The following is a 288358-nucleotide window of genomic DNA, read 5'->3' on the forward strand; positions in this document are numbered from 1 at the left end:
TGGTGTAAGAATAGGGTTCTTTCAGTTGAAACAATTTAATAACCACATTCATTACATTGGTGTCCACTTGGTTTTATCTGAGCAGTTTTTGCATAACTGGGGAGCGAGTTCAATTGAGCTTATTCTCTAGAAATTAAGATGTGCGGGGTTTGACATTCAGAAATTAAGCACTAATAGTCGGCCAAGCAGTTGCCTCGAGATGTCCCCTGGATGTACTGAGATCTGCCTGCCGCTAATTATGTCAAATGCAAATGCATTCTCTAAAAGAACTGCCCCAAATTTTCGTCAGCTCATTTTAAGGCAGTTAAGGTTATATTAGGGTGATGATGGGATGCCAGGGTCTCTTCTTTGGAATATGTGTACAGAATCACTTTGCAAGGCAACACTTGCTTAACATAAGTACCGCGTTGCCATCTGTAAACTTGTTTTACCCTTTGCTATCCACAGAGCACATCTTTCAGCACACTCCTCGAGTATTCTGTGAGATCAAGACAACCCAACAGAATCACCGCAAACACTGCAAGTGCTGATTTGACAAACAAGGGGATCATTGATTTAAAGGAGGGAAAAGTCACTAATTTTCCAGGGTGACTTCAGCTGTGGGTATCTATGCACTAGAAAAGGGGGCGGGGGGGGGGGGGTTTTTTGTCAACCAGCTCTCCTGAGCGCGGTTCCATTTGCCAGTTCTCTACTGCACTGTGGAGCCTAATGTGTCATTTGAAGTGTACTTTATCCTAAAGTGCTATTTTAAAAAGATATTAGGAATGGGGCTGTGGAAATGCATACAGAAGAAACTCCAGGGTTTACATATGATGTATTAGACATGCACAATCCATTCTTGTCTGCTCCCCTCACGAGGAGCTAAATCACGTACAGGAACATTTAGAAGACATTTCCCAGCACACACTAAATCCTTCTTTGTTTGCTTACTGCTGCCAAACAAGCAGAGAGTAAAGAATTGTTGGAACATACATTGGGTGGCAACTTCATAATAGCTGCACTTCTTCTTTCCTTCCTTTTGCCAGAAGACAAAGTGTAAAAACTGAGAAGTCCCCCTTACCTCTGCAAAGCCTCTTAAATTATGGCTTTTCCAGGGGCAACTGCACTTCTCTCACTAGACCATTTCCCCAGATGGGATTTGCAATATAAAACCACCATAGATTGGCTTATTGAGGAAAGGAGATAGACTTGTACAAATCACTGGGAAGATAAATAAGCTATAGAGATCAATAAATAAAAGCCAGGCGGAGGGGAAAAAAATCAAACTCCGGCATTCCAGACCAATTAAGATGTTATTTACTGCCCATGCGATTGTAACTTCGATGCTCTCCTTCCTCGTTTTCACACCATGCGCATTTGTTTTGCTGAGAGAAAGATATATAACCGATGTGTAAATAGAAAATGATATAGATAGATTTTATGTCCCATAAAACTGTTAATCTGTGCTCCACATTAAATATAAAGTACATTTTTTATTTAGACACTGCACTGGTATAATTAAAATAAAGTATGCCAGCTTTATTTTTTCAGTAAGTCATTTCCAACCATAGAGATCAAATAACAGTGCAACAGCAGCATGAAATGTGGTTATAATAGCCTGAGACCACATTTCCTGAAACTAAAACATGGGCGATAATAGTGTGAAGGTACAAATTAAATGCAAATAAAACAGATTCCCTATTGTTGCTAATCCCTGGATTGGGTTTCAGTGGGGAAATTTAGCTGCAATGTTTAACTGCTTTATACAGTAATCAGTGACATGTTATCAGTTACATTTTGGGATCTTTAATGGAAACCGCAGTGAAGGGTTTAAGGAGACTACCTGTTCTCCTTTCAAGAAGAGAATGGAAGTGGCCTGGGGCAGATCAAATAGAAACGTACTGCCCAGACTGCCTCCTGGGCACATGGCAGCTGGCAAACCCTCACTGACTTATTCCCTAATTGATGTACATTTTTCTGGCAACTACTTTCATTCGCCAGCAGACGCTTCTTTCGATTTCAAAGCTGTGTCACACCCTTTTGAGGGTGGCTGCTCTGAAAACATCTCACATTTTAACACATTTTAAGGAAACTTACGGAGTTCCCTTAAAATGTGTTACGATTTCTGGGTTTCTTGCGCTGCAATGAGCCTACATGCCACAGAAATCAGGTGTGGCCGACACACATGTTTTCTAAAGTTGAAAAATACGACTTAAAGTGAGCTGAACAGAGCTACCTTTCCTTTGGCTCAGTTCCACAGGGACCTCGCTACAGGTGTTTACAATGGTTGTTGAGCAATCGGCTTCTCGGGGTTTTAAGCGCGCTGACACAAGTGATGTTCTGGGGACACATGGCCTTACTCTAGAGCTTTTGGTAAACAATCTCTAATCTTTTATAAAATGACATTGGTCTTGTAATTCTATAATTTACAGCTCTCAGATTTCAGGAAAGTTCTGGGCACATTACATTCTTACACTCTGTAACTACAAATGCCAATAATAGTGTAAGCTAAGCAAATAAATAACTATCAGAGACCTAACTCTGCAGTCCCTTCCTTTCCTCAAAGCCTTATATGTCTGAAAGGATAAAGAGCCACAATTACACAAGTTAGTCCAAACGTCATCCTTCTTCTCCCAAATAAGGTGTTCATGGTCCCAGGGGCACATGAGCTGATGATGCACTGGGGCACCAAGGAACCACCCGAAGATCTGTTTTTATTCCTTTATATTTGAAGAATAAATAAAGCTTTACTAACAGCATAAGTAATATTATATAATAGTGTGGTTTAGAAGATTTACACATATTAAGGTGCATACTCAAAATTTTAAAACCATTTTCGTGCATGATTTTAAGAGACTACGAGGCTGGAGACTGCTATTAACCCTTCAAATATCAGTTTGAGAAAGAACTCCCAGAGACTCCATGTGGTAAGCAGACTAATGCCCGCCCCTAAGATGTCTAAGTTCCATTCTCCGAAACCTCTGAATGTGATGTCTTGCACGGCAAAGGGACTTTGTAGGTGTGAAAAGGGTATGGACCTTGAGACAGGGAGATTACCCGGGATTATATGGGTGGGCCCAATGTAAACACATGAGTTCTCAAAGGTGGAGAACTTTTCCTGGCTGCAGAGAGAGATGTGACGATGGGAGGGGGTCAGACAGATGTCACGTGAGAAGGCAGGGGCCATGAGCCGAGGAAAGCAGGCAGCCAGAAGCTAGGAAAGGCAAGAGAAAGATCCTCCCCCTGAGCCTCCAGAAGGAATACAGCTCAGTCAACAAGTGATTTTAGCCCACTGAGACCTCTGACCTACAGAATGTAATATAATAAATCTGTGTTATTTCAAGCCACTAAATTTGTGGTAATTTGTTATGGTAACAATAGGAAACTTATACACTCCATCTCCCTAACTAATTTTGTATACTGGAGTATTAGGACAGAGCTGAGTACTACATCCAATAGATTCAGGTTGCACTCACTTAAACATTTTTGGTCAACATTTTTCATTTATATCACTAGGGGAACCAATAGCAGCAAGGTATGACATGAGAAGTTGACAAAATATTATTTGCAAAAATGAAAATAATATTTGCAAAATATTGGAGCAAGCTCTTTGGTCAGGAAGAGGTGAGAGTTTTCAGATATGATCTTGCCGCTGTCTGAACCTTATCTGCAGTGCCACCAAATATTAAAAGAGGGAAAAAGGTGGCCTTGGAATAAGTTGCATTTCCCCCAAATCTAATGCTGTTAGAGGTTTTTAAAACTCATTCCTCAATATTTGAACTTCAGAAGGTAAAATTTCTAGGAATGACAGTATGTGCTGGAAACATTAATGTGCCAGCATGAAATAATACCATTCCTAGGAGGTAATAAAGGCATGAATTTTGTCAAATTGCATTTGGTTCACGGATGTTACTGTGCCTCTTATGGGCAGATACAGCTAACAGGCACAAGAACACCTTCCTGTCTCCCTCAGAAAATTACAGTCGTGTGCACAAATATCAGTCTAAGAAATTAGGGGACTGTTTGTGGCAAAATGAAAATGTGCTATGTTATAGATACACCTCCTAAGGATATGAAGTAACTCCTGTTACAGCGGGACGTAATTTTTCTCTTGATCTTGCTCATAGTAGAAAGAACCATTAAACCATTCACATTACAAGTGGTGGCTTCCACTTCTGCCAGGTAATATAATTTACTAAATGAACTTGCTGCTATGCCATAGAGTGCTCCATTATGGATTCTAGCCATTAATTGGTTTGGGGTCATTGGCCATCTCCATTAATGTGAGGAATCTATTCTTCTTTAAGTAACATGTTTACTAGCATCTCCTATTGAAAGGGGCCACTCAAACACTATGCATCATCACGCATGTGCCAATGTACATGTGTATTGGTCTTCCTGTATTTATTTATTTAGGGGAAGAAAACAGGGTCCTTTCTGTAAAGTTTAAAGAAAGTATTATTAGCGCTATTGTGTACCAAAGTTGTCTAAAAGTCTGGGGGACATGTGAAACTCCATAAGCCTCCTCATGACTTAACTTTTGGAGCTGAAGCACGAAGCGGGGACAGCAGCCTTACCCTTCTGCAGATGCGTGAGATGGCACTGCAGACAGGACCATCCCTTCTGCTGCATCCTGGGTAATAATGTGCTCAGTTCATCTGCACAGCATAGAGTCATCCTCTCAAAAAGTAATTCGCTTCTTTAAAAATGGGAAGGAAAATAAATATGGCGCAGTAAAATTGTTGAGCAGAGGAATCTATCTGGACATTTCACAAAACATTTCATTATGCTGACAATTCCCAGAAGTACTCTCAAGAGTGCTTTAAGCTGAGGATTACGGCGCAGGAGCTGATGGACTTTTTTTGCAGCCCCTTTAAAAGGCAGTGAACCGTTTTTCTATTTTATTTAAATAATGCCCCTTAAAATGGATTTTTAGAGGTATAATAACTCCTTAAGAGTCAGTTATGCTAAACAGTTTCTCTTGATAGAAATGTTGTAAAACTCGTTAACTGCACAATTTCAGATGCCGGCTTGGTGAACACTAACTGACATGTGAATGACCAGAGTTTGTAAAATAAATTGCAATCGTTGTTGTATCACACAGCTAGCATTGCATGAGCTGGAGGCCACGAGGGGCTCCAACCTGACAGAAAATTACTTCAAGATGAATGAAAAGTGCTTGTTTCTCTTTATTAGTTTTTAGAGAACAATGAAAATGTTGAATTGTTTACAGAGGGCTGATTAAATGTGGTCAGTGGGGCCATGTCCCTACTGCTAACTGTTGCCCCCCCTCCTCCCGCTGGCCCTCAACCTGCACACTCACAGGCCATGTGATGCCAGCTCCCAGCCCCCATCATCTGCACCCTGCCACATGCATCTTCTTACGGGCTATTATGGCTGCACATCTGTGTGTGAAATGTGCTCGTTCTGACATTCCACGGCTGCCCGGCGCTGCGAGGCCTTTGTTAGGAAAAGCCCTGTTGTCAAGCCCAACAAGCAGGTCATGCAATTTGCCGGACACTGCGGCAGGAGCAGCCCGGGATGAATTGCTTCAGCCTCAAACAATGCTCGGTTCCACATCGGAATACATATCTGTGTCTTTCATGGCGCAGCACTCCAAAGAGTCATGATTTTGTGTTTATGAGGCTGTGATTTAAATAGATACGTACATGTTGCTAGGGTTAGACTACCACAAAATAGCCTGTTTGTTGTATTTACTTAGGATAACTGCTGTCTTATGGCTAAAGGAAAAAGCATGAAGTGCTTTCATTGGTCATTTGTGGTCTAAATCCCATTTATGTTTTACCAGAACGCACAGCGAGGGAGAAGAGAGGCACTCGCTACCATTTTCGCTGACGGCTTGGTTTACTTAAAGGGGTGGTCAAAACCAGGGCATTTAGGAGGATGTTGCGGAGGACGATTCTCACTTTATATTTCCACAAAGTAAACAGCCCTTGATGGAAAGAAATATGAGCACTCATTAATAAGCATATGCCAAGCAGGACAGAAACAGTCTTTTTACCAGACCAGGCTAAGTGAATCAGATCCAGAAGATGTTTTGGCAAACGAAAGCATTAGGAAAAGCAAATCACTACCCTTTCAGCGCAACATGCAGCCTCCCGTGGCCCATCCCCTTCCTCACTGCCAGCCTCTCTCTTACACACGTGTATGTGCGTGCACACACACACACACGCACACACGCACGCACATCAGGATATCAGCAGTAATCGGGAGCAGTTCAAATGCTATTTGTGGCATTCTAACACAATACAGACCACACACCCCTAATGTGTGAGCAGGGTTCTCTTCTCCTCTTTGCAGAACATGCGTTCTGAGCCTATTATGTGTATAAACAATGGCATATGTAATTACCTTTCCAGGGTGGCAATTATTCCTCAGAATCAACAACCAGATTTAAAGCATGTTCCCCCAAAAGACATTCAGGGATCAATTCTGGGTCAATTACGTCAGGCTTTGATTTATCACATGGTGTCAGGCCATGTTAAAAAAAGAAAGTAAAAAAAAAAATCAAACAAACACTCTGAGGTAAAGGCTAAAGGTTTGATTCAACTGGTTTGTTCCAACTTTGCTTTCCCTCAATTGCTCTGCTTTCCCCATCCTTAAAGCAATTGTGATTTGCTGGGTTTTATCTGTTAGACAGTTTGCTGTTCGAGAAACTAAATGCAGTGAATCTGGACTACATCCAGATGTGAGCTGCCCCCACACCACCACCTGGCACTGGAAATTTCTCCAGAGAGTAGGGGTTAATAATTCAGGCTTTGGGATCTAAGAGATCTGGATTTACATCCCCATGATTTAAACAAGATACATATCACTGCAGTGGGTAATACTTCAAGTGGTTGTTGTGAGGTTTAAGTGAGATAATTAATGATAGGATATGTGTAAGGCACTTAGCTCAGTGCCTGGAGCATCGTGAGTGCCCCGTGAATGGAGTGATTGCCCTTCCATTGATGAACAGGCCATCGGAGCGGTGGGACAGCCCTCAGGACCTGCCCCTGTGTGACAAGGACCAGGGAAGCAGTGGCTGTTGGTACAAATCATAGGGCTGAGCTGCTGAGTCCAAAACTGCAGCTAAGAGGTCCAATGTAGAGGACTAGACTATATATAAAGTATCAGATGATAAACTACAAACCAACAGCAAGCTTACTCTGTTAGCAAGATTGTTCTATCTTTTATAGAGCCTTATGAACCGTAGATAAAAAGGCTACTTTACACACCTTGGTTACCAAGTGTTAACTGAACACATACCTGCTATGCACCAGGCACTGTGCTAGGCACCAGGAATACAGAGATGTTACTTCTAACAAAACTCCCAGGACAAAAAAATAAATATCTACAATTTAGTACAAAACAAGTTCATAACTCAGATTATTGAAAGCTACTTCAGGCAAATTTAAAGTGACATAACAAATATACAATATCACCAGGGTTTGGGAGCTGGGTGATTCATCCTACTAAAGGTGAATCATATAACTAAAGTTGTTGGTCAAATTAGAATACTCCTTTACTGAGAAGCAAAATGAAAGTTTTCGGAAATTAAATAAAAAGGGATTATATGAGAATTCTCATCAAATTCTTTAGGGAACAATATAATACCCCACTCAAAGAACACTTTAAATCAATTTTCTATGGAGTAACATTATTTATTCAACAAGAGGGAAACAGCACTTACACAATTCATTTCTCAGACGACACACAGTACTATTGGCAGTGTGTATTGGCAGCTTAATTAAGAAGTCTGTTGATAATGTTAAAACGCTGGCACATTTTCAATTCAGATGGACACTCTCAAGACAAAGACATGTCCATTGTTGGCGCATACATAACAAAATGTGTCACAGACACAACATAAAATGTCTAGTGTCAACAATCATATTAGTGTCTTTACACTGGAAAAATCATGACTTACTCCCAGATCAGAACTAATTTTTTGGAAAAAGTATATAGTCACTCAACTTATAGAACTTAGAGGACAACACCATGAATACTGAAATAGCCAAATTTTCACACACAGCCATTTTCCAGGTCTGTTTGGCTCCTGTCCTGCCCTGTCTTGGGTCCATGAGTAAGGACCCCAAGCTTGACCCAAACCTTCCTCCATGCTAATAATTCACTCAGGGCGGCAGGCCCCTAGGCATTCAAGGTAGGGGCCTATTGAAACAGATGTGATTCCGTCACCCACTCCCCACCGATGTACAAACATAATATAGTTTTCCAACAGAAACTCTACACCTACAGGGAAAAGGGAATTTAATTCAAGTTAACTCCAACTATAATGTGTTGATATCTCTAAAGTCTACAGAACATTTTTGAAATCAACAAAAAGGATCCTACCTATCAGAAGTCCAAAAAGAAATGGAATTAAGGTCCAAAAAGAAATGGAATTAAGATGTCCTGAATTGTTCGCATTAGAAGTTTTGTTTTGTTTTTTATTAAAGGAACTTAAAATACTCAGAGAAACATACTCTTCCATTTGTTTCCTGTCTTAGAGACACACTTAGTAAGAACAGAAGGCACACCAAAAAATGTTCATTGAAACGAATCTATGGACGGCAGGGACCACATCTTATTTGTCTCCTTCCCTCTCTATGTTCCTTCTCCTGCTCCGTATAGTGATTCACATGTAGTAATTACTCAATTAAATTGAAAAGCCAATGCATGTTTCAATTCATGTTCATTTGGAAGGGTTGCGCTGATTTAAGGAGCAACTGAGACGAAATTTCCTGATTTCTGGCTAGTGAGGCACACACTGTCTAGAAAACTTTCTTTGCTGAAGCTTGCATGCATAGCCCCAGCATCATTAACTGCTGGCAGCGGTGGCATTCTTAGGGTCTTCACTTGTTTCCATTTTTGTTGAAGGGAGCATGTTGATTCCCCAACGGCTGTTTTTCTAGAAAATGTGAAAGGTGATGTGAAGCAGGTACTCAGTGAAGCGGGTGTTCAGCCTGTCCCTGTCCCACAGATAGTACATCTGTGAACAAAATGCAAACACATTATTAATTCAAGCCTTTATAAAACAACTTCTCACAACTACAATGACTGGTCTTTTGCTGATCACTAAAATTATTTAGCTCAACAGTTCAAAAACACAACAAAACTACAGGCTCTTTTATGGTAAATAAAAGTTTGAACAGGATTAAACTTTAATGCTGTTTACAGTGTTCTTTCCTTACCTTAAATAATGACTTTCAAATCCATGCCACCTCCAGGTGTAGATCCACGTGTCACAAAACCAGAAACACCACATGTCTGTGCATTTCGAAAATAAGGTTTCCCTACCCGAGCAGATTCTGTCATTTCTTCCTTGCCTTGATAAACAGGAATAAAATCCCTCCTGAGGTCCCAAGACCTCCGCCTTCGTGACTAAAGTCCCTGCCTGGGTCCCATCGTTTAGCCCCGAAGTGGATGGCTGGGAAGCAACAGCTGCCGGTGGAGAAGCCTGTGATGACGCAATCTGGCCGGGCAGGAGCACGCTTTCCTCGGCAAAGGCTCTGAGCTAACCAGGTGGGTAAAAGGCAGGTACAAACACTGCCAACACCAACCCCAGTGGGGGCAAAGCCCCCGCCACCATGAGAGCAGCATGCTAGGGCCCAGGTAGGTTCCACCTTAGGCATATCCGTGTGCATATCCATGTACATGTATATTAGCAACACTATTGTAGACCAGGAATGACAGACACCTTTGCAAGAAACATTTCTATTTATTCACATCTCTGAAATGTTCCAAGCAGACCCATAGCAGTGAGAGGTAAAGCCAGCAAACACATAGGTAAGCTTAGCCTTAACACAATTTATTTACTAATTTACTTTATTTATTTGGGTTTTAAAAAAATAGGCCAAAAGCAACTGCATACGTGTTTATAATGCCCTTTAGCCCATGAGCAAAAATGCCATACTACATGGACATTTAAAATCCACCTGGAATCATTTTAGGTTTTATCCATTATCTCAAACTTGTCACTAAAGCATGTTACCTCTTAATTTGAAATGTTTTTAGCAGTCCCTTCTTCTAACTTCTACTAAGTTCCCCTCCCCTCCCACCCCTCCACCCCCCGCCCCACTTCCTTTGTCAGACCTGGTTCTTCTCACCCTGGAATGTGGCAGCCCCCTCGCTGTTCCTAGATCTCCTCAGCTGTGGTATCAACTCCTTCCAAGTGATGCTGTTTCCACTGGGCCTCCACTTCCAACATTCACTCCAGGACCCCTCTGAGCTCCTGTCCTGCCCTATAGAAGTCTCCACTTAAGAGGCTCAGAGGAGCTGTGACCTTCAGCCCACCTTTACCAGGCAGGCAAAGGAGCAACCACCTCCGCCCCTGATAGCACGACTGGAATTCCTTTTGCACTACAAATACACTGAATTTCCTCCACACTCCTTCATTATGCTTTCTCCCTCTATTTCCCTATAACTCCAACATATTGGCCCAATATTCAGAATATTATAGTGTTAGGACCCCAGATTCTATTCCAGGACTCCTGCTGCTGGCTGGGATCAGAATCCCCACTGCCATTCCTGACACCACCATTCCTGACTCTGAATCTCACCTGTTCTAGTTGCCCAAACCTCCTGAATTGGATCTCCTCCAACACTTTCCCTGAACCACTCTCAAGGTCATCACATCCTCTTGGTCACTGAGGACTGGATTGCTGGCCAACCCTAGTGCAGCCAGGCTCCCAAACCCTGATACACTTAGTCTTGACTTCCCCCTGCCCTCTGACAACCTATGTTGCTGAGATATTCTTCCCAACCCAGACAAACTCTAACACTATAATGTTTTTGAAGCATTCCGCTACATTTCCTAGTCTCCAACATAAAGTCTCCACTGCCCTCTCAGCTCATTCCGAATCTTTGTTCGTCCCTTCTACCTTCTTAATTAGCTCTGCCTTCTTAATCACCTCAGTTGTGGCATGATCTAAGAAGCATTCTCCAAGAAACAAATCCTCATTGACTTATCCCTTATCTGGATTCCTCTGGAGTAATCAATATCACACGGTTTAAGCACTTGGTTTTCACTAAATGTTTTCATAGATATTAGCTCTGCAGACAGACTGCTAGCTCTCTGAGGACTTGGAGAAAAGTCATATCCTGTGCATGCTATTGACCTACACTGAGAGAGCAAAGTTCCACTTCCATCTTCTCTCTACCCTTACTCCACTCCCCAACCCACCCCCATGGAAGTGGCTGAATCAAGTTACTGGATTCAAACTAAACCTTGTTAAAAGGAATACGGCTTTTGTTATAATGAGAGGAAAGGTTCAAGTTTTGGCTTCTGAAGGATGTGGTCTGTTTGGAGTTTGTCTCTTGGGGTTCTCCTTTTGGATTGCTTCTCTGTACTTCTATGTCACACTGAGAGAGCAAAGTCCCACTTCCATCTTCTCTCTACCCTTACTCCACTCCCCTCCTTCAGCACCGGCCCAGGTGGGTGGGAAGCTTGGCTTCCTTTGTCGCCTGGGTGACCCAAGCCTCCTGCCTGCTCTGGCTGGCTCAGTGGCTGCCACCATCTTTGTCCCACTAATTTGCATACTCACTCCTGATTGGCTGGTGGCCATGGCTGTGGGCATCAAGAAGGGACAGTTAATTTGCATATTTCTCTTTTATTAGTGTAGATACACACTATATACATATGTACATAACTTTGATGTACTACTTGAAAAGAAGTAAATACTGAATGTAGGATATCCCGAAGTCATAAGATTATCTGTCACTTGTCCAAGTCTGTGGCCAAAACTTCACTTTGAAACAATGCCCTTAATTAGCATGTGACGCAGACACTGACAATTTTCCCCATCTCCCCTTCTCCTTTATTAATAGAACCCCTGAATTTTTAGAAGTACATGGCCACAAAGAGTATATTTCCAGGCCTTCCTGGCAGCTAGTATGGCTGGCAGGATGTGAGTAAAAGTTAAAAGTCCAACATCTAGGGAATGCCTTTAAAGAGAATACTTATGTCCTGACTGGTGTGGCTCAGTTGGTTGAGCGTAGTCCTGTACACCAAAAGGTCACTGGTTTGATTCCCAGTCGAGGCACATGCCTGAGTTGTGGGCTCGATCCCCAGTAGAAGGCAGGCAGGAGGCAGCTGATCAATGTTTCTTTCTCACATCAATTTCTCTTTCTCACATCGATTTCTCTCTCTCTTCCTCCCCCTCCTCTCTCTCTAAAATCAATTTTTAAAAAAATATATTAAAGAGAATTCTTATATATCTTTAGACATATGAATGAGGCAAGCAGAAGGTAGTAAGATGGAAGTTTCTTTCTCCCTTACCCAGCAGTCTAAGCATAAGCAGTTGGAGCTGATATACTCCACTTTGTCAGGGAGCTCCCTCGAACTTGTTTCAACCACTGTATTTTAGAGTCTCTTAACCTGGATATAGGTTAGGCTGCTGTAACAAATATTGCACTATAATTCTAGCTCTTACTAACTATTCCAACACTGGACAAATTATTTAAACTCTATGAACTTGTTTCTTTTTTTTATACCTACTTAACAGGTTGTTGTTAGCAAATAAGACTGTCTTTTTTTCTTTTGCTTCCCATTATATCCCCAGCTTCTAGCACAGATCTGCATATGATAAAAATTAGTTATTCTTGCTACTTCTGTTGATATACTGATCTAGAAAAATAATGTCATACTTTAACAACTAACCATTAAGTACTTCCAAAAAACTACACATTGAAATACAACTAATCAATATGTTGTGCATTAGAGATGTGACATTTTCCTGACCCAAATCTTAGAAAACATGATCTAACAAAAGGTTTTGTCTGACTTGTGAATTTACTTATATGAAAATTCTTATATGTTAAACCATTGGCTGTCAATTTAAAGAACTGACTTTACTTTTTAAAACAATCTGCTTAAATTGGGCAGCCCTGGAAAGTCAAAGGCACACAACCCCAACATTATTGGTTCTGTCTCCTCTGGTTTTTATCACAAGGTTCCATTTATGCATGCATATTATGAAAAAACTGGTTTTATAACATATTTATGGTTGTGAAATGGTATTATCTTAGTTCAGAAGCTCCTGAAAAATAATTCTTACGTCTTCCCAAAGGAAGATGAGCACTTCTTGCTTCTACAAAAATAATAGGAGTGAGTTTTCAGTAAAACACATTCCTCCTATTGAAGAGTACTTAATAAACACACATACACACCTGGTTGCTTTCATTTCACAAGTGGCACCCATTTGCCAGTCATCAAAGTAATACAGTCTGATCTAGTGAGGTGATGGATTCTGACAAACTGTGTAGGGGAGGAGAGATTATAGTCTCTATGCAGGACATGATAGTGCTTAAATTTCTCATCCATACAGCCTATGAAACACAGGGGAAAGCAACAAGATGAAAATAAAGTTGAACATAAACTTACTGCTTCCCTCTTCAATGAATGATATGAGTTGGTCCCACTCTATACTTTCTACTTTGTATACATACAGCTCTATTTCTTCCTGGCTAATATAAAGATCTTTCATAAAGGACAAAGATTATGCACAAATTTTACTATTCAGTAATTTAAGTCTAACTTAATGCCTTGTGCTTCCACTTTTAAAATATTACTTTTCCCTCTTTTACTCTACCTATCTATATAGCCATTTTGCTTCTCTCTAATTTTTTACTTACGTATTTAAAATTCTCATCAGGATGAAGATTACATCTAGAGTAAAATTCATTAATTAGGCGAACTGAAGAAGACAAGTCTGAATTAATGAAAAGTCTTGAGTGTGGGCTACTGTCAAAAAGATCACGATAGCAGCAACATCTGATGTTTGAGAGATACTACATGAAAATCACCGGGCTGACCACTTTACACGCATTATCTCATTGAGTCCTCATGAAAGTCCGGGAGGTGTCATCATCTCATTTTCACAAATTAAAAAATAAAACCTGAGCAACATTGTGTAACTTGCTTAAGGCCATGTAGCTAATGAGTGATAGAATTACTTTCAAACCTGAGTCTGACTCTGAAGTATATGCATGATTTTCTCTACCACACCAAACTGCTAGGTCTTCCTTCAATCAGAAATAATAGTAAAGCAATATTTCAGATCAGGTTAACAAAACTCTAAAGCATTAAAGAACCCTGCTTTAGTGAAAAAATGAGAAGTTGAAATTAGCTACTTTAGGTAGGTAATAATTATCTGCCATTTATGAAGTACATACTCATACCAGGCACTTTCGACACATTAAATGTAACCCTCACAGCAACCCCATAAATTAGATTGCTGTCTTCATTTTGCAGACGAGGAAAGGTTCTCAGAGAAGCTGAGTCATTTGTCCAAGGTCACATCGCTGGTGAGCGGCACGGTCCCCACCGTGCATTCTGCACACCACTCTCTCCCCCTCCTGCAAGGCCTTTCCCTGGAGTGCTTGAAAAGACTGCTTTGAAAGTAATAGTGCCACCCCCACCCCCCTGTAATTGTATTTATACTATGTGTTAACCCAGAAAAGCTTTCCTTCAGAGACAATGCAAAAGTAAACTTTAACCCAGGCCCTGCCCTCATTATCATAAATTCCCAAATTTAGTGAGGTCCATGTTAATGGGTTTCACTGTATATAACAAAGAGTTTAATAGTCACTTAGACCTGCTCTATCTCTATTAACAAATCTAAAAAGCCATTCAATGGTAAAGGGAGGAAGAGGAGTAACCTCAAAACTAAAACAGATAAGAAGTGCCTGTAATTTGTACTCCAGCAAAACAAAAATAACACATAACATATGCCAATACAACAATATAGTAGAGATGCCCAATATATGACAACAAATTCAATCCTACAAGTTTAGTGATCTATTCATCAATTAAAGAAAATTAATCCTAATCAGATGTTCGTATTAAGGAATATAGCCATAGCAAATGGGCAATAATAATTAAAAGTCCATTTCAAATCTCTTGGTCAGCAGCAAAATGATCTAACAGAGCCAGACTGCCCGGTCCTTTCTGCAGTGCTGTCTAAATGTGCACATTGTGTCGAAATTCCTGGCTGTTTAACACGGCCCTCCTTGCCACTCAGTCTGTACTTGTTTCTAATGAAGATATGCGTCCATGTGTACCCTGAGTGAGGAGAATGTACAAGTGTGTAGGTCAGGGACATATCTGCTGCCAGAGCCAAGTCCCCGACACACAGTGTGGGTTTTCCCACACAGGTCATCACAGTGTAGCAGATTCCACAAAAATTCTACCAGCCTTGGGGGGGGGGGGGGGGCTACTTAAAGCAGTCAGGATCCCACAGCTCAGTCAGATTGCATGGAGGTTTCTTCTTGTCTTTAGGTCTACTTGTAAATGAGCTACCACGCCCTCTCTACAAGGGAAGTAGCCTTGGGATACAAGCAAAACAATCGAGGTGGAGGGAGCCCAACTAATGTTTTAGGCCTGGTGCCCTGTGGGTAGGTGGTGGAACCAGATTTAAGTCAACAAGCATTTATTTCTCACAATTTTGCAGGCTGATCAAGATGGGAGCAGATTCGTTTCTTGGTGAGGGTCCGCTTCCTGGCTGACAGCCACCTTTTTGCTATGTCCTCTCAAGGGAGGGAGGGACGGAGGGGAGAGGGAGAGAGAGAGAGAGAGAGAGGAATCAAGCCTCTGGAAAGTAAGATTAGGAAGAGAGGACTTTAACTTTTTGCTTTGTATACACTATTGTATCTATTTAGGTTTCCAAGCAATTCCCCAAAATTGAGAACCCCCCTTCCTCTCCTGGGTTCTGAAAAAGTTAAGAATACAAAAATAAAAGAGATGAGAGGCTAAAGTATAACCTTGATTACTAACTGAAACCAGAGTAGAGGAAGCAGCTTATTGTGAAAGTCAGACCAAGCTCACTCCAGCAGTCGCCAACCGGTGGTCCCCGGACCACTGGTAGTCTGTGAGGTCTAAAAGGTTGGCGACCGCTGAAAAACCATCAACTCAAGCCATCTCCACAGCCAGGCTCATGCGATGGGGAAGTCTTCCCAGACTCAGGGAAACTGTGGGCTCTCCATAGCTAGGCCATCCTCTGGGTAAAAAGGTGGCGGTAAGCTGAGCTGGCCCACTTACTCACTCCACATGTGTCAGTTACGTAAGTCCCTCTCCCTGTAGGGCAGAAAGTGGTCTGTGAAGTAGGAGTGTAGACTTTGCCTGTGACGGTAGTGTCAGTGGTGGCTGAGTCTAGATTGCAACAGGTTAAAGAGTAAATGGTGAAAAGGAAGAGGCAAGAAAGTAGACAACTCAAGAAGAATTAAAAGAAGGAAACAGAGTAGGGAATTTGGGGAAGGATTTTTTCAGGAAGAGGCCAAAAAATGTTGAATATGGCAAGTGGAAGGGACATCATGATTTCCAGCGAGAGTCTGGGCACAGCGATGGAATACAGGCCACGAGAGAAGGGGGATGCCTGTCACTGAGATGTGAATAAAATGGAAGGAAGAGGGAAAGCCACGTGATTCGAGGCAAGGATGAAGGAAAGGAAGTTGAGTTCATATCATAGGATCAGTTTTGCAAGAAAAGTGGAGAGAGATTCTGGGGCTAATGCCAGACAACAAAATTTAGACTTGCAAACTGCCACGGGGCTGGCTGTGCTAAAGTCATGACAAAACAGCAAACCCAAAACCTACTTGTAAATGTTTTATCACAGTGTGATACTTTTGAGAAATTACATGATTTATTATTTATAAGACATTGCTTAGATTAGTATTGATGTATATGTATTCTGTCTCATTCACCATCGTGCATCATAACATTAGTTGATTCACATGCTCCTTTGTCCCTGGGAGCTCTGAGGAATAAAGTTTAAGCTTGACTGGCCCTGTGCACTTTTTCATTGCAATTCTGGCTCCCATCACACGATAGTCCCCAAATCACCATGCAGGGTAGTGGAAAACCAAATGGACCAGAGAAATTGGAAAGATTCATAGTCTAAAAATCTGACTCCATACTTTTAACTGATAAAGAAATTTCTGCACTGAAATGTTTCCGTATTCCCACTGATCTATCTATTTCCATGTTATGGTTTCAATGGCCACAGAAATCCTTCTGGTAAACAAATTCTTCTGGTGAACAGATTTCTGTGAGAAGAGGAGGAAGAGGAAGAGCTTCATATCTTATAAGGGTCCCCAAAGTTATAGCCTTTCTCAAGTATTTCTTTCTTTAATCAGATTTTAAAGTTATGTTCCAAGTCTCCATTCCTCAGTGGGGTTTAGCTTTACAACCCACTTAACTAGCAGTTTTTGACATCATTTAGGTTTGGCAAAATGTGTGCTAGGGCCCCTCCTGGGCCTTCTCAGCTGCTATTAAAAGTTATACTGCATTTGGGTAAGTGCGGAGACTGGCACCACAGAGGATCCATGATGGTGATTATCATGCAAATCGGCCTCCTGCAAGTCCAGCTCCTCCGAGGAGGCCCTCCAGCTCTGCGCCCCCAGTAGCCTCATTGTCCCCAGGATAAAGCGAACCATCTTCACTGCTGACACTGGATGCTGCCGAGATGGGATCTCCTGGCAGAGATTAGTGAGCAGCAATGAATCTTTCACTTGGGGTAGAAATATGATTTTATTTAAGAAAATAACTATCATAATTGGGCTTCTGTCACTTTAAATTTTAATGGTGAGAGTAATATGGAGGCTTCTGGAACTTTAAATTATGGCTTTCAGAAGCTTCACACTGAATCTTTCAATTATTCTCTGTAAGTACTTTCTCAAAGCATGTGCCACCATGACATTGATATCACAATTCAAATCTAAATTCAAAACCGACTGCAAGGCTATGAGCTATGTGCTGGCGCGCCGGCTGCCTCATTTTATCTTTGAACATCTGAGCAGGCGAGTCAAGAGGCGCTCTCCCAGAGCCCAGCCAGCTGTTTGCCAAATATTCAAATGCCCTGGCATGCAGAAGAGCCTTTCAGATTTCCCCACATCAAAATTAGCGACGGCCCCCTATTTTTCTCATTAGCTTCTGGCTCACCTACACGCTCCCACACAGGCCCGCCTGACTCCCTGGGCTGCCGTGGCTCTCCTCGCTCCCTCGCCTCCCAGGTGCCCCACTCCAGCACTGGGTCCCGGGTGTGCTGCAGGGTGCAGCAGTTCAGACAAAACCAGGCTGGGGGATTCAAGCCCGTGTTTCCTTGAAGTGGGTCTGAGAGAGGGGCTGAGCTATTTGTAGTAGCAGAAAGACAGAGAGCAGAGGGAGTGTGTGGATTTTATTTAAAATGCATCCATTAGGGCTGGAGCAAAAAACAAACAAACAAACAAACAAACGGGATGGGGAAGACAGCAAGGGAAAGGGAAAAGGCGTTCCTCTTTTATTTTGCTGTCTTAACTTCCTTGTCATGTGCCTATTTTCTCTAATCATGTTAATGGTTTATCTTCATAGTAAAACAAATAGAAATAGATATATTTATTTTTAGGATGAACTTTAGACTGCTTCAATCATTTTAAAATGAGTCCTCTACCTCAGTAAGGACAGTGCCAAATATACAATGGTAAATAACTAAATCCAGCTGCACTAATGAATCTACGACGAAAGACAACCCTTACTTCACATTCTGTAGGTCCTGGAGCAATTTTCCTCAGCCAGATAACTGAGGACAGCGCACCCGGGGAGCTGAGCGGGAACAAGGGACGAAGGTGCCACAAGACAGCAGCCTCTGCCCAAATGGCTGGTCCAATTTCCTGAAGCTGGACCCCAAAGCCCGCGCTCCAGCTGGGTGAGGGGGTTCCTCGATTCCTTCAGGAAAAGTGGGTCTTTACGTGCTCATTTCCTGTGATGTGTTTACACTTGCACAGAAGGGACACAGCAGGGAGGCTTTCAGGGCACATTTAGGGGGAAGCCAGCCTCACAGGAGTCGTGAATGCCAGATGTCAGCCCAGTGCTCTACAAGGAGGAGGCGCAGCCACCAAATCACAGTCTGAGAACACTCCGCCGTCCTGATCCAGAGCCTTTCCTTAACCACAGGCAGAGCAGGGTAGAAATTGATGTCACTTAAAAAATAGCAACAATAATAAAAGGAGCTGCTAGCATGAGTATAAAAGTTATTTGAGAACCAGATAGGTTGATGGCATTCCAGTTCTGCCAGTCCAATATATTCATTCCATCAACCCAAATCATCATAAAGCAACTAACTTACTTCTGGGAACCACAGGTGCAAAGGTTAGGAAGAGGCCCATGTGTGGAATGGCCGTAGGGTTGTTGATTGACATTATTCCCTGAAAACGGCCTCAAACACTACTTTGCACTGAAATAAGGGCTGTGATGCCCAAGGAGCCACTCTTCTAAGACACTGACTATGGACAGAGAGACACAATTTTTTAAAACTCACATTGATTTTGGTTGGAGCACAAAGCAGTACAATTACAAATCCTGTTTGACTTGAATACTTGAGGCTTATGGAGTGTTTCAAACACAAAACAGTTCTACATAAATCATTCATCCAAATATTTACTATGCCCCCATTACATGCCATGTAATATACTTTGATGAGCCAGTTTGGGTTAAAGAATAATCCTCTGTAGAATTTAGTACCATGGCATGTCCCTTCATCTTAAAGTTCCTTCACGTCTATAAAAGTTCTCTCCCCCTTAGAGGGATCTACATCTTGGATCACTCTGTCCATTTTACCAACTTCTCCTCTTCTTCCTCAATCCTGTCCTCATTACACTAACTCAATTGGGGGTAGTGGTGAAGGGTAGTACATGAAAACCATTTGGAGAACATTATTTTTTCAAACTACAAAGACGCTTTCCACCTCTATTTGAGAATCATTACCTATATGAACCACTCAGTATTTCTAGCTGCACTAAATCACATCACTAAGAGTTTGGAATAGAGAGCCCAGAAATCGGCCCGAACCAATATGCTCAATTAATATTTGACAAAGGAGGCAAGAACATACAATGGAGCCAAGATAGTCTCTTCAATAAATGGTGTTGGGAAAATTGAACAGATATATGCAAGAAAATGAAACTAGACCACCAACTTACACCATACACAAAAATAAACTCAAAATGGATAAAGGACTTAAATGTACGACAGGAAACCATAAAAATTCTAGAAGAATCCAAAGGCAACAAAATCTCAGACATATGCTGAAGCAATTTCTTCACTGATACAGCTCCTAGGGCACTTGAAACTAAAGAGAAAATGAACAAATGGGACTACAACAAAATAAAAAGCTTCTGCACAGCAAAAGAAACCATCAACAAAACAACGAGAAAACCCACTGTGTGGGAAAACATATTTGCCAATGTCATATCTGATAAGGGCCTAATCTCCAAAATTTATAGGGAACTCATACAACTTAACAAAAGGAAGATAAACAATCCAATCAAAAAATGGGCAAAGGACCTAAGCAGACACCTTTCAAAAGAGGACATTCAGAAAGCCAAGAGACATATGAAAACATGCTCAAAGTCACTAATCATCCAAGAGATGCAAATCAAAACAACAATGAGGTACCATCTCACACCTGTCAGACTGGCTATCTTCAACAAATCAACAAACGACAAGTGCTGGAGAGGATGTGGAGAAAAAGGAACACTTGTGCACTGCTGGTGGGAATGCAGACTGGTGCAGCCACTATGGAAGACAGTATGGAGTTTCCTCAAAAAACTGAAAATGGAACTCCCATTTGACCCTGTGATCCCACTTCTAGGAATATATCCCAAGAAACCAGAAACACCAATCAGAAAGGATATATGCACCCCTATGTTCATAGCAGCACAATTCACCATAGCTAAGATCTGGAAACAGCCTAAGTGCCCATCAGTAGATGAATGGATTAGAAAACTGTGGTACATCTACACGATGGAATACTATGCTGCTCTAAAAAGGAAGGGACTCTTACCATTTGCAACGGCATGGATGGAACTGAAGAGCATTATGCTAAGTGAAATAAGCCAATCAATGAAGGAAAAATACCACATGATCTCACTCATTCATGGATAATAGAGACCATTATAAACTTTTGAACAATAATAGATACAGAGGCAGAGCTGCCTCAAACAGATTGTCAAACTGCAGCGGGAAGGCCGGGGAGGGTTGGGGGGCAGGAGGTAGGGGGGTAAGAGATCAACTAAAGGACTTGTATGCATGCATATAAGCATAACCAATGGACATAAGACACTGGGGGATAGGGGAGGCTAGGGGACTGTCTAGGGTGGGGGGATAAAACGGACACATATGTAATACCCTTTGTAATACTTTAAGCAATAAAAAAATAATAATAATAATATGTAGACTAGCCCTGAAAAAAAAAAAAGAGTTTGGGGGTGAGAAAAATAAAAGACTAAAAATCTCTGTACTAACTACTTCCTCTTGACATTATCTACTCCTGAGGCTTCAACTATCACTTAGATGCTGATATTTTAAAAACAACATTTTAATAAGCCCGATCCATATATGCAAATGCCTAGTGGGCCTCTGTTTTCAAATAACCTAACAAACTCAGTAAGCACAACCACAGATCTATTACCCTTAGTTTTTTACTCTTCCCTTTCTTTATAGTATCGACTCAGTGGGTACTTCACACTCCCCACTCCCACTACACACACATCAAATCTGTCGCCAGATCCTTTCTCTTCTTCCTCAGACACATCGTAAGTCTACCATGTGCCATGTCCCACCTGGACCTCTGCAATAGCCTCCTCACTCCTTCCTACCCTTCCTACTTCAAATTAGTTTCCACATGCTCCTGATTCCTACTGGTTAAAGCAGGAACTCCAAGAACACAGAAAAGCATAAGAGAAATACAAAATGACTTCTGAGAGCATACAGGCCTACTTGTAGAATATATTTTAATAGGTCTAGAAAAGTAGAATTAACAGATCAACCTGGGGTTTTAAGTTAATATTGAGTTTGCTTTCAAAGTAAATTTTAGTATAAGATCTGAACAATTAAAAATTAATTCAGATAGTATGCAGATATTTTTAAAAACATAAAAGTGGTACATCAATCAATGAAGTTTGGGAAGCTTGGTCCTACAAAATAGGTCTAAACTTCTAACTGTTTTGGCTCAGTGGATAGAGCGTTGGCCTGTGGACTGAAGGGTCCCAGGTTCAATTCCAGTCAAGGGCATGTACCTTGGTTGCGGGCACATCCCCAGTAGGGGGTGTGCAGGAGCCAGCTGATCGATGTTTCTCTCTCATCGATGTTTCTTACTCTCTATTCCTCGCCCTTCCTCTCTGTAAAAAAATCAATAAAATATATATTTTTAAAAAATAAAAATAAACTTCTTAACATGATATTGCAAATGTTACACATCCTCTTCATCTCCAGGAAATGCCTCCTCCCACATCCCCTACACTCTACTTAGACCTTCTAGGTATCAGCTTTGCTATATATCAAAACACCCCAAACCTACTGGCTAAAATAATATTTTATTTAGTCCATAATTGAGCAAATCATCTGGGTCTTTCTGACTGGGCTGACAACAGATTTCTCCTGGACTCTCCCATGTGTCTGGGGGATCAGCTGGTAACTACATGGTCCAAGACGATCTCACTCACACGTCTAGTGGTTAGTAAACTGTCAGCCAGAGCCTCTGCCCTCCTGCAGGTGGCCCTTATTCTCCAGCAGGATAACCTAGGCTCATTGACAATATGGCCTCAGGGTTCCAAGCACAGAAGCCCCAACGCATAAGCACTTTCAAATTTGCTAGTGTGCACTGGCCAAAGCAAATCACATGGCCAACCCAAATTCAGAGATGGGAAACAGACTCCATTTCTTAGTGGAAAGCTCTTCAATATCACATTGTCATGAGTTGGGTGTAGGAAAGGGTAGAATTTGTGACCACTCTTGCAATGTACCACTCTTACCATGTCCCAAAAAATACAAGGTGTATTCACACACATGCTCATGTTGTTCCCATCGCCTGAAATAAATTATCAAACTCCTTCTGTCCTTCTGGAAAATTCTTACTTCTTGTCCGTCAAAGTTCTGTTCAAACATAGCATTCCCTAACACCTTCCTTCAAATTAATTATGCCCTCGTATGTTCCAATGATCCCTTGCATATGCCTCTATTATAGCATTCAGTGAATTGTATTATAGTTATTTATGTTTCCCTAAATAGACTGTCTTTATACCACCAGCATCTAACACAGTGCCTGGCAAAGAACAGACATTAAATAAATGTTCCCTAAATTGAATTGAATTGAATAAATTCAAAACAAAGCTTAAAGTCCTCCTCAAATAAGCTCACATATAAAAGATTGAAGGTGCAACAATACAAAACTGGCTTTATGAGTAAGTAGGACCAGTTAGATCCACCTCATCTCATTTAAAGGCCACCATATTGCTGTAAGTCTAAAAATGTTTTGCTGTAGTGCACAGTGCACAGGTTTTAGAGTCTGAAACACTGGGACTCAAAGCCTAGCTCAGGGGTGGGCAACCTTTTTGAGAGTGCGTGCCAAAATCATCAAAATCTCTGACTCAAAATTCTTCTGCGTGCCAACCCTAATTTTTTGAGAACATGTTACGCCTACTTGATATCTCTTAAGGTGTACGTATGTGAAGAACCTTGAAGAAATAATAAAATTCATTCAAGCGACAAAAACACTGTATATGATAATGAAAAATACATTTATTTTTTAATGTATACATGTACACTGATAGTCCGACAGAAAATTTTATGACTCCGTTTGATATTATCAGTGGGACTTTTGCTGCTGCATCACTGATGACAGAGATTTTACATCAAAGATATGCACGAGCTACTACTTTCATCCGTCAGGCTACTCCTATTACAAGACTTAACAAAATTCATCACTGAGAACAAAGATTCACAAGCGTATATGGATGAAAACATGGAGAGTAACGCTGTTGAAAAGTTTTTTAAACAGAAATAATTTTCTGGAATGGCATTCCAAGTCCTCAATAGTTCGTTTTCGACACTTCTCTCTGGTACTCCGTCTCTAATCACTTTTTTTCAATGTTTTCCAAGTCAACTCTAAGGTCAATAAATTTCTGCTTCCAAATTGAGCTACTCTAAAATTCAATCAACTGCATTTCAAAGTCAGCCTTGTCTATCCATGAAAACATTTGTAAGTTTAGTTCCTCCAGTTTCATGCTGTCTGGAAACCTCATGAATTTTGCTGTCTCTTCCAGTTCTCTGAATTTCGCAAATCTTGAGAAGAACTACTCAATAGTTGACTCGATGGTGTTTAAAAACAGCTTTTGAAGGCTTTGACAGTCTGTTCTGTCATCTTTTGGGAGGTCTCTGATGTGCCTCTTGAGTTTTGGGAAATATCTAAATCTCTTACCATCCACAACCCTCTTAAAGACTTCCAGTTTCTTTTTCAAAAGCCTTTATGTAACCAAACATAAAATCAAGTGTCTTGCCAGTTCCTTGTAATTTAACATTTAAGTCATTCAAATGTTCACAAAAATTGTAAATGGAAGATTATAAGAGAGGGTTTTGTGTGCCAGCAAAAGTTACTGGCGTGCCATGTTTGGCACGCGTGCCAGGGGTTGCCCACCCCTGGCCTAGCTCTTTTTGTGATCCTGACAATTCACTTAATATGTTTCTCTGCACCACTCAATACAGATGTTTCAAGGAAGGACTTATCACAGGGCCTGCAACATACCAAACACACATCAAAACCCAGAGACTCCTACTAGAAAAGCAAATGACCTGGGCGGGGGTAACCTCAAGCCTTTATTGTTAATATCTGAGGAGAGTAGGCGAAGGGTAAGAAGAAGAGCATGAAAGTTAAAGGGTAGAAATTAGACAACTTTACAATTTTACTGAGAGCCAGGCTTGTGGCTATAATTAAACAATTATATCAGTTTTCAGGGATCCCCTGCCACAAGGTATACAATGACTATCTCTTGTTTTATATATTTTATTGATTTTTACAGAGAGGAAGGAAGAGGGATAGAGAGTAAAAAAAATCGATGAGAGAGAAACATGGATCAGCTGCCTCCTCCATGCCCCCTATTGGGAATTGAACCCGGGACCCTTCTTCAGTCCCTGTGCTGACGCTCTATCCACTGAGCCAAACTAGTCAGGGTTATTTCGGTTTTAGAGTACTCAGGAATCTCTGCATAATTTTGCTGGGTATCAAATACGGAGTCAACATTTACACAGAAGAAAGAAAAAGTGTTGTTTAAAATGATGGTACTCTAATCTTGTTAATGCATATTCCTGTATCTATTCACTTTTACATTTAAAATTGGTAGTGGGGTAAACAAGGTGTGTGTTTTTCCCTAACTAAAGATAACAATTTTTAAGTGAGAAAAATGAAAAGCATATTACAAACACACAGTTCTACACTTCAAATTAAGTCACTTCTATAAGAGATGTTACATTCAAATCAATATAATGTGAGTTTTAAAAACACAAATCCTGTTTCAAAGTTAAGTCAAATCTAATACATTTTAGATAAAATCTTTAAACTTCGGAAATCCAGGTAGAAACCTCAAAGAAGGAATCTCTATAGTTGTCTCTCCTGAGGCTTCTCACATCTCATGGCAGCTCTGAAACATTTCCGTGTTAGTGCACACTAAATCGATGTGTATTTGTTGATACCTAGCCCTGTAAATGAATCTACAGCATGACCCCTGCGACCTTTCATCCCAGGTACACTGTAAACTTCCTGGTACCCAGGATTCTGCTTTCTGTATTTTCTTAATCCACACCTCTCTTCACTCCCAGCACCCAGATTACATTCAGTAAATGTTCATTTATGGCTGACGAGGAAAAATACATAAGTAACATTTGCTGATGGTAAATCCCTTGGTCCATTCAGGTTCAGATCAAGACCTCTAGAAACCCTAAACACTAAAAAATTATGTTGCTCCTCTCCATGCACATTGCCGTCAAAATAGAGTAACACTAAACAATAGGGCACAAAACTTATATGTTCAAATTACAATAGCCTCTGCTAGCAACATTTTAGGTAAATTCATCAAAGGCTGGACTCCTCTCTCATTCTTTCCCTTCCCTATTATGAGAGAGGGAGGGAGGAAGGAAGTGAAGGGAAGGAGTTTCATCGCTTGAGTAAGCAAGTACACAGCATGTGTCTCTGATTTCTCTTTGCTTGGTTTGCTTTAGGGTACCCCAATTCTGGATTAAAAACATAAAACTATGTCAGGATATTAATTATGGGTATGTATGCTATTGTCAAAAGAGGAATCAAATAACTGCAGATATATGTATTTTTCCTCATCCAAGGATATGTCTCCATTGACTTTTAAAGAGAGAGGAAGTGAGAGAAAGAGAAACACTGATGTCAGAGAGAAACATCACTTTGTTGCTTCCCGTACGCGCCCCGGCCAGGAATCAAACCTGCAACCTAGGTATGTGCTCTGATTGGGAATCGGACCCTCAACCTTTTTGGTGTATGGGACAATGCTCCTACCAACTGAGCCACCTGGCCAGGGCAATCCATATGTACATTTAATGTTGCCCTGCAAGTGTCCAAACTCTGTTGTATAGCAGAACAGCTTAACATAATATGAATAGAAAAAAAGCAACATTTGGCTTTGTCTGAGGTCACAATTGTATCATAGTTGTATACAGAAAAGGAAGTGCAATAAATGATTATCAGCAAAGCACACAAAAGCACAAGTGCTTTGCATTTTATTCCATTAAACTCCAATATTTGATAAAGGCAACAAGTACCAAATTATATTTGGATAAACCTTCTATAAATAATGTTTTCACAGCAGTCACAAAGTCTAGAGTATAGATGCTAATTACAGAGCCAAATCAAAACCATCATAATTATAATTATCATAAAACTAAAATATTTTCACTTATAATGTGATTCTCATATCCATAGTAACAGATATTAGTTAATATTTCATTAAATTTGAATAGTCTTTATGGTTAGATATAATAATTTCAGCTGATCTACTCCCCCTTTTATATTTTAAAATCTGAGTGTGTGTCTCATGAGCTGAACACTTCATTTTTACATACCCAGGCAGACCTTTGTCTTATAATTTTAAAAAAATGTTTGGATACTTAGGAAAACAGCATAAAAAAATCAGAAATATCCTCTGATTAGAACTTTTCTTCTAATTATAAAGGAACTTTAAAACAGTAAGCTTCTTAAACCTTATACTGACAGTGAAGTGCAACAAGAATGCAAATTTAGGAATGAAATAAGGTAATTTAGTGCCTGGTCATGTGATCATTTCTGATGGTCCTAAGATGTGTCCAATATTTTAAAGAAATAAAAAGATTTCCCTTAGTGGCTTTGGTCTAAGAGTGGAGGGTGTATTGTGTCCATTAAATAGGAAACCAAGGATTATTTGAACAAATAATATTACAGCTCTGTGAGATGACTGATGGTCTTTGCAAAGGCTCAGACTGGTTCCATCTTTCTTGAAATTTTTATCACTGATTTGTTCTTACTCATGTGCAGTCACCAAGACCAGCAGAGGTAACAAGTGTTTGATGTATGATGCGTGAGCCACTTTTGTCATACTGCATTTATTTTCAGCTGTACTCAAACTCGGTACTATTTGTATGTTCTTGGGCTTTAGTTTTTTTCTTGTTTCTAGCGATGGGTCAAACAGATATGAAAATTATAATAGCACTACCCTCTAAAGCTCTACCAACATAACATGTATCTGCTTCCTTGTAAGAGGCGCCTTTCCATCGCAAATTAAACAAATAACTAAAGAGCAAATACCTGAATATAAGAACTTAGTGTTTGTTGCCTTATTTGCACAGCTTACACATCCCCTACCTTTTAGCATGATCCATTTCAATTCAATCCCTATTTTACAATCTGTAGCACGCCACAGAACTTCTCTTCTAGTTGAAAGGAAATTTCAAGGGAGGAGAAGTATGGAAAAACACACTTAATTCATCCTATTGAAAAGGGACGATTCTAAGTGTTTTCTGAGCACTTTTGCATCTTCTCACAGACTGCAAATCCGCTTAGATATCTTAATCAGTGGTTAGAAACATATCCTTATTGGTAACATATTCATGAAAGATGGTATGTGTATGAGCTGCAAAATGTTTGGCAGGGACCCAGGAGTGGAAAAAAAAAAGAAAGAATATGGTAAAGAATTGATGAAATAGCTTTGTTTCTACCCCATTCATTTTGTAAATTTTCTATTACTTCTGTTTGCTCTATATGGAAGGATAATAGACAAACAAGCAGAATGTCAGACTTCTGTGATTTGATTTCATCTATATATATAGATACACACACTGTACAACGATGCAGGATGGATGTATGTCTAGACACAGTGGTGACTGTAAGGACATATATGCATTCTCATCTCTCTGAATTTCCCTATTCGGGATATTATTTTATGCAAAGTTTAGTGCTCTTTTGTTTTAACAATCTAAGCACTGCCTAAACATTATTTCACAAAATCGAGAGTAGATCTTGACAATTAATTTCTACAGTCAGTGGTCTTCTCAAACTGGGCAACTCCCCTTGGAATGTAGGAGCCACAGCAGCAGGCTGTGCGCGAGAAAGAGCAAGACAATTCATTAGCTGATTCTGCAGCAACTCAAAGTGGTGGGGGATGTCAACCCCTGCTCTGGCGCTTCAATACTAATGAGAGTCATTGCATATTCATAACCCCAAATACAGTCAGTTTCTTGTAAAAAGTTTTGTCACCCAGGCTTCATGGCAAGAGCAAAGCACTGCACAATTCGTGCGGTGGCACTTCCGCCAAGTGAGTGCAAGAGCAAGATTGATTGTTTTTCAGCGTAGCCTGACGGGGAACTAAAAGATGCTGCCCCAAGGGTCCTAAAACTCCGGCTTAGTTTGATTGCAAAGCCCTGAATAATCAGAGAAACAAAAAAGGAGGCTGTGGTGGTGAATGTGTATGTCTATTACATACATATACATGCATATACACCATACATAAGTATATATTTATATATAAAGAATATTTCAAATAAGGAATCTAGCTTATTGAGTGTTCACAGTAATTATCTGTAAGGAATGTAAAGCCACTCACATCAATTCTTATCATGTTAAAAGGAGGATGGTGAACCTTAGTAAACTTGTTCTCACAGTTGCAGAAATACCCTGGTACATATCTTAATGGAAACAGATTTCTAAAATTGTCTGAAGTTTCCCGTCATTATCAATACCAAAGCTTAGGGAGCTGAACCTGTCAGCTCTGCCAAATCTAGAGCTACCTGGAATCCAATTCCTCAGGCAGCTTTTTATGTTGTTGTCACTGCCTCCCTTGCTTTATCATCCTCATCATTATGATTAGCTTCCAGAAGTAAGCCATTCGGTGTGCTTGCCAGGAAATCCTAAGGGGCTAGCGCTATACCATTTGACCCCAAAATACCTGTCTGTTTGGGGTAGCTACCAGCATCCCCTCGAGTCAGAGAAAGGAAATGTATGTTTCAGCACCCACTTTGAAAAAGCCTTGAGCATTTTTTCACTCGTAATGATGTCTTCAGCTGGAATGCCAGAGCACGTCCACATTTCCCTGACAGGCATACAGTCTATAAACTCTCCATAAAAATTAAATAAAACAGGACAGTGAAAGGAAAGTTTCTAAATTTGATCACACTTGAGTTGTTCAAAGATATTTCCAGATGCATAGTGTGTATAAATATCTGCATAGCTAAAAACAAATCGGGGATATTGGGAGGGTGGGGGGGGATAGAGGATGAGGTGTTGTGGGGGAAGGGGCTCAGCAAACTGTTTTATATCTTAGTCACAGACACACAAGCTTCAGAAATAGAAGGATTTGTGTTTATGATTGATTGAGGTAACTGATTATCCACAGATATTTTAAGTGTGGAGACATTAAATTGTCAGCTCTATCAGTTTGATTGCAGTAAAACATGAAAACATTGACTTTTGTCTAGTTAGAGAAATTTATTTTTCCCAGAATGACAATCCTTTAAGTAGACGCCAGGCAGCTTGCCAGATTTCTATGTCATACACTGAAGTTTGCAAATGCAACCCATATTGTCAAGTGTTTTTCAAGGTTCAGTGAATGGTGCATAGGTCTTTTGCAAATAGTCTTGTAATAAACAGATTCCTGCGTTATGCCCATTCTTTAAGCCTGAGAAAAGCATTTACTCATTTTTGGGGGGACGGAGGGTGGGGGGAAGACAACATCGTAGTTTTGTATTCATGACGAGTATGTTACCAGTGCTCCTCAGTTATTTAAAGTATCTCTCAAAAATAAAATAACCCTCTTTGGACCACCACTTCTAAACAAGTTTGAGTAATATGGTTTTTTTGTTTGTTTGTTTTTAAATATATTTTATTGATTTTTTGCAGAGAGGAAGGGAGAGAGATAGAGAGCTAGAAACATTGATGAGAGAGAAACATTGATCAGCTGCCTCCTGCACATCTCCCACTGGGGATGTGCCCGCAACCCAGGTACATGCCCCCAACCGGAATCCAACCTGGGACCCCTCAGTCCGCAGGCCGACGCTCCATCCACTGAGCCAAACCGGTCTCGGCTGATTAATATGTTTTATAAGCCAGAAATAAATGCTCATCATAACTGTCAGTAAGCTGACAGTTTTCAAAAGTCTTTGTTCCAAGAACGAGTGATTTGTCTGATATTCTGTAATATACCATGTTCCAGCCTAAAAGGAAGATCAAGTAAATTCTACTAAAATTTGATTGCCGTTAAACCGGCTTTGTATTCTGGAACTTTGCGTGCACTGTTTATAAAATAAAAACACCACATCTTATTTGTTATTATTGCTTGCCAGAGCAACTCTGTATTTCATTGGGCAGATCTGTGGTTCCAGTGTTTAAAACCTAGTCTATTATAAGAATAAAAAAATGTCAGATATTATATATAGTCAGTCTTTTTAATAAAATCTGTGACTGGGAACTTATCACTAGGCCTGATGATTTAAATGAAAACACCAATCAAAAGACAGATGTGGTCATTAATTTCTACTGAAACACCAATATCTCTGTATTTGCTACATATTTTCTAAGCATTTATTATGATCATTAAAATACAGTATGTTCTAAAGACCAGCAGACCATTGAGCTCTCCGTGTCGGAGTTCTGCAGACAACAGCAGCTAATGCCTGGGGGGAAAGAGGGTACCTGAGCAGCTAAGCCCGCTACACCAACCGAAATAACACTTCTTCCTAACTCCGTTAGCCAGCCACCTTCTGCCCTGGAGCACTGGATTGGGTGGCCCTTCTTATCATATTTCACAGAGTAATAACTATTATAAGTAGTCATTAAATTATCCATTCTTCTACTCTTTTGTTCCAACTACCACTGATGCTTTATTGCTGTTCTGTGGCAGAGCTTTACAAAGCACCCTGTCCATATAGTGCCTACAATTACAGTTCCTTTTGTCAACATGCTTCCCCCTTGATTTAGTTCCACCTATTTTCACACCAGGCCTACCAATGTTAAAATTACAGATCCTTTTCCATTTAACATCTCTTTGTTTAATTTACATTTTTCCTAATCTCTAAGAAAGGGTTATTTTTACAGTCATTGTCCTTTTTACTCCTATATCATCTTTGTCCATGAGAAGTCACTTTTCATTTATTTTCCAAACTGCCAAGAAACCACATATTCTGTACATACAATCATTGGTTTATTGCAAGCATTACTGCTCTTCTTCATCTTGATAGATGCTTGCATTCTTTACCTGCTCTCTACACCAAAACTATTCCATGTCATTTCTGATATATTGTGGCAGTTCTGAAAACAATATTCTTTCATGTCTTATATACTAACTTCCCCACTTTGTTATATCTCATCACTTACAAGATTTTAGTATTTAACTCACAAATTAGATCAAAAGACGATGACTTTTTTTGTTCCCTTTGTTGGTTGTTTTTCCTTTAAGGTCACTAGAATGACCTTGCAGCCAAACTAAAACACCTATAGGCTATTCACATGCTGATAATAATCTCACAGTTTGGGTATTGTACAATATTTTCTAGACTTTCCAATTCTGTTCCTTTTGAAGTACTATACTGCATAGGGATTATGATGTTAACTTCAGGAAACACAGGGAGATGGCTCACAGGTCGGGTTCCTCTCTGACATTATGGGTGCCATTTCCAAGAAGTATATAGATGGCACTGACTCAGTACAACTGTTGAAGGGGCCACAGGATGATGCTTTTAACATTGTCCCTTTGTTCTCTTGTCAATCCTGAATCGTTTTTTCATCATCTGCTCTCTTAAAGTTCACTACAGTCTTGCCTTTCTCATGATAGCAGCCACCCTTATCATGATGTATCAACTTAAACTAAGATTTCCAACTTCACTCCTGCCTATGCTTCATTCTGGTTGCACCAATAAACCTAAATAAAAAGTAAGCTTTATTGCAGTTACCTTAATAAGTCCCTTCATACTACCTACAGGCAGTCTCTCTTAGACTTCCACAAGCCCTGGGGGCAAATACAGACTTTGCCCCAGTGCCTAATTCTATCCACATGTTCTTTTAAGTGTATATCTCTATTTACCAACTATATCTGCACATTAGTAATATTTTAAAAGGTAACTTGTCTCTTCTTACAGCTAGTGAATATAAGATATGCCCTTCTCCATATAAAACAATCACTATATGTATGACTATTTACTCTCTCCCCATTCTTTGCTGGAAGAAAAGATCACTTTAGTGCAGGGATTTTCAAACTGTATTCAGGAGCACATCAGGGGCCCTTTTCAGAAGAAAATGAGTGAAGGGGGATACCAAATAGAATGTACTCCAGCACACTATCACTTTTTTCATAACTTTTTATTTTGAAATCATTTTAAACTTGCAAAAAAGTTGCAGGCTTAGTACTATAAAGAACTCCTGTATGTGCTTGACCCAGATTGTTAACATTTTGCCATAACTGCTTTATTATTCTTTCCTGCCACCCTCTTCCTCTCTCTCTCTCTCTCTCTCTCTCTCTCTCTCTCTCTCTCTCTATATATATATATATATATATATATATATATATATATATAATCTTTTATTTTCTAAATTGTTTGAAAGCTACAAACACCATGTTCCATTCCTCTAAATATTTCAGTAAGGCTTTTCCAAGAACAAGGATGTTCGCTTACATAAATTTAATATCTGCATGATGCTATTATCTGATTTAGAAATGAATTTAAATTGAGTTAATTGTCCCCCAAATGCCCTTTACAGCAACTTTTGTTTTTCTGGTCCAGAATCAGCCTTCCTCTGTCTTTCACAACATTAATACTTATGAATAGTACCAGCAATTTCCTGTATTAAAATTCCCCAGTTTTGCCGAAGCTGGTTTGGATCAGTGGATAGAGCATCGGCCTGCAGACTGAAGGGTCCCAGGTTCGATTCCAGTCAAGGGCATGTACCTTGGTTGTGGGCACATCTGCAGTGGGAAGTATGCAGGAGACGGCTGATCGGTGTTTCTCTCTCATCAATGTTTCTATCTCTCTAACCCTCTCCCTTCCTCTCTGTAAAAAAATCAATAAAATATATTTTTTAAAAAAATTCCCCAGTTTGGGTTTCTCTAATATTCCCTCATGCGTTTTTGGTAGTATATTATACTAGAGGCCCATTGCATGAAGAGATTCCTGCAATAGGCCTTCCTTCCCCTGGCTGCCGGCACCAGTTTTCCTCCAGCACACGGGACCCAGGCCTTTGCTCTGGCCGAAGCAGAGATGCCAAGCCTCTTCCGTCTTCAGTCGTCTTCAGTCTTCAGTCGTCTTCAGTCTTCAGTCTTCACTCTGTGCCTGCGTATGCAAATTAACCGCCATCTTTGTTGGGTTAATTTGCATACTCATCCTGATTGGCTGGTGGGCATAGCAGAGTGACACCAATTTGCATGTTTCTCTTTTATTAGTGTAGATAAGTGATGTTGTGTTCTTTTTGGTGTGTTGCATCAGGAAGCACATGATTGGTTTGCCCAATATTGACAATATTAACTTTAACTACTTAAATAATTAAGGGGGTGTCTACCAGGTTATTCCGTAGTAAAGTTCCTATTTTTCTTTGTAATTAAAGAGTAACTCATGGAGAGATACTTCTAAGACTATAAATACCTTTGTCCTCAATAGATTCTCACCCACTGGTTTACCTTCGCTGATGTACGTGTCTGATAGTTAAAATGGTTGCATTTACCACTTTTCTCACACTTAATGGTTGGTATTCTATTCCTTTATATTTGTTTGTTATAAGTGTGGACTCAAGGATTTTTTAATTTAATGAATAAAAACTTCTTGACCTCATTATTTTGAAGCTCAAAATGTCTCTGATTTGGCCAGTGGAAACTCCTTTATTCTGATTCCTGTGAGTTTTTTGACATGTCCCTATCATTTTTTGAGCTGAAACATCATTTTTATTGATTGATATTTGGGATTGGTTTCCAAACAATGCTTTCAAAAGTTTGAAACTCACATGAAATCAAAGCAGTAATCAAGAAATTCCCAGGAAACGAAAGTCCTAGGCCAGATGGCTTCATAGGCAAATTTTACTAAACTTTCAAAGCAGATCTAACACCTATGTTCCTCACACTATTCCCAAAAAAATTCAAGAGGAGGGAAGACCCCAAAGTCATTTTATGAGGTTAACATTATCCTAATTCCAAAACCAGATAAAAATACGACAAAGAAAGAAAATTATAGGCCAATAACCCTAATGAACATAGGTGCTAAAATACTAAACAAAATAGCAAACCGGATTCATCAGTACATGAAAAAGATCATACACCATGATTAAATGGGATTTAGTCCAGGGATGCAAGGTTGGTACAATATCTACAAATCAACATGTGATACACCACATAAACAAAATGAAGGATAAAGATCGCATGATCATATTAATTGATGCAAAGAAAGTATTTGATAAATTCCAACATCCATTTCTGATTAAAAAATAAAACTCTCAGCAAATGGGGAATTAAAAAAAAAGATACCTCAACACCATAAAGGCCATCTATAACAAAACCACAGCCAACCTCATACTCAATGGGCAAAAATTACTAGTATTTCCCTTAAGATCAGGAACAAGGCCAGGATGTCTGCTTTTATACTTTATTCAATATATTACTGGAAGTTCTAGGCATAGCAATCAGATGAGAACAAATAAAAGGCATAAAAATTGGAAAGATCAGAGGAACTGAATAAATAGACTTCAAGTCATGTGGCTCTTGTGAATTAATATATATAAGTTTGAAACCCACTTTGACAAAAATAACCATTTTTTTTTCTCCAATTTTCCTTATTTTGAGTCAGGTTTGTGTAAAAGTACCTAGAATATAGAGAAGATTAAGAATAAATGATGGTAGTCCCTTTGTTTCCGTGGCCACACTGGCCAACATGATGTCTCTCCAAACTGCCAGGTATGCTCATGTGCACCCACTGTCCACCCCTTTTCCTGGGAACCTCCTTCCCATGCACCTGAAGGGCTCACTCCCAAATCTTCAAGTCATAGCTCAACAGCACCTTCTCAGGAGGCATTCCCTGACCACCTTCATTATATTTAAAGCACTGTTTGAAAACCCCTTCGATAGTAACCTCTTCATTCCTAAAGCTTCATTTCAAAGCAAGATTTAAGATGACAATTAGGTGCAAGTTGGAAGCATGATCTTAACCTTTACTGGCTTATTTCACCCTAGTGGATTGACAAACTTTCTAAAGTGTTTTTGCTGGTGTACACATAGTGCTTCTGGGAAATGGAAACAAAGTTGATGTTACCCACCCTGCTGCTTTTGATTTCTTTGATTCCTTATTCAATTCACTTCCTTATTTCATATAATACATCTACTTCTCTATCACTTTGCTATGAATTAATCTAATTTGAAAGTTGTTTTCTCCTATAGAAAAGCAATAATAAATAAGAATAATGTAGAACTATTTTTCTTTTCCTATGGAACACTCTCTAAAAGAAAATCTTTTTAACTATATAACATTCATAATTTCCTTTTCCCAAGTAAGTCTTTAAGAAACAAACAGAAAACCTTCAACAAGTATCATAGATAACAGCCAACATGGAAGAGACAGCTTTACAAATAATCAAGTGCTTTCACTCACATTCATCAGAGAAACACTTTCCCTGAGCACACTGCGTCAATAATACAATTCAACATGACTGTGTTTCATAGATCAGGGTTAAAGGTGTCCTTGCTAAAATACACAGCAAGTTCTGTCAATTACTGAGCTTGCCCAAAGCAAACTCAATTAAGTGGTTACTACCATCAGTTTCTTAGCAGGTCTTAAGTTTTTCAGCTACTTAGCTAGTCTGTTTCTAAAACTACTAACATACTAAAAATGTTCAAAAGGATATTATTTCCAACTGCTACAGTAAGGGCATATAGGGTGGCTGACTTTTCCCTTCAATGTTTGTTTTTTCTTAAGTTACCTAACAGAAATCTTTTAAGTAAGATGCTTCAGCAAAGCAGGATCAACACATTTTTCAACATTGTAAATAAGTAAATGTTTACAAGCCACAAAATGATGACCCACCTCATTATATGATTCTACAAACAGTAGATAATTTTGATAGACTATTAAGAATGGTTGTGCATAAACTTTAATAACCTCAAAAAATTTGTTTGCAGCATGGCAAGATCTGTTAAGCACCTTCTAAACACAAATATTCATTTTATAATTCATTTCTGGAATTTTAAGTTAGGAATGGATGACTTCTCATGAGGATCGTATCTATCCTAACCTTTTTTTTTTTTTAATATATTTTTTATTGATTAAGATATTACATATGTGTCCTTGTCCCCACGTTACCCTCTACCCCCCACCCCCCCCACCCCCGCTCATGCCCTCACCCCCCCGTTGTCCATGTCCATTGGTTAGGCCTATATGCTTGCATATAAGTCCTTTGGTTGATCTTTCCCCCTTACCCCCACCCTCCCCTACCTTCCCTCCAAGTCCCGACAGTCCAATCAATGCCTCTCCGTCTCTGGATCAGTCCTTGTTCATCAGCTTATGTTGTTCATTATATTCCACAAATGAGTGAGATCCTGTGGTATTTATCCGCTCTCAAGTTCCATCCATGCTGTGGCAAATGGTAAGAGTTCCTTTTTCTTCTTCCTCTTCTTAAAGAATACCTTTCAGCATTTCATATAATGCTGGTTTGGTGGTGATGAACTCCTTTAGCTTTTTCTTATCCGTGAAGCTCTTTATCTGACCTTCTATTCTGAATGATAGCTTTGCTGGATAAAGTAATCTTGGTTGCAGGTTCTTGCTATTCATCACTTTGAATATTTCTTGCCAGTCTCTTCTGGCCTGCATGGTTTCTGTTGAGAAATCAGCTGACAGTCGTATGGGTACTCCCTTGTAGGTAACTGACTGTCTTTCTCTTGCTGCTTTTAAGATTCTCTCTTTATCTTTTGCTCTTGGCATTTTAATTATGATGTGTCTTGGTGTGGTCCTCCTTGGATTCCTTTTGTTTGGGGTTCTCTGCGCTTCCTGGACTTGTAAGTCCATTTCTTTCACCAGGTAGGGGAAGTTTTCTGTCATTATTTCTTCAAAAAGGTTTTCAATGTCTTGCCCTCTCTCTCCTTCTGGTACCCCTATAATTCTGATGTTGGTACGCTTGAAGTTGTCCCAGAGGTTCCTTACACTATCTTCATATTTTTGGAATCTCTTTTCTTTTTTCTTTTTCGGTTGGGTATTTTTTGTTTCTTTGTATTTCAAATCTTTGACTTGATTCTTGGGATCCTCTTTTCTGCTGCTGGATCTCTGTAAATTATTCTTTATTTCAGTCAGTGTATGCTTAATTTCTAGTTGGTCCTTTTTCATGTCCCCCATGGTCTCACTATACTTATTGAGGGATTCATTAAATTTATCGGCGGTTTCCATAAAATTCTTGAAAAACCTTATAACCGTGGCCTTAAACTCTATATCCAATCGTTTGCTTTCCTCCATTTCTGCCATCTGTGACCTGTTTCTTTGTCTCCGCATTTTGGCAGCTTCCCTGTGTTGATAGAGTGGCCCTGTGCACCAGGTGTCCTGTAGGGCCCAGTAGCTCAGCCTCCCCAGTTACCTGGGGTGGACACTCTTGGTGCACTCTTGGTGCCTTGGTTGTTGTAGAATCAGTGGGAGGAATTGACCTCCAGGCCAATTGGCTGTGAGAATCAGCTGTGTCTAAAGTGGGAGAACTTCTGTGCTGAAGACACCCTTCTGGGGCAAGACTTGCTTCAGTGGGGCTTTGGTGCTCACTGAGTCTGCTCCCTGAGTGCGTCCCTTATGGATCTGAGGAGTTGCAGTCTGGATGGACCCCCTCTGACCACTGGGTACAGTGGCTCCTGGATCTAAGGAGGTGCTAATTCAGCCTCTGCCTGAGGCCACACAGCAGGAGCCACGAAGAGGCTCAGCTGTGAAGCAATGCAAGCCGCTGCGGGGCCTTGGGCCTTCTCTTGGAAGTTCCAGGTCTGCCTGGTTCGGCTGCAGTTAGGTACATTCACATGCAAAAGCCTCTGCCGCAGCCTGGGTGAGGCGGGGTCTCAGGGAGTCAGAGGGCGGAGAAAGCGGCCATGGCCGATTCTCTGCCCGGAGTCGCGCGGCTCAGTGTTCCGGTAACGGCTGCAAGCACCTCTGAGGGAAAGCCGCCCTCAAGTTCGCTCGCTGCCGGACAGACCAGCTTCTCCCCGTATGAGACCTGGGTCCCCAGAGACTTCCCGGAACCGGAGTTCAGAGCCGTCGGGAGTTTGTGATTCAAAAAGACAGCCGCGTCCTCAGGCGCCACCCCCTTTCCTCGCGCGCGCGCGCGCGCCGCCGTACCTCTGCACTTCACCTCTGCAGCGCCTCTGGCTCTCAGCGTGCTTTTCTTTCCTTCTAGTTGTGGAATTTACACTCAGCCAGCCTTCCTGTTGTTCTGGATGATGTTTGCTCAGTCCTTTGCGGTAATTTTCAATTGTTGTGTGAGGCAACAATTTCCAGGTGTTTACCTATGCCGCCATCTTAGTTGCTCTCCCTATCCTAACCTTTTTAATGTCTTAATTTAGCAAAACCAAAAACACATTTGATCAAAACACATTTTAAGCCATTTCTCAAAATTTGTACACAGGTATATTTCAAAAACAATTTATTTAATGTGTTTCTGGTTCATTTACACTTTGCACATCAAAAGGTGTTTTTTTATAAGAGTGCTCTAAAATGCCTTATAAGATTGGGTTTTATAATACATTGAAACACATTTTATAATGCATTTAGAGAGAGAACGTTGTTCTAAAAACTTGAGACTCAAAATTACTAATTTGACTTGAATGGAGTCTACATGTGGCCAAATATTTCCATACTCTCAACCAACTTTTAACATTTATAACTCTATAGGCCAAATATAGCTACAATGGATGAGGACAGTGGGGAGGGGGGTAAGGGCAGAGGGTGGGGTGGGAACCGGGTGGAGGGGAGCTATGGGGGGGGGGGGGGAAGAGGAACAACTGTAATAATCTGAACAATAAAGATTTAATAAATAAATAAAAGACAAATATAGCTACAATGTAATTGAAGGATATTTTTCACCTTATCTAGGCCGCATTTCCAAAACTGTGTTCTCTGAAACACTCATGTCTCAAGAGATGTCCGGAGGAGTGCATGAGTAGAAAGTGGTTAGGAGTATAGTCAACAAAGTATGGGAAGGGCTGAGACAAACAAAATCAAACAGATTTCTTTACTAAAGATTTCTTAGAACCTTTATGTGCATAATGAATATTCAAGAGAAAGATATAGGAAGCAATGTTTCTCAAACTTATTTAACAATGGAACTCTTTTAATAAACCTCTTAACATGTTCTGTAAAAAATTTGGGCCCTGGTCGTTGTGGCTCAGTTGGTTGGGTATTGTCCCATGAAATGAAATTAAAAGCTAGCTCTTTGAAAAGACTGATAAAATTGATAAACTAGCTAGACAGGTCAAAAAAAAAAAAAGAAATTATCAAGAACAAAAATGGAAAAGGAGAAATCACCATAGATATTATAAACAAAAGACAATAGTAAGATAAAATCATGAATTATTTTATGCCAGTAAATTTGAAAATTTAGATGAAATGGACAAATTCCCTGAAAGAAATGAGTTACCAAAGCTGAGTAGTTCTACATATTTAAAACTTTATCACAAAGAAAACTCGAGGTCTAGATGGCTTCACTTACGATTTCTACCAAACATTTAAGGTAGAAATATGAACTCTAAAACACTGTTTCAGAAAATGCAAGCACAGTAAACAAAAGAGAATGTGGGGACAAGAGGGAGCAAACCCTGTAAGGAGCCACTATGAAGCTCCAGTTGACTTTCACCATATGGAAATTTGGTTCCAGTGTTGTCAGATCATTTTTCCCCAAAAAGAAATCTGCCCAAATCAAAACGACAATAGAGTACTGTCTCACATCTGTCAGAATGGCTATCATCAACAAATCAACAAATGACAAGTGCTGGTGAGGGTGCAGAGAAAAAGGAACCCTCATGCACTGCTGGTGGGAATGCAGACTGGTGCAGCCACTGTGGAGAACAGTATGGAGTTTCCTCAAAAGTTAAAAATGGAACTTCCATTTGACCCAGTGATCCCACTGCCAGGAATATATCCCAAGAAACTAGAAACACCAATCAGAAAGGATATATGCACCCCTATGTTCATAGCAGCACAATTCACCATAGCTAACATTTGGAAACAGCCTAAGTGCCCATCAGCAGATGAGTAGATAAAAAACCGTGGTACATCTACACAATGGAATACTACACTGCTGTAAAATAGAAGGAATTCTTACCATTTGCAATTGCATGAATGGAAATAAAGAGCATTATGCTAAGTGAAATAAGCCAGTCAGAGAAGATAAATATTACACGATCTCACTCATTTGTGGAATATAATGAACAACATAAACTGATGAACAAAAACAGATCCAGAGACAGAGAAGCATCAATCAGACCGTCAAACCTCAGAGGGAAGGTAGGGGAGGGTGGGGGTAAGGGGGAGAGATAAATAAAAGGACTTGTATGCATGCATATAAGCCAAACCAATGGACACAGCCACCAGGGGGGGTGAGGGCATGAGTGGGAGGGGGGTGGGGGGGGGGGCAACTGGGGGATAAGGACACATATGTAATACCTTAATCAATAAAGAAAAAATATATATATATAAAAGAAAAAATAATAATTTTTTTTTCAATTTAAAAAAAGAAAGAAAGAAAGAAATCTGCCCAGCCCATAGGGCTCAGGGTTGAGCACAGACTCATGAACCAGGAGGTCACAATTCAATTCTAGTCAAGGGCACATGCCTGAGTTGCAGGCTCTATCCCCCGTGGGGGGAGTGCAGGAGGTAGCCGATCAAAGATTCTCTGTCAACATTGATGTTTCTATCTTCTCTCTTTCTCCCTTCCTCTCTCTGAAATCAATAAAAACATATAAAAATGAGATAATAGAATTAAAAGTTCTTTGTGTGATACCTATTTCTTTAAAAGAGAAATCTGGAAATTAAGCTTTTTATATGTATTTTCCCAATTTTTGAAATACTTCCCAAGCAAAAAGCACTTCTGTGGGTCAAATTCAGCCTATGGATTTACAACATCTGGCACAGACCACAGATTTAAAACATCTTAAAAAAAAAAAAAAAAGAAAGACTTTCTCGCCTCCCAGACTTGAAGAAAATTCCCTGTAAGAAAGAAAAGAAGAATCAAAGGAACAATGGATAGATTGTTTTTACAAAAGAACAGAGGCAATCTGCATCCCATGTCCTAGGCACAGGAGGCAGGAAGCTCACACAGAATTAGATGGATACTGTGAGAGGCAAACAAGGTTATTAGCCCCACTGCATTTCCCAGGCCCCCTCCAGCCGCAAAGAGACTTCGACAAGTAGCTCTCTCTGAGAATTCTCCATGGTCTTAATGGAGTTCGGGGACCAGAGAAAGATCGCGCTCTAATCAGCAGCATGAAAATTGCAGGAAGAGTTGCTCTGCCAGCTAAAACCTTGTGGATGAGAATGTGGGCTAAGTCAGCAGCAATGGGTGGCCACCAAGTAACTTCAGAAACAAAATGAAGGATGACTATTTCAACAGATGCCACCACTGTGGAAAGACGGAGATGTCCAGTAGGACCCGCCACCCCCACCCAAGAATTAACAGAGCACTAGGAAAAGGTAAGAGACCCCTCATTAACATTAAAATTTCTGTCATCTGTGCAGAATATGGGTTCAAAAATAGAAACTGAGTTATAAAAAAATAACAAAAAGCATACTTTGAACATGTGACATTGTAGACTGAGATACATTTCCATCGTCTGCTGCAGGCAAAGAGGTTATCAAGGGATGGGGAATCATTTTGTTTTATTTACTTTCTTTAGATGAATTATACCAAATAAATATTGAATTTGATAATATGCTCTCCAGATAGGCCACAAGAGCATAAGACTCTGAATCACTACTACTCGGATTACAGAACTAAGCCCTTCAGATGACCTCTGCAACAATTTTACTAGATAAACTATCAAACACACTTATTAAGTTTCCCAAACTCATTTTCAAGGATGAAGTGATTAAAATTCATTCATTCTTCAACTATTTAAATAAATATAATAACAATACGGCCAGAATTTATTGGCTTACATCGGAAAAAGTACAGGTTTGAGGCATTAACAAGGAGGAAGCAGAAGTTGTCACAATGTGTGTGTGTGTGTGTGTGTAAAATTATATTTCTCATTTTTCAAAAATGACCACGTAGTCCTTTAATTTTCAGAAAATAATTAGAAAGTATGTGTTTTAAAATAGAAGCCATCTTTTCAATTATTGCTTTAGTATATTCTTAGAAATTTAATTGCCTAGTTAATCATGATTAATACTTAGAGCTACACTATTGCAATTACCCCAATCATTCAGGCAAAGTGCCTACTTTAGTGTGAGTATTCTGAAAACTAGCCAAGTGCTTCCCGCAGCTGTGGCACAACAGGACCTCTGAGGTTCAGTTTTCTTCTCTGTAAAATGGGGACAAATACCTGCATAGGCTAACATTTTCAAAAGTATCTACCCCAGTGTCTTATACAATAATATTTGCTGGTTAGCCACCACTGACTTCACTTCTAATGGCCTCTTAAAGAGCTAATCAATGAAATCTTTCTAGGAAAACAATCACCTATTCCATCACGGTACTGTGTACTCTTCCACAGGTACAATAGTGCAAGCTGTCCTTGAACAACCACTTCCCATTCCTACTACACTATTTATATTAATAAATGCAACTGGGTAAGTGCCTACGACTTCTCCAGATCCTTTTCAGCTCTGCTTTTATATAAGAAAATATTGAGTGCAATGAGTCCATATTGCCTCTCTGCTCTCAAGTCTCTAAGTGTGATGCTATTTAGAATAAAATCCTATTACTTCATTGTGGTCTATCGGCCAAAGTCTCATCCTCATTTCCTACCACTCTCCCCTCCATCCACTATGCTTCTTGCTGATCCTTGAACACACCATACATATGCCTTTACACTTGACTCATCTTCCTGCCAGGCACATACTTCCCTGAAACTGACATATTTGTTCCCCACACTTCATTCAGATTCCTACTTAAATATCACCTCTGTCAAGAAAACTTCCTTGACTACCCTTTCTAAAGTAACATACTCTTATTTTCTATCCCCTTCATCTGCTTTCCCCGCCCCATAACAAATCAAATATACATTTATTCATCTGTTGCAATGTAAGTTCCATGAGGATTGAGACTTCATCTCACTGACTATATTATATCTCCAGAGCCTGGAACATTGCCTGGCATACAGTGACACAGAGCCCAAGCTGGGTGGCTCAGTTGGTTGGAGCATTGTTCCGTACACCAAAAAGATTGCAGATTCAATTCCCAATTCGGGCACATACCGGGGTTGCAGATTTGATCCCTGATAGGGATGCATACAGGAGGCAACCAATCAATGTCTCTCATGTCAATCTCTCTCTCTCTCTCTCTCTCTCTCTCTCTCTCTCTCTCTCTCTCTCTTTCTCTCAAAAAAAAAACTATAAAATGACAATGAATTATCATTGACAGTGAATCTGTTTGAATTAACTAAGTGGGAAGATTTGAATATTCCAGGAAAGCTTTCAGCAAATGCTACTGACAGTGGAATAGGAGTAAGAGGGCCTGAGCAGTAGAATGGAGAAAATTATCTTATTTTGTATCCCACCCTCTGTCTCTCCTCGTCTTCTTTCCCTTCATGTTTCCTCTCTCAGTATCTACCCACTTTTGCCACCTCTTTTCCTCCTTCTCTTTTGCTTCCTCTGCCACAAATTGTTTTTCACTTGTATGTTGCCCGTAACGAGGATTTTTCCTCCTGTGAATCAGTAGTCTCAATAAAAGAAAAGCTCTCTAATGAGAAACTGTTAAGAGTATATTTGACATTCTGCCCTGGCCAGGTGACTCAGGTAGCTGGAGTACCAAAAGGTTGTGGGTTCAATACCTGGTCAGGGCATATACCTAGGTTATGAATTCATCTTAGACGGGAGCATATAGGAGGCAACTGGTCGATGTTTCTCTCTCTCTCCCTTCTCTCTCTCTAAAATCAATGTAGCCCTAGCTGGTTTGGCTCAGTGGATAAAGTGTTGGCCTGTGGACTGAAGGGTCCGGGTTCAATGCCCGTCAAGGGCACATACCGAGGTTGTGGGCTCAATGCTCTGTGGGGGGCGTGCACAAGGCAGCCGATCAATGATTCTCATCATTAATGTTTCTATCTCTCTCCCTTTCCCTTCCTCACCAAAATCAATAAAAATATATTTAAAATAATAATAATAAATAAAATCAATTTAAAAATATATCCTCGGGTGAGGTTTAAAAATACCAAAACAAAACAAAAAGTGTATATTTGACATTCCTTTACATGCCAAGGATAACACCAACATTGTCATCATCAGTATCAAGTCCTCATCATGAAGGCAACAAACTGAAGCAAAGAATCATGAGGCCATTCCCTTTCACCTGCTACATCAAGAATTCTAAATGCTAAGTTTAGTACTGACCTGGCACCGTATAGTTATTACAATATTATTGACTATATGATTATTTTATAACTACCAATTTGTACTTCTTAATCCCTTCACCCTTTCAACCACTATGCTATAGCCCTAAAACTAATATAAAATATTACATGCCAACTATAATTGAAAATTTAAAGAAAAAAAGAATTCTGAATGCTTTGGGATTTCATCTGCTTAATTTTCTTCTCTTCTTTCCCCAGAATATATCTTTAAAATATAACCAACTTTTTTTAGCTTTTCTGAGGTATAATTAATATTTTTAATTACACATATTTAATATATATATTTGGTGAGTTTGAACAGATGCATATACCCATGACACTATCACCATAATCAAGCTACTATAAATATATCTATCATCTCCAAAAATTTCTTTATATTCTTCTGTGGTTTTGTTTTTGCTCTGTGGTAAGAACACTTAACATGAAATTTTCCCTCTTAACATATTTTGTGCATAATAATATGTTGTTAACTATAGACAGTGTTATACAACAGACAACATGTTTGACTTCTATCTCACATTCCATTACAAAAAACTATACCACATCCAGTAACATATTTTCCAAAAATCTAATGCCAGGCTTAGATTTTTTTTTTTAATTAAGTTGACCCTGGTGCTTATCAAAATAAATGAAAACTGGCAAGCAGTCCCATAGGCTTATAAATAATTGTGTATATGTGCCTCACCCCACCCCTCACCAAATGACACTGAGCTTGGTAATTAAGTGTATTTTTTAAAGAATAATTCCTAATACATTAGCAGCAACCAACAAAATAATATCTATTAATTTCAGTCAAGTACCTCCCAAAATTCAGAAGGTTGACTTACTCATTTTGAAATCCTTCTGTAGAAGGTTATAGTAGAAGATGATTTCTATAATTCAAAATGAATCTTGAGAAAGTAAATTGTAAATCAACATTTTAGGAGAAATTCATTGTGAAGTTCATGTTTTTCCCATTAATCCTAGAGAACAAAGAAAAATCAAAGCAAAAAACATGGATTTAATTTTTTAAATATCAGGCATATTTAAAAGTGATAAGGCATTAAAATTTATAAACTACATAAAGACCTACTTAGAGCTAATCAATATGTTCAATAACAAACAAGATACCCAGTCTTAAATAATTTATCCCATTATATTGGTAACTATGCTTAAATTAATTCCAATTATAACCATAAGCTCAAGATTTAAGAGAAAAGTAAGTTAATTCTATAAATTAAATATCAAAAGCCAAGGGTATTAATCTTCTCCATGTCTTTCCCTGTTTCCTTTTTCCAGTTTCCCGTTTTATTCCCTCCCTAACTTCAGGGGAAAATCCCTACCTGGGGAAACAACCTTTCTCAGAGACCTTGGTTAAAACACATAGTGCCAAGAAGGTGAGCAAACATATTAAGAACAGTATGCCATATATGCCAGGTCCCTTGAAACAGCAAGCATGGACCGGCTCCCAGCAATCCCCTATCTCTCTCATTATACACTCAAGTCTAGAATACTATGAAGTCTGATAGGGTTAGTGTAAAATGTGTATAACTAGCAGTGTGACCTTATTATTCATTTTTCTTAATTCTAAAACTGAAGGATGCTAATACCCATGTAAAAGACTGAAACAATATATATGCCCCAGTGCATGGATTCGTTCATATTGAAAGGTAATTAATTAGAAGGTGGCCAGCGGGAAAGGACTGGGCGAGATGGGCCAGACATGCCCTGGAGCCAGAGCCAACCTCCCGCAGTCCCTTCCCCAGCCGGCCGCACCAGGGGTGATGCCACGGGCTCGAAGGGTGTCAGTGGAGTGAGCAGGGTCCCTCCAGCAGGTGGGGTCCCTCAGCCTGGCCTGCAGGGATCGGGCCAAAACTGGCTCTCCAACATCCCCCAAGGGGTCCTGGATTGTGAGAGGGTAGTTCTCGGGTGACGCACCCTGGAATCAGGCTCCCTCCTCTCTGGTTCCAGGGTGCGTCACCAGAGAACCACTGCTGCCAAGTCACCACAGCTTGGCAACTCGTGCATTGAGCATCTGCCCCCTGGTTGTCATTGCATGTCATAACTACTGGTTGGACGGATGGTTGCTTAGCCTTTTATATAGAGAGATATGTCTCTCCTCACCCTTCACCAAAGCTGTGCATTCACTAACATATATTCAATATAAAATGTGAAAGTACAGAATGTAAGAACTATTTGTAATCATTTGTATTAGTTCCACAACATATTTACTAATAGTAAAGGGATAGGTCCAAATTTATGTTAGCAGCCTAATGTAGCTTAAAACAAAATACATCTTCCTAAAGCAACGGTTCTCAACCTGTGGGTCGTGACCCCTTTGGGGGTTGAACAACCCTTTCACAGGGGTCGCCTAAGACCATCGGAAAATGCATATATAATTACATATCGTTTTTGTGATTAATCACTATGCTTTAATTATGCTCAATTTGTAACAATGAAAATACATCCTTCATATCACATATTTACATTAAAATTCATAACAGTAGCAAAATTACAGTTATGAAGTAGCAACAAAAATAATTTTATGGTTGGGGGTCACCACAACATGAGGAACTGTATTAAAGGGTCGCGGCATTAGGAAGGTTGAGAACCACTGTCCTAAAGAATTCACATTGTAAAATAAATTATAACCCATAAAAAGTAAGTATTTAAAGGACAAAAATCTAGAACAATACTAATAGCAAAATATTCTGCTTTTCATGTTCACTAACTTGGTGTTAGCTTAATAAAATCTGACATTACTATCAGCATAGTACAATAAACATGAAAAGGTGCCCAATGTACAAAGAAAATATGAAAATCCCTAATGACAACAGCAAAAACAAAAATTATGTTTTCTCTTTTCCTTTAACATGCCCTCTGTGATAGCTTGAGAACATATGACCCTATTATCTACATACTATAATAAAAATAAAATTACCAGTGTGCCTAGATGGAGACTTCAAAAATAACTAAGGAAAATATTTCTCAGTACCAATAAAAGATTCATCATACAAGACCCAGTTCTCATTTCCTTATGTTAAAAGCTGTATTAAATGCAGATGAACAAGAAAAAAATACCTAAATAACTCTCAGAAGTAGCATACATAGATATTATATCTTTGTTGAAATCTCAAATCTTACATTATCTAAAGATTTAAATCACTCTTAAAATAATTTCTTTAAAATTCTAAACTCATATGGTGTTTAACTTTTTTAGAAGTGGATATATTCCTAATAACATGTTTGTATCTTATGTTACTCATATAAATAAAAGCATACAGTCATTTTAGGGATTAATAGAAAAACAGACATCTGCATGGAACATTTCCCTCATTAGATATTATCATGTTAGCATATTTTTCCTATTTCTGATTTTACTACAAAATAAAATGAGCTGATTTTTATCCCTAAGTTTCTCTATAAAGTATATTGCCAATAATGCAAAGACTTTAATTGCACATTAGAAGAATCTCATGTTCTGATAAAAATTTACTATAGAAATTAGCCCAGAAGAGACCTTATAACACAAACAAAAATCAAGATAAGATTATGTCAAATTGGCAAACTAGTTACCACTTATACCAAATACAACTTTGAACATTACTTTTAATTAAAAGCTATCTTTTTAAAAATTCCTGGCAATTTCACATGAGTCATTAGTGTGTTAGCCTCTTCCTAAATTAGTACCAAACCCAATCAGTTAAAAAAGAATCATGGGGGGTGGGGGAGGCCAGGGGATAGTCAAGGGCGGGGGCAAAAAAAAGACACATATGTAATACCCTTTGTAATACTGTAAGCAATTAAAAAATATATATATAAAGAATCAATTCACCAAAAAAGTGAAGGAATGGGAAAAAATATTCCATGCAAATGGAAATGAAAAAAAAAGCTGGGGTAGCAATACTTATATCTGACAAAATAGACTTCAAGATAAAGGCCATAAAGAGACAAAGGACAGTATATAATACTAAAGGGATCGATCCAACAAGAAGATATAACCCTGGGAAACGTATATGCACCCAATATAGGAGCACCTAAATATTTTTTTAAAAAATTCTTGGTGGACTTTAAGGGAGAGATCAACAGCAATACAGCTATAATGAGGGACTTTACGACCCCACTGACATCACTGGATATATCTTCTAAACAAAAAATTAATAATGAAACAGTGACCTTAATTGACATACTAGATCAGATAGATTAAATCAATATTTACAGAACATTTCATCCCAAAGCAGCAGAATATACATTCTTCTCAAGTGCACATGGAACATTTTCAAAGATGCACATGTTAGGACACAAAATAAGTCCCTACAAAGTCAAAAATATAAATCATATCAAGCATCTTCTTGGATCACAATGGGATGAAACTAGGAATCAACTACAATCTAAAAACTCAACTGGAGGGTGCAGGAGCAGGCTGGTAGAGGTCAATTAGGGAAAAAGAAAACATGTAATATTTTTGACAATAAAGAATTAAATAAGAGGGGGAGGAAAAATGGCGGCGGTATAAACGGACATGTCCTGTGCCTTGTCCTGGAGCAGATAAGGGTGAGCAGCTGAAACGGGTAACATGCAGCCCGAATAGGCAGAGGATTTTCAGCTGAGAGACTGTCTGCAGCTAGGAAAGACCGAGAACCCCCAGGAAAAAAAGGACGGTTGGAGACTTCGGCTGAAGCCTCTCGTGGTGCGCCAGCTAAGCAGCGGAGACTGCGCCATCTTGGGTGGTTGTTGCCGGCATCCAGAGACCAGCTACTAACCTGGAAACAAGGGATCTCAAGCAGCGTCACTGCCTGAACTCAGACGAGCACTGCTTCTTCTCACGGAAAGGTTGGACATCCCCTAAAGGTGCGGTTTGAAGTTCGGGTTGGAGGGAGGACCGAGCTCGCGCGCGCGGGGCGGAATCTGCGCCCCACAGAGTCTGCAGCCGTTGGGACCAGCGTGACCCGCGAGTGGGGAAGGGGCCCCACAGGGCTGCTGGCAGAAGGGAACGCGAAAAATGAGCCCATAGCTGGACTGGATGTAAGGGAACAGCCTTGGACTTTGCCAATCTGCTGGCTGCTTGGTGCCAGGGGCGAGTGAGCGCGCGGAGACTGCGCGCGCAGACTGTGCGCAGACCTGGAAGGTGGAGGCTTGCGAATTCGCACAACTATCAGGCTCTTGTTACAGTTCCCCTTAGATCTGTGCATTTGATTATTAAACCCAGTGCATGGGATTCCCCAGTTGGGGTCATTCACAGAGCCTGTAGGGGAAAGTTCTTTTTGGGGAGCCTGGGAAACAGCGGGCAGTGGCAAGGAACCAGCTCTGGGCAGTGGTCTTTCCTGAATCAGTTCCCAATACCATAGAGGAAAAAAAAAAAAAAAAAAAAACCCTACTGATAGAGAGGACTTATAGCCTCGGAGGTCAATCCAGACACACTGCCACCCAGAGGCAGAGCCACGAACTGTCTCTTCTGCGATCACAAATAAAGGCAGTCTGGTAAACAAATACAAGCTGCCTTAAAATCAGGTCTGTGGTTTACTGCACGGAGGGACAGTGTATCGCAGGGAAGTTCAACACTCCCCTGAATGCCTGGCAGGACTGAGGCGTGCCAAAAAGAAGAGTGGAAGATCTGAAGCACCTTCACTTCCGAATATTTTTATATATATATATATTTTTTTTTTAAATTCTTTTTTCACCATTTCATTAAGAACCTATTTTATTTTATTTTATTTTTATTTTTTATTTTTTTCATCACTTGATTTTACCTTTTTAATTACTACATTTTTTTAACCAGTATTATTGCTATCCTTTTACCATTTTTTCAAGTGTCATTTTATTTTTTTTATTTTTTTTATTTTTCTTTATTTTATTTTGGGATTAGTGTTATACACACTATTTTCATCGTTCCTTTAGCATCATTTCTCTCTAGCTCTCATTTACCCTTAAGCCAAAACTCTCTTCCTCACTTTTCCCCTTTTGTTGTCCTGTTTCTCTTACCCTATTCCTGCTTTGGATTTTACCTATTCCTTCTTTCTAACCACTGTCTAAATTTCACCCTACTTATATATCTAATTTCCAATCCCTCGCTCTCCCCATACAAATAGCCTCTTCCCCACCTCTATTTCATTCTCTTACTTTTTTTTTTTTTTTTTGTATTTTTGTTTTTTTTCTTCTCTCCCTTTTCCCAATCTCATTTCGGCACTCCTTTTTGTTTTTTATTTTTCTCTTTAATCTTTTTCTCTTTTTTCTTCTATATCCCCTAATTCTCTTCGCTCGGGGGGTCACCTTTATTTGGGGTTATTAATATCGTGAATGCATTTAGTTTGTTGCCTTGAACGTTGTGCCTTGTTGTGTTGTATTTTGTGCCTTTGAATCAGCGCAGCAGAGAGAGAACTACATAACCAAGCACCTTGAGAAGAGAAATCATGGTGAAACAAAGAACCAACCCAAATATGAGAGAAAAACAGGCATCATCAGAAAAGGAAGTAAACGAAATGGAGGCAATGGAGGCAAGCAACCTGTCAGAGAAAGAATTCAGAGTAATGGTCATAAGGTGGATGAAAAAAATGGAAGACCAATTCAACAATATGTGTAGGAACCAAGAGGAAATGAAGAAGAACCAAGAGGAAATGAAGAGAAACCAAGAAGAAATGAAAAACGACATCACTGCCATAAAGAACTCAATAGAAAGCATCAACAGTAGACTAGAAGAAGCAGAGGACCGCATCAGCGAGCTAGAAGACAAGGTAGAAAAAAATACCCAAACAGAACAGCTCCTAGAAAAAAAAATTAAAAAGCAGGAGGAGAGCCTAAGAGAACTCTGGGACAATGCTAAACGAAACAACATCCGAATAATAGGGGTGCCAGAAGGAGAGGAAACTGAGCAAGGAATAGAAAACCTGTTTGAAAAAATAGTAACAGAAAATTTCCCTGATATAGGGAGGAAAAAACTCACACAAATCCAAGAAGCTCACAGAGTCCCAAACAAAATGAACCCGAAAAGACCGACACCAAGGCACATAATAATTAAATTGGCAAACACCAACGACAAAGCAAGAATCTTAAAAGCAGCCAGAGAGAGACAGAAAGTTACCTACAAAGGATCCCCCATCAGACTAGCGACCGATTTCTCAACAGAAACACATCAGGCAAGAAGGGAATGGAATGAAATATACAAAGTCTTGCAAAGGAAGGGTCTGAATCCAAGAATACTATACCCAGCGAGGCTATCAATCAAAATTGAGGGTCAAATCAGGAGCTTCACAGACAAAAACGGTCTACGGGAGTTTATTACAACCAAACCAGCAATGCAAGAAATGCTACAGGGTCTGCTGTAAATAGAAAAAACAGGAAACAAAGAAGGAACGCAGCGGTAAAGAACAAAAATGGCGACTAACAAGTTTCTATCAATAATAACTTTAAATGTAAATGGATTAAATTCCCCAGTCAAAAGGCATAGGGTAAATGAGTGGATAAGAAAACATGACCCATATATCTGCTGTCTACAGGAAACCCACCTCACAAAAAAAGACGCACACAGACTGATGGTGAAGGGATGGAAAAAGGTTTTTCAGGCCAATGGAAGTGAAAAAAAAGCCGGGGTAGCAATACTTATATCTGACAAATTAGATCTCAAAGTGAAGGACATAAAAAGAGATCAAGAAGGCCACTTCATAATACTAAAGGGAGCAGTCCAACAAGAAGAAATAACTCTGGTAAATATATATGCACCCAATATAGGAGCACTCAAATACGTAAGAAATCTTCTGGAGAAGATCAAGGGAGAGATTGACAGCAATACAATCATAGTAGGGGATCTTAACACCCCATTATCTCCACTGGACAAATCCTCTCAACAGAAACTCAGCAAAGAAACATCAATCCTAAATGACTCACTAGATCAGATGGAATTAATTGACATCTTCAGAACATTTCACCCCAAAGTCACAGAATATACATTCTCCTCGGGTGCACATTTGTCATCTTCAAAGATAGACCATATATTGGGTCACAGACAAAGTCTCTTCAAATTCAAGAAAATTGAAATCATATCAAGTATCTTCTCAGATCACAAAGGCATAAAACTGGAAATCAACTACAACAAAAACAATCCAAAAAAATCAAACACATGGAGACTAAATAGCATGCTATTAAACAACGACTGGGTCACCAGTGAGATCAAAGAAGAAATAAAAAACATCATGGCAACAAATGACAATGAAAACACAACAATCCAAAACCTATGGGACACAGCAAAAGCAGTCTTGAGAGGGAAGTTCATAGCTCTACAAGCCTACTGCAAGAAACAAGAAACAATGAGAATAAATGACCTAACTCTACAACTCGAAGAATTAGAAAGAGAGCAACAAAAAAAGCCCACTGTAAGCAGAAGGAAGGAAATAACAAAGATCAGAGCGGAGATAAACGACATAGAGACCAAAAAAACAATACAAAAGATCAACAAAACCAAGAGCTGGTTCTTTGAAAGGATAAACAAGATTGATACACCTCTAGCCAGGCTCACCAAGAAACAAAGAGAGAGGACCCAAATAAACAAAATCAGAAATGAAAGAGGAGAAATAACAACAGACCCCATAGAAATACAAAGGATTGTTAGAAAATACTATGAACAACTCTACTCCAACACACTAGACAACCTGGAGGAAATGGACATATTCCTAGATAAATACAACCTTCCAAAACTTAACCAGGAAGAATCTAAAAATCTCAATAGGCCAATAACTATGGAGGAAATCGAAGCAGTAATCAAAAAGCTTCCAGCAAACAAAAGCCCGGGGCCAGATGGCTTCACAGGGGAGTTTTACCAAACATTCAAGGAAGACCTAAAACCTATCCTCCTCAGACTATGTCAAAAGATCCAAGAGGAAGGAGCACTTCCCAGCTCATTCTATGAAGCCAACATCACCCTAATCCCAAAACCAGATAAAGACAATACAATGAAAGAGAATTACAGGCCAATATCCCTCATGAACATAGATGCCAAAATCCTCAACAAAATCCTAGCAAATCGGATCCAGCAGTACATCAAAAAGATCATACACCATGACCAAGTAGGATTTATCCCAGGGATGCAAGGATGGTACAATATCCACAAATCAATAAATGTGATACATCACATAAACAAATTGAGAGAGAAAAACCACATAGTCATATCAATTGATGCGGAAAAAGCATTTGACAAAATCCAACACCCTTTCTTGATAAAAACTCTCAGCAAGATAGGAATTGAGGGATCATACCTCAACATAATAAAAGCCATATATGACAAACCCACAGCCAACATCATAATCAATGGGCAAAAACTAAAACCATTCCCCCTAAAAACAGGAACAAGACAGGGATGCCCCCTCTCACCACTCCTGTTCAACATAGTACTGGAAGTACTAGCCATTGCGATCAGACACGAAGAAGAAATAAAAGGCATCCAGATTGGAAAAGAAGAAGTAAAACTGTCCTTATCTGCAGATGACATGATACTGTACATACAGAACCCTAAAGACTCCATCAAAAAATTATTAGACTTAATAAATGAATTCGGCAATGTAGCAGGATACAAAATTAATGCTAAGAAATCCATGGCATTTCTTTACACCAATAGTGAACTTACAGAAAGTGAAACTACAGAAGCAATCCCATTTACCATTGCACCAAAAAAATTAAAATACCTAGAAATAAACTTAACTAAGGAGGTAAAAGACTTATATGCTGAAAACTACAGGACACTGAAAAAAGAGATAGAGGAAGACATAAACAGATGGAAGAATATACCGTGTTCATGGATTGGTAGAATCAACATCATCAAAATGTCCATACTACCCAAAGCAATTTATAGATTCAATGCAATCCCCATTAAATTACCAACAGCATATTTCACAGATCTAGAACGAACGTTCCAAAAATTCATCTGGAATAAAAAAAGACCCCGAATAGCTGCAACAATCCTCAGAAAGAACAAAGTAGGTGGGATCTCAATACCAGATATCAAACTGTATTACAAAGCCACTGTTCTTAAAACAGCTTGGTACTGGCACAAGAACAGACATATAGATCAATGGAATAGAATAGAGACCCCAGAAATCAACCCAAACCACTATGCCCAATTAATATTCGACAAAGGAGGCAAGAACATACAATGGAGTCAAGACAGTCTTTTCAATAAATGGTGTTGGGAAAATTGGACAGATACATGCAAAAGGATGAAACTAGATCACCAACTCACACCATACACAAAAATAAACTCAAAATGGATAAAAGACTTAAACGTAAGACGGGAAACCATAAAAATACTAGAGGAATCCACAGGCAGCGAAATCGCAAACATATGCCGAAGAAATTTCTTCTCTGATAATGCTCCTAGGGCAATGGAAACTAAAGAGAAAATAAACAAATGGGACTACATCAAAATAAAAAGCTTTTGCACAGCAAAGGAAACCATCAACAAAACAACAAGAAGACCCACTACATGGGAGAACATATTTGCCAATGATACCACCGATAAGGGTTTAATTTCCAACATTTACAGGGATCTCATGAAACTTAACAAAAGGAAGATAAACAATCCAATAAAAAAATGGGCAACGGACCTAGATAGACACTTTTCGAAAGAGGACATACAGAAGGCCGAAAGACATATGAAAACCTGCTCAAAGTCACTAATTATACGAGACATGCAAATCAAAACGACGATGCGTTATCATCTCACACCTGTCAGAATGGCTATCATCAACAAATCAACAAACAACAAGTGTTGGAGAGGATGTGGAGAAAAAGGAACCCTTCTGCACTGCTGGTGGGAATGCAGACTGGTGCAGCCACTGTGGAGAACAGTATGGAGCTACCTCAGAAGACTAAAAATGGAACTCCCATTTGACCCAGTGATCCCACTACTAGGAATATATCCCAAGAAACCAGAAACGCCAATCAGAAAGGATATATGCACCCCTATGTTCATAGCAGCACAATTCACCATAGCTAAGATTTGGAAACAGCCTAAGTGCCCATCAGCAGATGAGTGGATTAGAAAACTGTGGTACATATACACAATGGAATACTATGCTGCGGTAAAAAAAAAAAAAGGAACTCTTGCCTTTTGCAACAGCATGGATGGAACTGGAGAGCATTATGCTAAGTGAAATAAGCCAGTCAGAGAAAGATAAATACCACATGATCTCACTCATTTGTGGATTATAGAGAACAACATAGACTGATGAAAAGGGACAGACTCAAAGACTGAGAAACAGCAATCAGGCTATCAATCCCCAGAAGGAAAGTAGGGGAGGGCGGGGGTAAGGGGAAGAGATCAACCGAAGGACTTGTATACATGTATATAAGCCATACCAATGGACATGGACAACAGGGGGATGGGAGCATGAGTGTGTGTGGGGGGGAGGTTGGGGGTTAATGGGGGGGATGAGGACACATTTGTAATACCTTAACTAATAATAAAAAAATATATATATATATAAAAAAAAGAATTAAGTAAATAAATAAAAAACTCAAAACATTCAAACACATGGAGGCTAAACAGCATGTTATTAAACAATAATAAATTACAAATGAGATAAAGGAAGAAATAAAAATTTACCTGGAAACAAATGAAAATCTATGGGACACAGCAAAAGCAGTCCTAAGAGGAAAGTTCATAGTATTTCATGCCTAACACAAGAAGCAAGAAAAATCTCACCTAAAAGAACTAGAAAAAGGACAACAAGAAAAGCCCAGAGTAAGTAGAAGGAAGGGAATAATAAAAATGAGAGCAGAAATAAATAACATAGAGACTAATAATAATGATGATGATGATAATGCAAGAGATTGATGAAAGCAAGTGCGGGTCTTTTGAAAAGATAAACAGACTAATGAACCTTTAGCCAGACTCATCAAGAAACAAAGATACAGGACCCAAATAAATAAAATCAGAAATGAAAGAGATGAAGTAACAACTGACATCACAGAAATACAAAGGATTGTAAGAAAATACTATGAACAATTAGATGCCAAGAAACTGGACAACCTGGGCATAATGGACAAATTCCTAGAAATATACAATCTTCCAAAACTGAATCAGGAGAATCAGAAAACCTGAATAGACCCATAACAACTAATGAAATTGAAGTAGTGATCAAAAAACTCCCACCAAACAAAAGTTCTGGACCAAACAGCTTCACGGGTGAATTTTATCAAACACTCAAAGAAGAACTAACACCTATCCTCCTCAAACTATTCCAAAAAATTCAAAATGAGGGAAGACTTTCAAATTCTTTTTACAAGGCAAGCATTATCCTAATTCCAAAACCAGATAAAGACACAACAAAGAAAGAAAATTATAAGTCAATATCCCTGATGAACATAAATGCTAAAATCCTCAACAAAATATTAACAAATCAGATCCAGCAACACATTTAAAAGATCATACAATATGACCAAGTGGGATTTATTCTGGGGATGCAAGGCTGGTACAATATTCACAAATCAATAAGCGTGATACATCACATAAACAAAATGAAAGATAAAAATCACATGATCATATCAATAGATGCAGAAGAAAAGTTCTACAAAATCCAGCACCCATTTATGATAAAAACTCTCAGCAAAGTGATAATAGAGGGATCATACCTCAATATAATAAAAGCCATATATGACAAACCTATAGCCAATATACTCAATGGTCATAAAACGTTTCACTTAAGATCAGGAAAAAGACAGGAATGTCAACATTGTGCTGGAAGTCCTAGCCACAGTGATCAGACAAGAAGAGATAAAAGGCAGCCAAATTGTAAAGGAGGAAGTAAAGTTATATGCAGATGACATGATATTGTACATAGAAAACTTTAGACTCCGCACAAAAACTACTAGATTTAATAGTTTTTAACAGATTCCTCATAGTTAAAAGAAAGACAAATAAATGTTTTAACTAATGTTCAACAGGATAATGTCTAATATTAACTGTTTCTGGAAATAACAGGCATGAATAAATACTTGTGGTATTAAACCAAACTAACCTGAAACAACCAATAAAAATAAAAATAGAAACAAGTAAGTATCTTCCTGTCACTTCCAAAAGCTAAATACAATATCACTTAAGATAATAAAAATTTATATTTACCAAATTATAATATTAATATTAGACAACTGTTGATCATTAGGTAAAAAAAAAAAAAAAAGAAAAAGAGGGGTGGAGGTGGTTACTTCTACACAGAATAAACAGTAATACCATGCTTAGAGTGCAGTATGTAATCCCTAAAAAACTCAATACTGTATTGATTAAGGATCTAGAAGTGGATAAAATAATTTTACAATTTTCCATTTTAACTCTTAAAATCAAACAATTAAAAATTTAATCAGAAAGTTACTTCCTTTTAAATGAAGCACTACAGTGATTTCTAGAATTTTCCTATTTGGATAAAACTATTTCAAATCATAGCTCCTAATAATTTAATCTGTCATCAGAATTAAATAGCTGTGGTTTTCATTCACAAACATATTATCTAAATACATATTTTTATCAATATATAAAACTTACACCATCTATACCATCAAGATGATTAAACCAAGTTAAGGGCCGTGTGTCCTATAAATTTTCAAAGAAAAAATTTTTTGCTGGTAAATGTACCAATGGTCAACATTCAGTAAATTAAAATAGAAATACATTTAAACTGCTACAGACAATCAAGGACCAATTGGGATTAAAAGATACACACTAAAGTACATAAGTATGCTTAGATAAAACTATATTTAACAATGCTTCAGTATACTCTTAAAGACCACACACACACACACACACACACACACACACACACTATCCCTTTTAACATACAAAGGAATTAACACTATCTGGTGGAATAATAGAGTCTGGGTATGTTAATTTGTGAAAAGCAGACCTCACTCAGCCACTGTTCAACTTTAAACCCTGGCATAGCATGGATAACCTACTTATGGACAATCAAGAAGTTAATTACTACCACCACCCCCACTGAAGATCATTTGCACAGTTTGAGTTTAAAATGAGACTAATTTATAAAAATTATATTAGTATGCCTATGTCTTCTTTATAAACAACTATAAATAATATCATTTAAGTAAACAGAACTAAGAGATGGATCAAAAGTATTATATGAGTTAATATTACCTGAGATTACTAACCAAAACAGAATTATAGATAAAAATGAAATGGATTAATAAAACCTGTTAAGTTACACTTATAAAATTAATCACCTTTAATGTTTCAATAATTATATTTTTCAGGCAATTTTTATGTAAAATTGTCAATCCTGTCACATCTATAACTTGTACAAGATTTTTAAATATAGATCAAATTTTAACCAGTTCAGAAAGTAAAATTTTTTTTTTAAATCACATAATAATTTCTGAAAAGTTGTTAATAATTTGTCAGTGTCTCAGATGCTAAGGTTGTTCATCTCACTCATTGTTATATTCTCAGAACCAAGCATAGTGACTAGAGCATTGCAATTAGTAAATCATATCAAGCTAAACATATATTTTTCAGCAGTCTGAGTCAAATTATTTTTTAAGAAGATTTCCCATCCTGAACATTTTAGTGCATGTATGCCTATGTGGATTTTTCTGGGAAGAGAATCCATATTTTTCATCAGAGATTATATAACACCAAAAATGTTAAAAGCTATAGAACTAAATAAAATATGCACATGCTACCCTGGCCAGTTTTTCTCAATGGTCAGAGCATCGGCCCATGTACTGAAGGGTTGCGGATTCAATTCCCAGTCAAGAGCACATACATCAGTTGCAGGTTCCCCACCCCAGTAAGGGTGAGGTGGAGGCAACCAATCAATGTGTCTCTCTCACATCGATGTTTCTCTCTCTCTCTCTCTTTCTCTCTCTCTCTCTCTCCTCCCCCCTTTCCACTCTCTCTAGAAATTAGTAAAAAAAATATCCTTGGGTGAGGATTAAAATATATATCTATACTAATAATAGGGGAATATGCAAATTGGCTGGGATGTTATCACATAACAACCAATCAGGATGGGGGCAGGGCTGCGGCAGAGAGCTCTCAGCACACCTGCACTGGGGGGTCTGAAGGGCAGGAGAGGATTGGAGAGCAGATAGGCAGTTAGGGGGATCAGGCCGGCAGGGGAGCAGTTAGGGGCATCAAGCAGGCAAGCAGGTGAGCGGTTAGGAGCCAGTGATTCTGGATTGCAAGAGGGATCCCGGATTGGAGAGGGTGCAGGCCAGGCTGAGGGACCGCCCCACCCCTCCCCCCCGCACAAATTTTGTGCACCAGGCCTCTAGTGTGTATGAATATAGGTTGTGCTTCTCAAACACAAAGTAGAGGGCAAAGGCACCTCTAGACATAGTTCAGAAGAGAAAGGTCAACTCTGGAAGAAAAACAAAGGAGTTTTTGGTTGTGTGTGTTTTCATCTGTTTGCTTGTTGCCCTTGTTGTTTTGCCTATGCTAAACAAAATTAAAAGATTAAAAGATTGCTACAATTCTTCATTTAGTTCAACTGGCACAAATGCAGCCACTGAGACAGTCATAGTAAAGCACACTTTAGAACTGAACCTACCAGGGTACATAAAATATGTTTCTAGATAATTCTTGTGGAATCCAGAGTTTAGCTTATTAAATATTCCTTTTATTAAATTTTGGAATACTTGCTTGGTATAACTCAGTAAAATAGTGGCTAAACCTCACATAATAAAGTGGGCTAGATTTCACATTAATTCTCCCTTTACATCCCACTTAAAATCTTCTTTTACACATATGTAAGTACTACCTTAATCAATAAAGAAAAAAATTAAAAACATCTTCTTTTAATTCTGAGCATACCTATTTGTAGGTGAATACCATATAGCCCTGCCCCAAGCTCACTGTATATGTCCGTCCTCATACCAAATGCAACTAAAATGCTACAATTCCACATCAGTACATTAAGCAAGAGCTAAGTTTCAGATTTTACAGTCTGATTACTAAGATCAGATTAGCCCACTACTAGTGGTTTAGTCACTGTATCAACTATAGTATTAAATCTTTGGATGCAATGAAAGTTAATGCTATTTTTATGTTGTGCAAAAAAAAAAATCATTCAGTCTGTTTTCCCTTTTTGATTACAGTTCATTTAAGGAAAAAAACGTTGCTGTATGGCTTGACAATGTTTTATGTGTCTTCAGCTGATAGAACACACAAAACGTTTGAATAGGCCCATTTATTTGAGCAGACGTATTAAATAATACTTTAAATGTGAACATGCATGTCATAAATTTTGTAGTCTCTTTAAAGTAGGATAAATCTGGTATTTAAAATAGTCTTTGTTCAAAGCCATTTTTTTCCTAACAGTCATAAAGGGACTGATTTGTGCTGCATGAACAATGCCAGCATCATCATTTTAATGTTATCCATATGGGCTTCTAATAATAGATAAGAGTCTACATTTGTATTATATGTCTTAGAGACATTTAAAATCTAGATAAGGAAAGGCTGATTTCATTGGCCCCATAGTTAAAGGAAAGCAGACCCTAATTAAAAGAATTCTGTTCTGAATTAACTAGTTTGACATGTGCTAATTGACAGTTCCTGTGAAATGGTTCTAATTAAAGTCAATATGTCTTTTTCAATTAAAAGGAAATTAAGAATATACTAATATACATTAACAACTTAATCTGCCTTCAATATCCCATACATCAGCTGCTCCCCCCCCCCCAACATTATTGGAGAACCATCTGACATGAATCATCTACTGTTTGCTTATGGTATCTCAGTAATACTTCACACGAGCATAGCATTAGTATATGTCCCCTTGAGGAAGAAGATAACCTGCTTTACTTTTCAGAGCTTCCAACTCTTCAGTTCATTAAAAATAAACCCACCTTTTTTATTCCAAAAAATGGGCATTCTTAATAAAAATATTTGGTAACTGACAACAAAGACAAGTGTTCTCAATTAGTTGGTCTTTTTACTATAGGCCTTAGAGGTAATTGCATTCTGCTGGAAAGGAGGCTGGACTATGTTTTCATCATTTGGCTTGATTCAAAGCAAAGCTTGATTTGAGCAACGTGCAACAGAAAACATCTTTCAAATCATGTTCTGTTTCCCAAGTGAAACTTTGGGGAAATCTCAGGTGGGAATACTTTGCTTTGTATATACAACAGGAAAATAGAAAGCAAGGTTGCTTAAACGCCAGCACTAACAGAAGGCCCATCATATTCATTGAAAATGTAGCATTAGAGAAGCTGTTTATAGCAACATGATTAAATATTCAAATATGCATTACCAAAGCTATGGTGTTAGCAATTTTAATGCTAGTGAAAGTAATATTAAACTCAAGCATCAATACTAATGTACATAGCATTAACATCACATGGAGAACCATGGAATAGATTAAAACTATTTGTTTCTTCATAGATGATTATAATTCAGACATTTTAATTATAAGGAAAAGATTTTTAAAGAAATTTTTATACTATCAATATACTATAAGCAATCCTTTCATATAATATAGCTTATATTTTGATAGTTCCATCACAACTGCCCCTTTTTCCAGAATTTAAAATTCAACCATAAAATATGGCTACTTAAAGAAATAGGAAATTATTTTAGTTAATTTCACCAAAACTGATTTATTCATATTTAGTACAGATCAAAGAAAAAGATAAACAGGTCACTTCCAGGTTTCCACTTTTATTCACTCACATTTTTAAGAGATTAAATTTGCTATCACCTGTAGCATTCTGGGTATGTGTGAGAGAGACAGTCAGTCAATCAACCCAAGACTCTCATTGAAAGCATTTTTCCCAAATGTACTCTATTGTTCTTTTCTGAGTACTTACCACAAAATCTTTAATGAAAATCATCTTAAGTGGGACTTTAAAAGCAGTTGAAATCTAGTGAATTTCCAGAATGAGTAAAGGCATATTAAACCACATTCAAAAAAGCACCTCCTTACAGTTATAAATACAATCAGACTCAATAGTCAAAATGCAGTGCTATTTATCACCATGTGGAGCCCCTAGTCTGATTTTTAATCCTAGGATCTTGCTCCTCGAGCTGGCATAGCCTGGAAATGCTGCAGTAACAGTGTGTACTCAGCTTTTCTAAATGGGAGAGAAGCCAATGCAGCAACTTTTCTGCCCAATTAAAGAGAATTGTCTATAGCAGGCCTACACAACATAAGGCCTGCAGACTGCACATAGTCATGAAGCAATTGTTCATGACCCACCCACAGATGTGAAAAGGGGGAACAAGTAGAAAGACAGGCAAATGGCACCCCTGTCAGCAATAAGAGCCAAGGCTGTTCCACAGACTCCACCTTCCAGGTCACATGTTATAATGACAATAACCCGGATCTAAACTCGGGATGAAAAATCAATGTGGTATGTCAACCCTTCCAACAGAGGTATGTACTGTACCAATGCTGGGCTACTATAAAAACTACCTAAAAAGCAGGAAGAATATTGAGCTGAAAACTAGGAAAACCTTATAGCATTCATCTGACAGCTTATACTCTTTCAGCAGTCAATAAATATTTATTGATAACCCCCATGGTTTATATTTTCTGTAAGAGCTTGTGTGTACCTATTTCTCTTGCCCCTGTCATTCAATTATAAATGGGCAACCATAAAACTTATTGTCCAAAGGGAGAGGTATCATGGAAGATGGCAAGGGATGAAGCTCTAGAATCAGTCCCTCCACCAAAACAATTAATGAGCTTGTAGGAACTCTTAGAATAAACTATTTCAGAACTCTGCAATCTAATTGAACACTTGAAGCATACAGGGGAGTGCTTGACAAAAAAAAGTGCCTGGTAAATTTTGGTGGGTTTCAACATTACTCATAGCAGCCACAATCCTCAAGCCCCACTGAAAAAAAAAAACACAGCGACAATGTCCTGATCCTGATGTGGTTTTTCTGGCATCATGGTGGACAATGGGAACCTTCTCCTCCAAAAACCAGGGATCTGTATTTTGATCTACTTGGAGTTCCCTAAGGGGTCAGCACAGAAGATTCACAGGTATTGTTGAAGAAAGTTAAAGAGTCAGAATACCCTTTAAAAAATTGTTTTCTCTGACCGGGTCCAGGCATTTAAGGAAATCTCTGTCAAGTCACTGACTAACCACAGAAATAAAACACATAAGTTTCAGTGAGCACACATGACAAGGAATACAGTCTTTGGGGGGGAAAACAGTAACAATATGGTAAAGTCATTAAACAAATGAACAACTGCAGCCTTCATCAAGTAACAAAAGCAATACTTGATGTAGAGGAGAGAATCTGATTTTCAGAATTACATTATAATATTCAAACTGTTCAGGTCTCAACAAGAAAAGAATAAAATTACAAAAAAGAGTAAAGTATGACTCTTTCACAGGGAAAAAAAATGAATGGGAAGAAACCATTCTGAAGAAGCCCAAACATTGAACTTAATAGACAAAGACTTAAATTTATTGCCTTAAATATGCTCAAAATGCTGAAGAAAACTATAGACAAATAACTAAAGGAAATTAGGTAAACTATGTATGAACAAGTAAGAATAATCAACAGAGACATAAATTATTTAAAAGATTAAAGTTGAAGCTAAGTTGGTATCAATTCAAACTAGATTTTTATAAACTTAGGATGTTCATTGTAATCCCCAAGAAAATAAAAATGTACATAAAACATTATTATCAAACTGTTGAAAGACAAAGATGGAGAGATTCTTCTAAGCAGCTAAAACAGCAATTCATCACACTTTGGAGAAGTGTCTATTCAGGTCCTTTGCCCATTTTTTAATTGGAGTGTTTGTCTCCCTGGTGTTGAGTTGTATAAGTTCCTTATATATTTTGGAAATTAACCCCTTATCAGATGTTTCATTGGTAAATATGTTCTCCCATACAGTGGGTTCCCTTTTCATTTTGTTAATGGTTTCTTTTGCTGTGCAGATGCTTTTTAGTTTGATGCAGTCCCATTTTTTTCCTTTGTTTCTCGTGCCCTAGGAGAGGTATTACCAAAATATTGCTACAAGAGATGTCTGAGATTTTTATTGCCTATGCTTTCTTCTAGGATGTTTATGGTTTTGTGACTTACATTTCAGTATTTTATCCATTTTGAGTTTATTCTTGTTATGGTGTAAGTTAGTGGTCTAGTTTCATTATTTTGCATAAACTGAAACAGTTTTCTCAACACTACTTATTAAAGAGATTATTTTTACTCCTTTGTATGGTCTTGCCTCCTTTGTCAAATATTAATTGACCATAGAGATGTGGGTTGATTTCTAGGCTGTCTGTTCTGTTCCATTGATCTATATGCCTATTCTTATGCCAGTACCAGGCTGTTTTGATTACAAAGGCCTTGTATTATAGTTTGATATCAGGTATTGTGATCCCTCCAACTTTACTCTCTTTTCTCAAAACTGATGAGGCTATTCAGGGTCTTTTTGGGGGTCCATATAAATTTTTTGGAATATTGTTTCCAGATCTGTGAAATATGCCATTGGTATTTTAATAGGAATTGTGTTGAGTCTATAGATTGCTTTGGGTAGTATGGACATTTTAATGATGTTTCATTCCATGAACACGGTATATGCTTCCACTTGTTTGTATCTACCTCAATTCCTTTCTTCAATGTCCTATAGTTTTTCAAGTAGAGGTCTTTTACCTCCTTGGTTAAATTTATTCCTAGAAACCTTATTTTTTCGTTACAATAGTAAATGGATTGTTTTCTTAGTTTCTATTTCTGAGAGTTGATTATTGGTGTATAAAAATGCTACCAACTTCTAGATATCAATTTTGTATCCTGCTACTTTGCTGAATTCGTTTATTAGATCTAGTAGTTTTTTTATGAAGTCGTCATGGATTTCTATGTACAAAAGCATGTCATCTGCAAACAATGACAGCTTTACTTCCTCTTTTCCAACTTGGATGTCTTTTAATTCTTCTTATCTGATTGCTGTAGCTAGGACTTCCAGTATCATGTTGAATAAGAGTGGTGAAAGCAGACATCACAGAGAAGGAACACTTTATAATACATTTTATGAGGTCACCATTAACCTGATGTCAAAGACAAACAGATATCACAAGAAAAGTACAGACCAATATCTCTTATGAATATATACACAAAATTCCTCAATAAAATACCACCAAAGCAAATCCAACAGCACATTTTAAAAAATTATACACTATGTCCACGTGGCATTTAACTCAGGAATGAATGGTTGTTCAACATATGAAAATCAATTATTGTAAAACATACCACATTACAGAAAGAAGCAAAGAGCTACATGATCATCTCAATACATGCAGAAGGAGCATTTCACACCCTCTCATCACTCACAAACAAGATAGAATGGAATTTTCTTAACATGATAAGAGATATTTATGAAAAACCAGCAGTTAGCATCATACTCAATAGTGAAAGAATTAAAGCTTTCCCTAAGTCAACAAGAGAAGAATGTCCATTTTGACCTCTGATACTCAACACTGTAGGAAGTTCTAGCCAGAGCAATTTGTCAAGAAAAATATAAAATATACCCAAATTGATGATGCTTTTTAGGAGTAGAAAGAAATAAAACTATATTTGCAGGTAACATAACTCCATATATACAAAATCCTGTAGAATCCACACAAAAACTACTAGAACTAAAAAGTGAATTCAGTAAAGTTGTAGAGTAGAAAATCAACACACACAAGTCAGTTGTGTTTACAGCAGCAATAAACAATCTGAAGAGGAAATTAAGAAAACAATTCCATTCACAACAGCTTTCAAATGAATAAAATGCCAAGGAATAAATTTAACCAAGAAGGTGAAAGACATTTGTTGAAAACTATAAAACATGGCAAAAAGAAATTTAAAAAGACCTAAGTAACTGGAAACGTATTCCATGTTCATGAACTGAAGACTTAATCTTAAGATAACAATACTTCACAAAGTGAACTACAGTTCTTTAAATTTACATGGAATTGCAAGGGACCTCAAATAGCCAAAACAATATTGAAAAACTAAAACACAATTGGAAGACCCACTTTTCCCATTTTAAAAATAATACAAAGCTACAGTAACCAAAACAGTGTGATACTGGCATTAAGATAGATATAGACCAACAGAATAGAATTGAGAGTCCAGAAATAAGCCAAATCTATGACTTTGGTTTTTTTACAAGATCACTCAACAGGAAATCAGCATTTCTTCAACAAATGGTGTAGGAGCAAATAGATAACCACATACAAATAATTAAGTTGAATCTGTATCTTATTTCTTATATAATATTAATTTAAAATAAATTAATAACCTAAATACAGGAGATTATAAAACTGTCAGAAGAAAATACAGAAGTAATTTTAACGTCAGATTTGGCAATGAATTCTTAGATATGACACGAAAAGCATGAACAATAAAATTCAAAATAGACAAACTGGACTTCATAATTAAAATCATTTGTACATCAAAGAACATTATCAAAAATGTGAAGGAACAAACTAGAGAATGGGAGAAAATATTTTCAAGTCATATACCTGATAAAAGATTAATATTCAGAATATAGAAAGAACCCTGACAACACAACAAATAGACAACCCAAATAAAAAATGGGCAAAGCACTTGAATAGACATTCCTCCAAAGATTATATATATAGCCAAACAAGCACATTAAAAGATTTCAATTTCATTGATATTTAAGAAAATGCACAAGGAGAGAACATTTCTCATCCACTAAGGAAGTGTTAGTCAAAAAATAATTATTGGCAAGGATACAGAGAAATAGGAACCCTTGTACATCACTAGTAGGCATGTAAAATGGTACAGCTGCTGTGGAAAACAAACAAGTTGGCTATTCCTCAAAAAGTTAAACACAGAATTACAATATGACTCAGAAATTCTGCTCCTAGGTATATAGCTAAGAAAAATAAAAACATATGTCCACACAGAAGCTTGTACATGAATGTTTATAGTAGCATTATTCATAATAGCCAAAAGATAGAAACAGCCCAAGTGCTCATCAGTGGATAAATGGATAAACAAATTGGGGTTGTATGTATTGTCTGTGTGTTTACAAAAGAGTGAGAACCTCTTCAAAATTCTAACATGTGAGCCTTAAAAGTGCACTATTTCTATAATGAAATGTAAATGTTTACAGACTTTTCACCAAGAGACAAGAGAACCTAGGCCTGCTCAAGAACATGTAATGGAGATAAGTTAAGGCTCCTAATACCTACCCTTTTATTCTATTTGGAAATAATAATTTATTCACAAAGTTATCACTCTTTAACATTAACCTTTAAGAAAAAATAAATTTAAATAATTTTATTTAAGAGAAATTTATTTAAGAGAAAATAAAAACACTACTTACTCAATTAATTATAAATTATTCTGGAAATGCTCTCCTCAAGCAATTTTTCTGAAAGTATTTTACAACATTAAAATCAGAAAAATAGTGTTTTTTGGATATTATAAACTAAATACAGTATACAATTCTAAAAACTATTATAGAATATAGATAGCATTATTGCTAAACTTTGTGCATATGATCTGAACAGAAAGAAGAAACTCAATATCCACGTGCTAAAAGACCAGGAGAAAAAAATGAATTATTTCTCCAAAACTAAATATCTATTTTTTACATATTATTAGGTATCCCCAAAAGTTAATAAAATCAAAGTGAAACAAAAAGAAACTCTAAATTCCTTTACTCATTCATACACAGTAATATGAAATAAACACAAAACCCACATTTCATCTTTGTCTTTATGTAAATAATTAGCAACGCATTCTGTTTATGTCTTGCTTTGATCAAGCAGGTTTGTCTATGAGAAAAATAAACTGCTGTTGTTAATGCTAGCTAAGCCCATCCTATAAATTCTAGAATCCAGGGAAAATACACTTTGCAAGAAATCTACTTAAGGTATTCAGAATTGGGCAAAGTAAACTTGATTTGGGGTGATGAACACACAATGTAATATACAGATGAGGTATTACAGAATAGTATATTTGAAATCTGTATACTCTTATTAACCAGTGTCACCCCAATGAATTCAATTAAAAAATTATTTAAGTTATCATAACAACAAAAGGAGAAATCAGAATTGGAAACATGGCATGGGTTGGCCCTTGTAGAAAGAACCCCCACCTCTTTGTCAGAATTGCTTTTATTCATTACTTTGGCTGTTATCTTCTTCTCTCTCTACTATGTCTCCCTACCTTGAGTATTCTCAAATAGTTAGTCATCTTCTTTAATATATGCATTATGGGAACTATTTGCTCTGTTGAATAGGTAAATATGTTTTCTACATTTATTTGTTCGTAAGTTAAAAACAGAAATACAAGGTGATTTTCAAGTCTTTCTGGCTTTGCCATATAGAGTAATTGTTCCCAGGCATTATTAATTTGCACACCATGACTTTTGTGATATTTTTCTCTTGTTTGTTCTTGTTAACTGAATATTCATCTTTGTTATCTCAAAGGACAATAACTTGTTTCCTAATTCTAATTCAAGATTCCTGGGTGCATGATAAAGAGACAGTCAACTCCCTTGCCCGAAAAAGAAATATATTATATGCAGTTACATGGGTCACTTTCTAAGTGTTTGTTTTAGTTAGCTTCTGCTTTACTGTAAAAACACGTATCTGCACTAAATGGTACAGTTTTTCAATAAGGCTGTTTACATACTACATGAGAAAAAATCCAATGACTCTGAAATAGTCTGCCCAAAGAATAGACCTCTAAAATGTAGCCCTTTCTTAAATTTTTGTAATACATTCAGTAGAGTACTTTTTTAAAGAGATATTCTTTCACATGCTTCAGTGATTAGTAGTAACTTTAGTCATTCCCATAGACTGTGGTAGATACCAAATATCTCAAATGCCCTGTTTTCTGGTGGAGTTTCTATTAATGCAAAGTGTAGGATGTGCATGAACAATGATGAAGCAGGAAATGACTTGGATAGCAATGGAGATATTATGCTGTATTTGTTTAAGTTGCTGTGTGAAATGCAAACCTTCCCACTTCCCTCATCACCAGAGCTGTAATTAAAACTCCGGCTCCCTGAAACCAAATATAAAGTTGTGTTCTCTTCACCAACCTGTCAATCTTTCAACTCATTGGTTTGCAAGATCTGGGCAAAGTCATGCTCCTACTTTAAAAATGTGGGTGTGCCGAAATCGGTTTGGCTCAGTGGATAGAGCGTCGGCCTGCGGACTGAAGGGTCCCAGGTTCGATTCCGGTCAAGGGCATGTACCTGGGTTGCGGGCGTATCCCCAGTGGGAGATGTGCAGGAGGCAGCTGATCGATGTTTCTCTCTCATCGATGTTTCTAACTCTCTATCTCTCTCCCTTTCTCTCTGTAAAAAATCAATAAAATATATTAAAAAAATAAAAATAAAAATAAAAATGTGGGTGAAAGATCCTACTTTGGCAAATTCAATTAGATGAAAAATTGAGCCTTCTCTCTTAGTTCCACATCACTATGGAACAGTGACAACTGCAGGGCCTTCAACTGTTATCTTGTTGAACACTGTTTTTATTTATTAATTTTTAATCCTCACCCAAGGATATGGATTAATTGATTTGAGAGAGAGAGAGAGAGAGAGAGAGAGGAGGAGGAGGAGGAGGAGGAGGAGGAGGAGGAGGAGGAGGAGGAGGAGGAGGGGGAGGAGGAGGAGGAGGAGGAGGAGGAGGAGGAGGAGGAGGAGAAGGAGAAGGAGAAGGAGAAGGAGAAGGAGAAGGAGAAGGAGAAGGAGAAGGAGAAGGAGAAGGAGAAGGAGAAGAGAAGGAGAAGGAGAAGGAGAAGGAGAAGGAGAAGGAGAAGGAGAGAGAAGGAGAAGGAGAAGGAGAAGGAGAAGGAGAAGAGAAGGAGAAGGAGAAGGAGAAGGAGAAGGAGAGAAGGAGAAGGAGAAGGAGAAGGAGAAGGAGAAGGAGAAGGAGAAGGAGAAGGAGAAGGAGAAGGAGAAGGAGAAGGAGAAGGAGAAGGAGAAGGAGAAGGAGGAAGGAGAAGGAGAAGGAGAAGGAGAAGGAGAAGGAGAAGGAGAAGGAGAAGGAGAAGGAGAAGGAGAAGGAGAAAGAAGGAGGAGAAGGAGAAGGGAGAAGGGAGAAGGAGAAGGAGAAGGAGAAGGAGAAGGAGAAGGAGAAGGAGAAGGAGAAGGAGAAGGAGAAGGAGAAGGAGAAGGAGAAGGAGAAGGAGAAGGAGAAGGAGAAGGAGAAGGAAGAAGGAGAAGGAGAAGGAGAAGGAGAAGGAGAAGAGAAGAAGAAGAAGAGAAGAAGAAGAAGAAAGGGAGAAAGAAACATCCAACCATTGCCTCCCACATGCACCCCGACTGGGATCTATCCTGCAGCCTTTTGGTGCATAGAACAACGCTACAACCAACTGAACCACCCGGCCAGGGCAACACTGTTTATACTTATTAATTTTGATGTGTGTTTTATTGTCTCCACCTATAAACTCATATTTAAATGTCTATATACTATACTCAAGTATATTCAATGTAATACATATTTATAAATCTAAGTTGATGTAACTTTGACAGAGGTGACATCATGAATGTAACAAATATGATAGCCCGAAATATCAGAAAAATTCCACATTAAGATTTTCATTTGCCCTGGCCAATGTGGGTAAGTTAATTGGAGCATCATCCTGTTCCCCCAAAGGTTGCCAGTTCAATTTCTGGTCAGTGCACATACCTAGGTTGCAAGTTTGATCTCCAGTAGGGGCATGTACAGGAGGCAATGGGTTGATGTTTCTCTCATACATTGATGTTCTCTCTCTCTCTCTCTCTCTCTCTCTCTCTCTCTCTCTCTCTCTCTCTCAAGAAAATCTGTAAACCACATCTTCAGGTGAGGATTTAAAAAAAAATAAAAGATTCTCATTAGTTTTACCACCTTCCTCATGTTTTCACTAAACATGTCAGTAAATAGCTACACTGCATGATCTCTCATAATTTGAATCAAGGTTCAATTAGAAAACATTTCACCTTTTTTAAATTGATTTCAGAGTAAGGGAAAGGGAGAGCTAGACACATTAATGATGAGAGAGAATCATTGATTGGCTACTTCCTCCCCACTGGGGACCGAGCCCACAACCAGGCATGTGTCCTGACCAGAACCAAACTGTGACCTCTTGGTTCATAGGTCAAGCCCTAGGCCATACCAGCAGGGTAAAACATTTCACTTTTAAGTTTGCTAAACAACGCAAACCTTTCAATGGCATGTATGCCATTTTTGCACTTAAATTTTCTGTGCTCTTTTTTTAAAATAACTTAAGTATGCTTCGAAGTTTCTTTAAAAATAATTTATAGCAAAAAAAATCATAATAATAATATCTTTGTGGCTATCCTGAAAATTAACTTCCCTTGGAGCCACTCAAAGTAGTCTAAAAAAGATTTAATTCTTTTTCCTGTATTTTTCTCTCTGGTTAAAATGTTATATATAATATGAGTTAAAGGCTAACAAAAACAAGTAGGAATGAAATTACTATTAATTGTGATGACTTAAGAAACTCAAAATGATTAAAACAATTTTTCTCATACTTTTTAAAAATTCTTACCAATGCTTAAAGTTACAAGTAAATGTATCTTGGGGGGGAAAAAAGAATTTTTCCAAAAGCTACAGATCTCTTTAAGGAATCTGTAGATTTAACTATGACTTATATATTTCTAAGCTATTCACTACATATTAATATTGCCTCCATATTTTAACTTGAAAAAATGCATAGCAAAAGATCTATCTGGAATATATGAAATACAAAGGTTCCTTTAGGTGGCATGCCGATAGCAGATGCAGTTCTAGTGAAACACCTGCCCTGCACAAAGAGGAGTACAAGTGAAACAAACATTATAAATCAAACAGAAATGAATGTCATTGGATAAGGGCTCTTCAAAGACAAAAATATATCCTAAATCAAGAGTCTGAAGTGCCCTCGGCGGTCCCGGATCTGTCTCTTGCTTCAACAGTGTTTAGACGGAACAGACCCAGGGACACCCCTTCTTCCAGCCTCTGACCACTCTACAGCATCATAGCCAGTCACCACCTTCAGAACCAGCTCTGAGACTAGCCAACACACCAGTTCTCTACCTTAACTCCTTATTGCCCAACAGCCATGAGCTCCCAAATTCATCAGAATTATTCCACCGAGGTGGAGGTTGCAGTCAACCACCTGGCCACTGGGCATCTGCGGGCCTCCCACACCTACCTCTCTTTGGGCTTCTAGTTCACCCCAAAGATGTGGCTCTTGAGGGCATGGGCCACTTCTTCACAGAGTTGGCGGGGAAGCACAAGGGCACGGAGCATCTCTTAAAGTTGCAAAACCAGCCCAATGGTCACATTCTCTTCCAGGACATGCTGAAGCCTCCCCAAGATGAGTGGGCAAAACTCAGGATGCCATGGAAGCCGCTCTGGCCTTGGAGGGGAACCCGAACCAGGCCCTTGTGGAGCTGCAGGCCCTGGGTTCTACCTGTGCAGACCCTCGTCTCTGTGACTTCCTGGAGAACCACTTCCGGGATGAGGGGGTGAAACTCATCAAGAAGATGGGCTACACCTGACTCACCTCCACAGGCTGGCCGGCCCCCAGGCTGGGCTGAGGGAGTATCTCTTCAAAAGGCTCACCCTCAAGCAGGACTAGGAGTCTGTGGAGCCCAGAGGCCTTTGAGGGGCCCCTCTGCATCTCCTAGTGTTTGGCTTTTGCCTGAGCCTCTCCCCAAAACTAATAGCTATTTTTTTAACCACCCTGAAGCCCTCTCCCATGCATTGGACCAACTGAAAACAATAACGTTTTTTCCAGAAAAAAAAAAGAATCTACACTAATATCCACAAATTATACTTAGGTAATTTTTATCTATTTTACTAAAAAGACTATATTTACTATAGTGTTATTGTCTAAAAGCCTTGTGACTATATATATATATATATATATATATATATATATATATATATGTATATATGTATATATATATATTGCCCTTTAGGAGGGAGCACTAAGATTAATTGGCCTATGTTTCCTACACAAGTTTTTCTTTGATTAAGAGAAAGGTGAAAAAAAAGAGGAAAATAAGCAAGATGAAGAGGAGAAAAAGGAAGAGAATGTATGGAAAAGCACTTTAAAATAACTATTGCAGATCATCAATCATCTTTTCAAGTGAAAGAAAGGGGAAAAGGTTTGGTGGAAAATAAAATAATTTCAGTTATAAGATATATCTTATAAAATTGTTTCATATGTGTGAATGTATGTGTGTGTTCCTTCAATCAGCTAATTATAGAAAAGGGATGACAAACATGGGTGACAGAAATAAATGCTGTTGATCTACTTCTGGCAACATGACAAAGTGAACTGTTCCTGCTCCAAACAAAGAAATGCTGGATAAAATACATACCAAAAATTAATACATAGCTTAGAAATACCCAGGCTCCAGAAACAAAGAGAGAACTCAATCCCAGCGCTACAAGAGGAGCTGACAGCATGACAATTTAGGAAACTCTACAGAGCAGAAACAGGACCTAAGAGCTAGTTAGCTAAGGTGTAATGTCTGTGTGTAGGGACAGAATATATGGTTTGGGGCCCACATAAGTAGGAGAGTTAGAATGAAATAACTGAGATACTAGAGTAAAAAGTTCAGAAAATCAAAAGATTGTTTATTCCATAAAAAGAAGTATTAAAAGACTGGTCAGTTTGGCTCAGTGGTTGAGCCTTGACCTATGAACCAGTCAGGGCACATACCTGGTAGAGGGCATGCAGGAGGCAGCTGATCAATGATTCTCTCTCATCATTGATGTTTCTATCTCTCTCTCCTTTTCCCTTCCTCTCTGAAATCAATAAAAATATTTTGTTAAAGGAACTATTAAAAATAAAAACAGAATCTCTTCTCACAGCTCAGGAAAGCAGCAAGGAAGCTGGTTCTCTGCCCAAAGCTCTAGGTAGGAAAAAAGTTTCCCATGAAAGAGTAAAACCTAAAGATAGGATTGGGGTCCAAATTTACATTATATGCATGGTATGGTAATCCCATACCCGATAAAAAACAGATCCTAATAAGGAATTTTTAGATACTATTATGGTATGATTTCCAGAAAATATTATTAAATGAAAAGAGCTGTGTGACAAACAATGTGAATAGTATGCATGTGTTTAAGAAAGAAAACACAAATACATAAACACACTAGTGGCCCAGTGCACAAAATTCGTGCATGGGGAGGGGGGTGTCCCTCAGCCCAGCCTGGACCCTCTCCAATCTGGGACCCCTCAGGGGATGTCCAACTGCTGGTTTAGGCACAATCCCATGGACATCCCTCTCGCAATCCGGGACCACTGGTTCCTAACTGCTCACCTGCCTGCCTGTCTGATCACCCTTAACCACTCTGCCTGCCAGCCTGCTTGCCCCCAACTGTCCCCCCTGCTGGCCTGATTGCCCTAAACGCCTCTGCCCTGGCCCCGCCACCATGGCTTTGTCCAGAAGGACGTCCGGAAGGTCTCTCGGTCTAATTAGCATATTACCCTTTTATTAGTATAGATAGTTGGCTCCATTTAAAAATAAACAAAGGGGAGATCAACCAAAAGCTAATTAAATTACTGCCTGTGGGAAAGAGAGTAAAGGGTAAAAGGGAGAATAATAGAAGCTAGACTTCTCTAAATTTATCTTTTTTTTTAGATATGACTTCAAAATAAGGTAAATATCTAACATAATTATAAAACAAAATTGAATCAAGAACTTAAAAAGCAATTTCTAAAAAGTGAAAGTAAAATGAAACAAACAAATCTATGTATCGAGTTGATGGCCTAAAAACACTGAGAGTAATTATTTCAAGTTACTTCAGAATAGAGTAATTATATTGTAAATACTTAGTGGGATTCACTTCTAGGAATATATCCTAAGAAACCTGAAACACCAATCAGAAAGAATGTATGCACCCTGTTGTTCATCACAGTGCAATTTACAATCACTAAGATCTGAAAACAGCCTAAGTGCCCATCAGTAGATGAGTGGATAAAAAGCTATGGTGCGTTTATATCATGGAATACTATGCAGGAGTAAAAAAGAAAGATATCTTACCCTTTGAGACAGCATGGAGGGACCTGGAGAATATTATGGTAAGCTCAATAGGCCTGTCAGGGAAGGCAAGTATCACATGATCTCACTCATATGTAGAATCTCATGAACAAAATAAACTGATGAACAAAATAGATCTAGAAACATAGAAGCATGGAACAGACTGTTGAATCTCAGAGGGAAAGCAAGGGGCGAGGGAGTGGGGGGGAGGGAGGCGGGTGAAAAGATCAACCAAAGAACTTGTATACATTAGGATTAGCCCATGGACACAGACAATAGTCTGTTGAAGGCCTGGGGTGGGGGGGCAGAGTGGGTTAGAAGGGGTCAATGAGGAAAAAAGAGGGACATATGTAATATTTTCAACAATAAAGATTTTTTAAAAATACTTTAGTGGGATATACAACAAAGACCAAAAGAACTGCAAAGAAATTATAAACAATTTCAGTAACCATATTATTAGTAACTAGAGGCCCAGTGCACAAAAATTTGTGCACTTGGCGGGGAGGGGGGTCCCTCAGCCCGGCCTGTGCCCTCTCGCAGTCTGGGACCCCTCGAGAGATAACGACCTGCTGGCTTAGGCCTGTTCCCAGGTGGCAGAGGGCAGGCCCAATCCCTAGGTGCAGCCCCTGGTCGGGCTCAGAGCAGGGCCGATTGGGGAGTTGGGGCGCCGCCCCGTCATGCACAGAGCAGGGCAGATTGGGAGGTTGTGATGCCACCCTCAGTCACGCTCAGGGTAGGGCCAATTGGGGGGTTGGGGCACCGTCCCCTGTCACACTCAAGGCAGGGTCGATGGGGAGGTTGCGGCGCCACCCCCTGTCACGCACAGAGCAGGGCCAATCAGGGGGTTGGGGCGCTGCCCCCATCACACACAGAGCAGGGCCCATCAGGGGGTTGGGGCACCGCCCTCTATCACCCACAGAGCAGGGCCGATCAGGGGGTTGGGGCGCCACCACTCTCACACTCAGGGCAGGGCCGATGGGGAGGTTATGGCTCTACCCCATCACACACAGAGCAGGGCCCGTGGGGGGGAGGGGGGGTTGGGGAGCTCCCCCCTATCAGGCACAGAGCAGGGCTGCTCAAGGGGTTGGGGCACCGCACCCTGTCACACACAGAGCCGCAGGGCGATCAGGGGGTTTGGGCGCTGCCCCCTGTCACGCTGATCCCGGTGCCGGGAGGCATATTACCCTTTTACTATATAGGGTAGAGGCCTGGTGCATGGGTGGGGCCGGCTGGTTTGCCCAGAAGGGTGTCCTGGATCAGGTTGGGGGTCCCCACTGGGGTGCCTGGCCAGTCTGGGTGAGGGGCTGAGGGCTGTTTTCAGGCTGGGAGTGACTGAAGTTCCCAACCGCTCCTTTTTTTCTTTTTTTTTTTTTTTTATTCTGGGCCAGCTTTACCTTGAGGCTTGGCTCCAGCTCTTAGGCCTCCGCTCGGCTGAAAGTAGGTTTCTGGCCTTTGCTTACAATGTTGCGAATCTGCTGGCTGAAGTCCGGCGGTATTTGTTACAATGTTTCTTAAACTGCCTGCTCAGAGGCCTGCAGCCGCAGGCGGGGAACGTTGGTTTCCTCCAACGATCCTCCATCACTGAGGCAAGCAAGCCTCGTGTTAGTTTCAAGTTGCCTGGCTGCCGGCCGCCATCTTGGCTGACAGTTAATTTGCATATCTTGCTGATTAGCCAATGAAAAGGGTAGCGGTCATATGCCAATTACCATGTTTCTCTTTTATTAGTGTAGATGGCATTGGTGTTGTTACACTGATATTAATATACAGAGAGCAAATAATTGTATTAACATCACTAGGAACCAACATTTTCAGCATAAGAAAAAAAAATCACAAAACCAAAAGAAGTAAAAACCCCATACCCCCAAATTTGAATTGAAAATATCAGGATAAACTCAAAGTATTTTTTCATTTTAAAAAAAAAGTTCATATTTCCTAGATATTCATATTTTCATTGAAAAAAACCTAGAAACAATGACAAATCCAAGGCATTGAGCACCTCATAATCCAGACTGTGGTCTCTAAATATCATTTTTGCACTAAAAAGTACTAGGATTGCATAGAAAAACAGCTGGATTTAGATCTGGGGCAAGAAACATAAAATGAGCCTGAAATATCTTGCTGTACCAGAAAACAAGGAATCAAGGGTGAATGGATGGTGTTGTAGCACAATGCTCAGTAGCTAACTTGAGGTGGCAGAAGATGGGACAATTTTAGGGAAAAGATTTCTATTTCAGTGTATTAAAATATTAAATATGTTTAATATTCACATGTTCATAACAATAAAAAATAAAAACTCATACTTGTCTTTGGAGTATGCTAAGGGACCAATGTATTATCCTTATTACTGAAAATAAAAGGAATTCTGAAGTAAAAGAAAGAATCTTGCATTTTTCCCCTACCTTTTATTAACTGTACTTCAGAGTAAATGAATAGTTGATGAGGGCAAATTCTTATTTATAGAAATATTACAGCTAATAAGTGAAAAAGAAAGTTAGATTTTACAAATCTGAATGGCATGACGAATCAACAATTGCTAAAATCATTAGGTTAATAGCCGATGGGGAACTTTATAATGCCTATATCAGGCTGGTAATACTTGAACCTTCTAATCAAACTTAACATCACACCCACATAAAAAAGAGCAACCAGATGATATCTGCTTCCTGATAAGATGCAATAGAAAGTATACAACACCATCAACGAAATATTCTTGTCAAAAAAAAAAATCAAACTTGTGTAAGCCTATAGACCGAACTACTGGTTTACAGGAAACAGAGGAGACAGAGTAACGTATTTACCACCTAGCAGGCAATTAGCAAAGCCCTGAATGTGGGTGTGCAGAGAGAGTTACAGGGCAGGCCTGAAACTGCTGTCCTGAGAAAAATCCTGTTTGCAAGGCTGGACCTTGACTGGTGTCTGGGAACGTGGATCTCAGCAGGGTTCCCACCATTCTAGGAACTGATAAGAGTGCTCAGTGTGCCTCTTTCCTTCTGAGAGTCTGGAGTTTGGGTGCCAAGGACGCCTAAGTAACCTGTTTTTACCTCACAAATATATTACATAAAATCTTCAACGATGAACTGTGTGGAGAATGCGGTTGATGCTGAGCACCTGCTTCCCGTCCTAGAGTCTGGAATTTGGGCGCTAAGGATGCCTATGTAACCAGCCTCCAATAAAAACCCCGGGCACTGAGTCTCCAGTCAGCTTCCCTTTTAAACATCTCACATGTGTTGTCACAACTCGTTCCTGAGGAAATTAGATACATCCTGTGTGACTCCTCTAGGAAAAGACTCCGAAGAGGCTGTGCCAGGCTTCCTGCTGACTTGGCCCCCCTTCGCCTTGTCCCTTTTCTGACATCGCTTTGTATGCTTTTGCTATAATAAATCGCAGCCATGAGTCCCACTATCTGATAAATGCTGTGAGTCCTCCCAGTGAATCACTGAAACTGGAGGTGGTCTTCGGAAACCCAAACACAGTGGAAACTTTTCAGATTAATAAGCTGATTTCTTCAACAAATAAATTGCACAAGGAAAAATGAGGGAAAACCTATAAATTGCAATTCAAAAACCATAAAACTTAAAAGAAATTTAAATAAACTTCCAAGTAATTGTTGTACAACTCTGTGGCATTTATACTCTTGAAGTCATTTAAATTTAAAACTGCACTAATACTTTTGGGACATTTTGTGTAAGTAACCTAAATTTGACTCAAGAAGAGTATCAAAAAACTGAATATATTCCTAAACATCAAAAAAGTTAAATCAGCAGTCAAATATCTATCCACGAGAAAGCACCAGGCCACAAGAAAACCTCTATTGAGGCAATTATACTTTACTGTCAGGCATAAATGGAAACACAAATGAATGGGCAGATAAACCGTGTTGGTGGATGGGAAAACTAAGTTTCATAAAAATGTCTATTCTCACTAAATTACTCTCTAAATTCAATTCCAATAAAAATCCCAGGAGGATTGTTAACAGAACTTAATACCATCACCCTATAATTCACATGGGAGAAAAAAGACTGAAAACAGAATGATTTTGAAAAAGATGAACAAGGTGGGATGATTTACCCTAACAGTCATCATCATATCATAAAGCTCTAATAATTTAGATGGTGTGATACTGACACAGAGATCAACAAATCAACTGCACAGAATAGAAAACCCACCCATATACAGCAATTCGGTAGATTAAAAATGGCAATACAAATCAGTGAGGAGAGGAGAAATTATTCAAAAATTGATGCTTAGAAAATTAGTAATATTTATGGGGAAAATTAATTACATCTCATAAATGTATTATGAGATCACTGTCTCATAATATAAATCCCAGGTAGATTTAGAAAACCTAAATCTAGAAAGCAAAATTATAAAACTTTTAGAAGGAAAAGCAGGAAATGAACCATATGGCAGCAAAATAAGAAAAGCTTGCTTAAGCAGGACCTGAAAAAGTACAAGCATTAAAGGGAAAGGCTGAAAATTTTTACACAATAAATTTTTAAATTTCTAGGCGTCAAGACACCATAAACAAGTAAAAAATACAAGCCACAAAATAGGACAAATTTATAATGCATCATCAAAAATGAATTAATAAGAACTCCTAAATCAAAATGAAAAATAATTTTTAAAAAAATAATGTGAATAGACTATTCACAGAAAAGGAAATCCAAATGACCAATAAACATATGAAAAGTTGTTCATCTTCACTAAATATCAGTAAAATAAAAATTAAAACAAAATAACATATGACACTCTATGCTAACAATATTAAGTATCAGCAAGGATGTGAAGAAAGAAAATCTTACATACTATTAGTTGAAGCTTAAATTGGTATACCTACTTGAAGGAATTATTTGGTCACATCATATAAAGTTAAAAATGATTACAACCAACAAATGCATACCCTAAAGAAACTTCACACATGTGTGAATAAAAACAAGCATAACCCTATTACCTACAGCATTATTTTAACATTTAAAAGTAGAAAATAGCCTAAATGTGCACAAATTAGTGTGTCATTGTAGATAAACCTCAAATATAATATTGAGTGGAAAAAGCTCCAGAATATGAATAGTGTGATGCCATTAGTATGAAGTTTAAGAACATGCAAACAATGGTATATATCAGCACTTCTTCAATGATGAAAATGTCCAGTGTAGTAGCCTAAACCACATGGGGATACTGAACATTTCTAATGTGGCTAGTGCTACTGAGGAACTAAATGTATTTTGTTTTATACTAGAGGCCCGGTGCATGAGATTTGTGCACTCGGGGGCAGGTGGGAGGGTGTCCCTCAGTCCGGCCTGGGCCCTCTCGCAGTCCAGGAGCCCTCGGGGGATGCCGTCAGTCGGACATCCTTAGCGCTGCCGCGGAGGCAGTGGTGGGAGCACCACTGCTGCTGCACTCACCAGCCATGAGCCATGAGCCCAGCTTCTGGCTGGGTGGCACTCCCCCTGTGGGAGCGCACTGACCATCAGGGGCAGCTCCTGCATTGAGCGTCTGCCCCCTGGTGGTCAGTGTGTGTCATAGAGACCGGTTGTTCTGCCATTCAGTTGATTTGCATATTACCCTTTTATTATATGGGATTTTAACTTATTTACTTATTTATTTATTGGATTTTAACTAATTTAAATGTAAATAGCAAGATTTGACTAGAGACCACCATCCTAGCAGAACAGGTATATGCTATAATTTATGGATACATACATACATAGAAATATGAAAACTTGGAGGAAGGAAACACACCAACTTCCAGATAGTGGCTGCCTCTGAAGAAGTGGAGTGGGCCGGAATGGGGTGTGAAGAAACTCAACAGTTTTTATTACCTTTTATTTCTTTAAAACAACAAAAAATATAAAGCAAACATGTCAAATCACAAACATTTGTTAAAATAAAATTAGTCTCTTTTTTTTTCTTTCAGTATGTTTGGAAAATTTCTAATTTACTTTTTCTAATATTTCCAATGTTAAATGCTTTATTTTAGTTTCTTTGAAATAGTTACTAATTTAAATTTTTTAAATAACTTCCTGAAAGTAAATAGTATTTAAACCTTTGTTATACCAGCAGAGCTAAACCCAGGGGATCAACTATCATATGTATAGTCTCAATAGATACACATAAAATTAAGTAAAACAGTCAAGAGAGCCAAACCTCTGATATAATATACTCATATAGCTCCTATCTTACACAATTTTTACAATTTATTTTCAAAAGTCCAACACAGGCATTTCAAAAATGTATTATTTTACTTAGATTCTAAATATAACAAATGGACAATGTGTTCATCTTATAAATTAGAACCATTAAAATATATTACATAAAACACTGAACGTAGCGCTGCACCGGGAGCCGGGGCAGTTTACCTTGCGCTCCAGTTCCAGTCCGTATTAACTTTCTGTGTTCTCGTCACCTAAGTTTCTTCATCTGTACAAGATGAACTAGAGTCTCTGAATTCAATGTCAATTTTTTAAGATGACATTTAAACTTTTAATCAAGTTTCATTTCTTTCTAAAAATACATACCTAGTAAGTTATTTAGAATAATCATTCCTCTATCAAAACGTCAAAAATCTACACACCAAAAACCCAAATTCCCTTAGTCCTACCTCTCGTTGTCCATAAAATAGAAAAAGAGAGAAGACAGTAAGTACATGCTCAGCTAGTTAGTGATCCATGGCCTTCAGAGAACCTCATTCTTCAGAGCAGGAACCTTTTCTACTGGGTGGATGGTTCTCTTGTGGATATTCCAAGATCCTCAACAGAAAATGTGATTCTCTATATAAGTTGCATCTTTGCTCACATGAATGTTTTTACCTCACAAAAATTTAAAACTTATACATAGTTCCAATGTATATTTGTACTTCATTTTATAAAAATACTGAAGATCTTTCTAAGAAGGAAAGGTAAATACAACGACTCTCATTTATAACATTAGCCAGAGATCTCAATTTATTCAGTGCTCTCCCCATGTTATAATGCATCCAAAGAATGTGGAAGAATTGGGTCTCTCTATGCTATTCATCCACACAACTTTTAATTACATCATTAAGAGTGTGACAGAAATGTCCAGATCAGAAGAGAGAAGTTTGACTCTTTATGATCTGTTCTGACTAAACTGTATGGCTGGTATTAAATGGTGAGACTTTGGGAAAATTTATTTTGGATGTTGGTACAAATGGCGGAAAATGACGGTAATTATCTCTTACCTTTTAATTTTTTTGTGACAAAATTATTGAGACATTTCTGACTTCTATCATCTTTCATAAAATACGTATAGAATTGCCCTGGCTGGTGGTGCTCAGTGGTTAGCATTTGGGTTCTAAAATGAAGTAGTTGCTTTATACCTTCTTGCTAACTCATTAAAGTATTGTACAGCTGCTAATGTATGTTTATACTGGCATTGCTGAGTGGGCCTTAGGGATACAAAATCTGATTTCAGAAAAAACAGAACTTAGTTCAAATAAAAGAACAACTCTCTCCAACTGATAAGAGTCTTACTAAAAGAAAACAAAACACTAAGTGAAAAACACACTGTGATATCTCCTGTTAATCCTCTACAATTCTCAAAACTTTTTTTTCATTTATTTCTTTATTTCATTATATATGGGGTGTCCCAAAATTCACGCAAGATTTGCAATTCAATTCAACAGCAAATCTTGCGTGAATTTTGGGACACCTTAAATTTCCATTTCACATTTTCTCCTATGGTGGCTAATTTTTGTTAGTTTATTTGTTTATTGTAGGTTTCAAAATGTAATCCCATTGTTTCAAAGTACTTTGAATTAGATATTTAAAACCAAAAAAAATAACATTTCAGAATATTATCAAAGATCTTCTCAGAAAGGGAAACAAATGTAGGAACTATGAAGTGGGTACTTTTCTTATCCTGTATAATAAAAGGCTACGTAATATGCAAATAGACCGAATGACGGAACCACCGAACAACCAGTCACTATGACGTGTTCTGACCACCAGGGGGCATGTGCGGAACATGGTGGGTGTCAGCAGCAAGCAGTAGAGCACAAAACATGGCGGGCACCGGCCATGACTAGATGGTGGAGCAGGTGAGCGGGGGCACCAGACCAAGGCGGCCAGTCGCTGCCATCAGGGTGAGCCTCTGGTGGTTACTGAAAATTCTTTGCTCCTGCATGCCACAGTGCCCGGCGTTTGCACCTGCTACCAGCACCAGCCCTGCTTGCACCCACTGCCAGCGCCTGGCACCAGCCCTGATCACCCCTCAAGGCTTCTCCATCTCCCCCTGCTCCTGAGGGGCGATCGGAGCAGTAGCCGCGGCTCGCACCCACTGGTGGCGCCAGCCCCAATCGCTCTGCACCATCAGCAAGTGCGAGCGGGGCTGGCGCCATCAGCACATGGGAGTGGCGGCAGTGGGAGCGGGGCTGCTGGTAGACAGGGACCAGGGGCGGTGGTGGGAGGGTCCTGGCGGGGGCACAGAGGATGGGCCGAGACCTGCCCCTGTGCCCACTGCAGCCTGCGACCCACAGTTCCTTTCAAGGTGCACGAATTCGTGCACTGGGCCCCTAGGAGATTTAGAATGTTACAGGTCAATAATTAAGTAACTTATTTTCATACACTTGTCATAAAACTTAAATGTCATAATTAATCAAGTTTATATTCTTCTTTTAAGAAGAGATAAAGGAAATAAATAAGGTGATCATCAAAACCTTTATCCCATATTCTGGGAAAGACCTGGTTAAAGCAAATAAAATGAAACTGTGTCAGTGACCTACTACATAACTTTTTTTTTGTAGTTCACAAAATTTAAATAGGTTTCAACTGGAGGAAAAAAAGAGCCCTGGCCAGTTTGGCTCAGTGGATAGAGTGTCAACCTGCAGACTGAAGGGTCCCGGCTTCAATTCCAGTCAGGGGCACATGCCCAGGTTGTGGGTTCGATCCCCAGTGGGGGGCCTACAGGGAGCAGCCAATCAGTGATTCTCTCTCATCATTGATGTTTCTGTTTCTTGCTCCCTCTCCCTTCCTCTCTGAAATCAATAAAAAAATAAAAATAAAGAAACATTCATTCAAATGACTTCTACAATATATTAACTTCTACAATATACTACAGGCATATTAACTTCTATAATATATTACAGGCATAAAATGACCTTTAAGTCTTAGGCTCATGAGAACAATCATTTTGCACTTATGATAAATATTAATAATGTTATACAGACCTACAATAGACTTAGTGTCTCTGGAATTGAGGTGGTGTAGACACAGTAGAAAGACTATTGAACTGTTCTTTTCCAATATGCTATTAAGTAGATGATTTACAATTTGTAGTATATTAAAAAATTATAATCCTGATTTGTATTTGTATGGAACATTAGAGTTCAAAACATTTTCTTTTTTTTTTTTTTTAAATATATATTTTATTGATTTTTCACAGAGAGGAAGGGAGAGAGATAGAAAGTTAGAAACATCGATGAGAGAGAAACATCGATCAGCTGCCTCCTGCACATCTCCTACTGGGGATATGCCCGCAACCCAGGTACATGCCCTTGACCGGAATCGAACCTGGGACCTTTCAGTCCGCAGGCCAACGCTCTATCCACTGAGCCAAACCGGTTTCGGCAGAGTTCAAAACATTTTCATGTAGATGATTTTTATATATGTTTTTATTGATTTTTTTTTTTTTTTTTTTTTTTTTTTTAGAGAGAGAGAGAGGAAAGGAGAGGTACAGACAGATAGAAACGTCATTGGTCAGCCGCCTTCTACACAGCCCCCACCAGGGATCAAACCCACAACCCGGGCATATGCCCTGACCAGGAATCAAACCAGCAACCTCTTGGATCCAGGGTCGACCCTTAACCACTGAGCCACAACGGATGTGCTCGTGTAGATTACTTTATTCAATCATCCCAATAACCCTCAAGGAGAATAAGATCCCCATTTTACACATGAGAAACAGAGACTCAAAAAGAGAAATTTTCCAAAGAGCACATAATTTCAGAAATGGGATATGAACCCAGATATTTTTATTGCAAGATAATACCTTTGTTTTCATCTTTACTTCAGCTTCTTTATCTTTAAAATGAAAACCATTATATGTATATGATGCAGTTTTTCATTTATTCCTCAAGTATTTCGTATCAATTACATGACAGGCAAGATTAAATGATATGCATGAAAGTACATTGGGTGCTGTATAAAAACAAAAACAAAACATCCACACACAAATGTAGGATGGTAACAGTAAAGAAACTTGGCTTAAAGCACATAAATACCAAAGTTGATAATTTAACCCACAGTTATTAAGTTTCTTTGGGCTCCCTATGATATGCATCTGAGAAATCATCCTGATACACCCAGTAGATAAATCTATTAAGGCAGATTTAAGGTAGATTAGGATAGTTTGGTAGGCTATTAAAAGTTTTTAATGAAACAAAATAACATTTTAGGATGCTGAGAGGACCCTTAATTGTTATTTCTATACTGAATTTTGGTAATAACATGCTTGATAGTTAATATCACATCCCCATCCTCTACTAAAACAATGCTATTTAGAGCCTCCTGTCTGTTGCTATTGCCCAGTAACTCTTAATGTTTGACATAGAGATGCCCAGCTCTATTACATTTGTGATCTTTTATAGGAAAGGACTCTACAACAACTGTTACTACACATTTTGTTCAACATAACACTTAAAATACAATACACTGTGACTGAAAAAATACACTAAAATAACATTAAGAAGTCTAAACTAGGAGAAAGAGTTTCTAGAATATTACTCATCTCTGATGACTAAGTACAAACTGACATTTCTCCTAGCCAAGATTTAAAAAAAAAATCCTATTTATAGAAACAAAAACTGAGCATTACTGTACCTAAAATCTGAATGTTAAGAATCGGGGTTTTTAAGAACAAATTCATATTCACAATTATTTATAGTAATATATATGTCCTAATAAACTCCATATAAATCACATAGTTCAAAAAGAAAATGTGGTCTATTTATTTGGAAACAGAACTACCTACATACATATTATTATAATAGTTGCCACATTCTCAAAAACTACAATTTGTTTATAATACTTCAACTTTTAACTGTTTATTTTTTCATGTTTTAAGGTTGGAAATAGATTTGTTTTGACTAGTCTCTACTTTTTTGTTAATGAACACTTCCATATTGTCCTATTTCTGAAGAACGAAAGCTACACGCAAAAAAAAAAAAGCAAAAAAAAAAAAGTTGTTTAATTCACAACTTCATTTTCACATGTTCACCACACTTAATTATCCAAGGGAAAATTTCTAGACAAGTAGACTAGTCATTAAAATTTTAATCAGATCAAACAAAAGTAATTTTATTGTATTACTATCCTCCTTTTTCATTCAACAAAAAGAAATTTACAAGTTCTACTGAAGAATTCCTTGATCTAAGTTAGAAAGTATTCAATCTAGGGCCAGATTATCATTCTATGAACTTCAAAATTTTTTTCAAGAGTAACATAGTATATTCGTAAGTGGATTGGCACACACAGTGATGGAGGCTCCTCCAATGAATCCCAATAAATTCTCATCTTCCATCAAAAACAAAGGAAATTGTTTAAGTGAGCAGAATGTAGATTACAGTCATAGCTAAAACACAAGAATAACATAGTGCTCTCCCTCTGTGGCAAAATAAAGCTTCTACATATCCTTAGTTTAAAAGAGAACCCGTGATTTTTATACTTCTTCGACCAAAATAAGTATGTAAATTATAAAATTAAACATTTGGAAAAGTCACAATACTTCATTAATAAACAGATGAAATGATAATACAGTTAGTTGACCCTTGAACAACATGGGTTTGAATTTTACAGGTCCACTTATAAAAGATTGTTTTTAGTATATGCTTAACTTTATGTTTTTGTTGTTTTCTAAAATTGAATATATTTTTAAATCATTTTAATTTTTTAATTACAGTTGACATACATACAATATTATATTATTTTCAGGTGCACATCCTAGTGATTAGACATTATATAACTTACTAAGTGATCACCCCAATAAATCTAGTACCCATTTAACACTATACATAGTTATTACAATATTATTGGCTATATTGCCTATGCCGTACTTTATATCCCATGACTATTCTGCAACTATTAATGAATATTTCTTAATCCCTTCACCTTTTTCACTCGTCCCCCCCCCCCAACACCATTCTCATCTGGCAACAGTCGAAATATTCTCTGTATCTATAAGTCTGTTTCTGCTCTGCTTATTCATTTATTTCATTTTTTAGATTCAACTGTTGATAGATATGCATGTATTGCCATTTTATTGTTTATACTTTTACCTTTTTCTTCTTCTTCTTAAAGAAGACCCTTTAATATTTCATGTAATGCTGGTTTGGTGGTGATGAATTCCTTTAGCTTTTCTTGTCTGGGAAGCTCTTTACATGCTCTCCAATTATAATGAGTACCCTGATATCAAAACCAGACAAGCACACTGCAAGAAAAGAAAATTACTGGCCAATATCCCTGATGAACATAGATGCAACAAAATATTAACAAACTGAATTCAACAATACATTAAAAGGGTAATACATTAAAAGGGTCATACACTACTATCAAGTGGGATTTATCCCAGAAATATGAAGATGGTTCAACATCCACAAATCAATGTAACATAAACATTAACAGAATGAAAGATAAAATCATATGATCATCTTAATAGGTACAGAAAAAGTATCTGAAAAAATTCAAAATCCATTCAAGATATTAAGGATACATACCTCAACATAATAAAGACTATATATGCAGGCCACACATAATAACATACTCAATGGTAAAAAATGAAAATTTTTTCTCTAAGATCAGGAACAAGACAATCATACCCACTCTTATTCAACATAGTACTGGAAGTCATAGATGGAGCAACTAGCCAAGAACAAGAAGTAAAAGGCAGCCGAAACCGGTTTGGCTCAGTGGATAGAGCGTCGGCCTGCGGACTCAAAGGTCCCAGGTTCGATTCCGGTCAGGGGCATGTACCTGGGTTGCGGGCACATCCCCAGTGGGGGATGCACAGGAGGCGGCTGATCGATGTTTCTGACTCTCTATCTCTCTCCCTTCCTCTCTGTAAAAAAATCAATAAAATATATTTTTTTTAAAAAAGAAGTAAAAGGCATTCAAATTGGAAAAGAAGAAGTAAAACTACCCCAATTTCCAAATAACATGATAATATATACAGAATACCCTAAAGACTCCACTAAAAAAAATTACAATTAATCAAAAAATTCAGTAAATTTGTAGGATACAGTATCAATATATAAAAAATCAGTTGCATTTCTGTACACTAACAACAATCAATCAGAAAGTGAAATTAATAAAACAAACCCATTAAAAAGCACATCCAAAAGAATAGCTAGGAATAAATTTAACCAAGGAGGTAAAAACTCTATACAACACTGAAAACTAGTTGGTCCGACAGTTGTGTGTTATTGTTAAGCTAATTAACACTGAAAACTATAAGATATTGATGAAAGAATTGAAGAAGACACAAAATGGAAAGATAGTGTGGGTTCATGGATTAGATGAATTACTATTGGTAAAATGTCCATACTACCCAAAGCAATCTACAGATTCAATAAGATCCCTATCAAAATCCCAATGGTACTTTTCCCAGAAATAGAAAAAAAAAATTTAAATGGAATCACAAAAGACCCTGAATAGCCAATGCAATCTTGAGAAAGGAGAACAAAGCCAGAGGCACCATGCTCCCTGATTTCAAACTACATTTCAAAGCTATAGTAACCAAAACGGTATTGTATTGGCACAAAACAAACACATATATCAAAGGAACTGAATAGAGAGCCCAGAAACAAACCCATGTACCAGAAATATGACTTTCTGTTTCCACCTGGGATCAGCTGGCTCTCTCCTTTAGACCTTTAGAAAGTTCCCACTTGATGGCCTCACTGGCCTAGTCTTTTTCTCTCATTCAAGGCAGAACCAAAGTAATATATTTAATAGTAGTAAAAGTGGCAAAAGGACCAGTGGAACAGAACAGAGAACCGAGAAATCAACCCAAGCCATTACGCTCAATTAATATTTGACAAAGAAGGCAAGAACATACAATGGAAACAAGACAGTCTCTTCAATAAATGGTGTTGGGAAAATTGGACAGATACATGCAAAGAAATGAAACTAGATCACCAACTTACACCATAAAAATAAACTCAAAATGGATAAAAGACTTAAACGTAAGACAGGAAACCATAAAAATCTAAAAGAAGCATAGGAAGTGAAGTAGCAACATATGTCATAACAATATCTTTACCCATACATCGCCTAGGACAATGGAAACTAGGAGAAAATAAACAAATGGAACTACAACAAAATAAAAAGCTTCTGCACAGCAAAAGAAACCATCAACAAAACAAGAGAGCCCACTACATGGGACAACATATTTGCCAATGTTACATCTGATAAGGGTTTAATCTCCAAAATTTATATGGAACTCATACAACTTAACAAAAGGAAGATAAACAATCCAATCAAAAAAATGGGCAAAAGACCTAAATAGACACTTTTCAAAAGAGGACATTCAGAAAGCCAAGAGACATATGAAAATGTGCTCAAAGTCACTAATCATCCAAGAGATGCAAATCAAAATGATAATGAGGTACCATCTCACACCTGTCAGAATGGCTATCATCAACAAATAACAAGTGCTGGCAAGGATGCTGAGAAAAAGGAATCCTCATCACTGCTGGTGGGAATGCAGACTGGTGCAGCCACTGTGGAGAACAGTATGGAGTTTCCTCAAAGAACTAAAAATGGAACTCCCACTTGACCTAGTGATCCCACTTCTGGGAATATATCCCAAAAAATCAGAAACACCAATCAGAAAGGATATATGCACCCCTATGTTCATAGCAGCACAATTTACAATAGCTAAGATTTGGAAACCCATCAGCAGGTGAGTGGATTAAAAAGCTGTGGTACATTCACACAATAGAATACAACGCTGCTGTAAAAAAGAAAGAATTCTTACCATTTGCAACAACATGGATGGACCTGGAGAGCAAATAAGCCAGTCAGAGAAAGACAAATATCACATGATCTCACTCATTTGTGGAATATAATGAACAACATAAACTGATGAACAAAAATAGATCCAGAGACATAGAAGCATCAAACAGACCATCAAACCTCAGAGGAAGGGCAGGGAAGGGTGGGGGAGATGAGGTAAGAGATCAAAGGACTTGTATCCATGCATATGAGCATGACCAATGGACACAGACACTAGTGGGGTGAAGGCATGAGCTGGGGAGCAGGAGTGGGCAGGGAGAGGTCAGTGGAGGGAAAAGGAGACATGTAAAACTTTCAACAACAAAGAATTGAAAAAAAAAGAGAGAGAGAGATCATGAAAAAAAAGAGTGGCAAAAGGAAATGGACAAACAAGGGGATATGATGCTAACTGCCCTTTGAATATGGGTTCATGGCATCTTTCATACCTCAAGATCCTGATTTACTTTCTCCCTAACATTGTAATTCACTGAAGAAAAAAAAAGACAGAAATACCAAGTTTTATAGCAAGTCAGAGAGTTCTTCAATCCTAGAAACAATATTTGGCCAGATACAATATAGTTTGGAACTGGGAAAAACCTTAAAAATTGAGTTCTAGCCTTCATTTTATATATAAGAAAACAGATTAAAAGAGGCTCAGGGACTTAGCCAGGGTTAATTTTCTTAAGTTTAATTCTTAAAAAGAAAAAAAATATATATTTTTCAAGTTTTTCTTTAACAATTTTTGCATGAGAGAAGAAAGTAAAGATCTGCCCAAACTTTTTAAATACAATCTTTTAAAAGTTGCCATTTTCTAATTTGTCCAACACAGTCTGGTTAGAAGTCAATAAATAAAAGAAAATGAACTTGTCATTCTGTTTAATTAAAAAAAAAAAACAGAAGAGAACTTTATCAACAATACAATAACGTATACTCGCAGCAGTTTTCTTGAATCCAAGAAATTCAAAGAAAGGAAAACAATGGCAAATGACTTCCCAAACTTCAGGGAAATATTTTTCTTTTAGAGTTAGTTTTCTGAAGAAAGTAGATAAAGACAAAACCACCTGTGAAATAATATAGTCTCAGAAAATTCTGTTTGAAAAATAAATGTGTTTGTTTTATTGTTCTACACAAAAAAAAGAAATCAGACTTTATGAAACACACTGGAAAGTCCCATCCTTTCCATGTCTATCCTTATTAGTACAATACAGAAATGAAAGCCAAGGTATCACTGGCTATGATCCAAACTGCATGCTTTGGTTCCCACTAGGACTTACACTAAATTTCTTATGAACTATTCTATTTTCCATTTAGCTGAGTGATTTCTTATAATTGCTACTATCCCAAAGAATTGTACTTATAGTTAAATAGCCTATAGCTCATACTTTGTGTTTGGAAAAAAATTTTTTGTCCTGGTTTCACTGTTTCTTTCCCCACCTTTTCTAACCTAAAGTGTCCCAAAACTTTATTAACAAATATTTCAAATCCAAGGGTTAAAATATACCAAAATTAACCACAACAGAAGTTCTAACTCTGTCGTAGTTAGATAAAACAAACAAGATAAAACAGACTAGTAATGCAGACAAATATGATAGCCAAGGAACTAAAGAAGAATCTCTAAGCCAAGTTTTAATGCCAGAGAAGGTAAATCTAACATTCGCTTTTATTATTATTCCTAGAATGAATTCCTACTCTAAGCAAGAATAACAACAGCAGTAAATCTAAAAGGAGACAAGAAATTTTGAGGAAGCCTAATTATAACTTCTTTTCTTCATAATACACAGCAAATCTTAACACTCAATAGATAACATATACTTGGAGAAGAGCTCATTAATTAAAATATCACACTAGCTGCTTAAAGGCTGCCTCTGCCTCTGGTGATTTAAGAGGAACAGACATATACTGCCTCTTTTAACAGTCTACAATTGCCTATAGTTTTTCTGTCAATAGTTTTAATCTTCTTTGTTGTTTTGATAAACTTAGTCTTTTTTAAAAATATACTTTGCAATCAATTTTGCAAGTATTTGTAACAATAGGTTAAATTGTGGACCTCTGTCCCTAAATGGAAAAGTCATTCTAAGTTTATTTTAGGTAAAACATGAATTTATTTGGTTGCTTCATTTCCATACGTAGTTGTTATTAAAATCCTTGCACTTTTATAAATTTCAGACAGCAAGACAGAAAGAGAGAGTGAGAGAAAGACGGGGAGAGGGCTTTGTAATAGAATCCTGCTTGAGCCAACTCTCAGTAGTCTTTTGGCAAAAGGCCTGTGTGTGAACTATTTCCAAGACCTCAGTCTGAAAGACAGCCAAAGGCTCCACAAAAGAACAGGTTCTAAATGGCTTATTACCTTTCACCTTTGACCTTTTACCCAGTTGCCTCATATTTTGTGAACTTGAAATCTTGTGAGAGAATGCTTTGCCATCCTATTATTTACAAACAACCTATTTATTCTACAGGAACAGTTTGGCAAGGACATATCCAGGTCACCTGGCCTGGGTTGTCCCAGAAACTATGTGCCTCAGACTCCTTAAAATTAAGCCAAAACTGCAACATTTTGACTGGTTGAAATCAGTATTGGACTGTGTAACAATCATCAATCACTTAATTCATTTTTATGTTGTACACTTCAGCAAACGATTAACACAAAAAATGTAAAAGCAATCATACTTGTGTTATGTGGTATAAATTATGCCTTGCATGGAAGAGACAAAAAGCATAAATTTTTAACCTGAATATTACAAGTTAATCTCAACTATTATACTACCCTAGATCTTGCTAAATTTACCAGTTCACGACAAAAAATTACACAGTCTTGCCGAGCCAGTGTGGGACAGTGGTTGAGTGTCAACCTATGATACAGAAGGTCACAGTTCAATTCCTGGTCAGAGCTCATGCCCAGGTTGTGGGCTCAGTCCCCAGTGGAGGGTGTGCAGGAGGCAGCCAATCAATGATTCTCTCTCATCACTGATGTTTCTATCTCCCTCTCCCTTCCTCTCTGAAATCAATAAAAATATTTTTAATAAATCTTTATTGTTCAGATTATTACAGATGTTCCTCTTTTTCCCCCCATAGTTCCCCTCCACCTGGTTCCCACACCACCCCATGCCCTTACCCCCCACCACTGTCCTCAGCCATAGGTGTAATATTTTTGTACAAACTCTTCCAGCACCCTTCACACCCCCTTCTCCCTGAGAATTATCAGTCTACTCCCTTTATATGCCCCTGATTCTATTATATTCACCAGTTTATTCTGTTCATCAGATTTTTTTATTGACTTAATTTTTAGATTCACTTATTGATAGATATGTATTTGTTGAACCTTGTTCATAATTTTTATCTTTACCTTTTTCTTCTTCCTCTTCTTAAAGAATACCCTTCAGCATTTCATATAATCCTGGTTTGGTGGTGATGAACTCCTTTAGCTTTTTCTTGTCTGTGAAGCCCTTTATCTGACCTTCAATTCTACATGATAGCTTTGCTGGGTAGAGTAATCTTGGTTGTAGGTTCTTGCTATTCATCACTTTCAATATTTCTTGCCACTCCCTTCTGGCCTGCATGGTTTCCATTGAGAAATGAGCTGACAGTCGAATGGGTACTCCCTTGTAGGTAGCTAACTGTTTTTCTCTTGCTGCTTTTAAGATTCTCTCTTTGTCTTTTGCTCTTGGAATTTTAATTATGATGTGTCTTGGTGTGGTCCTCTTTGGATTCCTCTTATTTGGGGTTCTCTTCGCCTGGACTTCTAAGTATATTTCTTTCACCAGGTAGGGGAAGTTTGCTGTCATTATTTCTTCAAATAGGCTTTCAATATCTTGCTCTCTCTCTTCTTCTGGCACCCCCATAATTCGGATGTTGGTACGTTTGAAGTTGTCCCAGAGGCTCCTTACACTATCTTCATATTTTTGGATTCTTTTTTCTTTTTGCTTTTCTGGTTGGGTGTCTTTTGCTTCTTCGTATTTCAAATCTTTGACTTGATTCTTGGGATCCTCTAGTCTTCTGTTGGATCTCTGTATATTATTCTTTATTTCAGTCAGTGAATGCTTAATTTCTGACTTGTCCTTTTCCATTTTTTTTTTTTTTGGCATTCTCATTAAGATCCTTGAAGGTCTCACTAAGTTCCTTGGAATGTTTCTAGAAGATTCTTGAGTAACCTTATAACTGTAGTTTTGAACTCTAAATCCAGTAATTTGCTTTCCTCCATTTCTTTCATTTGTGACATGTTTCTTTGTCTCTGTATTTTGGCTGCTTCCCTGTGTTGATAGAGTGGCTTTGTGTAGTAGGTGTCCTATTGGGCCCAGTGGCTCAGCCTCCCCAATCACCTGAGGTGGACAGTCTTGTTGCACCCCTTTGTGGGCTGGGTGTACAGTCTTGTTGTAGTTAAGCCTTGATTGCTGTTGGTATCCCTGGGAGGAAATGACCTCCAGGCCAATTGACTGCAAGGACCTGCTGTGTCTATAGTAGAAGAACTGCTGTGCTGGAGACACCCTTATGGAGCAGGACTTGCGTCAGTGGGGCTTTGGTGCTCACTGAGTCTGCCTCTTGAGTGTGTCACTTATGGATGTGAGGAGTTGAAATCTGGTATCTGACCACTGGGTACACTGGGTCCTGGATCTCCAAGGAGGCGCAAATTCAACCACTGTGTGAGTCCGCCCAGCAGGCCCTACCGCAAGATCTGCAGATTTCTCCTCTTTGTTTGGGGTTTGGAGATTTGGAGCTCTCTGACCCAGCTGCAGTTTGTTAGGTTAGTCTGCAAAAGGGCAGGTGATCCATTTGCACCACTGGGCACAGTTTGGGTGGGGTTGTAAATTGAGTGGGGCGGGGTCTCAGAGAATCACCAGGGCGGAGCAAACAGCGATGGCTGTCGTCAGCCGTCTCCATGACTCCGCGCCTCTTCGCGCCTCTCCTCACCTCTCAGTGTCTCCGTGTCCCTGAGTCCCCGATTCCTGCACCCCCACAGTAACAATGATCCCTGCGAGCAGTTCTGCAAGATAGCCACCCTTGCTTTCCAACCCAATGACAAACAGTCCAGTTTCTCCCCATAGGAGTCTGGGTCCCTAGAGTCTCGCCAGAAATGAGTTCAGTGCAGTCGGGAGCTTGTATCTCCCAAATGAAAAAAACCACACACCCAGGTGCATCCCGGCTCGCTTGCCTCTGTACCTCTGCTCTTGGCACCTCCGCACCTCCTACCCAGCCTCAATGTGCTTTTTTCTTTCCTTCTATTTGTGGAACTTCCACTCAGCCAGCTTTCCCGTGGTTCTGGATGATCACCGTTTTGTCTTTTCATTGTAGTTTTAATGTGGTTGTGGGGGGTGGCACGTACAGGTATATACCTTATGCCGCCATCTTGGTTCTCCAGAATATTTTTTTTAAATCACACAATCTTTCAGTCAGTTATTCATGTGTTTTCAAAACTCAGCATTTATTTTAGTCAGATTTTACATTAGACATTTACCTAAAGAAATTAGCTGATTAAATTCATTACCTCCAGCATGTTTGAACTGATCCTTCAAGGCTGCTGCTTTGATTATCTTGGTGATTCCTTTCACATAGGTAATATAATTAATTTAAGTCTCACAAATTATTAAAGAGTATAAATATAGTCAGATTTATTTTTTAAATGTGAAAATTTAAGAATGAATAAATTAGTGAGCAATCACATTTCAAAGGGTCCTTTATTATTCAATGAATTTATTTTCAGGAGTTATTTTATTAATGTCCTTACTGTACTCAAAATATAATTAAATTTGCCAAAATATTATATGCACACAGCTTATCAGAAATATCAACTATTTTGAAATAAGTACAATGTCAATGAATTTTCTTAATTGAAGAAAACTGTATCATTGTATTTACATATGTATTCACCACTAAGGGAAAATTAATTGCACTGATGACAGGAGTGAAGTTGATTTAATAATTTACCACTTGATAAATGGTAAATATGGTTTTTAATTTTGGAAAGAGCTTCCGTGTTTAATCTAATGATGACAATGATGATGATGATGATAGGTAGGTAGCTCTATCTCTCTCTCCTTCTTCCTCCCTCTCTGAAATCAATAAAAATATATTTTTAAAATTAATTTAAAAAATAAAAGTAAGAAAGATTAACTGATTTTTCTACGGTCACTTGGCTAATAAATTAATAGTGTGAGAATGCCAACCCAGGTCTTTTAAAATTAGACCTTATGGGGATTTTCTTTGTAATTAAATGTATTGGGATGGCATTGCTGATCTCTACCAGCTAGATACCATTAGCTCCCCGAACCCCAATTGCAGAAACCAAAAATGTCTCCAGGCATTGCCAAATATCCCTTGGGAAAGCAAAATCATCCCCACTTGACAACCACTAGTTTAGACTATCCCTCCTGCTGAAAACTAAAAATTCAGAACTTTTATAAAAATACAATCACCTTAAAGCACTGAGCTGACATTATAGGGAATTTTCAAGTCAAATTCTAAATGAAATATCAAACCCAGTGCTATCTTTCTAGTAAGTAGAACATCAAACACCGAAGCCAATACTGACTTGAGGACATTTGTTAGTTGGAAAATTTAAACTACAATTCAGAAACATTGAAGGCAAAGAGCCCCACCTAAGGAGGGGGTTGTCTAATAGAAAATCCTCTCCATATTAAGTTGGACCTCAAAGGCAATGCCTGGAATGTCCTCCCATTCACAGCCTCACCCCTACGACTTCAGTGAAGGTTACTTTGGCACTAAGAAGAACAGAGGGGAAAAGGGAAAGGAAATGAGGAGGAACCTCTATAATCAGATACAAATAAAATTAAATTGTACCCCTATCTTATACCACTCACAAAAAAATTAACTCAAAATAGATTAAAGACTTAAATATAAGACCTGAAACCATAAATTCCCAACTTTCCGCTACCAAAAATATTTGGTCACAGGCTGGCCCTTATGCATATTGCTGACCAAGTTCTCATTACCTTAGTTGACTAGGCAACCTCAATTAGAGATTTGGGTTGAAATGGTCCTAGATTATTTGGCAAAAGCAAATGCAAATCCTCCCTCTAGGAAGGGAACTTTATTCTAAGCCTCCAAATAATTTTGCAAAAGCAATGAGAAAGATAACCAAGCATGCAAGGGAACAACAGCACAATGGACAAAAGCCTACATAAATAAAAGACAACTGAGAGGAGAACCAAGATGGCGGCATAGGTAAGCACCTGTACTTGCTGCCTCTCACAACCACATCAAATTTACAACTAAAAGACAGAACAACTATCATCAAGAACCGCAGAAAAGCTAGATGAGTGGAAGTACTACAACCAGAGAGGTGAAGAAAGTGCATTGAGACTGGTAGAAGGTGTGGAGGCACAGAAATGGCTGACACCTTGTTATGCTGCTTTTTTAATTGGGAGGAAGATACAAGCTCCCACTTGCTCTGAACTCCAGTTCTGGGCAAGACTCTGGGGAGCCCAGACACATACAGGGAGAAACTGGACTGTCTTGCATAGGGGCAAAAAAGCAAAGGCGGCTTTCTTCCAGACAAAGGTGCTCACAGTGGTCATTGTTCCTGCACTGGGACCTCTCCAGTGCAGGGCTGACTGGCAGCCATTGCTGTTTGCTCCACCCTGGAGATTCCCTGAGACTCCGCCCCACCCAATTTACAACACCAACCAAGCTGTGACCAGTGGCTTTTGCATATGAATGGCCTGTCCTTTCTCACCCTAAAACCTGTCTAACAGGCAGCAGCTGGGTCAGGGAGCCCCAAAGCTATCAAAAGAAGGCCCAAGAACTGGCACCAGCACCTTGCTTCACAGCTGGGCCTCGTCTGGGCACTTCCAAACCCCATACAAAGAGGAGGAATCTGCAGATCTCACTGTAGCTCCTACTGGGTCACCCCAGGCAGTGCCTGACTTTGCACCTCCTTGGAGATCCAAGAGCCAGTGTACCCCATGGTCAGTGTGAGATCATGCCAGATTACAACTCTTCACATCCAAGGGGAAGACTCAGTGAGCACCAAAGCCCCACTGATGCAAGTCCTGCCCCATAAGGGTATTTCCTACACAGCAGCTCTTCCATTGTAGACACAGCTGGTCCTCACAGCCAATTGGCCTGGAGGTCAATTCCTCCCAGTGATACCAACAGCAATCAAGGCTTAACTACAAGACTGTGCAGACAGCCCACAAAGGGGTACACCAAGAGTGTTCACCTCAGGTGATTGGGGAGGCCAAGCCACTGAGCCCTGTAGGACACCTACCACACAAGGCCACTCTATCAACTCAAGGAGACTTAGCAGCTACCCAATACATAGAAAGTAACACAGGGAAGCAGCCAAAATACGGAGACAAAGAAACATGTCACAAATGAAAGAAATGGAAGAAAGCAAAATACTGGATATAGAGTTCAAAATCACAGTTATAAGGTTACTCAAAAATCTTCTAGAAACCTCCGAGGAACTTAGTGAGACCTTCAAGGATCTCAGTGAGAATGCCAATAAAAAAAAATGGAAAAGAATCAGTCATAAATTAAGCAAACACTGACTTAAATAAAGAATAATATGCAGAGATTCAACAGAAGACTAGAGGATCCCAAGAATCAAGTCAAAGATTTGAAATACGAAGAAGCAAAAGACACCCAACCAGAAAAGCAAAAAGAAAAAAGAATCCAAAAATATGAAGATAGTGTAAGGAGCCTCTGGGACAACTTCAAACGTACCAACATCCGAATTATGGGGGTGCCAGAAGAAGAGAGAGAGCAAGATATTGAAAGCCTATTTGAAGAAATAATGACAGCAAACTTCCCCTACCTGGTGAAAGAAATATACTTAGAAGTCCAGGCGAAGAGAACCCCAAATAAGAGGAATCCAAAGAGGACCACACCAAGACACATCATAATTAAAATGCCAAGAGCAAAAGACAAAGAGAGAATCTTAAAAGCAGCAAGAGAAAAACAGTTAGCTACCTACAAGGGAGTACCCATACGACTGTCAGCTGATTTCTCAACAGAAACTATGCAGGCCAGAGGGAGTGGCAGGAAATATTCAAAGTGATGAATAGCAAGAACCTACAACCAAGATTACTCTACCCAGCAAAGCTATCATGTAGAATTGAAGGTCAGATAAAGAGCTTCACAGATAAGAAAAAGCTAAAGGAGTTCATCACCACCAAACCAGGATTATATGAAATGCTGAAGGGTATTCTTTAAGAAGAGGAAGAAGAAAAAGGTAAAGATAAAAATTATGAACAACGAAGTGACAACAAACACATATCTATCAACAAGTGAATCTAAAAATAAAGTGAATAAAAAATCTGAGGAACAGAATAAACTGGTGAATAGAATAGAATCAGGGACATAGAAAGGGAGTGGACTGACAATTCTTGGGGGGAAGGGGGTCAGGGGGTGTGGGAAAAGACTCAACAAAAATCTTACACCTATGGATTAAGAGAGTGGCGGAGTGGTAAGGGCATGGGGTGGGAACCAGGTGGAGGGGAGCTATGGAGCGGGGGGCGGGGGGGGCGGCAGAATGCACCAGTTTGCATTTCCACCAGCAGTGTATTAGGATCCCCTTTTCTCTGCAACCTCACCAGCACTGTCATTTGTTGATTTGTTGATGGTAGCCATTCTGACAGGTGTGAGGTGATACCTCATTGTCATGTTAATTTGTATCTCTCTGATGATTAGTGACTTTGAGCATGTTTTCATGTGTCTCTTGGCCTTCCTTATGTCTTCTTTCAAAAAGTATCTATTTAGATCTGTTGCCCATTTATTGATTGGGTTGTTTGTTTTCCTTTTGTTAAGTTGCGTGAGTTCCCTGTAAATGTTGGAGATTAAACCTTTATCGGAGATATCGTTGGCAAATATGTTCTCCCATGCAATGGGTTTTCTTGGTTTCTTTTGCTGTGCAGAAGCTTTTTATTTTGATGTAGTCCCATTTATTTATTTTCCCTTTAGTTTCCATTGCCCTAGGAGCTATGTCGGTGAAGATATTGCTTTGGCATATATCTGAGATCTTGCTGCCTGTGGATTCCTTGAATATTTTTATGGTTTCCTGTCTTACGTTTAAGTCCTTTGTCCATTTTAAGTTTATTTTTTGTGTATGGTGTAAGTTGGCAGTCTAGTTTCATTTTTTTGCAGGTGTCTGACCAAGTTTCCCAGTACCATTTATTGAAGAGACTGCCTTGACTCCATTGTATGTTCTTGCCTCCTTTGTCAAATATTAATTGAGCATAGTGGTTTGGGTCAATTTCTGGGTTCTCTAATCTATTCCATTGGTCTATATGTCTGTTCTTGTGCCAGTAACAGGCAGTTTTGAGAACAGTGGCTTTGTAATACAGCTTGATATCTGGTATTGAGATCCCTCCTACTTTGTTCTTCTTTCTCAGGATCGCTGCAGCTATTCGGGGGGTTTTTTGTTTGTTTGTTTGTTTTTATTCCAGATGAGTTTTTGGAGAGTTCTTTCTAGGTCTGTGAAATATGCCGTGGGTATTTTAATGGGGAGTGCATTGAATTTATAGATTGCTTTTGGTAGTATGGACATTTTAATTATGTTGATTCTACCAATCCATGAACATGGTATGTTCTTCCATCTGTTTATGTCTTCCTCTATCTCTTTTTTCAACATCTTGTAGTTTTCTGAGTACAGGTCTTTTACCTCCTTAGTTAAGTTTATTCCTAGGTATCTTAATGTTTTTTGGTGCGATGGTAAATGGGATTGTTTTTTTAGTCTCTCTTTCTGTAAGTTCACTATTGGTGTATAGAAATGCCATAGATTTCTTGGCGTTAATTTTGTATCCTGCTACTTTGCCAAATTCATTTATTAAGTCTAATAATTTTTAAATCTAATAATTTATTAAGTCTAATAAAGTCTGACAATTTTACTTCTTTTTTTCCAATTTAGATGCCTTTTTTTCTTCTTCTTCTCTGATAGCTATGGCTAGAACTTCTAGTACTATGTTGAGCAGGAGTGGTGAAAGCGGGCATCCCTGTCTTGTTCCTGTTCTTAAGGGAAATGGTTTTAGTTTTTGCCCATTGAGTATGATGTTGGCTGTAGGTTTGTCATATAAGGCTTTTATTATGTTGAGGTATGATCCTTCTATTCCCACTTTGCTGAGCATTTTTATCAGAAAAGGGTACTAAACTTTGTTAAATGCCTTTTCTGAATCGATATGATTATGTGATATTTGTCTCTTAGTTCGTTTATGTGATGTATCACGTTTATTGATTTGTGGATATTGTATCAGCCTTGCATCCCTGGAATAAATCCCACTTGGTCATGGTGTATAATTTTTCTAATGTAATGCTGGATCAAGTTTGCTAGAATTTTGTTGAGGATTTTAGCATCTACATTCATCAGGGATAGTGGCCTGTAATTCTCTTTCTTTGTGGTGTCTTTATCTGGTTTTGGGATTAGGGTGATACTGGCTTCATAGAAAGAGCTTGGAAGTGTGCCTATCTCTTGAATTTTTTGGAATAGTCTGAGAAGGATTGGTTTCAGCTCTTTGAATGTTCGGTAAAACTCCCCTGTGAAGCCATCTGGTCCAGGGATTTTGTTTGCTGGAAGCTTTTTGATTACTGTTTCAATTTCATCAGTAGTTATCGGCCTATTCAGGTTTTTTTATTCTTCCTGATTGAGTTTTGGAAGCTTGTGTTTTTCTAGGAATGTGTCCATTTTGTCGAGGTTGTCCAGTTTTTTGGAGTAGAGGTGTTCATAGTATTTTTTTTACAATCCTTTGTATATCAGTAGAATCAGTTGTTACTTCACCTCTTTCATTTCTGATTTTGTTTATTTGGGTCCTCTCTCTTTGTTTCTTGGTGAGCCTGGTAAGAGGTTCATCAATCTTGTTTATCCTTTCAAAGAACAAGCTCTTGGTTTCATTGATCTTTTGAATTGTATTGTGTGTTTTTTGTTTTTTTGTGGTGTGTTTTTTGGTTTTGTTTTGTGTTTTTTGGTCTCTATGTCATTTATTTCTGCTCTGATCTTTATTATTTCCTTCCTTCTGGATACTGTGGGCTTTTCTTGTTGCTCTCTTTCTAATTCTTTAAGTTGCAAGGTTAGATAATTTATTACCAGTTTTTCTTGTTTTTTGAGGTAGGCCTGTAGAGCTATGAACTTCCCTTTCAGGACTGCTTTCATTGTGTCCCATAGATTTTGGATTGTTGTGTTTTCATTGTCATTTGTTTCCAGGATGTTTTTTATATCTTCTTTGATCTCTTTGGTAACCCAATCATTGTTTAATAGCATGCTATTTAGCCTCCAAGCGTTTGATTTTTTTTCATTGTTTTTATTGTAGTTTATTTCTAGTTTTATGCCATTGTGATCTGAGAAGATGCTTGTTATGATTTCTATCCTCTTGAATCTGAAGAGACTTTGCTGTGTCCTAATATGTGGTCTATCTTTAAAAACGTCCTGTGTGCACTGGAGAAGAATGTATATTCTGTAGCTTTGGGGTGAAATATTCTGAAGATGTCAATTAAGTCCATCTGATCTAGTGAGTCATTTAGGATTGCTGTTTCTTTGCTGATTTTTTGTTTAGAGGATTTAACCAGTGGTGTCAGTGTGGTATTAAAGTCCCCTACTATGTATTGCTATTGATCTCTCCCTTCATATCTTCCAGAAGTTGTTTTATGTTATTTGGGTGCTCCTGTATTGGGTGCATATATATTTACCAGAGTTATATCTTCTTGTTGAATTGCTCCCTTTAGTATTATGTAGTGGCCTTCCTTATCTCTTGTTATGGCCTTTACTTTGAGATCTATTTTGTCAGATATAAAAATTGCTACCCCAGCTTTTTTCTCATTTCCATTTGCCTGAAAAAAATTTTTCCATCCCTTCACTCTCAGTCTGTGTTCATCCTTTGTTCTGAGGTGGGTCTCTTGCAGACAGCAAATATATTGGTCATATTTTCTTATCCATTCAGCTACCCTATATCTTTTGATTGGTGCATTTAATCCATTTACATTTAATGTTATTATTGATAAGTACTTGTTTGTTGTCACTTTTATTCTTAATATTTGTGTTTCTTCTTGCCTTTCTGTTTCTTCTTTTTAAAGAAGTCCCTTTAGCATTTCTTGCATTGCTGGCTTGGTAGTAATAAACTCTCTTAGCCCTTTTTTGTCTGTGAAGCTCCTGATTCCACCTTCAATTTTGAATGATAGCCTTGCTGGGTATAGTATTCTTGGATTCAGTTCCTTGCTTTGCATCACTTTGTATATTTCATTCCATTCCCTTCTGGCCTGGTGTGTTTCTGTTAAAAAATCAGTTGATATTCTAATAGGAGCTCCCTTGTAAGTAACTTTCTGTCTCTCTCTCTCTCTCTCTCTCTCTCTCTCTCTCTCTCTCTCTGGCAGCCTTTAAGATTCTTACTTTGTCATTGGTATTTGCCAATTTAATTATGATGTGTCTTGATGTCAGTCTTTTGGGGCTCATCTTGTTTGGGACTCTATGTGCTTCTTGGACTTGCATAGTTTTTTTCTTGCCAATATCAGGGAAGTTTTCTGTCATTATTTCTTCAAACAGGTTTTCTATTCCTTGCTTCTCTTCCTCTCCTTCTGGTACTCCTATTATGCGAATATTGTTTCATTTTGTGTTGTCCCAAAGCTCCCTTAGGCTCTCCTCTTGCTTTTTAAATCTTCTTTCCAGTTGCTGCTGTGTTTGTGTGTTTTTTCCTACCCTGTCTTCTAATTCACTGATGCGGTCCACAGCCTCTTGTAGTCTACTGTTAAGCCTTCCATTGTGTTCTTTATTGCAACTATGCCATTCTTCATCTCCTCTTGGTTCCTTTTCATGTTGGTGACATTCTCATTCAGCTTCTTATTATGTATTTGTCATTGAGTTATGTGTATTTGTCATCCAGCCGTTTGAGCACCCTTATAACCATTACTCTGAATTATTTCTCTGATATGTTGCTAGCCTCAGTTTCATTTAACTCCCTCTCTGGTGATCTTTTTTTTCTTTCCTTTGGGGATTGCTTTTTTGTCTTCCCATGTTTTGCTGTAATGTTTTAATTGTAGATCCAATTGCTTTGCTACCTAGACTCTTTTGGGAATGTTGCTACTGGTGTGATATCTCACATCTCCTGGGCTTGGTAATCTAGCGTAGCTCCCTACTTGAGCTATTTGGGTTCTCTTGATGTATGCCTATGAGTTGGAAATGCGCAGCTGCAGTGTCTAGAAGTCAGCAGCACTGTCCCAATTTCTGCTGTCTTATGCCCTTGGTTGAAGTTTTGCATGCCCGGCGGAGACTCACAGTGGCACTGAAAGAGCATGCAACTGTAGTATCCAGAGTTCTGCAGCTGTGGGGTGGGCAGACTCAGTTTTTGCTGCTGCACCTGTGGTGGATAGGCGCACGCTCCCAGTGGTCCCTCACAGGGGCACCAGTGGTGCATTTGCCAGCTTGGCTTACTGAAGCACTCTGAAGGGTCCTGGCACTGAAGCCACGTAATTGAAACGTCTGTGGGAAGTTATCCAGGGTGAGTGAATTCAGAATTTCTACTGTCAGGGGGAGTGTGTCCCTATTTGTCCAAGATCGCACCTAGCGGAGGGCTCACAGCAGCTCCCACGAGCGCTCTGTCATAGATGAGCTCTAGGTGCCTGCTCCTTGGAAATGCACAACTGTGGCGGTGAGTTCGCCAGCGGCGTAGTGCTCTGACGCACTCTGAGGGGCCCTGGTGCTAAAGATGCATAGCTGGGTTGTCTGTGGGCAGTTATTCAGGAAGAGGGAATTCAGAATTTCTACTGCAGGACTGCACGCCCTTGTCTGTTCAAAATCACACCCAGCAGGGGTTTACAATGGCATCCAAGAGCTGCCTATGGAGTGGTGTGCCCTGGAAGTCTGCACGCTGGAAACGCGCAAATGTTGGAAACATGTGAATGTGGCGTCCAGAGTTCTGCCGCTGGGGCGGGGGAAGTTGCACTTACTGCTGTGGGAGCGGTGCACCCTTGGAGGCGGAAGTTCCAGGGTCCACGGGTCTGCGGGTGGGGCAGCAGGATTTTGGTTGGAGTGGCTGCTGGATTGCGGGCAGTGTCCAAAACCTGTCTGGGTGGTGGTGCGGATGAGTTCCTAGAAGGGGCCGCTCTCCCCTTCACGATGGTGTGGGCTCTGTGCCCGAGTCCCACAGTCTGTGGAGTGCCAGCAGCAGTGGTGGTAGTCTCTCCCTGTCCAAGAGAGCCTGGTCTGCCAGCCTCTGCAGCTCCTGCCGGATTTAACTCTCCCTCACTCACTCACACACACATCCACACACTCTCCTTTCATCCCCTCACTCACTTCTTATCCCTCACCTCTGTCCTGCCAGCCGCCATCTTTTTTTTTCTTATATAACATTTTTAAAGACAATGGAATAGCAACAAAACAATTTTAGATATAATATAAATAAATCTTATTTATTAAAGAAACTAAGTTATAAAGCATGGGAACACTGACACACTAATTACTCTGCTTTACATAGGACTAGAAAGTATAACAGCACAATTCTGTGATCCTTATATATACAAATTTCCCCTTAACTTTGATATTTTGCCTTTGTTGGAAACACAGAATTACTTTATCATATGCAATTCTATTATTAGTAAGAGGATCTCATAATAACTCTGTTACACAACTGGGGCCCTACATTCCCATGCCTGAGAATTTTCAATGAAGGGACATCACTTTTACTAAGGTAATAACTGAATTTTGTTCAAGATTCTCAAATTTTGAGTATATCACATTAAAAAGCACTCACTTTATTTTCAATTGCTTGGGTGGATGGGATTAAAGAAAATGCAGCTGTACTATAAGAATTTTCTGCTACTCAACTGCCAGTGTAGTTATACATGAAGCATTCTTATTAAGTCAAAAGAGAACAGAGTGCATTTCAAAGCAGAATTGACCCCCTGGATTCAGTTTTACCAATGGAAAGATTCCAGTCACTATAGACTCTTCTCCCTACTCAAAAAGAGACCCTCTCTACTAATTACCATTAAAATGCTCCACATTTTTAAGTTTGCAGCATCATGGCCTCATTACAAATTAGGTATTTAGAGAAAACTGCATTTCCTTTAAAAGAAAATGTTAAGTATGTACAATTCCTCCATCATGCACTTTTTAAATACTAACTGTTCTTGCAACCTTGACTCAGGCAAAAACTCAAGGAGATTATAGAGCTGATATAAGTATGAGTTTTATGCCTGATGGTAAATTATTCTAAAGATTTTTTTAATGTGAAAAATGACATCATCATTGTGAATTCTGCTCTGGAATACAAAGGCAGGAATTACATTGCATTGTTAAAATGTTAGCAACTACATTTCATTTTTTGAAGAGGCAATTTAGTTTTCTGAAAGAAAGACTTGATTATATCTCTTATTACTGTTGTAAGAATTTGATACATCACAAAATATAAGAGTTACAGCATGTGCCAACTATCAACCAGGAAAAATGAACATGATTCATAATTCACTTTGAGAATGTCTAGTTAGTCAATCAAGTGATTTGTAATCATGAAGGCTGCCAGAAATTGGATGAATAATGAGCCACAGTAAAACCCCTGGATTTTTTTAGTATTCTTTTTTCATTATGTGACGTTTATTGCTATTTTTAATCTCTGTTTCTCAGCATCACAAATTAAATCACATATTTACTTAGAATTTTTTTCTACTAAATAGGCTAAAGGATATACAAGTTGAATGGCCAGAGTATTTAATGTCTTCCTACAAAATTAAAAGTCTTCATGTTTATAGCTGGAGCAAAGAAAATTGCATTCCTTCTAACCTCCTCAACACTTGCCTCATTTTATCTAAATTATTTAGTGAATATGCTATTTCAGCATAGCTCATTCTAATTCAGTATATTTTCTTAAGTTGTTTTATATAGTCTAAAACAAATAAAATCATTTAACAGAATCTAGTTGTTATCAGAAGTCTTAAGCTTGCTTTTAATATTTTAATTGCATAGCATTTCTTCAGTTAAAATTATAATATAAGCTGATGGCCAAAGAACATTTTACCTCTAATCCATATAATCTTATTAAATTATAAACAGAGAAAATATAAACCAACTTAAAGCTTGGCATATTATTAAAAGGATGTGATAAATTAGTGTTTTTCAAAATGTAAAACTACTAAGCTATGTAAGACTTTGTCATTCTGATAATACTGACCATTAGTCAGGAGTGTATTACATAAGAACTACAGTTTAAAGCAAATGGAACTTTAAATGTGATAACCAATAGGCTCATTTTTTACTTCCTTTTCATAATTTTCAAGCAGAAGGGTCCTTTTCCAACTTTAGATTGATTATGACATGACACCAGAGCACATGTGGGCCTCTTTAAAGAAAGTAAGAGTCCTTGAGTCAAGATCTATCATACTCATTATTGAAATACTAGAGGCCCGGTGCACGAAATTTGTGCATGGGTGGGGGGGGACATCCCCTCAGCCCAGCCTGCACCCTCTCCAATCCAAGGCCCCTCAGGGCATGTCCTGAGGATCAGGCCTAACCCGGCAGTCAGACATCCCTCTCATAATCCAGGACCACTAGCTCACCTGCCTGCCTGCCTGATCGCCCCTACTGGCCCCCTGCCAGCCTGATCACCCATAACCACCTCTGCCTGCCAGCCTGGTTGCCCCCAACTGCCCCCCCCCCAGCACGGTCGCTCCTTACTGACTACCCCTCACTGGCCTGGTCTCCCCCAACAGCCCCACTCTGTTGGCCTGGTTGCCCCTAATTGCCCCCCCACCAGCCTGGTCACCCCTTAATGCCCCCCATGCAGGCCTGGTTGCCCCCAATTTCCCCCCTGCCAGCTTGGTCATCCCTCACTGCCCTCCTCTTCTGGCCTGGTCGCCCTTAACTGCACACCCCTACTGACCTGGTTGCCTCTAACTGCCCCCCCTGCTGGCTTGGTCGCCTCTCACTGCCCCCCCCCCACTGGCCTGGTTGCCACCAACTGTGCCCCCTGCCGGCCTGGTCACCCCACACAGCCTGTTTGGTCGTCTGTTTGGTCATCCGTTCGGTTGTGATGGCCCCTGGCTCTTTATATATATAGATATTTGTGAAAAATCAACTACCTAAATTTTATGGGTAAATTTCCAATAATAAATGTTTGGTTGTTCAAGATAACAATATCTTAAACTCCAAGAAGCCAATATGATTATAATGAGAACTCAGGGAACTATTTTCTACATTGAATGGCCCCTGAAAAGTATAGCAATACTCCACCTTAGAATTACTTTATCAGTCCTGTCATACCAACTATGAGAATCATCTTTTCTTTAAAAAAATTTATCTTTTCTTTCCTATCAAGATTAACCAACCATTCCTTCATTCATTCACTCAGTCATTCAAAAATGTTTATTAAGAAGCTACTATGTTCCTCCTTGTGCTAAAAACTGATGATATAAAAATTAGACACACCACCTTTTTATTTGTCCTTAAGAAATATATAGTCTAGTTAAAAAGAGACATATAAATAAGTGCAATAAAATATAGGTTCTAGAATAACCTATGTACGGGAAAGGCTTAAGAAGGTAAAGTTCACCCAGCCAGCGTAGCTCAGTGGTTGAGCATCGATTTATGAACCAGGAGGTCACAGTTCGATTCCTGCTCAGGGCACATGCTTGGGTTGTAGGCTCGATCCCCAATCCCGGGCATGCACGATGCAGCTAATCACTGATTCTCTCTCCTCATTGATGTTTCTGTCTCTCTCTCTCTCTCCCTCTCCCTTCCTCTCTGAAATCAATTTTAAGATTCACTGGCAGAGGTCAGTAGTCAGGAAAGGCTTCAAAAAAATAACAAAGCTGAGTCTTAAATGAAAAGTTGCTACTTACCAGGAACAAAGAGGAAAAGATCATAATGGTAAGAAGGAAAATATAATGAAGATTAAAAAGTACCAAATAACAAATCATGGTAGGATGACTACAAGCTATTTAATCTAAGACCGACATATAAGGAGTATATATGATATTAAGTGGTAAGGGAAGGCTGCCAGAGGTAAGCCTAAAGCAGTACGCTATGGCTCAATAACAAAAGACCTTGTACACACACTAAAGAGAACACAAATCATCTAGTGGGGAATTTGGAAAAATTGAAATAGTCCAATCTTAATATAGAAATACTCAGAGCCTTTGTGAGGAAAAGAAAATTGTACAATAAAACTTTTTCTCAAATTATAGTGCCATGTTATTACCTCTTTTAATTTTATGGCCTCTTACAAAAAAACATATAGTACAGATAGTAAGGCTGGTTATAATCATGTAATGTCATGTACCTGTAGTAAAGGAACCCCTTCTTACAGTTAGGCCTTTCATCTGCCTTCAGTGAGCATCAGTCCTACCAGTCTGTGACCTTGGGATTTGTTTATACCCTGAAAGAAAGAAAATAAAAATGTAATAACAACAGCAACAACCCAAAAAAAGCAGAATACTAGCAAAGCAAGACTATAAAAGAAAATTTACTTTGACAGCCTGACAAATAAATGACTCAATTGAAAACAACTAGAAAAAATGAGGATCAAAGCAACATTAGTAACTATATCAAGTTATTTCTGTATACTCCCATATGTTTACATATATTCTTGAATATGTACATAATTCATGGTCAGATAAGATTGGGTCAAATCACAAAAGTACTTAGTAGAGTAAAATGAAGTTATGATTATTAAATATGTATTAAATGATATTGACCTGAACTACAGATTGCTAAGCATATACATGACTAACTCTTTTAAAATTAAACATATGCAGCCAGGGCCGCACCACCCTGAACTCGCCTGATCTTGTCTGATCTCAGAAACATATGTAGTCATCCACTATATCTCTGAATAGCAAGCATTAATGATGGCTACCAGTTGAAAGATCAAAATGGAAGAGAATTTTCAGATTGATAGTGAAATTTCCTGAAATCAGTAATATGTTTTAAAGTAAGTCTAGAACAGGTCATTCTGTTCAGCCAATATTCATCCAAACAAAAGTCATGAATTATATGTTAGTTAGCATGTGTTATATGGAAATAAGAATGAAGGTGAGAGAGAAGTTAATTAACTACTTTTAGGTATATTCATAAACACCAAATTATTATTTCCATTCTTTTTCATTGTTAGGTTATTTCTGTGTGATCCTTATACTCAAGTAATAAAGCATTATGGTTTAATATCTCATAAAACAAAATTTAAACCAACCTATCACTTGATAAAACGGAAAACATAAAATGATACTAGCATGATCTTTCCTGTATGAAAATGACATTGACTCACCATCCGTAGAGATGAGTTTCAAGTTGTTTTTCCACAATGGAAATGGACTTGCTGATCGAGCCAGTTTCCTTGCCAAAGTTCCCTGGTGAACGAAAGCTTTTATCTGCAGGATGAGTGTTAGTTACCAGTAGTTACAGAAAACAACTAAATTAAATAATTAACATAGAAATTAAACTTGTGCCTTGATCCCAAGCCACTATGTTCTGATGGCCTACAAATAAAGCCACAGAAATATATAAACACTGTCTAATACTTACATACAAAGTTGCACATGCATTTCCTTAGACACATTCACTGTATTCTATATTTACTGAACTAAAAATACAATCAGAGCCTGACCTCTATCCCTAAATAAAAATCTTCTGAGGTGTCTTAGATAAAAGAGATTGCTTCTGACATGTAAAATCAGAAGTATATAATGAAAATGCTCCGAATATGAAAGCATGTCAATTTTACATTCCTCATCACAAGTAGCAATAACTGAGGAAATTACAGAATATTTTTGTTAATGTTAGCGATATTCTCAATAGCATTAAGTGTAATATGACTACAGACAAAACTACTTTGACATTTCCAGAATTCTCAAAAATATGTCAACTTGTTATGAAGAAAAATATTTTTGTTACTAGCTACAGTGTTCATTCATACTAATACATGCAAAGGTTTTGTAATTAAATATTTCTGATATGAAATTTTATCAGTTGCCTGCTCAATCTCCATATGAGTTGAAGAGCTGGTTAAACATTATGCAAAGACGTAGTTTTTAAGTATAAGTAAAAATAATGTTATGTGTTTCTTTATTATCTAAGAAAATAAAAGATTAGATTAACATCTGTTAAAGATCAATGAGAAAGAGTTAACAACTAGGCATAATTCAAACAAACTCACAATGCTAACTATCTATGAGCAAGGCACTCACTACATGGGGGTTCTGTGAACAGGTGGTACACAATCTCAAAGAAATCACAATATTAGTATTATTGAAACATTCCATCTTCAGTTCTATATACTTGTTTGCAATAACAAACAGCTAAATTCTAACCCAGATCCTCCGCCAAAACAAAGGATGAGGTGGAAAAGCATGGCATCATACCAGCTCATTGCAGCTACCACAGGCGTGAGGCCCTGGGGCTCCTCTTGCAAGTGAAGATAAGGAAATTTCAATAGAGATGTTGAGAACATCTGCTACAACCTGTAATGTAGGTCTACTGTCACCTGTAGACAAATAAACTTTGTTAATGTTAAGACACTAAAAGTATTTCCAATCACAATTCCATTCTAATGAATCATTCTCTTTAACGACTCTGTGTTACATTCATTACCATCATCCCACACCAACTTACTGAAATTGAGTCGTCCACTGAACTGCAAACCCTCAGTTCCTCTTCATTTAGTTTCCCATTTCCACAATGCCCAGCTGTGCACCTTACAAATTGTAAATTTTTAATAAATGTTTGATAAATTGAAGTTAACTAGTCATCTTACTCCCTCAACTGTTACCCCTCCCCTCCCCCCAATAATCACTTATTCTAGCTATAGCCACCGTTCCCGATCAAAAGACAGGATTATTATTCATTCTGTAAACATTTTTGCTTGAACAACTATGGGGTACCCTGTTAAGTACAATGAATACTAGTGTAAGTAACACCCGATTCCTGTCCTTAAATAACTCAATCTAGTAAGAAAGATAAAGATGGAAATTAGCCATTATAATATCCTGTAATCAGTTTATAACAAGTTTTGTAGAAAGTGCTACAGATACTAAAAGGAAGTGAAAACTGGCTTAGAATAAAAGCTTTAGAAAGGAAATGACATGTGAGATGAGTACTAAAGAATGAGTAGCTCCTGGACGGAGGGAGAAATACAGAAAGGGTACTCTCAGTGGAGAGAAGAGATGAAAAATTATAGAGCTGCAAAAGGGCACATGATATTCTGAGAACTTCAAGAGACTTTTGGGAAAGTAGCAGATGAGAAGAAAAAGGCACTAGAAATATTACAGAAATGCCTTATTATGCTAAAAAGCTGGACCTCTGTCCTGACTGAAGGAGGTAAGCCAGGAGAATGACGTGATCATTGAAAAGATGTTGAAAGCAATGGGGAAGATGGGAGGAAGGACAAGACTGAAGGCAAAAGACCAAATCAGACAAGACAAAGCAGGTATGACCTAATGGCTTATGTAATTATGGTGACCCAATTCATCACTAATGACCATTAGGTCTGTTACCCCATATATCTCAAATTTAGATTTATATTTAGAGAATACAGACTCTAATGTATTTTCGAAAACTGTTTATGTGATACGATCTCAATGAAAAATCATGGCAAGAATTACAAAGAAATTACATCAAGATGCCAAAATGTTAATAATGACTAGCTCTGGGTAGTGGGCCTACAGGTCATGTTTTTCTTCTTGTTACTGATATATTTCAAATTTTCTACATGATAATATTTAAAATATATCCTAGGGCAATTGCTTGAAACTTAGCTAAAACTGGCATTAACCCTAAAGAGCCGGAGCCAGGATTCCTTGACAACATAATTGGCCCCGAAACCTCCCTTTAGCACCAAGCCCATCTATATATAAAAAAAGTCCAGTGACTGAACAGAAAAACTACCAGAATGACCAGTCGACCAGTCGCTATGACGCACACTGACCACCAGGGGGCAGACGCTCAATGCAGGAGCTGCCCCCTGATGGTCAGTGCGCTCCCACAGTGGGAACAGCCACTCAGAGGGCGGGTCCACAGCCACTCAGCTGACCAGGATGAGCAGCACTTCCATAGCGTGCCGATCCCCACAGGCCACACTCCCCATCAGTGCATGAATCCCATGCACCAGGCCTTTAGTTATACATAAAATGCTCATTCCTACATTAGGATCTAAACTCATGTCCTTTTTGTTTCTTCTGCAACATCTGCTTGCCCTGAATGCCTACCTATAGCCCAATTTGATCATACCACCAGCTATACCCATCTTGTACATACAATACCAATAGCTCATTATATGCCCCACACATCATGATATGCAATCATCTTTTATTGAAAGCCTTTTTGAACAGTTCTCCAATTTGTTCTTCCAACAAGATTTTACAAGAATACTAGTGCAAAATCAGTCCTATTCTAGAACACACATGAGTCAGCTATAAATATACTAGTGGTCTGGTGCATGAATTCATGCACATTAAAAGGAAATTAATTAGAAGAAATATTTTAATATTGCTATTCACCCTTTCTCTATAATAGAAGTGTCAACCAAATTCACAATCGACAATGACAGATGGAAACACACACGTGCGATTGGCGCCAACAAGAGCTTTATATGTATTGCGCATGCGTGAGTCAACTCAGCCTTTTATAGATATAGAATAAACTTACTTAATTAGACCTGCTTTCTGACTTAGCTAAACTTTTTCCAGTCCAGTGAAGCACACCAACTTCTTTCAGGTAATTGTCAGCAACACAGCAGTAAATATCAACACAAAGCAGATTATTATTGTAGATCATGTAGGGAGAACAAAGGTTAAAATATTTAACTGCAGCAGTGTTTGACTATATTCTGCACAGTGAGAAAACCTGAAGTCATTTTCAAGGTCCACCATTTCTTACTTCTGTTCAGTTGGGTGAAGTTTCTAAGCTTTCTAAATCTGTTTTCTAGCTAAGGAAAAGAAAATAGGATTTCACCAAGTCTCCTATCTACCTACTCCAGGACTTCTGTGAGGATCAAATGAGGTGAGGCATGGGCAAACGCTTCACAAACATTTGGTTAAAGTGTAAAATGTTTGCATCCAGCTATAAAGCAAGTTGTGTTCCTGGGCTGAAGAAACTCCAAGGAGGCTAGACACTAGGGAGAGGAAGCCAGGCGTTGCTACATGACATCATTACCCAGAGCCCACAGCAACTGTCTCTGGGCTGGCCATGGAGTCTCGGGAGCATCAGCTGCGATTTGGTGAGGTGTCGCTCGCTCTGGGGTAGTGGCAGGGCCTATGTCCCACTTGTAGGAAGTCGAGCGTTGCTTTGTCGGCCAGGTCCACGCTGCTGCTTCTTGTAAATGGCAAGTGTGCGTCATGGCAGCTCCTGTGTTGAGCATCTACCCCATGGTGGTCAATATGCATCATAGCAACCAGTCAGACAGTGGGAAGGACACTTAGCATATTAGTCTTTTATTATACAGACTAGAGGCCTGGTGCATGAAATTCATGCACTTAGGGGGGGTCCCTCAGCCCAGCCTGAGCCTTCTTGCAGTCTGGGAGCCCTCAAGGAATGTCTGGCTGAGTGGTGCTCCCCCTGTGGGAGCGCATTGATCACCAGGAGGCAGCTGCTGCATTGAGCATCTGTCCCCTGGTAGTTAGTGTGTGTCATAGTGACTGGTCGTTCCGCCGTTTGGTCTATTTGCATATTAGCCTTTTATTATATAGGATGTGCATATAATTATACTGCTGATTTGATAAACTGCAAATTATGTAAATAACCACTACTAAAGTGTTTCCAAATCTATTGTCTTAGAAAAAAATTGCCTACTGCTATGGATTGAATTGGGTCCCCCCAAAAAGATGTTGAAATCCTAACTCTCAGTACCTGCAAATGAGACCTTGTTTAAAAATAGGATCTTTGCAAATGATCAAGATAAGATAAGGTCATTAGGATGGGCTCTAATCCAATATGACCAGTATCCTTATGAATAGGGAAAATTTGAACAGCGAGGACACCATATGAAAAGGAAGGCAGGGATTAGGGTGATTTACATCTACAAGCCAAGGAACACCGAAGATTGCCAGCAAATCACCACCAGCTAGGAGAGAGGCATGAAATGGATCCTCTCCCTCACAGCCCTCAGAAGGAACCAACCCTGCCAACACCATGATTTTGTACTTTTAGTCTCCAGAACTGGGAGATAATAAATGTCTGTTGCTCAAGCTACCCCATATTTGTTACTCTGTTACAGCAGCTCTAGCAAAATAATATACCTACTAAGGGAAACCATGATTTTTTCCCTGAAAGCCACTAAAGACAAAACCATTTTGAAGAAAGATTTCAAATCAGAAATAATAAAATTCCTTGTTATTAAGTTTTCAATCTGGTAGCAAAAGTGCTATTTAATAGCTAAGCCAACCTACTGCCAAAAAAAAAAAAAAAAAAACACCTCTCAGATATGAGTCATCCTTCATCCTCTAGTACCTTTTATACATACAGCATCACATAAACTCTGGAGAATATCATTACCCTATAAATACCAGAACATGAGAATAACATGAAATTACATAGATGTCCCTTTGTTTTGTAAGAGTGTTGTTCTATGGAATTGTATGTACCTGTGAGAATCTAATTGACCTATAATAAAATCATAAGGTAGCATAATGAGTTACTTAATAAGGAGCAATCAAATTAACATGGATCAGGAATGGGCTCTGGAGTGACATACTTCAGTTTGAACTCCTGTTACTCATCAGCCATGTGATCTATGCAAAAAACTTAACCATGTTTGGGCTTCAAATTCTTCATCAGTATAATGAAAAAGTTATATTTACATGAATAGATCGAATAATATATGAGATGTGCTTAATATATAATGATGATAATGGGGTTTTAATAGTTTTATAAAAAGTAATCGTCACCCAAAAAAGAAAGAAAGAAAAAATAAAATTCATAAATTAAGGGTTTACTTTTTTCCTTTATTTGGAATTTATTGGGGTGACACTGGTTAACAAAATTATATACTTTGCTAGAGTAGGACAATAATTAGGCAAGCTTATATGAAAATAAAAGTATTGCCTTTGGCTACTTCCTTACTATCAAATGTAGGACCTTCAAAATCTTTCAACCATTTGCTAAAACTCAAAACACATGTAAACTTATTAATATTGGAACTGAAATACAAATAGGAGATTGGTGACTTCGGGCTCTATCACAGACATCCGTTGGAACGCGGCTTTCAAGGTTCTTATAATAGCACCCCTTTATTTCCTCAGATCACTAAGCTCTAGCCAGTCCAAAACTACAACTTAGACTGATAGCAGACTGGCGTAATCCGCTGTAACCTTACACCAGGCACTACTGCTGCAGTTTTTGCCTCTTTTTAAATATAAAACTTGTTAAATTAAAATATACATCTCAAAAATGTAACTAGTTGAAAAGGGACTTATTTTGGAATTTATATACTCATTTTGAGAAATGTGTAAATAATGCAAAACCCAGTTGATCACCAAAATTCAAAAGGACCTTGTTATATCTTATAAACATTCTACACAAAATACAAATTATATTTCCACTGCTAATCATAATAATACTTATAAACTAAAATTTATATCTACACCTACACATTAAATAGAAGAAACTAAATAATTAAGTCCAAAAAGACTGCAAATATTATAAAGAGAATGGTAGTATTTTTGTTAACCTTTTTATATAAAGGTTATCTATCTACATTGGTCAAATCTGTTGGAAAATATATCAATAAGCCAATACTTGTGAGAAAGCCAAACAGTATTCATTCTTAGCATCTTTTACACTTTGATGAACTATAAATACATATTGAATGCTATATTAAATTCAATAATATTAGCATCAAAGTAATGTGGGGTCAAGACCAATCATAGGTGTTTTTCTAAATATTTATGAAAATATGTTTTGCCTTCATACTTTGTATAATTCCTAACTTAAACTCATATAGATTTTGTTAGTTGAGATGTAAAAAAAAATGAACCTCCTTCTTGCTAAATAAGCAACATAAAGTCCACTTTTCTGCTGAAACCGGTTTGGCTCAGCGGATAGAGCGTCGGCCTGCGGACTCAAAGGTCCCAGGTTCGATTCCGGTCAAGGGCATGTACCTGGGTTGCGGGCATATCCCCAGTAGGAGATGTGCAGGAGGCAGCTGATCGATGTTTCTAACTCTCTATCTCTCTCCCTTCCTCTCTGTAAAAAATCAATAAAATATATTAAAAAAAAAAAGTCCACTTTTCCAAAAACATTGTTACACAAGTATTTTATTTTTTACTTTTTGCAGAGAAATAATTAGGTTAGGCATACTCAAGTTAAACAAAATTACTTATAGTATGAAGAAAAATTCTTAGGCCTTATATTTTTTAAAAACTGACTTGAAGTTAGCAACGGCCATATTCTATTTATTCAAGATACTCTATTAAGAATACAATATCATTTTGATTGACACCAAATTATAATTCTAAGATTTTTTCCAAAAAGTGAAGAATAGAAAAAAACTAAATATATTTTCTTTTTTCTTAAAATACTAATATTAATAAATATTAATAAATAACACAAATACATTACATTAAGAAAACATAATCTATTAAATTATTGGCAAAAAGAACATACTGATTATTATACCCCTGAAGGCAGGGATTATGCCTTTATCTACCTCATCTACCTTAAACATGACAAGAACTCAATAAAGTGTAATTTTCTATATCTCAAAAACAATAAGCACAACAGTAACATAATTATCCTAAGAATTATGGGAAATAATCCTAGTGAGCAGGCAAATCTAACATTAATAGAAGAAAATTCTATGTCTCTTACCATAGACAAATTCTGAAGTCGCAGCTAAAAATTATGCATTGGTTGTGTCAACAGAAAATATACAACCAATGCCAGTTTTGAAATAATCTCAATTTGATCTAAAGTGAAGTCATTAAGAACTGAGTAGAAAAAGTGAAGATATTAAGAAACTATAATCCTACTATTCTAAATGGCAAAAAAATAAATAACCTTTTACCATGTTCTGTTATTTCTGTAAACACCACATAACTTTTCCACAGAGAGCAATTTTCACTAAGAGAGTAAGGTAACACATGTGGATTGTATATGGACTATCCATTCTCATGTCTCACTGGGGTCATTCTGGTTTTGCATTGCTGATTTGGTGGTTAAGATTCCATATTCTCGCCACCATCAGGCAGATTCATATTGTGATCAGGAAGAAAACAGGTTAGCCAGGGGCTTGTTTCCTTTACCCACACCTTTTCTCATGAATTTCATAAACTTGCTAGAGCAACATGGGGACATTTAACCAGTGCAAAAAATTCCTTACATTACATATTACAGATGTTCACCAGAATTTTCAACTAGACAAGAATTACCTTGTGAAATCTTTACACACACACACACACACACACACCTTTCCTCCAGATAAAAATGCTATAGAAACTAAAGAAATCATATTGGTCTAAGCAAATAAACCAATAATTTAGGCTAAATAAAAGGGATATCTGATTATGCTGGATCTCTCCTCCCCAACCTAATATGCTAGGGAAATTTTCTTACTAGAAGCTGCTGAACACATAAGATAATTGACCTAAACTACTCAGAAAAAAATGTTATGTGGTTTGCTTGTTAAAACACAACCACCCTGGAAATATTTATAGCTTTGGCAAAGCCCCTATTAGTAGCTTCATCTGCCCTAAAGAAAAATGATTCTATTATTACAAGTTTCCAAGTACGTATTTATAGAAGGAAGCAAATAATTTATTAAACCAACTTTTTGGTCTTGAAGCAACAGATTTTGGAAAAGGTGGTTTTACAATAAGATACATAACTCCACATCTAGTTATAATGCTATTTTTTTCATAGAAGAGGCATGATACTGTGTGAATATTATGAGTCAAGCCTACTCATCTCAACTAAGAATGAATTAAATTTATTAGAGTGAAAACCTGAGAGAAAACGTACATGCATGTAATTCTAAATTGCCATTTTTAGAATGGGGTTTTTCTCCAAAGGGATTTTGAAATGTGTTTCCACGTTATTCTATTTGTGCTGCTTTCACTTTAGCACTTGGTAAGTTGGTTGCTAAACAGAAACAAAAAGCAAACTTATTTTCAAATAGAAAGTGGCTTGTGATTTGACCATAGAATAAGCTATATTTTTAAAAAAATCTGTCAAAGCCCTAGCTGGTTTGGCTCAGTAGATAGAGTGTCAGCCTGCTGACTAAAGGATACAGGGTTTGATTCCTGTCAAAGGCACATGCCCAGGTTGCGGGCTCGATCTCCAGTAGGGGGCGTGCAGGAGGCAGCCAATCAATAATTCTCTCTCATCATTGATGTTTCTAACTTTCTCTCCCTCTCCCTTCCTCTCTGAAATCAATAAAAACATATAAAATAATAAAAATATGAAAGACCTGTCAAAGTCCTAACTGCCAAAATATAGTGAAATTGAGATACATGTACACATAAGGAGACACTTGCATTTTCCTGGTCCAGTTACCACACAGAGATCAGAAAATTAACTGTAAAGTAAGGTGCCTATCGAAAGCCTCATCATACCCAAACTATTATTCTTTCCAGAAAAGTCCAGAAGGGAACCACAGGCTCTGCAGGACACACAGTGTTCTTCTATAAGTAACTTCCAGACTGATATGGCTGCAATATTTTTACCCACAGAAAAGATATTCTAAGAGGAAAACTTTCCTGCATGCACAATCCCAAAGTCACACAAGCCTGCGGATAGTCCAGAGCAGTGGTCAGTCAGCTAGTACCCAAAAGCTGACAATGTGAACTAAAGAAAAGAGTGCTTGAATGGAAGTCGGGAGAACTAAGTTTTACCAGTATAACCAGCTCTGGGATTTACTATTCTGTTTCAGGCAAGTTAGTTAACTTCTCTGGGCCTCTGTCTTATGTTTGTTTGTTTTTATTTTGTTTCATATGGAAAACAAGCAGTAATCAGAAAACCTTTTGCAATTATGGCCAGGAGGCCATTGGAAAACATGTAGACCTATCCCCGACTTCACAGATGAGGACAATAAAGCAGAGGAACATACCCAGGCATTTAAAAGGACAGTTCACTTATGTCAAAATTCTATACCATGTAAAAAAAAGTACTTATAAGGCAAAAAGGATTAAAATCATCAAATTTAAGATGATTATCATCTTTTCAGGAAGAGCTTCAGCTGTACTGGTAACATTTCATTTCTCAAATTGAGTTTGGAGTACATGGAGTTACATGTATGATTTTTTTATTTTTTGTTTGAAATAGTTTCTAATCATTTTTTTAAGTAACCACCAAAACATCTTTAACCAAAACATTTCTCTGAAAATTTAAAGGTCAATGGAAATAGTATGTGGTTTCAAACATTCTCCTGCTGAATTTGAAAGGTAAATATCACTGTGTCCCCCTAATATAAGAAACAAAAGTGAAATAGGCTATAAATAAATACACACACACACACACACACACACACAATCTTCCAGCTTAGTAAAATATAAACAGTACATAAGTGGCACAAAACACAAAATAAACTGTATTATTAGTATCATTATTGCCCATTTAAGGATATTGAGAGAGGCCCTGGCAAGGTAGTTCAGTTGGTTAGAGTGTCGTCCTGATACCCCAAGGTTGTGGGTTCGATCCCGGATCAGGGCACATACAAGGATCAACCAACGAGTGCATAAATAAGTGGGACAATGAGTTGATGCTTCTCCTTTCTCTCTCTCCCACTCAAATCAATAATTTCAAAATGTTAAAAACATAGATACTGAGAGAAACAATAATAATTTGTACTCCAGACATGCCTAAGATAAATATATTCAAGAGTCACATCTGAGAGCCTCGTACTCAATCATCAGGTTGTTTGTTTGTTTGTTTGTTTGTTTGTTTTTACTGAGAAAAAAAATAAACTGCAATGATTTACCTAAAGTAAGCAAACACTTTTCCAAACCTCTACACGAAACTACCTGTAAAACTAAGTGTCTCTAAAATCTCTGAAATTTTCCAACAAGAAAGTATAGGTCATTCAGCAAAATATATTTACTGTATACTACCATAATAGCTATTTAACTGTTATCATTATGATGCAGATATATAATGGAAACAGATGTTCCTTTTTCCTTTCAGCAAAGCACAGGAAAAGCTCAAACTTGCTGATACTGCATGGACTACTACCATAGCACAATAAAGGAAAAAAGACATTAGCACATGACAATATTAGTTTTTACTACACAACTAATTGCATAAAAAGTATAACTTGAGATCATTAAATCAATATAATTTTCAGCACTACAGAAGGGAAACAAATAGATTTGTATAACCAGCCTATTTCACATCTGCAGTTGGGAAAATACTTCTGAGAAATTAAGTATATGCAAAATACTACCACTACTTTCAGAACACAAGGAAAAGATTGTTGTTCTGTTTTATTTGCTCATGCAACATGAATTGGAATGCTGCCTCTACAGAGAAATTTTTTTAAACAGTGCCGGTACAGAGTGAAAGAACCTTTCTAGAAAACAATTTGGCAATCAATATTAAAAACCTTAAAATACAGTCTATACCCTCAGTCCAAGTAATTTCTATTCTAATAATATATCATAAGAAAATAACCACAGGGATGATTAAAGATTCATTTAAAATGTTATTCATCATAACTTTATTTATAATGGAAAATTAAAATCTAACTCTCCAGTGGTAGAATGACAATTAATTAAATTATATATGTTAAAACATTATACAGTTAATATAAATGACTTTAATAATAATTTTAATCATATACAAAAAATTTTATTCTACTACACAAACTGAAAAAAGGCAGAATATGAAGTGATGTATACATATTTTTATAAATATATTATATATAAAAACATATAAGTGTTTGGAGGAAAAAGGCTTAGAGAAAATACACAAAATGTCATTTTTAACTTGTGAAAATTCTCTATTATGAGCAGATACTACTTTTTAATTAGAAAAGTGATTTTTCCTTTAAACAATTAAACAATTCTATTTCTATGCCCTAATACTCTCTGTCCTTGTCCAAAGTTACTGAAGATTCTTTGGGTCAAATAATTCTATAAATATTTTAGGTAAATTGATTTAAGTTACATTGAGATGTTATTTGATCCTAAAATCTGGCATAGAAAGAAAAGTATTTGTCAATTACATAGACAATACATTTTTTTATCCTGAGTTAAACAGAATCTTTACAAAATAGAGAAAAATTTTATAGGATAAACATTATAAATGTTTACTTAAGAGCTATTAACATAATGTGTTTTCAGTCACCATGTCAAGGAAATTTTTCAATTAAAAATATTTCTAAAGCAAATAGAGTACCCTATTAATTGCTCTCCCAGTTTGCCAATAAAAAGTTTGACACAGCTTTTGTAGGACTCCTAGTTTCATGATTGTATTTTTAAGAGAAGAAGCTGATTTGTCTTAGGCTATTACTGTCTACTACTTCTAGAAGTCTTAAGGAAAGGTGGGAAGCAGCAAATTCTGGCAATCTGCCTAAAGAGAAATCAATGAAACAAATTAATCCTTCGCAGGCTGCAGTGACACAGTAATCCATCATTCAGAGCTGCTTTTATATACCAAATCAGAGAGCAGAGGACGGAGCCCTGGGGGACATCACAGACAACAACTTACACCAACACTGGGAAAATACTGAGGAATCAGTTTATTTAAAGAGGATAGATTTCAGTTGATTGCCTATTTTGTCAAAGATTTTTTTCTTTCACAGTGTGGGGAACCCAAGGCCCAGTGACTCTATCTTCAGAATTCAGTACCATATATGCTTGCTGACATCAATAGGGATGAATGTTTATAAATAATTAGCATCATTAATCAGTATGAACAAATACCTGGCTAAAGTAATATTACTTTTTCCATTAAACTTCCAGGTGTTAAATACATTCCCAATTTTCAGTAGGGACTAACTGTAAATTTACATAATAATCTACAATTTAACTGACCAATTCCTGGTAAACCACATTTGAGATATTTTTTTACACATAAAATGTAACCATTTAAGATGTGTATAACTTCCTAAGTACTGTGTTAAGTTTAAAGACTTGAAAATTTTAATTTCATCTCTTGTGGAATAAATTTTAATAAGCAAATCAGATTCTAAATCAATAACTTGTTTTAAAACTATAAATAGTACTTTGGCTTGTAATTATAGTTGACAGTGCTGAAAGATAAATTTAAATGTGGTTTCTTTTTTAAAAATAAACTTATAATCAATGTATAGCCATACATTCACACTGAGTATATTTATTTATACATATACAAAAACATATGCATCTAAATTTATTGGTGCTTATGTAGAAATTTATGCACCTGAGTATGTTTTACTAGAGTAATGCATTCTGAATGGAAGTATATTCCCTAGATGAAAACTAATGAGAAAAACTATAAAGTCAAAGTATATTACTACTGTTAAATACATCATTTTCATGGTTAAATGTGAGGAATTAGTGAAAGAAAAGGATTTGCAAGAAATAAACAAGCAAAACTTGTCACAATGGTCCCAAATATCTAATCATAAACCCAAAACAGAAAAAGAAGGTGAAATAAATGCTAACTAGTCAATTTTTGAATGGCATCTTTGATTCTGAGGCCCGTGGCCATATGATTGTAATTCCTGGCTATGCTGATGCATTTTTAATTCAATGCATGGATCTAGTATTTATTGATTTAATAAGGTTAGGGGTATTACATTGTTGCTGCTACTGATGAACTGTCAGCAATTTAATCTAGTGAAATCTTACAGAGGAATATATATATTTTAGAGTTGTGAGAGACACTAAACAGCTATGTAAATGTAATCCCTTCATTACCCAGGACAGTGGCAAAAGCAATGTCCCTTCTTTCCCAGACTGCTTTGGGCTCCAAACATTTTCTAAGAGGTTGGCTACCAATAGGCTGAGGTGACACTGAAAGGACTGCAGCAATGTCTTGCAGGTACTCCTTCAAAAGGTTAGCCACAGCCTCACTGATGCAAACAGAAAAGAAGGGAGAAAATTTACTTTCTCAAAAGCCATTCTGCCAAAAATACAACCAAAGGAGATAGGCTTTAAAGGCTCTATCCAAGTAAGGAGGTATTATGTGATCCAGAATTTAAAGGGGGGGGGGGGGCGCGGGCGGGAATCCACCTGTATTTGCTGAAACAAACACTTGGGGACCATCAGAAAGCTTTCTGCGCTGCTGTGCTACCCTGCTTGTGGGCTTATTTCCCCAACCTGGACACCTGGGAAGCATGTTGTGCTCCAGCTTTTCCCTGACTTTGAAGAAATGGATAACCTAAGAAGCGCGCTGTTGCTGGGGTCAGTAAAACTATGCTAATTGCTGAACCTAATTGCTTCAAGCAGTCCTGCCTCTAAACAGGGAGAGCACAGTGGATGGAGTCAGTCTGTTCCTAATAAAATGAAGAAGCACTGAATTAAATTCCCAAGGAAGGCACTATAAAAGTTTCCACAGTGTAACCAAATGACTTCACCTCTGCTATTACCCCTAGGATGACATCTTTGAAAGAAAGCAGACCCCAGTCAGGCTCCATATTCATAAATTGGCTGAGCTTAGGCCAGTGAATCTGGATTGATTTAAAAAGGTTTTTTCATCCTTCCAATCAAATGAAGTCATTGTTAATTAGATGCTTTCTGTTAACAATGTCACTCTTCTCCACATTACCTGCTCACACTTGCAGCGCCTCTAGTGCAACATCTGGAGCACCAGTCTCCCTGCCATGGGTCCTCACGAGTTTGGCGGAGGCTGGTGGTATTTCCGCTGCTCGATCCCTGTCTGAAGGAAGACACGGCTCAGTGTGCTGCTGGTGAGACACATACCAACTTTCCAATGTGAGAGGCTATAAAACAATCGCTAGGAAAACTCTTCTCCCAGACTCTCTTTAAAGGAACTACACAGCAGTGTCTCTGTGCTGTTGCCGCTTTGTAGATGGGTGTTTTAGAAAACGCCTAAGGCCACAGTCAACTCCCACTGACCAAGCTCCTGCTCACACTAGACAACCGGGTTAAGGCTGCCCAGCCGCGCCCGGGGCCGGGCCACCGACCCCTGTCGGCCTGAGGATGACTGGCCGCTGGAGGCTGGGCCACTGGGAGCAGCCCCGAGGGCGCGAGGCACAGAGCGCTCTGGCAGGAGAGAGGAGGGCGAGCCAAGGGCTCTCCATCCACCGGGTCCCTGAGCCTCACCATGTCAGGCAGAGGCTGCCTCACACTCCCGGGGGCCCATTCCAAAGAAGTTTGCGTGCGCCAACCCCACCCCGACCCCCACCCCGTCGGGCCTGGCCTCCTCCTAGGATCTTCCCGGGAGCAGGCCTGGGTCTTGGTCGCTGCGGGATGGGGCCCTCAGCGCCGGTCCAGGGCACGGCTCCTGCCGTCCGCCCAGGTCCCGCCCGGCGCCCACTCGCGCCCAGTGCCCGCAGGCGACCCCGCGAGCGAGGCTCCGCGCACGATGCGCTCCTGGCTTCGGGGAGCTGCTCCTGCTGGCGTCCGGCGCAAGGTCCAGTTCCCCGGCCTCGAGGGCAGGAGTGGAGGCTCCCGGGCCCTCCCCAGGCGGCCTGGTTCTCAGAGCGCTGATCTTTCCCAAGGGAGCGCCCTGTGGGTGAGGACATGAGGAGCCACGCGGAGCAGGGCCCTGGCTGCTGGAGGGACGGTGCCCCCCGCGGCCCTTGCGGCCGGACCACGCCGATCCCAGCGCTTGGGGGGGGAGGGGGGGGCTGGTGGCTGCCGCGGGCTCCTGAGGACCCAGCGTCCGGGAGGGAGACCGCAGGCCTCCAGGGAAGCCTCGGGACCCGCCGCCAGGTCACCGGCTGCTTCTCGGCTGGAGCTCCTGAGCGGGACCCTGTCCCTGGCTCCGAGGGGTCTGGGGACAAGACCACGGCCTCGCAGGCCTCCACGGGTGGGGCTGCGGGGGCACGGGGGCTCCCTGGCTCAGCGACAGTGAGTCCTGACCCCCTAGACCTCGCAGAGGGCAGAGTCGTGCTAGAGGAGGTTAGGCGGCGAGGAGGAAAGGCACGTTGGGACTAATTGCATTTCTTCCCGTCCTTGACCCCCACGCGTCGTCCGGTGACAACGTGCGCCTTCTCCACAAGAGGGTTTGGGGAAAGTAAGTTTCTGGGGAATCTGATCCCTGTTAGGTGGGGCCCTGGAGGAGGGCAAAGAACAGCGGCAGCCGAAACACCTGCGAGTTCTCAATACAATCTAATATGGACGTGAGTGGAGTCATTTCTCCTCCGTTTCCAGGGGAGCTCAGACCTGACGCGTCAAGATTATCCCTCTCCAACGTGTCTCCTGCCAGGGACACCTGCGCCTGTCCCCCGGGGGCTTCCCCTTTGCGAATAGAAAAGGCGGCCTGATATTCTGTTCCACTTAGTGCTTGTGTGACCGTAACGTGGAGGCCTGAGCCGTGCGGGACGCTGCTTTGACCCTCTGGAGACTAAACTAGAACCGCGCAAAGGGAAGGCAGGCACACAAGCGGGCGGTGCTGCGAGGTGGCGGGCGGAGCGAAACCTGGGTGGGGGGCGCGCAGGCTGCTCGGACCCGCGACGCCCGCTCCCGTGCGGGGAGTCTCAGGACGCTGCGGGCTGGCGGGCCAAGCAGGGCCACGTGCTCAGGGGCCGCTGGGCTCCGGCTCCGTGTTTCAGGGACACACACTCACACACACCAGCGCCTGCCTCTCTCTGCTAGCGCTGGAGTTCCTCTGAGGTGGTCCGTTCAGCGGAGCCCCCTGCGCTCACACTGGCTGAGGGGGGGTGAGAGAGCAGCTGGGGCGCCCGTCCTGTGGGGACACAGCCCCGCGCAAGGTTAGGGCTGGTAAGTGACCCAGCCTGGGAAGGGCGGCGTTCTCACCGGCCCGAGGGTCCTCCCCGCCTTCCAGTCCTGTCACCTGTCACCCCGAACTCCCCGGGTCCTCGTCCCGCCCCGCTCTCTGTGACCACGCGACCACCAGTGCCCGGGCCCCGGGAGCCAGGGCTCCCCCCTCCCTGATACAAACTGCACGGGCGCCGCTTTCCCTGCCTCCGGGTCCTCCTCTCATCCTCCCACCCGGCGATGCCTTGCCAGTGTTTGGGGTGGTTGGTGTTCTTGTAAAAGTCTATCAAAGGATCGCTGGCGTCTCCCCGTCAAGTCATTACGCCTTTATCCCCATCAATTACCCACACCTCAGAGGGCTGCTATTAAGAGCTCAATTGAGCTGCAAAAGTAGAGATCCCGTTTCAGGCAGATGTTGTCACCTCCCGCAGAGATAAGCAGCCCGTGGGACCCGGCCGGCCGCTTCCCCAACCGCCCGAGCAGCGCTGGGCCAGGCTCAGCGCTCGGGCCGCGGAGCTGGCGCTGGAGCTGGAGCGGGCGCCGCGCCGGTGCTCCCGGGACAGGCGGGAGCGGGGAGGGCCCGCTCTCAGACCTCAAGCGCAGCGCCTGTCCTGGGGAAGTGTCTCCAAAGTTGTGCCGGCGGCGAGCCGGGCGCTTTCGCCCAGAAAGGGGTGGGGGTGGGGGGAGGGAGAGGGCACCGTTGTGAGTTAATCTGGCTGCCGCCGCCGACACACCCTCCTTCCTCTTCCCGCCGCTCTAGCCTCCTCCTTCCCCGGTAGCGGCCCCAGAAACCCCTGGGAAGGAAGGCCGGGTGCTGCGTGTCTGCTGGACTTAGAGCTAGGGAATCCGGGACAGAAGCGTGGCTTTTACACAAAGGGGACCCCGGGACCGCCGCGGCCTTTCGCCCAGATGTGTCCTTCCCTCCTCTCTCACCCCCAGTCACTCCTGGGGACGCGGGATGGGCCCGCACGCGGCTGGGAACCCTGGGGGGCTGAGGGGAGCGGAGCAGGAGGACGTGGCCTCGCGGCAGTCACTGTGCAAGTGGGCGCATGTGTGTGGACGGCCAGCTGAGTTTGTAGAGGACTTCGTCTCTACGCACATGTGCTGAGAGCGTTTGCCGCTTTCCTCCTGACAGTGGCCACAAATTTAGCCAAGGCTAAAGGAGATTAATTTCCTAGCACAATCCAATTAAAAGATTTCTGAAGTCATCTTTGGCAAAAATGGGGGGGCGGGTGCATGGCTAAAGAGGGGACTGGTTTTGATGACAGTGATGTATCGCCTGGGCACAGCGTGCGCTGGTCGCTCTCTCCTGCACCCGCGAGGTGACCAGAGCATCCCCGTCAGTGCCTCCAGTCCAAGCCGTCTCCTTTCTGAAAGACAGCCATCCATCACGCCAACCTGGGCAGAAGAGAATATGCGAGGGCCTGGGGTTGCTTACAAGCACCATAGACTTTTTTAAGTGCTATTAGATTTATGGTCTCTTTTTCGAGGCCCATCCAGAGTAATTAGCACATATGTTCTAAATAGATGATAGTTTTGTGAGCAATAAAGCAATTACCCATCGTTGGAGCTGACAGTTCCTCCAACTAAACTCCAACCAGCAGCTAATTGGAAAAGTCATTTCAGCTCCATTGTCTGCAATTAGTCCTGCTAAACTACTACACCCCAACTAGCTGGTTTGAGGTTAATTTATTCAGTGTTGTATTTGCACAGAGAAGCCATTGCCACAAAGGGACTTGCCTTCTGCCCCTCCGAACTGCGCCCTGGGACTAGAGGAGCCGGTGGCAGCCAGAGGCCAATATTCAGGGGCTGGGGGCCGGTTCCCAGGGGAGGAAGTGCCTGACCCGGCCTCAGCTTCAAGGTCAGTGTCCAGTGCGCTGAACCAGCTGACAGAGAAAGCCATTGTTTCTCCTGCTGGGCAGTAACTAGAGGAAACTCTTCAGTTCCCACAACCAAAACCTTAGTTTATAAAAAGGAAAGTCAGCACAGAAGAGCTGACTGGGTTCTGAGTGCACCTTCTAGGCACCAGTTCTGACCCTAGGCTACGTGTATCTCCATCCCTAACGAATAAACACAGATTAAAAAACCAGCCCAAACTGCCCAATTCCAAGCTCTCAGCTGGGAGAGGGAGCCTCCAATTCTTGGAGTAGAAAGAAAAGACCAGACAGGGCAGGAAGCCCTGCTTTGCCTTCGTCCTGAGTACAAGGTCACTTCTCCCCTTGAAACTGGTGTTGCTCTGTGACTTTTTTTCTTTTTCATTTTTCCCTTTCCCCTTCTTCCCTCCTTATCTTTTTTTTTCTTTCTTTCTTTCTTGTCTAAAGTTAAGCCCAATAGGTCCACGATTTGCGCCAGTGAGTGGAAAAAATGTGTTAAACGTTGGTTTGATGCCCCACCGGAGCTTCCAAATATCCAGTGGCTGGGATTCTTCTACTTAATTTAATCTTTATTGGACAGGGTGGCTCCTACACTCATATTCACCAGGAAACCTGGGAAATGATCTGTTGGTGTTCAGAAAGGAGGGAGGGAGGGAGAGAAGTTAAAGAGGGATTAATCCTCTCCCACCCAACCTCGAACGTTGTCACTGTGATTTCTGATAGGCTGAGGGTAGGAGCGAGGGGGCTCAAGGTCCCAGCCCAGACAGCCAAGGGTCTCTGCGATCTGCAGCAGGGGGCCGGAAGGCTGGCAGGTTGAGATGGGAACTTGTAGCCCTGGTAACCGAGTATTCCCTTAAAAGAATTTACAGCTAAGTGTCCCAGGCTCTGGGAGCAATTTGAATTTTAGTTAGAAGAACACGGGGTTTGGGGGTGGGGAGAGACTTCTTAGGAGGTAAAGCCAAGTGCTTTCAGTCCTAGAAATCTCATGTCCTTTTTCTGGAGAGCCATTCATACTTAACAACCTGAGGGCTGTTTCTCCTTTTTGAAGCAAACACAACACCACCTAAAGAAGACAACTTAGGTGGTATTTCAGTCAGCATAGAATTACTAAAATAATTCCAATTTCAAAACCAATTGTAATCAATTGCTCAACTTCAATGATTTGGAGATACAAACCTATAGCACACACACACACACAAAAAAAAAAAACTTAAATTGCATAAGGTCAGCCTCTTGTTTGCCACTTACTTATTGTGTTTTAACCAATTTGATTCCAAGAAAGACCAAGAAGAAAAAATATGGGGGAGCGATTGAAAGTAATAGTCTCATCTTACCCCATCACCTCCCACCTGTCACACAATCTCTGCCCTTGAAGAGAAATCCTCCCGTCAGTGTAGCTCCCAGTTGAAATAAGATGTCTTCACTAAAAAAAACTGTCCCTCGTGTTCTCAATTATTTGCTTTTTTTCCAGGACTTAAATATGACATCCCAGAGAGTGAGGGCAAGAAAAAGCTGAAGGGAGAACCAGTTGAAAGTATCACCTAGACCTGGTAGAGAATGCTAATGTGGGTGTGCATGCATACTTAAGTATAAGGGCAAATAGAACCCACCCAATCAATAACCCACCAAATGTGTGGGAACCATTTACATCATGCAAAAACTCTAAGCACATGTGTGTAAAGATGTAGTCATATGCAAACTTAGCTAGCTGTCCACATATGTATCCACTGCTAAAAAGCAGTTTCGTTGCTCCCATAGTTTCTTTCCATTAAGAGCGATTAGAAGATAGCTATTCAAAGTTGCTGATCCAGAGAGAAAATAAGAGTAGATAAAAGGAGATTTCAAGTGACCTTCTTGTCCCTTTCACACCAACCTTAGCCCTAGACTGGCCAAGGATCAACTAACACAAAAGCCCTTTCCTTTCTTCTTTTCAGCTTCAGAAGATTTCATGCAAACGGTTAACAATAAAACATAGAACTATCCTGGAGTTTTGTTAGATCATGCATTTGAAATACCTTATTAACTCCTCCCATAGATGGGCTAGGTTTATTATCGACTTCTGAAATGGACAAATAAAATATACATAGTGTAACAGAGGGCATAATTATTTACTGCTCCATGTGGTTTGTATCAGTGGTGGACTATGCTCATTCTTTTTCATCTAAACTTTACTTAAATCCCCTTTCTCCTTACTGATGGAGACTGATGGAGGACACTGTAATAAACATATCTTTCCACTGACAGTTTAGAAGGAAAGGTTAGGGTTATTATTTAGATCAACTTTCTGATAGGTAGGTACAAGTGAAGCATGACAATAGTTACCAACAGATCTGCTGGCTTTGTGAGCCAGTACTTTCCCACTAGTTTATTTTATAGGCAGTGAAGATTTTAAAAACTTAAACATACTTGAACAGTCCTTAATCAATGAATGTCCAATTCAAATCTACCTCTGATGGGCTAATCCTGTAATAAAAGAAATCTGTGTTCTGACAGGTAATTATTAAGAAAAATGATAATATAGTTTAGTTGATTGTATTGTCAGGGTACTTTAATAAGCGTCAAACTCCTTTTAAAACCAAAACTTTTCATCCAAACCCAACCCATTTTCTCTTGGAAGAAGAGCCTTGCAGTCAGTCTTCACTCAAGTGTGGCATTTAAAATGCGTTTTATAACATAAACTTCTCCATTTTCTTTTTTGTCCAAATGCATTTATCTTTTTGATTTTTACAAAAAGTAAAATTTGCACCACCCCACCCCTTTCACTGATGTGCTATGAATGATTGTCACTTTTCCTCCTACAAAAAGCTTGTTTTGCATCCAAAGGTCAACACTTGCTCTCCTGTGGCTGGCTACTCGGGGACCCTCTAACTTGGGGCCCAAGCAGAAAATGGAAGTACTTCCCTTATCTCTGTTTTCCAAAACCCGTGCTTTAAATGGCCAGTTTGTGATAGAAAACTAAACTGCTTCTAAAGTAAAGCACTTATCTCGGAGTGTTTCCACCCAAAGGTGACAAAGAAGAAATGCCCAGGCTACCAGAGTTATAGTGAGTACAGGAGTCTGCTGGATCCGTTTCCAACTATATGAACAGGGTAAGAGCAAGCAGTACAGCCCACTCCCAACTTGGCCTTTCCACCCTTGTTTTCAGGTTGTCAAAGACAGAACTTTTTACAGTTGGGAAGCTACAATACAGACTGAGTTCAACCTTTTGGGAGGAGGTTTCTGACACAGGCCAGGCTTTTGTTTGTTTTTTTAATAAGCACGAAACATTAGGCAGGCATTCCAGTGGCTTTCTCTCTTCCCTTTTCTTCAAAATATCTATGCAAGACCATGTTAAATACATCTTCAACTGCGTCCTTCCCAGCATTAATCTCATGCCAACGGAGACTAATTGATTCGGCACCTTTAAAATAAGCTCTTTGGGAAAGGTCTGTAATAAGATCAGAAGAACTGACCTTTCTCCCAGTGATTGCAGGCATGTTCATCTCTCCAGATGGGCTTGATAAAACAGGGCTATTTCTGTTCTGTGGTCTCTCTAAACAGAATAATACCATTTTTAATTATTTAGAGGGTAGGGAAGAGGTATGGGAGAGAAACTTTTTTGGGGGGCGGGGGGGGAGAATCTTTTACACATATCTGGTTATTTGTAGGATCTCAGGGCTCTTGAACTAGATTTTGAAAATATTTTTTACAAGGACACTTTTGTTCAGTGTAATTTGCCAAAAAGCCAAAATGAATGAACCAGTGAGTTTCGGGAAAGCAAAATACCAATATCAAAGCTGTCATAGGATTAGTGAAGAATGATTCAGCATTCCTCAAAAGAAAGATATTGGGGAGGGGGTATTAATCAGTTGGAAAGTCTGCATAGATCAGACTCTGGGGCCTGGAATGCAAGTCAATGCTGAGATCTCTGCTTCTCTCCTCCCACCAGGTCACAACTGTTTACTGGCTGTCTGGCTAGGAGAGATCAAGGATTGTATGGAAGTTCTTTTAAAAGGTGATTAAGGCTAGGGGCCATGATGCTAGCAATCTGAAAGGGGCAGTGTAAGTTTACAGCCTGATTCCTTCTCTTCATCTGTTGGGTGAACCACACTGCAGACTTTGTATGCAGTGAAGTAGCCTGTAGGAAACAGGAGGGCAGAGAAAGACTTAAGAAGGGAGGCCCAGGAGTCCAGGCCCTGGGAGGCTTTTCTGATCCTGAGGAGAAGCCTTGGATAGGGCCAAGGAGATAGGGCCACGGGGCTGGCGTCTCAAGTAGGGTGCTGGGGAAAGGGCCACAGCCTGAGGTTATGTGCGAGAAGGAAGGGAGAGCGATCTGGAGAAGAGAGGACAAGAGAAAAATGGGAGGAAATTTGCAACTGCGTTTTCTGCTTCTGCAGCTGAGTGTGCCTGGACACGTGTGTGGAATTGCACAATGTGGGGACCTACGTGCTTCCACAAAATATGGTCACTCTTCTATTAGGTGCCCTACCAAACAACAAGAGTATCAATCGGGCCCTAGGTCCGGCGTGGCAAGCTGAACCAGTGACAAACGCCAGCCAGAGCTCCCCAGGACCTTCAGTCCCTCCACAGAAGCCATTTTGCTGGTGAGGCGGCGAGCACCAGTGGAGGCGCTCTGCGGGTGTGAAAACGCGGTCAGGGCGAGAAACCGAGGCCTGAGTGTCGCTAGGGCTGGACAAGTCCCAGAAGGGGACGGCGCCTCTCGGAACGTTTAGGTTTCTTCCTGCCCCCTTTCGAGACAGAAAGTTGGCGCATTTGTTCCCTGCCCCAAAGCCCAGGGCTTCCACTGCTCCGCGCACCACCACCAACAGCAGCCACCCTCGGGGCAGGGGCTGGGGGCTGCACCCCTCCTTCCCTTCCTTTCGGGAGGAGCGAGGGCCACGCCGCTCCCCATCCCCGGGTCACGCGGGATCCCAGGGGCCTCTTCCAAATTTGGAAGCTCAATATGGGGGCTGGCGGGAAGAGCCCGCAGTGAGCGCGGGTGGGCGCCGCTGTTCAGGCAAGTTTCAGCTCATCCTCCCGCCAAGCCTCGCCCTCGCCCCCGCCCCCGTCCCCACCCCTACCCCCACCCCCACCCCCGCCTGCAAGGCCGGATGAGGCCAGAAGCTCCAGACCGGCTCATTCCCGAGCCCCCGGGCGCGGCACCGGGCGGGCGTCGGCTGCCCCCGCCCCCGCCCCGCGCGCCCTCTGACGCAAACGCGCGCCCCTGCCCCGCGCGGAAGGAAGCGCTGCCGTTGGTTTTAATTCAAGCTCTTGGTTTCACACACGCCCCCTCGGTCCCCACCCCGCGAGGTGACCCCCTCCCCGCCCTCAGCCCTCTCGCTGCGGGCCAGGAGCCTGGCTGGGCTGTGGGGCTGCGGACCCGGGGCTCCCTCGCCGCCGCTGCCGCGGGTCCTCCGCTGGAGAAAGCGGCTCCGTGTCCCTTTTCATTCCCTGACACTATCGCCCACATCAACCAGGCAGCCACCGATGCCTTACGTTAGGGGATCCCGTTACTAACGGCGCCCGCAGGTGGGCGGCAGGAGCCGAGCTCGCCAGGCCCCGCTCGCAGCCCGGCAACGTGCGGGCGGCCCGCTCCACCGCGGCTGGAGCTCGGCCCCGGCGGGGGCGGGGGCGGCTGCGCGGTGCAAAGTCTGCCGTTCCGCGGCCCCCTGTCCCCTGCCTCCGCGCTGGAGGCCCCGTAGCTGATTCCCGTGTGTGTTGGGGAGGGGGGGGTAGAAAGTGGGGGTTGGGGAGACCTGCTTTGAATTTGGACTAACGCTCGGCTGCGGCGCGGCGGCGCTCTCCCTGCCTCCGCGCGGCTGGGCACCGGCCGGGCGCGGGCGGCTCCGGAGCAGGCCCCGCGGAAAGTTCTCGTCCCGCCCTGGCTGCCTGGACTCCGGCCCCGGCCGACAGAGGCCACTCGAGCCCAGGCTGCCTCCTGGCCTGCCCGCGTCGTCGACCCAGAGTTCAAAAGAAACCACAGTCATTGCTTTACTTGCCTGGTGCGGCAGGACTTGGCAGAGTCTCGCTTCCGGTGCCCGCGGCTCTCCGTCCAGGGTGCGGGGGCGGCTGGGCCTGCGCACGGGCGGCCAGCGGACCTTCCACTCCCTGGCGCTCGCTCTCGCCTCCGCTTCCACTCGCTCCGTCTCCCTCCTCGTTCTCATTCCTTTTCTCTCTGTCTCCCTCTCTGCCTGCGTCCTCTGCCTGCCCTCGGCTGCTTGTCTCTGCACTGGATGGAGAGTAACATTTAGAATGCATGTATAGAACGCTGGTTCTTGTTCTCTCTGTCCTTTTTTTTTTTTTTTTTTTTTTTTTTTTTTTTGTCGTGTTCATTTCACCTTTTAACTGACCAGGAGACGTGAGCGCGTTTATTTGGGGAGAGGGACAAGGGCAAGGAGCCCCCGCTGGCCCCAGTCGCCTCCTCTCCATCAGCCGCGTACAATGGACCGCCGCTTGCCGAGTGCATTGACTGTTCCCATTATTCAGGCTGGAGGGGCTGCGGGGCAGGCACAGAAAAGCCTTTATTCTGCTCTTTAAAATCGTCGCTCCTCGCGAAGCGACCGCCAACTCACGACTCAGAGGTTGGAGAGACTGGGAAGCGCCAAACGCACCCCCAAAGCGCAGCGCTTCCCAACCCCCTCCCTGGTGGAATTTAAAGTGAGAACGAGTATTAAAAAAAAAAAAACAAGCCCTACCTCGATCAATACAGCGTGGCCATTTACTCGCACCTTTTATCTGAGGGCGTGTTGAGGCTCGGGGTGCTGGAGCTGAGACAAACTTTTACGCTCTCCCGAGTAGAGGGGCGGGCGGGCGGACGCGGCTCCCACCCCCGGCGGCGGCGGCGGCGGCGGCGGCGGCTTTGTCACTCTGAGCCGCTCCGCGCCGCCTGAGCCTGCCTAGGGGAGCGATCCCAAAACGAGGGGGGTGCGCGTGTGCTATTGGAGAATATGTAACTAACAGAAGGATCATTTTCCCCTAGTACGGTCTTTCAAGTAAAAAAAAAAAAATCCATTGAAAGAATTTTCAAAGTGTTGTCTTCCTTTGGAGAAAAGGCTCGGGCTGCCTGCGGAGAGGGGAAGGAGGGCCCGGCTGTGCGCGCCCGGGCGCGGCTCCCGTCCGCTAGGTGGCAGCCGGAGCCAGCGATTTCCGCAGGCCCGCGGCCCGCCCCCTCCTCCCGCCCCCCCTCCCGCGACCAATCGCCTTCAGGAATCTCTCTCTCTCTCTCTCTCTCTCTCTCTCTCTCTCTCTCTCTCTCTCTCTCTCTCTCTCTCTCTCTCCCCCTCTCTCCTCTTTCTCTCTCCCTCCCACCTGCCCCTCTCCCTTCCCTTCTCTCCCCCACTCCCCCCTTTCCTCTTTTTCTGACTCGGCCGCACTAACTCCCCATCCCACCCCCAACAATATGAGGACTTATTACTGTATTCTTAATAATTATGGAAGCGTTGTTTGGAGTTTGGGACGGCCTGGGGATACCAAAGCGGGGGGGGGGGGAAGAAAGTAGAAAAAAATCAAATTGATTGGAAAGTTTATTTTTTAAAATCAACTCAGGGATCCATCGGAACGGTTGAATTCTGATTGATTTTGTGGCAATAGCTGCAAATTCCACGAGTGTCCTGTCGTAATTAAACCTTTTAAAACCGAGTTATACTAAGGAGCCAAAAAACAGGAGTCTCTATCTGCCTCGTTTCTTAAAAGGATATAAAATAAACGCAGTCCACACTTGGGTTATGCTTCTATGTGAAAGAAGAAAACAATCTAAACCCAGTGTATTTCACGAGTCATTAAAATGGTGAGAGTTAAATTCCCATATAAAAAATTCCTAACATTTTCGATGACACTGTCTTCAAGCTCATGAAACCTAATCTTAAAAACTTTTCATAAGAAATCGACATTATTTCCTTCTAATTTGCACGTTGCAAGGCATTCTCCCCCTCGCCATCCCTTCCCCCCTCTGGCGTTCGCGTGTGTGTGTGCGTGTGTGTGTGTGTGTGTGTGTGTGTGTGTGTGTGACCATAGACGACCCATACTAATCAGGTCTCAGAGTAAATAGCAGAGCAGGGCGATCTCAATGTAAATTGCGCTTGTCAGAAGCACACCCCCTCCCTCACTTTCTCTCCTCCTCCCCTCACCATCCCCGTCAGTAGGTAGCGGGGGGGGGGGGGGGGGGGAGAGGAGGGGGCGGGACTCTCCAACCAATGGCGTGCAGGAGGCATGGCTAACCTTAGCCTCCCATTTTCTCCTCCCTCCCCCCCTCCCATTCAGGGCTCTGACCAGTCAGTCTCCTTTGATTATCAGTTGCCAGCAGCCCTTCTCCTGGCTCCTTGACACGAGCTCCATATAAGGCAGCGATCTCCATAGAAACGTGTCAGTTTCAATAGTAGTGTCAAAGTTCACTATATACAGACATTCGCGCAGATCCCCCTTTCGGAAACATTGCTCTGCGAGTCCTCCCGATTAAACGCATTCAATTTTGGGATCTCTCTCTCTCTCTCTCTCTCTCTCTCTCTCTCTCTCTCTCTCTCCCTCTCTCTCTCCTCTCCTCCTCCTCCTCCTTCTCCTCCTCTTCTGCCTCTCTCTTTCTCAGTCTCTCAATCTCTCTCTCTTCTTTCCCTCGCTCTCTTCTCTCCTTTTTCTCTTTTCTTACATATCCTCTTAGTTGTTTTCCCCGTATTCTTTTTCTCTCTCTCCTTTTTCTCCCTCCTTCTTGTCTTTTTTACTCCATTCCTGCAGAAAAGAGAGGGCTAAACTTAAAAAAAAAAAGGAGGAGGAGGAGGAGGAGACACCCCCTTCGTATTCTTCTTATCGTTATTTTATACATATATGATTTTTTTTGGAGGGAGGGTGTTGGTTCCCGGCTGAAGAGCACTTATTTAAAATACTAAAAAAAGAACATTTTTGGGCGATCTCCAGGGTTTTTTTAACTAGCTCTGTGTGTTATAGCAGAAGAAGCAGAAGAAGGAGCAAGAAAGAGGAAAAGAAGAGGATTATTTATTCGACCTACTTTGGATGTCTCTCTCGCTTTTTTTTTTTTTTTTTTGCAATTCTTTTTCTTCTGAATTTTATTTTTCCTATTTCGCTGTGAACTCGTCGCCGGCGTGAATTATCTCCTATTTTTCTTCTTTTCCATCACCTCCCCAAAGAAGAAGGCACTGAGAGCCCGGCGCCACCGGCACAACAAAAAGAGCAAAGTGTGCGATCCTCCTCGCCCGCCGCCTCTCGCTTTCCAGCTCTGCCTTCCTGAATGGCTGGCAGCGTCCGGCCCTGGACCTGGCCCCCCGACACCAGCGCGCCCTGATCTCCGCCATCAGCCTTGCCCCGCGCCCCGCTCGGCTCACCGAACTCCCCTCCATCTCGAGCCCAGCGAGGGCTCCTGCCGGGACAGCGGCGGCGGCGCGGGCGGCCCCCGACCCGGGCTCGCGCTCCGGCGGCGGCCCCGACTCCAGCTCGGACTCCGGCCCGGGCCCCGGCTCCTCCAGCGGCGCTCGCCGCTGCAGCTGAGGCGGCGGCTCCAGCGGCGCCTGCAGCCCCGACCTCCTTCTCCACCGCCGCCGCTGCCGCCGCCGCCCTCGCGGTCTTCCTCTGTGTCGGCTCAGCCCGCGCTCAGCGCGTAGCCCGAGCGGCCGGCGGGCGGGCAGGCGCCTGGCGCGGGTGAGCGAGTGTGTGTGCGAGTGTGTGTGTGCGCGGGGGTGCGGGCGAGGCGGAGGGCGAGTGTGTGCGCGCGCCGTGGCCCATGCCCGCCGCCCCCGGCGCTGCGCCCCGCGCCGCTCCCGGCTGCCGCCTGTGCCATTTCTGATTTTGCAACTTGGGGAAGAAGAAAAAAGCGAGAGAAGGGAGCTTGCTCTCCGGGGGGGTGGGGAGGGGGGGGAAGGAGAGCGTGGCCCCCCCAGGATCGGAGCGCGGGGGGAGCGGGCGAGGGGAGCAGGGGTGTTGCGGGGGGGGATCCTGAGAGCCTGGGGGGGCTGCAAAAAGAGAGAAAGAAAACAGCAGGAACCACAACAAAACGCCAGCAGGGCGGGCGGGCGCGCAGCAGCAGCGGGGCGGCCGAGGCAGTAGCGGCGGCAGCGGCGGCGGCGGCAGAGGCAGCGGCCGGTGCCCGGCTCGGGCTCGGCTCCCGCGACCCCGGGGCGCCCGGTGGGCCCCCCGCCCCCTCCCCCTCCCCCCTTCCCCTTCCCCTTCCCCTCCCAGCGCGCCCGCGCGCCCCGTGGCCCTCGGCGAGCAGCTCGGCTCCCCCCAGCGCTCCCCGGGCCCAAAGATATGGCAATGGTAGTTAGCAGCTGGCGAGATCCGCAGGACGACGTGGCCGGGGGCAACCCCAGCGGCCCCAACCCCGCAGCGCAGGCGGCCCGCGGCGGCGGCGGCGCCGGGGAGCAGCAGCAGCAGGCAGGCTCGGGCGCGCCGCACACTCCGCAGACCCCGGGCCAGCCCGGAGCGCCCGCCACCCCCGGCACCGCAGGGGACAAGGGCCAGGGCCCGCCCGGCTCAGGCCAGAGCCAGCAGCACATCGAGTGCGTGGTGTGCGGGGACAAGTCAAGCGGCAAGCACTACGGCCAATTCACCTGCGAGGGCTGCAAAAGTTTCTTCAAGAGGAGCGTCCGCAGGAACTTAACTTACACATGCCGTGCCAACAGGAACTGTCCCATCGACCAGCACCACCGCAACCAGTGCCAATACTGCCGCCTCAAGAAGTGCCTCAAAGTGGGCATGAGGCGGGAAGGTGAATATTTCTTCTCTGCTTCTCTCCCTGAGCTTCGCCCGCCTTCCCGGCCCTCTTTCTTTCTCTCTAGCAGAGGTGGCTGCTGTATGGGGCTGGGGCTCCTGCAGTCCTGGCCCGTCCCAGCTTCCCCTGTCCCCGCTGCCTTCCTCCCCCGGCATCCCGCCCCCCCCCCCCCCCAGCTCGTTGCTGCTGCCTCCCCCTCCCGGCCTGCGCTCGTCTCCCTGGCTCCTCCATCCCTCTCGCTGCCTGCTCGGGATTGTGTCCCTGGGATCGTGAGCTGTGGCTTAAAATCCCCTTCTTCCTCTGTCTTGGATGTGCTCGATGTGTGTCTCTTTCCCGCGTGTGCGTGAGGATGCTTGCGCTGTGCTGGCATGAACTTGGGGAGGGTGCTTACTTCCCCCAGAAAACTCTGTGTCTGTGTTTTTGCATCTCACTTTCCCCTCCATCTTTTCCTTCCCTTTATTTGAAATGGGGGAGGGCTGGGGACTGGAGTGCCCTGAGTAGATTCATTGCTGCATCATCCTTTTGGAAGCTTAGCATGGAAAAAGAGGAGTGAGATTTATTGCACTTGTAGGTCTAATTAGGGGAGGGGGGGCGCTTCTGGCCTGTTCACTGGTTCCCTCTCTTCTACATGGAGCTGGGGCCGCCTCCTCCGGAGCTGTGGCCTTGTTTTCACCCCTCTACTTTGAAAGGAAAGTTTGTGACTGAGCCGTGCTTTCATAGTTGTGTCATTTTTTTAAAAAAAAAGCATGATACTCATTTTATTTCTTCATCAAACTCCACCCTCTGCTTAAATACTGCATACAAATTACAATTTACAACGGCATTTACCGAACCTTCTGATTTGGCTATAATGCATAGATAGACTGCAGCTGGCATGAGCTTCCACATCATTTAATCCCTGTGTTGTATGGCTTTGGTTTCTTTTAAAGCAACTTTTGATGTTGTATTTAGATATGCTTCATGTTCATGTGGCAAGAGATGCAGCACTTTTCTTATAAATATATTTAGCCATTTACAGTTAAAGTTTATCTCCTGACAATCATTAAAGATGTCTTATAGTCAAATTAGCGAACCAGTCAATTTTGCAGAATGCAGATTACTCCTTCTTGTAATTGACTTTAAAATTATATTTTATATGCCACAGGAAAAGAAATTGAATTCCTTCAGATCTCAAAGAGCAGGCAAATATGACGACTTCATTTCTAGCTCCAGGAAGATTTTGTAGGCATCTGGGGGGAGGGGGGAGAAAAAACAACAACTTTGAATTGTGCTGTCATTTAATTGAAAAATAACTGCCAAGTTCAAAACTATAATTAGAAAAAAGTATTCTAGCCATTATGTTTCAAGATCTGAAATTGCATTGGGACTCGCATTAAAAATGGAATCAAAGCAAACTTAAGAAAACAGTGCACAACCTGAAATAAGACAGCTACGTGTACATGGACATATCTACATTAATTTGTTGGGGGGGAGAGTTCAGTAGCCCTAACTTTTCCTAGAGTTGTCTTTGTTTACATGGCAATTTAAAACGCTGGCACTGTTGAAGTAAAACATACACATTAAAAAAAAAAAAAAACTTTGGTCAGCTTTAAGAACTCAAAGCATGCTTACGTTTTGCATTCAGATGGTTAATGAATCCAGTGTTTTTGCAGTTGCAAGCTCGTGCATTCACTGGGCAAAAGCTGGCTGCAGGTTGCAGTGGCACCACGCAGGACAGACATTAATTATATTTCCTACTTTTTCCCATAATGTTTGGCTACTGTAAGTTCAACTTTTTTTTGAAATTTTTCAATTTTCTGTTGCTTTTAACAGCGAGAACTTTGTGTGGGGCGATGGGGAGGAAAGGAGAGGGGAGGGAAGCAGGATACTTGTTTTCTATTGAAAAGTTGTAAGTGATTAGTAGCATATGTAACTTGTATCTATTTTAAGGGTAATTCTATGGCATTTTTAGAGAATATGAGAGCATTTTGAGCAAAATGTTGCTTGCTTGCAAATGAAGAGGCAGCTAGGCATTTGCCTAGAACCACAACCTTTCTCTGGTTCCTCCTGTTTGTTTTCTACACTGATTTGTTTCATTCTGGAGGGGGTGAGTGGGATTTCATTGATCTGCGTGCTACTCCTTGGTGGTAGAGGGGTTGGGTGGGACTTTCTTGGGCTTGCGGGGCCTGGGGGCCCTGAAGTCAGGCCTAGTTCTGGCGGGGCTGGGGTGACCAGGTGCGCAGGCGATGGACCGGCGGAGCAAGAGGGCCTCACCCCAGGTTTCCTGCTGGTGAAGGCCATAAGAGCGAGCGCGAGAGCAAACGCGCCGGGAGCGTGTGACTGTGGGAAGAGCCTCCGCATTGTGTCGGGCGCTCTGCAGCGCGGCTATGTCCGCAAGCCCCCTGGATGCACATTGCCTCTTTTCTCTCTTTCTTTTTGTCAGCGGTTCAGCGAGGAAGAATGCCTCCAACCCAGCCCAATCCAGGCCAGTACGCGCTCACCAACGGGGACCCCCTCAACGGCCACTGTTACCTGTCGGGCTACATCTCTCTGCTGCTGCGCGCGGAGCCCTACCCCACATCGCGCTATGGCAGCCAGTGCATGCAGCCCAACAACATCATGGGCATCGAGAACATCTGCGAGCTGGCCGCGCGCCTGCTCTTCAGCGCCGTCGAGTGGGCCCGCAACATCCCCTTCTTCCCGGATCTGCAGATCACCGACCAGGTGTCCCTGCTCCGCCTCACCTGGAGCGAGCTGTTCGTGCTCAACGCGGCGCAGTGCTCCATGCCACTGCACGTGGCGCCGCTGCTGGCCGCCGCCGGCCTGCACGCCTCGCCCATGTCCGCCGACCGCGTCGTGGCCTTCATGGACCACATCCGCATCTTCCAGGAGCAGGTGGAGAAGCTCAAGGCGCTGCACGTCGACTCGGCCGAGTACAGCTGCCTCAAAGCCATCGTGCTGTTCACGTCAGGTGAGGCTGCGGTCGCTAGGAGGGCAGGCCGCGCGCGGAGCCGCCGCAGGCTCCTTTCGGCCGGGCCGGCCTTCTGCCCCGCCGCCGCGCCGGCCGGCCTCGCCGGACCCGGACCCGGGGCCTGGCCGGGACCTGCGGCCCCCGCGCACAGACGCGGCCGGTGGCGCCGCTGCCATCTTGAGAGCGTGGCGGTGCGGGAGAGGCGGCGGCGCGGAGGCGGCAGCGGGCCTAGCGGCCTGGACCCCCGCGCGGGGCCGCGGCGGGTGCGTGTCTCGTGGGGGAGGCGGTGTTGTGGATCGTCTGGCTGCGCGTGTGTGCGGGGTGCTTGCGTGTGTGTGTGTGTGTGTGTGTGTGTGTTTCTGGGGGAGGGGAAGGAAGGAAAGAACGTGGGAATGCGGCTTTCTCCTCTGTGTGGCACGCTCCCTGGATGAGTTTCCTGATAGAGAGGCGCGCGCACACATACATATACACACACAGGTGGAAAGAGAAGAATACGCACAAGTAAATCATAAATAATCCCGTTTTATTGCTGCCTGATTTTCCCTTATCGGAAACCATTCATGTTTGCAGTTGCTGAGGTTATTGAGGGTCGTAAAAAACGGATTCGATCTAAACAAGAAAGATAAAAACAAAAGCAAGACTGTAGAATCCAGAAGTGCGGTAGGCTCCCCGCCCCGGAGGTAAATCTCATCGCCATGCAAAACACTTGAACATCGGAAATTTAACAGAGTGCCTTAAAAATATCAAATTAAATGTGGGCGGCGGTAACATGCATGTTAACAATTTCTCTTATGATAGATGGTTCAAATTAACTTCCAGGAAAGTGCATTAACGTTGCCTTTGAAGGCTCTGGTCTGAGCCTCTGAGAACACTGCCCGCCTTTTTTATTATTGTAACCTGCAAGAGGGAAACATATAAACACCCGGGACAGCAGGTAATGGGGGAAATATAAACAAAGCCAGAAGGGACGCTGGTGGGGAACAGAGCTGCCCAGACTGGGGCTCAGCCTTGCCCACTGTGAGGAGGGTTAGCTGCAGTTTTACCTCCAGGATTGCCACTATTGTTTTTAATTCCTCCATTCCGAGAACAAATAAACTATCCTAATAAATCTAGCCTAGAACCAGGACACCCAAAGGCCAAATTAAAACCATTCTTGAGCAGAGGTGGCGAAACCCCTTTCCCAAGGCCTTGTTGAACAGTAAGCAGTGGTGTAATCTATCAGTATTTCTTGGCTTTCATGCATGAAGAATCGTATTTACGTTGTATTAAAATGACTCTTAAATTTGCACAATATTGTAATGTAGCAAATGTAGTATTGATATCGATCTGAGCAGCAGATAATTTATTTAGACAAGAGCATCTCATTGGTATGCAGGGTGGCCAGAGCTGGGGACTTGGACTGCCCCCCTCTTACTTTCAGTGCAAATACAGGTCTGCTAGTGGGAGAGGGAGTTACTCTTTGCAAGAGGATAAAGTGAGAACCTTAAAACAAATGGAAGATTTATTGAATAGCCTCCTTGGTGTTTGAATGCGTTTTATCTTAATAAGTCTTCTTGATAGAAACGTGTTTTTCACAAGTGACAAAGAGCCTGGGAAGCAATGACCGGGCTGCGTTAGTGCTGGCAGGCCTGGGCCTGGCTGGCTCTCCACTCCCCGGCTCTTTAGCCAAATTAATCAGGAAGCAAGCCAGTGTCAGGGAGGCTGGGGTTTTTAAATCTCATCCAGTGAGGTGTCTTGAAGCAGATATGTGACTTGAAGCTGGACAGAGGTCTTCTCAAGAAAGGTCTCCCCTCCCTTGTCCTTGTCCTTCCTAAGGTTCTTTGAACTCCCTTGACTTTTCTGATCCCCTGCCCTTTCCCAGAGAGAGGCGAGGACTGTGCAGGCTGCAGAGTAGACTGTGGAATTACTTAGCTTTTCTTTCAACTTTTCATCCTAAAACATCCCTGTGAAAAGTGTTTCTTAAAAAAAAAAAAAAAAGTCCCAAAGAAGTTTCTTCAAGTCTTCAAGGTGCAAGGGGGAGGCAAGAAGTGAACAATAACATTATTTTGCTGGAAAATTGCAAGCAGAGTATCTGAAAATGGAAATAGAGCTGTCAGTAGTAATTCACCCCCCTCTTTCATACAACACATTTCCACTTTTGACTAAACTTGTTTTGATTGCCAGCCAGAAGGGAATTCATGGGAAGCCTTCTCAAAGTCATCCAACTTTTGAGCAAACTTTGAATGATGGAAAAGACAGTTTTAGACATATTGTCCAATGAGGTTTGCTCCGGTTAAGTATTTGAAGCTGGCACAGGGGTTCCCTGTGGTGGTTTTCACATTTGGCCTCCGGATGGTATGCTTAATCCTTAATATTCTGGACAGCATCCAAAGGCTAGGTCATGACCTGAACTTACTTTTTTTAAAAATTCATTAATTCATACACCTAAATATTCCCTCAAATAAATGAGACCTTCCCTGAAAGGAGCCATCTAGTTAACATAAATACAATAAATCCATTTTCAGTACAATAATAACTTTGATTTCTAGTTATGGCAGCTGATTACATCTATATTTCCTGAACACTAAACTCTTCTGAATGCACAACATGAAATACATTCTCTGCACTACAAAGGCTAAGCCGGGAGGGCCTGAACAGTAATGGTTATTTATTTACATAATTTCTTTTCCATATACTGTAGAAGAAATATTGAGGTTTCCCACATTGACACTGCCATATAAAAAGTAAGACATGGATTTTGCACATGCTGACTCCTTTTCTGATCTGGGGTATATATAAATCATGGCGTATAAATATGGACTACATTACACCCCCTGCTCACCTTGCTTTGCTACCACAACCACTCCATCCATCTAAGAGCTCACACCGTCTGTCCACAGTTGAGGGAATCCTATTGCAGGAATATCCAGAGTGGGGATGACTATCTACACTGGGAAGCCAGGCCCGGACTAGGGCCATAGGGCTTGCTTCCTGGCACCTGGCAGTCCGCTGAGCTACAGGCATTCTGCCTTCAAAGGAGGAAAGATATCAAAGCAGCCAGCACAGGGCCCAAGCAAGACTTTCCTGGGCTTCTCTCCCTTGGAGTGGCCTAGCTGGGAGAAGGGTAGTGACCTTGCACTCTGGGGTCCCTCGTCATAAATATCAGATAAATATTTTACGGACCTGAGGGGATGCCATATGGGTCTTTTTAAAAAATCTGCTGGGGTATCAGTGGGTCCTTTTCATTTTGCATTGTCTGAGGCTGAAAGGGATCCTGACGTATAATGGGCAGATAATGCATGTAAAGCAAGATATATGTAAATATGAGTCTGCATGCATGGTGGCTATTCAGCAGAGCCAGGTTAGCAAGCAGGGCCAAGGGCAGACCTCAGGGTCCCTTCTCTAAGGAGCAAAGCCCCAAAGTGCTCCTGCCCTCGCCCTGCTAGCCATAAAACCTGACTGATTTCCCAAGGCAGGCGGGTGTGGATGCACCCTAGCAGCTGGCTGGAGTAATTAGACATCTGACAGGAACCCAGTCTGGATCTGGGGTCAAAGGACACTTGCCTCAGAAGTTCTTGAATCATCATCACTACTTTTATTTGTATTTTTGCTCAAGGCCATCGCCTTGTAAATGAAGGTGGTATATGTCTTGTAAGCCCCGGTTCTTAAAATATGAAGACATAAAGCTCAGAAACCCAGCAGACACAGGTTTCACTTTGAATCATTTGCTGTGTCTTTGTAGGGTCACACTTGCCATTCACAAACATATAATGTCCTTTTAGGGGCATCGCCACGCATGGATTTCTTCCCAGATCTATATATTAGCAAACTCTGCCTTTGATCTCTAGTCAACCTCCGGACTGGCTAAGGGTTCCTCTGTGATCTTCCTGTTTTTGAAATATTCATTATTAATATAAGAAACAACACAGGCATTTAAAGTAGGAAGCCTTCATCTCATTCCGCTGATTCCACCAGCCCCTCCATTTGCTTGCCTCCAGCTAGTTGATATAGTATGAACTGCTGTTTTGAAATATTTTCAGGAGACCAAGAGGAGCCTTGGTTGATGTGAGATAAACACACAGGTTTTGAGATGCCGTCCTTGCATGTAGCCCCCCCCCCCCCCCCCCCGCGCATCCTTGGTCCTGTAAAGGAAGCCTATCTCCCCAAATCCCCCCTCAACTCCCCATCTTCCAGTTTGAAGCAGCAGCAGCTGCTGCTGCCTCTAACCCAGCTTTGTGTCTGATCACGAAAGATGTCTCCTTTCTGCAGCCTGGGGTCACTGAGCCACATTCTTTCTGATTATTACACAGTTTACAGAGATGTGACCAATTTTCAATTACTTGATCTAAGGCACAGATAGCAGTGTACACCCTCACCAAGGCGTTGCTGCGGAGTCCTTGCTTCCATGGATAGTGGATCTCAAATCCTCTCTTGCTAACGCCTGGGCTTGATCTGATTCCAGGCACTGCCAGCCCATGATTCCTTGCCTGCTCTTAAGTGTTTGTTCACTACACAGTCCAGGTGCTCCTTAAGGTTTCTGGTTGGGGTCATTTGTTGGGAGGGGGACTCCACGGAGCCTTTAAGAACTGCCTTCAGGCTGCACATTCAGGGCTCCTGAACACCCAGAAAGCAGTGGGGCCCAAGTCCTCCCTTTAATGAGCACAGTGGAAGGATGCTCCCCTGGAGGCACAGGACAGGTTGCTGCCACAGCAAACATGGCTCCAGCACCTTACGTTACTTAATCCAAAGGTGAACAAGGAAAAACAAAGGGATGAGAGAGGTTGCTGCCTCTGCATGTGTGCGCTTCTCTCTCCAGCTCCCCTAGGCTTGGTGGGGGTTTGGTTTATTTTATTTGTTTTGGGGCTGGTCGAGGAGTGGGGAAGCATGGATGGGTGGATTTCTTCCATTTTCTCTTCTATTTCTTTTTTTCTCCTTTTCTCCTCAAAAAAGATTATTTTAATGGCTTGCTGTTTGTGCTTTTGCTACTCACTGACCTAACCATGTGCCCACTCCCCTTGTCTTTCCTTCCTGTGGCTGCTTGGGCAGATGCCTGTGGCCTGTCGGATGCCGCCCACATCGAGAGCCTGCAGGAGAAGTCTCAGTGTGCGCTGGAGGAATATGTGAGGAGCCAGTACCCTAACCAGCCCAGCCGCTTTGGCAAACTGCTGCTGCGCCTGCCCTCCCTGCGCACAGTGTCCTCCTCAGTCATCGAGCAGCTGTTCTTCGTCCGTTTGGTAGGTAAAACCCCCATCGAAACTCTCATCCGTGATATGTTACTGTCTGGGAGCAGCTTCAACTGGCCTTACATGTCCATCCAGTGTTCCTAATCCTTGGGCACTTCCCACCTGCCCCCACCTCCTTAGAGACTCAGAGGACCTGCGGGGACCATGGACTCCAAAGCCTGGGGGACCGGGCAGCTGATGCAGGGTGCAGCGTGCGGGGCAGGCTGGGCAGGGGGGAGGAGGGCCGGGAAGGCAGGAGCAGCCCACCCTACAGAAATGCAACCCAAGCTACAATCCAGGAGAAAAAGAGACTCTTTTAGGATCAGATCTGTGAACACATTGGAAAGGAAAGGAAAAGGACCTTGTGTCTGGTGAGAAAAAGAAAACAATCTTTGGAAGAGAGGACCATGAGAATTTTAATAAAACAGAAGGAGACTAATGGACCTTCCAGGATTTATTGTGGACGGATGTGGATATATTCTGTACAGAAAACAACACATGGAAGTGGACTGAATCCTATGTAGAAACACACACGCACCCCCAAACATGGTTATTCATTTTGTAAGATACTAGTCTTTATTTTCATTTTTTGTAAAATTTAAACATCGTATGCACATAAAAAAGGAAACAAGAATTAGGGGAAAATAACATTTTCCAAATAATTATAAAAAATTGTCCTGTGTCTATGTATCTATATCTGTTTTGTATTTTTTTCTGGTTCCAAACCAGATTTCCTGTGATTCTATACTAATAATTTTTGATATAACCCTTTGCTTCTTATAATGAGTGCGATATATGTTGTCAAGGCTGTTCTTCAAGAATTAAAATTGAAGTGAAAATTTAAACAAAAATAAAAGAATTTAGCAAAACCCATGCGTCTGGTTGTTTGACAGATGTCATCAGTGCAAAAGAACACTCCAATTAATCTCCACTCCAATTCTTATTAGAAGGGGGGTGCGTTTAAGAGGGGGAAACTTTTAAGGTCTATTACCAAGTTGGCTAGATTTATTTCCTAAACCAAGTCACTGCTTGGTTTTGTAAATTTAGAGGGCCAGGCTCTGCATGGGCCATTGTGGTCCGGAACGACAGGGAGCCTTGGTTGCAGATATCCCATGTGACCTTGTGGGTGGTGGTGGTGGGCTGCTAGAGGGCCTGCGTGCAGCTGGGCCTCAGGCTGGCAAACCTGGTCATATGGCTGGTCCAGGCTCAGGTACTACTTGCTTCTGGGACTGCATGTGGGTCTTGCCTGGCAGGAGGGGTGTGAAGCACTAGAAGAGGAGGGTCAAGGGAGGGAAAGCTTTGCTCGGGCACCTCTGTACCTCATGCCTGTGATGGGAGGGTCTGGCCTCTCCCTAGCCCTGGGAGAGGTGGGGCCTCAGTGCTGGGAGCCCTGGCTTTGCTCCCTCTACGGTCCCCTGCAGAAGTGGCGAGGGTTCGCCCTTTTCCATACCCATGTGACGGGTCCCCTGCAGGGCCCTCCTGGTGTATTGGGTGGGTGGAAGGGCCTTGCTGCGGCCTTAAAGGTGTTGTGGGCCTGGGACCTGGGAGTGGGGGAGCTAGGCTGGAGCAGGTCCTTTTCAGGAGGGTGTTTGGGTCCTAGTGGCCCCGTCAGGGCAGAACCCTCCCGCCAGGCCTCTCCTCGGGTGTGCTGGGGCTGCTCTCTCACACAGCTTTAAGAGCAGGGCTGTTTTATAAATCACAGGCGGCACTTCGAGAGCACACACTGCCAAAGGAGCTTTTTCTTCCCGTATTAATAAAGCTAGATCTTTTAAAATAACACCTCTCAACCGCTCCCCCCGCCCCCCCCCACCCCCGCCCTGCCTTCCCCAGCCCCAAACAGGCCCTTTTCAGGCTAGTGCGTCACTTTTAGAAGCAAGTGGCAAAGTTTTGCTTTCAACTTGCTATCTAGAAGTCTCCAGGTCCCCACCCCACTCCTTTAAAAACGCATTAAGGAGCTCCTACACTCCAACCAGCTTGCATTACAACCAGCTTGGAGTGTGGATACTCCGGGCAGAGCACAGTTCAGGCAATGCCCTGCGCTCTGTGGAGAAGCCCTGCAGGTCCATGATCCCAGCCAGCCCGCCTGCAGACTGCCGGAGCCCTACCACAGGCAGGAGTCCCTCCTGCCCTCCAACTGGTCCCATTCAGAAATGTCCCTCATCCTCCCCACTGCACTCAGGAGCTCTGTCTTTGTACCTAGGGTAACCCAAGGCAGTTGGGTCAGATTTAACCACTGATCACCTCCCAAGAAGTCCTCGGGCTGATGGAGGAGCTGCGGGGATTGGGGTGGGATGGGCTGCAGCCAGGGCGCAGGGTGGGGGAGAGGGGAGCCAAGCTGTGTCACCAAGAGCTCCCCATCTTTCCTGCTTTTCTCCAAATGAGATGTAAATATATTCATTACAGTGTGATCCCTCTGATGAAAACAGATAAACATTTTCATAGGTCAGAAACGTATTTTTTCAATTAATTTCAATATGGAGGCCCAAGCTCAAGGCACCCATGTGGGACTGGCCAGAAACCGAGGCCTGGATTGGAGGAGGCACTTGCTCCAGGGCCCAGCGGTGTCAGTACTCACTTGCCTGCGCCAGGCAGGCTGGCATGTCACCCACTGCCCACTGCCTGGGAGTCCCTGGGGCCTTGCCCCCCCCCCCCAAAGAGCCAGCGCAGGAAGAAGAGCAGCCCATCCCAGGCCTCAGAGTTCCCCACAGGCTAAGGCTGAAAACCGGGAGGCCCTGGGCTGGGCCCCAGGGAGGAGGAAGGGGTGCTCCGCGCCTGGGCTGGGCGGGCAGGCTGGGGGCTGGCAGCAGTGCGCTTCCCCTCTGCTGTCTCCGTGGTGGCTGGGGCAGTCCTCGCCGGCATTACACACAGAGACAGCCGTCTTACGGGGTCTCTGTGTGTCTCCGCCAGAGAGACAGAGCCTCCCCGACTCAGGGGCCTGGCGGGGCGGGCGTCCGCGGGGCAGGACAGGCGGCTTTCTCTAGCTGTGCGTCCCGGGAAGGGTTAGGAGCCCAGATCCAGGCATCAGAGCCACTGTGAGCCTCTGGCCACCAGGAATCGCCCTTGGGGCTCCGATCTACAGGCTGATCTACAGGCTGCGGGGCAGGGCTGACCCGTGAGCCCAGGCGCGGGGCCGCCCGGCAGTGGGTGCCGAGGGCAGCTCCACAGTAGCCAGGCTGCCCCTCTCGGGTCCCGCGCCTCCTCGGCCCTGGAAGCCACGGGGCAGAAGGCGACGCGGCGCAGGTGGGAGTCGCTGCCTGGGTGGCCGCCTGGAGTCCCCCCAGCGGTGAGCTGAGCGCCAGGGGGAGCCGGCACCCGGTGTGCGGCGCAGGCAGGGGAGGCAGCCGGCCTCCCGGACGCCCGCCCAGCGGCCTGGGCCTGCCTGGCCGCCCTGAGGAGTGGGAGCGGAGGCTGGGTGACTGGGCGAGGCAGGGCCCACGGGTCCCACGGCCAGCGACCTGCATCTGCACAGAGCGGCCCACGCAGGAGGACTCCCCTCTGGAAACTACCCGTGACATATGCAAGTCAAGCGTCCCCTTTCCCACCGGAACACCGGAGCCACCAGAACTCTAAGGGCTTGGAAGTCGGTTTAAACCTTAAAACATCAGAAAGGCCATCCCGGGCGCGCTTTCCTGCGGGAATCTCTGGGGAGTGCGGCTGCGCCTCCTCCGCCTCCTCCGAGGCCCGGACAGGAACCGGCGCGAGGGGTTCCAATACGACCTTGCCCCCACGGGCACACCCCAATCTGCTACCAGGCGTGGCGGGTCCCCAGGGCGGGTGGGGGTGGGGGTGAGTGTGGGGGTGGGGCAACGCGAACAACCCTGCGTTTCCAGGCCCCTGCCCCTCCGGCTGGTGCGGGTTGGCCGTCTCTGGCGACCAGGTCCCAGAGGCCTCACCGCCCGGCTGTGCGTTCGGGGGCACTGGAGACCCACCTGAGCTTGTCTGCTTGGAGCGGGCAAAAAGTTTATTTTTTTAAATCCTCCTCCTCCTCCTCCTCCTCCTCCTCCTCCTCCTCCTCCTCCTCCTCCTCCTCCTCCTCCTCCTCCTCCTCCTCCTCCTCCCTCTCCCAGGCAGTCCTTACATCTCCCACAGTGTAGCGTCACCTCCAGAAGCTCCTTGGTCCCTCAGGACAAATCGCCTGGATGCCTGCAGAGGGGAAAGCATGCAGGAGCGTGGGGTGGGTGTGCAGGAGTCACAAGTGGCAACTAATAAAACTCTTGTTAGAGGGCCTGCTCGGCGTCCGCCGCGTCACTGCGCCTTTAACTTGGAAAGCCAAAGAGTTGTATTCCTAAATGAGTTAAAGACCCATTTACCTCTGTCGTGTTCTATTCATCAAGCCACAAGTTGAGAGTTCCTAACATGAAACTATTTGTTTGCTTACACAACCAGCTGGGCGCAATTTCACGTCTGAGATATCTATCTGAAAGCGCCTCTCATTTATTATCTCTCCCTGTCAGCGAAGCCATTTCCCAGCTCCCCCACCCCCTTGGAGATTATTTATTTATTTGTCTATCTATTTATTTACTGATTTATTTATTTGTGGTGGGACTTCTTTGCCTGGGAGGACCTGGGCGAGGAGGGCTCCCCGGGCGCGACTGCTGCCTGCGCGGCTTGCGGGGCGCCCCGAGCTGGGACGGGGTGTGGCAGAGGCTCCCTCGCCGCCACCGCGGCCCCGGCCCGTGTGCGGGCGGGCAGCCGATGGGCCTGGCCAGACACAGCTGCCTATTTCCCTGGCTGTCCCCCTGCTGGCTCTCCCCAAAGGAAGCCTCAACCACCTGTGCAAGGCGAGGATGGAAGGGAGGCGAGGGAGGGGGGCCGAGGAACCTCTCCCGGAGTTGGGGGCCCAGGACACGGCTTTGAGATAGGCTTTCACAAAGCCTCACCTAGTCCCAAGGGGCCAATTTCCTCTTCGGGCCGGAGCTAGAGTGAGTAACCAAGATGTAAATAGTTGTGTGATGGGTTGGGGGAGGGGGCAGCGCATTTATTGTGTGTGCGGAGGGGAGAAGGCTGCACGTGGTTTCAATTTTAAAGCACAAAGAAATAACATGCAACGCAGAAAAGAGGTGTGTGAATGTAATTGAGAGGAAAGAAAACAATTAACACGGTGCAAGGTGGCACACTCCACCCCTCGCCTTCTCTCCTGCCCCCAATTTTGAGAAATCCGGATCTTGTCCATAGAGTAGGTCTAGGCAGTTGGTTCCGCCTGATAAGGGAACCTCTGATGGAGATCACAGTGATGGGTGGATAATGGTGTCTACCCATCTCCTAGTCTGCTAAGGCCTTCTCCAACCAGGCTGAAAGCAAGGGATCAAATCCTCAAGTCCAGCGTCTTAAATGTCCCCGGTTGTAAAGATGGAAAGGAGAAGGAGCGTCTGCAAGGGAGGGGAGAGGGAGAAGGAGAAAGAGATAGCGAGGGATTTCTTTAAGGCAGACCAGGCTGGTCTCTGCAGGCTATCCTATTGTGTTGATTTACGAAGACATTTGCTGTATATAACGTTTAAGGCTGATAATATCATTGCGCAGCCAGATAAATAAAGCGTTGGCCCAATGGTGGGGTCAGCGATCGATCTCTGGGCTCAGAGGAAAAAGGAGAGAGACAGGGTCGAGCACGAGGCTCTGTCTGTGTGCTTGTCAGTCGGCAGGCGGGAGCCCGAGTGTGTGTGTGTGTGAGCGGCAGGGTCTGCCAGAGAGAACCACGTCTTCAGCGGGCCAAGAGGCTCATTAGCATTCCCAGCCCATGGACCTGCGCTGACAACTAACAGAGATATCCCGCTCACCACCCGGCCTCCTCTCCTTTTGTCTTCAGATCTGGAGGAGAAAAAGATTTCTCGGTGGAAGCTGGAGCCTGAACTTCCATGTGACTGTTGGAGATTCAGGCTTTTTTTTTTTTTTTTTTTTTTTAAAGGAGGTTCCAGGATCTTGCCTGATGGTTCACTCTGCTTTTAAAAAAACTTCCTTCCTAAAGAAGGAACTTTTTTGCTTTTCTCTCTCAAAGTGTAACATGCTGTGGAAACTCCAAACTTAAAAGAGAGAGAAGATGTCCTCTGAAAACATTTTGCCATTTCTCCTTGTTGACACTGCGGAGAGGTGGATGTTTATATGTTTGGCTCACATGCACATGTGAAGTTGGTACTTTCAGTTAAAGACTTCTAGAGCATAGCAACCAGGGATTGTTTGAGCTTTTTTGTTTCTCTTCTTTTTCTGCTTTTTTTTTTTTATCATGATAAAGTTCATTTTCTTTTCTACAATAAATGTCCTACTTTATCACTCTCCCTTGTTTAAATAAAGTACATTGTTCAAAATTAAATGGACCTAATTTTGTATTAACTATCAGGAAGAAGCAATTTCATGAGGCCTCCACTACTTTAAGAAACATTTTAAAATGAGACTCATTTATGAAGCTTTAATCACCTTATACCTATTTTGGGGAAAGTGTCTGTTAGCCATATCACACAGGAATAAATATGTATCCACTTTGCTCTCCTGGATCCTGTGCCTTCAACTTCTTCTAAGGAGGCAGGTAGTTTTACATCAGAGTGTACAAATTATCCCATGTTGACAGATGTTTGTCACTTAGTAACTTCTTTCCAAGTTTTCCCCCTCCCCTACGCCTTCTTTCTAGCTTGCTTTGTTGTTTTAAAATATGCATGTCTCTCACTGGAATGCCAGTCACGAGTGCAAACTTTGTGTCCAACCTCCCACATGAAATGATCCTTTTAGAGGGAACTCGATATGTCTCAATCTGCACTTCACTCAAAGCCTCTGGGCACTGGCCACTCACTCACTGGTCCTGGCTCCAAAATAACTCAGCAGAAACGAGTTTCCAACCAAAAATCCCCTCGAATGTCTCCCAGGGAAGAAATATAGCTCCTATAATTAAAGGAGGCAACGGCCAGAGGGGGAATGCAGCCGGCAGCCAAAAAAAGTAAGAGTTTTATTTATTTGCTGATTGAACTTGGTTTGTCATAACCAGCAGGTTTATCCACACTGGAAGTGCTGGAGGTTTGTACTGTGTGTGCATAAGAGGGAGAGGTGGGGAGGGAAGAAAGGGGAAGAGAGGATGATGTGGAATAGGCAGAATGAAAGAGTCAAGGGCAACAACATTGGGAGAGAGAAAATGATCTCTGTGGACCATGTAATGTAGGAAATTTCCTAACACCAGATTTGCAGATTTGAGTAAAAACTTGCAGCTGAGAAATATGGGGGATGGAGAACTCAGAGGAGATGAGGGGATAATTGTAGTTAACTCCTAAATGTGGGGTATCATCAGGAAAAGGAAGACTCTGACTGTTTTCCCTAGAAAACTAGTGGGACAGCAGGAAAATTATGAGCTGTGCTGTGTGTGGCGGTTTTGGTGTGTGGGGGGTGGAATTATAACCAGAGGAACTGCAGAGAAGGGAAGAAGTTTCAGGACTCAAAGCAAAAGTGTCATGGAGCTAGGAGCCCTCCACCATCCTTGGCAAAAGTTGCCTAGTAAGTGTGGGGTGTGAAATCTTCTCTAGAAGACACCAGGTTTGCTTCTTATTTTAATGATGTTTACCTATTTGAGCTGATTCTGGCATTAGACGCAGGTATAGGATGATTGGCCTCACAGGATGAAGAGCACCTCCCAATCTCTTCAGACCACCCCACCCCCAAAAAAAGCTTCAAAACAGAAGGAGTACTCAGCCAGGGCAGCTCATTTCTATTAAAAAGGCAAAACTTTAGCACTGATGAAAAACAGATGAATTTTTTCTCCCTCTCTCTGAAACAGTTACTCTCCTTCACTGATGTGAAGTGACGTCAGCAATGCCTGTCCTATCCCCTTGGAGAGAAGGGAGTGAGGAGGAGGGGATGGAGGGAAGGAGCTGGGAGAAAGGGCTACAGAAAAAGAGAAAGAGCTAGGCAGAGAGAAGAGGATGGAGGGAGGGGTGGGGAGGCGAGAATGAGAATGAATATCCTACACTTTGGGGCCAAAATTCTACAAAGAGTGGGCAAAACAATGCTTTAGAAGCTGGTGATTGATAGGACACCTTTCTCTACCCTCACCCGATCTACATATTCTAACATATGGAAAGCTTACAGGCCCCGTGCACTTATAGAAGCCGATAATGCATTAGCTCTCAGCAATATTTACAGCACCACTTTTAATACACACCAGATGGTTCGCGACTGTGCCGCCTCAGCCAGCTACACTCCTCGATTTTACTCGGCGGCACTTTGTTGCAATTACGCTCCATGCTGAGACCAATTTTATTGGTGACCTATTTTTCATATTTGCAGCATTTTATGTTTTGGTGTTTTGTTTTGTTTTTTAAACCCTCCTCTCTGGCCTTTTTGTAAGGGCGGCGCTCAAGAAGGGAGAGCTTAGGAGGACGGCAGGGCTGTCTAGGTGGATATTAATATTTATCATGATGTTACCTACCTCGGGCTTCAGTAAGTAAACCGGATAGACATAAGTACTCTGGTCATTATGTTTGCTCACTCACCCCCCTGTCTGTCAGACCCCCACGGACGGTCTACCCGGCGCGCTGGCCTCAGAGTCAATACCTCGGACCATAAATATTGTATTCCATTAATTATCACGCCACCGGCTGCTCCTGGGCGCCGGCATCCTCGAGCGACACAGGGCAAATGAGGACGCGTCCTGCGCGTATTGCGAGGCTGGGAACCCCGCCGCAGTCTCCGCGGGGCCTGGGAAGCCCGGAGCCCAGCGCCTGGCTCACCTCGCCGGGCCTGCGGGTGGAGGGCCAGGGAGGGGGTGCAGCGGGGAAGCCCGGCGCCACCGGGAGCGCTCAGTACCTGTTATCTCGCCACGCAGAAGGCCACAGGGAGAATCCCATTTGGCACGCAGGGAAAGGCTTTCAACTTTATCTCCCGCCATGTAAATATCCCCGAGTGCCCGGCTGAGGGACTTTGTTTTGCACAGAACAATGTAAATATCGTATTTGCTGCAACGCAGGTGTGCTCTTCCTACCTAAACTCCTCCCCCCTTCGCTTATAGTAACTCTTTATGCCCCCTTCCTCTGGTTAAAAAAAAAAAATCACAGATGTTTACTTTATTGATATAACCTATACCATGGTTAGGCTGAGAATAATATGCCTCAGCTAACAGTCATTTAGCAAATAATAGAGGCGTTCTGGATGCTTTCCAACGCTACACATGTACTTGGTCATAAAATGATACGTGAAAAAATTAACATCTGCTTTCCTAAAATAAAGTGTGCCAAGTAGCTTTTTATGAATGCTTCCCTCATTTTAAAAAGAAATATGGAGAGATAAACGGGGACCCAGATGTATAGCATATTTATAATGAGTTTAGGAGTTAAAGGTAGCTATTCATTGCACCAGCCATTTAAAAACTGACGGTTTAAAAGCTACTTAACCCCAGACATCTTCGAATCCTGAAGAGTCTTCCAAATTTTATTTTTTAAAGAGGAATTTACTGTAATTTAATTGCATATCGAGGCAGAACTCTGTGCAAGTCAGGGCCCTGCAGCCTGGCCTCCGCCGAAATTCCAACTTGCCTTTTATTCGCCTACTTTCTCAGCGAGGTTCCCAGGCCCTTAGCAGGCAGAGCTGGAAAGTTGAGTTGGGCTCTTTTTTGTTGTTGTTTAATTCCACTATTAGGAAATGAGGCCTACCTTTGAATTATTTCATTAGGATTTGGCCTTTTGGGGGAAGGGGTGGGAACCATAATCATTAGTGGCTTTTTATTATTTCTACAATAAATGGCTAGATTCTTTGTTGAATAAGCTGCTTGAATGTTTTGCAGATGTTCTACTTAGACCAAATCTGACCCCCTATTTCCTCCCAAATAAGTCGCTTAAACTCTCCCACCGGTGCGAGGACTCCGCCGCACCCTCCCCATCCCGGCAAGTTTATAAAGTGTAGGCCATATTCTTATGAAATTTCCACCTCGCTGCACACACGCACGCACACAGACACATTCACACGCACTCCCACTCCCACCCACTGCGCCTCTGAGCGTGGCCGAGGGTAAAGGAGGAGGAAAAAAGACCCGAAACCGGTGAGGCGGAATGGCAAGGAGGCGGGAAGCCGCGCAGTGGTTACACCCCCGAGCGGGGGCGCGCCCTCCCGGGGCCCCTGGCCCCCCTTTGAGCCTTTGGTGGAAACGAGGGGGGTGGCCCAGGTCTGTTTCCCCCAAAGTGATGGGAATCTGGGTTTGCCCAGCGCTCGGGGCGCCCGCCTCAGGGGCTCCGGCCGCCGGGAGAGTGGGGGCGAGGCCGGGAAGCCCTCAGGCAGCACCGCCCCGGCGGCGGCCGCGCGTGGGGACCGCGGGCGCAACAAAGGGCTCCGTGGGCGCGGGCACGTGACGGGCCCCAGCGCCCCGCGCGGGCCACCGCCGGGAGGGGCCGCCCGTCGGGGTGCCCCGGGGGTTCTGGACCGAAAAGGCGCCGCACCTCCCCTCTCCGGCTCCCACTGGAAAAGCACTTGGGAGAACTGCGGGCGGGAGGCCGCGGGGTGGCCGGGCGGGGCGAGGGGGCCGGCGGGCGGGAGGTGGTGGGGAAACGGCTCCTTTCTGAGTGACAGGACTCCTTTTCAAAGGGCAAGCAGGAGAGGGTGAAGCAGCTCCTAATGTGAATGGGAGAATGTTCAAGGTTCCGAAGAGTTACTCCCCCGCCCCCCTTGTAGGACAGGGATCTTTTTTCTTTTCTTTCGTCTTTCCTTTTTCCTTCCTTCCTTCCTTCCTTCCTTCCTTCCTTCCTTCCTTCCTTCCTTCCTTCCTTCCTTCCTTCCTTCCTTCCTTCCTTCCTTCCTTCCTTCCTTCCTTCCATTAAGGTATGAAGTGCCTGTGCAAACGTGTCTTGTGTGTCTCAGGATAAAGGATGAACCATTAACTTTAAACAATCTTGTTGGGTTGATAAAAAATGACTGAAAGCTTTTCACATGATTTTGTGACTCACTGGCCAGAGTGCTTATGGCAGCAGAGGAGTCCGGGTGGCACATTGGTGAGGCAAACAAAGGACTATCTGACAAAGTTCTCCCTCACCCCAGTGACAAACCTGTCACATCTTTACTCCTTACCAGAAAAGAGATGGGCTCCTTGTTTCAGCCACCTCCCAGGTGATTGTGAGATGGCTCTGTGAGAAATCAGCTTGGGGGAGGCAGCCTCCTCTCTCACACAGAGTCTTAGAAGCCTGCCTGTACCTATAATTTAACCTTAGAAACACGTGGATTATCTCCCTTCTCAGCCCCAGCTTGTTTTCCTTAGTTACTGAAGGACCTGCCTGCTGGAGAAGAAAACCTGCCTCTGAAATAGATTGAAACCCACAGTTCCAGTTGTTTGTTGTTGTTACCGTGATTATGATGGTTATTATGTCATCCCCTCCTTTTTGCACTTGATCTGATGAGAGAACTTTTTAAAAGAGTGTGAAATGAAGGACACAAAGACAGTATATTAATGAAAAGAAGAAAGTGGCCCTTTTAATGAGAACTAAAGAAAACTCAAATGTAGATGAAGTGTACCGTAAAAGCTGCTTCAAAGTCTATCTTAATTCCCTTGGGCTCAGCCATCACGAACGTGTGATAATTGGGAGTTCTCTCGCGGAGGTGCGGTGGCCACGGGGTGGGGAGGGATGCAGATGCGCCTCCCTCCCCGCCCTGTCATTCCAAACACTTTGGAGACCTGACAGAGCCCAGCCCTGGCTACTTTGCTCTCAAATGCTACCTTTCCCTTCCAAGTAATTTTTCTTTCTCAGCAACAGCACTCACCTCACCGAGGGCGATTCATCCTCTGCCCTCCCATCCTCCCCACCCCCCCGCTGCTGGTTGGTATAGACTGGGCCATATTCTAGGTTTTGACTATTATTTTGTGATCAACTCTGTTTAATTTTCTATTTATTTTCGGACCTCAGCCTTTCTGGATCACACAAGTCCCCACAAGCAGCACAGCAATAAATCCGAACAAAAATAAGACGGATTTCCTCATCGATGTGTAATAAAGTTAAAGGACATTGTTTTGTCAGACAAGCGCTAAGTAGAAAATAAATCTCAGAGTCTGGGGAAACAAACGGAGCGCTGCTGGCATGTGTGTAAATTTACTTTTAAAAGCAATAAATCAATGTTAAATTAAACAGCTGGGTACCCTGTCGAGGGGAAGGTTCCCTGTTTAAGAAGACCTTGATGGGAGAAATGTGCTATTTAACAAGACACCAAAAAAAGTTAAATTTTTATTGTTATCCGAGGGAAGACTGGCCTGGGAACCTGTCTGAAGCTCAGAGAGGAAGCCGGAAAGAACAGGCAGCCTGAATTGTACCTACTTTCCATGCTGAAGTCTTTACACATGTTTTTAGCCATAAGGAGACAAGGAGGTTTCCTAGAACCCTTGTAGATATTTTGTAAATTGTCGACGAAGCTCTGACATTCCCTCTGCATTGGCTTAAGTTTGCTGGGTGGGATGGGATTTTTGTAGGATTCTTTCTGTAAAATACTATAACCTATGGAGATATTTTAATAAGCACGTGGAGCATTTTCTTGTCTCATGTTTCCTTTATTCTCAATGCGGATGTTTTACACAGTAAATAGCCTAGAAGGAAGATAAAGAGATCTATTATTTCCTATCTATTATGCCTGTTTTCATGGAGAAGCAAACCTGAGACTGAGTAGCATTTAAAGCTCAACTGTAATGGTTTAATATTTATTTTCAAAGGTTTGTGTTTGTTATTTTTTGGGGGGGGGTGTATGTGTATGTGTATGTATGTGTGTGTTTTCTAAACAAAATACTTCACTGGGAAAAATTGTATGTGTGGGGTGGAGGCAGGGCAGAACAATAGAAAACCCAAGCTCTGGCTCGGTAGTCTAAGAACAATGTGAATCAATGAGTTATTACAAAGGCAATATTCAATAGCAGGAAATCAGGAGTAGTTTAAGGCTAGCATGTCTGTACACTGGATCCCCCCAACCCCAGTCTTAAAATGAAATTCCAAAAAGACTCAACAGAAGTACTTTTAAAAGCAGTCATATTTTTGAGATGAGCCCTCTTAGTCTTTTGAATTTAGATCGACTGGTTTAAATGAAGAATATGGGGTTCTTGTTTTTACAGAAACCAGCAGATTACTCTTTACTGTCTTCATATCATAATCCCAGAAGCATTGTCTTGTTAACCCAGTTCCTCAGAATATCATGTAATTAGGTACATTCATTCAAATCTAAAAAATAAAAAAAGGTCTGTTTTACCCCCAAAGCCACAAACCAACAGGAGTATTTGGTCGCATTCTAGCTACCTTTGATTTTCTTCAGCCTAAGGAAATATCTAAGATGCAGTTTCCTGTGGAAGAATAAAGTTATGTGATGTTTAGCAAGCAGCATTCAGTTCCCATGACCATCCATGGCTTGTTCAGGAACTCGGTGGCTCATGCCACTGGAGATAGCTGGAATCGCCTGTCAGGAGGCCCTTGGGCAGCCTTGTAAACTCAGAATGACTTCTCAAACCCTGCTGGGTCTTCCCTGCGCTGTGCTTTCCTCTGCGCTGAAGCCCTGGGAGTCATGTCAGTCCAAGGTGAGCCTTTGTCCCCATATGGAGAGGAAGGTGCAGAATTAGACACGAGGCTGGTTTGGGGGTTGAGGGTGCTGGACACGGGAAGGCCGCTTGTTCTAATTAAAGACAATAAGCAACCCTGTGAGGAGCTGTCCTTTAGCCTTAGCTTGCGGCAGGAAGGGTCTGTCTCACCTCAGTGGTTAAGTTTGTTTGAGCTGGCTGCTGGGGTGAAAAGCAGAAACCTGCAGGCAGCGCTGGGCCCAGGTGAAACTGGGCCTGTGCCGGTGGTTAAGTCGCAGCAGGTGCATCTTCAAGTCCTCCCTTTGCCTCCCAACTCCCTGGCCTGTCTGTACTCTGTGCTGGACTCCGGGCGCATTTTGATTCTAACTCTGCTTGCTAGATGGCGCTCGGTGTCTCAGGACCTTCCATTTCAGAATTGAAGCCGCTTTTTAGCACCGTTGTTCTCAACTACTCGTGGGCATTTGATTAGCACAGTGCTGGTAATGCTAGTATTGCCGTTGTTTTTTGTCACTCTTGTTCACTTTATGATGAAGGTAGCATCCAAGTGGGAGCTGCCCATCTTCATCTGTATAATAAAATTGAGTGCAACTGTGCACCTGAATTTAAGGCACATTTATGGCTCAATAGCTCGGTCTGATACATTTTAAAGCACTTCAGTAACTTTTCCTTAAGCAATCTGATTGAGGTTCTCAGGAAGAAGATAAATCAGCAAGTCCGGACGGGCATTTACAATCCTTGAGGTTTACCACCAGGGTCCTCCTCTGGCTCCCACCACTACCGCCCACTCCTATTTCAGGATGAATTAAGCCGGTCATAGGGAACTTACTACTTTCACTTATCACTATGGTATATAATTAATCGATTCTAAAATAATTATAATTTGTTTAAAGCCCAGATACTAACATTTATGTCCATAGTGAGATATGTTTTAATATTAGTAATACAAGCTGCCAAAAAGCTTGTTTCCCATGAAGGATGATTTGTGGGTTCTGATGTATATTTACTTTAATCACTATTCAAAACACTTTTTTGGGGGGGGCTCCTTTGTGTTGAAGCACAATGCGATGGAAAACCAATAGTTCTAATTTTCTGATGGAAAAAATTAAGATGAGCCAAAAGGACCTGTGTATTGTTTGGTCCAATGAAGATGTCACTTTCACAGCACCCACCACTCTCCTATTATTGTGTGTCCCTTAAAGAAAAGGTTGCAGGTAAGGAAGGCAAATGAAAGGAAAGAAAAAAGAAAGAAAACCTCTATGCAGACATATCACAAACCTTTAACAAAAGAGAGTTTAACTTGTTCTTGCGTTTAGGATTTAGAGAGCCCATTTGTATAGATATGTTCCACCTTTGGGAAAATCAATAACAATCAAAGCCAAGCGGTTTGGAAACCTTTTGTCAAAACTTGACTGCTTTGGTAAGGAACCCCGCAAAGTCTCTCTCTAGGTGTTAGGCTGAAACTAGCAGGCGCTGAAAACCTAAAGCGGAAAATTTACAACTTGATCAGCCCCAGCCACACACCAAAAAACCTGCTACTGGTGCAAACATATGTTCCAGATTAAGTTAAGCAAATGGCTCTCCTTTTCTCAGGGTTGAAAGTTGATCATGAAAATTCAAATTTGAATGAGTTGTGCTTCCAGTGGATCAGCGGATCCTCAAAGGTTTATAAATCCCTCCCAACTCTTAACTCAAGAAAGTTCATATATTTTATTACCTTCTTGAGAGCCTAGTTTAGACTCTCCTGCCAATCTAATACAATCGGGTATTACTTTCTGGGAACACATATAGTTTTAAAAGTGGCTAAGTGAAAAACTGGGTGCGTTCTTCCCTCTAATGTTAAACTGCTAATGTGTAACTGAGTGGCTCTAATGCTTTGTCTGTTTTCTCACATATATACTAACTTTAAAAAGGAGAAATTAAATGGTTGAATTTATTTTAAAGTTACTTTAAAGTTTGGTTTGCCAGAGGAGTAGGTGATTTTTTTTACAGCATGATATAAAATAAAGCAGTGTTCCCAAAGCCTTTAATTATGTCGAGGAAAGGAATTATGGTGTTTTTTTTTTTAATGGGGGTAACTGTCTTTTGCAACCTCACTGTGGTTATCCGACCATTTCCCAGCTCAATAATTTGAAGATCAAAGTGGCTACTAAGATGTCTTATAAGGAAGTTTAGAATTCACTCTGGACTTTCTACGACAGCTAGCTCCCTGGGTGAGTTGCAGAGGGTGGAGCAAGGCAGCAGACACCTCTGGTCCCTTTCTATCTAGTCTCGGAGTCCCCAGTAGTTCCCTCTCCTACCTCCCCGTGTCGTCCTGCAGACTTTAACCAATACTGTCATGTTGAAGTTTGGTAGTTATTGTTTACATTTCTCCCTTTCCCAAGGGGTCTTGGCAAGTGTTTAAGAGATTATTGATTTCCAAGAAACCAAATAAAGAAGCCTGTTCTTTTATAACATATGAAATACACACTTTTCTTTAACTAAGTAGGCAGTGTATATTTGACATTGACAAATGAGCAAGAGACAAGGAAACTTATTTTAAAAGACGTTTTAGGGAAAAACGCGGATAGAGCAGCTGCAATCCCCTAGAAAACTAAAGTTGGAATTAAAGGAAAAGCTTGATAAAAGGGGAGGGGATGCTCTCTACCCTGTAAAGTGTTTTAAAGTTCATTGAACACAAACAGGTGGTGAGCAAACATCACTGGAGACGCTCCTTTTGGGGGAGGGAACCTAGTCACTATGACTCAGTGTTTTATTATTATTATTTTTAAAGAACTTCTTGTACTTCTTTTCTCCACATTTTTTTTTTCTCTGACAAAGTGGTCCTGAAATATCCACCCAGGTCTGGGAGTTTCTGATTTACTTTGAATAACCCAGAAAAGCCATTCTGAAATTGAGTCAACAATGCACTTTTTCTAAAAGTAAGAAATTCCTGATTATTTAAATAGACATCTTAGCTACCCCATCCTGTAGTTCATAAGGAAAATCCCCAAGTGAAGGAAAGAGATTCCCCAAAACCCAGATTGAGAGAACAAGTGCTAGGCACCCAGGAGTTCAGTGAAGTGCTCTCTCTCCCACCCGCATCTCCACAATCGCCCTGCACCACTAAAGCAAAGCGCTACGTCCTGCCCCACACCCGGTCCCCTGCTTTTGCTCCTGAACCTCTGGAAGGTGAGAGTGAAATATATTACTTATCCAAAGATGGAAGCTCAGTTCATGGACCAAGCTCCTGAAAATTACACCAGCGAAAGACATGCAAACATTAGGGAGAGATTTCAGTTGCTGGTTCGGATCTTGGGAGGTGCACCCCAGGTTAGGATATGCGAGTCTCCAAGTTAACTATTATTCAACAGGTCCCCGCTGCTGTCCTGCACACTGCAGCTGCCAAACTGCCTCAATGTGACTTCCCCACCGTTTTTTCGTAGGAGGACCGCGCCGCTAGTTTAAACAGCTCCCGCAGTGGCCCAGTTTCTCCAGTAGCACGGACTTGTCTTAGTATTTGAGCAAAACGACTCTTGTGACTTAAGAATGACCAAAGTAGGAGGAAAAATTATCTTTGGGGGAAAACTCAACAGTGACTTTGCACACTAAAAAGGGGGCAAAAACTTTGTGTAAGCAGCACTGTATGAGAAAGATTAATTGTTAACCCATGAAGTATTTAGTAAAATGTGTGTGTTCAAGGACATGAAATTACAATGTTTTGAAGCTAACTTGTTAAGTGGAGGAAGCACGAAAATATTTTATTGTAATATTATGTCAAGTGGAGAATAATTTTATACTGAAATTGTTGTAGTGCATGTTACTATAAAAAAGCAAGTTTGAAGTCAGTTTACTAACCCTATTTTATAGGAGAGAAACCCCTTAATTTAAGATACTAGGGTTCTCTCTATTTTTCACCTTCCCAGCCCTTTCTTGTGAAGTTTGGATTAAGTTGGTTTGAAACTATTTTTTCTACAATTGATATTTAAATAAAAACTTGTTTCTGGCCATCTCGCCTGCTCTAAAAGTAATATTTTCGCCTTCAAAGTCAGGTCAAGGGAGTAGATGACTCGAATAGGGTTGCAGTGGGAGGGAAGATATTTCGCTCAAAGCCAAAAAGTGAGAGGAGTGTCAATAAGGCAAAGTGCAATCTGAAATCTTTACACACCAGCCTTGTCCTAGGAGTCGTGACTTGAGTGTTTCCAGGGAGACATGAAGTGAAAGATACCGCAGGGAAGTGATCTTCCTTTACCATACTCCTCTTAGCGCGACAGCTAAAAGGAAGCAGACAGGGAGAGTGTTGAGATTTGCAGGTTGGAGTTGGTCTGCACGTAGGAGGCGAGGTGGTGGTGGGTACTGAGCCAGGCGCGCCCCCTTTTTAGTGCTGTCAAATAAGTGGCTGTCAGGCTCCTCAGCGGGCGCCGGCTCGGGCTGCACAGCTCCCTCCCTCGGGGAGGCGATTAGCCGGTACCTGGGTGCGCCAGCCCCACCGACGGCCCTGACCCGGCAGCGCCTGGGGACCGAGGGTGGGTGGGTCTGGGCGTACGTCTCCTCTAACACAGGTCTCCCGCGACGGAGATCATCAGCCCAGGGAGAAAGTACAGACCTCTGGCCCTGGAGCGGCGCAGATTTGGCCAGCTATGGGGTGGTAGTGAAAAGTTGGCCAAAGAAAGTTGTGGGGTAAGACTTCTACCGCGAAAATGACGGAGAGTGGCGCTGCTTTCATTATAAAGGAGATGCAAATTCGGGGAGCAGGCAAATGGCGTGTTAACTCCATTTGGGGCACTGTTAACACCAGGCAAGACTCACCACCCATACAGTGCATACTTAAAAAAAAACAACAACTCATAGTCGCTTTGGGCTCAGATCCTAAGATTTTAAGGGCTAGTTTCCTATGGTGAGGTAGTGGTGGGAGAGAGCAGTCAGGGGCAGATTCGGGGGTCCCGGGGGAGGGAAGGGGTAAGGGGAGCGCCGAGCGCTGTCCATGGTGCTGGGCAGACCGCGGCTCCATCTCACTGTACCCAGACACAGCTCAGGTGCACTTGAGCTGAAGAGAAACCAACAATCCGCGCGGCTGAGAATTTTTTCTCTCCCCGCGAATGTGGAAAGTACGCACGTGGAGGTACGATTTCAACAGCATTCTAGGGGAGTTCTACGTCCTTTCGCAGCCTGCACTGCTTAGGCAGACAACGGGGTTAACTGGTCATTTATAGGATGGCTTCCTCCTTAAAGCGTTCCGTTTTTTCGAAGTAATGTAACCATCAATTCTTGATGTAAAAGTGAAGAGGAAGGCGGGAAGGAAAAGGGTGATTTGAGATTTTAAACATATCCAAAGGCACCTAGCTATTTCCAGATCTGATAGGATACAAAAGCACAGCACGACTTAACATGAGCTTATTGAGAAAATATTTAAAATATATAGATTCAATTTCATGTCAATAATTCTCTAAAAGCCACGTTGGCCAGTTGCTGCATTTATATATTTTTTCAGCAAGAATACAAGGAGCTACATACCTATTGTAGTGTATGTGTGTAAATTTGAAATGGCTAAGACTTTATTCTAAGTTCTAAACAACTGCAATCTATTAACAGATTGTGATTTCTTAAAAGACAGGTGACCAGAAAGAAAGCAGGATACAGATACAAATTATTTCAAATTTTCATAAAGAACTAAATTGAAACATAGGCTACCTAGTAGATGAATCACTTTAAAAATGTTTTTGCACAGGTGTAAAACACATGCTTTTACAAAAGTGTGTGTATACGCACACATATATAATCATGTGACACAATTGCAGGTAGAATACTATGTTTGGTCAAACTAGAAATATGAAAAAAAAACAGAACAAAATTTATCTTAATTGTGTTAATCATGAAAATGTTAGTCTCAGTAACTTGAATCCATGTGACAATGAAGAAGGGGAAAGGACAGGAATTCAAACAGCTGACACAATGATCAGCAGCAACTGACAGCATCTCATATGATATTTGATATCAAGCACTAGATCAATATTTGTGAGATCAATGCAATTTTAATGGTTTTCTTTCAAAACTGTATGAAAGCCAAATTGTGACACTGTGCTAGGGTTATTTTTAGAGCTGGTTATTCCAGGGGATGATATTAAGTAATTTACTGAGGCAAAGCAAAAGCAAAAAAAGGAATTAAAAACACTCACAGGCAGGCAGAAGGGGTCAATGGGGGGGGGGGTGAAGGGGGACATATGTAATATTTTCAACAATAAAGATTTAAAAAACTCACAAAACACCCCCCTAAACCCACAGCACCATAACAAACCATTGATATTTCTTCAGTTGATAAATCCTGATTATGTAAGTACCCAGGAAAATTATAAACATTTATTAGGAAAACATTGGTGATTAAAAACAAACAAAAAATAAACCTTTGGAAAAAATATTTGGAGGTACATGAAGATGAACTGGATCAGAGATACTTTTTTCAGACACAATGGGATTAGGTGGCACTTGAGCCAAAAGAAATGAAAAATGATAAAAAGAGAATACCTAGGTCTTTCAGCTCTAGGGTCAATCCCTTCATGTGTGGAATTCAGTGGGAAATAACAGATTTCTCTGTGTCCCAGGCAGAGTATAAAACTGAGAGCCTTCCGTCAAACTCACAGCCAAGTTCCCATAAAGGTCAAATAAAGAAAAAAAAGTAATTAGGTATACATGTTGCCTATTACTTCCCCTTTAAGAATTTATACCTTAAAAAATAGAATGCAAGTTCATCTAACTCAGAGGCACATAGGTCCTCAACCTATAAACCTTTAAACAGTCATCTAGGAGGATTTTACTAGTACTTTTTATCTTTGTCTTTATTTCTTAGTTAGACAGTAGCATTAATTCATTCGCTTACCAACTCATTTTGTTTGATAAAAATCCTAACCTTGTATGTATTTGTTTTTGCAGACTCAATTTTGAGGAATTTTCACCAAGAAGAATCCAAGATCTTCAGTACAAATAGCAATTTCTGGGGAGGTAGATGATGGGGGTGGCCCAAGAGGGAGTATAACTAGGTGAACATTTCAGTAAGGTGAGATGGGGTGACTGGGGGTAGTGTTCCTGATAAGCAGATTTTTAAACTTTTAGACTAAAAGAAAAAAAAGTCTTTCATTTGTAATTCAACTTTAATTAAAAACTTGGGGGAAACTCGAAGTATTTTAGGAAACTTCTGATACCTGACCTAAAGATCGCTCATCCTTCAAGGTAGAGAATATTTCAAAACTATGCAATTCTTGAACTTTTCCACTCCATGTTTCTTTTTCCTAACATTTTTCTTGATGACAGTATAATGCCTGATAAACTGTTATGATACAAACAAATCACTTCAAATAAAAGGCATTTTTATTATATGCTTTTAAATGAAACTCATATCTAACTAAGCCCTTGTGCAGTAGAATTAAATCATGCACCCAGTGTATTCCTGAATAGCCTAGGTAAAGTTGTATTTTCCAGGATTTTAATAACTTACAACAAACAATCACTCTCTGCATGTGTCTCTATGCTCCATTGTATTTCAAGTCTGGCAGACTGCCTACAAACTAAAGACACCAACAATTTAAATAAACTCTTCTTTAATGATATAAAGCCACTTTATACACAAACATACATTAGATACAAAGAGAATCTACAGATACAAATGAACTTGAGGCATAAAAAATTTTTATTTCAATGCCTTGCAGAATTTGAACATGAAAAATTTATTAAAAAGAAAGTAAGTTTACAAACAATCCTGATGACCAACATACATTGAGTACCCACTATGTTACAGGTACTGAAAAGACATTCTATATATATTATCTATTTCTGGTGAAATGGGCATATGCATTTCATGGCTGAATATGTATATGTATGTGGCATATATACATATTTTTCTATTAGGTCTTTACAATAACCCTGAGTTATTTCAAAGAAATAAACTTTATATTCAATTGTAGTTAATTCAGACTTCATTTTGGCTAAGCATAATTTGACCAATAATTTTTCCCCCTCATAGCATGAAGGGCAGTACTTAGAATTTAAAAGTTTAGTGTTCCCAAAATGCTGCTCTTCTTAAGTCACTTTGAAGTAATGCTAGTGAGTCTAAGATCCAGATCTACATGTTAATCTCTAGTTTTGCCTTCAAACAGAATTCAGTTACAAAGAACTTGGAAAGATTTTGAATCTATTCAGGAGAGGAAAACTCTTTAATTTTCTGAGGAGTAAAAACTCCCCAAGAAACTTCATATAGCTTCTTAGATTTTGCTTAGCATACGTGATAAAACATTGATTGTTGCAGTTTGGTGACCCATGAAATTTGGGGGTTAGTTTTCTCTTCAGACCAGAGCATATAATTATGCAAATAAAGAGCTGTCACTGATCTAGTGAAATACTCACAAACACATGCACTCTGAAATTGGACAGAAAAGTGAAAATGGTTGGTGATGTGATGGTGCCATGATTTGTTTTCCTGCCAAGTTTCTATCCAAGTTCATTATTCAAATTGTAAACTTTAAAAGAGACATATCATTCTTAGGGTGTTGGTTGTCTTTTCATTTCAGATTCTTTGTATTGGTACTGCAGTCTGGCTGCAAAGTACAGTTCAACATTATTTTACCTATGACAGTCTCTCATATTACCAGATGTAATAGCCAAGAAAGAAAAAGCTGAATGATCTGGAAAGATGCAGGTCCTCCCTTGATTTTTTTCCTGGAAACATGTTTCATGTCTGTTTTAAATAGAACTCAACTCCAACAATACAAAAATATAGTGAAAGTTTTTTGACAAATCTCAAGGCAAAGGAATGGGAAAAGTTTCCTAGAAGGCCTCATGGATTAAGTCAAATTTCCATTTTCAAGATTTTTACATTCAAGGGGAAAATTCTGGTCACTGCATGATATCCACTTAATGGTTAATCTTTGAGGATGATTTTCTCCTACCTAGCAATTAAAGCCCACTATATAATATTTGGTGACTTTAACCTTTATGGTTCATTTACAATTACTGCTCCTCTAAAACCTTTGTGCTAAGAATTAACAAGAGTTCTTCAATCTAACCATGCTCTTTGGCATTGAGGTCTCCCAATTCCAAAGTTACCGTCGCACAGGCTGTTGCATAATTTCAGATGTCATGGAGAGTCCCACTGATGAAATCTGAGAAGGCTCATGTCAGACCACTGACTGCTAAAGACATCACTACATGAAAGATCAGTGATGTGAAACTTTAAAAACATCGATCCAAATGAATCAATTAAATCAACATTCATCCCTCCTAAGTGTGAGGTTTAAAACTATCATTGTTGCTTTTTTTATAACCCTACATAGATTTTGAGATAAGCGCTGGAATGCTTTGATGGTTACTTCTATTCTTGAATCTCCGTTAATCGACTTTGTGCTATTTCCCTCTTTTCAACATCTTCCACTTGGTGTACATTCTTTACTTTTAGTACAGTGCATGACAGTTGCAATGCTTTAAATCTAAAACCGTCTAACAAAGCTGACACTTTAGGTAGGGTAGCTTTAAGCTCTGTGAAGTGTTGATTAAAAACCCTTTCCCAGACTCAAACTGATCTTTTTGGAGATTAATAGAATATTAGATAAAAGGAAGACGAACAATTCAAGAGACTCCCACTCGGTCACTCCATACAAGGAAGGAAGGAAAGTATTCAATTTTTGAAAGGGAGTACCTCCTGGAGTCTTTTATTTTATATTATTACAGCCCCTATTAAGTAATCATAAAATAACCACCACTACTTTCCCTCCCTTTTCTGGCCACCCATATTTCAAAGATGAGAATATCACACATTTATTTAAAGACTTTTTTTCTCTACAGCGGCATAGGCAAAGTTTTGGAGAAATTTTTAGGCTTTCTGTAAAGTAATATTTCTTAATGAGTCAGGATTACAGACACCAAAATGAACCTGCCAATTTACAGTTACAGACAGTGATTATGAGGAGACACAAATGTTTGGATTGAAACTCAGATAATCCAAGAAACATTAAAAAAAAAAACCCTAAAACAACCACTAACTTATTAGCACTGATAATATAGTTAACATATTTTGTCACCCACACTCTCTCAAAGGAGTTAAAGGTTTTGAAGAAGAAAAAGCTGTAAAATAAATATAAGTAAGATATTTTCAGATTAGACTGTGTAATACATCAGGGATTTATATTGGGATTTGGGAACAATTTAATCTCGCCACACTCCTTTTGGAAAAAAATAGTTGTTTACTGTATACTAAGGTGTATTTTATAAAATGATTAACAATGGGTTCAAATTTCCTTGTAGCTAAGGAGATATTTTAGATATTAAAAACAAATGTATTAAACAAATGGTAGCTTTGTGAAAGGTCCAAGCCAAATAGTGACTCAACCAGAGTTAGGATATTATCTTACAGCAACAATAATAGTAATACTAAACAGCTATAAGGTTTAAAATATTGATGAATGGTATCCCATCATGCAAGTTTCTGCTTTTATTAACATCTACACATGAATAAATGAACGTTTGAACAAGAATAACACACCACTGCTTGTTGGGAAAATTGTTTTTATTTTAAAATGGTAAACAGAAATATATAATATATAGGAAACTCCTGTGCTTTACTTTTGGTATACACAATAATGTAATCCAGGTTGAAGCACAAGGTGGAAACTTGAGAAAAGAACAATTATTACAAGAAGACTCCCCCTGCCCCCTTCAAATATCATAAAAACTTTTAATGGCTGCCTGGTTAGGTACCTTTAGAAAGTTCCAAAGCATTGCAATATCTAGCTTTTTAAGTTTTAACAGGATGATTCTGAATCTCAGATTTATCAACAACTCTGCTCCCCATTCCACTTGCTGTAAGAACCGAGTATATAATTAAAAAGAAAATCCACATCCTAAATGTAAACCTCTACTCTCCAAAAAATCACAAAACAAACCCTGTCTAAAGAAACCAAATTGGGGAGATCAGAGCAAAAATATTAACACTTGTTGCCTCGAAGCAGAAGAGCTGCTACCAACTGATCATTGTTACTCCAGCAAAATTGTGAAGATATTATTACATTTATACCAACAGACCCATAATCAACAGGTTAAGAAAGTCTACATTGCAAAGAATCTTCTCAGTTATCAGTTGGAGGTCTGGGATGGTTTGCCTAGCTCTCTTCCAGTGGCCATAGCTCAGATTCACAAGTAGAAATTACATTTACACAGCTTAAGATTGCAAATAGCTCTATAGATAGTTAAATAAGGCCTAACAACCCAGTAGTTTTAAACTATTAAAGGCAATTCAACAGTGATTTACTCTAGTTAAAAGTAACGGTTTTTTAAGAAGAGAGGTGAGAAAATCTAAGAAACAGGAGTAATTTGGTTTATAAGCTGAGCATATTTACTTTGCTCTAATTCAGCTGCAGAAGCATCACAAATTTAGCATCTCATAAGTGCTGATTTAAAAAAAGGCAACAGAATTAGTTTCCCGTGAATATTTTCATGTTTTGAAAACACAGTTTATAACACTTTGAAAAATATATTCAATCTACATCAATTCTCAAATCCTCTCAATGGAAGTTACCTCTTTCATACAGTTCACCATTACTTCTAGAATAGAAAAGACTGCAGACCGAAGGGCTTGGCATTGTTGGGGTTACACATTTTAACTTATCCAGAAGCTAGATAATATGATGTTTTGATTTTTCCTATGTTGTTTCTAAAATAACATGGAAAGTATATGCATATATGATCATTGAAAAATATCACTTTAATTTGCCATTCTTAAAACTACATGAACTAATAACTATATTTGTATACCAAAGATGTTATCAATTTTAAAACGTTGCTGAAATCAGTTCATAATATAAAAACATTTTACTCATGAGGTGGTTATTTTTTTTCTGAGGAGGCAGACAATTCTAAGTCATTTTGGGTACATTTTATCATGTCCTCAAGTAAGGCGGTCATATTGTTGCATACACTTCACAAACAAATGAAGATTAAATTCAGATCCTCATCTATTAGAAACAGAATCCTCACTAGGTAATTAAATTCTTCAAGTAATTAAAATGATAATGTTAAGATTTAATATTTGATGTAAAAGTCAGCAAAATCTTAACTTATTTTACCTCTTATATTTCACAGTGTTGGCCAGATCTTAGCTGGATTAAAATAGTTAATAGTTGAAACTGTAGGGCACAACCCTACAGAGGAAGTGGACTGCTAAAAGTTGTATCACTGGACTGAGAGGAGAAAAATCTTTCACAGCAGGTCTTTCCCTTTCTGTTGGAGCAGAAAACTAAAAGAATCATTTTAGCCCACTTAGCCTTCCAGAAGGAAAGGCTCAAGAGAGCACAGGTACATTTTCCCGATGACGATAAAATTCTGTCCCTAAAAGAGTCTAACAGTTACTAACTCCATGAAAGATCAGAATAGATCATTCTAGTTAGGATTAACAAACTTTACCCACATTAAGATTAAAAAAGCAAAACTTAAGTATGCTAAATTACAATGCCACTCAATATACATTATATTTTAAAAAGTAAAGTCAATTCTAATGATAAAGTTTGAAATTCCATTGAAAAGGGGGCCTTCACACATGTACTTAAAGATTTGTTCCACGTTATGGTTTTAGAGACTTGTGTAAAAAATGTCATATTCAACTGGCAAAGCTTTTCAGCGGTAATGTGCATTCAGTACTTCATAGATGTTTTATGCAAACTTTTTCTTCTGGTCTGGAAATAAAAATAGATCGTTAGGGAGAGAACCATTTGCGCTCCCCAAACTACAGTACATCATGGCATTCATGCTCTGAATTTAAATTTGGCTTTTCTGGGTGTGAGAGGGGTAACTTCCTTAAAAAAAGAGGCCTAAGACGCCCTCAGTGAAAAACCTACTGAAAAGGGAAGTTTGAAGTCTAGAATAAAAGTTTGCTTCTGCTGGGAGAGGGGAAAAAAAAATAAACGTGATTAAGGGGGGCCTGGCCGGGGCGGGGAGGGAGCGGCGGCTGCGCAGCAGCGGGTGGTAGGACCGCGCAGACGCCGCGCGCCCCGCAGCCCCGCGCGGGCCGGGCTGGGGCAATTAGAGGCGCGGGCGCGCGGGGCAGGCGCTGTCAGCCTTCATCTGAGCGCTGACGGGCAGCGCGAAGCCGAGCTCGGCCCGCAGGAAGCAGGCCGGTGAACCCATATTGCTTTGACAGTTGCACTCATCTAGAAATAATGCAAAACGCTATTTAGATGTATATATCACGACCCTGTGCTCTGGGAAGAAAACAATCTAATGAGGGGCTGGGCGTCTGCTCGCTGGCGACGAGCGGCGAGGGGCCGGCGGTGCAGGCTCGAGTGTGCGTCCCGGCGTCCCGCCCCGTCGCGCTCGCGCTCGCGCTGCTCTCACAGCTCTTCGTGCTTGATGCGGTGCGAGCGCCGCGCCAGCGCCGGCTTCAGGGAGCTGCTCTTGGCCTCAGAGGCTTCGGCAAAGAATTTGAAAATAGACGGGAAGCTCTTCCAGGAAGTGAGCTCGTGACGGTCGGTGCCTGCAAAAAACACAGACTCGGTTACGGGGGCCTGGTTCCGAGCCGAGGCGCAGGCTGCGGGTCCTCCGCCCGGAGCCCAGTCCGAACCCCCGCCCCGCCGTTCCAGCCCCCGCGGCGCGCGGCCCCTCCAGACCACACCTTTACCTGCGGGTCCACGCGGCCCCGGGCTCGGAGCAGAGCTGACAGCTGCCGAATCCGCGTCTCCCCAGGCGGCGCCCGGGGCGGCGATCCCGAGACCTCCGCCGCCTCCGGCCTCAGCCCCGTTGTGCCCCCGGCGCGGGGACGCGGCCGGGACTTCCCCGCGGGTCGCCCGAGGCGCGGCCAAGCGCCCCGGGCCTCAGCCCCGCAGGGCCAATGGAGGCGCGCGGCGGGAAGGGCCACTCCCTCTCCCGCCTCGAAACCACCCACTTCCCCAGGCTCTGCGCGCGCGCGGGGATTGGTTTCCCCTGTGCGCGAAATGCGGCTTCTGCACCCACCCAGGGCACCCACGTTTCCCTGCTTTCCAGCAGGAAAACTCAAATCGGATTTTTCTTGCCTCTCCAGGAAGCTGCTGTTAGGCTTGCCTCAGCGAGGTCACTAGACCAAATTGTATGGGATGCTTAATGAAGGGCCAGATGCAAAAGACACTTTGCCTATAAGTGTCCTAGACGGCTACATTTTTATTTTTATTATTATTTTTTACAGATTTTAGGGGGCAGTTTTTGAAAAGCTAAGAAAAATAATGTTTCAAGGCAGTGACTACTAAAAGAGCATCTAGACCTTTTTTTCAGGAGAAATCCAACTTACAAAACACACGCTTGTCAATTTATGGGGTTATTTTATTTTACTACAGCTTCTCTCTGTGGCTTCAATTTAATAGTAATGTACAATATTCTTCAAGTCAAATCTACCTACAGTTTAACAGGCAAACAAAACAGATGTAGACATAACAGGTGAGGTCATTAATCTGTTTTTGACTCCTTGTGATAGCTCATATCATTTCACCAGTAGATTCACAACTGAACAATTTTTACATTAAAAAAAATAATAATAATAGTAAGACTCTCCCATAGAAATAATGAGTGAGTAGCTTTAAGACAGTTGAAATCTCTTCCTAGATCACTCAATTATGCAGAGAGATACTCCCTTGAAGTCTCCAGATTCAGGGCCTCTGTCTGATACTTTAACATTGTTAATGATAATTCTTTAGTCTGTAATAGTAGGTCATTGCTATGGTTACTCTACAATGGTGCAACACTTTGCTTTCCCCTTCAGCTATTTGCTGAGACCTGGTAACCACATTTGTTGCCTAGCAACAGTTTTGTGACAGTATCACAATCCCAGAGTTACAACAATAAGGATGCTATGGCTGCAGTTGACCAGAGAGCAGAAAGCTACAATCTGTGCATGTGACTTAGCTGTGGGAGCTGGCCCTAGGAAAGAACCCCTCTCTTTATAGGTCCCCTCACAAGGATGCTCTCTATCCTCTTTTCCTTTGCAGATCCACCTTTATAAACCCACATTTGAAACTAGGATCCAGTATTGAAGCCATATCCTTGAGAAATATCTCCCAACACTACTGTGTTCAGACTTTTTTTAAAAAAATGAGGTCATTTCTCTATATGCTTACTCATTTTCGGCAAAATTAAATGTTATTCAATGGGAGAGAGGGTTTATCCTGGCAAATCCTAAAAGTGGCTGACTGGATTTTGACAAGTCTTTTTTAAAAAAATATATATTCTATTGATTTTTTACAGAGAGGAAGGGAGAGGGATAGAGAGTTAGAACCATCGATGAGAGAGAAACATCAATTCAGATGCCTCCTGCACTCTCCCTTCTGGGTATGTGCCCGCAACCAAGGTACATGCCCTTGGCCGGAATCGAACCTGGGACCCTTGAGTCCGCAGGCCAAACAGGTTAGGGCGATTTTGACAAGTCTTAACATAATTCTTGGTATAAGAAATTACACATATGCCTGTCTGCATCAATAGGTGTGTAAAATTTCAAGTTCTTTAAAGTATATGTAACATCCAGATATTTATCATTATAATTTTGAATTTGGAGGCATTTATATTCTCTGAACCCAACTGAGCAGTTCTATACATGGTCAGACATATCAACTTTATATATAATATTTTGTGGGTATATCTAGGAGGAGGCCCAGTTTCTGGAAAGGTTTATGAAATACCTGTCCCTATTTCTATGGTGCTTGCAACTCTAGTTTCATTTCAACAATAACTGCTAATTGCACTTATAATGATGATAAAATATTTTAAAATCAATTGTATTTCTTCTTTTTGAAAGTCTATTCTCAGTTGCATACTTCATGGCTAGCCCCAGAGTAAGAAAAAAAAAAAAGGTGTTAATTGTCTCTTTTCCTTCTCATTTCCCATGCTTCCATGCTCATTTGGCATTTCCTCCATAGTGATCACACTTACACTTACTAGTGTTACCAAGACTATGATCAATTTGTAAGCTATCTCACGGAGCTCTTCTCATAATTCCTTCCACCCCCTGAAAACCAATTCAATCTATGAATCTAGAGGGACCTGAGGAGTCAATGGTCTGAAGCAATTTTAACTCCTTTATTTATTTTTTTCTTTTCTAGTGACAATCTTTCTGAAGGATGAACAAATTTCCCTGGTGATAAAATCACTACAAAGGCTTTTTAGTTTTAGCTTATGATTACTCTCTGCTTGATTAGTCCTTGGCTGAAAAGACCAAAGTCCCTGAGATAACCAAGTATCTGCACTGGCTCTCAACATTGACTCTTGTAATTTAAGAGTATAAATAATGAGAATGTGTACTCTGTCAGAGGAAGGGAAATTGCTAAGAATAAAAGTAATAAGCAAGGTGGGTTAGAAACTGAATTACAGAAAATGGCATGGGGGAGGGAGAATTCTCCCTAAACGAAGGAATATTTTATAGAAATAATGGCTTACTTTTTACAATTTTTGAAAGTAGATTTTTAATAATTTAAAAATAGCATTTCTACATTAGGTAAATGCATGTCCATCTGAAACTGCATATACACATTTCAAGAACATGTTTTAAGACCATTTAAAAAATTCAGGACCAAAGTTCAATGAAAATACTTACAAATTTATATGACTATCCACCCATGGCAATGCTTAGAGAATGGAAACTTTCAAGAGCAGCTTTCTAGTATTTAAAGCATACACCACTTTAGAGGAAATTATCCCACTAGGGCAGAAACACTAGGCCCGTGGTCGGCAAACTGCGGCTCTTGAGCCACATGCGGCTCTTTGGCTCCTTGAGTGTGGCTCTTCCACAAAATACCATGTGCGGGTGCACGTACAGTGTGATTGAAACTTCGTGGCCCATGCGCAGAAGTCGGTTTTCAGCCTGGGCGAGTCTATTTTGAAGAAGTACTGTTGATATTTGGCTCTGTTGACTAATGAGTTTGCCGACCACTGCACTAGGCCATTAAATTATCTATTCATAAAAAGATAAAAAAAGAAAAGTTTAGGCCAATAAAAAAAGCAGCCATTTATTAATAAACTGCAATGATGTGTAAGTGACATGGAAACTAGTCCATTTCGCACTACCATGCTATTTAAAGGAGACGACATAGTCTGATAGTCAGAGCCTGGTGTTTCCTCTACCACAGCTTTACCCTGATCAAAAAGCTCCTCTTTTTAGGGATTGTGACTCTTTACACTTTTCAAACCACCATTTCTTTTCTTTTTTAAAAAATATATTTTTATTGATTCCAGAGAAGAAAGGAGAGGACTAGAGATACAGAAACATCAATGATGAGAGAGAATAATTGATCAGCTGCTTCCTGTACTCCCCACACTGGGGTTCAAGTGAGTCCGCAGCCCGGTCTTGTGCCCTGACTGGGAATCAAACTGTGATCTCCTGGTTCATAGGTCAATGCTCAACCACTGAGCCATGCCAGCTGGGCCAAACATCATTTTCTTAATATAGAGAGGCCCAGACAATGTAGGGAATAAAGGGTTTTCTCATATTTAAATGTCTGCCATGTTCTCATGGAATGATTTTTTAATCCTTTGGATTGAGAGGCTTGTTCGTATTGGATAAGTCACCTTTGGTCTCCCAATCCATAAAGTCAAGTCAGTGTTAAAAGAAAATGTACAGGATCATAGTGCTTTATTATGAAAAAGTGCTTTGCTCAGTCTCAATCAGTGGTTCTCAAGAGGCATAGCAGTGGCCCCTGGGGCATTTTGGAAATTTGCAGTGATGTTTTTGGTGGTCAAAGCATTTACTGGGAGAAGGCCTGGAATGGTGGACATCCTGCAGTTTGCAGGGCAGTACAGCACTATGAATTGTTCTGTACCCTACATGGATTTTAAATATTCTACCAGCTATATGTACATGCAGCTGAAAAACTTATTTATAATTAGATGGGCTTAGAATTTAGATCTGTTTAACAAACAGTCAAAGTATTTTTGGCATGATTTTAACATACACAGAATTTCCCAGGAATCCAACCATCATGTAAACTGAAGGGATTTTGTACTTTATGTTGTTCAGAACATTACCAAGAGTGGTTTACCACATGAGAAAATCTCATCACCAATGGCATCACTGTCCACTGCACCTGAGTTGCCAATAAACACACCTGCCTTTGTAGCTCTCAAATTCATGGTGATGCTATCCACTGGCCCAAGTATCTGACTACCATATTATGCCTTCTCACGTAGCTTTTTCTGAGCACTTTAAATATTGATATGTACATTATTTTTATTATAAGCTTCTTTTTCTTTTATCCTTCCTATATGTTTACTAGTGCATTACAATAGTAGATGGGTTATGTTATTTTTAGATTTTATTTCAGGATAGTAAAAGCAATGCATAATGTTTGTTGTAATAGAAGGTATTTAGACGATCAAGGGTCAGATTAAATAAAAATGAATAGTTAATTCTTTTTTTTTATCACGTTAGAGATTAATTTTCCTTATAATCTGAACCCCAGTCTATCTCTTTTATGCTTATACAGACAAGAACATGTCCTTTATTTCTCTTAATGTTTCTTCTAAAAATACTGTTTATCAATGATGTTGTTCAGTGTGAAATAATCAAAAGGTAGGGGAGAGGGGACCTTCCAATTAAAATACTACACTGAATATCTACCCTTTATCTATCACTTGTTTTAAAACATGAACTGCAGCAATTTTCAAAACTGTAAAGATAGCACAAATGGTCGAAAGAATTAGGAACTTTAAGTATGAAGGATGAAACTATGAATCATATAAGAAAGATAAAATTGCTAAAATGTTTCATTTGTTTTCCCAAAAGACTATATATTTAAGAAAAAGTGTCTTATAATGGAACTGAGAAAGAGGGAGACTACATTTATGTAATAGCATTTAGAAATTAAAGAAAAATGGGTGGAAATAGCACTGAGAGTAGAATTCTCAAAGAACAAGCTAAGAGAGAAGAAAACATTGCTGTATCTTCTGTCTGGTCTATTCCCCTTACTTTTTGTGATGGCTTCAATCCAATTGTTTCTTACAAGTCTGCTTTGTCCACACTCCTCTTCATTTGGTCTTAGTACTTATATTGGAAGAAGTAGGTTATTTACTTCTTCAATGAATCTTTTAATAAATTGAAGAATTCTCTGGGAAAGTAATCATTCTTTAAATGATATTATTCACACACACACACACACACACACACACACACACACACACACACACAAGATTTGCTAGAGATGAGGCTTACTAATACAATTGGATGGATGGTCTAAAAGTAAGTTCTCACCAAAGAGATAATTTGGAAGAATTCCTTGGTCAGCCATTTGTTATTCTAATTATTGCTAGTCACCTTATTTTTACATGGTCCTAGACCCGTGGTCGGCAAACTGCGGCTCGCGAGCCACATGCGGCTCTTTGGCCCCTTGAGTGTGGCTCTTCCTAAGCCTTAGGAGTACCCTAATAAAGTTAATAACAATGTACCTACCTATATAGTTTAAGTTTAAAAAATTTGGCTCTCAAAAGAAATTTCAATCCTTGTACTGTTGATATTTGGCTTTGTTGACTAATGAGTTTGCCGACCACTGTCCTAGACCAAAAGGTCATGGAATAATTTCTATAGTCTATCCATAATTTACATTTGAGGGGAATGGCCTAGAATAGGGAATATAACTGTTTATAAAGTCATCTGTGAATATGAAGTATCATTTTTATATCTTTGTTTCAGGGTGGAAAAGCTAGCATGTGCCCTAACCCTCTCATTGACACTCCCTCTTCTCTACCCCCTCACAATGAAAGAATTAGTTTTTAAAGCAAAAGAAAATGAATACATTTTATGTTTCCTATGATAAAAGGTGAGAGAAAAAAACCTAGAAAGATATGAAACATTAACAGGATAACTTGTCTATGATATTTTCAAAATGACAGGCTTGATTTTAAAAATTGATCTTTAACAAGAAAAAGAAATATGGGCAATTAGGAAATAATGAAGACCCTGTCAATATAGCTATGTTGATAATAACAGGTAAGGGAATTCTTGAGAAAATCTAATATATAAAAATCAGGAGGTCTGTAATATGCATTACTGAGTCCCAGCGGGATTAGCTAATGAATTTATGAGCTCACCAGCAGTTATTTTTAGAAAGTTATAAAGAATTAGAGAAATACCAGAGCACTGAAAAATAATGTGCCATCTAAAAGATATAAAATATAACTACTAAAATTCATTTTAAAATGAATTCTAGAGCTTCTAAGGAGAACATCATTAAAAAACTTTCCAATATTTGAACAGTGAAGGGTGCCTAAAGGAGACTCTCCCAGTTAGAAGACACTAGTGTGGACTCAGCCACACTGGGGGCAGGTAATGAACGGAGTGGGGTGAGGTGTTCACATGGCTCAGGAAACATGTTGCATTGCCTTGTTAAATTACTTGTGTAAGATATAGGCAAGTCCCTTACCGCTGCTAACCACTGTTGCAAGCCCTGTAAAGCTGAGACTGTTGAGACCCTAAAAGAAAGTCATCAAGCTTGACCAGAGAGATAACAGGTAGGCTGAAACAAACATAATATCAGTGGTAGAAACTTTTAGGTCATTTGCAGCTTCTGGAGCAGTCTGTCCTTTCCTTCAGCCTCTTGTCAATCTCTCTCACATTGAATCTGGCAGACCCCTCTAATAAACCATCTCCTAACTAATAAAAAATGGACACATTTTTATTGCTTCAATGACCTATTAAGCCCAGAAAGTTGGTGTAGAAGTGTGCTTTCTTTGGTTTTAATTCTTGTCTCACACAGTACTCTTACTGTTGCCACAAGCTTGGCCTCCATGGATATTATTTCCCTTTAAAATTTGAGCCTAGGGATGGGCAAAAGCTCTCTTTTCCCACTTTCCCTTTGTCATTTTCAAAAGTAACTTCAACAAAGAATTGTAAGAGCCGAGTACTATATAAGGTAATGCAAAGAACCAAACAATAGTTATTTCGTAAGTACAGGTTCCTGATTATTCCCAACACAATCAGCAAAGAGCTGAACTGGACCTCATTCTAGAATAAACTGTCAGAAAGGATTGGCCCTAGCTGGTTTGGCTCAGTGGACAGAGTGTCGGCTCTCTGACTGAAGGGTCCCGGGTTCGATTCCAGTCAAGAGCATGTACCTTGGTTGCAGGCTCGATTCCTGGCCAGGGTGAGTGTGCGGGAAGCAACCAATGGATGTTGGTTGCCTCTCTGTCTCTCCCTTGCCCTTTCACTCTTTCTAAAAATCAATGAAAAAAATAAAAGTATCCTCAGGTGAGGATTAACAACAACAAAAGGACTGTTTGTTTCTATGTAGGTACTATTTGTTTCTATGTAGGTAGGTGTGGCTTATGGCTGCTAGTTTGTGTGTGTATGTATGTGTGTGTGTGAGAGAGAGAATAAACTACAAAATACTTATTTCTAAATAAAACAAAACCTTTAGTAATCCAATCTAAATTTTTTGTTGTCCTCCTCTCTCAGTTGTGGATTCTACTTTATATTTTGTGAGCAGATACTTTTACCGGAGGTCCTATGATTGGTTAATTTATACAGTCATACATGTATTTACTGTATGTCAGGTACTATTTCTGGAGCTGAGATACAGTGGTGAGCAAGATATATAATGGCTCTGCTCTGCAGCACACATGTTAGTAGGGATGATAGGCAGAGAGTCAGAAGCACTGTGAAGAAAACACAATAGGAGGATGTAAATAGGTGAGAAGGAGGAGGAAGAAAAGGAGGAGCCAGGAGGATGAGGAGGAGGGACAAGGAGGTGGTCCTCAGATTCTCAATTTAGATTGGATGGAGAAGACTTGTGACCTGAGACCTGAATGGCAAGAAGGCAGATGAAGTCTGGGGCGAGTGCTGCAGGCAGAAATCTGGAAGAACAAAAGCAGGGGCTCTGAGGCAGAGCTTGTTACGTGGAGAAATGGAAAAGTTGGAGTAACTGGAGAATGGCAGGTGAGGGGGAAAGTGGTATTAGATGATTCAGAGAGGTGGGCAGCCTCTAAGCCATGTGAGGGCTCACAGGCCATAGTGACAAGTTTCAATTACATTCCAAGTGCAATGGTCTGTTTGCAGAGTTTCAAGCATTTTAAAAAGTACATTGGTTGGCGTGTGGTGAGTGGATTGTGGGGAGTTAGAATGATGGATTTAACCCTTCCTGACTGCATTTGAAACTCCTCCCACCGATACAATGTTCTCTGGGGCTCACTCTTCTACTACACACTTCAGAATATAAACCCACATACTGCTAGTTTGCCTGAATGAATGAATGAACAAGTGACAGAATAATAGTGATATTTAGTAAGAGGTGAGAGTCTAATCTATAATATCTATAACAATAAAAGCATAATATGCTAATTAGACCAGATGTCCTTCCGGACAACCTTCCAGACAAAAGCCGGGACTGCGAGGGAAGCCCAGGTCCCAGGTGCTTTACAGAGGCTGGAGGGAAGCCTGGGTCCCGGGTGCCAGAGGGAAGCCCGTGCCAGCAGCCTGGGAAAGGAAAGCCTACTCTTGCACGAATTTCGTGCATCAGGCCTCTAGTACAATAGTATTTCAAAGTAGTGGGTAAAAAAATGGAGTTGAAATAGAAACAGAGTTTTCCTCAACAATCCTGCTCTTGTTATACGTGCTATGTCTGGTTTCTCGGCCCTTAGAAGGAATGTAGTGGAAAGGTATTGGGACAGGGACTAAATGTAGCATTCCATTTCTGCATGCAGTCCAAGCTAACTGGTGGGCTTATTTTCCAGGAAGGCTTTTCCATTAAGGTTTTCATTTCTCTGAATGGACACAACATTCTCTTTACTTGAGCTCAAAGCCTCTCAGTCATCTTTGCTTTTTTCCTCTCCCTGTTAGCTGCCTCCTGATCCAGTCAGTTACCAAATCCTGACCAGTACACCTCAACAAAGTTTTTCAGTCTCTTTCTTCCTTTTCACCCCCCACTGTTATCACTCTAGATTTAATGACCTGTCATTTAAAATCCAGAAACATCCTCCTACTTTCATTGCCTTCAGTCTCTCCTTCTCTATCTCATACACTATCTACCAGATGAAAATTTTAAAGTATAATTTGTCTTATATCTCTTCTTTGCTCAAAAATATCCAATGGCTCTCTTAATTTCTCAAATTAAGTAGAAATTAATTAGGTTTAAAGTCCTTCATTCTCTGGTTCCAGTCTTCTTTTCTGGGTTCATCCTTACACTCTTCTTTTTTTTTTTTTTAAATATATTTTATTGATCCTTTACAGAGAGGAAGGGAGAGAGACAGAGAGTCAGAAACATCGATGAGAGAGAAACATCGATCAGCTGCCTCCTGCACATCTCCCACTGGGGATGTGCCCACAACCCAGGTACATGCCCTTGACCGGAATCGAACCCAGGACCTTTCAGTCCGCAGGCCGACACTCTATCCACTGAGCCAAACCAGCTTCGGCTACACTCTTCTTCTATACTGGTAAGAATCCTCTATTCTCCCAGGCCCAGATCAATTGACATTGCATAAACCTTTTCAAAATCTGAGAAACTGGGCATCTGTGATTCTGGTGATTTTGAAGTCCAGCCAGAGAAGAGATAACCACTGTAAAGGTTTTGAAGACAAGGATCAAACTTGATTCATGTTCAACACAGACTGATAAAATATACCTTATGCTGAAGTGTATGCTGGCTTTCAGAGTTACGAAATAAATTCCTCTAAAATTGTTATGTAATGGCAGTTGGATACTCCATAATTAAAGTTGAAGGAAGTAGAGTGTTTTTCTTGCCTCTCCAATATACTGATGAGGGGATCCACAGTCCATTAGCAACTAGTTGATAAGCACTGACAAATACTGAAAGTATCTCCTAGATCTCTTTAGCTGCTAAAATGTAAATATAGCTTAGAATCAAAAGAGGTTAGGAAAGTGTCAAAACTGAGAATTCTCAGGGAGTCAAACTAACTGTTCAAGAGCTTGCAAAATGGAGCTGACCTGGCCCAAATTTAGATGTAGACAGAAACATATCCAATCTAATAAAAGAGAAACATGGTAATTGGCGTACAACCGCTACCCTTCCCATTGGCTAATCAGCGAGATATGCAAATTACCTGCCAGCCAAGATGGCAGCCAGGCAGCTTGAAACTAACATGAGGCTTGCTTGCTTCAGTGACGGAGGACTCCAACTTTCCCTGCCTGCCTTGCCGGCCTCTGAGCCTGCAGTTTAAGAAACATTGTAACAAATATAGAAGCTAAACAAAACCCCAGAAACCTGCTTTCAGTGAGCCCGGGATCTCAGAGCTGGAGTTGATACAGAGTTTCGATTATAGAACTAAAACAAACCAGATACCTTCTTTCAGCAGCGGAGGCCTAAGAGCTGGAGCCAGAGCTAAAGCTGGCCCAGAATAAAAAAAAAAGAAAAAAAGGAGCAGTTGGGAGCTTCAGCCCTCAGCCCTGAAGGGTGTGTGACCAGCTGCAAACAGCCATCATCCCCTCACCCAGGCTGGCTAGGCACCCCAGTGGGGACCCCCACCCTGATCCAGGACACCCTTCAGGGCAAATCAGCCAGCCCCACCCATGCACCAGGCCTCTATCCTATATAGTAAAAGGGTAATATGCCTCCCAGCACTGGGATCAGCGTGACAGGGGGCAGTGCCCAAACCCCCTGATTGCCCTGCGGCTCTGTGTGTTACAGGGGGTGGGGCCACAACCTCCCTATCTGCCCTGCTCTGTTCATGACAGGGGAAGGCGCCCCAACCTCCTGATCAGCCCTGCTCTGTGCCTGATACAGGGGGGCTCCCCAACCCCCTGTTCGCCCTGCTGCTCTGTGTGTGACAAGGTGCGGCGCCTCCCCCCCCCCCCCCCCACGGGCCCTGCTCTGTGTGTGACAGGGTAGAGCCATAACCTCCCCATCGGCCCTCCCCTGAGTGTGAGAGTGGCGGTGCCCCAACTCCCTGATCGGCCCTGCTCTGTGGGTGATAGAGGGCGGTGCCACAACCCCCTGATCCACCCTGCTCTGTGTGTGACAGGGGGCGGTGACCCAACTCCCCTATTGGCCCTACTCTGTGAGTGACAGGGGGGAGCTCCTCAACCCCCTGATGGGCCCTGCTCTGTGAGTGACAGGGAGGAGCTCCCCAACCCCCTGATGGGCCCTGCTATGTGCGTGACAGGGGGGAGCTCCCCAACCCCCTGATTGACCCTGCCCTGTGCGTGACAGGGTAAGGAGCCCCAATCCCCCTGATGGGCCCTGCTCTGTGCGTGACAGGGGGCAGCACACCAACCCCTGGATTGGCCCTGCTCTGTGTGTGACAGGGGGTGGCGCCGCAACCTCCCCATCGACCCTGCCTTGAGTGTGACAGGGGGCGGTGCCCCAACCCCCCAATTGGCCCTACCCTGAGCGTGACTAAGGGTGGCATCGCAACCTCCCAATCCGCTCTGCTCTGTGCATGACAGGGGGCGGCGCCCCAACTCCCCAATCGGCCCTGCTCTGAGCCTGACCAGGGGCTGCACCTAGGGATTGGGCCTGCCCTCTGCCACCCAGAAGCAGGCCTAAGCCAGCAGGGTGTTATCTCCCGAGGGGCCCCAGACTGCGAGAGGGCACAGGCCAGGCTGAGGGACACCCCTTCCCCCGAGTGCACAAATTTTTGTGCACCGGGCCTCTAGTCCTATCTAATAATAGACAAACATGGTAATTGACCATACCTTCACTATGCCCCTCATTGGCTAATTAGCACGATATGCAAATTAGCCACCAACAAAGATGGCGGCTAATTTGCATACAGCAGGCAGGGTGGGCCAGCACGAGCCGCCATCCGGGCCCCCGTGTGCTGCCTAAGCCACGCCCCCAGCCGGGACCCCCGTGTGCGGCCCTGGGTGGTCGGGACCCCCGTGTGCGACCCTGGGCGGGCAGGACCCCCATGTGTGGTCCTGGGCGGCGGGGCTTGGTGGCGCGATCAGCCCTAGGAAGCCCTATTCTTGCAGGGGCTACTGGGGGCCCGATCAGAGACACAAACATGCAGGCCCGGCACCCAGCAGCCCCAAGCCCTACCATCAAGGTGCTTGGGCTGCTGGGGGTATCAGAGACACAAACCCGCAGGCCTGGCACCCAGCAGACCCAAGGCCAGCCACCACGGTGCTGGGGCTGCTGGAGGCTGGATGAGAGACACAACACACAGGAGGGCCCGGCACCCAGCAGACCCAAGCCCTGACACCATGGTGCTGGGGCTGCTGGGGGCCGGATCAGAGGCACAAACCCGCAGGGGGTCCCTGAACCCAGCAGCACCAAGCCCTGCCACCACAGTGCTGGGGCTGCTGGGGGCAGGATCGGAGACACAAACCCGCAGGGGCAGGGCTGGCACCCAGCAGCCCCAAAGCCCACCAACTCGGCGCTGGGGCTGCTGAGGGCAGGTTCAGAGACACAAACCCTGCAAGCCCTGCACAGGACGGGTGCTCTGCTCCAGGCAAAGTGCTTTCCCTCCAACCCAGCTCTCCCTGGGAGTCCAGCGTGGAGGGCGCTCTCCCTGGGAACCCGGAAATCCGCCTCTGGGCGACTGTGCAGCAGCCACGCCTGGCGAGCCACAGAGAGGGCGAACCTATCCATGAGGATGTGTACGCTGGTGGAGGCCACACAGCTGCCATAGTTGAAGTTGTCTTTGATGTAGGAGCGGGGGTAGTGGGGATCAGAGTGGGCCAGGTTGGCAATGGAACCCCAGCTCCCCACCGAATGACTAGAGCACACGGTCCTCAGTCACTTCCTGAGCAGCAGTCAACCCCAACCGGGGATCAAACCCGAAACCTAAGTAGGTGCCCTGGCAGAATGGAACCCAACCCTTTGCTGTAGCAGAGGAGCTCCGACCCACAGCAGGGCCCAGGGCAGCTGGCGAGTGCAGCGGCGGTGGCGGGAGCCTTCGCGGCAGCACTGAGGAGCAGCAAGCCGAGCAGCAGGAAGCAGCAAGCAGGTGGGCAGTAAGAAGGGAGGGGTTCCGGACTGCGAGAGGGCACAGGCCGGGCTAAGGGACCCCCCAGCCATCCCCAGTGCACGAATTTCATGCACTGGGACTCTAATCAAATATAAAATAAAAAGATGTGGAAAGGACCGTAGATAAAATTTCATATGAGAGTTTCATTTCACAGGTAAAATCTAAAGTTTAGAGAGGTTGTGATAGGCCGAAGTTACACAGGTATTTTGCTGTAATATAGTCAATATTTATAAATCAGTTAAGCACTGAAAATGAAAACTATTTTCAGTAGATGAACATCTAATTGCTTTAAGCTCCATTTCAATATTTATTTCCTCTAATAAATCACCTTTACTTCACACCAACTACTCCCTTTCTTTATGTTTCAGTATTTTGTGTATGGTGTGTATTAGATTACCATATACTTGCTTTGCTTAGCTAGTCATTCCATGTATTACAAATACCTTGCTTTATCTCTAAATACTTTGGAAGTAATCCCTTAAAACTTTTTATTTCAGAAATCACGATTGAGGCTTAATACATGTTTGTTGTAAAAACAACTGTCTGGGACAGAATTCATCAGAAAACTGATGCTGATTAAATGTTATTAAACATATAACAAAACATAAAATCACAGAAAATTTCTATGGCTTTTACACTACTTTGATGATGATTTCCATTTTGAAATTAAGGAAATGGAGATGTATACAGAAGATCATGAAAGTAAAAACTTGTGAATTTACAAAGCAAAGTGCTGTTGGTATTCTGAAGACATTATTTTGTATTGTTTTGTCAGATTTTCAAAACGACAGCTCTTTACTTTGTAGTCAACAGGAAGAAGGAAGTGGAGAAAGGAGGAGGTTGTAAATTAGTCATTACAGATTATCCCAGTCACTTAATGATTTGAAATTGTAATAAAGCTTATAGGACAATTTTGGGAGAACTAATATATTTACAATACTGGGTCTTCCAATCAATGAACATGGTATATACTGCCATTTATTTAGATAATTTTTGATGCCTCTTAATAAAGTTTTATCATATTTTCCCAAATTGATACTTTGTACTTCATTTTTAGCTGCATTAATTCATAATTACATTTTTATTCTGAGATAATTATAGATTATATTCAGTTGTAAGAAATAACACAGATTGATCTTCTGTGTTCTAATTTCCCCCAATGGTAGTAACACCTTGTAAAAACCTTAGTAAAGCCCTGGCTGGTGTGACTAAGTGGGTTGTGAGTGTCATCCTGTGCACCAAAATATTGCAGGTTTGATTCCCTGCAATGACACATGCCCAGGTTTTGAGCTTGATCCCTGGTAGGGGAGTGCAGGAGGCAACCAATTGATGTTTTACTTTCACATCAATGTTTCTCTCTTTCTCCCTCTCTCTTCCTCTCTCTATAAAAGTCAATATATATTTAAAAAAACAACCCCATAGTAAAATATGACATCCAGGATGGTGACAATGCTACAGAATATTTCCATCAGCATAAAGATCACTCACATTGCTCTTTTATAGCCACACCCATTTCCCTTCCAAACCCCTCCTTAACCCTCACAACCACTAATCAGTTTTTTTTTAAAAAAATATTTTTATTGATTTAAGAGAGGAAGGGAGAGAGAGATAGAAACATCAATGATGAGAGAGAATCATTGATTGGCTGCCCCCTGGATGTCCCCTATTGAGGATCAAGCCCACAACCTGGACATGTGCCCTTGACTGGAATCGAACCTGGGACCTTTCAGTCTGCAGGCTGGTGCTCTATTCACAGAGCCAAACCAGACAGGGCTAATCTATTCTTTATTTCCATAATTTTGTCATTTCAAGAATCCTATATAATAAAGAGCTGATATGCTAATTAGACCAAACAGCAGAATGACCGTCCGGACACCCTTCCAGATGACCGTCTGGATGACCTACCGGACAAAGCCGGGGCTGCGAGGGCCAGCCAAGGCAGCTGGGGCTGCGAGGGCTGAGCCCCTTGCATGAATTTCGTGCGTTGGGCCTCTAGTGTCATATAAATGCAACCATACAGTAACCTTTGAGATTGGCTTTCCAAAAAATTTAGCTTAATTCCCTGGAGGTTTTCCTAGGTTTTGTGTGTATCAAAAGGTTGTTTCTTTTTATTGCTGAGTAGTATTCTGTGGTATGGATGTACCACACTTTAACTAGTCCCCTGTTGAAGGGCATCTGGGTTGTTTCCAGTTTTTTGGCTATTATAAATAAAGCTGCTATAAACATTCATGTACAAGTTTTCATGTGAAATAATTTTCATTTTTCTGGGATAAATGCCCAAGAGTGCAACTGCTGGGCTGTGTATTAATTGCATGTTTAGTTTTCCAAGAAACTGCCACATTGTTTTGAGTCATTGAACCACTTTACATTCCTTCCACTAATGTGTAAGTGATCTAGTTTCTTTGTATATTTGCCAGTGATGTATTACAATTGGGTAGACTGATTCCTCCCACTTTAATCTTCAAAATTGTTTAAAGTATTCTAGTTCCTTTGCTTTTCCATATAAATTTGAGAACAATCTTGTCTATATCTATTGACCTTGCCCCAAAAGGTATCAGCTTGAGCTCTAGAGGATCCAGAGACTAAAGTTAGTCATTTAGGTGGTCAACCATTTTATTTCTTCTAGTCATATATTTAAAAAACTTTAAATTATACACTTAATAGCCTCAAATGTATTCATACCATTAACTAATGAGATGAGTAAAATATCACATAAAGCAAATTACAAATAACATAAAACTGGCATAAAATTACATTTTCAATGATGCAGTTGAAGAAAACCTAGCTGTTAGGTAATATCATCTACCTGCTGACCACTGGTCATGAAGGCTCCCTGTCATCTGATGATGAACACTGGCAGCTTCAGGAGCAATGGTTCTCAACCTTGGCTGCACATTAGAATCACCTGGGAATCTTTTAAAAATCCTGATTTCTGGGCCCCATCCTCTGGAAATTCTGTTTCTTTGTTACTAATGTTGTGGCCTCACCCCATAACAAAGAAACAGAATTTCCGGAGGATAGGGCCCAGAAATCAGGATTTCAAAAAGATTCCCAGGTGATTCTAATGTGCAGCCAAGGTTGAGAACCACTGTTCTGGAATGTCAGTTATGCTCCTAGAACTGTGATTTCTTTTCATCCTGGTTATGGTAATATTGAAATAAACTATTTTTGTTATCTTCAACCTCCAAGTCTAGAGCTTTCTCATGCTCGCTGGTACTACTAGAATTTCATTCCCAGATATCTTCCCCAAAGCATTTCCTCTCTGACTGTACTTTAAAAAACATCCCATAATACAATTGCTTTCTATATGGCAAGAATCCTTAAAGGATTCTGAACTTATTTACACATACCATTAATACATATAGAATAACATCTTCAAGATAAAAATGAGCTGATTTTAAATTAATACATATATTCACAAATATGGCATATAAACGTAGTGAATTCTTACTATTTATTAATTTAGAAAATGACATGATAACATATTAGATAGGACTGATTACTTTAATACCAGGTAATATTTCAGAGTATCAGGATAGAGAAAACTCATGAGCACTTAAATTAACAATAAGTTCCAACTGGGCGGGGGTTGGGGAGGTGGGAGGGCGTCCCTCAGCCTGGCCTGTGCCCTCTTGCAGTCTGGGACCCCTCAAGTATGTCCGCCTGCCGTGGGAGCCGCTGCGCTCGCCAGCCATGAGCCCAGCTTCTGGCTGAGCAGCGCTCCCCCTGTGGGAGCGCACTGACCACTAGGGGGGAACTCCTGCGCTGAGCATCTGATCCCTGGTGGTCAGTGTGCATCATAGCGACCGGTTGTTCCGCTGTTTGGCCAATTTGCATATTATGCTTTTATTATATAGGATTATGAGTCACTGCATTGAGGTGATAAATGCAAACCAGTTGTGGAGAACAGATGCTTTTTTTGCTTGTATCCTTCATGTTTACTACACTACAGAGAAACTTGGGAGAAGTAATCCAGAGGACATCATGGTGACCTGATAGTCTGTGATAGTCTGGCTTCCTCAAGAGACAAAATTAAGCACATCTAAAGGAATGGATGGATTGTTTCTCCTTTAGACAATTGTATTTTTTAAGATAACTATATTATTTTTATTTTTGCCCAATGAGAATTGAGCAATAGAAAGTCTGAGCTTATATTCCATGGCAAAAACTTGGGTGACAGATTATTTTTGACATTTTGGAGTCATTAATATGCTTTAATATCCATTCAAATTGTGAAGGCTAACAGGATATGTGCCCAAATAGATGGCTCTTCTATTTTAAAAAGGTGTGTGTAGTAGGGTGGAGGGGGTGGGGGGTGCCTAAAGGAATGTCTGGGAGGAAGGGCCAAGATAAAAAAAAATAGTGTTGACTTTACTCCGATATGTGCATAAATAGATTATAGAGGTCCCAAACTGGATGGCACATCTATAAAACTTTCAGCCTACAAGCCTACATATGATACTCTAGCCACAAATCATCATCCATAAACAGCCCACAGCATATGGAGAATTTGTAAAATTCAATTTTAAGCAAGTTGATTTAAGTTGTAATATGATTGTAATATGTATTCCTAGTAATTATCATCATCATTAAGAAATGAAAGTTAAAGGAGTATTTACTATGTTCCTAGCACAGCATTAAGCATTTTAATACACTAATTAATGTAAACCTGAGAATGATTTTACCAAGTTGGTATTACTTTCACTTTGCTGAAGAAACTGGAGTCTGGTGAGGTTATGGAGTTTTCTAACAATCACAGTGCTATAAGTATGAACTTAAAATCCATGAATGCGGGACTTAGTTTTGTTCAACCTTTATTCCTATTGCCCTATAGCAGTGCTCGACGCATAGAGGCTTCTAACAAATATTTGTTGAAGTCATTGAGTCCAAATGCCAACCTCTTAAACTCTATAGTACAGGGCTATGAGAATATAAGCCTACTGATGGTTTCAGTTTAAAGCAGATGACTGCTTCTTTTTTTCTTGAAGTAATGAGACATACTGTATCAATTTGTGTTGGTACAGTAAGTGGAAAAATGATAGCTATCTTCGGTGTACCTATGTGGACTTCTAGAAGACATTTTGGTGCAACTAAGAATTTTTTTCATTTTCATATTCTTTTCTTGAGCTGGTTAGCTTAAGTGTATAAAAGATTGGGTTTAAATAGTAAATGATTCACTTAATTTTATAAGGATAAATATATATTATTTGTGATTTCATATCTATCTATCTATCTATCTATCTATCTATCTATCTATCTATCTATCTATCATCTATCTCTCAATCTCTCACAACTGTAGACTGAATCATTTAAAGGATTCAGGAAAGTCCACAATTACTTCCTGTTTACCAAAAAGGAGTAAAATTGGAACATATGAATGGCCCAACAAAAGAATAGCCCCAACTGGAAAGTTTTTTTCTTAATGATGGGTCAATATTATACCAAAGATAAAAAGTATACAAACATTAATGCATTATCTATTTAATTTCTGTAGGCATTCATTTCTTCATTTACTTATCAATTTCATCTTTTAAAAGACAGATGAAAACCTGTTGTAAGATACAATTTTCTGATAATGCTCTTAAAGGTGGACACTAAACACGTAAGTTAGTGTAGCAGCCATGTCACCAAATAAAAATGATGACCCATGCCACAGTGACATGATAAGGAAGTAGTTAATGCAATACAGAGTGTTACTGTTAATGGCATAGGTTAGCATGATACCGCTAAGATATCTCTGTATTCTGTTTTTCTATATGTATCATTATATATGTATCATTGATGTTTTTTGCTAAAACATCAATGTGAGTGTATCCTGAGTATAGAAGATGAGCATTTGCTCTTAGCTGACAACAGATAGCAATCTTTCATAAACCATGAATGCAAACCTATTGGAGAAAAGAGCCTCAAGGTCAATGCTCCTAATCTGAGAGAGTCAATCAACAGGTCATTTCCTAAACATGAGGTTTCTCTGTAACCATTCCAGACTAGTATTTTTCAAAAAAGAACAATTTTTCTCAACATAGCACATTAAGCTTCCAGTAGTTGTAACACGGAAAGCAACATTTTCATGTTTATATAACTCACATCTCTTCTTGACATGAAATAATAGCCAAAAGGATAAGGGCAGCATCGGCCTCAGTGAAATAAATATACTGAACTATATAAAAATCTTGTTTCTTATCTTTTAAAAATTTATTTATTTTTGGTATTGATTTCAGAGAGAGGAAGGGAGAAAGAGATAGAAGAGAGAGAATCACTGATCGGCTGCCTCCTGCGTGGCCCACACTGGGGATTGCAGAGACCAGCCTAAAATTATTGCTGAAAGGTTACAAAATCACCCTCTTTGCTTACAAGATGGCTGCATATTAATCATGTGTCCTTGGTGACTCTCCCAAGTAAGGAGCTTATCACATCAACAGGGCACTCAATAGTCACAGGTAACACAGCCAGCTCTGTTCCTTATGAACTTGTCAATGATAAAGACAGTGTAAGAGTACTTTATTCCCAAAGAATTGGCAAAGCTTCCAGAGAATATTAAAAATTATAGTCCCAAAAGGACAGTTCAGTAAAAATTCACCAACACTTTTTATTATGAAGACTACTAATATGAGTCATTACGTCCCAAGGCAGCAGAACTAATGAGCACATAATAATAATTTAAATTCTATGACATTTAAACAAAATATATGACAACGAAGTAACAAAAACAGGCAATGAGCCTAATGTTTGCTAAGAGTAAAAGGAGATAATGTAGCATTTTTTATTTGAGTTGGTTCAGAAAGTACTTGACCTCTATGGTGAAGCCTGTGGTCCTTTCTATGTCCATGCACAGGCACAACTACACCACATAGTAATGGAGAATGATGTGAAGCCATTTGTTATGGCTTCTGTACCTCCTCAGCCTGAAAAGCCCTCCCTTCTTGTGTCTATACTTCTTTCTTAACAGATCACAGGAATGTACTTCCTACCTTAGAATGCCTAGCTATGAGAACATCCATAAAATGCATTTTCCTTGTTCCTTTTAGCATGCTCATGTGTCCCCACATTTATTAGTTATCTTGACTGCCTATTGGACTGTTAATGCCTGTCTGTTCATTGAATTATTTGAACATACTCTTGGCATAAGAACCCTCCATTTAAAAAACAAAACAAAATCAAACCCTCCCCTGATAACTGCAAAACTTTTATCACCACTTTCCTTCTTAAAACCATTGATTAGTTTTCTGACTGAATCTGAGATCCATTTTTCTGTTCTTATGCCAGCAGCCTTCTGTTGCTAAAAGACACTGTTACTTTCCTTTCTCACTGGCATGTTAGCCATAGTTTCACATTCCTATCATCACTCTACTTCTCTTTGTGTCTGCCTCCTCTTGAAATATGTTTGTAGCTTTGGTGCAGTGGAGAGCACTCCAGACTTGCAGATATAACCCGTGGGTGAGATGTCCAGTTCTAACACTTTCTAGCTTTAAGATTCTGTGCAAATTATCTGGCTGAGTCTCAGTTTCTTTATGTATAAAACTAGAGGCCTGGTGCATGAAATTCGTTCAGGGCGGGGGTGGGGTCCCTCAGCCCAGCCTGCACCCTCTCCAATTTGGGATCCCTCTCACAATCCAGGACTGCTGGCTCCCAACCACTCGCCTGCCTGCCTGATCATCCCCTAACCACTCCCCTGCCAGCCTGATCAATGCCTAACTGCTCCCCTGCCAGCCTGGTCACCCCCAACTGCCCTCCCTGCAGGCCTGGTAACCCCCAACTGCCCTCACCTGCTGGCCCAGTCACCCCTAACTTCCCTCCCTTCCCAGCCTGGTCACCCCTAACTTCCCTCCCTTCCCAGTCTGGTCGCTCCTAACTGTCCTCCCCTGCAGGCCTGGTCCCCCCCAACTGCCCTCCCCTGCCAGCCTGATTGCCCACAACTGCCCTCCCCTGCTGGCCAACTTGTGGTGGCCATCTTTGACCACATGGGGGCGGCCATCCTGTGTTGGAGTGATGGTCAATTTGCATATTACCTCTTTATTATATAGGATGAAGATAATAATAGCACCTATTTCACATCTTTGTTTTGAGGAGCCTATGAGATGATATATGTGAAAGTACTTTAGTAGTATGCATTCTAAAGTACCATCCACATGTAAATATTAATGGCCAGTTTCAGATATATGGGATTTGTGTGTTCTTTACTCTCTAGATACATCCTCTCCAAGAGCTTGTTTTCTAGTTAATATTATCATTTGTGTGTGTGTATGTATATGAAACTGGATTGAACCAATTTATAGGTCAGCTTTATAGTTACATCAGTAATAGAAAACTGAATGCTTTGCCATATATCCACCCATTTTCCTCACTTTTCTCACTATGTTGAATGATTCTATCATTCTAAGTATTTGAGTCTTTAAACCTGATATCACCTTCAAATAGTGTTTAATGCGTATAGTGGATGCTTGTGGATTTTTTTTCTGCTGCCCAGCATATTCCATGCCTTAGAGAATATTACAGAATGTAAGTGGTGGTGGGGAACAGATGGGAAGTTTCACCATTTACAACCATTTAATAGTGCACAGGGAGGAGACAAAAAAAGTGGTTGGACTGATGTATTTCCATCACTTCTAGAGAAAACAACTCAGTCAGTGATGTTATATTATAGGTCTGCGGGACAAAGAGAACATGATGATTTCAATGAAGGGCAAGCAGTTGCAATAGCAGAAGTAGGCAGCCTCAAAATGTGAAAAAATGAGCTAAAGGCATATTACCACTCCCTCACTTCCTGCTGTCACTCTCCAACCCATTCTCCTGTGTTTTTTTTTTAATTTTTTAATATATTTTATTGATTTTTTACAGAGAGGAAGGGAGAGAGATAGTCAGAAACATCGATGAGAGAGAAACATCGATCAGCTGCCTCCTCCACATCTCCTACCGGGGATGTGCCCGCAACCCAGGTACATGCCCCCGACCGGAATCGAACCCGGGACCCTTCAGTCCGCAGGCCGACGCTCTATCCACTGAGCCAAACCGGTCTCGGCTCCCATTCTCCTGTTAAATGTTTGTTGTGACACTTATACTTACTAGCATTTGAAATACTGTTTATTTCTTCATTTACTAGCTTTTCTTGTGGGAGGGCTTATATTTTACTATCCATCTACTCTGACTACAGTGTAAGCTCCTTCCAGGCAGGAACTTTGCTATGTCTGTTGCCGGAAACCATCCCAGTGCCTGGAACAGTGCCTAAAACAGTGCCAGGCACAGAGTAGGCATGTAGTCAACATTTGTGGACTGACTGACCGGTTAAGTCTTCTGAAGTAGTGGGAGCTCAGTAAATGTGAACTGAATTAGAAATGAAATACAAACACATTCTGAGATAAGTACTTAACTTCAAATGTTATGTTTTCCAGAGGGAAAAATATTATTATAAAAAATTAAAAACATTCTTTAAGTGCTTTTCAAAAAATATAGGTGCTAAGTACTAAATAGTAAAAGTGACAAGATACTGTACATGTTGCTTCTAAACTTTTGATAAGCCTGTTATCCTTAGTAACCCAATCTTTTGGGTAAAATGATCATTAAAAATATGATTAAGTTTCTGGAAATACAAGAAACCACGTATCTGGTTAAAAACCGAGTTCAATTTTAACCAGGTATTTGGTTAAAAACTGAGTTCAATGGTGTTTGTGTTACTCGGACTCTTACTAAAAAGAGCTGTTTTATTCCATAGAAATAACCTGAAAGATTCATGTGCTATTCACATTTATTTTGGAAGAAGTATAGTAAAAATAAATAAAATACTATTTATTATTTAGAATTTTAAAATATTTTCACATTTAAGTAGTTATTATTTTTTGTGAAGGTGTTTTTTTTTTTTGTCCAAACAGTATAAAGTTGTGTTATTCTCAAAAGTATTTTGACTCAAATCTATTGTGTTCTAGAGTGAACTAGCTTCCTAAAAGTCTCATCATATTGATGAATAGGCCCACTGCCTAATGATTAAGAGACAAAGATAGACGTTTCATGGAGACTGAAAATAATACAGGGCTAGTTCACCCCAAACACATGGGAGTTGCCCAAATGGATCAATTTTAGACATGTGGTGAGTTCATAGCAGTGAAGTCTGTTAAATTTCTGTCTATTCTATTTTCTTAGCAGTAAAAATTATGAGAAAGGGAGAGGGTTTTGATGAAATAGGAGAAAAGGTGATTTTTGAAAACTGAAAATAATTTTAATGGAACTAGGTATTCTGGAAACTGTTTTCTTTTTTCTCTCTCTCTCTTTAAATTTATGGGGGTGACATTGTTTAATGAGATCATACAGGTTTCAGGTGTTCATATCTATGAAACATGACCTGTATATTGCATTGTGCTGACCACCCAATCAAATCTTCCTTCACCAAATATTTAGCCTCTTTTACTACCTCCCGATGGGCCCTTCCCCTGGTCACCACCATGCTGTTGTTGGTGTCTGAGTTTCAGATCCCACATGTGAGTGAAATCATATAGTTCTTAGCTTTTTCTGACTTATTTTGCATAGCATAATATTCTCAAGGTCCATCCACATTATTGCAAATGGCAGTATTTAATCTTTTCCTATGGCTGAGTGGTATTCCATTGTTTACATATACCACATCTTCTTTATCCAGTCTTCTATCAAAGGACCCTTTGGTTGTCTCCATGTCTTGGTCACTGTGAATAATGCTGCAATGAACATAGGGGTACATATATCTTTGTGAATGTTTTCAAAATTTTTGGGTAGATACCCAGAAAAGGTGTTGCTGGGTCATATGGTAACTCTATTCTTAATATTTTTAGGAGTCTCCATACTGTTTTCCATAGTGGCTGTACCATTTTACATTCCTACCAGCAGTGAATGAGGGTTCCCTTTTTCCCACAACCTCTCTAACACTTGTTATTACTTGTCTGGTTGACAACAGTCATTCTAGCAGGTGTAAGGTGGTATCTGTAGCTTTGATTGCATTTCTCTAATAGCTAGTGAAGTTGAGCATCTTTTCATATATCTGTTGGCCATTTGTATGACTTCTTGGGAGAAGTGTCAATTCAGGTCCTCTGCCCATTTTTAAAAATTGGATTGTTGTTTGTTTAGTGTTGAATTGTATGAGTTCTTATATATTTGGATATTAACCCCTTGACAGAACTGTTTTTTATGAATATCAACTCTTATTCGGTTGGTTGCTTTATTGTTTTGTTGTTGGTTTCTTTTGCTATGCAGAAACTTTTTAGTTTGTATGTGGCTTTCCAACTTTCCCAGCACCATTTATTGAAGAAGCTTTTTTTTTCTACATTGTATGTTTTTGGCTCCTTTGTCAAAATCATTTGCCCAAGTACTAGTGAATTCTACCAAACATTCAAAGAAGATTTGATACCCATCATTCTCAAACTCTTCTAAAATAATTGCAGAGGCAATAATTCCTAACATACTTTATGAGGCTAACATACCTTGATACCAAAACCTAGAAACGATAACACAAAAAAAGGAAACTACAGACCAATTTCTCTATTGAATACAGATGCAAAAAATACTAAACAAAATACTAGTAAATCAAACAACAGACATTAAAAAAATAATACATCATGACCAGGGACATAAGGATAGTTCAACATACGCAAATCGATCAATGTGATATACAACATTAACAAAATAAAGGATAAAAGTCATATGATCATATCAATAGACATAGGAAAAGCATTTGATAAGATACAACATTCATTTATAATTAGAAAGCTCAATAAAATGGGTATAGAAATAAAGTACCTCAACATAATAAAGGCCATATATGACTAAACCTTAGCTAACATCATACTCAATGGTGAAAAACTGATGGGGGAAGTAAACAAATTATTTCAAAAAGAATTGGTTATTTACAAGTAGATCATGTGATGATTTCTTTGGTATTTATTGCAAGGAAAATATCTTTCCAGATGAGTGGATATGCTTTTGCTTTTCAAGTAAAAAAGATATTAGCTATTTTTTCTTCCTTTGATGATAAGAAAGCTAGAGATAAATTTTATTTTATTTTTAATCCTCACCCAAGGATATTTTTCCATTGATTTTTAGAGAGAGTGGAAGAGAGAGGGAAAGACAGAGAGAAATATTGATGTGAGAGAAACACATCGATTGGTTGCCTCCTGCACGTGCCCCGAACAGGCCCCGGGCTGGGGAGGAGCCTGTAACCGAGGTATGTGCCCTTGACCGGAATCAAACCTGGTACCCTTCAGTCCGCAGGCCGATGCTCTATCCACTGAGCCAAACTGGCTAGGGCTAGAGATAAATTTTATATTAAATTAACACAATTATCATATCATAAGCTGATAATTATCTATATCTCTAAATATATCTAAAATAAAAATGTTTAGAGGCACAAAGATATAAAATCTTCATACCTTTACTTTAACTATTATGTCTTTATAAATATCTTATTTATTCAGGCTGACCAAGGAAATAAAGGACAAGGTACAGAGAGAGGACTAAGGTATACAATACAAATAAAAAACAATTATGTCTTCTTAAAGTTTTATTTCACAATTACATTTGAAAAGCAGAACTGTCCTATATGTCTACTGCTGTATAAAATTATTACAGAAGTTCCAACTTAGACTCTTCTCTAAAACCTGTCATCCTATTAAAAATGGGGATCTCAATAGCTTTTAGCCCCATGACAAAAACAAGGGACAGATTAAAATTTCAATAACATATTTTGTTAAAAAAATCAGAATTTCATAATCTTTTGAAACTCTGTAGCACTTTAATGGAACTTCTAATAGTACCTAACATTTGACAGGATTCCACAGTTTGGCTCCTGCAAAGTGGTTTTTGACAGCCAATGTGCACGAACCAGGATCTACACTGAAACTTGAATTTGAGCCACTTAGACATTATGATGTTGCCCAAATGTGAAGTGGTTCCATTGGCAATACCAGATCCTCTCTCTGAAGCATGAAACTGAGTTGGGGGATATTTAGCTTCCAAACTAACAGACCTTATCTAAGTCTTGATCAGACAGAAAAAAAATTGAGAAAGACTTTCTGGTATCCATTCTTTGTGAAGACACAGAGAAACCAAATGAAGTTAACAGCTCTACAAAGGCTAGAAATTGTGGTGTCCTAGAGACTTCATCATCACTGCCATGTTCATTGATGCCAATGGACATTTATTGAGCTCTCACTATGTATTAGTACAATGTCAGGGGCTTTACTTAAAATGGTCTTGAAGGTCATGGACCTTATTTTATGGCTCCTTATAATTCCTTGTGCCGGGCACAGGGTTTTTGAAGATAGCAGATATTCAGTGAACATGTATGGATTATAGGAATGAGCTTGCTAGAGACTTACAGTCTAATTGAGTGATCGGATAGAGGTGACTTGTTTGCTAGCAAGAACAGTAACCCAGTTTTACTGTTTCTTTCTAGTACATGTCCAGCACAAAATAGGAATTTAAAAATAACCTGTTAATCAATAATGTGCAAGTAATTTTATAGAAAACATTCATTGAGCACTTACTATGCTTTACCTGCATTACTACATTGAATTCTCACAATGTGGAGATACCATATTGTCCCCATTTTAGAGATGACATAGCCAAAGTTTATAGGGGTTAAGTAACTTGCTTAGTTACTGAGATAATAAGTTGTACAGGCAGACTTGCACTTGGGCAGTCTTCACTAATGATAGTGTACACATAAAAAGGTAAACAATATTGTGAGGTAGCCTTTGTTAAAGGCCGGCTGAATAGTAGAGACAATAAGTCCTCTAACTTTAGAATAAGAAGGAATTACTGAGGACTGGGATATGGGAACAGCTTTATGAAAAAAGTAGAACTTGGGGTGGGCTTTGAAAGAAGAGTAAGAATAAGTATGGAGGAAGCAAGAAGACAAATGAACAAAGGAGTGGATGGAAATGCTCATAATGTATTTGGAGATCAGAGTTAGACTTACGTGGATTGAATGAAAGAGTTCATATAGGAGGGTGCTAGAAAACCTAATTAGAGATTTAGCAGGAACAAGGGAGTTAAGGATTTAAAAGTTTGGGTTTCATTCTTTAGGCACAGGGGAGCCAACAAAGTTTTTTTCATAGTGAAAGCTGCTTTTTAGGGAGATGTGTAGGATACAACAGAGGACAAGAGCTTAGAGACCATGAGATTCGTTTGGTAGAGGTGAAGAAGACCTGGACTGGCAGTGGCAATGCAGGATAATTTTACAGATAAAAGAGAAAGTAAGGACCAAAAAAACATGACTGCCTTGATGCTGGAGAGAGGGGTGAGTCAGTATCTGTGGCTGATAATGTCACTGTCAGGAATGGGGATGTTTAGGAAGGGAAGTTGGTTTTTGGAGAAGTACTAAACTTATACTCTAAAACACTGGTTTCCTATAGGTTTAAGGCACTTAAAAATCAAATCAGAAATATTTGGATATTGTTATAAGCCAGGAATTGGACCAAGTACAGGAGAAAGAATGGTAAGCAGGTAAGATATGGTCCCTGTTTTCACAGACCTTGGAGTTTATGAGAAAAGTGAGGCACTAAAAAAATAATTACAGTAACACTAATGAATTTTTTGATGGTGGTGAAATATTGAGTATAATGGAAGCACATGTTAAGAGGGTATATGGAATGTCGTCTGGGATTTCCTTGAGAAAGTGACATTTAAACAATGGGTGATGTTAATAGTTTGGTGCCTCATTTTAGGGATAGTGATTTGTTTAAGACAGGTTATATACCAGATGTATCAATCTTAATACCTACTACCAACGACCGCTTCTAGTAAAACTACATTACTTATATAGATCTGCTTCACAGGACAGCAGTAGGGGCCATCTTTTATATGTCATGATCCTGCACTGTCCATCACAGCTGATTGAACCAGGAATGGACACTGATCTAAGTGCCGCTAGTTCCTAGGACCATCACCTATGGTCTGAAGCAAAGAGATGAGAAAAAAAATAATTTTCGTAAGAATCTGAATGGGAAAAACCAAGAGATTGGTGGAGGATTGCAGCTGAGGTAAAGTCAGAACTGGAGACACATGAAGACCATGTATTTGCCAAAGTTCTCAGTGGGCAGAAAGAGTAAGGAAAAGGAAGAAGCTGATCAATACGCAGTAGAGAGGAATTACAGAGAGAGACAGAGATTCCTCTAGAGAAATACCATGTGTCCATAAGAGATAAATGGCAAGAGAGTTGTTTCGTACAGCAATATTAGTTATCAATGACTACAATCACAAGATGATGAGTACCGTCACAATAACCCATAATGGATTCCTTTCACATTAGAGCAACATAATAAAGTCTAAATGACCTAAGTTAACATTTCAGTATAGGGTTCAGTTTTATATATTTTCTGTAAGAATCCTTTTTAGGAGACAAACTACAAATTCAACCCAAGTTATCTGAGTGGGTCTCTATAGTTGGTAGACAAAAGGGCTTAATTAAAACACATTATCCCCTCATGGATAAAAGTAAACTACTGTATTGAGTTCAGCTACTAGGGTAAATTATGATATATAAAACAAATATGTTTCCTACCTTTAAATGTCCTTAACTGTCATAATTATAGCATGCCTATCTCAACACAGATGCATCCGATATATTCTTAGGAAAATTGCCACAACTGTTGATACTTATATTGAAGTGTTATTTTGCATACTGTATACCATACACATATACATATACATGAATATATTTATGTATACCTAACTAAATCAATTATACAAATGTGTAAACAATTATATGACTTCCTCACAATTCTGCATGTATACAAGAAACACTGAGATGATAAGCCCCATATAATTATGATCTCTTCCCATGCAGCCTTTCGAGTACATCACTGGGTATATAGATGGTAGATTAAAAATTTTATCTTTCTGTCCAAGTGAAAGTAATTTGTTTCCAGATATAATTTCAACAATGAAGAAAACTTTTTAAAGGAATAAAGGTAATATTTTATAATACTAACTGCATTATTTAAAACTAACTTATTTTTACAGGCATACCTAGGAGATATTGTGGACTGGTTCCAGACCACCACAATGAAGTGAATATTGCAAGAAAGTAAGTCACATGAATGCCTTGTTTCCCAGTGCATATAAAAGTTATGCTTATACTATACTGTAGTCTATTACCTGCAATACCATTATGTCTAAAAAAACCCCCAATATGTACATACCTTAATTGGGAATACTTTATTGATAAAAAATGCTATCATCTGAGCCTTTAGTGTGTTGCAATCTTTTGGTGAGTGGAGGGTTCTTGCCTCCATGTTGATGACTGCTGACTGATCAAGGTAGTGTTTGCTGAAGGCTGATGGCTGTGACAATTTCTTAAATTACAACAAAAATGAAGTTTGCTGCCTTGATTGACTCTTCCTTTCAGGAATGATTTGTGGTATGAGATGCTGTTTAATACCATTTATCCATAGAACTTCTTTGAAAATTAAAGTCAATCCTCTCAAATCCTGCCGCTGTTTTATCAACTAAGTTTATATAATATTCTAAATCATTTGTTGTCATTTAACAATTGTTACAGCATCTTTACTGGGGAGATTCCATATCAAGAAACCATTTTCTGTGCTCATCCATAAGAAGTAACTGCTCACCCATTAAAGTTTATCATAAGATTGCAGCAACTCAGTCACATCTTCAGGCTGCATTTCTAAGTCTATTTCTGAGATTTCTACCACATCTGCAGTTACTTCCTCCACTAAAGTCTCAAACCCTTTCAAGTCATCTAGGAGAGTTGGAATCAACTTCTTCTAAACTCCTGTTAATGTTGGTATTTTGACCTTTTCCCATGAATCATAAATGTTCTCAATGGCATCTAGAATAGTAAATCCCTATCAGAAGATTTCCAATTTACTTAAACCAGATCCATCAGAGGAGTCACTATGGCAGCTATAGCCTTATGAAATGTATTTCTTAAATAATAAGACTCAAAAGTCAAAACTGCTCCTTGACCCATGGGCTGCAGAGTGGATGTTATGTTATTAGGCATAAAAACAACATTGACCTCATTGTGCATTTCCATCAGAGCTCTTGGGTGACCAGGTGAATTGTGAATGATCAGTAATATTTTGAAAGAAGCCGTTTGTTCTGAGCAGTAAGTCTCAATAGTGAGCTTAAAATATTCAGTAAACCATGTTGTAATTAGATGCACTGTCATCCAGGCTTTGTGTTCCATTAAAGAACACAGGCAGAGTAGATTTAGCATAATTCTTAAGGTTCCTAGGATTTTCGGAATGGTAAATGACCACTGGCTTCAATTTAAAGTCACCAACTGTATTAGCCCCTAATAAGAAAGTCAACCTGTCTTTTGAAGCTTTGAAGCTGGGTACTGCCTCTGGCTATGAAAGTCCTAGATTGCATCTTCTTCCAATAGAGGGCTGTTTTGTGTCTACTGAAAATCAAATCTGTTATTTAGTGTAGCCACCTTCATTAATTACCTTAGCTAGAGCTTCTAGATCAGCAGTTCTCAACCTGTGGGTCACGACCCCTTTGGGGGTTGAACAACCCTTTCACAGGGGTCGCTTGAGACCATCGGAAAACACATATATAATTACATATTGTTTTTGTGATTAATCACTATGCTTTAATTATGTTCAATTTGTAACAATGAAATTGGGGGTCACCACAACATGAGGAACTGTATTAAATCTAGATAATTTGGTGCAGCTTCTATATCAGCACTTGTTGCTTCACCTGGCACTTTTATGTTATGAAGACCAACCTCTGCTAGTTTCATACTTTTTGGCAGTGTCCTCCCCTCTCTCAGTCTTCACAGAATTGAAGAGAGTTAGGGTCTTTCTCTGGAGGTGGCTTTGGCTTCAGGGAAAGTTGTGGCTGGCTTGGTCTTCTATCCAGACCACTAAAACTTTCTTCACATCAGAAAAAAGGCTGTTTTACTTTCTCATCATTTGTGTGTTCACTGGAGTAGTACTTTCAATTTTCTTCAAGATCTTTTCCTTTGCAGTCACAACTTGGCTCATTGTTTGCAAGAGGCTTAGCTTTCAGACTATTTCCGCTTTCAACCCGACTTCCTCACTAAACTCATTTCTAGCTTTTGATTTTCAGTGAGAGATATGTGACTCATTCTTTCACCTGAACATTTAGAGGGCATTGTAGGGCTATTAATTGGCCCAATTAAAATATTGTTGTGTCTCAGGGAATAGGGAGGCTCAAGGAGAGGGAGAGAGATGGTCAGTTGAGCAGTCTTAACATACACAACATTTATAGATTGTTTGCCATTTATTTTTAAAAAAATATTATTTTTAATCCTCATCTGAGGATAGGTTTTCACTGATTTTTTTTTTTTTTTTTTTTTTTTTAAGAGAGAGAGGAAGGGGAGAGAGAGAGAGAGAGCAAGAGATCAATGTGAGAGAAACACCTACCAGCCGCCTCCTGCCCGCAACCCAGTTATGTGCCCTGACTGGGAATGGAACTCACAGCCTTTTTGGTATACGGATGACGCTCTAACCAACTGAGCCACGGGTCAGGGCTAAGTTTGCCATTTTATATGGGTGAGGTTCGTGGTGCTCCCAAACAATTACAGTAGTAACATCAAATACTACTGATCACAGATCACCATAACAAATATAACAATAAAAAAGTTTGAAATATTGTGAGAATTACCAAAATGTGACACAGAGACAAGAAATGAGCAAATGCTGTCAGAAAAATGGCACCAACAGACTTGCTCAATACAGGGATGCCACAAACCTCCCTCTGTAAAAAATGCAGTATCTGCAAAGTGCAATAAAGCGAAGTGCATTAAAACAAAGTATGCCTGTACTATAAGAGAAAAGCTTACCAAAAGCATCATGAATCAATAGTGCTCTGATAAGCATCAATTTAGTAAGGGAAGTGTTACAAAACATGTTCCCTTGGTTTCTAATATACTTTAAAAAATAACATGGATAATAACATGACAAATATATAATGATATAAATTACATAAATAAATAAGTTTCAGAAAAAGATATTCCAGTTCTACCCTTATGACACATATTATAAGACCTAAATAATAAGAGTAGATTGAAGGCATCGTATCATTTTGGAATTTATATTAATGCATTTTTAGTGTCATGTGTATATACAGGAACTCACCTTACACATTCAGATTTAGCTATATGCTTAGAGAGTTTATGTAACGTACTTAAAAAAAAAAAACCCAAAAAACTAAGGCTTCATTTACTTCTTTTAATGCTGAAGATAAAAATTAGTGCATGTTAAATAATTTTATTTTCAAGAAAAACAAATGAGTCACAGATAAGAGATTTTGCAGCTCATCTAACTTCTTTAACTTCTGCACAGTGCTTAAAAGTTGCTATACATATCCCAAACAGCATTTCACATCCACCTTGATGACTAGAATATGCCACTAAGATATTATCCATGGTTCAAAACAAACTTGGACAACACCCAAGTCTGCAGAAATGAAACATGAAGTAGAAGAACCCGAAAGACTGGAACCCAAAACATCAATGGCAGAAACATATAGATAAGAGTTCTAACTTCCAGAAAACACAAAGTAATTTTTATTGTTTAGAATGTGAGCTGATAGAACAAATGGGAGAAAGACACATGGTGTCCTATTACTACAGAAGCATTTTCCATGTTAGCGCTTATTTTACACAGAAAACTGCAAATAAATAATGATAAGAGATCATAGTGTGTCTGATAATCTGTGACAACAATTCTAACGCTGTCGGTGTAGCCGCTGGAGAAACCTGCACGTACTGAGCCCTGACCCATAGAGTCTTTTATCTGCATGTGTACTCTCCACAGGCCAAGCAAATAAAGGCCAAATGATAATTTACACATGAATCAACTTTCTCTGCAGCACAGGCACCAGAGACGTTTCTTTCTCTGTTACTCAGAGAAAGGCAGCCAGGTCTAAGCTTGTCTCACTAGAAATCATACAAGTGAAACTGCGATTTGCAGGAAAATGGCAGATCAGCAAAGGGAAGCTGTTCTGAATGCTTGATAAAAATGGAAGCCACAAAGGACTAGATGAATATTTAGTTTGAAAGCAGTCCTGACAGTAACAATGAATCTTTATCCTATTCAAAACAGGTAGTGTCATACAAACTGAAACGCAGATACAATCCTGATAGCAGATTACACAAGATACCTGGGTGGGTATCTTTAAAGACTTCAGCCTTCATTTGAATAAATGTAGACTGGTGGATCCTTTGCATCTAGATCTTATTCAGAGTACATACAGTTATTTTACATGAATGTCATCTGGAAGGTATATTGCCCACGTTGATAATGAGAAATAAATCAGGCTTGTTCATGAAAAACTGGGAACACATTTTATAGCAAGGAACTTGTAAAGGGAATTTATACAGTGTATTTTTCTTCAATCCAGACCCCTTGGTGCCTAGGTCAACTTTACAAATTCATCAAACTATCAAACTACTGCTATAATCTTTCTTTTAGGAATGTATAAGTGAACAATAACTGTCCTGGCTCATTTAACAGAAGAATGGAGACTTATTATTAAATTTGTGTTAATAGGCCATTCCAAAGATGACTATGTAATCTAATGAATGATAGGTACCAACTAAATCAATAAAATTATTTTTTATTCCATTATTAACACTTTTACATCTGACCCCTAAAATGCCTACCTTTCTACTCAACAATGCATATCTATATCCCTGACTTTCTTCAAATTTGGTTCAAAACTCACTGTTCAGGAAACTTTCCCTTTTGTTTTGGTGTGGTGCTTGGATATAGAAGAGCATAAGTAAATGCTGCTAGCTATGTACATGGACTCTTAACACAAAATGATAGGCCAAAATCTTAAATATACATTTTATTCATGAGTTGTAAATATTAGAAATGTGGCACAATTTCTGTTTCATAAAAGGAAATTGTAAAATTTTATGGTTTTAGAATCCAGAAATAGATCTGTAAACCTCATACCACAATTCACACTCTGAGACAGCCAAAAATATGAAAAGTTATGAGTAAGTCACATCAATTCTTTTTGATGGATTGCATACATAAAAAATTCTGACAATGAACAGTTTTTGACATTACAGTGGAACCACGGTTCTTGAACTTAATTAGTTCCAGAACGCTGTTCGAAAAGTGATTTGTTCGAAACCTGAATCATTTTTGTCCCATTAGAAATAATGTAAATTGAATTAATTCATTCCAGACCCCCAAATGATTTCCTGTTTTAACATTTCTTATATACAGTACATGTCTAATATACTGTTTAATCTATAAATAAACACTTCTTAAATTTATTGAACTACCCCCTACTAACCTTAAATGAATTTTTAATCACTGCCTCTGAAATGCTATAACTGGCTAACTGCTTTTTGTTTTTCCAATCAACAACAGTTTTTCTACCTATTCAATTGTCTGTGATTGTTCTGTGAGCACTTTCACACCCTTAGCAACATTAGCACTCTTAATGGTCTCTTTATTGTTTTAAAATTATACTAAGCATTCTCTCCTTTGTTGCCTGAGAGACGCTTTTTGTCATGCTAAGGTATCAGCATGGACATTATGCTAAGTGAAGTGTCAGAAAAAGAAAGACATATACTATATGATCTCACTTATATGTAGCATCTAAGAACAAAAGAAAATAAAACCAAGCTCAAAGATACAGAGAGCAGATTGGTGGATGCCAAATGTGAGGATGAGGTAAAGGGAGTCAAAAGGTATAAACTTCCAGTTATAAAATAATTAAGTCATGGGGATGTAATGTACAACATTTCACTGTATTGCATATTTGAAAGTTGCTAAGAATAAATCTTATAAGTTGTCATTACAAGAAAAAGAAATTCTGTAAGTATGTATGTTGAAGGATGTTAATTTGAATTAGTGTGGTGGTCATTTATATATATATGTGACACACATCCTATATTATAAAAGCGTAATATGCAAATTGACCGAACAGTGGAATGACCGGTCGCTATGAGGCACACTGACCACCAGGGGACAGATGTTCAATGCAGGAGCTTCCCCCTAGTGGTCAGTGCGCTGTCACGGGGAGTGCCACTCAACTCAGCTAGAAGCCAGGAACATGGTTGGCGAGCACAGCGGTGGTGGCAGGAGCCTCTCCCACTTCCGCTGCAGGCAGGTGGTAAGGAGTGAGAGGTCCTGGACTTCGAGAGCCCCAGATTTCAAGAGGGATGTTTGACTGCCGGCTTAGGCCTGATCCCTGCCCCCCTACCCCCACAGGTGGACATCCCCTGAGGGGTCTCAGACTGTGAAGGGGTGCAGGCCTGGCTGAGGGACCCCCCCCCCCCCCAGTGCACAATTTAGTGTGTGTGTGTGTGTGTGTGTGTGTGTGTGTGTGTATACACACACACACTGAGTGGCCAGATTATTATGACCATCTGACGTTTGTAGGTAAATTAGCTATAATTTTGCACTGAAGTTGCTAGAGGGCCAGACCATTATAAATAGGGAAGCAGGTTGTTTACCACGACAGCAGAAGTGATTTTTTTCTGAAGATATGGGTAAACAACACGATTTTTAAAAAAATGTATTTTATGGATTTTTTACAGAAAGGAAGGGAGAGGGATAGAGAGTTAGAAACATTGATGAGAGAGAAGCATCGATCAGCTGCCTCCTGCACACCCCCTACTGGGGATGTGGCTGCAACCAAGGTACATGCCCTTGACCGGAATCGAACCCGGGACTCTTCAGTCCCCAGGCCGACGCTCTATCCGGTGAGCCAAACCGGCTAGGGCAACAACGCAATTTAACAGCCTTTGAACGTACGATGGATATATATATATATATATTATGTTTAACACCTGAAACTAACACAATGTTGTATATCAATTGTACTTCAATTTAAAAAAATCCCTTCACAATGAAATATCACCTCACAATTGTTAGGATGTCTTTTATCAAAAAGACAAGAGAAAAAAATGCTGCAAGGATGTGGAAAAAAGGGAAGGAACCCTTGTGCATTGTTGATGGGAATGTAAACTGGTACAGCTACAATGGAGAACAGTAAGTTCCTAAAAAAACAAACAAAAACAGAACTACCATATAACCCAGCAATCCCACTTTTTGCTACATATCCAAAGAAAATGCAGGCAGTATTTTGAAGAGATACTTTCATGTTCATTGCAGCATTATTCTTAGTAGCCCAGGCATTAAAAATAACTGGTGTCTGTCAACAGATGAATGGATTAAGAAAATGTGGAGGTATATATAATGGCATATTATTCAGCCTTAAACAAAGAAGGAAATCTTGCCATTTGCAACAATATGGATAAATCTGGAAGGCATTATTCTAAGAGAAACATGCCAGATAGGGAAAGACGTATACTGTATGGTATCACTTATATGTGGAATATAAAAAAAGACAAACGCACCACAAACAATAAACCAAACAAAAAACACCAGTGGTTGGCAGGGACTGGATGGGGGTGGGAGTGGGGTGAGGATGGGGGGAAATAAGGAAAGATTAGTGGTGGTGGTGGTAAGTACCAAGGAAAAAGGAATATTCGTGAGAGATGGCTACTGTGTGGACTCTAAGAATACATTAAAAAAAAAAGTCATGCCATAATTTAGCAAGTGATATTCATTGGTTTGTTGACCAACTTATAGGTAAATTTATAAAACAGCTCTGTACATTTCATGACCATTTGGCATGACAACCTCAATGTCACTTACTGATCTCAAAGAGATAAAGCTTGGATAGTGATGGGGGAGCAAAGAACGACAAAATGCTCATGATTGTATAATTAACTTCATAAAATATTTGATGAATAATCTCAATTACTAAATTTATTTTTCTATTAATATTTTTTACAAGTAGGTTTAGTGCTTTTTTGTTGTTGTTAAGAAAAAGTTACCCTAATTTAAAAAGTGATTCACTATTGTGTTAAGTTAATGGTACTTTATGTGGAAGGCATAAAGGACTATGATCTATAAAAGCAAAGCAGGTGACCTGTCCACATATATAAGGATAACAAAAGAATGGGGATAGGATGTTGGGTGAAGAAGGGAATGGGGGGGGGGGAGGGGGAGAAGAAATCAGGAGCTTATCAAATACCAAACAAAGCTAGAGAGAGAGAAAAATGCAAATTTGAATCCATTTAATTTAATGTATTTAAGATGCTATTGGTAGTTCTTTTGTTTGTTTGCTTGTTTTGCTTTTGAGTTTTAGGAACAGGGGGCAGCATAAGTATATAAACCTAGTGATACCCCCCAACTTCATTTTCCTATGTACTTTGTTCTTCTTCATTACATTTGGTAAGTCCAGCTTCTTATCAAAGTCATCTTTCCTTGTCTTATCATTCATCCAGTTCCCTCCTTATTGATCATCAGACCATGAAAGAGACAATGGATAGCTTTACTAGAGTCAATATATAATGTGGATATCGCATCTACTCAATCTACCAGGTCTGTCGATCTGCCATGGGGGAAACTGGATTGGCCTATAATTTGATGTTCACAAAAGCAAGCTGATAATTACACAGAAACTTGTGATCCACAAATGTGTGAATAATGATTTTAGATAACACTGGTACTTTCTAAAGTATCTAAATTAAGTTGATGGGACTATAACTTTAAAAGCCATCCTAATTTGCATTTGTAAGCAAAACACCAAATCTGTCTCTTCCCAATTCTGGTTTTCCTTATTACTGCTATATTTCTACCACATAAAAAATGAAAATAAACACCTATTTGCCAAAGCAAATAACCTTACTCCTTAAACTTGCAAACATATGAACAAAATACCAAGCAAAAAAAAAGTTACCTTTTTAAAAAATATATATTTTTATTGATTTTAGAGAGGAAGGGAGAAGGAGAGAGAGAGATAGAAACATCAATGATGAGAATCATCATTGATTGGCTGCCTCCTGCACACCCCCTACTGGGAATCCCATAACCAGGGCATGTGCCCTTGACTGGAACAGATTCTGGGACCCTTCAGTCCACAGGTGGAAGCTCTATCCTCTGAGCCAAACTGGCTAGGCAAAAGTTACCTTTTTTAAAGGTGATAAAACTAAAAAATTGAAGGGAATAGTTTCAGATGACTGTACCATAACATAAAAATGGTAAAACTGTTGTTCACCTGAAACTTATATAATGTTGTTAACCAATGTCACCCAAATAAATTTAATTAAATAAAACCTACTGTCACGTATGTGGGAAGAACTAGTTAATATCTGGGACATTCCTTTTTTACACGTGACTGACAAGATAAGGCATGAGAGGCTCCTTTTTTCAAGTTTGAATGGGACTGATGGGAGCCAACCTAGTCTTGCAAAGCGTTACTTAGCCATTGGGGAAAAAAAGAGGATAAAGCTGAATTCCTAAATTTTCAAGGCAACATCATTAAGCTGTGGGTTCTTAAGAAAATGTCATTGAAATTCTTTAATAGAGAAATCAAGAAAAAGAGAAATTGCTTTCCAAATTATGTCTTTGTTGTTATGCTGGGGTGCCTGAAAAACTTTCCCCATCACAGCAGCAAATAGTTGATTTGCATACTTCGGAAGAAATCTGCATTGGTTGGAAGTGACTAAATCTAAGGGTGTATATTATATACCCTATGTTAGTCAATGGTCATACTAGCACACACTGTTTTTAGATCCTTATTTTCTAGTCAAATAACTTCTAGTTCATATCAGAAGTCTCATGTGCTGTTAAAAACAAATTTAAGTCATGTACTAGTATATGCTATTTTTCTTTGTTACCCTAAAACTTCTCTCTGATCTCTGGAATATTTCCTTAAATAAATATTTATAGATAAAGCATGGCTAAATGCTAAATTTTACTTGCAATTTTCCTTTCCAAACTTATTCCTCTTTTACTTCTTTTTTTAAAAAATATATTTTATTGATTTTTTACAGAGAGGAAGGGAGAGGGATAGAGAGTTAGAAACATTGATGAGAGAGAAACATCGACCAGCCGCCTCCTGCACACCTCCCACTGGGGATGTGCCCGCAACCGAGGTACGCGCCCTTGACCGGAATCGAACCTGGGACCCTTCAGTCCGTAGGCAGACGCTCTATCCACTGAGCCAAACCGGTTTGGCCCTCTCTTACTTCTTCATCTCAGTAAATAACACCACCTAGATGTTCAAGCCAAATGTCTAGAAATCACCCTTCATTCTTCCTATTTTCTCACTCACAGATGTAAATGAATAAGATATGGACACTTCTTCCTACCTCTACTGGCACCATCATCCAAGCCACCATAACTTGCGTAGGCTCCTGCAATAGCTTCTAAGAGAACATCCATAACATCGATCAAGCGGCTGCCTCACACATTCTTTCTCCTCTAGCAATCCAATTTCTCTCTAGAAATTAGATACTCTCACTCTCCAACTTGAGAACCTCCAGTGGCATCCCACTGTACTTATAGGACAAAGCAGAAATTCAGACTCCAGGTCTAAAAGTCCTTGAATAATTTGGGCCTTGTCTTTAGCTTCTCCTTATTCTTTTTGTTCCTTTCTGTTTCCTCAGTGCGTGTAGAGTGAATCTGTGGATTTGACATAGCATGATTCAGGGCCACACACCATGTCTGTTAGTTCCACTTATAAGTGCCCTCAATATCAGTAAGTCTAAAAAAACCCCGCAGCAGATTATATTTATTTCCACAAAATGAATGTTCACAGAGGAAAAATCAAAGCACAATTTCATACTTTATTTGTTTTACTTAGTTATGTATACCGAGTAATGGAAGATTATAAACAGAATATATCTTGTGCATTTCTAAGTATGGAAAAATCGGGAGTTTAAACAGAGACAGACTTTCTTAAGGATGGTAGTGAGTCCCCTGTCTATAATAATAAAAGCATAATATGCTAGTTAGACCAGACAGCCGAACAACCTTCCTGACGACCTTCCAGATGAAGCTGGGACTGCGAGGGCTGAGGCAAGCCGCCGCAGCTGTGAAAGCCAAGCCCCCTGCATGAATTTTGTGCATCAAGCCTCTAGTTTATATATAAAATACAATGGTGATTGTACACTTCACATTGCTGAAAAGTTCCACATTACTTTCATTTACAATTGTACTATGTAAAAATAACTGTACTAAATATATTTTTCTTACTTGGGGGTTTTGTAAAAGTGCTTTGCAAGAGGAACATGATTTTCTTTTGGTTCTTCACAGGAGTATCCGGAATGGCCACTGTTCCAGGACTTTCAAAATGCTGACTGATTATACACTTGAAAATGATGAATTGTTTTCCTCATTAGTAAGGGAAGCATTATAAAAACTCTTAAAACAAGATATTTTGCATAGATTTTATCTAACAGGACACTGGCAATTTCAACCCTTCCAGAATCCTGAAGTAGCCAAATTAGTTTATGGAAAATGAATATAGACTGCCATTATTACTATTATATCAATTGTTACTGAGCAATAATCGTCAACAGTATTTTTACAGTTTCTATTCAACTAGAAAGTATAGAATATAAAGAATCATAATAGGGAAATAGAAAATCCAGCATGAATTTTTTTATGTGAAGTAAAGAATACAGATAAAAATAAAATGTAAAATGAATGATAAAGTAGGATTACAATGTTACTTGAGAATTTGTTCTAAATGGCAATTAGAACTGAGAACTCATCTCCTTAAAAAACTTTATGTATAATTGAAACCATCCCCAAGATTTGATTAATAACTAATAGACTTACCACTCTAATAAGATATGGAATATACCATCAGAGTGTATATTTTAAAAATAAAGCAAAATTTTATTTATAGAAAAGTATCTTTAACATGCAGTAGCTGTTAATTTTCAGAAATTGTGAATTGACTGCACAATTTTTCAAACAAGCTCTTATACTGATAAGAGACTCAAAGCTTGGGAAAAATTTCACTGACTTTTAAAATTTTTAGGCTGATTGGTTGGAAGGTGAGATAAATGATCATTTAAACTTAAAATTTAAATGAGAGAAAAGAAAAAAGTAGAAACTAACTTAGATAAAGGATAAAGGTAGAAGGTAGTATAAAGAAAGATAGTGATGTTATTGAATTAATAAAACATATTTATTTCAATGGAAAGAACAGTAAAGTATGTAGGTACTAGCTCCGGACATAGTAACTTTGGGGAAGAGCTGAGAAAGTCTTGCTCAAGATCCATTTATTTTTCTACTCTCTTCCACAGGTGGGTCTAAGTTATGTTGAGAATTATCTCCAAATCTTAAGGAAGTATTTTATTATGTTATTATCAGTTATTGGTCTTCTAAATAGCATAACATACTTACATATGAAAAATCAAACTACTCTAAGTCTCTCCCTGGAGGTGGCTTGGGCATGATAACATTCAATATTTTTAAAATGATGGGACTAAGAGCAATATGAACAAAAGGGTTAACCACATTTGGGTAGTAGTTTCAGAAAAGGGAGTGGCAGACCTGTATAGTCCACTGATATTCTAGTGCATAGAAAGCTTTTCTTAAGATAATGAGGAAAAGAAGGAAAAAAAAAGATGGTGGGTAAGGAGTACTTTAAAAAATAACCACAGAATTTAGTCCATAACTAAACTTAAATTTGAAGAAAAGAGAATTTAAAAACTCCTTATTTACAAGTATGATTTGGGGATTAACTATTATTAATCTTTAAATAATTTAGAAAACTATAGAAAATACCTATTTGATTTGACTCTATAATCACATTACCAGAAACAGTGTTTGACTACAAAAGTTATTCTCAGTCTCTCTCATCTTTACTTGGTCTGTCTGTCATGATAGCCACAGTGGAAACCAAACCATACTAAACCAGTTTTCATTTTCCTCATTCATACCAATGCATATGAAACAGGCATCTCTAGATACTGAAATGTGACTCTTTTCTAGTACCACTTGGTAAAGAAAAGGTTTTCAAAATTAAAGAAGTAGCTTTCCTTTTCTTCTAGTTTCATGAAGTTTTTCTACTTTACAACCTGGATTTTATAGAGAGCCAGCAGAACCTACATCTCAAGTGTGAGGGAATTTTAAATTAAAAATTTTAAATGGAATGTTTTGAAGCAGCACTGCTCTCTGACACTGATGGTTTTGTTTTGGGATTACAGAATATAAAACCATTTCCTCAAGATAGTTTGTGTTCAGCATAAAATATTTAAAATGTCTCATTTCCAAGAGATCTGGTGGGAGTTCATGACAGATGTGTTCTTTTTTTTCTTTTTTTTAAAAAACAGCCTTATTTTGTCTAATTAGCACTGGTGATTTACCCTTGGCAGTATAAACTTATTGAGGGGAAAGAAAAGTAGACCAGCTTCTTTGGAGAAAAGAATAAACTGGAGATAAAATGGAAAAAAAGGCACTTTTTTAAAAGGTATTTTGCAGCAAATGCCCACAAACAGCCCTCGGAGAGTTCACTTATTTATGCATCACCATATGATCAATCCAATTGCCTTTGGTCTCGAACAGAGAAAACTTCGGTACAAAGCATTCTCCAGGTGTTAGTTTAGGTTTGTCATTATTTCCTATTTATAGACTCTGTCTAGTAAAAGAAGACAAATTACTGTAAGTGAGGGTAAACGTGATTAAATGAGTCCTCTGAAGATAAGAGGGTGCATGGACAAGGGTCATTAACACAAGTGGCCTCTCCGGGCCCAGACCACATTTGTATTTTGTGGATCTGGAAAAACAACAACAAAGCAAGAATAATTTCTACTACATATATCCAAAAAGAAATCGTCCCATTTACCTAATAAACATTTTCATGCTTTGGTAGTATTTTAATAACACAGTGATAGTGCCAAAATACTCTCAGAATACACTTAGAACAATATTGGAGAAATTATTCATCCTAAGGAGTCTAATCGGGAATGCTGAAGAAACAGTTGTAATCAGACTGGATATAAGTCCTAGAATGTAAATTAGTGTATGCCAAGATCATCTGAATCAAATGAAAAGTTGAAATTTGTAAAGTTTCAATTAAAACCTCTCACTCTTTCTTTCACCTGATTGTAGCCCCATATGGCAAGGTCAGCCCTTTCAGTGAACAAACAGCTCAGTCGCCTCCAGTGTAGCTGTTATCTTTCTCAACAAGGGGAGACATTTGGCACAGCCTAAAGCTGGGGCATGAACCCTGGCTAAGCTTAAGACATTTATCTGACAGCATCAGCTGACACTCCACAAACACATTTGCTCTCCATGACCTCAGAGCATTCGTGATTAATCAAAAATGTATCTTGAATCTTGAGAACAAGCTACAAGCAGGCACACACAAAAAAGAATATGCTCTCGATCTCGCTTATCGACTCCAGAGTTATATTGAATTTAGAAATAGCAAATAGAATAAAATAATCAATATGTTCTCACTTGTCCATGGAAGAGCAAACTTTATCCCTCAAGCAAAAGACATTGATCATGTAAATGTTTCAGAAATGCTTTCAAACTAAAGAATGCAAAATGTACAGGGCTTACTGGGGGCGGGGAAGGAGAACTACCCAAGAGGAGCTTTGGCTTTAACTTAAAAAAAACAAACCAAAAACTATAGCTTGAAGACATAAAGTATATGTTTGTAGCATGCTATACTTTTAAAAACCCGTGTGTTCCATTTAAAACCTTTTTTGGTAACATGTTGCCAAATGTTCTTAATAAAACATTACAAGAGACTTTAAAACTTAATGAAGGAACATTATTTGTGCAGAGAAAACCCGTTGCCTCATTTTAAATGAGACACGGTTATAGCATATCCCCTATGCACTGTTTATAATTTATAATTTATAATTTATGTCTCTTGGTTCAAACGCACTATTTTCTGTAGTCATCTGCTAAGTAATATGATTGGCATGTGAATACTGTAATATTCTGTTTCCCAAAACAGCATAATTTAGTATACTTTTATTTTCATTGGTACTTTTCACTTTCTAATAACAATACTAAACTCTAATTAAAGCAACGGGAAACAGAAGTCATATGCCCCACCCTTGATAATATGAAAATGATGATTATTTTAAAAAATCTCTACATTTGAACTTATTAAATCCCATTCTTGCCTGGTTACCCACTGGTTAGGTTACAGTCGTTCACGATCCTATGGCAGATCATTCCACTAAAGAAAAACCACATGTCCTGGTCCCTGTTGGCATGGCAAACAAACTTTCATAGCATGTGCTCACTCTATAAAATGGTGGTACTAATTAGAAGATATAAACTCATGCTGAGACATGATATGAATCGGCTTTATGTATCTACTAAGCTCACAGCAGTACTAGATTTATACTGTTGTTGCTTTAAACTAACACTAAACAGAAAATTCAACGTCTAAATCTGTATGATAAGAAAGCAAAAGTGATTGAGTTGAAAAACAAAATCTCAGCCCCTCATATTTGGTTTTACTTCAAAAATGTTTCCTGTGCACTCAGAGGTTGCCCAGCACTTCTCTCCCATATGTTTACCTAACTTAAATTCTTCAAACATGAATTGCAAGTACCAGATAGCACAGCTGTATGTTTTGACATCCATGGTGAAAATGAGCAGAAAATCTAACTGTTCCATATCAAGAAGTATTTTTACTAGTGCTAATGTGCCTTAAATACCTTGTTCCACAGATGAGTGGCCTGGCACCTGCTGCATGAGAAATAGCCAATTACTGTTCAGTGTCTCTAATTTTCTGATTCAATTAGCATGCTTCAGAGCTTTCCAGTTTAATTGCAAACTACTTCACAGTTAGCTCTCTGATTAATCATTGCCCATCTGCAAGCCATCGGAAAACTTAGTGGAACAAATTTGTGTACTTTGGAATGCTGGGAGCTTAGCAAATCAAACTTGTTTTGGTATATAAAGCTTTAATTTTGTTTGCCCTTTTCAGCTGCACTTGTAAGAAGCTCTGTACTGATTAAACAGGAAGTATGGACAATAATATGCTACATTATGCATATAATTACTGTAAATACAACCGAGATTGTAGAAACATCATTTAAGGTTAGGCACTAACATGAATGGAGAAGGAGGTCAAGAAAACACATTTGGAATCAATTTCTTTCCATTATGACCAAATGTAAGTATCAACGGAAAAAAAAAAAAAAAAGCTGTGTGACACATAGTGATGTCATTACAGCACCTGTTCCCCTGAAGGCATTTTAAATTCTGGCTTTTCATGTACTCATAAAATCTTTCTTGTTATTTAATTAGTAGACTACTAAGTTTTATAAGCTTTGTTTACAAAACATATATTAGGGATTTTAAAGCGAACTGGCACCACATTGTTTATGCTTCATTTTCTAAGCTTTTTTGCTGGTCCCCTGCACATATGAATAATATCAGAAAACAAAACTGTTTTAATTGAGCTTTGGCTGGAGTTTAGATTATATCTTAACCCATAATCATGATTTCTTAATTTTGGAACAATAAAACATGAATTGCATATTTTGCTCATTCCTATGAACAAATACCACGGAGGGGACTCTGCATTGTTTGAGGAAGGAGGCTTTATAAAATGAACTCTAAAGTCCTTTCCAACTTTCAGTTTCTCTGGTTCACATTTTAAATTTGGAATTATTCGAATATACTTTTTTTAAAAGTTTCCAAATACATCTACTGTAGAAGAGGTTTTATTTCCAAGACCAAATCGTAAGCTTGGGAGGGTGGGAATTATGAATGTAGCATACCAGTGTATCTCCAGTGCCTCACAGAGAGCCTGCACATTCTTGGGGCTCAAGTAATATTTTGGATGAAGGAAAGGGAAGCAGAAAGGGTCCTGAATTTTCCATGGAATGTCACAGTGTCAGGCTGGACACTGTTCTCCTTCTGTAACCTCAACAGGATGCAGTCATGTTATCTCATAAAGATGTTGACAAGTATCATCATTTTACAATTATTTGGCTATATCAATAATGCAGAGAGAAGTGTGCTTTGCTAATTACAATGCCCTGTAATGATCTGTTATTAACAATAAACAATGAAAACGCAGAATCTTACTATCTTTTATGAAGATCCTTAACATGTTATGGAAATGTCTAAAAGCTGGAAGTTAAAACCCAACTGATAGCTCTAAGAATAGCATGTAAGCTAGAAAAATGGTATTTGGAAATTGCACAATGAAAAGATCACTTAAAATTTTTTGCAGATAGTCACAAATATTCAGTGTGAAGTGACTTTTTGACTTCCTTAACAGCAGATTCCATGAGCTCTCTAATAGTTTCTATTCTGTCTCCATTACAGGCTGTAAAACTCAAGTGGGCTGACTTCAAGCTTCTCTGAATCTCATAGGCAGCCGATGTAAGAAATGCTGAGAAGGCGTAATCTGATCACAGCAGCTCAGGCAAGTGAGCAGGCATGCTGCCACATTCTGCTGCCCACGAGCAGGAAAGCACGGCTGGAATCCCCACTAAGATCAAATTACAAAATAAGCTTTGTGGCCAGGCGGGCAAGAGAGGCTATTGTGGGGTCATGACATAAATCAGGGACAAGCCTGGGCAAAACTGGGCAGTCAAAAATCACATGTTCTGTGCCATACTTACAGCACAGTTCCCCATGGAAAATAAACTGTTAATGATGTTCAGATTTTTACCTCAGGAAGGGCAAACGGCTCTCCCCACACAAGTACCCACCAATGGAGCCTTATGTTTAGAAATAAGCAATTAAATCCCACACATCAAAGAAAAACAATGAGCCGTTCAAAATGGAATTTAGCCAAGGAGAGACCAAACTGGGCCTTGGTCCCTGTCCTGGGGTTCTCAGTCCTACCTCCACTTCTTACCCACTGTGTAGCCGAATGTCTACGTGTATCAGAAAGTAACGATGGAATGAGTGGATAATGAATGAAAATGAATGCAAAGCACATTGAAAATGCTTAACGGACCCAAATATGATTTGAGAGAGAGGGTAGCACATCTTGGGCCAAGAGAGCCACTTCCAGAAATAATCCCATTATGCAAAAAGAGCAGAATATTCTTTGGGAAGCTGGCTGATACAGATGGCTCTAATATGGCACCAAATCCCATACAATGGTATTTTCTACAGAGAAGCGTTACTTTTTGTATATGGTTCCCAAAGCTAAAGGTGCCATGATAGAAATTACATTTAGTTCCTGAGAAGTTTCAACATGATTGTCTGTGTTGTACTAAATATGAAAAACAACAAAATTACAGAATAGAGCTAGCCTTTCAACAGAAGAAAAATATATAAAGGTCCGGTAGAGATTTCAGAGGAGAAGATAGCAAGACCCCGAGAGAACTACTATTTGACAAACTTTTGCTGAGGTATCCATACTTCAGGAGTGCAAAACTATTTCAAAAACAAGCAAGCAAAAACATAAATGCAGTATAACCAAGGCTGTTTGGTAAACAAATAGCAGGCATACCAACAAGCCCATGGCAAACCACTTTGTACGTACTCCCAACAGGGGCCTCAAAGAAACATTTCTAGATGGTACAATGTGAACTGTGAGTCAGGTGTTGGCTTTTCACTGTACCCCATGATGCACAGATGAATTACCATCAGTCATACCTTTCTTAGACATAAAAGCTATATACCTACCTGTACACTACAAATTCAAAGAGTTTTTAACGTTTAAAAGGCAAAAGATAAGTGATTATGAAGTTCTTAAGATTTTTAAAAAGTGAAAATAAAAGCAACAAAGTAGTTGCTTTTAGATAGGGAATCTTACAAGAGATGTGAGATTTAGCATCTACTGTACTTTAAGCCTATATCTTATTGATAATTTAAAATTATAATTAGTGTTCTGGGGACTGAATGCTACACAGAAAACTAAATATGCACATATGTATGAGATGTGAGATGCTGCTGCAGGAGAGAAATACCCTATTTTTAAAGCCAAAAAAAAAAAAAAAATATTGCTGAAGTCTATCCTTTCATTTATATGTCTCATGTAAATTACACACAATTTTAAATCTTTAACATGTTGAAAATGGCCAGGTCTCATGCACTTCTCCTTTATCACCTCCCATTTTCACTTGGCCATGGCAATGAAGACTTTTTAGAGATATTTAGGAATTAAAAGTTATATAGTTTGAATTGAACCAAGAAGTGACCCCCCTGTAGAAATAAATTTTTATTTTTATAATCTAGTAAAAAAAATATAAATTTTCTCCTCTAAAGGCATTTTCTTATGCAGTAACACCACAAAAATAGCTTAAGTTTAAAATAGTGGATTTCCCATATGGTTAGTCCACAGCAAGATAAAGTTGTAAATGAGGGGACTATGTGAAGAAAACATAAAAAAGCCTTAAGGGCACATACAAAAAATGTGATATTGCGTGATTTACATACACAATTTTATTCTCCAAAATTCAAAGAGAAAGCTTAATATGTCATAATTTAAATTGTATTTCACATCAAATACTCCTGATTACGTATTTAACTCTAAGATCCATAACTCAATTTAGAGCATAATGTGGGAGAGGAGTTAGTAAGAATCTAACCTTTTGCATTTCTTGACTTTTTTGGGCTTGTGGTAATGTTGTATTTATAGAGATTCTACACTTTCAAATTTAAGTCTTGAAATGTCAGAAAAAGCTGAGATCTCACAGAAGGTGATTTTTAACAGTCCTTAAAAGTAAAGACTTTATGATCTTCTGACAACTGGAGCTTTCACATTATAAGATTTAAAATTTTCAGTCCTAATATTACATAAGCACACACATTGGTGCACTTTTAAAGATTCCATCGTCTTTGATAAACTTGGAAAGAAGAGACAAATAATAATACAAAAGTTGTGAAGTTCAGCAATATTGTACAAGTACAAATATAAAAAAAGTAAATACTTAAAAAGTCTTCTGTATTTAAACATGGTCCTTCATAAGAATATATTTTCAATGTAAAAGAAATAACATTCAGTTAATTTTTGATTATTTATAGTAATAAAAATATGGAAACCTCCCAGTATTTTGAAGCTGGAACATGGATGAAGAAAGAGATCCAGAAAGGTTAATTGATATAAGATCATAGTGCTACTTTTAGAGTTATATCTAGAATATACTAGGTCTTTTGTCTCTAAATTTTTCCCATAGCTAAAATTTTATAGATAATTCTTGGAATTAATTTATTTTCAATGTACACTACTACCATCTGTGTGACCAGCGCAAGTCACCATGTAGTTTTCCCAACATCTGAAACTCAACAAATATTTTTCCACCACCTACTATGAGCCAGATGTAGAGATTACAAAAATGATAAGAAATGAGTTAATCTTATTCTTGGGTATTATACAGTTTATTGAAGAAGAGAGAGATGGAAAAATAAGATAATAATTTGAATAGGAAGGCATCAAAATCAAAGGTGACATTTTATTTTTTATTTTTATTGATTTGGGGGGGGGAGAGAGAGAGAGAGAGAGAGAGAGAGAGAGAGAGAGAGAGAGAGAGATTGAGAGAGAACATCAATTTGTTGTTCCACTTATTTATGCACTCATTGGTTGATTCTTGTACGTGCCCTGACCGGGATCACACCTGCAACCTGGTGCATTGGGAGGAGACTCTAACCAACTAAGCTAGCCAGCTGGGGCTGACATTCAGCTTCTGATGACCAGGATTAAAGAGAGGGTCTGGACTAACTGATGTCTAAATCCCTTTCTTAAAATTTTTCATTTTTTCTTAGATGGGCTTTTTAATAAATAGATAATTGATAATATCAAAATTTCTAAATATTGAAAGTGATCTTAGTGGAGCACAGTGATATGTTTATGAATAGATGTAATGAACATTGTGAAATGTCAGGGTTTTTTTTGGTATAGGCCTTCAAAGGGTTATGTACATTGTAACTCCAACAGGAACATTTAATACGCAGTGCTTCCTTTTCATCATTAAGAAAAAGAAATCCCTAAAAAAGGAGCTTTTATTACTATTTATCTCAGAATTAGTATTCCAAGGAGCACATTTTGGGTAACAATGCTCCAGACAACTGTAGTATTCCCTCAACTGGGCTACAACAACTGATCCTACACACGCACTGGCTAGTTCATCCTCCTAGAATGTTGCTCTCATCAAGTTTCTCTGTTCAGAAACTTTCAGTGAGGCTTTGTGGCCTATAAATTTCGAATTCCGCAGATCCTCTAGATCAGCGGTTCTCAACCTGTGGGTCACGAACCCTTTGGGGGTCGACCCTTTCACAAGGGTCGCCTAAGACCATCGGAAAACACAAATATATTTACATATTGTTTTTGTGATTAATCACTATGCTTTAATTATGTTCAATTTGTAACAATGAAAATACATCCTGCATATCAGATATTTACATGACGATTCATAACAGTAGCAAAATTAGTTATGTAATAGCAACAAAAATAATTTTATGGTTGGGGGTCACCACAACATGAGGAACTGTATTAAAGGGTCACGGCATTAGGAAGGTTGAGATGAGAACCACTGCTCTAGATGCTGCCTGCATATCCCTCTTCAAAGTTATCTCTCACAACATCCTTAAACTCCAGCCAATGTCACTGAACTGACCAAGCTCTTTCTGTCTTGGATCTCACTACTTTTCTTTCCCTAGAATGCTTTCCTGTATCCACAAAATACTGATGACTTCTGTGACAAAATTTAGTTCAGGCTCTATTGTCTCAATAAACAAAATAGTATACAATCTCTGATTTGTTACCTGAACCATTTTTTATAAAATTGTTATAATCTCTTTATATTGGTATTGCTGTTTTATGTGTATATTATGCCTCTTTTGGCTGCATTAGTAAGCTCTCTGAGGTCAGACACAAGGCCTGCATGCCAGATGACCACATTCTTTTGTATAGACACACCTTGCTTTATTGCACTTGCAATTTTTACAAATTGAAGCAAGACCTTCCACAAGCAAAAAGATGATAAGTCACTTTATTGTAATATTTGCTTTATTGCTGTGGTGTGGAACCAAACTTGCGTTTCCTCTGAGATATGCTTATATCTGATATTTTGTAATGGTAATGGTGAGACTATTAGTGAAAAAATAAAAACCAGAGAAAAGAAAAGAACCCAAACTAGATACATAGTGATTTAGAGAAATATTAACCAATTTTTCCAAATGTCAAATGGTGACTGCTCAGGCAAGAGTTTTCAACTTTGTTGACATATCCTACATGTATAATAGAAATATTTGTTAAATATTAAAACACTACTATTCAATGTTTTCTTAAGTACTTTTAAATAGCACCAGATTTTTACACATAAAGGACGTTTGTTTCAAAAGAGATTTCTACCCCAATGAAGAAATTTTAAATAAGAAAGGTGATCCAGTAACATATTTTAAAAGGTCATCTATTGTAATTAATAAATTAATTTAATGTAATTGCAGAATATTTAACAGTTTCTTAATTTTAGACTATGGTGTATCTTTCTTTGGGAGCTTCATAAATGATTTGGCCTTGACCCTTGAAAAAGTGACTGTTGCACCATAGAATTTGTCACTGCAATCATCAATTATTCTGAAATTTTGGTAAATATAACCTCAAATGACATAAAGCCATAGTGACTTTCTACCTCATGAAAAGTTCTTATTTTCAGATATTAATTTTCTCATTTTAGTAACTGAAATAGCTCTTGAATTGAAGTTTTGATTAAGTAAAAAGGTTTCTTTTAAAAGTAAGATACACATTTTTAATCACATGTGAAAATTAACTTTTTAAAGTATAAAAATAACATTGCCCTTCCTGAATGTCTGAATATGCAGTATTAATTTTTTACACATTATGTTATATTTAAGTTTTGTAACTCTTATGAATATAATTAATTATGCTTATTACTGGCATGAGTATGTGTGTACTCTTTTCCTTTTATTATTCCTTGTTAGAGGAATGGGAAGATATGAGCTATAACAGCAATGACACTGTTGATCTCTTCAACACTTTACTCGAGGGCCTAGGACTCTACCGACACATGCTAGGTACTCAATAAATATTTGTAAGTAAATAAATTTCTAGAATATATGCTCTATGTGAAAAAAAGAATATATAACACAGTTTTTGAGTTAAAAATCTGGCCCTTGGAACCCTAGCTGATTTGGCTCAGTGGTTAGAGTGTCAGCCTGTGGATTGAAGGGTCATGGGTTCGATTCTAGTCAAGAACACAAACTTAGTTGCAGGCTATATCCCTGGCCTCAGCCAGGGGATGTGCAGAAGGCAACCAATTGATGTGTCTTTCTCACTTCAATGTTTCTCTCTCTGTCCTCCTCCCTTCCACTCTCTCTTAAAAAAAAAAAAAAATCAATGGAAAAAAATATCCTAGGGTAAGGGTTAACAACAACAAAAATCATGGCCCTTGGATTTAGATTTTTATAGCCGTGTGACCTGTCCAAATCTATTTCTTCACCTGTGAAATGGAATAGTAATAAAATCTGCATCATATAGTTATTGTGAGGATTAATCCACATAAATACTTGCCCATAGGGAGCCACTACTAGGTATACTGGTTAATAATGCGGATTTTTTTCAATAGATGGAGTTACACATATGTTGATATATATGTGATTTGATATGTATGCTACTTTGTTGTATTGACAGCAAGCTTCAAAACTTGCTGAAGGTGTTAACATCATAGATATTTTTATGCTTAAAAATGTTGAATTTTGTGCCAAAAAAAGAGCATTTGCGGGAAGTTTTAATTAATTACTTTATTTTGAAGAAAAGTGCTGCTGAAAGTTATCGTATACTTTGGAAGCTTATGGTGAACATGCTCCATCTCAAGATACTTGTGAATGCTGGTTTAAACACTGTAAAAGTGATTATTTCGATGTGAAAGACAAAGAACATCCAGGTCAACCAAAAAAGTTTGAAGACCAACAATTTTAAGCATTATTGGATGAAGATTCGTGTCAAACTCAAAAACAACTTGCGGAAAGATTAAACGTTGCTCAGCAAACCATTTCCGATCGTTTACAAACAATGGGAAAGATATTAGAGGAAGGGAACTGAATGAACGACAAATGGAAAACCGGAAAGTCATCAGTAAAATGTTGCTTCAACGGCACGGCACGAAAGAAAGTCTTTTTTGCATCAAATTGTGACTAGTGATGAAAAGTGGATTTATTTTGAGAATCCCAAATGCACAAAATGATGGGTTGATCCAGGTCAACCATCAACATCGACTGCAAGGCCAAATCGCTTTGGAAAGAAGACAATGCTCTGCATTTGGTGGGATCAGGAAGGTGTGGTTTGTAATGACATTCTAAAACCAGGTGAAACTGTTAATACTGATCGCTACTGACAACAAATAATCAATTTGAACCACCCTTTGATCGTGAAATGACCAGAGTGTGCCAGAAGACACAGCAAAGTAATTTTGCTTCATGAGGACGCACCATCACACACTTCAAAACCAGTTAAAGACAAGTTAAAAGATCTTGCCTGTGAGTATTAACCCACCCGCTGTCTTCACCAGACCTTGCTCCTTCAGATCACCACTTGTTCCGATCGATGGCACACGCACTTTGTGAGCAGCACTTCAAAACGTACGAAGAAGTGGAAAATTGGGTCTCTGAATGGTTTGCCTCAAAACAAGAAAAGTTCTATTGGGACGTTCTATTACCTGAAAGATGGGGGAAATGTGTAGCTAGCGATAGACATTACTTTGAATAAAGCACTTTTGATGTTTCTCTTGAAATTATCGTGTTTTCTTTGATTACAAAATCTGCATTATTAACCAGTACACTTAGTATTATCATCATCAACATCATCTTCGTTTGTCTCATTTGCCATTCATCCCTGTTCCAAGAATGTAGCATATGCTCAGTAAATAGTTGTTAAGTGAAGAAATGAATCATCAAAGTGCAACTGTCTGCATACACAAATAGGGTTGACTGCTCTCAGGATACCTGTAGGCAAGGTTCAGAAAAATGGCCGTTAAAAAACACACACATCACTCTAAAATTATGTGACTGAATTTCTCTTCCTTGAACCTGCTGTTTGGAGATCTGGTCACAAGCCCTAGTCATTCTCTAGTCCTTGGAGAATAGGTGTTTTTTATTTTTATTTTTGTTGTGAACTTTTGGTAGTGCCTAGCAAAGAGGTTTGTATCATTTATATTAAAATTATATAAATGAAAAAAAATCCCTATTTAGTAACCAAGTCACATAGGGTAAACTTTGAAAACAAGTGAACATAGATTATAGAATGGGTAAATGTTAGAACTCTTATAACTACATTATCTTAACAAATCCAGTTTGCAGCATTTATATTTCTTGCAAAGTTGCTATACATTGAAGTATCATAGTGAGAATTATTACTGCTACAGTTGCTAACTTAAAACTGCAGTAAAAATTGTGTAAACAGCAACTAGAGTTATATTCTGTAAATTGCCTCATTGTGAGTGGACAACAAAAATCAATCTCAGGTTGTATGAGTTTGAAATATTTATTTTGTCACTGACAAGATCATTTTAGATCTTAAAATCATTGTATTTCTCATCAGAAATGTCCTATATTAAATGATACTGATAAATTTTCTAATTCATTTTGAATTCCCTTCACTATGGAAAGGCACTATTCACCCTAGCCGGTTTGGGTCAGTGGATAGAGGGTCAGCCTGCAGACCGAAGGGTCCCAGGTTTGATTCCAGTCAAGGGCAGGTACCCCAGTAGGGATGCATGAAGGAGGCAACCAATTGATGTGCTCTCTCACATCGATATTTCTCTCTGTCTTTCCCTCTCTCTAAAAAAAGCAATGGAAAAATATCCTCAGGTGAGGATTTAAAAAAAGAGAAAAATGAGAAAAAAGAGAAAGGCACTATCAGATTATAAAGTAGTCTTTTTATAGTTAAGGCATATTAATTTTTTTAATTTATAAAATAAATATGAACTTTAGCAGCAAAGAATTTAGTATTTATTAAGGCAAGATGAATAGTGAATAATTATTTTAACTGGGCACATTCTTTGTGCAATTGTTTTGTTTTGACTGTATTTTCCAGATTCAAAACATAACTTAAAAAAAAAAGTAATATCCATAAGCCCTTATCTTCTTCATCACACTGCCTCCCACAAATAGACTGGAAAAAAGAACTGCTGGTCCTAAACACCAAAGTCAGTAATTCTCAAATATTAGCATAGACACTGCAGACTAACAGATCCTGGGCCTCACCTAGGATTTACTTCTGACCTCTCATGGAGCAAGGGCTCAGGACTTCACATGTGTCATGGTCAGAGGAAAGAAAACCAACCACTATTCATTCTTCTATCTAAAATCTAAAATCTAAAAATTTCCTTCTAGTTTCTATTTTCCTTCGTTCCCAGGGCTTGAATATGGGGCTCTATTTGCTTCTCACACGCATATCCAAATTTCTTGGAGATTCCAGAAACAAACTCACACTGAGGCAGGACCAAGGTTGCTGAAATTCCAAATCTTAAACTTGAAAGGACTACTAACCACATAACAATTTAAAACGTAAATCATCTCTCTCTAACATCATAAGAATTGCTCTAATAAATTGACTACTAATATGTGTTAGGCACTGAGCTAAGTGCTTTACATACATTGTCAGTTTTTTTCATGTACAAAATAAGCCCAACTTGCTCTGGCTGGTGGCTCAGTTGGTTACAGCGTTGTCCCCATTTGCCAAGGTTGTGGGTTTGATTTCTGGTCAGGGCACATATAAGAATCAATGAATGAATGCATAAATGGGTGAAACAGCAGATCTCTCCCCTCCCTGCCCTCTCAAATCAATAATAAAAAGAAAAAAGCCCAAACCCGAATACTTCTGCAGAAGCAACAGGGTGGGTAGTTCTGATTCTGAGTTTGCTATTGTTTTCTTAGCAACTGTGAAATGGGTCTCCTAAAAATAAATGAAGATTGCCAAAGGCATGGTGAGAGAAGACCCAGATGGTCAAAAGATGTTTTTCCTTTAATCCTCACCCCAGGATATGTCTCCACTGATTTTTAGAGAGAGGAAGGGGTGAGATGGGGGAGAGGGAGGGAGGGAGGGAGAGGGAGGGAGGGAGAGAGAGAGGGAGGGAGAGAGGGAGAGAGAGAGAGAGAGAGAGAGAGAGAGAGAGAGAGAGAGAGAGAGAGAATAGGAGAGAGAGAAAGAGAGGGAGAGGGAGAGGGAGAGGAAGAGGGAGAGGAAGAGGGAGAGAAATATGAATCATTGTTATGAAAGAGAAACATTGATGGGTTGCCTCCTTTATGTGCCCTGGCTGGGGATCAAAACTGAAACCTTTTGGTGTACAGGAGGATGCCCAACCAACTGAGCCACCCGGCCAGGGCTCGAAGGATGTTTTTCTTTATCCAAGACCAACTATAACCTTGGGGATTCCAACATACACATGAATAATCTATCCAATACTCTAACCTCTCCATTCCTCGATCATCAATGACCTCCCGCTCCACTTCAGTTACCCACATTTACTGTTTACCTCAGGTCACTGCAGCACTCTTCTGAAATAATAAATTTAGACATTCCCCCAATATGACCACAATCTCCTATCTTTGTAACCACATTATTCAAATAACTCCCTTTCCCAACCGTAAAAAAATCTTGTAAGACTTCTAGTCCATTCATTCTCCTTTTCCCTACTAGCCTTTTTCTGTTTTCACTTCCCTCCTTAACTGCTTAGAGTCCACGGTCCAACATTTCAATGTTTTCCTAAACTGCCTTGTCCCACTGTCCATTAAATGTGCTTGACTTGAAAACCCCAAAGTTCCAGGAACCCAGCTGACTGCCTTCTCTTTGGCTAACAGATTATTGTCCTAATAAACAAGTCATCAACCACAACTGGGTCTTCAGCACTACTCAGCTGTTGCATTATGTAATCATAGATAACTCTCCATATGCTATGATTTAAAGGTTAAGAAAATCATAAAAACACGAAAAGAAAAGGGAATTTGTGTATAACTGTGGAGTGGGACTTAAGGCACACATACACAAAAAGACCTAAAGCTACAGAAAAAAATGATTGACATTTTCTGTTCCATACAAATTAAAATGTTCTGTAAGAAGAAAAACACTCCATATGTAAAACAAAAAGATAAAAGGCAAACTGGGCAAAAATATACCACATATAACAGGATTGCTAGCCACCATGTATAAAGGACTCGCACAAATCAACAAGGAAATGAAAAAGATTCAATTAAAAATAGACCTGGTAATTTATAAAAACAGATATAAATGGGCAATAATTATATATAACTATTGTTCAACCTTTCTGCTTATCAAATAAACATAGAATTGAGACTTCTTTGTGGACTAGCAATGATTACAATAATTAATAATGCTTTTACTTTTCTAGTATTCTTTCCAGTGGTTCTCAACCTTCTGGCCCTTTAAATACAGTTCCTCATGTTGTGACCCAACCATAAAATTATTTTCGTTGCTACTTCATAACTGTAATGCTGCTACTGTTATGAATCGTAATGTAAATATCTAATATGCAGGATGGTCTTAGGCAACTCCTGTGAAAGGGTCATTTGACCGCCAAAGGGGTCGCGACCCACAGGTTGAGAACCGCGGCTTTAGACCGTTCATAGCATTTGACACTGCCGACCAACCCTCTGGCTCAGAGCATTCTCTTCCGTTTGGATTTCTTTCCTCTGATTTGATGCTTAGTTTTCAGATGGCTCCTTCTTTGCAGCTCCTTATGGACCTCACTGAATATGTCCTCCTAGGGTTGACTTCATTAGTTCTATTACTTGCAAATCTCTATCTCTTGAGCTTCGGTCTATATATCCAATAGCTTACTGTTCATTTCTACATGGAAGTCTTGTAGGCACTGCAAACTCAGCATGTCAAAACTGAACTCATCATTCCCTCACAAACAGGATTCTCTTCTCATCTTCATTTTCTCTGTTAATGAAAGAATGTCAAAAAGACTGTCTAAACCAAGAACTTGGTACAGCCTTAGATGCTTTTCATTCCACCACTCATCAATTCAGGGATTGATGAATGTTCACAAAGTATTTTCTCCATTTCCACTGCCGCAGCCAAGTTACCCCAGCCTCCTCCAATACATCCATCCCCCTTATCACAGTTATATATCATATTATATTCCCTTCCTTAGGATCCTTCTCCCAAGTTCTTTCACAAGGTTGGGAAGGATCTCTATGATCTGGCTCCTGTTATACTACCCTATAACCATGCTTCCCGCCCAGCAACACTGGACTTTCTTTGGTCCTAAAATGTACAAAGTGTTCTCCTGCCTTTGTCTGGAACCTCGAAAACCATTTCTGCACCCTTCCCCCATATGCAATTCCACTCTCATCAATTGGAAATGGCTAACTTTTATATTTTTCAGGTCTTAGCTATTTGAGAGCAGTGACTGTTTTTTCATTTTAGAGTTGTCTCCTTAGCACCTAGTACAGAACCGTAGCATCTAGTATGGCACATGGCAGGTGAGGAGTGGCTGAACCTAAGTGAGTGAGTATTGTGTCAAAACCCAAGGCACTGCATGAATCACGTTGGCAATATAAAAGGGGTGACGAATCATTAAAAGTCTAGGTGCCACTGACCAGAGTAGGCCAACAGTTTGCCTTTATTGCTAAGACACATTCTCCCAGAAGTCTGCTCACATAATTAAAAATTAAAGATATTTATCTAAGCCAGTCCTTAGATTTCCCCTCTTCTCTTTTCTTTTTTAAAAATGTTTTTATGGATTTTTTTTCAGAGAGAGAGAGAAAGGAAGGGAGATGGAGAGAGAGAAATGTCGATAAGAAACATCGATTGGCTACCTCCTGCACACCCTCTACTGGGGATCAATTCTACAACCCGGGCATGTGCCCTGACTGGGAATTGAACCGGCGGCCTCTTGGTACATGGAATGATGCCCAACCAACTGAGCCACACCAGCCAGGCATCCTCCCTTCTCTCTCTCTCTCTCTCTCTCTCTCTCTCTCTCTCTCTCTCTCTCTCTCTCTCCTCTCAAGCCCTGCAAAAATGGGTCAGAAATGTGGTATCTAGTAGGTACCCACAATTCTTTATGTCCAAAAATAAATTAAAAATCTTGCCCTAGGAAACTTATTTTTTCTTCTTGGCTTGTAATGGTTAATGGCATCACCAATCATCACCTTGCAAAAGTAGGAATTACTCATCTCTCTTTCTCAACCTTTCTATTTAAGCAGCAATTAAGTCATAACCTCTATGGCCTAGATATTTATTCCTTGTTCTCTCATGTTTGTGGTAATCACTGATTTAATTCTCATCATGTCCCCCCCTATAACATACTCCTAACTGGTCTCTTTTTTGTTTAATCTCTTCTCTTCCAGTCTATACTCACGCTACTACCACCAATTTGATCATGCTAGTGTCAACCTTAGAAACTTCTGATGGCTCCCCATAGCCCTAGATGATAAAGTCCAAGACTCCTCAGCAGAACCTCCTCTATCTTATGGGCCTCATTTCCTCTAACTCCTCATCTATGAGCTCTTCTGCTTAGCCATACTAAACTTCTGCCATTCTCTGAACCTATTCTGTATCCTGTGTCTGGGCCTATGATCTTATTTTTCTGGGTACAATGCCCTATTTTTCTCTAGTCATTACTTCTGGAAACAGATCAAATTTTACTTCCTGTGAAAATCCTCCCTAAACACTCAAGCTAAGCTAGTGACTCCCAACTGTGCATTCATAGCACTTTGCATATTTTTCCAGTGAAACACTGATCACATTCTTTGTAATGATTTATTTACATACTGTTGTGGAGACTGGTAACTGTTAATGAAAACCTTTGCTAAAATAATCATAACATGGATGCCTGACACATTACATTTCCCAGCATTCGCTGCAGTTAGGTGTGGCCATATGACGAAGTCCTTTCCAATGCTAGCAAGTGTAAAATTGATTTGTGCCTTGAAAAAAGTGGGTATGACTCCTCCATGTTCCTATCTTTCCCTTCCTGTGATCCAGAACACTGATGAACCTATAACCCCAGCTGAGACCATGAAGATGATAATATTAGGCGATGGCAGAGAAAGAGGATGGAAGGGACCTGCTCTCTGTTGGTGTGGGGCAGAGCTACTTGCCCATTTGGAATGCTCACCTTGGACTGTTATGTGTGAGAGAAATAAATACCTATAAGCTGTGTGTATCTTGGGTCTTTTTGTTAGAGCAGCATAGCTTTACCTTAGCTAATCTAGGCCTTTCTCTTCTTTTGGTTTGTTTGAACCTTAAGAGCAAAGCTGACTTATATTACTTGGTGTGCCCTGTAACAGCATACCATACTTAAATTAATGCTAGCTGAAAGAATGCAAGGAAATTATTTTCAATAATTTTGTATGTGGCACCCAATTTCTAGACCTTCTTCTCTATCAATCTCTCCAATGCCCATGTCTTAAAGCTGTTTTTGGTCTAACTGCACCATCTTGACTTGTAGGAATCTCCATGCATGAAATCTTTCGAGAACCTCCACCAAACTGACCTGTCCTGTGTTCATTCTTTGAGTGATTGCACTAAATAAGTGACTTATTTGAAGAAAAAACTTAAGATGACTCTCATGGCCAAGCCACATGGATTCTGTGAAAGTAGATCAGTGGATTCTATCCTCTCTCTTCACTTTCACTCTCATTACATTCATTTAGATTTCATTACCTTTTGCAGGGACTTGAATAATGACCTTTGAACTGCATTTGCCCTATCTTTAGCCTTTCCTTTCAGAATATATTTTACTGTTAGTGGCTAGATCAATCTTTCTGAAATAAAGCTTTGATAGTTCATTTCCTCCCTCAAAAACCTTTGATCCCAGGGTTTAAAGAAAACCTCCTCCCTCCTTAGCCTATCATTTAATGCTCTCTTAACCTTATTTTCCTTATCCTCCATTCACACTCATGATGCATCTATCAAACGTCCTTCTTGCTCTTGTCAATGCATATGTAACATACTCTACACTTTCAAACCCTTGTCCATGTTGACAATCTTAGTTAAAATAATCTTTTTCTGTTCTGGGAATCTTCAAATCTTATCAATTTTCAATGTTCAACTAATGAACCTCCCCTCCTCAATCACTGAATGTCTTGTGGATTGTATAATCTGACAGAATAACATCTTCCAAATTTCTCCATGACTTATATCAAGATCTCCATGGTGATCCTCATTCCCTTTACCCTTGAATCATTAAATTTATAAATTTTTATCTTCTCTCTACTAAGAACAGAATATACTGCACACACAGCAAACACTCAATAAATATTGTTGCATGGATGGGGATACTATTATTTTAACATGCTACTAATTCTAGACATTTATATTTTACCACTGGTCATAGAGAGACTCATCTGTGGAATGTTGTGGTGAGAGAAAGTGGGAAAATATGAAACAAAAAAGTTATTTTGATGGGAAACACTAATAAAAAAAGACTACAACGCCTCCAGTCATAAGGCTCTCTTCTCTAAGTTAATTTCTCATTTAAAAATACATGTTTGGTTAGATCTTCCTTTATGTCGAGAAAAAGGATAATGCATCTCTGTGTACACATTTATTTAGTTTTTTTAATCTTCATATTTATGTTTTTTACAAATTTTATACTGTGAAACATTTCTGTCAAATCTGTTTGAATTACTATTGCCTGTCACATTTCTTTGCTCTTCCCTCTGGGCTTTGATACTTTCTATTCAGGGTGGAGCAAAAGGAGGTTTACAGTTATGAGTACGCAAAACACTGAGTTTTTTCTTGTCTTATTATGTATTCATTATTGTCCATATGAAAACTGTAAAACTACTCCCCCACCCCCCTATATCTCTCCCCTTTACAAACGGTTGGGAGGTATCTTGTTGTGGTATGTGGCACCCGGCTTCCCTGGTCATCAGAGAGTCCAATCTTGTTTAAAACTTTCCTTCCTGGAACACAGGCATAAAGTACATAAATGGCTACAAACAAGTACCTATCTATAATAATAAAAGCAAATCGACTGAAAAACCAAACAGCAGAACAACTGTCTGGACGACCTTCTGGACGACCACGCTATGACACGCACTGGTGCCAGGGCAGCCTGAGCGGGGTGATGTGATTGGTCAGGAAACCCGCCATTGCCCCATGATCACCCCACAGAGGGTGCACAATGATCGACCTGGCCTGCGGCCACAGAGGGAGACCCAGGCCACCCAGTTGGCAATGCTGCAGTGGGTGGGTGGGGCCTCCCTCTGTGGGGCAATCGATCTGCGGACCCCCACCATCGATTGCCCCACAGAGGGAGGCCCAGGCCAGTCAAGTAATCATACCCTACGCCTGTCGCCCACAGAGGGAGGCGTCCAACTGGGGAGAGGGAGCAACGCTGCATAGGTGGCAAGCAGTGGCAGTGGCAGGGGTGGGGCCAGCTGCCGGCAGCCGGGGGAAGGAAAGCCCCGATAGGCCCTGATCACCATCCAGGCCTAGGGACTACCTGAGGAGTCCCGGATTGGGAAAGGGCTAAGGCTGGACACCCCCCCCACCCCATGCATGAATTTCGTGCACTGGGCCTCTAGTCAAAAATAACATTAAATGTAAATGGACTAAATGCTCCAATCAAAAGACATTGAGTGACTGAATGGATAAGAAAACATGACCCATATATATGCTATCTACAAGAGACCCACTTAAGAACAAGGGACTCATCCAGGCTGAAAGTGAAAGGATGGAAAATATCATTCAGGCAAGTGGAAATGAAAAAAAGGTGGGGTAGTAATACTTATATCTGACAAAATAGACCGCAAAGTGAAGGCCATAACAAGAGACCACGAAGGCCACTGCATAATTCTAAAGGGATCGATACAACAACAGGATATAACTCTGGTAAACATATATACACCCAATGCAGGAGCACCCAAATACATAAAAAAGACTTCTGGAAGATATCAGGGGAGAGATTGACAGCAATACAATCATAGTAGGAGACTTTAATACCCCATTAACATCACTGGATAAATCCTCTAGACAAAAAATCAGCAAAGAAATAGCAATCCTAAATGACTCACTAGATCAGATGGACTTCATCAGCATCTTCAGAACATTCCACCCCAAAGCTACAGAATATACATTCTTCTCAAGTGCACATGGGACATTCTCAAAGATAGACCACATATTGGGACACAGGCAAAGTCTCTCCAAACTCAAGAAGATTGAAATCATATCAAGCATCTTCTCAGATCACAATGGCATAATATTAGAAATAAAATACAATAAAAACAATCACAAAAATTCAAACACTTGGAGGCTGAAGAGCATGCTATTAAATAATGATTGGGTTACCAAAGAGATCAAAGAAGAAATTAAAAACATCCTGGAAACAAATGACAATGAAAATACAACAATCCAGAATCTATGGGACACAGTGAAAGCAGTGCTGAGAGGGAAGTTCATAGCATTACAGGCCTACCTCAAAAAATAAAAACTGGTAATAAACCATCTCACTCTGCAACTTGAAAAATTAGAAAGAGAGCAACAAGAAAAGCCCAGAGTGAACAGAAGGAAGGAAATAATAAAGATCAGAGCGAAAATAAATGACATAGACACACACACACACACACACACAGAAAAGATCAATGAAACCAAGATCTGGTTCTTTGAAAGGATAAACAAGATTGATGAACCTCTAGCCAGGCTCACCAAGAAGCAAAGAGAGAGGACCCATATAAACAAAATCAGAAATGAAAGGGGTGCAATAACAACGGACCCCACAGAAATACGAAGAATCGTAACAAAAAAAATACTATGAACAACTCTATTCCAACAAACTGGTCAATCTAGAAAAAATGGATATATTCCTAGAAAAATACAACCTTCTAAAACTCAATCAGGAAGAATAAAAAATGTGAATAGGCCAATAACTATGAAAGAAATTGAAGCAGTACTCAAAAAACTTGCAACAAACAAAAGCTCTAAGTGCCCATCACCAGATGGCTTCACAAGGGAGTTTTATCAAATATTAAAAGAAGAACTAAAACCTATCCTTCTCAGACTATTCCAAAGAATTCAAGAGGAAGGCACACTTCCAAGCTCTTGCTATGAAGCCAGCATTACCCTAATCCCCAAACCAGATAAAGACAATACAAAGAAAAAGAATTACAGGCCAATATCCCTCATGAACACAGATGCCAAAATTCTCAACAAAATTCTAGCAAATCGATCCAGCATTACATTAGAAAGATCATACAACATGACCAAGTCGGATTTATTCCTGGGATGCAAGGATGGCACAATATCCGCAAATCAATAAACGTGATACACTACATAAACAAAATGAGAGATAAAAACCATATAATCATATCAATTGATGCAGAAAAAGCATTTGACAAAATCCAACACCATTTCTTGATACAAACTCTCAGCAAGGTAGGAATAGAAGGATCATATCTCAACATAATAAAAGCCATATATGACAAACATACAGCCAACATCTTACTCAATGGACAAAAACTAAAAGCATTTCCCCTAAGAACAGAAACAAGACAGGGATGCCCACTCTCACAACCCCTGTTTGACATAGTACCGGAAGTACTAGCCATGGCGATCAGGCAAGAAGAAATAAAAGGTATCCAAATTGGAAAAGAAGAAGTAAAATTGTCATTATTCGCATATGACATGATACAGTACAGAGAAAACCCTAAAGACTCCCTCAAAAAATTACTAGAAGTAATAAATGAACTCGGCAATGTAGCAGGATACAAAATCAACACCCAGAAATCTATGGCATTTTTTTATATACACCAATAATGAACTCACAGAATGAGAAGCTAAAAAAACAATCCCATTTACCATTGCAACAAAAATGTTAAGATACCTAGGAATAAATTTAACCAAAGAGGTAAAGAACCTGTACTTAGAAAATTACTGGACATTGAAAAAAGAGATAGAGGAAGACATAAACAACTGGAAGAATATACCGTGTTCATGGATTGGTAGAATCAACATCATTATAATGTCCATAATACCCAAAGCAATCTATAGATTCAATGCAATCCCCATTAAGATACTAACAGAATATTTCACAGACCTAGAACAAACTCTCCAAAAATTTACCTGGAATAAAAAAAGACCCAAAATAGCTGCAGCAATCCTGAGAAAGAAGAACAAAGTTGGAGGGATCACAATACTAGATATTAAGCTATATTATAAAGCCACTGTTCTCAAAACTGCCTGGTATTGGCACAAGAACAGACATATAGACTAATGGAACCAAACAGAGAACCCAGAAATAGACCCAAGCCATTATGCTCAATTAATATTTGACAAAGGAGGCAAGAGCACCCAATGGAGTCAAGATAGTTTTCTCAATAAATGGTGTGGGGAAAATTGGACAGATACATGCGGGGAAAAAAAAAAAGAAACTAGACCACCAATTTACACCATTCACAAAAATAAACTCAAAGTGGATAAAGGACTTAAATGTAAGACAGGAAATCATAAAAATCTTAGAAGAAGCCATGCGCAGCAAAATAGCAGACATTTGTCGTAGCAGTATCTTTACCGATACAGCTCCTAGGGCAGGGGTACACAACCTTTTTGTGAGTGCGTGCCAAAACCAGAAAAATCTCTGACTCAAAATTCCTCTGCATGCCAACCCTAATTTTTTGAGAACATGTTACGCCTACTTGATATCTCTTAAGGTGTACGTATGTGAAGAACCTTGAAGAAATAATAAAATTCATTCGAGCGACAAAAACACAGTATATGATGATGAAAAATACATTTATTTTTTAATGTATACATCTACACTGATAGTCCAACAGAAACCTTTATGACTCCGTTTTATATTATCAGTGGAACTTTTGCTGTTGCATCACTGATGACAGAGATTTTACATCAGGTTTATATTTCGTGACCTTCAGAGATATGCACGAACTACTACTTTCATCCGTCAGGCTACTCCTATTACAAGACTTAACAAAATTCATCACTGAGAACAAAGATTCACAAGTGTATGTGGATGAAACCAAAACACTGGTCGGATCTAGGAAGGCAGGGAGAGTTAAGGCAGAGGCATAGAAATTGCTCTTCCCCTCTCTCGTCAATCCATGGCTATGGTCTTTAAGATAACTTGTCATGTAAAATTATTTATTTATCTAAGATGCACCTACACTGAATTTACCTGAAAAATAAAAAAGTCAGTATTAAGAAAAAAATTGTAAATGGAAGATTATAAGAGAGGGTTTCGCATGCCAGCAGAAGTTACTGGCATGCCATGTTTGGCACGTGTGCCAGGGGTTGCCCACCCCTGTCCCAGGGCAATAGAAACTAAGAAGAAAATAAATAAATGAGACTACATCAAAATAAAAAGCTTCTGCATAGCAAAAGAAAACATCAACAAAACACCAAGAAAGCCCACAGCATGGAGGAACATATTTGCCAATGTTATCTCCGATAATGGTTTAATCTCCAACATTTATAGGCAACTCATACAACTTAACAAAAGGAAGATAAACAATCCAATCAAAAAATGGGAAAAGGACCTAAATAGATACTTTTCGAAAGAGGACATACAGAAGGCCAAGAGACATATGAAAGCATACTCAGAATCACTAATCTTCCGAGAGATACAAATCAAAACAACAATGATGTACCATATCACACCTGCCAGAATGGGTATCACCAACAAATCAACAAACAACAAGTGCTGGTGAGGAGGCGTAGAAAAGGGGAACTCTCTTGCACTGCTGGTGGGAACGAAGACTAGAACTTCTATTTGACCCAGTAATCCCACTTCTAAGAATATATCCCAAGAATACAGAAACACCAATCAAAAAGGATATATGCATCCCCATGTTCATAGCAGCACAATTTACAATAGCCTAAGGGCCCATCAGCAGATGAGTGGATTAGAAAACTGTGGTACATTTACACAATAGAATACTACAATGCTGTAAAAAAGAAGGAATTCTTACCATTTGTAAGAGCATGGATGGAACTGGAGAGCACTATGCTAAGTGAAATAAGCCAGTCAGAGAAATATAAATATCACATGATCTCACTCATTTGTGGAATATAAAGAACATCATAAAATGATGAACAAAAATAGATACAGAGACAAAATAGCATCAAACAGACTATCAAACTTCAGTGGGAAAGCAGGGGAGGGTTGAGGTGTGGGGTAAGAGATCAAGCAAAGGACTTGTATGCATGCATATAAGCATAACCAATGGACACAAACACTAGGGGGGTGAGGATGTGTGCCAGGGGTTGGGGGAGGCCTGGGGCAGGTCGATAGGGGGAAAAGGAGACATATGTACTACTATTTATAATACTTTAAATAATAAAACTTTCCTTCTTATTAACCCAAGCATACTCAAATCATTTTATATACCACTAGTGGCCTGGTGCACAAATTTGTACACATTAAAAGGAAGTTAATTAGAATATTTTAATATTGTTATTCACCCTTTCTCTATAATAGAAGTGTGAACCAAATTCACGACTGACAATGACAGATGGAAACACATGTGTGCGATTGGCGCCAGTGAGAGCTTTACATGTATCGTGCATGCGCAAGTCAACTTAGCCTTTTATAGATATAGTATAAACTTGCTTAATCAGACCTGCTTTCTGACTTAGCTAAACTTTTTCCAGCCCAGTGAAGCACACCAACTTCTTTCAGGTAACTGTCAGCAACACAGCAGTAAATGTCAACACAAAGCAGAATATTATTGTAGATCACGCAGGGAGAACAAAGGATGAAATATTTAACTGCAGCAGTGTTTGATTATATTCTGTGCAGTGAGAAAACTTGAAGTCATTTCCAAGGTCCACCATTTCTTACTTCTTTTCAGTCAGGTCAAGTTTCTAAGCTTTCTAAATCTCCGTTTTCTGGCTAATGAAAAGAAAATAGGATTCCACCGAGTCTCCTATCTACTTAACTCTAGGAATTCTGTGAGGATCAAATGAGATAAGGCATGGGAAAACGCTTCATAGACATTTGGTTAAAGTGTAAAATGTTTCCACCTGGCTATAAAGCAAGTCATGTTCCTGGGCTGAAGAAATTCCAGGAGGCTAGTCGCTAGGGAGAGGAAGACGGGCGTTGCTACGTTCTATCATTACCCGATGGACACTTAGCATATTAGCCTTTATATATATATATGTGTGTGTGTGTGTGTGTGTGTATATATATATATATATATATATATATATAATTTAAATAGCTAAATAATCCTACAAATAGCAAGCTAAATGAAAATCTCAGCTCACATATGACTCTGAGCCTATGTATTTTTAAATACGTTTCCTCATATACAACTACAACTCCTTTCTACTTCCTATAGAATTAACTTGTTAAATTGTGTTTTTGTGATGCCTGCATAATGAATTCAAATAATTAACCATCCAAGTGAAAGTTTAACCTTAATGAAAACAAATTTTAACAAAAATAACACAGGGAATTAATTTATAAGTCACATTGTTTCTTACCCCTCCAGCATACCACATTTTTCCTGCTAATACTGGCTCAATGCAGAAATTTATGCTGCAACATGTAAAAAAACCAAAAAACTTTTATTGAAATAAAACCCCTACTAAGCTGGTAGACTAAAACATATCTTAATACAGATACTATTTTAATTATTCTTAATTAAAACCTTGCAGAGATTCTGTATTCATATTCTAAGGGAAGTTCATATTCATACATGCAAAGAAGCAGTTTGCTTCAGGGATTAACCATTAAAAATACCTTGAGCAGAACATACTCTGTTGGGAGAAACCAAGATGGCGGCATAGGTTAACGCCGGAGATCGCTGCCTCAAACAACCACTTCAGAGATATAACTAAAGGACAGAACGGACATCACCCAGAACCACGGGAAGGCTGGCTGAGTGGAAATTCTACAACTAGGAGGAAAGAGAATATCATACCCAGACTCAGAGGAGGCGCAGTGCTGAAGTGAAATACTCAGGTGCGGAGTGCGCGCGCGCGGAGCGGGCTGGCGGCGGAGGGCGCGGTTGTTGTTTTCAATCGGGAGGGAGTTTCAGACTCTGAGCTCCAGATCCGGGCGAGTCTCTGGGGACCGAGACTCAAACGGGAGAAACGGGACTGTCTGGCTTCAGTCGGAACTCGAAGGCAGCTTTCTCTCCGAGGTTTGCAGCTATTGCTGGGGCTCTGAGAGGCAGAGCCCCTGGGGAAGGAACTGAGAGTCGCCATAACTGCTTGTTCCGCCTGCCCTGTAGATCCCCGGGGACCCGCCCCGCCCAAGCCCTGCACAGAACCATTTGCCGGATAGCCTCAGGCAAACGCTAGATTAGCACCGCCCTAGAGATCCAGCACAGAAGCCCTCCCACTACAGACACAGCCGACTCTCATAGCCAGTTAGCCTGGAGGTCAAATCACCCTGGTATTGCCGACATCAATCAAGGCTTAAAGGCAACAAGACTGCAGACAAAGACCACTAGGGGGTGCACCAAGAAAACATAAAAAATGCGGAGACAAAGAAACAGGACAAAACTGTCAATGGAGGATATTGAGTTCAGAACCACACTTTTAAGGTCTCTTAAGAACTGTCTAGAAGCTGCCGATAAACTTAGTAAGGCCCTCGAAAAGACTGGTGAGACCGCCGATAAATGTAGTGAGATCCTCAAGAAATCTAATGAGACCCTCGATGTTGTGATAAAGAACCAACTAGAAATTAAGCATACACTGACTGAAATAAAGAATATTATACAGACACCCAACAGCAGACCAGAGGAGCGCAAGAATCAAGTCAAAGATTCGAAATGCAAAGAAGCAAAAAACACCCAACTGGAAAAGCAAAATGAAAAAAGAATCCGAAAATATGAAGATAGTGTAAGGAGCCTCTGGGACAGCTTCAAGCGCACCAACATCAGAATTATAGGGGTGCCAGAGGATGAGAGAGAGCAAGATATTGAAAACCTATTTAAAGAAATAATGACAGAAAACTTCCCCCACCTGGTGAAAGAAATAGACCTACAGGTCCAGGAAGCGCAGAGAACCCCAAACAAAAGGAATCCAAAGAGGACCACACCAAGACACATCATAATTAAAATGCCAAGAGCAAAAGACAAAGAGAGAATCTTAAAAGCAGCAAGAGAAAGAAACCCAGTTACCTACAAGGGAATACCCATACGACTGTCAGCTGATTTCTCAACAGAAACTTTGCAGGCCAGAAGGGAATGGCAAGAAATATTCAAAGTGATGAATACCAAGAACCTACAACCAAGATTACTTTATCCAGCAAAGCTATCATTCAGAACGGAAGGTCAGATAAAGAGCTTCACAGATAAGGAAAAGCTAATAGAGTTCATCACCACCAAACCAGTATTATATGAAATGCTGAAAGGTATCCTTTAAGAAGAGGAAGAAGAAAAAAAAAAGGTAAAGATACAAATTATGAACAACAAATATGCATCTATCAACAAGTGAATCTAAGAATCAAGTGAATAAATAATCTGGTGATCATAATAGAATCAGGGACATAGAAAGGGAATGGACTGACTATTCTTGGGGGGGAAAGGGGTGTGGGAGATGCGGGAAGAGACTGGACAAAAATTGTGCACCTATGGAAGAGGACAGTGGGTGGGGAGTGAGGGCGGAGGGTGGGGCGGGAGCTGGGAGGAGGGGAGTTATGGGGGGAAAAAAAAGAGGAACAAATGTAATAATCTGAACAATAAAGATTTAATTAAAAAAAAAAATACCTTGAGCAATGAGATCCCATATTAAAGACATAATCTCAGGGATGTATTACTTCATATAAGAAACTTGCAATATATTCCTGAGTGACCCTTGAGGGGTACTTTGGTAAAGGTGATTTTCAGAATTTGGAGGCTGAGGGAAGTGAAGTTTGTATACTTGGCACAGTCAAAAACCATGCACTGACTGCTCTCAAGATGGAACTCAAGGTTTCTCGTTTCTAATTTTGTTGATTTTCCTTGAATCATAATTTTGCTTTCACTTATTTCCAAATTGGCAGCCCCAATGCACTGAATTTATTAATTAATTCACCAGACATTTCTAAAATGCCTGCCTACTCTGTGCCAGGCACTGTTCCAGATGCTGGAATTATAGCTGAGCAAAACCAACAAAGCTTATAGTTCAGCGGTGGGCAGGGGAGGCCAACAACAAATCATGAACATAACAAATCTCTCAAATACATAGAGGGTTGGTCTGTCATAAATGCTACAGAAAAACACAACAGAACAAAGAAGAGGCAAGGATGCAATTACAATGAGGTAGTTGGGATAGGAATCACTGAGAAGGTGACAGGTGAATACAGATCTGAAGGAAATGAGGAAGTGAGCCCCGTGGACATCGAAGGGTAGACCATTCTAGGCAGAAGCCATTGCAAAGGAGTTGAAAGAAATCATTCCTTGCATGCCAGTGCCTGTGGAACCCAGGCAATAACTAGTCAAAGCAAATCTCTATAAATGAATATTGTAATATTTGTGGTTACTTCTTTTATATTTTAGTTAACATTAATCTAGAAATTATTTTTAAAGTACAAACTATATGCTAGGCATTGAAGAAATAATGATGAAAAGATAGACAGTTTTCATCCTCAGGAAGCTTAGGTTAGTGGAACTAACAGTACTATGCATGATGGCCTGCCATGGGGACAGAGGGTAGAAACACCTCCCCCAGATTGCAGAAGATGGGGTTTTAGAGAGAAAACTACCAAAGATTAAAGGATTTTCTTTCAGCTCCTGACAGCATAGACAGAAAGGATCGCATATAAAATCAAATAACAAATGCTTCACCTGTATTTTATCCTTGCAACACCCTATAAGGTATATCTCATTATCATTGTCAGGTTATATGGGAAGGAGTAGAAGTGCAGGGTGGTTGGGCAACTTGACCGAGCTCGCATAGATAGGAAGTGGCAGAGAAAGGATATGAATTCAGGCAGTATGGTTCCTGAGTCTTACTCTTAACCACTATCTTACACACTCTGTGAGCAGCATGCTTGTAACAGTTCATTAATAAATAAAGACGTCTGGGTATTTTCCAGCTGCTTATAGGTAAGGCTTGTTGTGGACTATCTGAATAGTTTGATTCTAGAATGAGTTTTTATCAGCATGACCTAGAATTCAGAAAGTCTGGTTTGTTTAAAAATTAAAATCAAATCATCTTGTTCATACTGTGGTATGAACTTCTGACACTGGTTTTCACTAACCCATTAATGTAACAAGTTTGCACAAGGAGCCGCTCTTTGGAATCCTCTCCCGCGTCTTCTGATATTCTCAAATGGAGAGCAGCCTTTTTTTAATTTGAGTGCTTTCTACTAGATTTTGTCAAATGTTCAAATTCCATAAATAAATTTAAAAATGTGTCCTCTAGAGCCCCAGCTCTGCTCTCAAATACTACCTTCCCAGAGAGACGGTGGCTTGGCTTTTCTTAGAGTCAGTGAAAACACCAGGGGTGTTCTGGACCAAATTACAAATCATATGCCTTCGTCCAGGTTACCAGGGAGTTGTCAGAAGGGAACGATTTTGAGTACAGACTGCTCTAGGTGACAAATCTAGATGGGCTCCGAGCAGAGGCACGTGTGGGTGGGGGAGTGGGCTGTGGAGCTTTGCAGAACTAGTATTCACTCTGCTGGGTTTCTAAGAGCTGATGAGTTCCCATTTTCATCATGCACAGCTCCCTGACCAGACAACTGGAAATTCTAACTGGGGATCGCACAAATTCTCTCTGTTGAAGAAACAACATTCTCTGACAATGATAAGTGACACAAATTCCAGTTGGAATTCTTAGAAAGACAAACAACTGGAAGAACAACTGTATATGAAAATGTGGAGACAGCAGGCTAGGGAATTAGAATCTAATCATTTTTAAGACCATGGGTACTTGTCTAATAATACCTATAGCAGAAAGCCATGAATGATTGAGCAAAGACTATATGACTATTTATACAGCTTACAAGTAAATATCTGTACTGTATAACTTGGCTGTTTTCAGGTATAATGTATGTAATAGAACAGTGAAGCATCACGTCTCCTAACTCATTCTGAAGGTTTGATCCATCAAAACAAATGTCCTAACAGCCTCGCTAATGCTGGAGACAGAAAATGTTTGAGAAAAGTCACATTTAGGTAAAATTTCAACTGGAATAGGAAGAAATAAGATTTGATCAACTGGATTTGGGAGTCATGCTAGTTATAATGATAAAGGTAAAAAAGAGGTCAGAATAGGATGAAAGAAATTTGGTAAAAATGGTGATCAGATTAACACTAAATTGAAATAGACAGAAATATGATTGTATTAGTGTTACCACCTCACAGAATGAAAGGATTCATGATGAATTTTCTACTTATAAAGAGAGCTCAACTTATTACCAAAGGAAAATATTGATCAGGCTCATAGAGATGGCAATGAAATTCAACAGTTGTGATTACTAATTTTCAGTTCTATCTTTTAACTTAATCCCATGTCCCTCTCAAAGCAAATGTTTCCATCATATATAAATAACAGTTTTTAAAGTTAAATAAATAAAAATACACAACAGAATTTGTAACTGCATTTCTGAGCACTATTATACTGGTCTGAATTTATATTGAGACATTACAAAAATGTTCTAAAACACTAGATTGCCTCTGAGAGATAAAGAATTCATAAATTTATAATGGTAACCAAATGAAAATATAGAGTAAACTTTCTAAATGAAAATATGGCTCTCCTAACGAAAGGCTGAAAAACAAGAAAATGTAATGTGCATTAGATTCCTATTGTGGGAAATGTGTTTGTATCTAATCTAATGCTTGCATACATTACTGCAATGCTTTGAGAACAGAGTAACAATTGTAATTTCGCTCTGAATCAAAATAACAGAATCTGTCATTTGACATGCTGTAGTGTTTGTACTTTCATTATTGTTCATAGAATAATTGTATGCTTCTTTTTACTCTTATTTTGTAGCAGTTTATCTCTTTAAAAATGCTACTCAAACTATCTTCAGCAGGAATTTCAAAGTCAAAATCAATCACTATGTTTTAGTAGACGTTTTCAATACGCCCATACATATGCTTATGCGTATCTGTTTTGATAAAATGTGATTCTTCCATGCCTAATATGTTATTTCACCACAATTTGCATTGTTATAATAGGTTATTGATTGATTTTCAGTTTAAGGGACTGAGGTAGTATTCAGTAATGACTGAGTGCTGCCAAGTTTATTCCAAGTGCCCAAGGTTCACTCACCCCAAGCAATTTAGTCAATAACCAATTTTTATATTTCTATCTCCTTCAAAATTCTAAACCAATAATCCCTGTGTTTTTTAAAAAATTATTTCAGTATCAGACTAACATTTCCCATGGAAATCAATATGGGTGCGATCCATTAGCCAAAAATCTGCAGTACTGCAATGCAAACATATTAAAAATATTGATCTTGTAAAGCTACTGATGTTTTGATTGACTTTAATGTTTGTAAGCAGCAATAACAGAATTTCAATGACTGAAACAAACTTTTGATTAAAATTATAGATTTTCTTGGAGGGGGGTTGCTATTCTACTGGTTTAAAGCATATCACATGGCTTACTTGTCTGTCGTAAATGAGTGCAGTGAGACATACTTATCCAACCCCTTATTTGTAAGTATTTTAGTCTATCATAGCTTACACATCTCTAATCTACTTTGAACTGCTCTGACATTTCAATTCCACTTCTTATTATATCACATAGTGAGGTGGAAATTTCAGACTGAGAATGGCAGGAATTGAGAGCTCTAATCCCTGTTTTACTATTATGCAACCTTTGGAAAGGCATTTAACTCTCAGTTTAAATTCCTCAAATGTAAAATGAAATTAAACCTTGGGAATCGATGAACATTTTTATTACATTCTGAGATCAATGGACAACAAAGACCATAACTTCTATATACAACAGGTTATTTGACCCAAAGATATATCCTTTAAAGAAAGCACACAATTTTGCAGCTACTTAGTAATCACCTAGCAATGCTCTCGTTTCATATATGAAGAGATTGAGCCCCCAAAGGTCCAACAGTAAGCCAAGGAACTTCTCAGAGACCTTTCCTGACAACCTTATCTGAAATATACCAATGAGCCCCGACCAGCCACTCCCCCACTGTTTAGCTTACTTAATTTTTTAAAAATGTATTTTTATTGACTTTATTAGAATTATATTGGTTAATAAAACTGTATGTTTCAAGTGTAAAGTTCTATAGTATAGCATCTATAGATTGATCTATATTGTATTATGTGTTTACCACTCAAAATCTAGTCTCCTCCCATCACCATTTATCCCCCCTTTACTCTCTTCCACCTGGCCCCACCCCCCTTTCCCTCTGGTAATTACCATGCTGATGTCTGTATCTATGAGGTTTTCATTTTTTTTTTCTTAATCTTAACACCTCTATGTAAAATATTATATCTATTTATACCTATACTAGAGGCCAGATGTATGGATTCGTGAATGTATTAGAAGTCACTGAATTGTATAATTTAAATGGTTACAATGATGAATTTTATATTACATGAATTTTACTTCAATTAAAAAATGTGACCAGAATTCTTTTTCATTTTATTTATTATAATTCTGGGGAAGAAAGATTATTAGTGAAATAAATTCCTGCTGAAATTAAAAATTGGATAGTACCATAAGTGCTCTTCTTAAATCTCATAAAATTCCTATGTTTGTTTGATTAGGCTTGCCTCCCTGACATGGGAAATTACTGAATCATCTGGATTGTTAAGCATGTTATCATAAGTATATACTAGTATTTACAAATCTGCCAAAACAAAACAAGAGAAAAATGAGGAAATAAATCTACTCTACCCCAAATTCACCAGAAGCTGAGCAACTCTGCTTTGCTTTAGACAAGTGAACAAAATCTTACTAAAATGTAGAGAGAGATTTAAATTGTCAAATCCTATCTAATAAAGAGAGAATATGCTAATTGACCCTCACACCATTGCAAAGATGGTGGCGCCCACAGCCAATAGGGAGGGAATATGCTAACCAACTGCCCCACCCTCAAGGATGGCAGCACCCACAGCCAATAAGGAGGGAATATGCTAATTGACTGCCATGCCCTCAAAGATGGTGGCACCCAGTCCCCTCAGTCCCCCAGGGCCGGCCTGAGGCACAAGCAAGCCTCGGATGGTAGCTGCCTAGCCGCCCAGGGCCGCCTGAGGCTCAGGTAACCAGGGCTGGCCAAGGCTTGTGCTGCCGGCAGTGGCAGCAGCAGAGGTGTGATGGGGCATGGCATTCTCCTGATCGCCGGGTCACCTACCGCCCCTGAGGGCTCCCGGACTGTGAGAGGGGGCAGGCTGGGCTGAGGGACACCCCCTCCAGTACATGAATTTTCATCACCGGGCCTCTAGTAAATAAATAAGTGAAGGATTTATATTAATCCTTCTGGTTTTGCAAAAGCAGCCTTTTATTCTGCCTATGGGATACAAAGCAAGATCCACTTAAGATTTGGAAAGTTTGAAATGAAGTAAACTTACCAAAATATTCACAAAGCACCTAATTACTTTCATATATATTTCATAATTACTATAGTACTATAGTACATTTGATTTTAATATATTTTAATTTTATTTGAAGAACTTTTTCTTTAATGTCTTCTCCACTATTTTATTCCCTCCCTTTTATTGTAAAAATATTTAGACCTATCAGAGTTGTAATAGTAAAATGATTGCCTATATACCTGTCTCCTAGGTTCAATAATTGTTAATTTTCAATAATTTGTTAATATTTTGCCATATTCACTTCATCTCTTTCATGTACCTTTTTTCTTGAACCATCCGAGTTAGCTGCAAACAAAATAAATTAACAACTACAACTCAAGTGCTTGTTTTCTGTCAAAGTCACAAGAGTAGCACTGGGATACTTTATTATAGTCATCCGCCTTCATAACAGCAAATGTTGGAAAATGCATTAAAATAATTATCTTGACTTTTCTGTAAAATTTCTCACAGTACAAGAAGCACAATGAAGGCAACACCTTCTATTTCTTGGATACGGTAACACACTTACTTCTAACTTAGAGACATTTTTCTAACTTGAAGGGACCCCTGGACCTTTCATTTAAGATCTTCTCTTTTCTAAGTCTCACCTCCCATAAACACACGACACATACTCAAATATTCATTCTGATAGCCTTGGAATGTAAAGCCTGGCTGTGTATAACCCACATCTGGGTATCAATTTTATGTTGTAATCTAAATTTCCATTGCAGGCTGCTTTGTCTCAATGAGATCATAAGCTCCTTCAGGATAGTATCTAGGCCCTTTTAACCCCATGGTTAGTGTATACTAAAATTCTTTCACAATTTAACTAAAATCTTCATAGCATGATACTTATTATCAAAAGAATTTAAATGAATTATAGATCATATACATTTACCACTATTGTGTTATGTGTGATAATGTGCTATAAGCCCATTCAAATTAACACTATAGTCTGGTTGACAATTATTTTTTGTTTCACTGGATCTAATCTCATATTTTCCAGATGAAAGAATTTTCATGATTAAAGAGTTCTTACAGATTGTCTAGATCAATCCTATGTTCCCAATCCTATGCTTTTTTAAGTGAGGAAACATCTACAGAAGTTAAAAGACTGCTCTAACATTATAAAACTTTTAAAACAAAAAACCAAAAGTAGAAATAAATGAGTCAATACATCTAATGTGCTTAGATCAGGGTCTGGTTGATAGAGAGGGGCTTCAGAAACATCTGCCTCAGAACCAAGGTTTATGTATGGTTAGTTTAGTGCATTTTCCACTAAAACACACTACCTGACAATTCCACAGTAAAACAAGGGAGACTGCCATTTGGGGAGCATGTTATGCATTCTTTTATGAGCAAGAGATACATGACAGACAAGAGACCAGGCAAAGGCTGTTGTCAGAATTGTCAGAACAGGCTCTGACTAGTCTCTCTTCCCTGAGGTCACCAACTGGCTGCCTGTGGGTCTGACCTGGATGGTACCTGTTTTATCTGACATATAATGGTTTTGAAAACTTGTTAGTTACAACGCTAAAACAAGAGAGACTTCAAGCAATGATACAGATTCTGCCTTCTTTGGGAAAACTGAAACATCTGACAACACGGAGCTTGCACACTTATATTTAACTCATCAGTTGGTGTTTGAATTTATAATTCCTCAATTTAGGCCTTAATTATGAGTAAGACACAGATGATAACTTTGAATCACATATTAAGAAATATACTACTTAGAAAATACTACGTGGTACTTGCTAACTATACCTATTTTCTAGCCATACCTAAGTACCTATTTCCTACGGGAGGAGACAGATTGCTATAAAAGGAAAAAGCAAAAGTCACTGCAATGCTTAAAGGATTAATGACAATTTAACCAGAAAATCCATGTGAAGAGGAGAGCCCACTCCCTGGATTTCAGTTACGTAAGATATCACTGTATTTTTCTTTTATGGGAGACACTGGTCTAATAACCTTGATTCATGTGTTAGATAAAATAAAATGACACAACTTATTTGGAACCAATTTATCCCCTTAAATTAAAAATAGCCCTTAAGATCTGAAAATATTTTAGTTAGTCTGCTTTTGACTGGAACTAAGCAGCTATAAGAAAAACATTAAAAATAACAATAGGTCACAACACATTAAATACCCTCCCTCTGCCACCTGACGCTTTTTGGTGCTAAAACATATGCTCTGCCACCTGCAGATAAAAGTCACACACTGAGAGTGTATATTCTGACGAGAATTACTGGTTTCAAGTATGCCTAGTGATTTTGGACAGTAGCACTTAAGAAACCTTCAATCTGGCAGTTTTTTTCACTGCACATTTTCTAAAGCAATCCTACAACTTAAAATTGTACAAGTTTTAGGATCTGGCCTTTGTAAGAAAACAAAATGAAGTGAAATAAAAAGGATCCTAGGGTAGCGTTTTGATCCAACTGGATATATACATCAGATATACCGCCCCCCCCCCCCCCCATTTTGATGTCCCAATGACAAGGAAACAAAGGTCATTTGGATTTTCTGGCAGAGTAAAATTACCTGTTGCAAGACCAAGACAACTTCTGTTCCTAAGCACACTGGACAATCTGTCATAGGAGTTAAAAATTATTGTTGCTCCATAAGGAATTTATTTTCCTATTTTTATATTTCCTTTACCTTTGCCTGCTTTTCTTTTTTATCTTATTCTGTATTTATGTATTTTTTTTACTTAATTTATGTATTTAATGTTTCACCTTGTTCCAGAAAAGGTTGGTGGCTTACAAAAAGGACTCAGGCAGGACTTCCAGAAATGACAGATGAAGAGGACGATAAATCCTCTCCCAAATACTAAAACAGTCAACAAAATTGTCAACCAGCTGAGCAGTGTAGAAATCAACTAAAAGCAAACATCACACTGAGAAGTGTTTTCATGAAAACCGCCGACTACGGCAGCGCAGCGGCAACCTGTGGTGGGCAACCTGCGGGCACAGCAGTGTCTCCAGGTGGGACTGGCTGTGCAGACCTGCAGCTTCACTGCTAGAGGACCTGACTTGATGTGGAGTAGAAGGAGAAAATCCTGTGCCCAATGGAGTTACCAGTAAATAAAGCAAAGTTGGAAACTAACCACAAAAACCTGTGGCCCTCCTACCCTGAGGTAGTGATCTCAGTTGGGATGCGTGGCAGACCAGTGGACTAGCCAGAAATTTGATCCTGGACATGAGAGAGCTACTGAGGGACTGGATGAACCCCTGGCACATCTTCCTGACTGGGAGGCTGAATGTGGGCACAGAAGTCCCAGGAAAGCCCAACAGAAAGTAAAAGCTTGAGGAAGGCTTGAAAAACTGGGTGAACTTAGAATATACTCTGCAACTCACATCCACATCCACCCACAAAGCCTCACTCCCTTAGGATGACTGAACAAAACTCTGACCCTTAAACTATGCAGGCAAAGGAGTGAACTCTAGAAAGTCAGACTAAAATAATAATTTTTAAAAAAAGGAATAAAAAAAACCCCCATACAGAAATATCAGCATGCACACATCCTGAAGGGGAGACAGACCTACAGATTAAGTCCAGGCAAGTTTCTTAAAACAAAAGAAAACAAAACAAAACAAAAACAAATGAAAAACAGAAAAAAATATCAGCAACAACAATCCTCAAGGGGAAATTTCAGAATCTCAACTTACTCTCACCACTCCTAATCAACACTACAGTTTACAGACAGTGGAGTAAGGCAGGAAAAGAAACTAATGGCATGCATATTAAAAAGAAAGTTCATAGATGACATGGTTCTATATGTAGGAAATCCTAGATTTTACCAAAAAAATTCTAGAACTCTTAAACACATTTTAGCAAGCTCACAGAATAGAAAAATCCATATGCAAAAATGAATTTTAATTCTTTACACCAGTAATGAACAATTTGAAAATGAGTTAAGAAAAGAATGCCAGCCCTAGCTGGTTTGGCTCAGTGGATAGTTGGCCTGCATACCAAAGGCTCCCAGGCCCCATTCCGTTCAAGGGCACGTACCTTGGTTGCAGGCTCCTCCTAGCCCAGGCCCTGGTCAGGGCTCATGCAGGAGGCAACCATTTGGTATGTCTCTCTCACATTGATGCTCCTCTCTCCCTCTCCCTCCCTTCCTTCAACTCTCTCTGAAAAGCAATGGAAAAAAATATCCTCAGGTGAGGATTAAAACAAAGCAAAGCAAGCAAACAAACAAACAAAAAAGCACTTTGTCTAAAAGATACCTGTAATAGCTGTAACATGCTGTTGAATATAATTGTTTCTTTAACAATTTGATACAAAACAGAGAATACAATTTAGTTAAAACATTTCTGCAAGGGTCCAGAAATGTCTAGTTATTGGCTATCTGGCTCCATTTATCCCAGTTTTATATGTGGCTACAAAAACCACTTGAACTCCTATTAGGTGGCATTTAGTTTAACAAATTTATTTTATTTAAAACGAGGTCACCTTTATTTACCACGTGGCCAAGTTTGGCCAACGGAACTGGCTGTGCTGCCCACTGAATGCTCCCCAAATGCCTCGGAAATTGTGAAAGGCCTTAGATACCCACCTCTCCAAATCCACCTCTTTACAAGTAATTTTTAAGCTCACTGTCACCACAATATGAACTACACCGCAAAATATAAGCTTGTAGCATATTCATGTTATTCATGAGGGAATGACCTAGATTAAAAAAAACATAGTTAATCTTTAGTCTGAACCATCCCCTTCCACTCCATTTTAATTCCAGTGTTTACAATGTGTCCCTGGGGAGCATTAAGAGTCCACCCTTCAGAATTTTTTCGGGGCATGAAATTTCAGGTAAAATTGCTGGTGCAGAGACCTAGCAATATAGGGCATGGCTTATGGCTCCATATATTGTTCTGGAACCCTTACTCAGGAGAATATTCCCACTGGGGTTTTCCCAGAAAATATGACGTGGAGGAGATAGCCTTGATAAGCACATTAGTCAATCTTGATGGTTCTCTACCCCATTAGTCACATCGCCACACCAGAGTTACACCAACTGCAGACAGTAAAATCATCTTAACATATTAATTTCCCATATGACACATCTGATTCCTGCATTATAGAGCCTCAGTTTTAAATAAAGTTAGACTATTGCCTATATGATCACAATATTCCATTTAACTATAAAGAAATTCCATGCTCCCCTTAATGAATTTTTACTATCTATAAAAGTGAACCAAGAGGATTTTACTCTACTTATATAAATATTGCAATCACGTTTGTTTACTCTGAAAAATGAAAGAGTGAAAAGTGTATGAGTACACTTGAATTTCTTAAATATATGTGTAATCAAAAGAGAATTTTAGTAAAAAGTACAAATGTGAGGACAGCAAAAAGAAAAAAGTAGTAAATGTCCAGCACTTACAGATAAAACTGAAGCAAAAACTATAGCTAAAAAATTGTTTTTAAAGCATCTTGAAGTCTTTTGAATTCACGTAGAGTTTACCACTAACATAGAACTGCATTCTGCTGCAATCCCGTTAAGTCATCTTGTTAAATTTTGTCACAACATGTGTTACTGTAGTTCTACACTTACCTTTGCACTTTGTAGTGAGCAGCAGGGCAACATAATTAACCACTGCTAGGTAGTGTTTACGTTAGTTCTCAAAAGGTTAAGAAGCTGATTATAGCTAAAATCAGCTTTGCCCGAGGCTTCAGGGGCTCTGTGTAATCAAATTAGACAAGCAGGGCACAGTGTCACCTAACACAAACCAGTGGCACTTTCTTCTTTGCTTTGACCCTTTCCCCCTTTTTTATTAGGGGAACAACTCATGCTTTGTGCTTTTACCAGATAATTTTAAAAGACTTGTTTCTAATAAATTTTGCATGCAATCTCATAAGATGCCCACCTGTTTAAGAGTAATGAGAACAAGTAGAAAAATCTTTGGAAAACATTTTTGAAAAAAATCCTGCTTGTTAAAAAAGAAATCTACATTTAGAGAGATTGTGATGTTTTTGAAAGTATTTTCTGAAAAGGCAGATGACAACATGACCACGTGTACATGATTTTCCAGACATTTCCTGGCTTTAGATAGACTGCCGGTTTTGCTCTGCAGTACATACACCACACAATGGTTTATCTGCTCCCAGAAGAGCACAGAGAACTCCATAAACCTGATAGATAAGGCATTAGCACTTCTATGAAACCATGGGCAACCCATTCTACTGAGTTATAGCTCATCCTTTCTTTAGCTCTACTCTTTGATGTCAGGCAGGGTGAACTGTGTAATGGACACATTCAAGGAAGTTTTAATAAGGTGAGGAGAGAAGAGCAAACCAGCCCACTTTAGAAACTCCCTTTCCACAGGTTCTATATTTAAATGCAATAACAGTATCAGTCAAATCTAAATCTTGCTACCTCTGAGCCTAAAAGGAACAAAAGCACTAAACACTAAAGAGGTATTTTTAAAAAAATCTATGGCAAATTTAAATAAAAATCTAGAATCTCTTAACAAAATTTATAAATCATTATTAAAATAATAGGTAACATTTGTTACATCTTTATCTTCCTACATTTGACTGAATTTTTGGTTCAAATTTGACATAGTTATTACTTTGCTTGAAATACAGAAATGAAATGAATATAAACATCCCACAAATGAGTGATCAGGAGAAAATGAGTTTTGCTAATGATTTATTCTGGGCAATAAAATCAAAACTTGTTATTTTAATTGATTAAGTCATAAAGAGTTCCTGGAGAAGTCAGATCTTGCTATTTGCACAGTCAGACAATTTCTGCTAATCCAGCAGTACTTAACAAATTCACATGTGGTTAGCTTGTCTTGCCATAGCTGTATATCACATTTCTGTGCTGCAAGCTGTGCAAAAAAAATCAATATGCCAAGTTTAACAAAAGGACAGGAAACATGATGTTCTTCTATATTTTCAATGAACCTCAAATGACTCTGCTGTTCATACTCAGTACAATTTATGGCAGAGAAATGTATTCTTCAATGAAAAAACCCCACAATGGAATGAATTATATAAATTCAGAACTGAAGTTCTGCCTTATTCCATAGTAACAATTTATTTAGAAGATTCTGACATTCTGATTCAATGTGCACAGTACACTCAGCCATTCACAAGGCATATTTTTTTTTGATGAAGGTTAAAGTATATTCTTTAGAACAAAGAAAGATATACTGTTCTATTTATGGTAACACTTTGATATACGTATTTAATTTGGGTTTTGGAGACCTTTTCAAATGTCTCTTTTCACATGTGAAACCTAGGGCAAGATGGTATCTATTAAGCAAATGCTTTCAATTCTAACACGAAGAAAAAAAAAATCCCCAGTGGATCCTGAGCTACTGCATTGGTTAATTGCCTCTAGATTTTTATATATTCTTTTACTGCTGCAGAAGAACATTCATTATGTGTGGAAGTAGATTAGGATGAAAATGTTAAGAATGAGGTAGGAGTGGTCATGACCAATAGGTCATCACAGAGCGGTGCCACTCCTGCCTTCTCAACTCAGCGATGTGGAACTAAGTGTGCCAAAACAACCAGTAAGTTGGACTTCAGCCAAAGGATTCAGAACTGTTCCCCCCCACCCCCACCCCCCTGCTAAAGTAAAAAGAGAATTGGCATTCGGAATCTTCCAAAGGGCCATACATATAGGAAAATAAGAAAGCAAAGGTGTCCACATATACAGGGGAATTCACTTAAACATATGGAAAATTCTTTAGGAATTTTTCTCCATTCCAATGAGCAACAGTAAATGGATTAATGGCAATTAGCTGGGGAGAGCATGTCAGTAATCAGTGTTGAAGGTTTACTAGTAAACTGATACAAAAAAACTCAGAATCACACTTATGTTAACACAGTAACAGAAATTATTTATAGGACAATTTTCATTTATAGATTATTATACCATTTAAAAGAGGATGGGCATAAGGTCCCCAATTAGAAAATAAGTATTTAATGATTTTAAGTGTTGAATAATATTAGTGCTGCTATAAATGATCATTCAGTATAATTTATATTTCAAAATAGAGGATACAACATGGCTCAGAATAGTGATAAGAAGTTTTTGTATGGATATTCAGAAACCTAAAATACCAGGGCTTGGAAAAATAATATACCAAGCTATACAAGTAGTAATGAGATGTGTATTAAAGTAGACTCTTTAAAGTCTGCTACCTCAATTAATGGTCACATATAAATCCCAGTTAGTTGTATGGCCCTAGTATATAATCTATACTCAGGAAATGAGTTAACATGTTTGGAAAATGCTTAATTGCTTTAAAAACAACAACAACAAAAGGGTCTATCCATTTTACTTCTGGCGAGTGGTTTATTACTTACAAAACCTGCCTACACATGTTACTGAGTTTATGCATAAGTGGCAATGCAAATTATTTTTCATCTTTATAGATTTTATATTTTCTAACTTCTCATGTCTCTAAAGGCTCTTTGGTAGTAATGCTTTCCTCATCACTGGAAAACATCTATTAATGAGATTTCTCTATCACTTTATTGCCAATAAATCAAATCTAAAGATTCACTTCCAAAGTCAATTCCTGGTCTCTGTTCTTGAGGCAACACTGCCATTTTAGTCTTGTGTCTTCTTTAGACGCGGCTTATTTCTTTACACTCTCACATGGAGCACTATGTATTTAATTTAGGATTTGGAGACCTTTTCAAATGTCTCTTTTAACATGTGAAACTTAGGGCGAGATGGTATCTATTAAGCAAATGCTTTAAATTCTAACACCAAGAAAAAAAGATCCCAGTGGATCCTGAGCTACTGCATGGTTAATTGCCTCTAGATTTTTACATATTCTTTTTTTAAAAAATTCTTTATTAGTTAAGGTATTACAAATGTGTCCTCATCCCCCCCCCCATTAAACCCCCATCCTTCCCCTGCCCCCCACTCATGCTCTCATCCCCCTGTTGTCCATGTCCATTGGTTTGGCTTATATGCATGCATACAAGTCCTTTGGTTGATCTATTCCCCTTGCCCCCTTCCTCCCCTACTTTCCCTCTGGGGATTAATAGTCTGATCAATTTTTACCTATTCTTTTACTGCTGAAGAACATTATGTGTAGAAGTAGATTAGGATGAAAATGTTAAGAATGAGGTAGCACTACTTTCTCTAGCACTACTTCATTTGTCCAGTGTTGCTGATATCCTTACTTCTTATCCTTCACAGGAGACTTTCCTATAATTTTTACACACCTCAAAATATTGGAATCTTCACAAAATTATCCTTAGTTTTCTACCACAACTCTTATCTATAGGCCAGAATAAACCAGGTGCTGCAAGCTAAAACATTTGGTGTGTTTGAATTCTTAGGTCATGCAGTGCATATTTAATTTGGTTTGAATTTGGGCTTTTGAAGAGAATCTCAGAGCTGGAAAAGATCATGGAAATCGCCCACCTAACTATCTAATATTTAAAATGATGTGTGGTCCAGAGAAGTTCACTAACTGGCCCAAAGCCAAATATTGGTTAGCGACTCTTTCCACACTCACATTGTACTCTTTAGTCTCTTGTAATTATTATGCTCCTCAAAACAGAACTGGGGAGAACCATCAATTAATACATAAATTTCCTACAGAACAAGTTTCTAATACTTTCAATGAACACCTTCCTTCAGCTTCTACTGTTAAGCCTAAATCGAGCCTTTTCAACATGACTCCTAGGTCTTTCCTTTCACAATTCTCTCTTATCAGCTAGAAGATGTGTGCCAAGGCTAGCTTGTCCACAAGCTGCTGTGGCCACATTATTTCCTTGTAGAAACTGTTTAATTATCTTTCCCAAGTGAAACTGAATTTCAAAATGTCCATCTACCTCCAATAAACTAAAATTTGAACTTATCATTTTCCTACCTGTTTTGTTCCCTTCCTATACGCAACGCAGATAGATATAACATCCACTGGCTTCTATTTCTAGTGCTCTGAAAATCCACGTGGGCTCCCATTCTTTAACAAAGCTGCATTTCCCTTCCCTTATGTTTCCCTGGGGTTCCTTTCTCTCTCAACCTAGAGAAGATGTGCATCATTTTGTTGTTTACCCTTATCTAGTCAGGGACCATGCCTTTTACTTTTCAAACATCTACAAGATACCATTGATGAATCTTTGTAAAATCCATCTAATTACTGAATGGCAGTCTATAGCCACATGCTATTGCCATCACTTAATCTTCAACTCTATTTCCTCATATTCTTTAATTTTAGAAACATAGAACCTTACAATTGAAATAGATATTAAAAGATTCTTGAGTATAATCCTTACCAAATGTAAGAATTACTCTTATCAGACTTTTGAAAAGTAGTCATTGAGTCTTTACTTAAATGCTTCAAAAGATAGAAAGCTCATTAGTTTACAACGCAGCCCATTCCACTTCTCAAACAATACAAAACAATACATCCTAGGGCATTATACTGAGCCCATTTAATTTCCATAATCCACAATCAGAGTCTTTGTCATAAAGTAATCAGAGCATCATACATGGTTCAGGGTTGAGAACAGCTACATCATTAAGTCTTCTGTGAGTCCTTTGGTGCTGCAACTTTAAGATATGGATGCTATCTACTAGATTTCAAGAGCTGTTCCTCCCCACTGCCTTCCTGGTGGTACTGAATACCTACCATCAACTGTACAAAATTATTCAAGGGAAATAATTTCAAATTTTTATCTGGGCCATTAAAAGAAAAATGGAAAGCCTCCAGCTGACACTAGTTCTAGTTCTAGAGAAACTGGCTTCTGCATAACGTTTAGTACCTTGTGATCAGGAGCCTACTCAGTTATGAGTATATAGGATAACCTCTGACTTTAATATATTAACTTTCATATTGCTAAAAACTATACATCCATGAAACTTTTACTAAAGAAAGTATGTGTTCAAGCAATTGTGATGTACAATCTATGTTTTACATTTCATTCCTTTTAACGTCATTGATTCCGGGGCAAATATTAGATTGACTTTTTAATTTGTCATTTTGTGATGCCTCATTAAAGTAGGTGTATACATAATCTTACCTACATGTGTATATTATACTTTTGAAATAAACACAATGAAGAACATTATATGTTCATAGTGAACACAGCCTAAGGCCCTGTGGTAAAAGGCATAATTTTGGGAAAAGTAAGTAAATAAATATGTTCTATTTTTAATGGTAAAATCTTGAAATTAAGCAAATATGCTAACTGCCTGGACTGGCTTAACTTTGAGGCTGGTTTAAGGATACTTTTAAATTTGATAGGTTTAGAAAAGGGGAAGGTGTGAGCAGAGGGGTGGAACCCAGTGAGGCAGCTCTGTAAGATGAACTGCTGGTAGGGTGAAGCGACTGGTTACAGTAATAGCTGAAAACCATAAGTGCTACAGGCTTTGAAGTCAGTTCAGCTTTGATGTCTTGCTCTCCTAGCTAATCATAAGATAGGATGAAAAAGGGAAAAAAAAATAAGACTTTCCAATACTGTCCTTGGTGTCATTGCTCAGGAAATCCTAATATGAAAAAAGATCAGTGTCTGAGTGAACTCTTAAGTGGCACTGGTCTGCTCTTAATAAAAAGTTTTAAGTCATTGATGCAATCATTAAAATTATTTGTTAGTTTGGGGCATGCATATGGATATGCAAAAACATTCTTAAATTTGTTATTAGAAATTGTCAGTAAATCAATAAGGAAAAACATATCAGCGATGATTTGAGGTTGTCACTGTGCTCGAAGTATTACTTAGATCAGGTTATACAGATGGGCTTCTCAACCTTGAGGAACTTACCTGCTGAGGACAGATGACTGCCTGGAAACAGTCTTAGACATTAACTAGTACAAACCTGAAGTTCAGAGAAGCTGGCTTGCTTCGGAAACAAAAGATGAAACTGCCAAGTACATACATACATATATACACATAAACATAAATTAAATGAATCACAACCAACAGACAGCATGTAGAAATAAAGGGATAAAAGCATCTTGTGAGTTGTTGGCTGCAAGAAGGGAATTTCAAGCTTAGACAAAGCATTGTTTCTCTAACTTCAGTCATTTGTGTAACACCTTTATGCATTTTTGCCATATGTACAAACTACCAGTACTATTTTTTTTTGACAAATATTCATTTATTAGAAAAAGGATTTTAAAAGCAATTCTATTGAATTGTATCTGTTTATATATATTTTTTAAACTACCAGTACTATTAAAATATCCAGTATTTTGTTTATATCAACTAACTTTTTCTATTTGCATAGTCCTAAACAATAACATCCATTAAATGGGTTTCATGTATTATTCATCTTTTTCTAATACATATTAGAATAAACAAAGAACTACTAAAATAAAAAATAGATCACCCATGAACCACCAGTAGATGTATAAAACACCGACATGGAGGATTCAAGGAAAGACCATACCCTAATTATTTCTTGTGGCACTTATATGAGAACTATAATTTTAATGTTTAGATGCCCATGTGTCCAGGGACCCAGGATAACTTGAATTTTACGTTTTCTTTTCTTTTCCATCTTAAAACTTTGTTTAGTTATTAGAACCTGCCCCAGCTTAATTGATAGATAATAAATAACCTATAGTTAAACATTTCTATCTATATATATAAAAAGCCAGCAACCGGAATGCCGTAATGACTGGTCGCTATGATGCCCACTGAGGCCAGCAAACCGGCCCAATGGCGGGGGGGTGTGGGGCAGGCTGGCCAACCTCCCACAGACCCTCCCTCAATGGGCCTCCACCACCCCAATCGGCCTGCAGTCATTCCCCTGAGCTGGCCCTGCCCCTGATTGCCCTTCCCACCCCAATAGGGGGTGGGGCTGGCCAGCCAACCTCCTGCAGCCCCTCCCCACAACTGGTCCTGCCCCCAATGGGCCCTCCCCACCCCATTCAAGGGCGGGGCCAGCCGGCCCACCGCCCATAGCCCCTCCCCATGGCTGGCCCCACCCCCGATCAGCCCCCACCACCTTCATCGGCCCACAGCCCCTCCCCCCCAAACGCCCCCCACACACCAATCAGGAGTAGGGCTGGCCAGCCAACCTCTCACGGCCCCTCCCCTGGATGCTGGCCCCCCGATCGGCCCCCCTCACCCCATTTGGGAGCAGGGCCGGCTGGCCCACCTCCCATAGACCCTCCCCACAACCAGCCCCCCCCCCCCCCAACAGGAACGGGGCCTGCTGGCCAATCGCCTGCAGCCACTCCCCCCAGCCAGCCTGGCCCTGATCTGCCCCAATTGGGGCCAGACTGGCCGGATCCCACCCATGCACAAATTTGTACACTGGGCCTCTAGTAATATATATAATAGTAATAACAGTCTGAGACCACAGTAGTAACATAAAAAGTTGAAAGGGAAAAGTTTCCTTTGGCTCTTTTTTAATAGTGCTGTCTTGCTGCCTATTGCTCTAAAGGAAAAAGAAATGTTTGTAGCTTTTCTAGGTAGAAAGAAGCTATAGAAACAATTTTACAAATTTAATGACTTTAATGGGAAAAGGAAAAGAATGATTCAAGTTCTATGGCATTCCTCTTGTGTATGTGTTGGTAACATGTAATGAGATGATGAAGAATCCAAAGGCATATACTGGGAGAGAGGGGTTAACTATGTCTCATGGAAACAAATGTTATTTTCTATTAAATTCTTATCCTTTAAGTGCATTAGAGTTGACTGTAAATATAAACAAAAGCCACTGGTGGGCAATTAAATTTGAAGAAGTGGCCCATAAAAAGTGGAATATTCAGTATGTATTAGAATCAGTTATACAACATCTGATTTAATAGTTAGATATTAAGCATTCCTCTTATAATACATGTTAAATAGCCTCAACAAATCATTTTCTGTAATGTAGCAAAATGACAATTTCAATGTAGTCTAAGGCTGGTAGGACAAGAACATTAAAGCAAATTAATCTCTAATCTTTTATCTACACTAAAAGGTTGAAAATCTGCAGGCATTTTTAACAAGAACTTTAAAATGAATTTGCCATTCCCAAAGTCATCTCACTAGACAGGAAAGAGGAACTTGGCATGTGACCAATAAATTATGAGAGAGCAACACTTTGGGGTTAGAGGGCACTGATGACTTCAACAAATCTCACCAGCTAGGGCAGCAGATTAAGCCAGGGGATAGGATGCCCTACAACCTTAACCTGTTAATACCTTTAAATTCTTAAGAATGACCTCTAGTCTGCTCTTTTATATTAGTTGTTAGTTACACTAATTACAGCTTAACTGGTATTGTTGGTACCAGTTTCCCCCTCAGAAGACATGTAGAGAAAGGTTATCTCTAATAGCTTCAAATAACTTCAGCTAAATTCTGTTGTACACATTAGGAGCACTTACTTCCAGTTCTGAAAGGGTCTTTCATAGACATCAAAGGAAAGACACTAAAAGCAATGTGTGTTTGTGGATTCTATAAAGCATTTCAGATAGGAAGCTGTAAAAATAAGAACAGTAACTTCTCCTGTGACTAGAACTTTAGAATAGTTTAAAACAAGGTAATTTATTTTTTATGTTTATTTTTAACAGATAAGGGCTGTGTGATTTCAAATATAAGGAGCTAGTTATATCTTAACCATGCAAGTGAAGTAAAAATACTTAGCCCATGAAATTCCCTCAAAATTTATGGTTTTTAGAAAGGAATAATGCAATTTCTATCATGATCTTTTAGAACCGTTTTAAGTTCAACATTTACACTGATGTTAACCTAACATTATATGGAATTGTGCAGAGATTCCAAGCCCATTTACAAAGATTCAAATACCATCTGTGAAGTTGCAGTAAATTATTCTGTAACATTAATCTTTAAACCAGGCACTAAATCAGAACAGAAACATACCAAAGAGATTTAAAAAGCAAGGGAGTCAACTGAATTATTGAGATTAATGTAAACAGTTTTACATATAACAGTTTACAGGTTCTCAATATTGCACTATTTTCACTTTGAATGAAACATATAAAATTACATCTTAAAAATAAATTACTAATATCTAAGTGATACCAGTATCAAAGATCTGTGAAAATGATGACTGAAGGGTGTTGTCAATCTACATGTGAGTTAAGAAATACAATGACAAAATTTTGAATATATAAAATAGATACAATAGAAAGTAACTATTAATGTTAAAAAAATAAACTTTGCTTTACAAAAGAATATCTTTAAACCAAACCTTTTGTTCTTACAGGATGCTGACCAACAGAATTTTGACTTAAATGAAACTTTTTGGGAAAATGAAGACAGATCATTAGAGTATGTGTTATCAAATCCAAAATGCTATTAATTTTCAGATTCTTCATTACCCATCACTTAAAAAGAAAAAAAACATTGCCAATTTAGCTATGACATAATGTTTTCTTATCACATTGATTGCAAGATATATTCAAACTTTAGGTAGTTAAAATTGTATCTTGTAATCAATGAAATGCAATATTTTATTATACATAGACTTGTCTATCAATATATTTAATGAATAAATTGTTTTTGTGAGAGCAATCCAATTGTGAAATATAATCACTGGGTGATATAAAATAAGTTTATTGTATATAAAACACTGAGAGGACATGGACCATCTATTTTCTATCTTCTCTGAGGATAGAAAAGGAGGAAGAACAGCTAATACATTACTGATTTCAGTTTGCTTGTCTAATTTATTGATTAACTAATGTCCTCACTTCATCCCACTAAGGATTTATGGTAAACTAGAGGCCTGGTGCACAAAATTCATGCATGGGGGGTGGTGGTGGTGGGGAGAGGTGTGTGTCCTTCAGCCCAGCATGCACCCTCTCCAATCTGGGACCCATTGGGCGATGTCCAACTACTGGTTTAGGCCCAATCCTTGGATTGGAATTCTCACAATCCGGGACCAGTGGCTCCAAACCGCTTGCCTGCATACCTGCCTGATTGCCCCTAACCGCTTCTGCCTGACAGCCTGATCGCCCCCTAACCGCTTTCCTGATAGCCTGATTGATGCCTAACTTCCCTCCCCTGCTGGAATGATCACCCCCAACTGCCCTCCCCTGCCGGCCTGATCGTCTACAATTGCCCTCCCCTGCCAGCCTGATCGCCCACAACTGCCCTCCCCTACCGGACCCACCTCTGCTGTGCGTGTGGCCATCTTGTGACGACGTTAGGGTGTGATGCGTGAGAGCATGACGACCACCTAGGCCAGTGGTCGGCAAACTGCGGCTCGCGAGCCACATGTGGCTCTTTGGCCCCTTGAGTGTGGCTCTTCCACAAAATACTGACTTCTGCGCATGGGCCACGAAGTTTCAATCGCACTGTATGTGCGTGCCCGCATGTGGTATTTTGTGGAAGAGCCACACTCAAGGGGCCAAAGAGCCGTGTGTGGCTCGTGAGCCGTGGTTTGCTGACCACTGACCTAGGCTATTAATAGTATAGATAAGAAGATCATATACAATAAAATAATTAAGGAAATAAAAAGGAAACTTGAACTGGGGAAAAAAAACAGATTGTAAGAACCTATGTTATTTTGATTAGATATAGAAATAATTTATAAATAACAAAATAGGCCCTAGATTTTAATTTTTCACTGTTATTTTAAAAAGGTAAAACATAATATATTTATCTGTGAGAGTTGCGGGACACTTTTGCCTTAAGTATAGGATCCTGTTAATTCCAAAGAATTCCTATGAAACAGAATATTAGAATCTACTATTAAGTGTTGAAAGATAGATACCAAATGAAAGTATGGTCGAGAGAAATTAATTACTGGGGAGAAAAATAACCCCAAAATATCAGTAACTCTCTTGCAAAGATTAATTTGGTTGTACCAATAGATAAAGTAGGATTAATATGAAGACTAGTGGACAAAGTCTGTGTATGTTCAAATGTTAAAACTGGTCTATGGAACAGATGCTACTAAACTATCTCAGTATGTGGGTAAATGAGTGAGCACCATCCTAGTGGAAGGTGCTAACTGGAATGAATATGACTGCAAGCAGGTTCTCCACAAAGTAGGTTTCACTCAGGCTCTATACAATAATCAGTAAACATAGCCAAAAACGATCTAAGGAACTGTGTGAACATTTAGATGCATTTCAGCATCGTGAACTCGGATAACAGTCTACTGATGGATCAGTTCAAGTGTTTAAAATGTAGGACCTTCTTGTATTTAGTCATCCCACATTTTCTGTTCTCTCTGTATGCTTGTGGCATATACATTAAGTTTTCAAAGTAACCAGAGAAACTGACACAAGAACAACTGTGGTGGACATGTCCAAAAACCCTTCTCTGAGGAAGGACTCCTCCACAACGCACATAGTCCTTGTTGTGCTAGCAATTACACTGCCATACTCCAGCCCCAACCCCCATTGATATGGCTGGCCCAGCACAGCCATTTAATCTCTCTGGTTTCAGTGATTAGTTTAGGGATCATCACTGTACCAAAGCAGGGCCGACCAGAGTTTTCACTAAGATTCTCATTCGATGCTAGAGCTTTTTCTGTGGGATGATGCTGAATAGAAGATGCTGCAACTGCTTGTAGCTACCCTTCCTTCCTAAATGCAAGAAAGAAAGAATCAGGCCAGTAGGCAAGCAAAATAAAGGAGATTAAGGGAAAGAAAGTCTTGATGACAGAGTTTGACCCACAATATCTAGTAGTACCAGTAATTTACCCATTTACATGAATAAATTACTTCTGTTAGAAGCTTGAATTGGACTTATGTAAATTACAATGAAAAGAGTTTGTATAGTAAGTGAAACAAGTAGATTGTATTCTACTCTTCGACTTTTAAAAAACGTGAGACTGATATCCACGTATGCATATCTGAATCTATAAAATAATTGTACAGTGGTGGCATTTTTTAATGTTAATGTGTGTTTAAAGGCAAGAAGTTTCTGGATTATCCATGTAAGTGATACAGATAACTAAAAAAGGGTAGGTAATCGAAAGTAATTTGTACTCAGTTTTCTAATACTTAAAATAATGAAGAGAGGAGGGGAGTGGGAGGAAAGAAGGCATTTATCCTTCTGATTATGCTTTCCTAGGCACAATTAAAAGTGGTTTGCACTTGTTGAGAACACAGGAGTTTGGCATGTGGGGAGAAGGGGAAAGGGGCACAGAAATGTACTAGTACCTGAAGAAAAGTGGCCCAAGGTCACAGCGGTGCTGCAGACAGTGCCATGAATAAACAGGCCACTCATCAACAATTGGGAGCTAGGAATAGCTATTTCTCTTGGGCAAGACAGCATAAGTCATAATAAATGATTTTCCAGAATGCATTTTCATAAACTATAACATTTAAACCACTTTAAGAACTGACAGGAAAATAACTGTCACCTAGCATTAAGAGTTGGATGAGCTATATTCCACCTCAAGTTGAATTATAAAGAACTCTAATAACAATATCTCCGTGTTCTCAGAATAATTACCTAACCCCCACTTCCTAAATATCCTTATTACAACCTCAAATAGTAACTTTTAAGAAACCTTAAGTTAGGCTATGTACCTTCTGGCTATTCTCTGTTGGTGCTAAGGATCTGAGAAGGCACTTGACCATTGGAATGCATCAAATGTGAGTCTGCTACTATAAGCAGACTTGTCACAGTTATTCACCTAACAACTGTTTCATTATATGTACTTTGGGGATTTCCAGAAATAATATATATTAGTAAGAAATAGATCTATTAGTACTGGATCCTAATAGACTTTTTGGCCTGCCTTCAAAACAAAATTAGTCTACTGAAATAACTTATGCTAAAAAGTGTCACTCGGTAATTAAAGACAAAGCATGCATGTCAAGACTCATGAATTTATTGATGGCTTCTGACACTGGTGAGTTTGCATGCTTTGGGAAAAAATTAACCTTCAAATTTTACATTGATACTAAGGACTCATTATAGAAGGTTTGTAAGGGTTACCATATGTGTTAAAGCATTTCAATATTCATGGATGTAAGCAACATTGAATTTAATAACAACCAAAGAGCATAGGTTTTTAATTTTGCAAAAAAGAGCATTACTAAGCACTACATTGTTCTTTATGCCTAAGTAATTTTCAATAATTCTTATGGTTTTTTGTTGTTGTTGTTGTTCTTGGACTGACTCTGTACAGGACTATTTTAGTCATTCCTATTTACCATGAGAATAAAACAGATGAAGTAATTATTTGTCGACAGTCACTTGTTTGATACACAATATACTGATATCTATTCTCCCTTGAGCATCATGTTAAGCACTCTCTTGTGTAGTGAGCTGTGGGCAGAGACAGCATGACAGAGGCAGAGACAACGAGCTTTCTAATCAGACATTATTTTTTATAATCAGAGTCAACTAGGCTACTACTTAAGATGTCTTTAGTGCCTGATGGTTTTTCAATCACCAAACCCTTCCCAGGGTTTCTGATGATACTGTAATAAGCTTAAAGGAATTTATTAACAACTTTTTATCAAAAGCCTAGTGGAGACAAGTGACTCTTGAGAAGAACAGGCCCGTGGATTTGCTAGCCATGAACAACATTAGATTTGCTGACTAGCAGTGCCAAGGCAAACCATCAGGAAGAGTTATGCCAGTACAAAATTATTTTAATTCCTTAGATCTTACTATTAAAACTTAGGCTGTTATAAGTCAATATAAGAACCAGCCACATGAAGAATGATTTTGTGCCCTAAATGACAACAATAACATCAACAAAAGTATTAACAAGTAAATGATCTACTGGGTCGTTCAATGTTTCTTTAAGATTGACATATTAATCTTTACACTTAATGGTAAGAAGATACTTCTTCTAATGCATTTTGTAAGACTCATGTAATTATGTTCATGTACTGAGAACTATAACTTTTTTGCTGTGACTGTCAGGATTTTAACCACCACATTCAACTCTCAATTGAAGTAACTAATCGCAGCCCGATTTTCACTCGAAACAAACTCCTTTCACTTTTCCTTCTATTACTGACTTTGGGTCTTTCCTCTCTCTCTTCTCACACCCTCAACTTAACTCCTAGCTATATTTCAAGTACAGTGGGGCCCTGACTTACGAGTTTAATTCGTTCTGAGACCGAGCTCGTTAAGGAGCTCATTAATTCAAATTATTCTATCAACTCAATGCAAAAAACCTGCTGAGAGACAGCTGGTATCTCAAAAAACTCGTCAGTCGGGACACTTGTAAGTCAAGGCCCCACTGTATTAGCTCAAGTTGTCCCTGCTTTTAAGATTGTTCCCAGACATGCCTCACGGAATCATGTGCTTCTTCCTCTGTATTGTTCTCCTGCCTATTCCTCGAGCACTGGCGACTTGATAGGGTGACCCCTATTCTATCATTTCTTTCCTCTAACCTATGTATTCTTTGTCTAGTTCAGATCTTCAGTGCCTAGCCCTTAACCAGTGCTTAGTACACATTCAATCACTGAGAGGGTACAGAGGTCTAACTCTGCTGCTTGCTAGAAAGTGAGAACATAGAACCTGAAGGAAGAGGAGGAGTTGGTTTGAGGCCACAGCAATGATGTCTGGGAGATGGTCAAAAGCTGCTATGCTGGGCATTATTATTTTGCTGCCATGTTCTGGCGTATTACCTTTGATCTACATGGCTCATATTTTGCATAATGTATTTAAAATATGAACATTAATATATATATGTGCTCATGTTTTGTTGTTTTAAATCCTCACCTGAGGATATGTTTTTATTGATTTTAGAGAGACAGGAGGGGGAGAGAGAGAAACCTTAATGTGAGAAACATCAATTGGTTGCTTCTTGCATGCACCCTGACAGGGGATCAAACCCCCAACCCAGATATATGCCCTAGCTAGATATTAAATCCACAACATTTTGGTGCACAGGACAACACTCCATCAAACTGAGCCACCAGGCCAGGGTTATATGTGCACATATTCTTGAATAACAAATGAGAAACCAAACCACTGCTCTATTTATACTTTCAAAATTTAATAATATTTACAAGAATATTAGTAGTATAAGAATACATGTAGTCAGTCCTAGCTGGTTTGGCTCACTTGATAGAGTGTCAGCCTGTGGACTGAGGGTCCAGGTTCCATTCTGGTCAAGGGCACGTGCCCGGGTTGTAGGCTCGATCCCCAGTAGGGGGCGTGCAGGAGGCAGCCAATCAATGATTCTCATCATTGATGTTTCTATCCCCCCCCCCCCCCCGCTTCCTCTCTGAAATCAATAAAAATATATTTAAAAAAAGAAACAGAATACTAGTATGTGTAGTCAGATAATATAATTAAATGTATATGTATATTTGTGTTTAGGACAGATGGAGTTTTATAGGTGAGTCGATAAATGCATATGGAGGTAAACATGCTAAAGATTTATAAGATGTTCCACTGAATAAATAAAATCATTACTGTCCTCATTAAAACAATGATAGAAAATCTATACTTGTTTTTTAGTAGAAAGTGGTATTTCATTTATGTGTGGTTTTATTTCAACTGCAGTATCACTGGATCAACTGTGAGAAAATATTTAAATCTCACAAATTCAAGCACCTTCTGTTTCCTAAATGTTCACATGTTGTATATATGTGCACAGAGAATGTTCACCAAATAAATTGTTTACTGACTAATGCAAGAAACTCAGTTTAAAAATAAAAATGATAATTTTTTTTTATGAAGTGTGCCATTTCTGGAAACTCAAATAAAAAGGATAAGGATTATTTCACTTTTCATTTAAAAGCGTAACATTTTTGTTAGTATTTTACTTAAAATTTCTTGGCCCAGAAGACAAAAATTTATGGCTTTAGATTAACTACTTTAATGACGTGACACAGAAGGAGCAAAACATTCTTTTCTACCTGTGGTGTTGGGGTGATTGCCTTTTCAGGAGAGAAAAGAACAACAGATAAATCTTTGTTTGGTAGGCCTATTCCCACCTCTCCTCTTTAGTTTAACTCTCAAAGGTAATATATATTTAGTGAGCAGACAGGTGCCATAAAAGTACGTCTGAAATGAGGTAACCATTTATAATATTTGCATGCATTTAAAGACTCATTATTACAGGAAAAAATGATTTACATTTCATATACTAAGCAAACGTACTAGGTGTCTACTTAGGTTTAGCAATTTCTTAAAACTACCTATGAAAACAATCAGTGTCTAAACACTTGCTATTAGCTGTTGCAGATCTGCTTTTCATAAATATAACCCAATCACAATAAATTAAAGGCAAGTCACTTGACTGTCTGGTCACATTAGCTGGATGAAATTCGTGGCTGACAATGCTGAACAGAAAGTGACAGGGTTTTCTCAACCGGTTTACATATCAATTTTTCTGGGGAAAGCAGGAATATTATCTTTATCAAAATATCTAAAATTTTCTTCCTAAGACAATTCCTCTGAATCTCACTGATGAGAGTTCAATTGTTCTACTCTTAAAATAGATAGAAATAAGTAGGCACTGAAATTCTTCAACCCATAAAATTATTGGTTGGGAGGTAAAAATGTTATTTTTCTTGAAGTTGTCCAACCCTGGAGTGGGGACATTACCTATGTGAGTGCCTAGAGACAAGATGCAGATGTGGGGCTGCTTAACTCTATAGCTAATGTCCTTTCCTTCCCATCACAACTCCTCCTTTACATATATTCACTTTTTTGTACAAAAAAAGAAACAAGTCTCTCTGCCTTCCTATGCCACCCCACCCCCAATCCCCAACGCACATCCACATTTTCCTTATATCAGGAGTGGTAGGTTTATTAATTGAATTGTGTCCCTGCTCCTCCAGTGTGTGTGTGTGTGTGTGTGTGTGTGTGTGTGTGTGTGTGTGTGTGTGTGTGAGAGAGAGAGAGAGAGAGAGAGAGAGAGAGAGAGAGAGAGAGAATAGTCATAACCTCCCAGCACCTCAGAATGTAACCTTATTTATAGGTAGGTTCTTAACATAGGTAATCAAGTTAAAGTAAGGCATTAGAGTGGGCCCTAATCCAATGACTGGTGTCCTTATAAAGGGGAAAATTTGGACACAGAGACATGCATAGCAGGAAGGCAATGTAAAGAGACAACAGAAGATAGTCATCAACAAAGGAGGAGAGAGGCTTGGAACAGATCCTTCCCTCACAGCCCTCAGAAAGAACTAACACTTGATCTTGGACTGCGGGTCTCCAGAACTGTGAGACAAAAAGTTTCTGTTCTTTAAATGGCCCAATCTGTGGTACTTTGTAATGGAAGCCCTAGTAAACTAATATAGTAGGCTTTGGACATAAAAACTATAATGAGTGGGCATTCAGTGAAGAAATAGCATGAATAAAGGCAGGACTGAACTTGCATTTGGGAGAGACAATTGAGACCACAGCAGATGAGAAAGGAAAGATTAAGTGGGAGTCACTGTAGGAGGACTAGTGTCACCTGACTCTGTAGACTTCCTTCCTATAATCTGTATTCTCGTAGCCTCCATGTTCAATCTGTGGTTTTGTTCTTATTCATGGAGACTCATTCAATTATAGGCTGGAAACAAATTCAGAGATCATTCCTTTAAATTACATAATGCTGTACAGGTTTTCACAAATCTTTATCTAAATCCCTCATCATATGTTCCCTTACAAAGTGGTCATTTGTCCTAGTATGCATTTATTAATATACTAGATGCATTTATTAATATACCACTGGCTCCTAACCGCTCGCCTGCCTGCCTGCCTGATTGCCCCTAACCACTCTGCTTGCCTGTCTGACCACCCTAACCACTTTGTCTGCCTGCCTGATTGCCCCTAACCCCTCTGTCCGCCTGCCTGATCACCCCTAACCAAGAGCCTGCCTGCCTGATCATCCCTAACACACACTGGAGGAGCAGGGACACAATTTGCCCCTAACTGCCTCTGCCTGCCTGCCTGATCGCCTCTAACTGCTCATCCGCCTGCCTGATCGCCCCTAACTGCTCACCTGCCTGCCTGATCACCCCTAAACACTCGCCTGCCTGATTGCCCCTGCCTGTCTGCCTGATCGCCCCTAACTGCTTGCCTACCTGCCTGATCACCCCTAACCACTCTGCCTGCCTGCCTGAAGCCCCTAACTGCTCGCCTGCCTGCCTGATCGCCCTAACCGCTCGCTTGCCTGCCTGATCACCCCTAACCACTCTGCCTGCCTGCCTGAAGCCCCTAACTGCTCGCCTGCCTGCCTGATCGCCCTAACCGCTCGCTTGCCTGCCTGATTGCCCCTAACCACTCTGCCTGATCGCCCCTAACTGTTCACCTACCTGCCTGCCTGATCACCCCTAACCGCCTCTGCCTCGGCTCTCGCCACTGCAGCTTCGTCAGGAAGGACGTCTGGAATGACAAACGTCCGGAAGGTCGTTTGGCTGTCTGGTCTAATTAGCATATTACGCTTTTATTATTGTAGATAATACAGTATTTAGTCTGAATTGGAAAGGCTTACATTAGAAGTGCTTCAGGGCCATTACAGGATACTGAGCTAAAGATACCCAGACAATTTAGAACACTAGGAATGACCTATTAGACAGGTACTGTGGCAAGGAAAACTCTTGAAAGTAAAGTGGCTAAGGGGAAGGTGTTTCATAAATTCTGAAATTGCAGATCTACAGTCAGGGTACCTTTTGAAAATGTGATTAAGTTATCATCACTATCTTTAAAGAAAATGAACATATACTGTACAAATACACTATTCTGCTTATACTCTAAAGGGGCCCAGTGTCTTCAGGTTAAAAATACCTGCCTTGTCTAAAGAAAACAAGATCAAAGGAACACTTGACAAGGAAACATTTTCAGAATGGCGGTGAAATACTATGAAGCAAGTGGTCGGAATTTATGCTTTTAATTGAGGGAGGGGGCAATCTGGCAACTTTGAAGACTTTGGACTGTTGTTTGGCATCTGCCTCTACTAACTATTCCACTGAAAAAGTTGTGACTAAAGATACCAGTGGCACAGCTGTTAGTGAAATGATATATCTTACTTGATAGATGTTACTTGATCTCGTACATTTGACACTGTTAACCACCAACACCACACTTGGTTTTCTTCCAACTCCAAGGGTGGTTCTTTCTCATTTTTGAGGGATCTTATTATCAATCTTCAATCTCTGAAAAGTATGAAATTTTTAAATATCAAGGTTTCCTCAAGGTCTAGCCTTTTCTCTTTCAAGAGCACCAGTGATGGAAAATCTCATTTTAAATGATGTAAAGGCTGATCAGTGACTCATAAGTACCTGCCTAAACCAAGATACAGCAGCTGTGAGTGGTGCAGCTGTACAGGTGCTGAGGCAGACCCTGGGTAGACAGACCCTGGGAGCTGTTACCATTTCTCCAAATCTGCAGGGGCTGCAGAATTCAAGGAGCAGCCTGGCCCACAGCCTCCTAACAGCATTTAGGAGCTGGATGTTCACAGCTCAATTGCAGTCATTCATCCTGGCAGTAAGCACTGCCTGACCCTCTACAGAAACATCTCCCTTCCTAGGCTTTCCAGAGGGCTGTCTAGGCAAAGGAAGGAATGTGGTTGGTGCTATGTGACTTTAAGTAGGATAGCCCAAGGGTAAGTGATTAATCACCTATTAAATCTAGGGCCAACCAATTGAAGGTTAGCTCCATTTTCACTAACCTCTCTTTCTTCAGACACTGAGAACAACAACAACAACAAAAATTACATACATTGAAATAAATCAGAAAAACTAGAAAAAATAAAAAAGCTTGTTCTTTGAAATTACCTATGGATGACTTCTTTGTAAGACTGATTAAGAAAGAAAAACTGACAAGACTAGTAAGAAAAAAGAACATACACTCAGATATAACATATAGTAATAGATAAGTTATAAAACAATAAATATCACATGCAGAGATATGGCACCAGATGTGGGAAAACACAGAGTCTGAATGGTATTTGTTTGGCATATGATGACCAGAACTGACTGGTGTAGAGGTAGAAAGCCAGAAAAGACCAATTTTATAGAAGAGGTTCGAAAAGCAACTTACGATGTACCATCATAAAAGCCACAAGAGAATGTGTATCACCTATCACAAATATAATCTAAAAAGCCTATGAGCTCAAGCCCTGGCCAATTTTGCTCAGTGATTAGAGCATCAGCCCATAGATCAAAGGATCTTGGGTTTGATCCCCGGTCAAGGACACTTACCTAGGTTGCAGATTTGATCTCCAGCCCCCAATTGGGGTGTGTGCAGGAGGCAACCAGTCGATGTCTCTCTCTCCCCATCCTTCCACTTTTTCTCTAAATATCAATGGAAAAAATATCCTTGGGTGAGAATAAATTTTTTTTTTGAAAAGCCTTAAGAGGTTTTTTAGAAAGAAAGGGAAATTCCCAGGGAATAAACCAGATGGAGCTCAAAAGCAGAGAATTACGCCGGAGCTGAGCCAATGCGGTCCAGTTTGCCAATCTCAGTAACTAAGGAGTCTAAAATACAATGACGGTGGCAGGACAGGAGCTAAACCTGTTGGACTACATAAGGTGGAGATGTGAATTGAGACCCCCACTTTAAGCTGGGGCACTCTAAAGAAAAGGTGAACTAGAAAAATACCTCATCTTTCAAGAAGGAGAGAACAAGCAACATGCGTGTTTCTTTAAGGACTCCAGGTAGGCTCTGTGTACCCCTCTATTCCTTCCTCAAACCTTCCCCTGAAGGGAACTAATATCCTGGACTCTGTGTCTGGGTTTACACGAAGCTTTACTTGTTCTGATAAAAGTGGTATACTGAAAGTCTACTGGGCCTTGAGTTTTTCACTCATTATTGTGTATAAAAACTAAACCCTGTTTACTAATAACCACAAGGAATGAGACACAATTAACATTCAATTAATAAAAAAAGAAACAAAATATCCGAACCATCTATGTATTGTAATGTATTTTAAAACCAATGCTAGGTAAAAACAAAAGGAAAAACACAAAGCAGAATAAACTTCAATTTCCATTCCTAAGTTTTTAAAAATTACTCCCACCCTATGACCCCTTCCTACATATGGATTCTTAGCTTCTTTCGACAGTGAACCATAACTAATGCTGAAGCCCCGACGGGAGCGCCAGGGATGTTTCCCAGCACGGCTCTCCCCAGAAGGTCAGGCCCTCAGTTGGAAAGCCTGGGGGCGCCCGGAGTGGTGCTGGGGGCAGAGAGGAGGGCGCCTCCCTCAGGGAAAGGGGCTGAGGAGTACAAGGGTGTAAAGTAAGGTCCCCCATAGCTGGGGGGACCAAAACGGAGCCCCGATGCTAGGGGAAAGCATACTGTTCCCCCTGGGAAAGGAGGCCTGGCAACCCCCACCTCCTCCGGTGGACAGAAATCATTAGTTGGCAGACTGCCCATCTTGCTCCGGTTATAGAACCAAACTTGGACCAGGTCCTTCCGCAGCCGAAGCTGCCCAGCGATGCGGCTCATTTGCTGGGCTGTGGGCTTCGGGCACTGCAGGAAGAATTGCTCCAGGTTGTTTCCGATGCGCCTCTCCCTGCTTGCCCGTCTCCACTTCTGAGCCTGGTGCAGGATCATCTCCATTCTGCATAAGCCCAGAAGGTTCTTGGTATCCACTTCCTCCAGCCACTTTCTCAGCAACGGGCGCAGCTTCCACCTGTTGGCGAGGCTGAGCTGCTGGGCCTCGAAGCGGCAGATGGTCGTCTGGCTAAGCACCTTTCCAAAAAGAGCGCCCACAGCGAACCCCACGTCGGCCTGCGAGTACCCAAGGGTCATCCTCCTCTCTCTCAGCTCCTTGGCCAGCTGTTCCATCTCTTTCTCCACGGCCGAGAGGTCCTCGGGCAGCGCCAACCTCGGGATGTACCGCAGGGCGCTGAGAGGCCCACGGAGAGTGCCTTCCGAAGGGCTCTGCAGCCAGGCCCCCGCCTCGCCAACTCCGACCCGGGCCTCGCAGGGCACCACCCTGCCCCGCAATTTGTATGACTGGGGATTCAGGGGCACCGCCCACACCTCAGGGCTCGGGGAGATTCCCATCTGGATGCCCGGCCTGACCATCAAACTGCCAGGGGCCGCATGGGCACTCAACCAAATTGGAGTGTCAATACCCACTGGCATTGGCCCTCTGGGCCCGCCCCCACCACCAGCTGGCTGAGGGGACAAGTGGGAGGGCTTGCGCTCCGCCATGGAGTAAAACCGCACCCCACGCAGGAAGTCTGGTAGGAACTGGTGGCTCTCGAGGCTTCACAACAGCCACCTACCTGCCTTGCCCTCGAGCCCCGCCCCCCAGAGGGTGGAGATGGCAGTGCAGGCAAGAGAAACAGGCCAAGGGTGTCTTCCGTGGTGGGGAAATCCAATAGACCCACCGGTTAAGTCTTAGGGTCTCCAGGGTTAAGGAAATACGTCCTCTACCCTGAACTTTCCTTCCACCTCCCTCCCTGAGCTTTGCACCTCCAAGCTGCCTGGGATTCCTTAGTCACTGCCTCCATCGTATCCCTGAAAGGACCTAGGTATTTACTTACAGCCCTTCAGAACTCGGGTATCTACTTCCTTTCCTCCACATGATTTGAACGACCCCATTTGGCTTCACAAACGTTTGTTAAACGTCTATATGCCAGGTATCTCTGGGACTGGCCTTCAATCCATTAACTGTCCCCTCATGCTGTCTTTATGGTCACAGTACTGCCAATAGTCTCTCCTTTGCACATACATGTTCATGCCCTGTGTCCCAAGAAACCTAAACATCGCTGCCTGACTTTCCAGTTAACATTAATTTTCTGTCAGACTCTACCCCTCACCCCCACACTTTGCCAGATTCCACTCTCTCACGGGGCCAAGTTCTCAACTGATTCCATGTTTCTCCCACCAGCCCTTAAAGTCCTTTGCACCTCATCCTACTTCGGCTTCCAGGTTCAGAATTCCTGCCTATAATGGAGACCTATGTGCTTCATCTCCCTTCCCCTCTGGAGGCAGGTCTCGGACTGGCCTTACCAGCTCTTCCCCACTGACTGCTCCCTGCAATACCTGACTCACCAACACCAGGTTCCCCTCATCCTGGTTCCTTGCACATTAGAGACCCAAGAATCTTAGAATATTTTCCCCTCCACTACGTCTGCAGCTCAGGCACCCAGTCTTAGGGCATGGGTGGAAAAAGCCAATGAGGGATGGGGAAGAGAAGAAAAACATCAAGTTCAAAGCTCCTAAGAGGACAGTGACCTGGGCTGGACAATCCCGTTCACTCTCCAATTCAAGCATGATGTGTTTCTGCCACCACGTCCACTGAAATTGGTCTTCTAGAAATCATTGGTGACATTCCAACTGTCAAATCTGATGGTTTTAAAAAAAATCTGTATCCCACTATACTTCTGTGTAGTATCGGACAATGCTGACTACTCTTCTTGCTCCTTCTCCTTTTTAAATTTCCATGAAATGCCAAATCTGTATTTCAGACTTGACTTTTAATGTCCAGTTCTGTATTTCCCAGTGCCCCAAATAAAATTCATTATCTGTACTTCTTCTATATCTGCTTTCCTCCAAGGCTCCCTAAGCTGGTTAATGGCATCATCATTGAAGCTTAAACCTAGGAGTGGTTCTTGACCTTGCCTATACTTTATAGGGAATCAAATTTTACTTTAATAGGTCTTCTAAAACATCTGAACTCTAGCCTCATCTTACTGTTTTAATTTAGGCCACATTACCGGCCGGTAGCTATGATGCACACCGACCACCAGGGGGCAGAGGCTCAACGCTGGAGCTGCTCCCTGGTGGTCAGTGCGCTCCCACAGCCAACCTCCCGCAGCTAGCCAACCTCCCATGGTCCCTCCCTAGGTTGGCAGGCCCAATTGGAACTAGGCAAGATGGCCCCAATTGGCCCCGATCACCATCCAGGCTGAAGGACCCCACCTGTGCACAAATTCGTGCATCAGGCCTCTAGTAACATCATAATTAACTTCCTCTGCACCTCCTTTCAACTTTATCTTGCATACCGCTGTTAGAGTAATTTGCCAAAACCCAGACCAAACCTGACCAAATGAAAATCTAACCATGTCATTTTCCTCTTAAATTTTTTTTTCAAAATCTAGCCCCTCTTCCCCCAGGCCACAATATCAACAATGAAACTCCTGAGTGTGGAACACGTGGCTTTTCACCATTTGGCCCCTCCCTTTTGTCCTCCTTTCTTCTCTCCATGCCTCCCTCTGCCAATTCTTTCCCAGCTTCATCTACCAAACACCTCCAACTCCCTGCGCCCCACCTAACTGCGTGCTCAGTGAGAATATCCCACTTTGCACTAAAGATGCCATGCTTTCATGATTATTACATCTTATTCATGCTGTTCCTTCTGTCTGAAATGACTTCCCCCTGCTTCTTGGTCTCAATCTCTCATGTCATTCGGGCTTCTGATCTAATGTCATCTCATTAGACACACTCTCTAAAACAGCATCTATCACTCTCTGTTTCCTTCAGTATCCTTTATTTTTTATTTTATTTTTGCATTAGCAGTATTACCATCTAATATATAATTGTTTGTCTATATGTTTATTGTCTGTTTCCCTGCTGCCAAGAGAGCAGGGACTATGCCTAGTTCACTGCTGTCTACAGTGCTTACAACTGTGCTTGGTTCACAGAAGGTGCTCAGTAAACATTTGCTGAACAAATGAAGCATCATGTATTTCTAGTCACCTTTAAGATACAAGTTAGAGGTCACTGTATGATAAAGCCTTCCCCCAGGCGGTTAGTTACTGCTTTTGTGGTTCTCCTTTTGACATATGTTTTCATTATAACATTTATCTGAAATTATTTATTTTATGTTTCCATCTTTCCAACTAGAGTGTGAAGTACTTAAGGGCCTTATTATAAAGCCTGGAACATAATAGAAACCCGACTGATATACTGTCCAATAAAGATTTGCTTAATGAATGAATGAGTTTTCATCTTTACAATTCTGAAAGTAAATCACATTTAGCTCCAGTTTAACCATGAGAAACTTGACCTTCCCATCCTTTCTCTCCTGTACCAGAATAAGGTCCTTAAACACCTCTTTCAAGATGGGGGGCTAGCACCATGAGACTAAATTCAACAGCTCTACAGGTAATGAGGTTGTGGATATGGCTGTGTATGTGATGATTTGTTTGTTGTCTGCATCTCTACTGCAATTACAGTCAGAACGTGTGTGGCCAAGAGCAGGGAGGGCCCTTGTCTGTTTGGTTCACTGTGAAATCCTCAGCACCTGGAACTACATCTGGCACAGAGTGGGAAGCCAGTTTAATGTTAAATAAATGAATCTCTGCAGTGTTAATGGTGAAAAGATCTCCATATTTCTTTGTGATAAGTTTCAAGATGATGGTCTATGAAAAATAATTTACAATATATAAAATTTTGCTTAAGAATAATTTTGCTCATATGTACTCTTTCCAGGTCTACCTACATACTATTTTTTTTTTCAAACTTACAAAGCAACTAGAATGAACAGAATGAAAGATCATAAAGAGGAGAACAGAGAGCAACTGTATAAATTAAGGCCCACATATGGAAACCAGCCCCTTTGCAAAAAAGCACCACAGAGAAAAAGCTCAGTTGTCTAAAGCAACAGTTTACTAAAAATATTTTTAGTGAATTGGACAAAAGTTCAAATGAACTTGAGGAAAGCTTATTATATTAACTGAGCTGAAACTTAGTAGCTAAAACTATTTACTAATTTAAAAAATAAGGCTATATTGACTTGAAGTGTTTTAAAATTAACTTGGATGCTCTTAATTAAGGTTTTCTCTGTACTTGGTCAGATTTCATCTGCCAAGGTGCCTATCTCCTGGTTTATGCATATGTGCTGTCACAAGTAAAAGCCCATACTCTTAAGGGAAGTCTTGACATCTCCTTAAAAGTATATTTAATGGGCTATGGAAATGGGGTGATCTGCAAAAAAAGGCAGGAGCACATTTGGTTGGAACAGAAATAGAGTTCAGGGGAAGGCAGGTGATGGGGATGCCCCAGACAACCAGCACTGTATGGGCTGTGGTGCTTGAAAAGCTAATCCATCACCTTCAACAAATACGGAGGCCTCTCAGTAAGTGATTAGATTACAATGTAAGAAAGCAGCTCAGTCTTATCCATAGGGAATTAAGAAGTAAGGATAAGAATCACAGGATCCCAGGCCCCATATATTTAGAATCTAAATGGAGAGTAAAGAAACTGTCAGAAAGCAGGATGGCTACACTTGCACAAGGAAAAGTTAACAGTTTCTATTATTAGGATCCTGGAATTAAAAGAAGTTAACTTGTAAGCAGAAATGCACCAAGTGTTAGTATATGCATTATTAGGCTCTCCCTAACTATCCTTTATTCCAAGACGGCATGACCAACTGCCAAGATCCACTAACGGTTAAGAAGCAGGGAATAGTGGAGGGCAGGTTAATAACAAGCATCCTTGTAGGGCTTGGCTCAAGTCTCCTCTCTTTGGCAAGCTCTGCCCATATTCTTAGGACCACAGTGATCTCTGACCCCTTTGAACTCCCCGCCTTTCCACTCAGATACCCTGGCTGCCCTAAACAGTTAGCTGCGGCTTCATGTTTTAGCTCTCTATGTAGGAAATATGGAACCTCGCAAACAGACATTACAGATATGATTTATTTTGTAGTCATGTAAAAACGTGCTAATGCACATGCTATCTTCAATGCGCTTAGCATAGCAAGTGTATAAAACACCTGATGTGAGGGAAGTCTGGCTTTGACTTACTCCATCATGCTGATCAATTCTCATTGGTTTGGAAGGTAATCTTTGCTTCCTCATTTCTCCAAAAGCATCTCTCCCAGAGTTGCTCATGCTCCAGATAAAGGACTTAAGAATATATGTGAATTAATTTTTGTACAAGGGGACAAGCTATAGTCCAGCTTCATTCTTTTGCATGTGGCTTTCCAATTCTCCCAGCATTATTTATTAAAGAGGCGTTCTTTGTCCATTGTGTGTTTTTGGCTCCTTTGTCAAGAAGATGTACTACATATACACAATGGAATACTACTCAGCCATAAGAAAAGATGAAATGCTGCCATTTGTGACAACATGGACAGACCTTGAGAGTATTATGCTAAGTGAAATAAGTCAGAAAAAGCTAAGAACCATATGATTTCACTTGCATGTGGGATACAAACTGAAACTCGCCCTTCCCCTCCCCCTCCCCCTCCCCCACCCCTACCCCAGGGGCATTACCACAGGCTTCCTCACTCCCAAGCTCAGTCTAAGGCCTTACTTTGCCTCTATGACTTGTTTCTAAGCCCACTTCTCCTAGGAATTGCCTCTTCCACGTCCGTGGTTTTATACGTAAATGTTCTCTTGTAGTTGGAGTCTTGGCTCTGAATTCTTTTGGAGCCAGCATCCAACCACTGAGGTTGCTGAACCCAGGTCCGGACTGACCCCATGGGTTTAACACCCAATGGCCCCCCTTGGCCCCCACCCCAGTTCTATCTACACTAGGATTCTACTTATTCTCCCCTCTCCACTGCTTCCGTCTCCTTCCCTCTTCTCAACTGAATTTGTAATGTTTAAGAAAAAAAGAAAAGAAAAGAAAAAAAACCCTGAAACTCACAGACACAGACAGACAACAGCACGGTGGTTACCAGAGGAAAAGGGGTGAAGGGCAGTAAAGGATAAAGGGGGCCAAATATATGGTGACGGAAGGTGAACTGACTTTGGGTGGTGGGCACACAATGCAGTAACAGGTCATGTATCAGAAAAATGTATACCTGAAATGTATATGACCCTATGAACCAATGTCATCCCAATAAATTTAATTAAAAAAAGAATATATGTGAAGTTTCATTTTACATATATGTGAAATATATCTCCAAACACACACACACACACACACACACACACACACACACACCATAAGAGCCCAACTTTTTAATGTGATTAACTCAACAGAGCAGACCAGATGTAAGAATGGTGTAAAAGTTAGAGAGGATGATGGTGTTAATTTTACAGTTTCCCCCACTCTGCAGAGGCCCTAGAACAGGGGTGGGCAAACTTTTTGACTCGAGGGCCACAATGGGTTCTTAAACTGGACCGGAGGGCCGGAACAAAAGCATGGATGGAGTGTTTGTGTGAACTAACGTAAATTCAAAGTAAACATCATTACATAAAAGGGTACGGTCTTTTTTTTTTTTTTTTAGTTTTATTCATTTCAAATGGCCTGCAGGCCGTAGTTTGCCCACGGCTGCCCTAGAAACTCAGCACTGACACCAAAGGGCAGGTGTAGGTCCTTAGGAACCACATTAATCAAGGGACAAAACAGAAGGCAAAGGCAGGAGACAAGATCCAGAGACCGGCCACTGGGAAGTCCCGCTCTGAGTCTAAGAAGCAAAATCAGGAATTCAGTAAAACTGTGGCAGCTGAGTACAAAAGAGTGACACTTTCCACCTCTCAGTGAGACAGCACCACACATTACAACAATTTAGTTCACTAAAACTACTTCAAAACAACTGAAGTAATTAAACTATCAATCCTTTGTGTGGATTTTTAAGTAGAAAACAGTGTAAGACAAAGTGAGACATCAAAGACATGTTATGCAGTTAAGAAAAAATGACACCCGAAGGTAAATTACATACAACAAGAACATTAAAGTTGTAATAACACAAAAAAAGAGTTAATCAAGTCAGTGTAGCCATTAAACAGAGTAATTTATTGCTCTATGAGATAACTCACAAGGTAAATAAAAATTAACACTGTTCTGCTGAGGTGATAACAGGAGCAGGAGCCAAAGGACAGTGATACCAGATGCTTTTATTCTTACAAAATATATAGAGAAAAGTTAGAATGTCGCCAATGTAGAATTCCCTTGATTTTCTTAATTTTAGATAAAGACTGAAGAACTTTTAAAAGCAAGAGAAACAGAGACACTAGTATCTTTTTTAAGAGGAAAAAAACACTTTCTGCTGTTATTCTTCTTGTCATTTTACTCATATATGATACAACAACATAGACCACAAAGAGATTTAGAGTATACAGAAAAAAATCTTCCCTTTTATTTTATACATCTGTGATAAATATAAAAACCCCATGGCTTCACCAGAAGTGAAGAATTTAAGTATCTGCATAAGGCAGGAAGAGCAGTTGAGTTGAGTAGGGGTGGGTTGAAAGGCACTATGGTGATGAGTCAGGTATATTCACAGATAGACAAAGTTTAAAGCAGCTGTTCTCAACCTGTGGGTCGCGACCCCTTCGGGGGTCGAACGACCCTTTCACAGGGGTCGCCTAAGACCATCGGGAAACACATATATAATTACATATTGTTTTTGTGATTAATCACTATGCTTTAATTATGTTCAATTTGTAACAATGAAATTGGGGGTCACCACAACATGAGGAACTGTATGAAAGGGTCGCGGCATTAGGAAGGTTGAGAACCGCTGGTTTAAAGGTTCTTGTTATGCCAGGCAAGATTTAAAGACATGGCTTAGGTGACTTTGCCCTGAAGTCACCTAAAAGCTTTATGGATGTTCTTGCACTGATTACTGCAATCGGGGCACACTTCTACATTTGAATCTGTGCTTCGCTTCCACTGTAGAGCAGGAGATGCACAACTGCTTTAACATGAAAATTTTCTATCATGCTGCACAGTAAAATACACTTAACAGTACTGAAAGCTTATGACTAATACAACCAGTAATTCAGGATGTAGCATGGGCTCAGAGAAGTGAATGAGAAGTAGACTAAAATTTCTGTTTACAGGAGATAACTCTTTTAGATACTGAATTAATTTTTGTTAACTAGATTTCCAATTAATTGATTTTGGTGCCATTATATTATAAGTTTTGGGCCTCTGTGAATTCCCCTGGAATCTCCTTTAGACACTATGAACTGAAGCAAGAGAAACAGAGATGCTAGTATCTTTTTTGGGAAAAACAAACAAAAAAAGAACACATTCAGTAACATGACATGCAGTAATGACCATGAAAAATTCAAAAGGCAGTAGCAGACTTAAAATGACAAGTTCCAATACAGTAACTTCATCTAAATATGTAGATTAAAAACTCCGTGTAGCATTTTAAACCTGACAAAGCCCTTGGCTTTCAACAATGAGGCAATAAATTAGCTGATAAAATGGAATTCTCTTTCAAAGTCACATCACTATGATTCTCAAGGCCTTAAAGACATGCAACCAGGCTATCAGCTTCTCTTCTGAGTAACACTCATGCCCAAATCCACATTTATGTGCCTAGAGTCCATGTAGCCCCCAGTAGCTGCTCTTCATTCTATGTGTGTGCAAATAACATCAGACAGATGAAGGTTTCCTCTTCTGAAAGCCTCAGAACTTTAGGAAGCAATTGTAACAAACAAATTGTCAATGGAAAACTGAAACCAAGATTTCAATTATCATTATTTATTTAATGTGAGGTTTACTAACTATTTTTTGAATATTTGACTATACATTCACATGGTTCAAGAAGTACACCAGGGTATATAGTGAAAATATGCATTATTTATTTTCATTTTGTTGCCTATCATAGCATTAATGTGGTCAACATTCAGCTAGAATTTGACATTTTGCTCACATAGAATTTCTTGTAATAATTTAAATTCAAGGAAAACATTTGTCTTTTAAGACTGACAGAAATGTAGATGAAACATAAAGGAAGAAGCCAATGAATTTAAAGAAGTTTCTCATAAGAATATGTGATAGGGAGGTGTCATTTTGAAAGGAAGGCAATGTACTAAGGAACTGACAGGCGTTGTGGGAGAAGAGGGAAGAATAGGACAGTAGCAGGAAGAAGAATGAAAGGAAAAGAGTCAGTGC

At 40.2% G+C, this 288358-nt stretch overlaps 3 protein-coding genes and 1 long non-coding RNA gene across 21 annotated transcripts in view; 1 reads left to right on the forward strand and 3 right to left on the reverse strand.

Moving 5' to 3' along the window:
- Window positions 1-7637: 7637 nt before the first annotated feature.
- On the reverse strand, window positions 7638-125495 carry LOC118656797. 2 transcript variants are annotated; one of them, XR_004967698.1, is made up of 6 exons: window positions 125385-125495; window positions 112070-112191; window positions 110977-111079; window positions 109993-110088; window positions 45654-45788; window positions 7638-8971 (listed from the first exon to the last, which is right to left on the reverse strand). It is a non-coding gene; the product is annotated as an uncharacterized LOC118656797 (long non-coding RNA). The 2 variants fall into 2 exon arrangements; XR_004967697.1 differs by lacking the exons at window positions 7638-8971; window positions 45654-45788 and adding an exon at window positions 88076-88223.
- A 14048-nt stretch (window positions 125496-139543) lies between these two features.
- NR2F1 (nuclear receptor subfamily 2 group F member 1) lies at window positions 139544-149103 on the forward strand. Of its 3 annotated transcripts, none has more exons than XM_036310417.1 (3): window positions 139544-140086; window positions 142515-143039; window positions 148065-149103. In XM_036310417.1, the coding sequence occupies exons 1-3, from the start codon at window positions 139627-139629 to the stop codon at window positions 148343-148345; spliced, it is 1266 nt and encodes a 421-aa protein (XP_036166310.1). In that variant the 5' UTR covers window positions 139544-139626; the 3' UTR covers window positions 148346-149103. The 3 variants fall into 3 exon arrangements, with proteins under 3 accessions (XP_036166310.1, XP_036166309.1, XP_036166311.1); XM_036310416.1 differs by having other exon boundaries at window positions 139546-140086; window positions 142512-143039; XM_036310418.1 differs by lacking the exon at window positions 139544-140086 and adding an exon at window positions 140353-141850 and having other exon boundaries at window positions 142512-143039.
- A 23142-nt stretch (window positions 149104-172245) lies between these two features.
- FAM172A (family with sequence similarity 172 member A) overlaps window positions 172246-288358 on the reverse strand; it is a 382386-nt gene continuing 266273 nt past the window's right edge. For 8 of the 15 annotated variants that reach the window (XM_036309835.1, XM_036309829.1, XM_036309834.1 and 5 more), the window contains one exon: window positions 180470-180741. In XM_036309835.1, coding sequence (XP_036165728.1) covers window positions 180485-180741 — 257 coding nt within the window. In that variant the 3' untranslated portion in view covers window positions 180470-180484. Of the gene's footprint in view, window positions 175222-180469; window positions 180742-229211; window positions 229313-236879; window positions 237248-276721; window positions 276751-288358 lie in introns of those variants that run through there. The other 7 variants (XM_036309836.1, XM_036309830.1, XM_036309823.1 and 4 more) reach the window with 4 other exon arrangements.
- POU5F2 (POU domain class 5, transcription factor 2) lies at window positions 277927-284326 on the reverse strand. The gene has a single exon (XM_036309838.1). It carries the CDS (start codon window positions 279758-279760, stop codon window positions 278741-278743), a length of 1020 nt encoding a protein of 339 aa, XP_036165731.1. The 5' UTR covers window positions 279761-284326; the 3' UTR covers window positions 277927-278740.

Source organism: Myotis myotis, unplaced genomic scaffold (genome assembly GCF_014108235.1).
Source record: "Myotis myotis isolate mMyoMyo1 unplaced genomic scaffold, mMyoMyo1.p scaffold_m19_p_5, whole genome shotgun sequence".
Taxonomy (NCBI): Eukaryota; Metazoa; Chordata; class Mammalia; order Chiroptera; family Vespertilionidae; genus Myotis; species Myotis myotis.

Bases quoted from the DNA above. Each gene is read 5' to 3' on its own strand.
- NR2F1 (XM_036310416.1), top strand. From the start codon at position 139,627: ATGGCAATGGTAGTTAGCAGCTGGCGAGATCCGCAGGACGACGTGGCC. The intron at 140,087-142,511 runs GTGAATATTTCT...TCTTTTTGTCAG, and splicing joins AGTGGGCATGAGGCGGGAAG to CGGTTCAGCGAGGAAGAATG. The intron at 143,040-148,064 runs GTGAGGCTGCGG...CTGCTTGGGCAG, and splicing joins CATCGTGCTGTTCACGTCAG to ATGCCTGTGGCCTGTCGGAT.
- POU5F2 (XM_036309838.1), bottom strand. From the start codon at position 279,760: ATGGCGGAGCGCAAGCCCTCCCACTTGTCCCCTCAGCCAGCTGGTGGT.